This window comes from Lagopus leucura, unplaced genomic scaffold (genome assembly GCF_019238085.1).
Source record: "Lagopus leucura isolate 7727_CA_CO unplaced genomic scaffold, USGS_WTPT01 Super-Scaffold_100029, whole genome shotgun sequence".
Lineage (NCBI taxonomy): Eukaryota > Metazoa > Chordata > Aves > Galliformes > Phasianidae > Lagopus > Lagopus leucura.
The window spans coordinates 3,909,625-4,155,022 of NW_024962280.1; the positions used below are offsets into that span (position 1 = coordinate 3,909,625).

General features: G+C 44.6%; 13 protein-coding genes and 1 non-coding gene across 33 annotated transcripts in view; 9 read left to right on the plus strand and 5 right to left on the minus strand.

Moving 5' to 3' along the window:
- LOC122185343 (histone-lysine N-methyltransferase MECOM-like) overlaps nt 1–3,083 on the minus strand; it is a 132,893-nt gene extending 129,810 nt beyond the window's left edge. Inside the window, exon 1 of the mRNA XM_042881038.1 lies at nt 2,959–3,083. Coding sequence (XP_042736972.1) covers nt 2,959–2,995 — 37 coding nt within the window. The 5' untranslated portion in view covers nt 2,996–3,083. The remainder of the gene's footprint in view (nt 1–2,958) is intronic.
- Nucleotides 3,084–24,383: 21,300 nt separating this feature from the next.
- On the plus strand, nt 24,384–24,456 carry TRNAV-AAC. The gene has a single exon. It is a non-coding gene; the product is annotated as a tRNA-Val (tRNA).
- Nucleotides 24,457–24,814: 358 nt separating this feature from the next.
- MYNN (myoneurin) lies at nt 24,815–35,177 on the plus strand. Its single transcript, XM_042881073.1, has 8 exons — nt 24,815–24,887; nt 25,238–25,531; nt 26,747–27,546; nt 29,049–29,208; nt 30,067–30,245; nt 30,527–30,610; nt 31,023–31,109; nt 31,429–35,177. Exons 2-8 carry the CDS (start codon nt 25,266–25,268, stop codon nt 31,695–31,697), a joined length of 1,845 nt encoding a protein of 614 aa, XP_042737007.1. The 5' UTR covers nt 24,815–24,887; nt 25,238–25,265; the 3' UTR covers nt 31,698–35,177.
- LRRC34 (leucine rich repeat containing 34) lies at nt 33,870–45,434 on the minus strand. 6 transcript variants are annotated; one of them, XM_042881076.1, is made up of 13 exons: nt 45,296–45,434; nt 44,681–44,803; nt 43,733–43,854; nt 43,462–43,526; nt 42,880–42,912; nt 42,706–42,789; nt 41,768–41,896; nt 40,212–40,307; nt 38,597–38,751; nt 38,347–38,502; nt 37,133–37,259; nt 36,814–37,018; nt 33,870–34,654 (listed from the first exon to the last, which is right to left on the minus strand). In XM_042881076.1, exons 1-12 carry the CDS (start codon nt 45,391–45,393, stop codon nt 36,815–36,817), a joined length of 1,392 nt encoding a protein of 463 aa, XP_042737010.1. In that variant the 5' UTR covers nt 45,394–45,434; the 3' UTR covers nt 33,870–34,654; nt 36,814. The 6 variants fall into 6 exon arrangements, with proteins under 6 accessions (XP_042737010.1, XP_042737009.1, XP_042737011.1 ...); XM_042881075.1 differs by having other exon boundaries at nt 43,733–43,857; XM_042881077.1 differs by lacking the exon at nt 42,880–42,912 and having other exon boundaries at nt 43,733–43,857.
- Nucleotides 45,435–46,255: 821 nt separating this feature from the next.
- On the plus strand, nt 46,256–50,532 carry LRRIQ4 (leucine rich repeats and IQ motif containing 4). The gene is made up of 5 exons (XM_042881074.1): nt 46,256–47,341; nt 48,215–48,388; nt 48,711–48,849; nt 49,383–49,648; nt 50,386–50,532. Exons 1-5 carry the CDS (start codon nt 46,256–46,258, stop codon nt 50,530–50,532), a joined length of 1,812 nt encoding a protein of 603 aa, XP_042737008.1.
- A 2,791-nt stretch (nt 50,533–53,323) lies between these two features.
- On the minus strand, nt 53,324–89,876 carry LRRC31 (leucine rich repeat containing 31). Of its 2 annotated transcripts, XM_042881189.1 has the most exons (11): nt 89,778–89,876; nt 64,555–64,839; nt 63,279–63,536; nt 61,925–62,074; nt 61,385–61,552; nt 59,501–59,668; nt 58,673–58,840; nt 57,740–57,907; nt 56,519–56,686; nt 55,134–55,301; nt 53,324–54,067 (listed from the first exon to the last, which is right to left on the minus strand). In XM_042881189.1, the coding sequence occupies exons 2-11, from the start codon at nt 64,565–64,567 to the stop codon at nt 53,748–53,750; spliced, it is 1,749 nt and encodes a 582-aa protein (XP_042737123.1). In that variant the 5' UTR covers nt 64,568–64,839; nt 89,778–89,876; the 3' UTR covers nt 53,324–53,747. The 2 variants fall into 2 exon arrangements, with proteins under 2 accessions (XP_042737123.1, XP_042737126.1); XM_042881192.1 differs by lacking the exon at nt 63,279–63,536.
- On the plus strand, nt 77,273–83,702 carry SAMD7 (sterile alpha motif domain containing 7). The gene is made up of 8 exons (XM_042881039.1): nt 77,273–77,375; nt 78,016–78,142; nt 78,284–78,420; nt 78,747–78,825; nt 80,549–81,228; nt 82,118–82,239; nt 82,662–82,772; nt 83,430–83,702. The coding sequence occupies exons 1-8, from the start codon at nt 77,273–77,275 to the stop codon at nt 83,700–83,702; spliced, it is 1,632 nt and encodes a 543-aa protein (XP_042736973.1).
- Nucleotides 89,877–91,124: 1,248 nt separating the features above from the next.
- On the plus strand, nt 91,125–106,567 carry SEC62 (SEC62 homolog, preprotein translocation factor). Its single transcript, XM_042881179.1, has 8 exons — nt 91,125–91,208; nt 97,280–97,388; nt 97,753–97,858; nt 100,413–100,617; nt 102,054–102,146; nt 103,451–103,511; nt 104,318–104,437; nt 104,981–106,567. Exons 1-8 carry the CDS (start codon nt 91,173–91,175, stop codon nt 105,442–105,444), a joined length of 1,194 nt encoding a protein of 397 aa, XP_042737113.1. The 5' UTR covers nt 91,125–91,172; the 3' UTR covers nt 105,445–106,567.
- Nucleotides 106,568–113,837: 7,270 nt separating this feature from the next.
- Nucleotides 113,838–116,505, plus strand: GPR160 (G protein-coupled receptor 160). The gene is made up of 2 exons (XM_042881147.1): nt 113,838–113,870; nt 114,963–116,505. Exon 2 carries the CDS (start codon nt 115,017–115,019, stop codon nt 116,034–116,036), a length of 1,020 nt encoding a protein of 339 aa, XP_042737081.1. The 5' UTR covers nt 113,838–113,870; nt 114,963–115,016; the 3' UTR covers nt 116,037–116,505.
- A 499-nt stretch (nt 116,506–117,004) lies between these two features.
- On the minus strand, nt 117,005–148,263 carry PHC3 (polyhomeotic homolog 3). 12 transcript variants are annotated; one of them, XM_042881144.1, is made up of 16 exons: nt 146,706–146,737; nt 146,197–146,288; nt 143,392–143,542; nt 142,454–142,612; nt 140,966–141,043; nt 139,310–139,468; nt 138,830–138,928; nt 138,021–138,261; nt 135,958–136,835; nt 135,371–135,521; nt 134,861–135,114; nt 133,924–134,080; nt 129,967–130,081; nt 128,531–128,681; nt 128,208–128,439; nt 117,005–125,038 (listed from the first exon to the last, which is right to left on the minus strand). In XM_042881144.1, the coding sequence occupies exons 3-16, from the start codon at nt 143,515–143,517 to the stop codon at nt 124,884–124,886; spliced, it is 2,955 nt and encodes a 984-aa protein (XP_042737078.1). In that variant the 5' UTR covers nt 143,518–143,542; nt 146,197–146,288; nt 146,706–146,737; the 3' UTR covers nt 117,005–124,883. The 12 variants fall into 12 exon arrangements, with proteins under 12 accessions (XP_042737078.1, XP_042737073.1, XP_042737075.1 ...); XM_042881141.1 differs by lacking the exon at nt 146,197–146,288 and adding an exon at nt 127,946–128,046 and having other exon boundaries at nt 124,932–125,038; nt 128,254–128,439; nt 143,392–143,539; nt 146,706–146,769; XM_042881140.1 differs by lacking the exons at nt 117,005–125,038; nt 146,197–146,288 and adding exons at nt 126,858–127,593; nt 127,946–128,046 and having other exon boundaries at nt 128,254–128,439; nt 143,392–143,539; nt 146,706–146,769.
- A 1,513-nt stretch (nt 148,264–149,776) lies between these two features.
- On the plus strand, nt 149,777–172,289 carry PRKCI (protein kinase C iota). Its single transcript, XM_042881219.1, has 18 exons — nt 149,777–149,886; nt 154,889–155,010; nt 157,393–157,482; nt 158,224–158,274; nt 159,414–159,499; nt 160,777–160,917; nt 161,724–161,778; nt 162,417–162,475; nt 162,910–163,086; nt 163,886–163,983; nt 165,012–165,098; nt 165,705–165,840; nt 166,208–166,295; nt 167,196–167,321; nt 167,424–167,503; nt 168,271–168,360; nt 168,628–168,743; nt 169,779–172,289. The coding sequence occupies exons 1-18, from the start codon at nt 149,777–149,779 to the stop codon at nt 169,864–169,866; spliced, it is 1,800 nt and encodes a 599-aa protein (XP_042737153.1). The 3' UTR covers nt 169,867–172,289.
- A 3,691-nt stretch (nt 172,290–175,980) lies between these two features.
- Nucleotides 175,981–191,789, plus strand: SKIL (SKI like proto-oncogene). 2 transcript variants are annotated; one of them, XM_042881269.1, is made up of 7 exons: nt 175,981–176,248; nt 176,547–177,801; nt 180,443–180,540; nt 181,498–181,736; nt 181,964–182,205; nt 183,306–183,530; nt 186,777–191,789. In XM_042881269.1, the coding sequence occupies exons 2-7, from the start codon at nt 176,695–176,697 to the stop codon at nt 186,936–186,938; spliced, it is 2,073 nt and encodes a 690-aa protein (XP_042737203.1). In that variant the 5' UTR covers nt 175,981–176,248; nt 176,547–176,694; the 3' UTR covers nt 186,939–191,789. The 2 variants fall into 2 exon arrangements, with proteins under 2 accessions (XP_042737203.1, XP_042737204.1); XM_042881270.1 differs by lacking the exon at nt 175,981–176,248 and having other exon boundaries at nt 176,255–177,801.
- Nucleotides 191,790–193,372: 1,583 nt separating this feature from the next.
- CLDN11 (claudin 11) lies at nt 193,373–201,615 on the plus strand. Of its 2 annotated transcripts, none has more exons than XM_042881245.1 (3): nt 193,373–193,606; nt 195,488–195,652; nt 200,535–201,615. In XM_042881245.1, the coding sequence occupies exons 1-3, from the start codon at nt 193,381–193,383 to the stop codon at nt 200,765–200,767; spliced, it is 624 nt and encodes a 207-aa protein (XP_042737179.1). In that variant the 5' UTR covers nt 193,373–193,380; the 3' UTR covers nt 200,768–201,615. The 2 variants fall into 2 exon arrangements, with proteins under 2 accessions (XP_042737179.1, XP_042737180.1); XM_042881246.1 differs by lacking the exon at nt 193,373–193,606 and adding an exon at nt 195,106–195,153.
- A 2,131-nt stretch (nt 201,616–203,746) lies between these two features.
- SLC7A14 (solute carrier family 7 member 14) lies at nt 203,747–216,000 on the minus strand. The gene is made up of 7 exons (XM_042881180.1): nt 215,697–216,000; nt 212,638–212,874; nt 211,661–211,878; nt 209,873–210,019; nt 209,231–209,439; nt 208,229–209,106; nt 203,747–206,372 (listed from the first exon to the last, which is right to left on the minus strand). Exons 1-7 carry the CDS (start codon nt 215,998–216,000, stop codon nt 206,050–206,052), a joined length of 2,316 nt encoding a protein of 771 aa, XP_042737114.1. The 3' UTR covers nt 203,747–206,049.
- Nucleotides 216,001–245,398: the final 29,398 nt, after the last annotated feature.

The window sequence follows — 245,398 nt, forward strand, 5'->3', positions numbered from 1 at the left end:
GGGAGAATGGGAGAATGGGAGAAAGAAAAGGGGGAAAAAGAAAGAAGGAAAAAGAGAGAAAGGAAGGAAAGAGGGGGGAAAGGAGGGAGATAAAAGGAGGAGAGGGTTGGGAGAAGGAAAGAGAAGCAGGGAGGAAAAAAAAAAGGGGGGGAAAGGAAGAAAGAGTGAAAGGCAGACGCAGGCTCCACATCCTGAAAAGGGTTAATGCAGCGCCTCGTGAAATGTGCCCGGCATGTAATGGATTGTCTCGGCCGGCCCCCGCACCTCCCGCGCTGCAGCCCGCCGCTCAGAAGCCATCCGGGGACAGCGGCGGGTCCCGGGGCGGTGCGGAGCAGAGCGGTGCGGAGCGGGGCCCGGCTGCTCCAGCGCTGACGCGGGGCGGCGGCCGCAGTGCAGGCGCGGGTAGGGGTGGGTGACGGCGAAGTAATGGCAAATAAACGGCCTCGCTACGAGGGCCGGGAGCCTGGACGTGGCAAACGTCTCCCTACTCGAAAACAAATTCCCGGACCGAGTCTTAAACAGGCAAATAAACTCGCCGGCTCTTTTTTTCAATCAAGGCTTTTAAGTACTGGACTGAAGCAAATTACAGGCGCAGGAAAACCTGCTGAAACTTAGGAAAGTGTTATTTTACTATCTCAGATGGTTAGAGGGATCTGGATCTACCTTGGCTGCACTAAATTGCCTGTAAAAAAGCGGTGATAAAGTGTAAAAGTAACAAGTGCCTCCCTCTCGCCGTGTGTTCCCCTAATCTGATCACCTTCTGTCTCTTTACGAGGCTACTGGGTGGTGGGGGCCGAGCCGGGCCGGCTGCGGGGCTGCGGCTGCGGGGGTTATTTGGGGATACGGAAAGTCGGCGCAGGGGAAAAGCAGCGGCTCGGGGGCTGCGCGGCGGCCCCGCACCGACAGGGCAGGTGCAGAGCTCGGCCGGAGCCGCGTTCAGTGCCCCGCAGCCCCGCAGCCCCACGCACCGCTCCCAGCCGCCCGCCCTTCGCAAGCGCTCGTCTTTCCCCTTATTTTTAAAGCTGGAGTTTGGAAATATTCGCTTCTCATTCCTTCTTTCCGGTTTTGGTTTTTCTGATTGTTTGGTTTGTTTGGTGGTGTTTTTTTTTTTTCAGTATGATTTTCGGGGAGGAGGGAGCTCAAAAATGGCTTTTTTTAAAGTCATTTTACACTGAGGGCGAGAAAACGCGCACCTTGAATTGCGAGAGAAACGCTTTGATGAACAGCAGCGGCGGGCACGGCGCCTGGGCCAGTTTTATTTCACACGCAGAAAAAAACAGAAGTGAAATGACGAGGAGCGCTGTCTCCCCCGATCTCTGCGATTTGCCACCGAAGAGGGTTAAGAGGGTTCGGGCTGCAGAAACTTTTCTTTTCCCGGCCCCGAAAGAACGAAGCGAGAAGCTGAAAACTTCCCCAGCTGAAGCCCAGGGGTCGCCGCCAGCCCAGCTCGCCGCGAAACCGAGCCGCAATTCGGCAGAAAACAGAGTTTTTCGGAACGCCAAATAAAATCTCTCTATATAATCTCAGCTTTTTAGCCACTGTTCCCTTTCGGAGCGAGCTGCGAGCGAACGATTATTAACGCAACGCTTGCGGTTCGGTGGAAAGCGCTGCTGGGGCAGCGGGAGCCGAGGCGCAGTGCGGAGTTGGAGCTGTGCGGGAGGGCAGCGCTGCGGCCGGGGGGCGGCGGGCGGGGGGGCGGGGGGGCGCGGGGCCGCCGGAGCCGAGCGGGGCGGACAGCGCGGCTTCGACGCGTGTTTGTTTCCTAATCGAGTGCGCTGCGCCGCACGCTTGAAAATCGCCACATCGAACGCGGGTCGCTGCTGTTATTGTTACGGTTCGCGGGGAAGCCGAGGAGGATCCGGAGAGATCTTTCGCTTCCGCGCTTGTCTATTTTTTTTTTTCTTCACAAATAAAGGGTAAATAAGCAGCTGGTTTTTGCGTCACACAACTTATGCAACATTTCATCTGACTTTTTTTTTTGTCTTTTCGCCTGCCTGTTGTTTTGCCATCGCCATGGCTATCAACTGCAACTTGCCCAGATGTGTCAGAGGAAATAAAGACATCAGCTGCTTTTAAAATAGGACGCGAAAGGTGGTGAAGTTTTTTTTTTTTGTCGAGTCCCTCGTTTAAAAGAAAAGGTTGCGTTTAAAGAAAGATCCCTATCAGAGAGGAGAAACGGACGGGGCGAGCGTTCGGCGACTCATAGAACCGCTCGGCATTCGCGCGTGGCCGGCCGGGTCCTCGGGAGCGGCCGAAGCAAAGAAGCGCCGGGCCGGCGCAGAGTCCCGCCGTTCCGCTCCGCTCTCCGCGCTGACCCGCGCAGGCTGCAGCCGCCCGCTGCGCGCCGCGCAAAACCCGCGCAGCCCCACGCGTGCGGCGCTCCCACGCTCCGCTCTCTTCGCTTCGTCCCGCGCCGCGCGGATATCGCGTGCGTGAATATTGCTTGCTAGAGGGGGACGCAAGCGGGGGTCGCGCCCGCTACCTGTGCCCGGGGCTCGCCGAGCTACGGCCGCCCCTCGGTGCGCGCACACGCAAACACAAACACGCACACAAACTCACACGCACGCACACACCTCCCCATCCCCCCGACCCACCCCCCCGCGGCCCCCGGCCCTACGGACGGCCGACAGCGCCCACTATAGGGCTCGGATCCCCTCGCACCCCCCTCTCTCTCGGATCCCCCCCCTCCAGCCCCCGGCAGCGGCAGCAACTTCCAGCGCTCGCCACTGAACTTTTCCTCAACTCCTTCCCCACCTCCCGCCGGGCTCCCGCAGCCCCCACGCCGGCTCCGGCCCCGGCCCCGGCTCCGACCGCCGCAGCCCCCCGGCCCCCGCCGGCTCCCCCGGGCCGGGCCGGGATGCTGCAGGTTGCGGGGAGCTCCGCGCCGCACCAGACACGTCTATGCAACATGGCAGAGAGCGAGGGGGAAAAGCCAAGAGAAAGGGGGATTGCACCTACTTGCGGCCAGCTTCCTCGCCCTGCCTTTGGATCGCATGCTGCCAGTCCCGCGGCCGATGCCGGCGTGGGGGGCGGGGGGGGCTTTTTTTTTTTTCCTCCTGGAGCTTTTCCTCCTTTTTCGCTCCCCCTCTCCCTCTCTCCTCTCCCTCTCCCGCACACACACTCTCCCTTTCTCTCAATCCCGGCTCGCTATCTCTCCAGCATTGTCAGTTTGGACACCTTCGCACATGCGCACGGGCGGCTCCCCCCCGCTCTTCTACATTTCAGCGCCGCCAAAAAAAAGTTTGCAGCGATCCATCACCGCCGGAGGGGACCCTGACAGCCGGCACCGGGGCCGGACCGGGCCGGGACGACGCGTGCAGACGCCGCCGGGTGCGGGACGGGGCCGTGGGGCTGCCGCTGTGTGCCCACGCAGGGACGGAGCGGGAGATCCGCGCTCGGCCGGGCAGGGCCGGAGTGGAAGGAATGACACTTTCTTTCTGGCTTTTGATTCCCCTTTCTTTCTTTTTTTTTTTTTTCTTTTTTTTTTTTTTTTTTTTTTTTTTTTTTTTTTTTTTTTTCTTTTCTTTTCTTTTTAAACTTTATTCATATTCATCCCGCTCTGGCGATTTTGCAGCATTTCAATAGTTTGTTCTCATCCGGCAGCAATTATCGTGGATCTCTGGGTGTATATATAGGCAGAGAGATATTGGATTATGTTTAATTATGTATGCATCTCATCACATCGTACACTTGCCCGGCGCACACACGTTCCCCACCTCGAACTCCACTCGGTCAGAAAAAGCGATTTTAGAACAGCAACGCCGACCGCTCTCATGCGCTTTAATTACAGGCTTTGCCAATCAAAGGGGGAGCGCTCTGAAATTGGGAACTCCTTTAGGGGATAGCAATGTCCGAGGTATGAATCAATCCAAACTACGTATAGATTTTCCTCTGGTACAACCTCCTTGCATTAAACAGTTTTGTTCAATACCTTCCATGCGCTATTTATGTTCCCATTAATATCTGTTGCAAATCCTGCCAGACACCATAAAAGAAAATTACAATCTTTCAGACTCGGTGCTGCGCCAGTACATACACGCCACTCAACTTTTTGTTTCAACAAAATCCTCCCCATCGCCCCTTCCCCCATCGCCCGCAGCTCCCCGCCCCCCACCCGCGATCCCCCCACGCGTGGCTTTAGGGCCGCGCCGCTCCCCCAAAGCGGCTCAGGGACCTCGGCGCTCCCCAGGGAGCCGCGGTCGATGCCGTCGTTGTTTTTAATTGGCGATTGGGGTTTGCTGTGATGATTATCGCTATCGTTCTTGTAAGGAGGTGCCGCCGAGCTGGGTGCAGCCCGTGCCCCTCTCCCCGCGGGGTGCCGGCCGGGAGCCGCCGTCGCGCTCCTGGGTGAGCTCGGGTCGGGCTGCGGGGCTGCGCTCCGGACGGGGCGTTTTCCGACCCTAATCCCTGCCCGCGAGCAGCGCTCCTCCGAGCGGGGCCGCCCGAGCATGACCCTAAAACATCCCCCGCCGGACCCGCGCCTCAGGGAGACGCGAAAACCCTCGGCGATTTTGGACAATTCTCCTTCCCTTTCCCACTCTCGGGGGGGTCCCTTCGAAGCCGCCCCTCCGGCCCCGCAGGCGGCACGCACGGCGGACACCCGTGGGCTCCCAGCTGCGGCTTTCCCGGGCCGCGCAGCCCTGACCCCGCCGCCCGTCACCGCCACCTGCCCGCCGTCCCAGCGGCCCCGGGAGCCCGGCAGGTGCCTCGCCGCCCCCGGCCGCCCCCCGCCCCCTCCCCGGCCGCTCTCGGTGCCGCCCGCCTCGGGCTCGCCGCGCTCGGCACCCTTCCCCGAAAGTCCCGGAGAACCCCCCGGGAAATCCGTTTCGTTCCCTCGGCTGCCTCCCGTGCGGGGATGCGAGCAGCTCTCGTCTGCCACCGGCAAACAGAAATCTTTGCTTTTGGAGGGAGGGATGAAATTATTTCTAATAAACGCCGGGACACCCATAGCGCCCACTGGCACACGGGGTTCGGCGCGTTCCCCATAACAGGAAATTTTCTCTTCCTTCCATTCTAATTGAACGAGCCTCGCAGCCCGCCTGGAGGAAAGTTGGAATTCTTCATCGAGGTATTTGTTGTGCCATTGTCTTTGTGCAGTGAACTTTACGTCGCGTTATTCAATCTCAATCTATATTCTCCTAGCTACCAGTAAGATTAATTTAATCATTGTAATGCAATTATTAATACTGTTTACCCAACGCTTGATTTTGGGTTCGCTGTTAAGAAATTAAGCTTCTTGCTGGGTGACCGAAAAGCTACGCAGGGATTTCCAGCCCACGTTGAAATGAAACAGTCCCCTTTATTTAGTCTCAGAACTCCGGCTTTCAGCCGTGGGCTCAATTAGCCAAAATGGAAACAATTTTCATTCATTGCAATAACTCACTGTTCTGCTGATCACTTTCAAAATATACACTTTATTATTATACGCTGACCTCAGTGCCGCGAAGTGGCACGGCTAGAAAGAGGCAGAGGGATCTCTCCAGCCCCCTTGGGCTGTAATTATTAGAAATTAATTGGGTTCAGGACCCTGGGTAGCATGGGTAAATTAATAGCTTGTCTGGTTGTTTGAATCCGAATCCTCAGCCCCGGGAGAGCCGGGGGCTCCCAGCGCCGCTCCCCTCCGCAGCATTGTTTTCGGGGAGCTCTTGAGGGGTTAAAATCAAAAATAAAGATCCTGTATACTTGGAGCTGTCGTGCGGGAGTAAAAGTGAAAAGGGAGCCTTAGGCAAAAGGAAATTACTGCAAGCCCGCGTGACCTTTCCGAGAGGTAATCAATCAAGTGATCAACAGGGATATTTATCATTGCTAGATGGGGCTACTTTACAACTGCGCGGAGGGGGGGGGGCACCACGCACACACACAAAAGTTTGGATAAACCCGAGAAGTCTGAAGACAAACACGGCGGCTTTAATCGCTGGGAAGACTGCACGCTTTCTTTTCAGAATGGAAAGGAAGGGAGAAAACCGCTCTGAAGTTTCCCAGTGGAAAATGCCTCCCGTCCTGAGGTGGTCACATGGAAGCTGTCCGCTCTGCTCTGCGGTCCTGGGAACGGCTGGGAGCGACAGATGCGATTGAAAAAAAAAAAGAAAAAAGAAAAAAAGAAGGAAAGAAAGAAAGAAAAAAGGTCCAAATACAAGGGAAAATAATAGCCAGAGATGGAAGCTTTGATAGCAGCGCTCGGTGTTTGTTTTCATGTAATGTGTTTTTATTTGCTGGCTCCAAACGCGGCGGCTGCAGAGCGCGGTCCTGGCCGCCTCTCGTCCCCGAAACGGTTAATTCCGAAAAGCAAACAAAACCAAACAGAACCCCCATGCCCTCTGTTATATGAAATCAGCGATCTGGTTCAATTAAACTCGCTCTCCATAGCATAAAGCATCCACCGCAGTACAGGCAATGAAAACCAACAATAAAAGCACATGCATTTTCTGCGCAGTTTCCTTCTCCCTTGTAAAATACGCCGTCGTGTAAGCACCAGACGTTTAATTTTGCTTCCTATAACTTACCGGATTCCTTAACAAACCTACTTACGACCGCTTTCCTCCCCCCCAAAACCCCTCGCCTTCTATCCCGCGCCGCGCACACAAAACCTCCTCCGCGCTCCCCGCACCGAACGGCGGCGTTGCGCGGAGCCCCGACGCGTCTGCGGGGAGCGCTGGGCAAAGCGGCGGCCGGCGCTGCGCTGCGCTGCCCGCTGCGCGAGGCCTCCCGCCCGCCTCCGCGCTGCGCGGCACCCCGCGGTCTGCGGCGCCCCCCTGCGGCCGTGCCGAGGAACTGCAGGGCGCGGGGACCGGAGCCGGAGGGGCGCTGGGGGGCCGGAGCCCAGCGCTGTGCGAGTGAACGCAGCTCTGGGGCTTGCGCTGAATTTTCAGTAGAGCTGGAGTTATGCTGCCCTGCCGAAAGACACTGGAAACGGCTTCATCTAAAGCAGAGGCAGGCTTGACCAAACCGAGGACTCTGTCTCTAGGGAATACGGGGGGAGGTTTAAATCCCAAAAGCCCTACAAGATGCTCCAGAGAGGCACAGACAGCCCCTCTCTGGGGAACTGGCTCAGCACTGTCGTACAGGAAGGCGGCAGGGCAAGGCCAGCCCCAAACATGCAGCAGGGCTCCCACATCACAGCCTAAACGTTAATTTCTCAGTTTACTCCAAGCACAACCAATGCCCTCAAGCCAAGCTCCTACCAAAGACTTAAAGCTCTTTTTTTTTTTCTTTCTTAGGTCAAAAAAGTCCTATATTCACATCCTCTAGGGATTATCCTTAGTCTGTACTGCTCTTTAAGTAGCGGCAGTGGAGATGTAGGAAGAAAAACTAAAGAGGAGGAGGGGAAAATAATTACAGGCCACTAGAGAAAAACAAACACGTTCTGAATGTAGACAAAACATCGAACAGTGGGGAATTAATAGCATGACAAATCAAAAGGGAAAAATGCCAGCCGAGATCAGCCGAAAGTGAACATCCTATTAAAAGCAGAAATAGAATAATCAAAATTGCAGAGCAACACAGAAAGGAATTCAAAAAGCAATCTGAAATAAAAACGAAAGGATGAAGTAAACTACCCCAGCACCGGGCAATGGTTAAAGCTGATGCATACAGGTTAAAAGAAAAGCAGCCTCACTGTGCTGGGTGAAGGTTTGATGCCACAGCTGTGATGGATACCAAGAGGGCCAGGCTGGCTCCCGCTATGCAAAATACCTGGGCAAGGTGAGAAAAACCCTGCAGAAGGAGGGGGGCTCTCTGGATCCCCCAAGCCAGCAGCCTCCCAGGGCTCTACAGAAGGAAGGAGCTGGGGAGGCTGGGCTGGAACTGGAGCCCCCCAGGCGGTGCCCACAAGGAAACGGTGTAACGAGCAGTTGCTGCAACAGGGCAGCACTGCTGTGCTGGGAGGGCTCCTTCTGCTGGAACTGCATTGGGAGCACGCTGCTCAGTGCCAGGGAGGCTGGGGAAGCTTTCGGTTATCAAACTGAGTGAGATAATGTGACTAAATATAAGGGCACAACTGGAATGGAATGAGAGGAGAAAAACCTCTGGCTGGTAATGCTGAAAGAAATGAAATTTCAGAAGTCGGAAATAAAATCATCTCTTTGTGTCAGTGAGAGCAGGATCTGACCAAGGATTGTCAGCAAGAACGTGGGGACTTCTCTTCGTTGGTCCTTTATTTGCTTTCATTCGTAGCAGCACTGCCAGCAAAGAGGGCTTCCTTCTGCTTTTCTTTAAAGGAACTGCCAAGACAGGTGAACATATCAGCCCTCGTAATATCCACAAGCCCATTTTTCCCTTTAAAGCATAAAGAACACGTTCACATTTCACTCCCATTTCTTTCCAGTACAAAAGCACGGGGTCGGAATTAATGAGTAAAGCATTTGTGTGACGTTTTACATCGTATTGGCATTTATATAGTTCTTTTCACAGGCTTCGTGTCAAAACCCTTTACAGGGCAATAAATCATACACCTTTCCTGATGAAATTGTGTGTAGGCAATTGGGCACCTATCCTGCCCTCAGCAAGGTCCCACGTGTGAGACACGGGCAGTGTGATGAAACCTGCAGAAGTGAGGCTGAACAAATGGATGGAGGTCAGACTTTCCCCCCCTCAATATCCTGCAACATGTTAAAAAGTCTTCAGAGCCCACTTGAAGGGCCACAGGAAAGACCTAACCTTAACATGACAAAGCTGCTATTACAGTCTGGATTACTCAACATGCAAATTGAATTGTGGGGCTTGCACTTAACCCCAGGATTTTTGCCTCTGAATTTAAACAAGATGTCTGTTTCCATTGAAAGTAAGGATGTTTAAAACGAGTTTCTGTTTCTGAAAGCCACGTTCTCTCCCAAGACAGAACACAAGTACCAAGTGCCAGATTTTGGAACCCGTGCTTTCTGTTGGCATTCCCAAATATTTCTTTTAATATGAAGGGCAGGAAGTGACAATGCACCTCTGGGCTGCTGTCATTTACACCTGGACTTGCAGTTTTTTGGGTAACAAAGAATAATGGAGTTCTGACAGCAGCATTCCTGATTAGACTGACTTGCACGTGTTTATTTGCATTGCTCCTGTGTTTCTAAAACCTCTTTTGGGTAAGCGAGAAAAATGGAAAGTCATTAAAAAAACTGGGGGGAAAGATGTCAGAGATCAGTAAGAACAAGCCATAGGTCTGCTCAGTCCTGCCCAGTGCTTCATCCCATTAACAGCTTGTTTGGACCCCAGGGATGGAAGGAAGCTTTGCAGGGCTCCAACTGGCAGTGCAGCTGGGTGCGGAGGCAGAAGGCAATGGCTGGGACACGAATGGAAATTAGCAGCAGCTCAAAGCAGCTCTGAAGCCACATTTCCACCTTCCCTATTTGCAAAGTATTAAAAGTGATAACATTCTGCACATACAGGCTGAGAGTTAAAATGCATTAGAAAGAAACTTACGTATTTATCAGCCGGAAGAACTGAAGGAATGATTTCTAAGCACGGCATTGAAGAATTAAAGAAACAAAACAAAACAAAACAAAACCTGTTCTCTACCAGACATTCAGATTGAGTGATTTAAAATTCAGATGAATGAGAAGTAAAACAAAGGTGAACAGGTGGTAAAGGCACATTTGGGAGCCCTGTTTGGAGGCCCCCAGCACCCTGTGGAGCTGTGCAGCAGCCCAAGCACTGCCTGCAGCTCACACTGCCCTCTCCCAGCTCTGGGTACAGCACCACAGGCTCCGAACTCCCAGAGCTCCAATTCCCTCTGCTGCCGTGCCCCGATGGTAACAGCGTTTGAAGAACGATCTGTAAATAATACACATGTGTGGACTTCACTGAGATGGATGACAAAGATAATTAAATTGGTCTTTTCAGTGGGAAATACTACCAGCAGCAATAGCTGAAGTTGAATTTTGTGAGTAACTAAAGCATTAAAGCCCGTGAAGTCTTTTCTTTCTGGCAGTAATACATTCACAGATTAAATCAGACTAAATGTTTGCTACAACAAACGGATTTATGTGAGCAGTCAGTGTTTATTATGCTTTTGGTCAGATTTATTCTAAAGGTCTCATTTTCCTACCTCCAAATTCTTCACCAGGTTTGTTTAAACCAGAAGCCTTTTATTTTCACTTTAAAAATCATTACTTGTTCTGGAAACTTCTCACAGGTTACGATATCTGAAATGAGCGCTAAGAAAAAGTAAACAGGCTAAAATGAAGGAGTATCTAATCTAACCCATCTGCCTATTGCTGAGGCACCCATTGCTGCCGTGTCGAGGCACCAAATCTCTGATAGCGGGTGATCTTTGATCCTAAATCAGACCTCCAATGACTTTTTTTAATTAAACATTGCATTTGATGCCTGCTGTAGCTTACTTGCAAATCACAGCACAACAGAGCAAAAGTTAAGAGAGCAGGGAAGGGAAAACGACGCTTAGATGCAGCATGCTGATTGCAACAGAACCCAGCGCCCAGTCCTCCAGTCCCCGCTGAATTAAGGCTATCGAAGGCTGAGGAAGAATTGTCCAGAATACATAAATAAGCAAATAAAACTTTCAATCTATTAAAATTAAACATGAAATTAAGATTTCTGTCAGAGGCAAGTTTGAGATTCACAAATAATTCAGATTTCTTGGCTTGCTTTGCTCTCCAGCAAATATTCTGCTCTGTTGCAGCCCTTCACTCTGCTTTTAAGGCTGACATAAACCACATTCTTTCTTTGTTCTCTTTGAAAAATGTTTTTTAATCTTTTTTTTTTTTTTTTTTTTTTTTTTTTTTTTTTTTTTTTTGGCATAGCATTCATTACAATGAGAGCATAAATGCATTGAAAACGTGGTGAGATTATATCCAACCTTGACTTAATAGGTAGTTCTAAGTGATGTTAAGGAGGAAGACAAGGTGAGAGCAGTTCCTTCAGGTCGTTGAGGTTTGCATCAAGAGGCACATTGGGCAATGTATGACAGCAGTAAGGGCACACACAGACTGCACCTGCAGTGGGTTCCACTCCCTCCACCCCCAATAGGAAGCACTCCCACCTCCCAGCCTGCAGCATCAGTTTAGGAGGTCAGCACAGGTACCACTGCTCAGACCTGCTACTAAGGAACCCCAAAAGACTGGGTATCAACACTTCAGACACAGTTAAACCCGACACATTTTCACGTTCCATTCTCCTGTAGCGTTTCACTACCAAGCCTTTTTCAAAATGCCATTGCAAATTTTCTAAAATATTCCCATTTGCTGCTCTACGCTGTTTCTTCCATTTGCACTCCTCACCATACCATGGGCACACTGTTCAGCCGTTCCTTCCCCAGCACCTTCCCTGCAGGGGATGCTTCACCTGCACAGAGATCTGCAGGATTCCATCCAGCCTGAGCTCAGCTCCCACCAGCAGTTCCCTGACGACTTTGGAGGAGCAGCCTTGTGGTAGAAGTGCCTGTGAGAAGGCAGGGTGCAGCCATCTCACACCTCTTTGATGTGTGCTCTCTAGTTCAGCCTTCAGCTTTTCCTACAGCAACCAAAAAGCCCATGGAGCTGAAGAGCCAAGTCAGCCTGTGGCTTCCTTGGGCAGGTGTGCTCCGTTTCTATTTTCCGCTTGAGAAAGAGCAGGCAGTCTGCAGCATCTGGCTGTGGAATGAGTGATAAAACCCAAAAGAAGAGGCAGGAGAGCAAAGATCTCCTCTTTTCTCCCTCCTCACACTCCTACAGTGCCTGCAGTCAAGCCTTTCGGCTTCTATGTTTCAGGGAAGTCCTTAAGTCTCTTCCACAGCAGCCTTTAAGGATGAGAGCTCATTCATCAAGAGCCAAATCTCAAATGCAAAGTTCATGACAGAGTGCCGAGGTACAAAGAGGAAAAATAATTTTTCCCATCCCAGAAATCATTTCAACACGTCAGAAGTTTTCCCAACTGCATGAAGATGAACTCGGACGTAGGTTCTGTTTGTGGGCTCTTTTTCTTTGCTTGTTTTGTCTCTCCAAAAGGACAGGACGCTGTGACCAGAGTTAGAGCTCTCTGGATGCGTGAAGACTTTGGGGTGAAGTCCTGTTCTCAGACACACGCAGTCAGAGCACACTCCCTCTCAATTCTAGCCTGAAAACAATCTTTTTATTACTGAAGTTTCACTGAAACTGGCATGTTCCCACCAAATGTTTCAGTGGTGAGAAATAAAGAGTTCCCGAGTGAAAAGCACTGCCAAAAAAATTCTCAATCATTTCTAGCCTGAACAAATGCATTATTTTACCATCAGCAGAGAAGGGTCTCTCTGTCCCATGGTGCCATAAGCTCATGCCTCAACTCACCCCCAGCAACTTGCTTGTGCACCCACCCAGCTGGGTGCCTTAAATAACCAATGCTCATCTTCAAACATATTTGTGCATTTCACATTGTATGTGCTCAAAGCAAGGAGTGTGATTACAGGGCACAGAAAACTACTGTGACATCCTAACGGCCCTGTTACAGCAATTCCTACCCTTTTTCTTTCGTACCTACACATATATGTATGCATATGCACTCATTTAAGATGTGTGAAGAGATTTTGGAACTAAATCTCTCATAAATATTTACACTTCAAACTTATATGCTTTTTAAGAGAGGTGGGATCCAGGGGAGGCATGAAGATCCTTGATACCCTTCTCCAGAAACAGTTTATACAAACGTATGTATGCTTCTACCTTTAATTGCAAATAGTTTCCTTATAGAAACAAGGGGTGAAAGATTAAAATTAATCAGTCAACTGCCCTTAATTGTGGTTTATTTTGTTGGTTTAAAAAAAAAAAAAAAAAAAAAAAAAAAACTGAAAACAATGTCTGTTTAAACCATTTCATGGTAACTCCCCAGTATGTTGCAACTCGAGGTCTTTCTGGAGGAGGACTCCTGAAAAGGAGCTGGTTAATTTGGCACAACTGCAGCCGTGGATCTGATGAAAGATCTGGTGGATCTGAAAGAAAAGAGTAGCGTGAGCCCTCAGATCAGCTGAGCTTGTTTCAAACCAGAGCAAGTAGATATTTGGGGGAAGGGGATTCTTTTCTTGATCAGATTTAGAGGGGTGGCCATTTGAGCAGTCGGGGTGCTGAGCCAGCCCTGCTCAGGAGCACCACTGCCTTCTATCCGCTGGGAACGCTGGCTGCAGTGAAGGATTTCGCACTGACATCCCCATGCTGACGCACACCACTCCTCAATAGAGTCGACCCACAGAACTAGCAGTGCTTTGCAGCCAGAATGCAGGAACCAACCCGTGCCATCTCCAGCTTTTTCCAAATGCTTTTTTCTCTCCCCAAACTCAGCACAGCACCTGCCACGATCCCATCAAAGCAGTTCCTCCAGGAAGGGAACAACCCCTGCACACAGGCAGAACTCCTCCCTCGGCTGCACCTGGAGACAGGCCAGCTGAGAAAAGAAGTCCTGCTTTCTCACTGAAGAGGCGTTGGTGCTCAAAACAAAACAAAAAAATCAAGCACTTCAAGAATTAAGATTGAATTAATTCAAAATAATACCTCAGTCTGAGAAGCTGCAGCATTACATACATATATCCTCCTTATGTTTCACTGTTTGCACCGTGTTGTTCTCTGGCTTTTTCCCAACTTTATTCACTCACCCTAGAGATCAATTTGTGCACCAAAATAAAGTATGATCTTATCTTCGCACTGCACAGAGCAGCAGAGCACAGTTTCTCACGGGAGGCAGGGGTTAAGGCACAGCACTGGGTGTCGGAGAAGTGCTGTTCTATTCTTGGCTCTACCACTCACTTGCTGTGGGAGCTTGTAGAGCAAGATATAGAGCAGGAATGGAGACCGTAGCCAATAAATTCCTCCCCTGAAACTTTTCCTCTTTCATTATGCATGAGAGTGAGTCTTTCCAGCATTTGTGCATACGTCTGAATGCTGGGGAAATGCAACTCAACCAACATACAGAACCAACAGAGAAAGAAAAGGAGTGGAAAACATCAATTACAAAATTTCTGAGGAAGCTTCTAATGCACTGGAACGGGACACCTACCCACACAGTGAGAGCAGAGGAACAGACTCTGTGCTGGCACAAGGGCTGGCCTGCTGTGCCACTGCTGCTGCAGGCAAGTTTTCTGGGACAGCAAACAGCACAGACTCAGGGCTGAGTCCTCCATCATAAGAGATTTTGTTTTGTTTGTAAAAAAGAAAAAAAAAGGAACCTAAGTTTCGATTTTTAAACATAGAAAACTTAAATAGTACGAACAGTAGTTAGGGCAACTTGGATTCAAAACCCCAATTCAGACTGTGTCCAGATCTGGAATTCAGGCAAAGTGCCTGAACCAAGAATGACAACTCAGCTGACTCCTAGTGGAGGCAGCACCTCCATGTGCTCCAACAGAACCTGACCAGAGAGCAATTCCTGTCAGCAGCTGGGATGTAGTGCACAGCACTGCAGCATCCCTTACCGGTTTGGGCAAATGAAAGAACAAGCAAGCACACATGTCCAACTCGATGCGTGGCCGGGGAGGGCTCTTACATCAGTGTCCCAGCTAGCAATTAAAGGGAGATTTTTGCAGCGATGGTGTTCTGTGTATAAAATACATCATCATGGAACCAATCCATCCCAGCCATACTTATTTTTAATGGTTTTACCACCTACTCAGCTCTGTGCCATCCTGCTCTGCACCACGCTCTGGATGCTTGGTGCAGGCTCAGCTTGCTGGCTGACGGCTTTACCGCCTGCTCTTGGACCGTTTAGGCTGAGGGAAGAATATTAACCCAGATGTATGATGTTGCTCACTATAAACCTTTCTGTAAATTTTGCATATGATATATGGGAATAGCACATACCTTATTTTAAAATGTTAGGAGTCATATGAAATCAAACGCTGACCAGTAACCTCCTAAAAGCAACTGCTGTACAGCATCAGCTCTCAAATGCCAGTAACCCTGGTTCTATTCTATAACAGAATGAAATATTTTGGCCAAGATGGAAGAAAACTGATCACCCTGAGGCTTCCTCAAACCGTCAAGTTTTCAGAAACATCTGGCCTGAAAGTCAGGGCTGGCAGGGCTCCACTAAGGCAACCAAATATCTCAAGTCAAGGCAACACTAGAAGCAAAGAGTCTCCTTACAAACAAAGCCCTCGTTCCCTCCTCCCTTGTTACACCCAATCTCTGGCTGTCTTTGTTTTGCAGGGCCCCAAACAAACCGAGCCACTTGCCCAGGAAAGAGAACTCATCTCTTGGTACTTAGGAGCAATTCTTTTGGTTTCATACTTCTGAACTTGTTCTGTATTCTAATTGCTGAAATATCAGCTGGCCACGGGCTTTGATTGCTAATCTCACTGCAGTGTGCATCTTGCATATAGCAGCTATTAATAAAAAAATAGTCATAAAAAAAATCAAGGCAATCTCAGAGAACGTGCAACTGAACCTGTCAATGTACAGCGGAGTCATTATTTCAACACTTAGGTACATTAAGCATTGTATAAAACACAGGATTTCTTGGGACATATTCAGCAAAGGCAAATTTCTTTTAGACCTACTTTTTACTGATTGAATTATCAAATTCAATTTTATTAGCTTGAACTTTCTGGGAAGGAAATGATTTTAATAATGCATAAAAGGCCGGCCTAGGAGTTGGCTGTTGGCTTTTACTTGATACTTAATGTAATCTGTAATTACCACAGCAAGCTCCTACGCTGGCTGGAGCACTAAGGTCGCTGGAAAGCCGCACTGGGTTGTGCTTGGTGCACAAGAACATCCCTCTGCACATTGATGGCTACGCCCTAAAGAAGTGTTTCAGTCTGTCCTTGAAGCCACAAGGAGTGCTGACAGCCCGTGTTCTTCCTTGGGAAGCAGCACATGGGACTGAGGGATCTGCTCACAGCCCCACACCTACATCTTTCCACCAACGTGCGTTCAGTTACATCTCCTTTGGGTTTCACATTTGGTTCCCAAGTCTCCAGCCAGTGAACTTACATACCTCTCTCTTATTTACTAGCTTAAAGGCACACTTATGACATGGAAATTCCCATGAAAAAGCAGCAACAGCTGCTAAATCACAGATCCAAATATCAGATTCCAAGAGGTTGTGTGCAACCTTCTCAGTTGGGTAAGTTGCTCACAGTTACTCAGTGCCTAAGCCATGGCCAGTGTCTTATCTCTGATGCTGTTTGCTACAGCAATCAGCCCAAAAATCCAGTCAAACTGAATAGATGCATAGAAGGACCATGAGGAGAATAATAGCTAAGGCACTTGTGCTTAATCACTGATGTTTTACATCACACACTTATTAAGAAGGATAACACCAGAAGACATTGCTGCACTTATTAAAAAAAAGTTACAGAACCTGGTTTGGAGAAGGCAGGATTTCACCTTTTTATGGGTTGTTCCCTTTTGCAGTAACTTCTCTTTAAACTGCATTTCTGAACAGTCTGGAGCACTTGGCCAGAACTCAGCATTGAGAGGCACAGTTAAAACACTGCCTGAACTGCCTTATATTACAAGACTAAACTGTATCATAAAAGAGTTTAGCATTACTGCACTGTAGCCAAGTCCTACAACAAAGCAGGCTTGCAAGCCAGCAAGTCACCTGCAGCTTCACATCTCATCTGCTCCAGTGACAGCACAGAGATGAACTTGAAAATAACAGCAAAGCACTGGAAATCTTCCAGCACTGCAGTATATCCCAAAGGTTATTAAGGCTGGACTTTGCACTCAGAAGATTTCCACAAAATAGATTGGCAATTAAAACGGTGGTCAATATTAATCACAGAATTGGTAGTTTAGCTATTAGTGCACATCTGTTTGTGATCCTCACTGGATGTAAACCAGCATTTTGCCCTGGTGATACAACTTTGCTATATTAAATAAGGCATTCCCACGGGAAAAAATCAGTATGGAAAGTGCTCTGCTGGGTGAATAAAAAACCAACTTGATAGAAGAGATAATTTTGAAAGGCTGATTAATTGGTAGATTTTTTTTTTTTTCTATATTTCATTGCAATTTCTGTACTGGATTACATCAGTTTGACATTCTGTTAGATTTCTATACGTTTTTCAGGAAAGTTGATGAGTGAAAGGTCCCCATGATTTCACAAGGAAAACCAGGAGCAAGGTTTCCCTTGCCATGCACTGTTGTTTGCCATTCCCTGTGCTGGATCCCTCTGTGGGTTCTGCTCCCTCCACAAGCAGTCAGAGCACTGATTGGTGAGCCAAAGGAACAGAAATGTCTCGGTATTAAAAGCACCAACAAAGAATTACCTTCACCTCCAATAAGACAAACAAGAGGCACTCTGAGATGGCTTTTTATCAAGTGTGGGGTTTTTTTCCTCCTCTTTTTGACCCTTTTGTGTGCGTGTGTGTGTGTGTGTGTGTGTGTGTGTGTAGAACTTCATGTTTTACCCTGTTGTTCACCTGTTTTCTCAGTGCAATTCACTCGTTTCACGTTTGTCGAATGATCCACTCCTCTATGGAGATGGCTGTCCCCACCTGCAGCCCTGCCCAGGGGTACCTGTGGTTCTGCTGCACCTTGCAGCTCACAGTGACAATGATGGAGGTACTTCTGGGGACCAGATGCATTTCAATTGCAGGGAAGAGTTGGCAGCATTTATTATAGCATTAATCGCTCTGAACATCTATTGCAAGTTCCAACCTGCTGCAAGACCAGCAGAGATGGAAATTAAACATTCTCATTCACGTCTAATGAAAGAGGAAGGAGCTTTTAAGCACCAGTATGTGCAACTGCTAAATGAGACTGCCCTGTTCAGACAACAAACTGTCCCTGCACAAAGCCTCGTGCTTAGCTCTGCTGAAACTAACTTTGTTGTCAGCTCTATTGCATCACTTTCGTCACCAGAAAAACACAAGCTCAAGAAACTGAGTAACAAAGCTCACTGCATTTCTAGACCCTGAAGAGCCAGGTCTGCAAGTTAGCCTCCTTTTTCCTTTTATTTTTCCTGTAAATAAATTAAGAAGAAAAATTCACCACTGTAAATGAAGCAACATTAATACAGAATAAAGCTGCTATTCCATACGGCAATGAGCAGCCACCTGAAAGCCACTGCTGTAATCCCCAGTAATTTTTGGGAGCCAAATCAAAGGGCTACAGAGTGCAACCTCTACAGCATGAAAAACCCAGCCAAAATAAACAGAGAAAACATGAAAACAGTGATTTTTTTGGCATTCCCCTTAAAAGGAAGAGTTAAATTAATACATGAAAAGATCCTATCGGCTCTGAGTCATCTGAGTTATTAATTGAACACCTTCTTGGAAGTGGGTAGATAAAAATGTGTGCCTTAGAGAAGGAGATAAAAGTGAAAGGAAAGGGAGAGAACTGAGCAGAGTTTTGCCAGTTCACTCCCCTAATTGTCAAGCTAAGCCTGCTCCAAGCTGCTTGGAGAAGCATAACATGAAGTGGTAACTAAAGTGCAGGCCGATGATGCAGAAGATAAAAACTTCAGGATTATACTTAAACATACTTATCTCTAGGCTCAGAAGAGGCCATAAAGCCAGCTGAATGATATAAAGCTGCTCGAAAAGACGACAAATGTATACTCCATGTGTTATAAGCAGTTCAAGCTGCTTCCTGTGATGAAAAACATGGACTGTACGGTAGACACAGCGTAGCTAAGTACAATAGATCCCATGATACAGTTGTTTAAAGGAATATTAGAGTGATGAAAGAAGTGATGGAATTCCGCTCTTTAGGAGGCTCAGAGGCTGAAGCAGAAGAGAAGGTCTGAGCGAGCAGGACTGCACTTTCCTGGCTTTACACTGCAGAGGGCTGCATTATGCACCAGCAGCTTGCCATGCAGCCAGCCATGGAGCTGGGGGCTAAAACCAGAGGGCTGGCAGCACTGCAGCCTCCTCCCCAGTGCCTCTGCTCTCCGTTGCATGGATGGGAACCTGTGCAGGGAATGCACCCAGCACTGCACACCTGCAGCCAGCCGCAGCCTTGGGACAAACTTTCTGTCATTTATGCCAGCTTCCATCCTTCCTGCTATATTTTGTCCCCCACAGTGCACAGAGAGGCACCCAACTGTAGGGTTGGATACCCAGACGTTGGAAAGAAACAACTTCACTCAGATGCTAATTGCTGCACTGAAATGTTTCCTACCAAATTCTCACGGATGCCAGTATTCCATCATTACTGTACAGAAGTCTGATTATCTTCTCAGCAGAACCAGAGAAACACCAGCCTTTAAACTCGTTATCATTGCGAACCAGGACGCTGCGATAAAGCAGAAAACTTTGGTTTGCAGCTGTGCAATCCCCAAAAGCCCCTGACTTGGTTATAACATGGTTATAGGTGCCCACCTTCCTCGAGCACGTACCTCCCACATTCACCTTTGGGAAACAAAATATACATTCCACAAAAGCAAGCAGCAAATAAGTGAGAAACGAGGAGGGCAGTTTGCCTTGCAACACACCACTGTACATTGACAAGGCCAGTATTTGCACTTCTAGTTTCAAATTATACAGTGCTTTTCTAGAAGCAAAAATGAAATGTAAGATCTCCAAATGCTGAGCTTATATTTATATATATATATGCACACAATTTTCTTTTTTTTTTTTTTTTTTTTTTTTGGGGGGGGGGGGGTGGGGAGGAGGATGTAAAGATTTCAAATTCAACCCTAACATTTATGAAGAGGAACTGAAGTTCTTTAAGTCAACAAGACAATCTCTAATTAACTTCTAAACCAAACACGATGTGAACATTATGGCTGTTCTGAGCAAGCTTGTGAAGGAATGAAAATCGTTCACATCACATTCTTTACTCACTTGAGCTTTGCGAGAATGTACATAAGAATGCATTTGTAATGCCTTCTCATGGAGGGATGACAACTCCTTGCGGTACCTCACTGTGCGTCTTTCACATGTTTTACTTTGAAGTGGATTTCACAACATTTTCATCAGCATTAAGCTAATTAGATTGCACGGGTTGCTATTTGACGGCAGTTCACCTGTACTTGAAAACAAGGAAGTTTTTCTATATAGTTCTGCTTAGGATCCTTAACCAGGAATGATCCAACTTACCCGTTAAATTCTATAGTGCCCTGCTCAGCTCGTTTCACAAATGAATGGCTATTGCCATCTACTGTTGGGAAAAGATATTATCAGCAGCAAAAGCAAACCTAGCAGACCTTCACAGCATTGACGAAAAGCAAAACGATCTTCATCAAGCCACAGGATAGCAGCTTTCTCTACTGAAAGCTTCCAAACACGGTATTCAATCAAACAGAGACAGAAAAAGTTAAACAGAGACTCCTAAGCCATTCTCATTTTAGGTCTGATATATTGGGAATGATACACACATCCCAACTTTACTCTCTGTTTCGCACAAGTCTGACTCTGTACAGCTTCTCCAGTCACTCTGGCTAGAGCTAAATCATGTAAAGAAAAGCTTAATGTTAAGATCCTGCTAGAGCCAAGTTATTATCACACCTGTGAGAACTGAGAATTACACCTTTCAGTGCAAGATCCACACTCTGCAGAGCCCCTGCAGGCAAACAGCCCAGCTGCAGCCATCAGTGCCACCCAGCACACACCAAAACCCACATCACTGCATTCTAGGAAGCTTCTTTTGGAAAAACCAACTTCCCAGTTCTGGCGTGTTGTGCTGAAAATGCTACGAACAGTGTAAAGAAAAGCACAGAAATTGATTCTGTGCTTAACCCTTCTTTGGTCCACGTTCTCAGCACAAAAAAGATTAGATGGCATTACTTCACGGTGCCATTGTGTTTCTTTAAGATGGCAGACCTGTGCTCCTCATTGAAAAGCACTCCTAAAGCAGCATCCAACCACGTGCTGACAGTGCTCCTTGTTGAGGCAAGCGACAAGCAGAATTAGGGGAGGTTCTATTAATGTTTGCCAGACTTGTCAGAAGTTAAACAGCCTTTGAATTAAGCCATTCTTTACTCTTTGATAATTGTTATTTCTCCTTAAGACAGTTTTTGTTGTCTCTTAAGCAAGGTCAGCTTGAACTGTTGTGTTAGCCTCAGTGCTGCAGCTCAGTGTTAACTCCACTGTACTCTTCTTAACAGCTCTGCACACACTGTCATCATAATCTATACTATTGTATTGTGGCACCTCATCCCTTCCTCAGGGATTTAACCCACACCAAGCTAGTGCTTTTAGGTTCTGGACAGAAAGGGAGCAATTTCCCAAAGCCACAAAGAACAAAAGCCCTCTTGGGCATTTTGAAAAAGCACACAGTAGATACAACCATGCAGCAGGAATGCAGCTCTATGCACATTTCAGTATGGTGACACCATTTCTTAACACTAGCATGACAGAAATTGCTTTGTCACCTTTGGCCAAAGCATTTAGCACGTAACCAACCTGATAACACAAAAGTCATCTGAATGCCTTAAGTAGACGTGAGTAAGACATCCTTCAAAAGTTCCCCATCTGTGCCTTCCTTAGAGAACAACCTGACTTCTCTGTGCTAAGTTCCAGACAGTGACACCCAACAGCAGGTAAGCCAGGACAACCCCAGTGCCCAGGTCATCAAATGGCAGCGCAGAGCCTGAGCTGCAATAAAGCACGCTCGCAGAGGGCACAAGCACTCCTCCTGGACATCATCACCTTTACACGTTGCGTTGTCTCTCAGAGAGCACTGGTAAACTCAACTCAAGCTTCAAGCAAACCGTTAGATTTAAAAGCAAACAAATAAGCAAACAAAAATCTCTATATATAAATAGGGATATATTAGTAGGATCACTCACGTTTTGCAGGGAAGAACATCCGCTGAACGCCACGTGGTCCAAGCACTAGAACGGCTCTGCACCTCCAGGAGTTGCTTTTGCTGTTGGATGAGTTCTGATCATAGGAGAGCCATCAGATGTGTTTCCTTTCACAGAGCCATAGACTACCTTGAGTTGAAGGGACCCGTAAGGACCATGGAGTTCAAATCTGGGCTCAGTTCCTGGCTCAGAAGCAGCAGGGGGCAGATTCAGTTACATTTGTGGCGGCCTTCACAGCAAAACTGTTTGTTGCACGAAGCTTTCCTCATTACCAGAGTCAAACAGTAATAAAGTAAACCAAGTTTTGAGTTTCTGAATATTCTGCGGTACACAAATACGCAGAACACACCTTCACTTTTTCACATAGGATGGTAGTGGAAGCTCATCACCTCTTTCAGAAGCAACGGAGACAAAGTGTTCGAAATGCTGCAGGAGATCCGTTCTGGTAAAGCTTTTTAACGGGCCGATCAGAGGAGCAACGTTTGGAAAATGGCGGCCGGCACTCGGCCTCGCGCTGCCGGATAGGAGCCTCAAACAAAGTATCCGGTGCTGAGAGCTGCTCGGGAACAACGTTTCTGCTGCCGTTACTGTGCAAGCAGAAGGAGCGCAGCCCGATATCGCCCAGCTGCTGCTACGCTTCCAGCCCTATGAATTTAAGCGCCTCGACCCGCCGGACCGGCACATCTCCGAGCATATCGGACTTCTCCATCTCCACGTGGGCCGTGGCTTTCCGCCGCCCAATTAAAACATTATTAAGCACCCAAGTTCACCGATCCTTCGTGCGGAACGGGATAAAAGCGAAGCCGAGCCCAGCAGATGGCAGCGGCCTCACGCACGTGGCGGGCGGAGGCATCGCGCCGCTCCCAGCGCCATCCGCAGGGCCGCCTTCTGTCTGTGCCGCCTTTTGTGCCGTCCCGTCCCCACGCGGCCGGGCACGGCTCAGCGTACGGAGCGGGTCGGCCTCCCCTAGCGGCCCCCTCACGGTCCGCTCGTTCCACGCCTTCACCGAATGGCCCCCGCCGGGCGCCCGCGTGCTCCCTCGTGCGTTCCCTCGTGCGTTCCCTCGTGTTCACCTCTGCGCTTCTCGCCCCGAGGCGCGACACCGCCCGTCCCCCCGTGACGACGCGGGGCCGCCCGTCTCCACAGGTGACGAAAGAGCGGCCCGGGCCCGCAGCCGCACGGCTGACGCCCGGCGGGCCGCACCTGCGCGCGGACCCGGCCCGACCTCCCGCCCACCTCGGCGCGGGGCGGCCCCGCGGGTCTCCTCGCGGCGCCCAACGGCCCCAACGACCGCTCGCGCGGGGCCGCGCGTGTCGGAGCGACGCCGTCCGCGCGCCCCACGGCGCGGGGGAGCGCGGGGGTTGCCCCGGGGGCGCCGCTCCCGTTTGCTCTGCTGGGGGCGCGGAGCCGCGCGCCGCACCTCCCGCGCGCCGCCGAGGCTGACAGAGGCGAACTCTTCGCGGCGGCAATGGCGGGTGCCGGCCGACCGCGGCCAGGCGAGCGGGGACCCCAGGGCGGATCGGGGCGAGCGGACCCCTCGCTGACGTTTTTTTTTTTGGTCGCGGAGCCTCTTTCGGCCCATTACTCTTCCCTTCCCCCCCTTCGCCCCCACCGCCGCGGCGCCCCGGCCTCCTCCCGCCGCCCGCCTCCCCCTGGGGCGGCTCCCCTCGCCCGCTGAAAGTCAGCGAGTAAAACAGCGGGCGGGCGGAGGGAGCGCGGCGACAGCCACCATCAATTCCCCCGATTAGGGTTAGGCACAGCGGAGCCTTCCACCCGCCACGCGTGCCGGGGGAACCCCGCGTGGGGCTCTTGTAGCCTCCTCCGCCTACGCCCGCCGGGCGCCCATTGGCTGGGCTGCACGCTGCCGCCCCGCCATTGGCCGCGAGGAGCAGAGCGGGCGGAGAGGGGACGGCGGCGGGAGTTTGGAACTCCGCGCTCATTCGTCTCCCGCCGCACCGCGTGCCGCCGGGCCGGGCCTGGCCGCGCCCCCCGCACGCGCCCCCGCAAGCGCCCCGCCTCTTCCTGTGGGCCGGGGGCTGCGGGGTCCGATCCGGGGCTGAGCTTTACGGCCCCGGATTTCGCGAAGAACTTCGTTAAAACACGTCTCGTATCTGCCTGCACAAAGAGATGTGTGCTTGGGGTAAGGAGGAAATAACCTTGTCGAAAGTTATGATTTGAGCTGCGGATTTGCCCCGGACGCCATCATCCAGGTAGCTGTAATCTCAGCTTCTTCTCCGTGAAGCGTAAAGCTAAATACACGTTAGAGCGCGTTTAATACAGAAATGCGTTTTGTGCACCACGTGCGGCCCAGTCCCAATCCTTTGCTACCACGACTCGGGGATGTGAGACGCTCCGGAGCCAAACTTGAGACCTTCCCTTCGGGGCAGCACCGAGCTCACCTGGGACACACGGCCACCTCCCGGCGTCAGCCTGGCGAGGAGCCGGGCCCTCCAGAAAGGCTTATGCTGGAGCAGACATAACTCCTCGGGCCGACGGGCCGTTGTCACGGACGTCATCCGTACAGCCCCCACCGCTCCCTGGATGTGACGATCTGCGCACTTTATGTATCAAACAGAAGGAACGGCAAATCTCTTCAGCCCATTGAAATGCACACCTATGGTACCGCTGCCGTGTACGGACCCGGAGCTGCGGAGCTCCGTTCGGCAGTGCGGGCGATCTTGGGCGGCGCAGCAGAACGTTCAGGAGAGCAGCTGGGAAACCAAGGCGCAAGCGGCGTTTCCGTAGTGTAGTGGTTATCACGTTCGCCTAACACGCGAAAGGTCCCCGGTTCGAAACCGGGCGGAAACACCGGCCGTGAGCGGCAATTTTGCTCCTGGAAAGCGATTGCGTGCTGCCGCTGCGGTTGCGGGCCGCGGCCGCCGCTCCGCGCTGTTCTCTTAAAGACACCGTTTTTACTAAAAGAGGCGACAGGAGAAACGCTGCGGGTTCTTAGCGTTACCGCACCCACAGCCGCGCGCCCGCCACTACCGCGAGAGGCTGCGGGGACTGCGCGTCGCGGCGCGCCCTTCGGCACAACAGAAGCCGCGATCCGCGCCTCCCGACCTCCCGCAGCTTTCCTCCCTGCCCGGCCCCGCCGGCCCCGCTCCTCCCTGCCGCCCCCGCTCGGCGATATCCAGGCTGAGCGGCGCACCGGAAGTCCCTGGGCGGAAGCGGCGCGCGTGGCGTCACCGCAACATGGCGGCCTGAGGCGGGGGCGCCGCTCCGCCGCTTCTCCGCAGGTGCGTAGGACGCCGCTCCGCGCCCGCAGCGGAACCGCGGGATCGGGGCGGGCGGACGGCGCTCGGACGGCCGGGGCCGGGACGGCGCCGCAGGCGGGAGGCCCGTCGCGGGGCTGGGCGTGGGGGGGCTCGCACGGCTCCGCTGCCGCGGCTCCCGGGCTCTGGCTGGCGGTGGATCGACCCCGCGGTCAGCGCTCCCGCGGGTGCGGGACCGTGCCGCGCTTCGGAGGCGCCGCATCAGCGCTGCGCCGCGGCCATCGAGAGCGCCGAGCCCTTTGCAGTCGTTAATTCGCCCCGTTAGTGGGTGGAAGCGGAATCCCGCAGGTAAACCCGTCGCTTTCCTCTGGCAGGACGGGCAGGCCGCGGCTCGCTCTCGCCATGCAGTACTCCCACCACTGCGAGCACCTCCTGGAGCGGCTGAACAAGCAGCGCGAGGCCGGCTTCCTCTGCGATTGCACTGTGGTCATCGGAGAGTGCCAGTTCAAGGCGCACCGCAACGTGCTCGCCTCCTTCAGCGAGTTCTTCGGCGCCTTCTACAGGGACGCGACCGACAGCACCGTCGTTTTGGATCAGACTCAAGTGAAGGCTGATGGATTCCAAAAGCTCCTGGAATTCATTTATACGGGAAACTTAAACCTTGACAGGTAATACCTGCTGCCAAAGGGGGAAGGCGATCGGGAAGTGCGCTGTTAGGGCAGCGCTGGGCTTCGTGCTCTTGTAATGGGTTCAGGAGGAACAAATAACAGCGGACGAGATGCACACTGACAACTGGAGGTGGGCTGTTTGCATGCTTTACAACAGCACGTGAGTGCCACAACAGAAACGTTCCCCGATATTCTGCTGATAGTTTCAGTCTATTTGAGACTTTCTGTCTGGCTCCAAAAGGATGAAACCTCATGTGGGTACGGCAGGACAGAGGGACAGCTGTGTTCCTTCTGACATCGGGTTGTAGGAGCCCGTTTTTGCAGTGAGTGGAGGAGACTGAAGCCTGAGGAGCAGATGAGTGTCAGCGCTGATTAAAGAGGTGTTTGGTGGAGTTTTTGTTTGGTGGAGTTTACAAGGTCTGTTGTTCCAAAGCAAAGTTCCTTTTGGCAAAGCAGCCAGGTGCAGGAAAAGCTTTTTCCGTTGGCTGATTTTGTGCATGTTGTGTTACTTTGTGTACAATGAGGATTCCTTGTAGCGTACTGCTCTCACAGGGAAGGAAAGTATCTCTCAAGTGTGACCGCATCCAAGTGTGTAGCCCAGAAGCGTAACTCCTTTTGCAACACCTGGTTCTAAGAGCACTTTAATACATCTTCCTTGTTATTGATACCTGAAAACTTCTATTTGATGGCTGAGTGCGCAGATGCGGGGCGTTTGCTTTTCTTTAAGATTAGCTGCAACTATTAACACTAGCAAAGCAATGTACGCAGCTACGTCTTAAGGTTGGCAATTTATGTCTTGCAAATTATGAAGTGTGCAGCATTCTTGGTGGGGCTACAGCAGGAGAGTTTCTGGATTCATTCTGAGCAGTTGAGGTCTGTGGAAGAAGTGGGATGTGAAAGCTCTGTTCTCACCCAGGAGAATTATTTGATAAATGATGACAGCAAGGTCTGACAGCATGTCCCCATCATTTTGTATTGTGACCCTCAGGTGGCCGCCACAGCTTCTGCAGTTCTGTTGTGATGAGTGCATGAGTGAAACCAGGAGGGTTCACTTAGAGCTCAGTGCTAATATAATGCAAGATACTAAGCCAGCTGTCTTATTTTGTCTAGCAGCGTAGCTTTTCTTAGCTCTGCTGTTTGCATTTAACAGAATTGGTACAGAAGGAGTTTTCGCTTTGTCCACAATATCGTCAACAAAGTCTGGTTTTCTTGCAGCTGGAATGTTAAGGAAATTCACCAGGCTGCTGACTATCTCAGAGTAGAAGAAGTGGTCACCAAATGCAAAATAAAGATGGAAGACTTTGCGTTTATTGCTAATCCCTCTTCTACAGAGACATCCAGCATCACTGGAAACATTGAAATGAACCAGCAGGCCTGCCTCCTGACCCTGCGAGATTACAATGATCGGGAGAAGCCAGATATTCCTCCTGCAGAGTTGGTTCAACCTCAAGCAAAGAAATCGGCTTTAGAAAAGAAGTCTGCTCAAACCAAAAAGCGAAAAAAGAATTTCAGCTCCCCAAAAAGCGTGCAGAATAAATCAATACAATACCAGAACGATGTGACTGAGAACACATCCATTGAAATGTTTTTGGATGCAAATAAGCTGGCAGCACAGATAACAGAGCAGGCTGCCCAGGGCAGTGATAGCTCTGAACTGCAGCTGGCAGCCGTGGTGGAAAACGAAACGTTGGCAGCACAGGATATTTTAGTTCAGACTATTGCAGCAAAACAAAAACAGGGAAAGCCTCAGCAAAGCTGTGCACTGAAGGAGCACTGCATGTCTAACATAGCCAGCGAAAAGAACGCTTACCAGCTGGAAAGTTCAGAAGAGCTTGACCAGAAGTACTCCAAAGCAAAACCAGTGTGCAACACGTGTGGAAAAGTCTTCTCAGAAGCCAGCAGCCTCCGTCGCCACATGAGGATACACAAAGGAGTGAAACCTTATGTGTGCCAGCTTTGTGGGAAGGCGTTCACGCAGTGCAATCAGCTGAAAACACATGTAAGAACTCACACAGGTAAGCTGTGGGCTTTGTCTTCCTGAGTTGTGTAATAGCAGCATGTGGATACAGCACTAAAAAGATCTTTGCATTTCGGTTTTTCAGTACAAAATCACAGTTCCCACTCTGACAATCTGAAAGAGACTGGCTTAGTCTGAGCATCTTGATTCCTGGAAAGATGCAGAAGGGTTGGCTGCCCTTAGCTCTGTAAAGTGATTACATGGAATTGAGCACCAGAAACTATTGCCTGTAGAGCATGAAAAGCTCACAGTGCCGGATACCAGAATTTCTCTTGCTATTTTTGAATTCTGACATATATTTGATTACAAAGGTGGAAAAAGAACCTTGCTTGTTTTTTTTCTAAGTTATTCCCTAGAGAAGGAAGACTTAATACTGGTTTAGTTCTTTCTTTAGTCTGATCCAGCAGAGCTGTTCTGCTTTGGCTTTTGCTGCTGTACTTAACCCAGTGAGCAGCAGAGGGACACTGTTTGCATAGTTTTCTTCCTTTTATAGCTGGCATTCAGAACTCAGAGGTAACAGTGAAAGAGATTACAGTTGTTTACTTTTGCTCTTTTTTGGAAAACGGTGAGCAGAGATCAGCAGTGGAGCTGCTTTCCAGCAAGCAGAGAAGATGCAGAAGAGGTGAAGTAGGAGTTGTTGAGGTACAGCTGCAGAAGAACACTGTGCTCATTCAGTAACCAAGAGAGAGGATTTCATATATTACCAGCTACTGGCAAACCAAAGTTGATATGCAAGATGAAGCTTGGGTGCAGTATTCCAGGACAGTGTTCTGGCAGGAATTTTAGCTGCTCTTTTGAGGTGCTGCTATTGGAATTTTTGCATGTATAAGCAGGGGATCTCACTGTGCTGGTTGCTAGATGGCAGGTGAGATGCTAGAACTTTGATTTTTTTGAAGTTTTTATGTGAACAATATGCTTAATAATTGTTCTTAGTTTGATTGTGCACTGCTGGGGCAGCCTCTTTTATGCTGTTGTCTGAGTCTGAGTCACACAGTCCATTTGATGAGACTGTACTGATCAGTCAGAAATCCCAAGCAGTTGAAGAAGTGCATGTGGCATTCTACAGCAAACACTCAGGAGACATTCATGAATGCTAGAGAGAACACTGAAGAATTTCTGAGATCACTGAAGACTGCTTGCTGTTTTACAGGCAAGAAAAAGCACATGATTTAGAGGTTGTTCATCTCAAATACTCAGAATAGTGAATAGATATATAACCAGCAAAAAAGCCTGAAAATGTAGCAATAGCTCTCTCAAAATAATGTGGAGGAAGTGGCTTTATTAAGAGGTGTTAGCTATTACCTATTCTTCTTAAATGTTAGTATGTTCATAAATAGTGTGTTATCTGCTGTTTTCCTGGCACATCCCACCGGGTGCAGGATGTTACAAGATGTTATTTGTGAGAAGAGTTAGAACAGACACTTGAGCTTTGGTCAGGTAATGGATTGGAAAGCTTTCTTACGTAAATGCAGACAGTACAAAGGTTTTGTTCTTTGCTAGGAGAGAAGCCATACAAATGTGAGCTGTGTGACAAAGGCTTTGCTCAGAAGTGCCAATTGGTGTTCCACAGTCGGATGCATCACGGAGAAGAGAAACCATACAAATGTGATGTGTGCAATCTGCAGTTTGCAACTTCAAGCAATCTGAAGATTCATGCCAGGTAGGCAGAAGTGAGATCCTGAAGGTGTTTATCCATACATTTATTTAAACAGAATGATTAACTCTGGTGTTAGCAGGAGTCACATGTTCACAGAACTTGGTCATTTCTGCATGTTTTATCTTGGGTCTTGCTTCACCCTGTGTAATAAATTGTGTATCTGTGTAGTCACTCATTAGGGTTTTGATTTACACATTTTATGAGTTTATGAACGGTACAGTGTATGTACTGGTATCCTTATGGCAATGGTGGCTGTTTTGTTTTGTTTTTAATTGTCTGTAGTACTCGTAGAGGAAAGAGGATCATGATAGGACGTGGTACAAAGTGGGTCTCTCTGCTGACTGCAGCCTGAATGGAGCTTTTGCATTTTTGGCAGGAGTACAAATTATGTTTCCTTGTTAGGAGGTCATTGTTCTGTCTTTAGGAGGAAGTTTTTCACCCAGAGGGTGGTGAGGCACTGGAACAGGTTGCCCAAAGAGGCTGTGGATGCCCCATCCCTGCAGGCATTCAAGGCCAGGCTGGATGTGGCTCTGGGCAGCCTGGGCTGCTGGTTGGCGACCTGCACACAGCAGGGGGTTGGAACTGGATGAGCACTGTGGTCCTTTTCAACCCAGGCCATTCTATGATTCATTGAAGTAAGGAGGAAGAAGGAATGAAGAAGGAATCATTGATGCGCTCATTCCCAGTGAATCTCCCTCAGTGAGAAGCTGCGGACTCAAAATCAGCTCCCAGTTGATGAGGTGTTTTAGTTCACAGAACACCACTGTGAGGAGAAAGCAGAAGAAACTTGGGGAAAATCACTTAACAGTGAGGGTGACTTCCCTTTGTGCCAGCAGACCCCTGATGTCTGTTTGTTCCCAGGAAGCACAGTGGTGAGAAGCCCTACGTGTGCGATCGCTGCGGGCAGCGCTTTGCTCAGGCCAGCACGCTCACCTACCACGTGCGTCGCCACACCGGGGAGAAGCCTTACGTGTGTGACACCTGTGGAAAAGCCTTTGCTGTCTCAAGTTCTCTCATCACCCATTCCCGAAAACACACAGGTAAGGGGAGACCTTGCATGGAGATACCCAACCAGGCCTGGCAGGAGGTGGCTGCTGCAGAGGGGCTGGGGATGGGTAATGAGGAGGAAATCTGCATTGGGAGGAGCTGGGGGTCACCTCTGGTGTTCTCAACCAGTTCTTTTCTCGTGTTCTTTCTCTTTGACTCTGGTTTAGGGAGCTCTTTCTCCCATTGGATATTATCTGTTTCATTTTAATTTGTTCTTTATGCTGTATATTCTGGTTTATATGTTGAAATAACAAACTCCTTGTGTTTACTTTAGGAGAGAAGCCATATATCTGTGGCATCTGTGGGAAGAGTTTTATTTCCTCTGGAGAACTCAATAAACATTTTCGGTCCCATACAGGTCAGTTTCCAGACAGGCTGCTTCCTGCACAATAAATAAGATTCTACTTCTTCCCTTTTGCCTATAAAATATACCATATTGTGTTGCACTTAAAAGTAGTAGTTTCTTAATGTATGTATTTCAGCATGAAGATAATTTAAAGAAAATGTCTGTGACTTTTTTAATTGCCTATTTCAGACACATGTCTGCATGTAACAGTGTAAGTGTTGATGTAAGGGCTTTACCTCAAGCATTGAGGCTTTTTTTGTTTTAATCTACTGTTCTGGAAACAATCTTATTCTGAATAATGGCACAGACAAAACAGCTTGCAGTTATGATGCATTTTTAAAATACAACTTAGAAATCCATTATCCTGTGTCAGCAACTGCATCTTCTTTCACTTTTAACATTATTCTGTCAAACTTTTTTTCAGGTGAAAGACCATTCATTTGTGAACTGTGTGGAAATTCTTACACAGATATAAAAAACCTTAAGAAGCACAAAACAAAAGTTCACACAGGTAAGTTCCTTGTGTAAAGAAAGGTTCAGAAGCAGCATCAACTATTGACTTGTCATCAACAGTCATCATCAACATGTCATCAACATCAACAAATTTGTCTGTTCATTTTTACTCCTCCATGTAAGGACACTTCAGCTGTCTTTCTCTTGTAGAGTTTTGCCATCTGTTGCAAGACTTCTAATAGCAGTTGCTCATGCTCTCTGGAAACAAGTCCTCCTTAGCTCTTGCTAATAACAATTCCTGCATCATTTGCTAACTTTTTCCATATGCTAATTGCTGGGGAAAATAAATGATTGGGAAATTATTTTTTTTTTGCCAGGATCTGAAACTCCCCCTGATTGCAACACACTTGATAATTCTTTCAATGATCAAGAATCCCTTCAGAGTCAGAAGAGTCCTTTATCAGAGTCTGTAGATGTGAAACCCTCTGAGATGTCTTTGCCGCTTCCTCTTCCCATTGGTACTGAAGACCATCAGATGCTTCTTCCTGTGGCAGGCAGTCAGTCCCCATCATCAGAAACATTACTGAGATCTGCTGTGACTGGATATTCAGAACCTCAGTTCATTTTCTTGCAGCAATTATACTGACACTGTAGAGCCAGCAAAGAAATCCAGCAGTGAACTCGCATACCTTTGGTAAAGATGAACATAATCAATCAAGCAGTCACTTCTTGAATTTTTCTTGGTTTTTTTTTTCTTTCTGTAAAGGCAGTTGTAAGCTGTTTCCATTGTACTATGCTGTTTTTTTTTTTTTTTTTTTTTTTTTTTCCTCACTGTTGAATTGTGCTAATGTACAATCAACCTTCTGTTTGCAATTAACACTTCCAGGAGTTACATGTTTTCCAGCAATGCCTGCCTTAAGTATTCTCTGTTAAATACTCTAATGCATTTTGGAGATCTCCTGTTATGTTCCTGTCCATCTGGTGTGTGACAGTATCACCTGAGCACTGGAGCAGGTAGCCAGGAGAGGTTGCTGGAGTCCCCTTGCTTGGGGATCTTCAAAAGCTGCTAGGATGTGGTCCTAGGCAACATGCTGTTTGTTTGTTTTTAAGGGAAAGTCATAATCTGAATGTGCTAAAGAGCATCCTGAGGTCCTGTAATGGTATGTGATGGCAGGTAGGCCAGTGCTCAGTCAAGGTCCTCTCAAAGAATTACTGCTGTCTGGGAGAAGCAGTCCATCTTCAGCTGAAGTCTGACCAGAGGGACAGAAAGCTTTGTGTTCATGTCCCTGATGGGGCAAGTAAAGGAGAGTTTCTTTAGCATGATAACCCAGAGAGTTCTAATGGCATAGGTACTACTGTGTATTCTTTCCAAGAAGTCACTCGTTTTTGAAGTGAATCCAGTGTTGTAACTTGTCCAAGATTTTTTTTCATATGTCTGAAATGTCCCGAATTTGGCACAAGCAGCAGCATTTGCTCACCAGAAGAGCTAGAACATGGGTGTTGTAGATGAGGTGAAAAGATGCATTGACTGAACTGTGATGTGTGATCCATAGCTTCATAATGATCATTTCTGTGCTTCTTGTGGTGCTGGTCAGTAGGTACAAAAGAAGAAACAAATGCAGCCCTTCACTGTGAAAATACTGCATGACTGCTATTGAGGGGGCATTGAGGAAGAATACAACAGGGCAGATTAACATTCTCCCAAGCAGGGATTTGTTTCAACTGAAGTATTTATGTATTAATTTACCTTTCGTGTTGCACAGTAACTGTAATTGGTATCTAGCAAGACTCTTGCAAAGGTATATTTTACTATTAGCAATTTATATTTTTTTTTAACAAAGCATTTTTAGGTTCTCTGTAGGATCATTAAAGACTGGTTAAGAGTAGGAGTACCTTTTTTATGCTCCATTTTGCCAGTTTGTGCCATTAACATGATAGAAGTGTTACCTAAGTAATCATCAAACAGTAAGGAAGCAGTCTTATGACTGTGCCACAAATAGATTTAAAGATATCACTTGTTGGTTATTTCTTTGGTGCTAGCATTTTATTCCCACTGATTCCTTGTGTCCAGACATTGATAAATAGAAGGGCATAGGAGATACCTCTTAACTAACTGTGTTCTACATGGAGTAAAAATTAATCTGCCCCTTAATTAAACAGCCTTGTGAAAAAGTTCTTGGAGGGTTTCATTTAAATGTTCTGCAGATGGTCCCTTGACTCCTGAGCATGACTACAGATTTTTTTCCTCCCCATTTGTACTTGTGAAGTAACAGATCTTTCATTTCTTTGTGGTGGTCATCTTGGTATGGGGCACGGTTAGAACTCTGCTTCTTGATCATGTTTTAAGTCATAAGATATGGCCAATTTAATGATAAAATCTACCACAGGCAGCATGGAGTGGCCCAGGAACAGTTGAATGCAGGCATTTTTCACTTTGTTTGCTAATTACTGCCATACTTCTTGACATTTAATTTCTTTGCTTATCCATCCTGCACCATTTACGTACAGCTGATGCCCTTCATAAGGCTGGCACAAGGCAATAGATGAAGTTCTCAGATTTTGTTTGGCAGTTCCCTACTACTGCTTCTCCCGTGGCTTTTTCTTCTTCCAAGTTGCTGTTGTTGATTAGGAGCTGAATGATTCTGTAGCCAACTAGCATTCAAGAACCACAAAGAGCAGAATGCTGATTCCATTTAACAAAGTGAGCGCTGTACCTTGCTCTAAGATTCCTCTTTACTTTCACTTTCTGAAAACAGAGGAAGAGTCTTGGCATAGACATAGACTTAGCCATGAGTATTGACAAAGTGCAGCACCGTAAGCTTGATAAATTTCATGTTTAACCAACTCTGGAAGATAAACTAATGATACACTGTTGTTACCTGAGGATTAATGTAAAATTCAGCATAAAGGACAAGAGCTGTTTTGCTCTAGGAAGAAGTAACTACATTCCTACTTAGGAAATGCATTCCATAACAGTGTTTGTTTGGACTGTTTTTATATTTCTACAATAATAGCTTATTGCTGTATTCTTAGATTTTCAGACTTTTTAAAACAGTACTTAGATTTATACAGGATTTGTTTAGATGCTTATAACAGTACCACTTTCTTTCGTAGTCATTTAGTTTTCTTTATAGACAAGAAGATAATCATTATTTTTTACAAAACAACACTTTTAGCCTTTCTTAGTAGAATACACAGGCTGTAATTTTGACTTAGAGCAATAATTTAGTGAACTGCACTCTTCAGTCCTCATCTGAGAACCTCGATTCTTACCCTCATCTTTTGTGCAGATATCTCAGCTGCTGAGGTATGATCTCTATCAACGGTATTCATTTAATAGAATATAGATTTTAAATATATATAGAAAGAGACATATATTGAATTTGTAGGAGTGTTCAGGCTGGGTGCTCCAGGGCCTGAAGAAGCAGCTCTGTACGGTACCTTGTGCCAATAGATGCATGAAGTCAGCTGCACATTCATTCTTAGGCTTAAGGAGTTCATTTTGGAGGTACGTGGTGTTTAACAATATTGGTAACTTCCTTCAGAGATGAATGGGGGAAACATGGAATTTTTGTAGGGATTCTTCTCATTCTTGAGACCTACCTGCAAAATGAAAGAGAATTTCAGTCCATCATTGGTAATTTACAGAAAATGACTTAATTTATCCGAGAAACATCATTGTTTCAGTAGCATTTCAGTTCTACCTGAACAGATTATTTGCAACTATAAATGTCTGAATCGGCTGTTTCAAATACTTATGTTAGAATAACTCCTTGTGTGGCATTTAACTGAATTGGTGCCTATCTGTAGGCACAGAGCATGAAAGTTTTCTTGAAACATATGGCTTAAGAAAAGTTGTCAAGTACAGACAAATCCCTCATCTAGGATTTCAGGGCTGTGATTTCGGAGAGGATGTCGATAAGCCTTGCAGCAGAGTTAAGGTTAATGACTGATTTTTGGTTTAAATTATTTTTGAAGTATCTTTCATGTATATACAGCCTTTCCTCTGTTATTTGTATATAGCTCAACTCTCGATTTTATAATCTCCTGGGCAGGGAGTTGTACATATTTAGCCTGAAGTGTTTTATGTTAGACTTTAATAAACTTGTTTTGTACTTTTCCCTCACCTCGTGTCTGCTGTTTAGAACTGCAAGGGGTAACAACAAAAGGAGGAGGGAAGCAGTCTAACATAACCACCACAGCACCCTGTCAGGAAGGTTGCCCTTTGCACAGCACACACTGCAGGACACTGCATACAACAAGGTTTACCACACTTCCTTGGCAGTAAGAAACACCTGATTTGTCTGATAAAAGATATTTTGGATCAGTTCAACCCGAATTAAACATTTTGTTTCTAGACGCAGTTTAATATAAACACTCTTATGTTAGTACTTTTATTTTCCTACTGGTAAGATTTGAGGATTGGAGGTTTGGTTTTTTGTTTGCTTACTTAAGACTGCTTTGAAAGTTCACTGTTTCTGCTGAAGATGATAGTCACTCAACTCCAAATTTGTATTTTACCTACCTTATTTTTACTGAATAGTTCAACTGACAGAAGGGCTTCGTGGACCTGCACTGTACCACTGGCCTGCTGGATCAGTCATTTTCATTCCCTTTACACTGGGGTCTAAACGCTGCCTTTCTGAAAGGTGCTTTGAGTTCTGGCAGCTGAAGAAATGATTTATGCTAGCATTTTCAAAAGTAGATTCCATTTATCCTTATAACAACCACATACTGCAAGTGAATCAAAATACTGTTCTGATAAAAGTAAAGAGTTTGCTCTTCAAGTTCCTGCATTATTGCAGCTAACTGCTTAAATTCATCAAACTTGTTTAACAAAATATTTTATATTTTTGATAAACAACAAAAGCTTACTTTCTCTTTTCCCTCAGTAATGGCATATAGAGCCTAGTAGTGACACATGGACTTACTCAGACTCCTAACTCTAACAGGAATCTTGTTCCACCACATATCTGATTTGCTCTCAAGCAAATCTGCTGCTCAGCAGCAGTCCTAAATGGAAGTTTGAGCTTTCTGTTTGTTTTAATCAACACGGTCTGCCTAGCTGCACTTCAGCCCACAGAGAGACAGTAGAAATTGCTGTGGGGAAACCTGGCTGCAGGAAGGGCAGCAGCAGCTCTTTCTCTGCAGCAGCCCAGGGGAAAAGGACACCATGGTCACAGTACCCGATCCATGGGCTCTGCTGCTGCTCTGATGCACTCCCTGCATCCTCTTTAAATAAGCACTTGGTAACTGCTGACCTGAGAAGGGCTCCTAAATAGAGCTGAGCAGTGCAGCTGCTGGAAGCTCAGTTCATGCACTGCTGACGGTCAGAGTCTTCACACCACCTCTTGTCAGTGACTGCTATATTCTGCATTGCTGCTAAGAATACCTGCTGTCACTTGTAGTGTGTCACGCCATAGTGGAAGTTGTTCTCATCTCAGCACATCACTTACATGCATTCATCTGTCACCTGGCAACCAGGGAGCTCTACCCAACCATGGCACAGCAAAGGACACGCGTGCACAATAGTAATGACTACAGCAAAACAAACATGCTTTCATATTAATAGGCTTTTAATAGATTGGCCACTATTTAAAAACAAATTTTACACTTATTGGTTTGATATTTCATCTCTAATGCTATTTTAAAGTATTTCTAGACTCGTAGGGTAAAGACACTGAAGAAACAACCAGCAGTGTGTTTGATATCTGTTGTACTAGAAGACAGATAAAGTCTATGTGAGCACACCAAGATCCTACCTTAGAAACATTCTGAAACAGCTGCAATTGCCAGACTGGCATTAGCAGCAGCATTCTTCACCTCCCCATAGCTTGGTGTCCAGTAGTAATGCTTTTTAAGGCCATGGGAGAGCTCTGCAAGGTGAATGTGCCCATCCACTTCGTACGGTTCCACATCTGTGCAATCAGGTTTCAAGCGGCCTGCCTGAATTAATTCTGAAAATGCCTGAAATGAACGAAACAAGAAGCTGACATACAATATTTCACTTTGATTGTAAGGAAGGGCCTAGAAGATAAAACACGGTGGGCAAGCACTTGGTCACTTCAGTCCAGTACTCACCATACAGGCGGCTTCATCAAAGTTGTTCCCCCAAATATAAATGTAGGAGAGTTCCACATTTATTTTCATTGCTTGTGAGAGAGCTGCCAGCCCTTTGCCACTTATATTGTTGCTCACTACTGACAACCTAATAAACAGAAAATAGTTATGCAAGCATGCTAAGCCACTGCATTCCCATATCTTAGCTAAAACTCGGAGTTTTACTCAGTTAGACTTTATATAACTGTATGTATAATGAAATCTTCTATTTATCATAATGTATTAAGATATTTGTATCAAGCCCATTCCTATTAAAAATATTTTTCAGGTTGCTACAGGCAGGTTGGACTCTGGAACGGTACTGTGTCCCAAGGCACTGCCATGACTCACACAGCCAGGTTGCTCGCCATTCAGTTGTTCAGTGTCAGTGGCTTACTGTGTGGTGGCCACATCTCATCTTCTGTCTGCTCTGAAGCCCAGGCCTTGGCGCCTGGCCAGGTTAAGCTTTGATCTTTATTGTGTGGCAGTTATTTTTATATTGGTGAGCCTGGAAGGCTTTCAGAGGCACCCAGCAGCCACCACCTCCTCAGTCTGCTACTTAACACTCACGGCTTCAGGTAACACCTTTGATCAGCTTTATACCTCCTGCTGGTGCACGGCTTAATGCGTGCTACAGAATGCACACTGATGGACAGATTACAGCTCTTTTGGGTTCACCCGGAAGCTAACTTAAACAGAGGATTTTCTTAAGTGCTGAAGATCAGAATCAACAAATATAGAGCCTTAGCCTTCTATGGAATCTGCTTGGCTTAAAATTCTGAAGATGTACAGATCCTAGTTTGTTTATGCTTGAGCAACACAGGGACCTGAGCTTTAAAGGTGGGAAAAGAGCAATAAAGATCTAATAGCCTCTCTCCTGCTCCTCGAAATGAATGTAAAAATGACTGAGTCCCAGGTAAGATGGTTAGAACCATTGCAGAACCAATTTAACTTTCATCCTCACCCTTTCCCTCTCACCCTCCCACACCTATGGCTAGGCAAATGAATTCCATACTGTCACTCTTTTTTTTTTTCCTCAGCTGAACCAAGAAGTTTGGAGCTTTGTGAGTTTTCTGTTTTGACTGCTAATGTCAAAGCACAATTTTCACATCAGTTCAGCCACGGCAGAGTCTGAGTTTCTTATATTTGGAGTGTTTTTTGTCTGCAATCCCTGAGGAAGTTACTGAAATACTAACGCCTTAAGAGTCCTGTTGTACAAAGCCAAAGCTTCACTCAAGTAGATAGCTCCATCATCTTCTATTCGGTTTGAATTAAGATCTAGGATTTCCAGAGTTTGGTTCTGTTTCAGTAGTTCTCCCAAAAATTTCACATCTTCACGAGTTACTTTATTACTGAAAGAGATATGCATATATATATTTATAAAAGAGATACTAAGAAAATGAGCATCTAATGTCAGTCAAGGTTAGGTCCTGTACTAACTCTTACCAGCTAAGATCAAGGTATCTCAGGCTGCAGTTTTCATACAAGGCCTCACACAGTCGCTCTACACCAAAGCTTTTAATTTCATGCTTGCACAGATGTAGTTCCACAAGAGAAGAATTATTTTTCAGCATCAAAGCTATGTGGACTGTGGTCTCTTCCTAGAAGTAAACACTCATTTTTATTAAACTATACTTTAGGATAAGATGTAGTCTTGCTTCAGTAAAAGACACGTACAACAGCTAACCCTGGTTGTCAGTGGTGGTCTATTTGTATGTTACAGCTTTGTATTGGAAATAGCCAGGCAGTGATGCACTATTACAACCAAAAAAAGTGAAAAATAACAGAAGTATTTGCAGATTTGCAGTACTGTACATCCCTGTAAATATCAGGAGCATCAATGCTTGAATGACTTATCTTATTTCCTTCCCAGTCATTGCTTTAACAAAACTGTGGTTGGATCAGCTTTCACCAACATTAGAAGTATTTTGTCATGCCACTTATTTTATGAAGAGACACTGCTAAGAAAAGAAATGTGCCGTCACCGTAAGACACTGTACATCTACTTTGAGGTTTTGTTTATTACAAAAATAACTGCATGAGATCTTTGAGTCAATAATAAGGGAATAAGCCACAGGCCTCAGCAAATGACAGCAATGGCAAAGAGAAAGTTTCCCCCAGATACAGCCTAGGCCCTTATTTTCAATACCAGTGATGTAAATGGCCTTGTAAAACTGCAGATACGTAGATCAGACCCCTGTCTCAGAAGAGAAGAAGCTATCAGCTGTTTGAACTGTTGAAAACTTCTCTGGGATATGGGAAGATCTGCTGGCTTTCACAACAATTTGTTGTATTATCATGCAATTGGGAAAATAGAGTATGCACCTCATGCACCTGAAAACTGCTGACACTGGTGAAACAGCAGGAGCAATGAGGCACAGGAGCTGCATGCCTGCAAGGCAGAAGCTCTGGTACATGTACATACCCAGTGCCAGGGTGCTGCCTACAGCAAACACTGATCTCTCTTCAGTGCTGGACTGTTTGGGAAGCTCTTGTGTCTTTGTTTTGGATAGAAAACACATCATAGGTTTTACATTGATGAGGTTCATTCACTTGTTAAATTCAAGCTACAAGTCCACACAGTGAAACAAAACCATGGCACTGTGAATAAGGGATATTGTTAAGTGTGCCTTTCTTTAGGCTGCAGCCTCTGGCAATCGCCCATGCTCTGCTCAGATAAAAAGCAGTCTTTTGTCCTTCCCTCAGTTCCTGCTAAACAGCTTTTGTCCCTCACTTTGCTGAATGATGCACAAAACTCTCCAAGCGCTGGCAGCAAAATGAATATTTGGTTCAGTAATACCCAGCCATTTCCCTTTGCCTACTGCTTCATAAATGCATACCTACCAAGAAAAATAAAACAAAACAAAATTAACCTTCCAGTTAAACAAGGGCAGCCCGAGGCTGCATAAAACTTGGGATCAGGAAGAAAATAAAGTATTCCCACAACCAATTATCACTTCAACAAAACCCAGAGTAGCCCAGATGTCAATAAACTTATCAGTAGTGACTTTGCTTGCGCTCCTCTCTTTGCCTGAGCTGGCACTGCAGTCTATTACCTTACCTCCTGGCTGTACAGCAATGGACGATTGAGGTTTATTGCTTTGACTGCTTTGTTCTGAGTCAGGACTGATGCTATTGCTATTAGACACTGTGTACCCTGCAAATGAAAACAGACAAGTCTTGTAGATAAACCTGTCCGGTGGACAGGTCAAGCTCTCGTATTACCATGCCTTCTTGGAATGGATTGTCAGAAGATCAGAACCACTAGGCAGGCTCTGGTTGGAAACAGTATTACTTCTGCCTCCTGTACCTTGGAGAAATACAAGTGCAGCCAGCAAGTGCCTGCTGACACCAATGCAAATTTATTGTAGAACAGCAGTGCAATGAGACTAAGAACTATAAACAGCTAGAAAATTCAGCAACTCAGGAAAAAAAGAAAAAGCAAATATGTTGGATCTCCAAGAGGTACTTGTCCGTTTCATTGATCCTTACATTGGTTTTCCTGATTTGAGAAGAAAAATCAACTTGGGAGTGTTCCCTGCATCTTCAGTACAAGTCTCATCTAACACTTCTCCACTAGGTAAATGCATCCTACATGTGAATTAACATGGTACAGAACAGTCAGCCTAGAATACAGGCCAGTTTGGGATTTCTCTATTTCCTCATTTTGCTCACTAACTTCTGTTTATGTTTTTTTCTGATTAGCCTTGTCTACATTCAAAGACATTTCATTTTAAAACAGAACTGTTAACTCTCTACCAATCATACAGAGATGAAGCATCCAGGTAAGTTATAGTTGGGAAACACTTCCCTTGTTTATGTACTGGTAACATCCTCCCCAGTTTCTGGAAGGTATTCCCCCCTTCCAGTTTGGGAGAAAGTTCTGTAATTCCACAAAACAAATATTATATAATAACATCTTCAGCTGACCCCCAAATCTCTCCCTGTCTCCAGGTGACAGTCACAGCTGTTATGTTACAGTCAAACTTATTCCTTGTGCCAGTTTCTATTCTCTATTTCCCCTTGAAGTTCAGGGGACTCCCAGCACTCAACTCCAGGAGGCAGCAAGTTATCTAAAATCGAGCTGGGGGCCTTTCTGCTCAACTCAGCACTGCCACACCTATGGCATCAACGAGCTGAGCTCCAACATGAGCAACAGAACTGTGAGGAGGATAACTTGCAAGTTTCATAGTACTGCGCACTTCAGAAGGAGAACACCACCTTTCTGCAGCATCACTCAGACAGGATTTGCATGCACACACAAATATATATATATTTACTATATATTTTATATATTCCCTTAAAATATATGTGTATATATATACACACACATAAATAATGGGAACAGAAGAAACAATGCTGGAGCACATGAAAGCCAAGCACCTGAATTCCCAAGGGCAGTGGCTGCAATGTATCACTGGTTATGACCTCAGTGTTTTATACAACATGCCTTTCCAAGCACACACTACAATATTATGTAATGTGTTACCTCCAGCCATCATAAAACGCAAAACCAATGGCAACAGATGACATTTTCTCATAATCAAGCACTGCAGCACCTTTGTGATACTCCTGAAATAATTATTTCATTGCTGATGATTCTACTGATTCACTCACCACATCGCAGTCTCCAAGATCTAACTTCTCTAAGGTGCAATTAACTTGCAGCATTGAAGCAAAGTACATTCCACCCTTATTGCCTATTTTGTTTCCAGTCAGTCTCAAATGCAGAAGAGTTTCATTGCTCTGGAACAAAATCAAAAGAAAAAAAAAAAAGGTAAAATCATTTTCTTTCAATTCTCTTAATAAAAATATCACTGCCCTTTTTCCTGTGGATCCTGCTCATTGTCACACACAGACAAAAGGTCCCTCCAGAAAAACTGTGCCCAAGAGATAGCACTAAGCAGCTGAAAACAACCCAGGCAGGTATTTCTGCATTAACTGGCAATGCACAGTCCTATCATACAGTCTCAGCATTTCAGGCCTCTCAAATTTAGTTGAGATTAGAAGATTAGTTCAAAGACCACGAAGAAGGAAGGAAGAGCCCACGTGAGTCTCACTTCATAGACAAAACAAACCTTCCATGCTAGCCTCGTTTCCTTGGGAAACCACGTTAAAAATAACAGACATTTTCATGCTGCTGTGAGGCAAAGCTTTGAAAACCTGTCTCAGGCATCTAGAATCAAGACATTTGTTGACATTGAGGTACAGGCAAATTTCACACCCAATTCTAAAAATTCATAACCTAAGGAAAACCTTGATGACGTTCTACACCCTACAGCACAACAACGCTTTGCACACAGAAAATTATCACACAGTTGTGATAATTAAGTACTAATGGCAGCACAGGGCTACTTTCTCTTGTGTGAAATCTGATTTCTGAAGTCTGCCTTGGGAAAACAAGCAGTCGCTGTGTTACAGCAAAGAGCTGAGCAGCAGAGGACAGAGGGCTCTTTCAGCCAGCTTTATGTTGGCAGGACAGCTCGTGCTGCTCATCAGAAGCAGAAAATATCAAGCAAGATGCCACTGTCTAAATCTCCTAGACGAATACTCACATGGAGAGCATTTGCTATCAGCTCAGCTCCACTCGTGCCAATATCGTTAAACATCAGGTTAAGGTATCGCAGAGTTGAGTTTTCCTTCAGAAGAAATAAAGCAGAAAGCAATGAGAATTGCTTCTATTGCACCCTGCACTTTTCAAAAAGGAGACATGCTATACATGTACTTACAACCTCTGTCCTGCACCACATTACAGGCAGCCCCTGATGTGGAAAATAAAGAATGCTAAAGTACATCAGATGAGTAAATCCTCACAGTCCTATGAGAGCCACTTAGGAGCCCAGGGGATCAAACAAGGCAGGTGAAGCTCAGATACAGACCTGCAGGTATTTTGGGAATGCACAGATGCTGAATTTACAGTCACTTTTTGATCTGTGTGCCAGTGCTTACAATTGTAAAAAGGCAGCATTAAAGTTTAGTAAGTTTAGACTCACAGAAAGGCTGAGAAGGGATAAAATACATAAAACAAAGGCCCTGGCACAATCCACGCTACCATTACATCCTTCGTTGAATTGAATGTTAGCTTAAAAACTCCTGGCTTACTGTCTTGCTCTTTTTTCAGACATACTAATATATCTTACACCATCAGAAATTCAAAGACCACAATCTGAGATCCTAACAGGAGAGATTTGGATGCAAAAGTCAAATTAATGGAATTCTGCCAAACCAATGCAGTCTTGGTCTCCAATACACCACAGAAATATTACCATAGCCAAATAAACCACACTTCTGAAATAGAAACATTTTGGCACCTGGAGGAACGTTGCCACGTGCCTTACTCCAACATCAGTCAAATCATTATATCTCAGATCCAAACCTGAAAAAGATTGAGAATAATGCAAGAGGTGCATACCTACAATTAACTTATCTGTAAACAAAAAGAAATAAAGATGAATTAAGCTGAAACGGAGATTGCTTATATTTTCTTTTATATTTCTTCTATTTTTTTGTGTGTGAAATTTGCTGCCCGGTGATAAACCAGCACAATATGAGCACTGACATCAGACATGTAAAGATACTTACCGGTGACACATACAGCACAGCGTAAGACAGAGGCAAGAACTTGAACATCTTCATCTGTCACTCTCTGCACAGGCACTAAGCGATTATTTCCAGCTATTTTTAACGTGATCCCTTTTGTCCATCTGCTGTAACACAAACGTGTAACCACATAAGAAGGAAAACATTAGTAAAAAGAATTCTTTCTTCAGGTTAAGAGATGCATCCCTATTCACCCTCCCCGGTGTGCCTGCACGTGGTCAGCTATCCATCTTGTTACTCTGAAGATACTGCACAGCTACACGACCACAAGCGCACAGAGAGCAGGAAGCAGAAAGACAAGAGAAGCAGAGATGAAAATAAAGAAGACTATCCCAGGGTAACCTCATCTGTTCCTTCTTTCCTTTATCTGTTCTATCCTGCCCCAAAGGCAGAACAGCTAACCCAAACTACTGCCCAACCTTGTCTTCTCCTGTGTTCTCTCTCCAAAAGACAATCAACTCCAACCCCAGGTGCATCCCTGAGAGAAAGGTCTATCTGATCACAAAAGGAGAAGCCATTTTTGTGGTCAGCACCATGCCAGGACTCACAGACAGTTCAGGAAAGCACCATCAGCTGGAAGCTAACTGGATGCAGCTGAGCCTTTTTAAACGGGAGCGAGAAATCAGGAAGGGAGTTAGGATGGCTGAATAGTGAGTTGGGCTTCTCTAAGGGATGTAAAGTTACCATTCTCCCCATTTTTCACTTTTTTGATTTTATTGCTTGTAAAGCTGCCCAGGAGGGATATACAGTTACAGACTTGCCAAGATGATGTCAGGATGAGTCAAACCAGAACTTCTGCAGTAAATGTTAAGTGCAATTTGTGTTCAAGCCTTAAACTCCACAAACTTTCCCACTGCTCCAATTCTTGTCCTACCATCTTGTTTAAGGAGTTCAGAAGTATCTGAAACATGCTGATGGTTATTTTCTTACATATTATCATTTTTATCGGCTTCTTGAAGCACACGAGCAACAAAGTGATTTTCAGGTTGGCTCAGGTTTTGGCAAGTCTGCAAATACTGCTGATGAAGATCTGGAGGAACAGACATGACGTGCCTGAAAACAAAGCAAACAGTTACTGCATCGCCATGGCAGCCTAACAACGTTGCCATGGACCCAGTTCTGTTGTGCCAGGGGGTGTGCAACAGTAAAAATGGGTCCTGCTACAAAAAGAATTGCAGTTATCAGAATAACTGAATTATGGACATACAGATGGAAAAAAGAAGGAAAAAAAGTGGCCCTGATGTGGCATCACAGAGAACATGAACAGCTAGAAGTAATGTTCATAAAGACAGGTCTCTTTCCCTTTTGTAAAAAGGGCAGCGTCCTGCGGTCTGTGATGAAAGTCGGTTCTGTGTGTGATGCTGCTATTTGAGAAAGCCCCAACAAGAAGCTTCGGGACGAATCCCAGCCTCACAGAGTGCTGCAACACCCCCAGCAAACTGCCCTCCTGCCCTGCTCTGCCTGAGGCAGCCGTGTCTGAGCTTACCAGCCAACATGAGACTGCCCTCCCCACATACATCCACACCGCTGAGCTGAGCCCATTACCACACAGCTGATGTCCAACGCAGGGTCTGGGCGCCCAACGGAGCAGGAGCCCCTCTGCTGCCCACCTCAGAGGGGAAGCCTGGTGCTGGGCAGGGCATCACACTTCCATGCTAACACCAGCCTCACTTATCCTTGCACTGTTTACTGAGTGCTCTGCCCACACCCTCCGAGGAGGTTTGGCACAAATCAGTGTGTTTACAGGGTTGTGTGCTTCAGAAGTGCACTTTCCACTCAGATCCTCCCCCTAACTCCCACATGACCCAAGGCTGAGCTGGGATCCCACGCTCCCATCGCCCCACAGGATGCTCACTCCTTACCGCTGAAAGAACAAAAAAGAAACGCTGCTGTACAAAGCTTCAATGAGACCACAAAGCTTAGCATGGCTCTCCCTACATCTCACTGACCTTTGGTTCTTTCCCCTCATCCTGGTCACCCCTGATGTACCAGGGGTTGGCAGCTTCCTCCTGACTGCAGCCCCCACTCCCTTCATCAGCTCAAAGCTACCACCATTCACGCCCAGAGACAGCAGAGGTCAGCCAGGCCTTTCCATCTCTCACTCTTTTACAGTCCACATTCTGCAATTAAAGGGCTATTGAATATCAGGTTCTGGTATCTCCCTGTTATAGAAGACCCCTTTCCTAAGAATCTTTGCAAATGAAGACCCACGGAGGTTGTTTCGTTCAGCCCCACTGACTTCACAAAGGCCACCCTCTGATTTGGCATTTTGGGGTTCTGGATTCAAAGTCACAGTCACACTTGTACGTATTGCAGATGTCGACATCAAGGAATGTAAGCAGCTTTTGCAGGGGTACAACTGACAGTAGGTAGGACCTGTCCCTCAGTCTTAACTTCTTTCACTATTTATTTAGTGTTTGAGTACTGCTGATTTTTATTTATTTATTTTTTTTCTCTTCTGAAATTTAAAAGTAAGAATTACAGATGGCTGAGTCTCAGCAGAGCATGGAGCTCAGTGCAAAGGACACTCATCACCCTAAAGGTGACCCCATTGGCTTTGAGGATAATCACATTACGACTGCACAAGAAAAACCAATGAATGAAGTACCAGAGAATGAAGGTCTGATTCCCAGGCATGCCACAGATAGGATTTTTTTTATTGATTTAGCCAATAAGCAGCTGCAAATCATCCCACCTGAGGTCTTCAGTCTAGAGCATCTGGAAGAGCTGCACATGGAGAAGAACCTGATAGTGAACATCCCGAAAGAAATAAAACTCCTGAAGAACATGAAGGTTCTCTACTTGGATCACAATCACATACGGGAAATATGTGAAGAGCTGGGGATGTTGAAAAGTATTCTGAGCTTAGATTTAAGTAACAACCCCCTCTCTTACAGTTCTCTGCAGGTAATCAGCAACTTGCAGTCCCTTCACCAGCTCAGGCTCTACCAAATAAACTTGCATGAAATCCCAGTGCAGATCTGCAAATACCTCCATCTCATTGAACTTCTTGGGCTTTCTGACAATCATCTACAGTGTCTGCCAAAAGAAACAGTGAACCTGAAAAAACTCAAGGAAATTTACCTCAAAAACAATAGATTTGACAAATTTCCCATCGAGCTTTGTAAAATTGTTAGTTTAGAAATAATAGATCTGGAACAAAATCTCATCAGTCACATCCCAGAAGAGATAGGCTCTCTGACAAACTTAGTTAAGCTATTTTTAGCTTTTAATAACTTATCTTCCATTCCTCCCACGCTGCAACACTGCCAGAAGCTGGCGGTGCTGGATCTGTCTCATAATCCCCTGCACAAGCTTCCCCCAGTTTGGAACAATCTCGCTGAAAAGAGTGAACTCGGCCTGTCTGATAACAGCCTGGAAGAGCTGCCAGCCCAGACAGGCTCTTGGACATCACTTACCCATGTTTATCTAAGGAACACTGGGCTGCACAGAGTGAACCTGTCCTGCACCAGCCTAACCAGCGTCAGGGTACTCGATCTGAGTGAAAACTGCTTTGATGAAATTCCCAAAGGAATATGCTCCATGAAAAACCTGGAGATATTGAACCTGGATGACAATCAAATACAGGAGGTATTTGCTCCTATCTTTTCACTCTTACTTCACTGAGACCTTCCTTTTGCAAAGTCTTACATTACAACCAAGAGCTGCCTTCTGCTCAAGTGTGAAGATGCACTCCTGGCATGCACTGAGCCTGGGTAACACTGACACTGACAGCTGAGACAGAGAGGGAAAAGCAAGAGCATGGAGACACTTACTTTCGTGCTGAATCACATAGATGAATACTGACTGGAGGAACTGCTGTCAGAGTTGGCTGCTTTATTTCATCATCTTTCTGTGTAAGCTGGAAAATAAGAGCTGCGTTTCTGTAGAATCAATGCATCAAAAACTGAAACAGAGCAGAGGGCAACATTAAAATAGATGACATATTGTGAATGCCTTTAAAATCATTACTATCTGCTAATTACTTGATAATGAACAGTTAAGTACTTTAAAGTATGACATACTCATTTGAGGGCTTATACCTCCCTTATTAAGTAATGCAACTCTACTCTCCCCCCAGGAGATTTTCACTTGTGCGATTTTCTCTGTGAAGGTTCCCTTTAGACAAGCAGTAATTCACACAGAAGAATCTCTTTCAGGTTTGATTCATTTCAATGACTCTCCCCTGCACTGAGCTTACAACAGAAGTGAAGAAGCAGACAAACATTTCTGCTAAGAATAAACCACATAAGAAATCTTTCCAGCAGAGGAAACAATATGATTTTTCCCCCCACCTTTCCACCACACTGTGAGATATAATGTTATATTAATGAGTAGAACATTCTCTGCTCATCCATCAATAACAGTGAAGCTCCATAGCTTTTCCTAGAGATTTTTCCCTAAAGACAAATCCCTACGATGACTGTTTAATTGACATAATGTATCTTTAATGATTGTGTCCAGATACCAGCAGAAATACAAGAACTGACAAATTTAAAATGCCTCAGCCTGTCCAAAAATCAATTCAACAACTTTCCAATGGAAATCTTTCTCGTGGAGTCATTAGAGAAATTATATCTGGGACAAAATAAAGGAGTTAAACTGACAAGTCTGCCAGAAGATATCATCAAACTGCAGGTAGGGACAACAGGAGGAGGTGGGGGCTGAGTGTGTACTGTGGCTTGGCCCTTCAGCTGCTCCCAAATGCAGAAATGAAGGTCCTCCTTAATTTTTTTAGGGCTGGTGCAGCATCAGGCCAGGTCTATCAGAACAGGAAGAACATCAACAGTCAGTGTTTAAAACTTAGCTTGTCTCTTTCTATCAGGCGGTTATCCCAACGATGCCTCAGCTTTTAAAGCTAATTTCTCCACTTGCTGATATTATCCGTACATTGATAATATAACCAGCTAAAGAAAAATCCTTTAATTATGAAAAGTTATTATGCACACATATTTTCCAGAATCTGAAAGAACTGCATATAGAGAATAATTGTCTGGAGCACCTGCCCCCAGCTGTTGGCTCACTGACCAACTTGAGAATACTCGACTGTCACAACAATCTCCTTAAGAAGCTCCCAGAGTCTCTAGGCCAAATGCAAGGTGAGAAATCATCTTGGTGTTAGCCCTAAGGACCTAATTCTTCCGGAAGGAGGGAGAGAAAGAAGGCAGAACACTGTTTGGTGCTGGCCCAGCAATCAGTAAGGGACAAATAGGAGAGAAGTCATGAGGTGAGAGGGTGAAGGAAATGCTGTGCCCAAGCTCAGAGGACTGGGGAGATTCCTGGGGCTCAGCTCCTAGCACACCACTGGCAGGAAAAGACCTGGCGGGCAGTGATGAGGAACATGCTTTCTGTCCTCCAGTTCAGTCTTTCTATCTTCCCCTGTTCTCCAAATCATCTCTATGTATGGCAAGCTCAACAGTGCTGTCATGCACAGTATAGCAGATTTGGCCACCAGACTGCCAGTCTTCAACTATAAAGATGAGCCTTGCTAGGAGAGACTGAGTCCCATCCCTCCACACTTGGGAGAGGTAATCTGAATTTTATCCAGTGCCCTTGATGGGATGTTTAGTACTCAAACTCCTAATAAGCACAGACTGAATTGTTTATGCCTCCTCCATATGCTGTTCTACAGGGAGAATGCAGGGGTGCTTTGCATCATTCCTGTCCTTCGTATTGCAGCTCTCTGCTTTTGTGTGCTCAGGTTTGCAGAAACTGCTCCTTCAGAACAATCAGCTGTCCAGGCTGCCTGAGGATTTGAACAGCCTGAAGCAGCTGCAGGAGGTCCTTGTGGACGGGAACCCTATGACAGACCCTCCCATTGAAGTGTGCAGTCAGGGGACATCTGCCATTCTGCAGTACTTATGGCAAAAAAGACATAAAAAAGCCAAGGCTTCAAAGGTAGGTGTTTTAAAGCAACCACGATGTACGTATGTATGTACAAAGCAGTGCTTTTAGTGATCAGAGATACTTTAGAGCAACCTACAGGGCACTCTGCAACACATCAGCCACCAGCTTTGTCCAGTGATAGGGGCATAGTCACTGTGCCTAAACTCAAAGTAGGTCCAGCAAGTCTGGGCACTGCTTGAAGATGAATCTAACTGGCACCTTGCTGTGTTCTGACTGTAGAGAATTGAAGTTCTGGCGTGCAGACACACTGAACAAAACATATTTTGTTATCAGATTCTGCTGTCGTCGTTTTGTTTTGTTTTCCCAAAAGATCAGTCTGCATCACTAATAGAACATGAACTGAATTAGCTCAGAAAAAAACGAGGCAAGGAAGGAAAGGCAAACAGTCCTCGATTCTTCTGAAACTAAAAATCTCCCTCTCCTGTAGTGTCTGCTATTTCTTCATGAATTAATGTGTTTCTCACAGACTATTCTTCCAAACTTAGTGGTGGCATTTAAAAATGTGAGGCCACTGCCATTTACTCCTCAGAGGATCTGGAGGATGACAGCGTTGGTCTCCTCCCTGATAAGGAATTCCTCTTGAAAAAGTAACACACGATAAAAGAAAAGTCAGGTGGCAAGTGGACAAGCTGCAAACAATGTACTCTAATGCAGAGTTGTTTTGGAGGCCATAACGTGCCTGGCTTTTATCCATTTCCTCAAGGTAACCAGACTATGTTCTCTCTCAGATCCAAAATATTTGGCATGGGCTGATTACAAAGAAGGGGATCAGACCTTTCTTGGCATTTAAAAGTATGGCAGACAAAAGAAAGGAAAAGAAAGGAAAAGAAAAAGGAAAACAGAAGTCTGGAAAAGAAGCAAAAGCCAAAAAGTGATTCTTGTGCAGTAAGCTGAACAGAACCCTGTCAGCTGCAAGAGAGAAGTGAGTACAAAACAGACAGCATTAAAGCATTTGCATCAGTGGATACTCTAATGAAAACTGGTGATTTTTTTAGGGCTGTTTCTGAACTTTCAGCTACTTCAGCTGAATAAGGCAGATTCTGAAACAGTCTGGGATTTCTCATCCTGAATGGATGTTATCTTGAAGCACAGAGGCAGATGATTAACTGGAAATTAATCTCATCTGCAGGAATCCAGTGCAATGAACTGTTTGTTGTTATGAATTCCAAGTATTTTACATATAATCCTTAGAAAGTTGTTTTCCAGTTGGTGAGGTTTGTCCATATCTAGACTATAAACCATACCTGTAGCCTTATACATACTGGCACTTATTTACTGTCTTTTATGTTTACAAACAAAACCTTGTTTGGAATCATGGAGGAGGATTCCCAGCAGTCAGAACATACCCACACCTGCCATGATCTGCACAACACTTCTGCCTTACAGGAGTGTGAAAAGCTGTTTCAAAGTACCTCCAAGTATCTCCATCTTCTGCAAAAATGTTCCCTAACGTTTTGACAATCTTAGTTGCAGTGTTGTGAATGACTGCAAGCTGTCAAATCCTAGTGCTACAGCCCAGCTCTGAGACGGCTTGCTTACAGTTTGTAAGATGTCTGTGTACAACAGGTTTACTTGAAAACTGCGAGTGTGCAAAATGCAGCATTTCACAATGGCTCTGCATCCTGCCATGTAAGAACACGGTCACAATGCTCCCAAAGCACAGAGCTAAACTAGGCAAACTGCTGTGCAGAGTCAAAATGCACAAGGGAGCAGGTCTCTCTACTTAAACTGAGCAGAACTTCAGACCTCTCTCCCTGGCCATGCCTGAGCTCTACCAGAGAACAAGGAGCTGGTGGCACCCCGAGGAAGGAGGTGAAGATGAGGTGAAGCTCACTGAGATTCAGCTCTCCCAAGAGCTCCACCTCCAGGTCATGTTCTTCTGAGCCACATCTGCATCCAGGGCGAGGGTCTTATTTCTGTTTGGCTCTTGAGTCTGTTGTCACAGAAGTCTCACTAATAAGCTTCTTGGAGAAGTGGGGACTATTAAGTGCAGAAAGGTGGGATTGCTCAGTTTTGGTTTTCCATCTCACTAGGAAACTGGTGCTGCTTTGACAGCAGAGGCAACTGAGGAGGAAAACATTGGAAGGGGCACTTCTGGGAAGACTGACAGACAGGATAATCAAAATGATTTAGTAAAAGACTTTTGTGGCAGAACAGGCATGACAGATTCATGAGTGGGCAAAGGACTGGGAAGGGAATATAAAAAAGCAAGTGAAGAAATTGCAAACAGTACATCCTTACTGTGCCCTGAAAATGAGAGAGAGGAGCCCAAGAGAGTGAAGTCCACCTCAGTCTGAATTAAGAGAGGTTCAAGGGAGAGAGGAGTGATTCACAGAGATCCCCATAGAACAAAGGATCGTTTCTCCAGATGGAGCAAAGGCAAATTGGAGAAGGAAAGTCCCATTAAGACAAGTGATTGAAAGAGAAGGTTGGTGAGCTGCTGTGAAACAGAGCTGATAGTGTTTCCACATTAAAATAACTCTCCTGCCTTGAATAACAGTTTGAAAGGCTCCTTTGTTAGCTCTGTACGAAACAGGGACTCTTTGCTTCTCTTCAGGGGTTGAGCAAATCTGCACAAAATAACCAATCCCACTTTGCAGCAGTTCACTGCTACCTCTGACCACGACACTCTGGTTGATCTCGCTTTCCTCAGAGCTTGTGGGATCCAAGTGCACTTTTCAGTGGAACTGAAACTGAAACCAGGAAGCCCGGGAAGACCCTCGTGAAATCATGGATTAAACAATGGAGAGGCATCAGCACAACGTGGTTAGCTGCTACTGATAAACTCAGAGCCAGTCAGAAGCTGTGTTAGAGGTGTCACCCAGATTGAAGGCTGAGTATTGTTCTGTGCTGAAGGGATCTGGGCAAGCAAGGAAAGTGCCAGCTGATGATTCTCTTGTGCCTCACATCCAGGAGATTGCTGCAGAGTGAAGACAAACTCAGGGCTAATTGAGCAGTACTTTATCCCTCAGGATTTCTCTAAGACTCCTCACTCAGTGGGCAGATCTAATATCTTTACTTCCTAAAATACCTTACGGATGAATAATCCCAGTGCAGCCTTTGAGCTCACATGTGGGTTAAGATGTTCCATGACATAAACGAGTATGCCAGAATATGGTTCTGTGCAAGCAAATCCAATAAGAAATCATCATTGTAAAAAGAAGAGCCACTTATATGACCCAAGTGGGTACATTTTCTAACATTTTGGGTGCAAAGCAGGGTGGTTTGCTTCTAGCTTGAAGCTGCCCTGCGGCTTTTAATAACAGCTTTTGCTCCCCTGGATAGATTTCCTCCACGTTTAGGATAAGAATAAGAACAGCTTATGCCACAAAGTGTTTTAAAAGCTAACGGATTAGTCTTGAATGCAGAAAGATTCAGATTGTTGCTAAGATAGCAGGACTTTCCTGATCTACCCCACTGCAGTATTTCCCTTGTCTGAGGCTTGCAAAGACACCAACCAAATGTTTCTTACCTTGATTTTATGCTGATTCTGTATGCAGGATTCATCTATGCTATCAGATGGCACTGAGAGCCATAGCAGAGGCAGAACAACTCCTGCTGTTTTCTTCTTACTGGACTCTGACATATACTCCTGAGCTGCTGGGATGTTTTCCAAATCTCACAATAATGTATCTTTAATGCATTCACAAAAATTAAAATGTATGGGGGAGGGGGAACAAAATTTTAAAACACAGAGTTTCAGATATTTTTGCATTAGAAACATCTTCCTTGTATGTGTAATTACACTGCCCATCCATCTGCATTAGTGCATACTCCACTCATTTCCTTGCACTGGCAAACCTGCCACGTATCTATCTGAAATTGTCACTGCTCCTTTGGTATCAGTCATTGCAGTATTCACAACTGGAAGCTTAAGCACATTCAGTGGTGTCACAATAGCAGAGTAAGCATGGCCCAGAGAATCTGAAAGAATATGTTATCGAGGGGAATAATCTACGTGTGTAGGAAGTTGAATAACTGTTTTTTATATAAATTTGGAACTATTTCAAGCAGTTTTCTAAGTGAGAGACACGCAATACTTAGTTCATATGTTGCTTGTGAAAGGCTTTCCAGAAACCTCCAGCCTCCATCAACAGTCAAAACGAATGTTTCTTTTGTTGTCTCGATTAAAGCCTTCCAGCTGTTTACGCTGCGATTCTGAAAGGACCCATCTTTGCATGCCCAGCTCTGCCAATGCAGGCAGCTTTGTCAGTGCTGCTAACAACTCACTGAACCACGTCCCACAGGCACGGCAGGACGATGGACGAAGACTGACATCCAGCTCTGAGAGTTCTTTGAATACTGTTAAGCCTTGACAGAAAACCATCCACCCTTCATCAGAGATGGTGTTATTGTAACTCAAATCCAGCTTCTGTAACCTGGCTAGGTGGCCATCGTGTGACAGTAATGCTGCAAGAAATAACAAACATAATCAATACACCCTGGCAATTGCTTTAAAAGCTTGTAAGTAAGATGAGTATTTTAATACCATGTTATTTAGAGTCTTTAGGCAGTCAAACAGTGGGACTCAAACATAAAACTGTATGGCAACCTGAAGACCTTGAAGTCAGTTGGAGGATATGACAGGTGCCAATTAAAATAGACAGGCAGGCTTTATAGGGAGATTTAGGAGAACAGCAAAACTCGGTGAGTTTGCATGATTACAACAGCCACCTCTCACTGTGGGAAGGTAATGGCCCTAATATACCCTAAAGGTAGCTGAGATCCTTAATGGATATTCAACAAAAGAGCCACCTGTCAAGGGTGATGTTTGTAAAGTCAAAAATATTCAGGCTTTTTCTCACCAGCCTCCAGGTTACAGGGCCCTGATAGCAATCACACAGCTATTGCCAATCTCAGACACTCAAAACCCACGAGTCGGGCCCACAGAATCATAAGGATGCCTTTAAAATGAACAGGTTTTCAAAACAGTTCTGAAATTCATTCCTTCATTGGGTTCCCATCTTCCAGCGTTTTTAGCAGCTGCTGAGAAGTGGGCTAAAATATTTCCATTTTAATTCTCCCACCACAGCTGGACTCCAGAAACACACCTAATGGACTGAGAGCTGGTAGCGCCTGCCTTACTGGCTGTCAGCATGTACATTTCTCATCAATCACTGACCCAAGAAGAGTAACTGAGCAAAACAGAACTCCTCAGAGGCAGGTTGAAAAACGTGATATAAAAAACAGGGTTGAACCATACATTTTTTCCATATGCTGCATTTTTGTATTAACACATAAGACTGCTAAGATGATTCTTTGCATTTTTATCCATTTCAGTCTTTGCACTGTGCGTGTTTGGGACACAGAGCTTTCAGCAAAATGAAAATACTTTCCGGGAAAAACAGTGCTGTATTTTCCATCTTTTCACTTGATTTGTCCAAAAACGTGCTCAGCACATGGAACAAGTCCCTTCTGAACTGTGGTCTGTGTGCACTGGCTCCTTGACTGCTTGTAAATGCCATGTTATACGTACTTAGAAGCGCCAAATCTTCAGCCACCAAGTTACAGCTGCTCAGTCTTAACACTTGAATCTCCGTTGCAAGCTTTAGTGCTCCCAAAAGCAGCTTTAGGTTTCCACCAACGCACTTATTCCAAGAAAGGTCTAATATCTCCAGTTCAGGAAGGTGAAGGGCAGCCTCAGCTGAAAAGATTAAGACCAGCAACTTCTGCTTACTAAGAGAAAACAGCGTGGCCTCAACAGACACCTCACCAGCAAGTCACCTGCCAATAGGCTCCTGACAGGCTGCCTATCTATGCTTAAAATGACTTATTTTGTCCTAATAAAAGTCAGACAAAAAAAAAAAGAAAGTCTCTCCTGTGTTCATTAAACAGTGTAACAAGGGCCTGTCTACAGACTCTTCAAGGTCTCTCAGAAGAGCTTTCTTTCCTTTCTGTTTGCATTATTGACTTAACCTTGTTCCACTGAAGTCAATTTAATACAATGGCACACTTTAAAAACATTTTGAATTCACCTAAACCCAGAAATTTTTGGCAGTGAATTGGCCATTCAAGGCAAAACGCAGTGTATCTTTGACAGCACTGATTTCCACGTGCCATTCTTCCATAACTGGAATGACATAAACATGGTACTCTTTCTGCAGGGACCTCAGATCAGTTCAGCTTGATGCTGCTTCTGCTAAAGGCAGCCAAGTTTCACTGAGGGTTTAGTGTCACTAATAAAGGGTATCAAACGTACAGCAAATGCACAATGCATTCTAACAGATCCCTCTGTAGTAGGTTTTGTGTGCCATATGGAACTCCTATCAAAGGAACAGTGCAGCCACTAATCCACTGAGATTTGCAATAAGTAAGCAAAAGAGGTTGCATTTACATATCCTGTGTTAGTTGGGCTTTTCTTCATTGGCTGTGCAGTATCTTTTCCACTACTGCAGTCATTTTCACAGCTCCTCCATTGCCCCACACTTCACTGTAAGTCAGAAAGTTTCTACTTTATCTGTAGTGAGAGCAAAAAAAACCCTTAAATCTTGACCTTAATAAACTGCAAATGCAGATTTACAGTAAAACTGCAATTCTAGCGTAATGTGAGTCTTGCTCTGCTACCTTCTCTTCCAATTATAAGAAGTACATGAAAGCTCACTAACAGATAAAGGACTAAAAGCACTTCATTCAGTCAGGTGAAACAGGAAGACATACAACGACCTTCCCTTGCAACCAGGTCCCATGAAACACTGGCTTCATCATAAGGCAAAACCAGAGGAGAAAGCGACAGTTACTTTTCCACTCAGGACCTGCACTGTAATGTAACCACTGTTTTTGGAGTTCAGCCAACAGAGAATGAAGTGTTTGGTCCCACAGGGAGACCCTGAGAATAGACACACTTTAAAAAAGCATTCCTACCCAGTGATGAAAAGGACTCCTTGCCTAATCCACAATTGCTGATGGCCACAGATCTCAACTTCGGTAAAAATCTGAGTCTGCCGAGAAGAGGATCAGATGAGACTCCTATGTTTTTATTCCAGGATAAATTCAGCTCTTGAAGACTGGAGAGTAAAGGTATCACCTGGGCTTTGAAGACATGAAGTGTTTATGAGTCACTGATACAGAACTAATGTCGTATATGTCAGTATATTTGACTGACATCACTACTTGTCTTCAGAAACCAACCCAGAAGTCAAGGCCAAGTTTTGATACTCAAACATACTTTGAGTAATTCTTGCTTGTCATTTTCCGTAGGAATGCTTAAGAAATTAGGTATCATTAGACACTGTGTTGAAGGTTGTCAGGACACAGTTTCCTGCCAGCATTTTCCAGGTGAAGTTGGGAATTGAATATTAAACAAGAGGGAGGATTAGTTCTAAAAGTCTTCACTGCTAACCTCGACCACTTCGTATTAATGTGATTGTTCTCTATTGATTTTAGTATGTGCAGACGAAATATTAAAAATAACAATTGATTTTAATAATAACAATTCCCAGTACTTCATCAGCAGCTTTTCAAATCGCCTTCTTCACAGTGGCAAATAAGATTTAGACAGTATGGATTCTGAGCCGTGATTTTTTGCTGTTCTAAAAAGTAGAAGCTTTTTATCAATAATATCAAAAAGTTGTGATAATGCACACAATAAATAAGCTGTCCCACTGATTGAATGGGAGAAATGTTTTCCTTCCTAATAGTACTTAGGAGTTAGAGACCAACATCATTCTCCACTTCTGAGCTCACTGAGGTAATTTTAGGCAGTTGTATTAGCATGCACATAAAAGCCTCGGATCCATGCCAATACCAGCAGTGAGATTGCTTGGACATTTCCCAAATTACTGATCCTCAGCAACAGGATTTGGGGGTGGTTCCTACCTTCACATCATGGGTCTGAATCATGGCAGTTTGAAGCCCTTAGTTCCGCATGGGATCGGCCACTGTGGGACTTCTTTTGATATAGAAAAAACCCCCCACTCCACATTGATCAAGGAAGCTATCCCCTGAGCTGCACTTCCAGAGCTGCCTCACAAAAAATGAACTGAGATCTGCTAGACTGTGTTACACAGAATCTCTTATGCCTTTGAAGTATTTTCAGAAGTCAAAACCATACATTCTTAAATCATTTCCTCAAGACATCCTTACACAAAACGGTCACGTCTTCTTCTGTTACACAGCACTGGTGGAGGTCAAGGACTTCGAGATTTTTCAAGCTGGCCAAATGAGCTGCTGAGTCTTTAAAGCCACCACCAATCTCTTTGTTACACGATATGTCTAATTTTCTCAGTGCTGTAAGGTGCTGTAAAGCAGTGTCTGAAAAGGAAACGACAGCAGGCTGGTCACTGACTGCTACAATAGCACGGGTCACAGCTTCAACATTCATTTACTTTAGTGTCAGATTCTGCACAAAGTATCGAAGGCAAAGCTTTTAGACTAAGCTTCAGCATATAATCACAGCAGACACAGTAACACTGCAAAGCTTCTGCACCCATGCTACTCCATTCTTCTCTAAAAGAGCAGGTGAAGGTGAGGTTAATTCATCCCCAGATCCATTCAATCCTCAGCTTTTTGCTGAAAAGGCTATTGGAAGTGCTAATTAGTGCCAGTTGTTTTGTCTTACGGATAAGACCTCCAGGAGGGAGAGGCACAGATAATAAGCCCATTTCGTATGGCTTCACCGGACAGTCATTAAGTGATAATGGCAGGTTCGGATTCCCCTCTGAAAGTAGGATTAAGCCTTCAGAAGTTAGCTAGACTGTCTGTGCCCTTGTCTATGTTCTGTCTGCAGAGGGAGGAAGCCCGTCCAGAGAGCCATTAATGTGCCCTAAGATGTGTCTCAGATAAATGATGTGGAAGGTGACTCTCCCCACTGACTTTCACATGCTTGAACTCGGGGAAGATAAATGCTACTCCTGCAGAAAGTCTCTGTAGTCTTTTATCAATCCTCAAGCAGCAAATAACCATCGTCCATTGATACTGACAGACCATCAGCAAAAGTCTACCGCGCTGCCTTTCTGAAATGGGTTTCAGATGTACAGTTTATGCAGAATGAAAGACTTTCTGAGTCTAAAGTCTAACCTAAGCCCTGGAGGCCGTCCTGCTTTAATCCACACATGTGCAAGTTCAACTCCTTGAGGCCCGGTACATTTCTCAGATCCTGAGCAATGACCTTCATGCTGCAGCCAATGTGTTTGTTGATAGAGAGATCTAATACTTCAAGGTTTGGGAGCACATTTAGTATTTCAGCTGGCAAGAAAAAAAAAGAAAACTGGAATTGGTAATTGTCTGGAACATACAGATGAGTCTTAGAAAAGAACAGCACGATGACAAACAGGAAAAGGCAGGCTGGATCTGCCTATACACGTGATTTAAACTTTCCAGGTTCCTATTCTACCAAAAATACAGCAAAACATTGATTAGATAGAAATCAAGAAAATCAGTCAAAACCCATATAGAAAAAGAAATCTGAAAAAAAAAAAAAAAAATAGAAGACAGTAAGAAAAATGTAGGAGAATAAAAAGCAGGAATACAAAGAGAAAGAAAAATTTCTAATGAGAAGATATAGGACTGTATGTGGCATGGGAGCCATCTCCCACAGTAAAGATCAGAACAGAGCACAGGCACTTCTCTTGAGGGAGAGAATCTTTTAAGAAACTCCATCAGATCAAAAGACCACATAAGATTAAGATATGATAAGAAGAAAGAGGGGAGAGGTGGCAACTGGAAGCCAACTCAAATTCCTATCCCTCAGGCCTTTTTTTACTGTCTGGTAAATACTGCTATAACACAAAGCTTGAAATGAATAGCTTTCTACTAAGATGGACCTCCAACCAGCCATCATCTCACTCAACCGAGTTGCATCTCTGTGAAGCCAGTCTTTCAGTCCAGCTATGTGGATGCACACACCGAGGGATTCTCCATCTCTGGCCGTCAGGTTACAATCTGTAATTTTCAGGAGTTTAATCTTGCATCCCTTCCGAAGTTTTTTTGTCAGGAGTGATAGTTTGCCACCTATATTGCTGTTCCATGATAAATCCAGTTCTTCAAGCTGAGGAACAATTTCAAATGCCTCTCCTGTAACAGAAGTCCAAGATGATTCATTCTAGATATCTATTTCAGTGGAAAACAAAAATACAGCCTTGAATACACAGAGAAAAGTTACCCACTTGATTCTCAAACTGTAATTTGGGTTATTTGATAGGTAAATCGGTGTATGGCATTCCAGTGCAGCCACGCTGTATAAATCCTCACTTTGTCCAAGGAGCAAAACAGAACACAAGTTACCATCACAGTGCACACAGACCTGGTATTTATCCAGGTTCCCAAACACTCATCAGACTGCATGACCAACACTGCAGACCTGTGCCATGGCCCAGAAAGTCTCATCTACAGGGAAATCAATACAGGTTACAAGCCTGAATTTACTGTCCTGTACAGTTCTGCCTTTTTTTACTTGGCATACTTCCAGTGTCTTCCAAACTGTGTCCACAGGACATCTGGGATGGGATGAAAGAAGTCTTCTCACAGCTATTTCTCAGGGGTTTGTTTCCAGCAGGATTTTTCAGCTCACTTCATAAGGAATCAAGGGAAGCATCACTTTGAAACAAACTAGCTTCCCAAGATTTCAAGGCAGACAGCACTGATTCTTATTGCATTCTCAAAAACTGGCCTTTTCCAGGCCTGACACAGCAGCCAATTGGAACTGTGTTAGTGCTGCTTTGTAACATTAACGTCCCACTGCAAAATCCAACTTCCTAAATTCCTCTGCAGAGGGATGAGGCAGATGTGTATTTAGAAATAAATAATTTAATCAGCCAATATGCAAATGCAGTTTACAGTACTTGATCCAAAGTCTCATAATTAACCCAGAAACCGTTAATTGCATTTAAATAATAATTTTTCATGTCTCTGTGTTTTCTTAACTAATACTTCACAAAAGATTTATAATACAAAAATGTTTTTTTTTTTCCCCAACAGATAGCACCACGTACTTTTGAGCTACTAGCATATGTGTTATGTCTGATCATTTCCTGAGAAAAGAAAAAAAGAATTCAAATGATAGGGAAAAAGAAAGCTTTTAACCCAGACCAGTTTTTAGAACTTGCAAAATGAGCAGTGACCTTACAGAACAGCACAGTTGGTTGAGTTTGCCCTTCTTTCAGACACGTATCACAGGCCACCCCACCAGTAAATTCCAGGCCCAGAGGTAAGTGACTCAGCATTAGGAGCTGTGTGCACAGCACCAACTTCAAAACCTTTAAATCCATGCTCTGCACAAAGCAGGGCTGCAAGCACTCCAAGCAAAGAAGTAAGCAGAGGAATAAGCTTATTCCAAACTTACAAAAACAAGTTATGAAGCGCTAAGACAGCACTGCTGGTTTTAAGACTCCTCCAAAAGACCAACAAATATTCTGTGACAAGCACTGCACCTGTCCTGCAGCACAAAGTCCTAAACTGACCCTATGATCACTGATAACTTTTTTCACTTTTGCTGTCTACCATTAGATATTAAAGACAGCAAAAAAAATCCTAATCCAGATGGGAAACATGTTCTTCTGCAAATGGGACTGAATTCTGTTGCCTTCTGAATACAAAAGCTCTGTGCCCTGAGCTATGAGCTCAGTACAGCTGTTCAAATGTACAAGGTCACTCACAACCCCAAGTTCTTCCCAGTGTTTTGCAGTGGGACTTGATATTGTTCAGTGTGGATGCAGCAGGGATAGGATGCAGGAAGAGACAAGATGGATTACATTACACCCAAGCTGTCTGAAAGCAAACAAATGCCTGTACCTAAGGAGGTGACATCCTCAGCTGACAGCCTGCAGTTGTTAAGTCGAAGGACTTTTAGCAGGTTCACATGATGGAACTGAGCAGTGAGGGTTTTCAAAGTCCCTCCAACACAACCATTCCAGGACAGGCTGATCTCTTCCAGCTCTGGGAGAAATGGCAGTAAAGAAGCTGAGGAAAAAAGAAAAAAAAAAAAAGTACTGTTTGTACATCATGTGCAAACCTTGGATGTCCATACATCTTGATACTGCTTTCTAAGACAGTAGAAAATCATGACAATCTGTATCTCAGCTTTCTTATCTGCAGCCTGAGAACGAAGGTATTCTCCTGCTGCACAGTCTTGCATGGTTTTAATATTTCTATATATTACATAATTAATACAATTTATTTATTAATGTTCCTCAGGGACCTGGGACCACCAAATGAAATCTTAAATAAAGCCTGAGATAAAAGAAAGGGAAAGGAAAGGAGTGAACAACTGAATAGGCAAATCAGAATCAAAGAAATACACAAAGTGTCTAGCTGAATAAAATACATATTTACCCAGCTCTGTTACATCTGCTGCACTTAATGCACAATTATTGAGATCCAGGTTCTTGCTGTTGGGTTTCTTTCCCAGTTTCTGCATGAACTGGTTCAATCTCTGCTCACCAGATGGTGACTCTGCTTCAGAAATCAGCTGTGAAGATTCATCTGAGTAACAAAGAAACACAGCCCTGGTTACCAATGCAACCAACCCAGAGCACCAGGTGGAGACTTTAGGAAATGAACTAAAGCTGCCAGTAAACCAGCCTCTAATTTCGATCAGCATGGACCAACAACCTGAGTGATAAGATAGGTCAGATCAGTACAAAGCTCCTGATGCTCAATGCAAAAAGAATCTTTTTTTCACATCTCCACGCTGCCTTATGCCAGTGGCTCAGGATGTTTGCACTACTTGTTCAAGCACGTGAAATTCTTGCAAAACTCCAGACTGCAGCTGCTCTGGATACACAAGTCATTTAACCACCTCTGTGTGCCCGTGTGCCACACGGCTGGAGTACAGCCTGTACTGAATCGGTCAGAACAGAGCGGCCCTGCAATTGTGTGGTGATCGTCTCCTGCTTTATGACAGCCTGTGTTCACTTCATACATTGTCTGTGCAATGCGCTTCCTGCTTTTCTTACCTTCATCTTCCATGCAGTTTGTACAGCAAGGAAAGTTTCATTTGTATTATTCACTAAACCCTTTAATAAATCAGCAGTTTCATCTAATGTCCATAAATGAAAAGGGAAAAAACAACCCAACACCAAAAGGTACACAGAACAGTAATCCCACTCACAGTAGCTGTCCTCTTCTTGTTTTCCCAGAACTCTTAGATCAGAGAATGGGGTTTTAAACCTCACTTTCCAACACCTTTGTAAGAATAGCCTCATTTTCTCTGGTGTGTAGAGAGTGCTCTTGTATGAACAAAATAACATTCACAATCAATTTCCATGCCCTCCCCCTCACAGGTGTCAAGGAGTAGGAAACATCTGCTCTGGCTGCCTTCAGATTGCTTTAGCAGCAGGGTAGGCAGAGACCAATCTTAAATACAAGAAGCCAAGCTACTGCTCAAAGCTTGGCTTTGAAACCAAATAAGCTCTGCAACTAATAAGCTGCCTCCAGCACTGACCTCTCACACTGGAGATCAAGAGGGAGGTCACACAAAAGCTTTATGCCTCCTCGGCAGCACAGACCCCACTCCTTGCTCAGCACCTATCATGCTAGAGGGCACATCCTCAATAGTGTTTCAGTCAGAAGCAAATTCTGGCTAAAGGATATATTGCAGGCAGTAAAATATAACTTTCTGTCCAGCAAGAAAAGCAAATGAAATTAAAATGCATCCACATGGATTTGTTCATTGTATCAGCATTACCTTCTACCGAGAGATTTTCCTTCTCACTCTGATCATCAGCTCTACAGTTGTTTATTTCTGTTTCTTCAATTTCTTGTCTTTCCTTGCCTTCTGATTTCCCAAAGTCAAAGCCACTGAAGAACTTCTGGATGGCTGAAGGCTGCTCTTTTCTTTTTCCGGAAGAGGATCTCTTCCCTTGGAACTGTTTTATAACAAAGTCAAATGGGGAACTCTTTGGGATGTCTTCCTCACTCTTGTTCTGGCAACTCTGTGTGTCTCCTTTCAGCAGATCAGCAGACATAGAAGGAATTATCTTTAGCAACACTCTTGCACACCCTCTTTCATAACAGCAGATGCACTGACCATTTCCTACCATTCCCTCCATGCCAATATCAGTGTCACTGTTTAGTGAACTAGTCTCTGAGCTCTTATCTCCTCCTTTGGAAGGACCTGGTAATGCTCAGTATCCACACAGCAGACTCACTGGTCCCACTGTGACATGGCCCAAGATTCACTTTCTGCTGCTTTGTTAACACAGACTGCTCCCAAGGCTACCCCACCTGGCTACTGGGAGCCCCAGGGCTGAAGCTGCTGCATTCCCTATGGCCAAATTAAAGATTCCTATGTCAGTTTGGTGTCAGTTTGGCACCAAAGCGACCCATGCCAAAGGCTAGTCTGGCTGTCAGGAAGGTGAGGTGTGCAATAGGGACTACAAGGACTCCTGGGAGTGCACCAATGCTGGAAAAAACAAGGATCCCAGTCAGCTTGTTTGGAGAGTTCACTGCTATGATGACCTCAGTCTCAATGACTAACTGACAGGTAAATTGAAGTTTGGCTTTGTAACAATTCATATGCATTCTTTCCTTCTTTCTTTATACCACACTTGCTGTATCGTCATTTGCTGACTTTGAAGCCGCTGTGACCCCTTTCCCCAGCAGAGATCTGCTCACAGAACTCTGCACAACCCAGCGTCCCCAACAGAGCACACAACCTTGATCACTTTAATGACTGTTACACACAATGTCACCAGTATCGACAATATGCATGTAGGCTTTTTCTCCTGCTATGATACAAGTGTTCAAGGGCAGAGCACTTGAAGAAAGCTGATGCATTCTTTTAAATCTTGCTCCTGTTAGCCTGTTGCAGCTGTATTGCTCATGTGTAAAGTACAAAAATTGTACAAAGCAGTGCACAGAGATGTGAGTGCACATTTATTGAGCTGTAAAGCAATGCTAGTTACCCTGGTTGCTTTCCTTGCTGTAAAACTGCATTATTTGAAACAGACAAAAAGCCATACCTGTCTTTTCCATCGGTACACCTGTGGGTTTGTTTCACCTTTTACAGCACTTTCAGGGCTGGCAGAAGTGAGCCATGGCACGTGAACAAAACCTCACTTGTACCTATCAGGACACTCCCGATGCTTTTCTTTTGAGTGTTCCCGTCTTCGCCAGCCTGACAGCGACAGCTCTGCACAACAGCTCTGCGGGTCCTTCCTGCTGCTCTGCTGCCCCAGCCTCGCTATTCCAGGGGGAGAGCTGAGTATCCACTTGCGTGCTCTCTGCTGGTGCCGCAGCTGAGCAACCTGGCAATGCAGAAAGGAGGAAGTGGCAGTGCAGGCTGAGAGCTGCACCCTGACCGCCCCACGTCCCGCACAGCTGCTGCCAGCTGAGTCACCTCGCAGGTCAGGTTACAGCAGCACCTGAAGAAAAGCTCTTTGTTGTCCCACCCCTTTTGTCCATACTTGTCAGGAGTGTTGGTGGAGGCTGAGCAAAGGCAGGTGCCAGTGGGCGTCGCAGTTTGGTGATGCAAGGGAACACAGAGGGGTAGCTCACTGCTGGGCACTTCATGGCACAGCATGCAGGAGAGGAGAGGTCCTGCTGTGCCACCCACCACAGTCTGCTTGTAGGCAACAGCATGATAGCACAGTACAACATCTCAGAGCACATCAGGTGCATAAACCAAGCTACCCCATATTTGTGTGTTTGTAAATCTGATTTCCATGACAGTGAGAGTTACATTTTCTAGCTTCGATGCTCCTGGCCCATATCTGTGATGCTGTCACCCCCATAGCCTACATCAACCCAATACTTCTTGTCTCCCCTCATGTGCCAGATCAGTTTTCCTCATCGTTTCCTGCTCACCTTCACCTGTACCTGTTCCAACATCGTTATACATGGACCTCTCACTGCTATGTATACACTACAGACATATGCAAGCTGGAGTGCTTTGGGTAGGGAGTTATAAAGATGGTCAATAAAAGTAACGACTGCTGTGCAAGCAGGGCAGACACCGACTGAGGACAGCCCTGACTCAGTGTGTCAACGTACAGATGATTAAGACAGGGCTGAGTGCAGCAGTGTGATGCTGGGAGTCAACAGCATAAGATCAGGAGAAGAAAACTTCAAATGAACAGCAGGGAAATCCGCCCACCCATGAAAAATACTACACAGAAAGATGTTCAGAAGGAAAAAATGCACAAAAACTGCTGTCATGGGCAGTGTTTACCTGCAAGAATGAATGGCACGTAACTGTTCCCAAACAGCAGGGATCTCCAAGCTGGTTGTAATGCCTCCTGAGCCCAGGGGTGGCTGTCCTGACCCAACCTCTGTAAAGAGCACCTTGCTCTGTATCCACAGGGAAAGGGCACTTATGTGAGTCCTACACCCCTACCTGGGTGTCTCAGTTACACAGCTGAGAACCCAAAGCAATCCTGTCAGTAAGGAACACATTGAACTCGACAGCTTTCATCCACTTTCAATGTTGTGCTTAACAAGAGTGCCCAGGCATGAAACAGCCACAAGGCAACCCGCATCTGTGCCCATGTGCCAGGCTCTGCTGGGCTGAGAGCTCCGTGCCCACAGTGCTTCGATGGGAAGGTGGAACGGGAGGGAATATCTGATAATCTCCGATCCCTGGAACTGGGGAAATCCTTAAGCACGTTAAGCACTGATTACAGTGGTTAGGCTTGGCTAGCTTCAGTGCTCTGACATCAGTGCACTAAGTGATGCATTGACCATTCAGAAATTCTATCACCACTTTAGGCCATTGAATGAGAGTAAAAATACCTCATGGCACCATGACAGCATCCCTGTAATCCGGTGAGAAGGGAACTGTATTTTCACAGCGACCTAATTTCTTCTTCCTAGAAAGCAAGCTATGCAGGACGAGGGGACAGCAAGGTTATCCTAAAGCAAAGCAGGACGACCAGAGCAAGGGCTGAACGCATGGATGTCATTCTGCAGTAGCCCAGGCTGTGCCCTGCATGTGCAATACAGAATGGTGGGAATCATTAGCTGGTATGCAGGGCGGTGCTGTTCTCTCCCTGCTCACTGGTGAACATTGCCCTGCTCTGCCTCACAGACCCATACATCTACTTCCTGCAGTTCACCACAGACAGCATAGGGTAGGCTTAGCTTCTGCAGTTTAAAGATAATAAATGCCCACGCCTTTCCATCGAGTTAAATGGCTTGTGACCATCTGCTGAGCGCTCAGTGTCACATTTGTTTATATCTGTTCCTCCCTCTGTGTAGACCTGGGGCAAGGATAGGAACAGACCAGGTCTGGAAAAACACAGTTAAAGTTGCATCCCACACAGCATCCACTGGTGAGAGATTAATGTGGATTTTTGTACTTTGCCTCATTGTGACTCCTTAATCCGGCATATATTCCAAAGAAATAATGCCATTAGAGGATTAGTGCCACAAGTTCATTTGAAAAAAAGGATTTGCAAACACTGAAATCCTATATTCTATGTACTTAATCACTGAGTATCATTTTGGGGATTCCCTCTCCTTTTAGGAGTGCATCTTTCAATGAAACCCAAGCAAAGTAGCAACTCTGTATTTGATGGCCCTTATTATCCATCAAGTAAAATTAGCACCCCAAGCACCTGGATGAAATAATAAAGCACACTTGCTATAGTCAATGACTGCAGTTGCATCAAAGAGGCCCTTGGCCCAGTATTTATATAGAATATAACGATTTTGGATATTTATCTGCTAAGGATGTTCAACATTCTGAGCTCTATAACACACAGTAGACACCCTTGTTTACTTCTACCCATGTTCCCTTTCTCAGCTTTGCTCACCCCTAGGTGCAGCCAGCATTCTCCTTTCTGTATGAGGAGACTGAGTCAACATGATGTTATTCCTTCCCCCTTTCCCTAGCATGCATCTCTGCTTCCATTCCCACCTCCTGCATGAATGTCAATGCCTGCAGTAGCTTTTCAGATTGCTTGGCTCAATCTGCTGCAGGCTGAAAAATGCTTATTGGCATTGCTTATAGGCTCACAGACTCAGAAACACTGTGCAGCACTGACAATTCCCTGGACCAAACGCCTTCCAGACTTCCCCACAGTGTGCATGCCTGAGGACTAAGTTTGGTCCAAAGGACCTGTGAGAATCCACATTATTTCCTGTAAAATGAGTGTTTGACAGTCTAACATACCAGACACACAGCAGCTGTTTAAAACAGATTTCAATGTGCTATGAAAACTATAGCTGATCTTCTTGGTATTTAGGTCCAACCATAGACTGGTCACAGGAGAAGTTTGAAAGGCACAGATAACATGCTAAACCAGCAAAAACCTTGGGTTCAGAAAAGCACATTCCTCTGAGAAACCTTACAACAGTTTCCCTAAACTCAGTGAGACTTTTCATGGGTGACATTTCTCTGTACTTTTATGCTACCACAGAATCACAGAACATCCCAGAAGGGACCCACAAGGATCACAAAGTCCAACGCTCGGCTGCACATAGGAGTGAAATGGAATTTCTCTTTGTGAAATGGAACTACACAAATATCAACGTCTCACTCCCTATTAAAATCTACTAGCCTGTCAGAGAAGATTTTCAGGGCTAGAAAATAATTTTTAGTTGAACTTATGCCAGGATTAATCCCCTTTCAGTTAATCATTCACATGAATGGGTAATCTGCAGAGTTCATGCAAGGCCTGCAAACTATATTAATTACTAGAAACCTAATTAGAAATCAACAGAGTCAAAGGATCAGTGTTACTTCCATACGGTACCATCTGGTACAATGGGTCTGGATAGTTCAGGAAAACCCCATTGCATTCTGTGGAGATTGAACCTGAATACATACTACTGGGTTTTGGTTGTGCTCTTCCAAATCCTTATGTTCTACAGCAAAGTGATGCTGTGTTGACTACAGAGATAACCCTGGCAGTAAATCTGGGCAAGAGTGCACAGGAGAAGGTGTAGCTCCAGCCCTATCTTTCACATTAGTGTATACTTAGTGTAGCTCAGGTGATCAACGCCAAATATTGCATGGGAACTGTTCAACTACTGAAACTCATCTTCAGATTCTGCGGTGCAAAGGGAATAAATAATGTGGGAATACATTGTGCTAAATCATCTGAGCTAACAGTGATGCTGACTGACAAACCACGGTCTAGGACAAGTTGATACAGTCCACTCACCTCCTGCGTCCCTCTCTCTCACTCTCCATTGCTGCTTCACCATTTTTCCCATTGGAGAAGATGACCAGCAAAAACAAGACTGCTGAGATACGTATGGATACGTGTCTGATTCAGAAACACATCCCCAACACCTGTGAAATCCAGCCAAGAACAGTTAGATCTTTCCAGAGCGGGACTGTCAAAGCACTGTGGTTGTCACACATCACCACAGCAAGCAGCAACCTTGCTTCTGTGCCAGAAATCAAAGACTGGATGCCAGGAATCCCGTGAAGTATCATTCTCCCTTTCCAACCTTCCCTCATTGGATAAAATAGAAGCAAATACATATATGTATACCTGTTATATTGCTGGTTTTGTTTCTACCTCAGGAAGTACTCTCTCCTAGTGTTAAACTTTTCATAGTTTTCCTGAAATGCGGTACACACAGGCTGAAACATCTGATGAAGAACGCATGCTGATGCAATACTTTGCTCTTAGTGTACTTGGGCAACCCCATACCTTACTAAGCATTTGCTTCAGCCTCGCTCAGACAATCCCAAAACATCCCAGCAGAGGAGCTTTCTTCAAGGCTGCTTTGGCTCATCACATTTGGAATGACAAGCTTCTGTAGGCAGTCACAGACTGAGTGGATTGAACACAAGCTGAGAATCACCTTGTAGCTGGCATGCTACTGAGATACCTTGTCTGCTTGCAAGTGGAATTTTTGTTAGACATTTCTCCAGGATTAGGTGCTGTGATGGTACCTGGGAAAGGACATGGGGCACTTGTTGTTGCAGTGAGCATTTGATGAGCTTCAGGAACGTGAGCAAGGGGAAAACAAACATCATCTCTGACGTCCCACGGGCTGACATGGATACCTGAAAAAATTTACCTCTCCCTGCAGTTTTAAACTTTGTGATACACTGGGCATTCATTCTGAGAGTTAACCCGCTGATGGTGAGAATTAAAGAGTAAACTGCTGGCTTGAGCAGTATAACCATCTGATCCTTGTGTTAGCCTCACAATATGCTTAACAGGATTTCCATCTTCTAGTTTTCCCCAGTCCAAGCGGATACACAGCCCTGGGATAACACAGCTGTGGGCTGACTGCTCTCCAACTGACAGAAATATGCTGTTCCTAGAAATCTGTGCAAACAGGCAACAATGCAGAGAGCCAGGCACTTCTTAACCTTCTCGCATATTTCTTTCTGGAACAGGAAGATTTTAAGTGAATGCAACAAGCATCTTACAAGCTAACAACAGCTTAGCAGGTTAAATGTGAAATAGGTTTATCAGATCAGCGTGCTGCTCTTCTTGTAATTACGTTTTTGCAGCCTGTTTAGAGGATGGTATTGGAGAAGGGCTTGTGATGTCAGAGTGGGTAGGGCTTAGAAGCAGGGATGAGGGCTAATCGAGATAAATTCAATTTGTATTTAAAGTAAACTCAGCGTTAGTTAAGGCAGTTTTTGACATGTTAATCTTGATGTGGTTTAAAAGCTGCCAATCACATTACTGAGGCAGCTTGAAAGGAAGACGTATGGTGAAGGCACAAACTTTTGGACGTTCACGGTGACTTCATTTTCCTCAAAACGAAGGCCTTCCCAATAGATGTAAGTATACATGAAATAGAAATAAACAGCACTAGTTTATGATACCAATAGCTATGCAGCATCTTGCTAAGCAGCACCAAGAAGTGTATGATTTCCATGTTTTGGTAGCAAAGGCTCATCTCAGGAGGGAAACTGCACAGATCGAAGCAGGCTGTTTATTTGAAGAGCAGCACTGCACTGCAAAGAGCAAAGTATGGAGTAGTCATGAGAGTTATAGAAAAAGTAAAGTCTGTGATGAGCTATGTACCAACTTCTCAGCCATCTGTCAGACGCATATCCAGGTGGAAATTGTATTTGCCTTACAGCATACATTTGATAATTCTGCAACATTTAAAGACTGATTTCAGAAAAGGAAGCTTTTACTTTGTGAGGGCTTCTCACTGCGTGCTCAGTAGTTTTTAAGAAATCTGGACATGAGATGTTTAATGTGCACAAACCAATGCTTTGCTGTCTTTTCTAACTGTCTTAAAATACTCTTCGAAGCTAACTGGCTGTTACTCAGTACAACTGATTCGTTGTGCTAGTGTATACTTCTTAAAGTGCAATTGAAAAACCTCAGTATTTCACAGGTACTTCCTAGAGCAGTGAATTGCCTAAATTAGTGTGCAATTTGCATTGATCAGTGTCATAATGACGAGGATGCAGTTGGGTGGTTTAGTCTGACATACCTACATTACATTTGCCTAATCTAAATTTTGCTCATGTGCACAGTCATTGTAGCAAACCTGTGGTAAGAGTTTTGTGGAACACCAACATACTGAGTGATATATTTTGTAAAAATAGCATCATCATATTATAAGAGTTCCTTATATCTTGTTCTTATCAGAAGTGTGGGTGGAATTAACTGCAGGCTGAGGAAAGCTTGGGCGCTATTAGATTGCCTTTCAGCTAAAACTTCAAGCTCCTCAGTTACAGAATATGTGGATTTCCCATCTCTCCCGTGCTCCAGTGATAGAAAAAGATCAGTAGGGACAATCCTGACTCAGGTAACTTTGCCTTGGTCTGATCCTGCAAGCTGTGGAACTGAACATTCTGTCTGTTGAAGATGCTGACTTCTGAGTTTGTTTACATGATCAGCTCTGCAATGTCAGACTGCTCTTGTAAGGGGAATAAGGTTATGTTAAAGCTTCTGACTTTCCATATGAATGTGGAAAATGTGATTTTAGTATCCTACATCTGACTTGTGTAATCTGCAAACATTTTTAACACCAGTTTACCATCTTTTGTTTTGTAATGAAGAAAATTAGCCTGAAAAGATTAATAATACTAATTTTAAAAGCACCATCTTGTTTTACTTCAGTGCTCTCATACACAGTTTTCTCCATTTACTCAGAGATGTTGGGATGTCTGAAGGACACAGGTGCAATATCATATTCTAACCAAACAGAAAAGGTATAGAGGATTCAGTACATGTTTTGGAGAGTCAAACTCTTAGTGGAAATCAGAGTTGTTAAGTGTAAACAGTTTTAAAGAGCCATCCTAAAACTCACTCACTTTTCTACTGCCTGGTTTCTCTCAGCACTGGCAATGTTGTTGTTTGTACCACTATTTCAGCTTAGTTCAAAGCAAGACAAAAATCCCACTAAAAATTCAGATCTCATTTGAAAATACTCACCTTGCTCTCTGATCATGAGAATTCTCCATTCCCAAGGCTTCTACTTCAAAAATATCTAGGAATAAAAAATAATGGGGAAAAAAATCCCTTCTTTATGTTTTAAAAGCAAACCACTATGAAGTAAACAGCATTGTCTGGCTTCCTTTTAACTGATCCCACTCAACGACACTTTGCAATCTTCCATCCTCTAAAATAATCATACTGTTTCAATGACAAGCTATTTTCATTGTCAATTATGAAATAAATCCACAAGGAAAACGAAATGCACCGTGCTTTTAACCCTTTGTATGTAAGCCCTGTAATAGAGACCATCCCTCATGAACAGCTGGTTAGGAGACAAGGGCAGGTGAACAACACTGCACACATACACACATGCATACCCACGTTTGCTCAGCCACGACCCCTATTTTCATTAACTGTTGCTCCAATTTTTAACAAACACAGTGATAGGATGTTGAAGCCTCTGCTCAGTGTGACCTCAGGTGGAGCCTTTGGGTGCTGCCACAACCACAGACGTACAGCATTAGGGCTGTGCTGCAGGACGTGGCCCTGGGTTCCAGCTCCACAGAGCCCCACCTCAGAGCTCCCTGTCCTGTACCCACACAGCCCCACTGCTGCCCCAAAGGGGAGGAGGGCTGCTTTTCCCACCACCACTCACCTGCATCACCCACAGGGGCTCCCGTTGTGCCTTTGTGACGCAGCCCCACTTTTGGGTGCAATCAGAGCATGAAGCTGATAGCTGCCCTGGTAGCAGACAGGAACGGGTCTACCTTCACCCCACTCCTAGAATGAGGTGCCAACCCAACTTAGCTCCAGAAGGACTGAATTTACTAATACTAGGCCTTGATACATACCCCAAAGCAGCATGTTTAAAAGAACTGTGACTTGCTGCAATCTTAACTATTAGCTAGATCAAAAATGGTGAACAATCCACACCTTTGTTTTCAGTAAAGGCATGCAAGTAAACTCACCAGATAACACCAGGTATAAATATAGTTATTTTCCTTTCTTTAAGGAATGTGTGGTTCTCAATCCAGTTTTAGGATTACACTCTAATCTCAGTCCCTGGACAGTCTGTGCCCACGTACCCAGGATTAGAATTTAGCCCTACAGCCTCTCCAGGAGTACCTCACCCAGTTAAGAAGACATGTTTCATGGTCCTGGAGTCCATAATGTTGGTATCATCATCTTCTTCATTTCCAGAAGTCATTTATTTTACTGATTGTGGTTTCTTGAACAACTAGTCTCTAACTTTAGGACTCCTAGCATAGTTTAAGAACAAAACCCTTGATACAATAGTTAATAACACTAGAATATTAGCAATACTGTTTGGTTTGTTTTTTTCAAACAAAATCTGATTTCTCAAGCAATCAGGACCTTTCTCTAAGAAGGGACTCAATGGGAACAGAAATGAGACTATGCATGAGTTGCTCCATATATTTCACCCAAAAGCTTGCATACATGTTTATATTATATGTTCAACTGATTTCTCTGGCATAAATGTACTTGAATTTGAAGAAATACTCAGCTTCTCCCAAAAAGTCTGCAGATCCATTCATTGCAATGGTACACCAAAAACTGTTCTTTAAAAATGCTAATTACTTGTGTTTGATGTAGATAAAACCACTATTAGCTAATGAAACCTGAAAGCATTTAACTACAAAATAAGTCTTCCAACAAACCCACACTAGACATAAGATGCTGTTATGATATGGACACACAGCCCTGCTACAGACATTTTGAATCTGCACACCAAATAATGAGATTTCCAAACACTTGTGGTTCATGAAGTTCGTGTCTTGCCATGTCTTGTCTAATAAACTGAGACAGAATTAGTACTGGGTGAGTGCTTCTGCCTGCTGTCAAGAAGGGTTTGCTAAGGGTAAGACTCTAAAGGTAGAGATTAACTTGTCTTCATCCCTGTAATGTGCTGTACAGCCAGGATTTGTGCAATAGGATCAGAGAAGAGCCATATATGAATGCAACGCCAGACAGCTGGCGTGTATGAATTTATATGAACTTGGCTGTAGGATTCTGAGCTGCTCTCAAATCCCAGCTAATATATGTATCAGGAGCATACTTTCCCTGCATCTGATCTTTTTGTTCCCTCTTCTCCCAGAGACAGCTTTTTTTTTTTTTTGCTGAAGTTGGTTTCTAACATGCTAATCACTGTGATAATAGTAAGAACCTCCATTAAATACCTTGATTTTGACCTGTCAATCACAGCCCCAGCTAGGTAGCTCAAAAAGGCATCAATCCAAACAGTGTAACATAAACCAGTCTAGTTCAGCATCTCCTCCTGACACAAGGTCAAACAGGAGTCTTACCATTAGGATGTTAAGCCAGGTAAGTATCCTACCTGATCAGCTCAGTGCTTCCTTGAACAGGAAAATCAGGGTGGTAAGTAATTTAATACAGCTAACACACACATACAAAGTGTGTCATTTACGTAAGATGTGCATCACGCGGACGTCCTGATAGAGCTTAGGAAAGCAGCACCATTTCAGTGGAAACAGCATCTGAGGACTTTTTCCCAGAAATACCAGAGGTTTTTTATACATTTGAGAAGAAATCCGAGAGAAGTTACATAGGGCTGACTGGCACAACAGAAAACAAGACAAGATAGAATGACTTTATGGAGCAACTCAGGTGAAAACCCTCCTCTTGGCACACGAGGGCTCCAGCACTGGGGCAGTGGAAGCAGTGACTGCTTCAGTGGGAGAAGATGCAGATGAACTTTTGAGTCATACTGTTCCAAGGCTTTTTCAGTATAAGTTGCTGCTGTCATGAATGCTGCCTGAAAGTGATGCTCTATAAGTCTGGGTGTATCTCTATGAGATAATTATCAGTAATGGCTAACAAGCTACCAAAACATATGGATCAAGTGCACTATGGTGCTGCTGTATACGCTGCGTATGGAATCCCACTTTTAGTGGGTATTATAACATTTGAAAGAAAAAACCTCAATTTTTAAAAGAAAGATTTTGAGAAAAGTCTCAGGTAGTCCCACTTCAGCTCTGAAAAGAGACTATTAGACAGAGTGTCAACAGGCAGCATACCACACAAAATCCATATTTGTATGAGGAGCTGCACGGGCTATACAGAAAACACCACCAGGATACTGATGCTAATGGTTTTACACCAGTTACCACCACTGATGTCAAAACAGGAGGGCTGTATTTGATCCCACATGGAGGCTGCAGCTTGGGATCAAAATAGATGGATCTTTTCCCAGCAGGTTTTCCGTAATTCCACACTTTCAAAGTTGCACCAGGGGAGAATGAAGGGGTTTCCACTACAACAGCAGATATGTAGAAGCTCCAGGAAGGCCTGATAAGGATTGTCTGATAAAACTCGTACGTTTTTCCCCAAAGTGGGACAGCTTCCCCAGAGCAAAGTGTGTCCCCAGCTGTTAACAGAACAAAGGACCGAATCATGCTAGCAGGTCCTAAATAGAACAAGCGGTACAGCTTACCAGTCATCTGACAGGTGAAACCTAGTTAGTGCTAACACTGACTTTCTTTTTTTATCTTAATTTCATAGAACAGTAAGATAAAAACCTCCTCTTTCATGGCAACCACTCGGACCTGTAGTGGCTGCTTGGCACCTTCCTGCTCTGCAGCCAGCTGAATAGGGATTAGGATGAGGTTTATAACTGCAGCTTTGTTTTCCTGAGCATTCAGCACAGAGCTCTCATGGGTGAGCGAAAGCACCTCAGTGACTCATGGATTGATACAGTATGGTAAATACCATCTTTGCAGTTGCCACCTATTTTTTGAGCTGTTGTAAAGTTTAGTTCAGCACTAAATCGCTTTAGTACTGAGCTTTAAAATGCTTTAGGAGCTCAGAAGCACTTTGGCAGCTCAAATGCTCTTCGTGAGGCACCCAGCATCCTAAACCGCTTTAAGTTTAAAGTACCCTAAAAAAAAAAATCAAATGGAAACACGTCCAGCAGCACACGTTCAGATAGCTATGTCAAAAACAAAGGGCATCGTGGTGTTCTTCTTTGTTTGGATACGGTTATCTGCATCCAGAAAGACCTCAATCTTGGCCAACACAGAACGTAGCACTTAAAACATTTACAAACATAAGGAACATCTTTATTCTAAGGGGACTCAACAGGTTTGGTGCAAGTATGACCTCGATTCACAGTCAGTAAGGTTGAAATGACTAACATGCTTACCCTTCAGAAAACTGACCTTAAGGCTGAGACCAAGGATATTCACCATGCCATGCATGCTCACTGGTTTAAAGGTAAAGCCTGTGGTGGCTGGACCAGCCTTGTGCTCACCCCTAACCATGCCCACTTGTCACACCCTATTTGGTCTCAGTGGTGGCTTTATAGCACTGCTGTCATTGTGGGGGGTCACCAAAATGAAACGGATCCCACAGTGGGATTTCATCATAGCAGCTCTGGGGAACACAGGTATTGACTCAGTAAGACCAAGAGCAGGCACAACAGAGTATAAGAACAAAAATACATTCCAGCCTGCAAAGCAAGTTTAACATAAATGTGAGGAAAAATAAAACAAGCCAACGGGCTAAAAGAGTTCCTGGAGAAGGCTGGCATTTACACTGATAATCCTGTGTAGATCATTGCCCCCAGATCCTGAGCAGGGTGCTTTGTGATTACTCATTCCCTTGCTATCAGGATCACTTGTAATCTAGCCACCTGCTTGTTTGGGCAGACTCAGAAACGCTGATGCAATCCACCTCAATGAAGTACAGCTGTTCTACAATGCATCAGTAGTGCAGTTTTCTGTCTAGATTTCTACTGTTCATCTGACTTCATCTACCCATAAATCTGACTTTTTTAATCACTATTTCCATCACTACAAAGCACATACATTCTTTTACCTTTTTCACGTCACTTGGCAGTCTGAAGAGGCTGATGTGATTTGGAACTGCTTACCTCTGCCACTTCTTTCCATCCCTTTCAGCTAGCAGACAGGGCCCTATACGATCACAATTCCCCATTCAGAACAGGGATATTTACCTTAAAGACTATGAGTTCATGTCACAGTTCTCAGGGCTGCAGTCAAACGATATTGGCCTCAAGACATCCTTCTGAACAGCTGATATTTCACAACATCCTCACTTGCCCCACACAGTAAGACCAAGAACACTGAACAACTCAGTATAAACAGAAACATTTGCACTGTTCTGAAAACTCAAAGTTTCTTTCTGATAACCAGTATAATCCCCAAGCACTGAAGGGCATGGTTGTGACTGCCAGAAGGACTACTTGATTATCTGAGCAATAACTGGTATAACCTGCCAATTCCTTGCATCATTGAATGTCTCCTTCCTTTCTTTGGACCTGTCAATCCAGTTCTTTACCTTGGAAAAGTTGCTGCCGTCTCCTTGAAGTATGACTCCACGAGATCACATGAGAAAAATGTCTATCCTGGGGGAACAGGGAGCACTGGAAGAAAAGCACCTCTACCGTCTAGCAAGCGGCATGGCAGCAGGAGGTAAGCAGGAAGAAACCCAACTAACTCCATGTTCGTTTACAGAACTGCTAATCTCTGCAGAGATACCTTTAAAAAGGTATCTCAAGTTTGTCTTAGGAATAATTGGAGGAATATTTCTCCATTAAGGTAGTTAAAAGTTAACATGGGAAATTCTTAGCATCCAGAATTTGATCAAGAGGTGCAAAGCAGCTGGAAGAGTTGTCAAGGCCACAGAGGAACTCAGCAACAGAAGTGTTAACTGGGCATTGTGAGGTTCTGCCATACAGCTGCAGGCTCTTTCCAGAGCTTCTGCCTCACTGCAGGTCCCAGCTAATACAACTACTTTAAAGGAAATGGCATTAAGAATGAAACTCTCTCAAGCAGAGAACTTAACATTTCTGGCTGTTTAATAGTGATATGTGAATTATTGCTCGTTGTAAGTTGTCCTTTTATTCACTTGACAGTGCACATTCTGTTTAGTTTTGTGACTGATTGCATAAAACTGCATTATTTAAACAAAGTGGTTAAGGTGGCAGTGAAGTTGTCTTTTTCTTAGACGATGTTGCTAAGAAAAGCGTGATTTGCTAAATCATACAGAAACTATTTTTCTGCTAGAGTTTTACTACAGAAAGAATCACTTTCTGTGTGTGCTTTGTGCCAGAACTGCGGCAGCGACAAGAGATGCTCATGAGGAACCAGCTGATGGCAGTGAACCCTCAGCTGATGGGCACAGCCCAGCAGAGAATGCAGGCAATCCCCTCGCAGTTCGAGCCTCGGCTGGTTGACAGGTATTCTGCAACGCTTCTCTGTAGCAACACTGCAGATACAGAATAAACAGTCCTGTGCTGTCCTCGAGTGCCTAAAAATCTCACATTACTATTAACTGAAGAATGTCCCCTTCTGTGTCTGAACGTGTGTTTGTCTTTCAGAGATCTGTTACCTTCAGCTGAAATGACGGCCACGGCCGACCCAAGGCAGATTCACATCGCGTCGCACCTGGGGCCCGCAGTCCCGCAGCACAGCAGCATGCCCAGCCTGCTGCCCAGCCGCATCTACCCAGGCCCAGGTAGCAAAGCATTGCCTGCAGCACCCAGAGCTTTCTGAAGCTTTATCAGCAGTGTCTACAACACAGCCCTGCTGTCCCTTTCCTTTACAGACACTGGCAGGTGCACCTAACTACACGCCTGGTGCCAGGCTTCATGCTTCTCCTACTTATTACCACAGAGGCAGTGAACACAGATAGCATTTAATTTAACTCAAAGTCGTTCTGGCTTGCTGACAAAGCACACAGTTTGAGTCTTGAAAAGCTCTTAAAGTGCTTTTGCATGGCTTTGGGCTTTGTGTGTTTGCTTGAGGAAAAAGACTAAAGACTTTTCTTCCTCTTCCTTTAAGGGTATGGCTTTCTCCAACCAGAATCCATGGAGGCTGTGGCCAGAAGACAGGAACTGGTTCAGAAACAAAATATTGCCAGGTATTGCCTGCAATAAGCTTTGCTGTGAGATGCAGCTGGGATTGGGGCAGCAGATGGAAGTCAGGAACTCACAGGCTTTGTTGGGGCTTATTGGGGATGATTGAGATTCTTTTTCACATCACCCAGCAAACCAGAGGGCACTCCTATCTCTGAAGCCATTGAAATTTCTGCTTGCCCCTATTCTCCTTTAGCCTCAAAACGATACAAAGAAAAGAAACCAAATCCTCAGCCTGGTTAAAGAAACAAACACACTGCAGGTTTCAGACCCAGCCCTTGAACTCTGGATCCAAACACCCCAAAGTTACAAAAAGTCAAAAACAAATTCAAATTCAAACTTTACAGCTGTGCTATTGTATGCAATATCTTCAGCCTCCACAGCTGGGCTGCAGGGATGACTGAGCTGCACCTCTGCCCTGCCAAGGTGGGTGGGCAGCCTTCCTGCTGCAGTCAAACAATCTGACTGGCAGATTACCACAGACAGGTTGTTTGAATAGCACCAGTGCAATCAGTTGCTGGTTAAGTTATCCCAAACACCCTCCATTACAGCCACACCATCTCCATCAACTCCAGCCCCAACCAGAGCCATGCTGGGCTCCACTGGTTGCAGCATCTCTCACACAGTAAGATTAAGATCAAAGAAGAGATACATCCTGATCACACATCTCAGAATTATGACAGGTGTGTCTAGAGCTCTTCAGTCAGCCAGACCTGATTACCAAACCCCCCATAGCACAGCACTTGAATCAGCACCGTGTTTCAGATAGCTTCTGCCACACGATAAACCCTGGAGAAAAACAAGTGAGGTGTCACGCTCTGCTGTTTACCTCCACCTAAGAGCAGTGTGTGAGTAGTGATAATTGGGCAAGATGTACAAGAAAATGGGGCACAGGCAAAACACCGTCACACACTGAAAGCAGGAAGTTGAGGATGCAGACTGTGGCACAGCTGAAAAGAGGGTAGAGGGAAAAAAGAACTGGACTGTAAGGAGTGATGGAACAGTCACCTGCTGCCCAAGAGGTTTTCTTGACAGTTCTAAGGAGAAGTCCCCCAGAAGTCAGCCTCTCTGTCCTGGTACTCTTATTGCAGTGTTTAGAAGGCTATCTAAGCTCCCTTTATGGGCTTTGTTGACCTCATAAACCCTTTTTCAAATAAGAATATAGAAATTCCACTGCAGATTTCTCAAAGCAAGAAAGGAAGCTGCAGCCCCTCTGCTTTGTGCTGTTAGATGGGCTCTGTTCTCCCATCTCTCAACTCCACTGGAATATTTACAATATCACTGCCATTTTCCAGTTTTCAGTATAATTTCCTGATTGGAAATATTAATCGTTTATTTTCTGTAGCCTTTGGCCCTTATGACCCCAGAGACACTTTTCCAAATCTGAAGAGAATGTAACCCCTGTTATAATGCCTGGATTGCTGATACACAAATAACACTTCTCTTTTTCTTGTCTGAAATAGTGCACAGAGGTATCACATGACAAGTATATCTTATCTTCCTTTTAGTTTATTGTATGTACTTGGCAACATATTAAATATAGGCAAGCTCACCATTCCACCTGCAGTATTTATGACATCTCACAAATAGCAGCAATATAGGGCAGAGGGATGAAAAGCAGTACTCTTTAATCTCTTCAACCATAGCTTGGTTTTAATCTGACATGAAAAAAAGAGGGGATCGAGGAACTGAGCTGCTCTGACTGCTCGTGCTCTGTGTGTCTCTTAGAATGGAGATGGAGATGAGTGCTATTTTTCAGCAAAAAGAAATGGAGAAAGCTCATCGGAAAGGACTGCTGAGCCTGGAAGCACCTTTCATTTACCACGGGATGCCAGCCAGCCCCATTGCTTTCCGTGGAAGGCACAGGCTGCCTGAAGGACACCTTCCCAGTGACTTGTATGTTCATCGTACCACCCTCGACGACATCCATGGTAACACCATGCTGATGGCCACCAGCCCCTATCCCCCCGTCAGCACCCTGCAAAGGGAGAGGAGCCGCCGGCCGGGGAGGAGAGCTGCAAACCACAAAGCTGCAGACTGCGGGGCCAACGGCACCAAGAGCCAAGCTGAAGACAAAAGTACAGACCCGGCTTCCACTGCAGCAGATGATGAGAAAGAAGACAAGAAAGAGGCGGAGGTGGAGACGGCAAACAAACACGAACAAAGCAAAAATCAGGTGGAGCTGTCAGCAGTTGCCAAAAACTGCAAAGAGTTGGAGCAAGACTTGAGAAAAAACTGTGCTAATCACGAAATTTCTGCTGAACCCAACAGCTGCAACAACACAAGTGAGAAGGAGTCTAATAGCTCCTGTGCTAGTTTTGATGACAAGTACATGTACCCGTCTGCCATCCCGTTCTCAGCACTACCATATGGATTTCCAGTTCCCAGCAACCCACTGCTACCTCCAGGTTTGTAAGGTCTCCAGATTACAGTTAAAATGGCATGTCATTAGTAATTGTTTCTATTGAATTGCTCTTATGTCTTCCGCTTCTTTAAAGCAAATTTGGGTACAATTGTCACAGCAACTTAATATAGAACTCCTATGCTGCAAAAAGACTTGGTAAGTCCATGTCAACAATGGTAAAGAGTGGCTTTCCCTACCTGCAGACCTGCAGCTTCCTGGCACAGTGGAGGTTTCAGGGTTTATTTGCAGGGCAATGCAATGACACAGTGAAGTTGGCAGCACCTTAGGGTTCCCCAGGGTTCTGCTGGATGGGACAAGGAATCCCATTAAAGCTGCATTGCTTTAGGAGAACCTTGCCTTCTTTAGGAGCTCTACATAAGACACAGTCACAAGGTCACTGTACAACAATCACAGTTTGTAAAGCTTTGAGGCTTTTAAATGTACATATGGCACAAAACATCCCAGTACCTGACATGAGAACAGGCTGGGATGTTTGTGCAGGATCATTTACCAAAGATACCATCTCACTGAAAAAACAAACGATGCATGTTAACTATTCAGTTCCTGTCTGCAACAGGAATTCAAACAAAATCTCTGGATGAAGGTAAAACAGTGGTAAAGTATAACGAATCAACAGCACTGGATAATGCTGTTGGAAATGCTGCAGTGTGCTTTGCACATTCAGTGACTGGTATGTACAGTGCATACAGCAAATAAAAGCAAACCCTCCAAGACCAGTTACAACTCTCAAGTGACTCTGGCGTCAAGGATTACCGTATCGGTGACTGCACGGTGCTGTTCATGCAGTGTACATAACCTTATGTCAGCATTCTTCTCCTACTGGTTTGCCAGCAGAATTCTACAAAAATAACATCTGTGTTTCCTCCTTAAAGCAGCACATGGCCTGATCCTGAACGGAGAAGACATTTCCACCATTGAAGACATCCGCAAGTGGACGGTTGATGATGTGTACAGCTTCATCATTAGCCTCCCAGGCTGCTCCGATTATGCCCAGGTGATGACAAACACACCTAATGGTCACTGTCACATTTTAAGGTCTTTAGGATCATCTAGATTTAAGATCAGCAAATAAATACGACAAATACAGAGGCTTACTAGTTGTCACCATCTTACAAAACAGCAACCAACCAACCAACAAAAAAACAACAAAACCAACAGATGCACCAAACCAACACTAAGTAACACCAAAAGATTACTAAGTCCCCACTTGCTAAAAACAAGTAGATAAGCTACAGGAAAATGTGCAGATGTCCATATATCTGAACAAAGGACACCACACTGCAGTTACGAGAGAAACACGAAGATAAAACACTGAAATGATTTCCTCTGTCTGTTGTCTACAGCTCAGGGTTAAGCATAAAGAATAACTGGTGAAGTCTGTTTGGGCACACCTCGATGTTATTTTCTTTTCATCAGATATTCAAAGACCATGCTATCGATGGAGAAACCCTCCCACTGCTAACAGAAGAACATCTCCTAGATACCATGGGATTAAAACTCGGGCCAGCGTTAAAAATCCGTTCTCAGGTAATATCAAACGTACCAAAACTAGCAAGTCATGCAGATGTGAAAGGCTCAGAAGCAATCAAGATGTTTTTTTTCCAAACTAAACCACATTTTTTTCTCGCTCATAAGCTCATTGCTATAATAGTGGGGGAAAAGAAATTCCTCCAGCAGGGTTTGCTTTTGCATCTCTGCATGAAGCAGCAGAGGGTCAGTGGAGGTGGGGTGTCAGGACTGACAGTTTGAGAGATGCTCAGGGCAGATTCAGGACACAGCAGTGCTGGAGACTGGGCTGAGCCTGGTAATGCAAAGGTATTTGATGGATTTACTCCCTTGTATTCCTCTTTGTCCTTTCCCACCGGTAAGAACTGTTCTGATACATACTTGCTTTAGCTCCAATCTGACCTTTAAAATCCACCACGTAAAGGTTTCTACAGTCTTCCTGGGAATAGAATCTTAAATGATTTGTAGACAGGCTGTCCCTCTATGTTTGAAGTTTTCTGCTCTTACTTTCATCGTGGATTTTGTTTACTTTTGTTAACCACTGCTAATCCTTGGAGGGCACTAGGCAGCTTCCAGGCCACGTCTCTGGCACTGCTACACAACAGCCAACCTTGACATTTATTGACAGCAAAATCACCTCCTGAAACAACCACTGCGATTTTGTTTCTGTCTTTGAAGGTGTCTCGACGTCTGGGCAATGTGTTCTACATGATGAACCTTCCCCTGTCCGTGCCCCTGCCTCCTGCTCCAGGCAAACCCCCAGAGCAGCCCTCCGACATCACCTCTCCTCTTCGCTGCAACAGCAGCGGCGATGCGTTGGACAGCCCCTGCTCACAGGGCCTGGAGACTTCAAAAACAGTGGAACAGATTGTTTCAGAAAGCAGGGATCATCCATGTGATGCAGACGGACCACAGGCTGATTTCCAGATGATCACTTTTCAGAAGAGTTGAGTTGGGCCCAAGACGTAAAATGTTTCTAATAATACAGGAGCCTTCATTTACCAGGTGTTTGAGAGGATAGCTGCAGCCTGAAACCTCTGCATGGGATTGGGACTGAATTAAATCAGCTGCATTGTGGTATCTGAAAAGCACTTAAAAACACAGGACTACGTATTAGTGCAATTACTTTCAAGTGCAATTCATTGAACAGGGTATCAGCACAATTAACACTGCTGAAATCTGTCAGAGGCTCAGAGAACACTCCGTACAGCTGTGCAGGCTGCTGAGGAAAAATCTACAGCTTATTGCCAGGGTTGGAATCTGCTTTGTGTGACTGCATAGGTGAGCAGAGCTCAGAACAAAGCAGAAGCAGACTGCTGGGAAGCCACAGAGACAGCCACATCCTGGAGGCAGCAGCTCAAAGCACCCTTCCCCTCTGCTCACCTGGGCAAGCCATGGAAGTCTTTCCCCAGCAGCACACTCAGCATTCTTCACAAGATGAAATGTGCTTTCTGCTCACTCCTGCTACTGCTGGTTAAATATCTCACAGCAAACCACAAAGTGGAGTTTTTAGCTAGAGAAAAATCGCCAGCATTCCATAATGAACCCTGTGTGAATTATCTTTATTCCCTCATTAAGGGTTTTGTCCCAGGCTGTTCTTTCACTGAGGTACTGGAACTGTCCTCCACCCTCCTCTTTGAAGAAAACTTGACTCTGAAGGGCACACAAATGGTTTTGAGAAAACTAGGTCTTGTAAACTGAGTGCTGACTGATCAGTGATCTGCTGTATACTGCCACTTTAGATTCCCTCTCCTTTGTTTCGTTTCTGTGCCCACATGAAAAAAGACCAAGAGGTGCACTGTTGTGCAGATGGCCAGTGTCTAAATGAACGAAGAGGAACGTTCTTGTATTTTAGACTGTGGGCACCTTTCTTCAGCTTCAGCCTGAGAAGAAACATTTTATTATTTTTGATACTGTAAATCAAACATTTGTGCAGTAGTTGATATGAGGTTAGAAGTTAGCAGCAGTAACTTACAGTGTTCATCTTACTGCGCTGTCTGAACTCCGTAGCCTTGAGAGGAGAGGCAGATACCTCTCATATTCCTTTCCTGAAACAGCAAAGTCTTGCTCTAAGAATTCAGCATGACTCTCCTTTGCTGAAAACTCTGCCACCACCACCAGTTACAGCAGTGCTGGGCTCTGTGCTTATATCTTCAGATACTGTAAGTAGGTTTATGTTTTCAGGTTTCACTGATGAATTCCAGTTAGGCCCAAAGGAGAAGTGTGAATTGCTGTACAACAAAATACCCCGAAGATGCACACAGGCCCTAAGGGAATCTCCTAAGTTAGGTGCTGACCTTTATGCCTGTGATCTGGCGAAATTAATGAGAGTCTTTCCATTACCATAAGAGTCTGGTTTATGTGTTATGCATCATCTATGAGCATCTTTCATACAAGGTACTGTTTATTGGATACTTAATAATATCCAGAAAATTAAAATCCCAAACTGGAAAGCCTAGATATAATTCCAAGACTGTCTAAAAAACAACTACAACAGCAGAAATAATCTTGGAATGGCCATTAGTTTGCTGTTTGCTTTGTCTCAGTGAATTTCAGTGTTAACATCTGTTCTCTTCAATATTTTTTCTGTTTTTCCAAGATTTTAAACTTTAGTAAGGTGGGTAGAAGAGTTTTATAACAATTTGATAAATAAAAAAATGTTTACTTTTGCAGATTCTGGATAAAGCACAATTATCACTGTAAAGAAGTCACAGTCTGGTTGTAATGTTTTCACATGGTGTTTCAACATGTAATGTCTCAGATTACTGACACTAGAAGAAAAAGTTTCCTCTCATAGAAGGTTCAACTCCTGTGATTTTCCTCTTTCTGCAGCAGATTGTTCATGAACCATCAGTGAAAAAGAAAATACTAGAAAATATTTTTATATAGCCAACATGTTGTTAAGAAAAAAAAAAAAGCATCAGAAGCATCAATACTGTTGGGTGTCTGAAACAAGGTCTAACTCTTTTCTTTTGTAAAACTGACCAACGCATCAACAATGCCACTTATCTAATTAAACACAATGCACTGTTGGTTTTCAGATGGTGTCCTGGCTCTCAAGCCCTCTTTGCTGCAGGACCAAATGCAGCTGGGGGCCCACAGGGCCACACGATGTCGCTGCCCAGCTATGAGCACTTTGCAGAGGCAGCCCCCAAGGGAACGGCAGCACAGCACACAGCTGGGTGTCCAGAGCAGGGATGTGAGCAAACAGGGCTGGTTTTCCTGGAGTAACAGCAGAGGAGCTTCAAATCCTATGTGCTAGGGAAGAAAGACTGAAATCTGGTTCTGAAGAATGTGAGTGCTGGTTTTTTGCCAGTGGCTCAGACATGAACAGTTAGAAAAGCAGAGAAAGCTGGATCAAAGCATGACAAGCCTGACAGTGCTGCAATTAAAGAAGTATAGGATCCTTTGCACATCCCGGGCTCTCCTTCCCAGAAATCCAAACAGGGGTCATGGTCAGAGCAGCCACAGTGCAGCGAGGCCCAGGCTGCACTCAGTGGCAGAGTGAAACTGAAAGAAATGGATTTACCCAAATGGATACAATCTGTTCTATTTCTAATGTAGGGAATATGACTAACAGTTCAACTTTCCCCTCTGACAAACACTTCTGAAAGAATGAAAAAAGTCAAAACACTACAGATACAGAATCAGTACAAACTGCCTTGCTTTCAGATTTTGAGGTGTTTTCATAAACTATGCTTACAAGGAAACACTCGAGGCTTTGCTGATTCTCAGCAGCCATGTGAGCTTCATGGTTTTAATGCTTATTCCAGCTGCAAAAGGTGCAGTTAGTTACTGCAAATATGTAACAGAGCTGGAACAACTGTGGAAGTCAGTAACTTTCTAGTGGCTACACCACCACTGCGCTTGTTTTTTCTGCAATGCTATTTAAATCAGAGGAATGCATACGATGCCTTATAATAGCATATGATGCCTTATAATACACATGCCATCAAGAGAATTTTTGGACTCAACATCTACTGCGCAGTAGCAGTAAGCTGGATCAGAAAATAAATTTCTAATTGAAGTGGACAGATGTGAACATATGTGGATAGAAATCTTCACTTTTAAGAGTGCCATCCTTTGTTGCGTGAGGAACATGAAAGGACATAATTGAGCTTTCTAGCACAACCCAGATGCACAAACCAACTAAGAAAGGCTTTGGACTGCCATAGATATACAGTGCATTTTACAGGCCACGTGAATAAAACTCAAAGCCCTGTGCAGCTTTCAGATCACATAGCTGCAATAGAAAACTGTTGTGATAACCTTCCCTAAGGCCTCCTTTGTACGTAAGCTGTTCATTCTACTCCTAATACAATATACAAAACTCAGCACTTTTTTTGCTGAATCAGTTTCTTCCATGCTTTAAAATTTGCTGTACTACTTGCCATAGCAAATGGCATCAGCTCTAACTTCATCAAAGCAGGTGCTCACTTCAACCCCTTCCAAAACCTCTGGTCTGAGGAACAAGCATAATTCTCTATGAATCAGCCTATCTGACCTGATATTTTCATCTAAGCCATTCATTATTCACAGGGAAATAACAGCTCAGTGAGGCTGGGTGTTCACCACAGTTCTCCTTCCTGTGATGCCCTGTTTTGACTAAGCCCTTCATGCTGTAATATATGGCCATATTGCTACAGTAATTTAAATATAACACAAACATCTGTTATGGCAAAGGAAAAGCTCACCTCTTCTTTCTCATCTGAGGCCACAAGGCCTCTGTTACCTGGCCTTTATGCATTCCTTTCCTTTGCCCACTGCCAAGTTTACCTATGCCTGTACTTACCCAAGCAGGTATTAGTTCTGCTACTCTCTGCATGGTGCTCTTGAGCCAACAATCTCACTGTTGATAAGGGTACAAAATCTTATCTAGGTCATAGAAAAGAAGAACTTATACCTAGATTCTTCTTAGCCCAGTGTTATACAGAGAACAATATTTTTCCCTGTAACACAATGAAGACATGAATAGATGTTTTTCTTACACAATATTTAAAAACCCACATGTGATGTCTGCATGAGTGAACTACTGAAATAAAAACCAACCAACCACAACAGCAAACAGAAGAACCCCTCATAACCAAGGAGAAAAAGGAAAACATCAAGCCGACCTGAGTTTCATCTTCTAATTAACCTTCAGTTACAGGGTTAAAACAGCTCTGCTAGAGATGAGTGCTGCTCAGCCTGTGATTCATGGGCTTCCAACAGGCTGTTATTGAAAGACAGCCTGCAAAGCAACCACCCGCTCCTGGCTGAGTCTGTTAATTTGAGAGATGTAAACACCAGAATCACATTTTTATAGAACAAGGATTTTAAACTCAAATACTGGTAGTCATAATAGGAAACTTGTGGTTTTACAAAACAACATTTAGCTTTTCCTAATGCTATGTCCTTTGCTATTACCATTCTTCTCCTCCTCTTCTGCCACTGCCAAAAAATACAGAGTAGAAGCAAGCCTTTTTTTCCCCCGACAGCCTCAGCTGGTTCTCCAGCAGAACTGACCTCATAGGGATCACCAGTCAGAGATAAAAGTACATTCTTGCAAGAAACAAAAAAAAAAGCTGGCATTTGAAATTGATGAACCTAATTACATAAGGACCAGAATAAGAGGAAATTCATGTTTACTTCATGGTTTTTTGTAAGTTATGTCTGTCAAATAATTCTGAGTTATACAGAAGTGAAGAGCAACTGGCAAGAGTGGAAGTGTTTAAGAAGAATCTTAGTGAAAGAAAACTCTGACAATATTTCTAATGAATATTTGTTGCTCTGCTAAATTAAAAGCTAAATGGCTAACTCAAGCTTCTGCAAGCTTCTTTACAAGCTTCTGTGATGGAGGTGATTCAGGGTACGTCTACACTGTACTGTGCCTGTGAGTAATGGCTCGTGTTTGTGGGTGGATGCTAGCTAAACCTGCCTTGAAAGCACGCGTTGCTGTACATTACAAGGCACATATCCTTTACAGTTTGAATCCATAACCAATGCTGAAGCTGGCTGGATAAGACAGGAGGTCACTCCAGAATGACCTCCAGCACGCTATCGCATGTAGATGTCAATGAAAAGGCCCCAAACATGCTGTGAGGGAATTTCTGCATCTTTCTTGACTCCCTCTACAGAAGCTCCTCCCTTCTGTCTTGCTCTTCCCCCTGTCTGCCTTCCTGCCTGTCAACATAACACTTGAAGTAACTCTGATCTGTGTTTTCCTGTCTCTTCCCTCAAAGCCAGAAGGATTAATAATGGGCCCAACTTCATAAAAGCAAATGGTTTGTTCAGCAGAACAGACATTTTGTCAGACTTTGTGTTACCTCAATTTCTGTATTACAGACGGCAGTGTGACTCAAAGGGCAATTTGTGACATGCCTGCCAGTAACTCAGTTGCCAACATGTAGATTTGCACTTCTGGTGCATATTAACTATGTCATAGAGGTAAGGCTGTATCATCTTACAGATCCAGGATGACCAACACTGGTCCAAGACGATGGGACTACCAATAGTGCACATGCCAATGAACTGCCAAGAACAAGTGAATATAAGGGTATAAGAAAAGAGAGAGTAGAACACACCTGACTCAGTGTCCTGCCTAAGAAGCCAATAAAGGATACCCAAAAGCAGCATATAAGAACAAAAAAAAAAGACCACAGAAAACTCCTTTTGCCTCCGGGGTTCTTACACAGACAGCTAGAGATGAGTTTTAGTTAATAGCTCATGATGCATTTTTGTTTTGTGAATATATCCTTTTTCTGTCTTTCTTTTTAAAAATGTTTCCAGCATCCCTACTGCCACATTAGATCACACAGAGTAAAGAAGAGAGAAAAGAAGCTAATGAAATGCTGTGGGTTTTGCTTCAGTTGAAGGAAACCACTCCACTTGCACGCAATATCCTTCACAACAGCAACTCCAGTGGTCATGATTTTGAAACCCTACTCCAACAGAAATGGCAGCTGTCACTTAAGAGACTGTGAACATCTTGCATGGCTCTGAAATGCTTCTTTTCTAGCCTGCCCCACAGTTAACAGGTACACTAACCTTAAACGCAAGCAGCTGAACCTTCCCTTCCACTGCCTGGTTTTCTTCACTCTTTGCCACTTGCTTCTCCTTCGTCCTCTGGCTGTACTTGTGACTACAAACCAGCTTGTTCCACATAAAATTCAGTCTTGACAGGCTCTGTGTTCAAAATGACAGTGACTGCTCCACTCAGCACCTCACACTGGAGGATACTTCACCTGTATCACCCTCCCTTCCTGGTGCTTTCCAAAATCTGCTTGAGGTGGTCACTTTGCTCACTGTGCCGCTCCAACATGCAGCTCAATGCCCAACTGTCCTCAGAACTGCTCCTGCAAGTTACTGTTTCTCAAGCTTCAGATGAATCAAAAGCTCTGTGAAGAAAATAAAACGGAGATGAAGCAGAAGCCCAAAGTGCTTTTTTGGAAGATAGCATCTTTCTGTGCTGGTGTCCTGTCATTAACACTTGGGTGCTTTGGCTGCCAAGTTCAGCACCAATGGCAGGCTGTTATGGTTAGTGAGCCACCAGCTACAGATGGCTGGAAGTCTCCCTGTAAGAAAGCCTCAGCCTGAGATGTGTCTGTGCATCACTGTATGTGAAGCACATCAAACTGCTGTTAAGATGATCGCCTTTTATAAATGCATCTTTGACTAAATGTATTCTGCCTACAGGTTACAGGAGGTTGTTTTATTGTCATCATAAAAGCCTTCAAATCCGCGTATTTGTCATTTTTGCTCTCCAGCGGTACTTTTTATAGTTCTCCCTGCAGTCAGACAGCTTAATTTGTAACTTGTGTAACCGTTCTGCCCAGCAACAGCACCGGGAAAGCGCCCGGGAGATGGAGTACCAAAAACAGCACTGGCACGGTGATTCAGGGCAAATTCTGGAAGCGATGTCGGGTTTTTAATTACCTCGTTTTCATCTCACAGCTTCCACCGCCACAAGGCCCGTACTTTTCCATCCCAAAGTGCCACGGCACGGATCGGGAACACGGAGCCAGGACAAATCGCCACACGCTTCACTAACTGCCGTGACCTCACGGCGAAAGCACGCGGGGCCGCCCCGACACAAAGCCTTTTTCTCTCCTAAGGGCCGCTTCGTGCACGGGACCGCACCTCGCGCCAAGCAGCTCCAAGGGCGGCAACGAGGCGGGAGCGGCACGTGGCTGCCAGCGGCTGCACGTCGCTCCGCGGTGCGAAGGAACGGCCCCGAGGGAGGGAAGCGCGGCGGCGACGGACGGGCGGCGAGAGCCGCGTGGCGGAGCGCAGCCCCATCACCGCCCCCATCACCGCCCCCATCACCGCCCCGCTCCCGCCGCCGCGCGGCGCCGAAGGGCGCGGCCTCCCCTCCTCCCGCCGCCTCTCGCGAGGCCTCCGCCGCCGCCCGGCCCACGTCACCGCGGAGCAGACGGGGACAACATGGCGGAGCGGCGGCGGCACAGGAAGCGGATCCAGGTAGCCGAGCCTCCCCCCACCCTCCCCTCCCTCCTTCCCGGCGCTTTGTCCCCCCGCGCGCTGGCCCGTCGCTCCCTTCTCCCGTCGGGGCTGCCGGGTGCCGCCGGGCCGGCTCGGGGCTTCCCCCGTCCCGCGGCCTCCCCGCCTCGGCTCGGGCCGCGCGGCCGGGCCGTGCCCGCAGGCGGTTCCGCTCGGCGCTGCCGGCTGGAGCCCCGCGGGAGCCGGGAGCGTTCCGAGGGCGGCCCCGCGATCGGTGCGGCCGGTAGCGGGGCGGGAAGCGATGCGGCGGGGAAAGGAAAGTTGTTGTTGCGGAACGCTGAGGGGAGGCTTGGCCTCGGGCCGTGCTAAGATGCGGAGGCGACGCCGCGGTGCTCTGGGCTGCCCCGCAGGGCGGGACGGAGCTGCTGCTCCTGGAGCGTGCGGTGCAGGTGATGCTGCGCCGACGGCATCGGTTCCTATAACAACCGTCAGTGCCCTTCGTTGTTAACCCCACACTCGGCGGTGTTTGTTTAGGGTTTATGGCTGTGCCGTAAGCAGAGATAATGTTTGTGATAGGAATCGTAGCGCCGTCCAACAGACGCAAACTCCGTACCTCGTCGCCGTGCCCGCTGCCCTCGTGCTCTCCTCCCGTCCTTCCCGTCCGCTTCCCTCTCCCTATGGAGGCACAGATGTGTCACTGCAGCAGTGCTTCCTTTTTGTGCTTTAATTCAGGTTTCTGTGAGGGAAAAGCAAGGGGTAATTAATCAGGATCTTGTAATCTTGCTCACCTATCGCAGGTGTTAGGCATCAGAGCTATCATTTCAGAGCTGTTGCAGACCGCCTGTTACCACACACAGCATCCATCAACATCCATCAAAATAGCCGAATGTGATCAAATGCCACGTGTGACATCCCGGGCCCTGGGCTTAGCACAAGCTTACTCCCAGCCTATGAGCAATAGATTTGTTAGTAATTGCATCCGTGCCTAGGTTAACGTGGTTTTGGATTGTGGCCTGGAGATGTGATATAATTATAACAATAAATGTCTGTTGCTTCTTGGTAGTTTCCCAGTGTGTGTCAACAACAGTGGGGAGGCCAAACAATGAACAAAGAAGGCCATTGAATGCCCACAGGGTGTTCTTAATTGGGCAGAGTGAATAAAGCAATATGTATTTTTCTGGCTTAGTTTTCTTTCTAACCTTTTTAAGCTTTCTTGCCACGGTCCCATGTAATTAAGGTGTTTCAGGATAGCTCTGTGAGGTTTTTCTTTCAAAAGGGAGAATGAGGCGTTTGTTACCAAGTGCTTGAGAAGTGAGTGCTTATCTTCCAGTGATCCCTGCCCCCTAATAATGAGACTCCTTGCTGTACTCTATGCAGGTCTGGCTTATGAGTGCCCCATTGTCATTAATGGAGCTGTATGCCCTGAAAAGAGTGAGATTTCAACAGAAAACTATGTTTATAGCTGTTGGAAGGGTTGATGGTGTAGAGTTCAGTTACAACTGCTGTGTGCCCAGAAATGGGCTTCTGAATAACTTCCTATCCTCCATCACAATAGAGATGATGATAGGTCAGTGAGGTGCGGAAAAGTCTCAGTAAAATCGTTCAGAATTCTTTCAAGCCTGCTTTATGTGTTTCCCATCGGAAGTGGTAACAGGAAGGATTTGTTATGAAAATGCATTCTGTAAAACAAAATACGTTGCCTAATCTGTATTGCATAGCTTAGGCTCTCCCTGTGGCAACAAGGTAAAAGTTACAGAAGTCACAGAGATCTGAACTTCAGAAGTCTGAATGAAGACATCTTACAGGTAAAGTTTCCAGTGTCCTGACAGTAATTTATCTGTAATCAACGCAGACATGCAGTGGAGAAATGAGTGTGTTCAGACAAATACCCCTCGAAAGAAGTGGGGTGTCTCTGAACGCCTTTTACTCCAGTAACCCAAGGAAAGATATTTCATCTCTTGGGCAAAGCAGTTGGTCCCACAATCCTTGCTTAAACACAGCATCTTCAGTCAGTTTCTTTGGCAGGTTGGTAACATGTGGCACTTTGGCAGGTTTGCAATTTGATTGTTAAGTAGGCATTAAGTTTTAATTACGTTGGCCAGGTTCCATTGCGCATGGGTTCATTCTGCCCGTGTGGAGCTGTGTTTGTGCACGATTAATAGCACTTGTGTAGCATCTTATGCCCTGCCCTCTGCTCTAGAAATGTTAATGTGTACAAATAGCGCTTTTATAAATAGAGGAAACCGTGCTTAAGGCTGTGATTTGGCAAATGTCCCAACTGCAAATTGATGTCTGGATTCATGCTTTGAGATCCTCCTGCTGATGGACAGATAGATATCAGGATGAACAGTCCTGCCCGCTTGGTTTGGCTCTGCTGGAAGGAAGATGTGCAACAGCTGCATTGCTGCTTCCTGTGGGTTTGAGTTTTGTGTACGAATGTAAGGGATCTTCTGAGGTGACAGCACGCCAGTTCCAGTAACACAGATTGCATTGCAACGGGTCTGTTGTTTCTTTTATCATAAATTCTGGTAGAGTCCCAAGAGTCTGATGCACCCGGCACCTTCTGAGATGCTGACGTCTGAGTCCTCAGCCCAGCAGAGCAGGGACCACAGCTTGTCCCTGAGCAGTGGGGAAGTGCTGGCATTGCCATCCATGAGTTAGAAGTGATCTGTTCAGGGAGCTGCCCTGGTGTGATGGCCGTCCCCCACATCTCTTTCTTACTCACAGAGGTGATGCAGGGGAACCTTTTCTCCTTGGGGTTGGATTTGCTTTCCTAAGATGGTTAAAATAGTGATAGCTTCTCAGTGGAGTTCACCCAAGCGTTCCAGCCAGTGGGAACTCACTGCAGCTACTGCAGTGTAAGTTGGGTGTTAAGAAAAGTCTGGAAAATGTCTGTGCAGATTTGGATCTCTGCACTTCCTGATGAGTTAAGACTCAATGCTTTCTAGTCTGCGTGCATTTCATACGTGGTGCTGGCTGTGCACCAAATGAATGTAGACTGCAGGAATCTTACATAAAAAACAAGGTTCTGAAAACCGAAGTTCACAGGTTTAGGAGCAAAGGAAAGTAATTAAACACTTGCTTCATTGAAATCAAAGAATTTTCACAGCCCCTTTAAAACAAAGAAGCATAAATCCTTGTGATTTTTGTCTGCGCATGAAGTAACTTGTCCTGTTAGTGATAATCATCGTTTACTCTGTTCTGGTTTTCCAGAAACCTTGTTTCTATTGCAGAAAGAAATCCTCTGGTCTTGGGTTGTGCCTGTGATGCAGAGCAGAAAAAAAATGAGTGAAATTTCAAACCACAGTTGTGTCTTTTGGCCTTCACTGAACGGTGCCAGGAGAACCTGAATAAGTCATACTCGGGTAGAGATGAAAGGAAGAAAGAAGCTCTTGCCTACAGTGGTTTTCATAGCTCAGTTCAGATGTTCTGATTTTTAGTGTACACAGGCCTCTTTTGTTTCAGTCCCAATTAGAGGTTTAATTAAGTTGGGAGCTACAGCTGTGTATTGAAGGCTGTTCAGAAGGCACTGTGCTATGCTTTGATTTGGGAGATAATGGGGAAAAGTGAATTTGATCAGTGCTTCCCATTCACTTTGAAAATCTCCGACCTGCTTTATGGATTCCTATAGGACACAATTTTGATGGGAATGCTTGAGGGTTACTCCTAGAAATGCCTCAGTGTTGCAGTGCAGTTGGTAGTAAGTGGGCAGGCTGAGCTCTGCTCCTCCCGCCCTCCTGTAGCTGAAATTCTTCTGTCTGGCTGGATAAGAAATTGCTTTGGTTTTATTTTTAATGGCATTCTTCCAGATTGTGTAAATTATCAGGGATCTCAACTTCCCATGCATTTTTCAGTGCATAAAACTGGATGCAAGGGTCTAAAATAAAACCTCCTGCAGAAGTATTTGGAAACATTGCAGTGTCCTATTTTTCACTTACTGGAAAGCTTGGTGGTAGAATATTAACTGAGAGGACCTTTCACAGCATTCTGTAAATACATTGCTTGAAATGTTTCTCGAGTCTTTCTGTCTTTCCAATAAAAGCAAACTTGAAATACCAGAAAGTTTTCATACGCTTTTAAAGACCATCTCATCTATTTTAAAGCTTTATAATTTATTTCTGACTGCCCCCTGCTTAATCCACATAATCCTTTTCTAAGTGCATGGGAAGGTTAGATGGCCTGGTGGTGGCTGGCTGTTGCCACATCTGAACATAAAGCTCAGTCGAAGTGCATTGCTCAAAACGTGTGCTGACATCCCCAGTGTGTCTGCTGAGTTCTTTAGGATGGAATGCAGTCATCTTTGCTGTTTTTCATCTCCATAACACTGTGGTGGAACCACAGGCATACAAATAAAGGGCTGAAATTAAGGTGGCAAGTGGAGATGGGATTGCAGAGGAAGCTTTCTCAGAACAAGCTTGGTTCAGCTCAGGCAGCATCTCTCACAGGAGAATGGCTTTGCTTGGATTATGATGGAACTATCCCACAGAAAGGGACAAAGCAAGAGATAGTAAGGAGCAATAAAAAACTGCTGGTGCCAAGCGCTGCCTGCACAGCGCATCTCATGGCTGAGCAGAATCATAAATATTTAAAGAAGAAAAAAGAGTGCAGTGCTAGCAGAGGAGTTAAGTGGTGTGAATGTCTTCAGCTTCTCTGGCTGTTTTACAAACGGTTAGGAAGAATAACATTTGCCTTGTGAATCGTTGCTGTAGGAAGTATTAGAAAAGCATTATTCTGGAGTGCAGATGCTGCATTCAGTCTATGGTATCCATGGCACCTTGGAGTGCCCTGGGCACTGAGCATGGCACACACCCAGTCATTTTCTTTAAGTGCCCGGGAATTTATTTGGTTGCTGTTCAATCAGATCTGGTCTGGGGCTGACATTGGTGAGGTAATTGGTGAGTTACAATGACTGGTGCAACTGTACCATACACAGGGACATCAAACCACTGTACCTCAGTTCTGTACGTATGTGCACTGCCAGGTGGTGAATGATCAGAGAATGGCCTGGGTTGCAAAGGAGCACAATCCCCATCACTTCCAACCCCTGCTGTGTGCAGGTCACCAGCCAGCAGCCCAGGCTGCCCAGAGCCACATCCAGCCTGGCCTTGAATGCCTGCAGGGATGGGGCATCCACAGCCTCCTTGGGCAACCTGTTCCAGTGCCTCACCACCCTCTGGCTGAAAAACTTCCTCCTGATATCCAACCTAAACCTCCCATGAGCTGTGTGGTGTTTCATACAGACTTGTAAAATCACAGAGAAAGGACAGAGTGCATCTGGATGGAGGCTGTTAGGATCACCTGGTTGGGTTTTACACAGTTTTTACTGAGTTTGAAATAGTAGTCTCAGATGTAACAAACCACAGAGTGCTTTTGGTGGTTTGGAGGTCTGTTAAACCTGTGTTATGTTCGTGCAGTAAGATAGGAAAGGCAGGGATCTCTGCTAGAGGGTCATTAATTAACCAGTTGACTTTGAAAGTCAGCTGTGCAAACTGTTGAAAATTAACAGCTCTCGCTGTCTGAAGTTTTTATTTTGGTGTAGCAGCATCTGCTTGACTTTGCATTTCCATTTCACAGGGCTTCTTTAAGTGCATGTTTGGAAGTTCCATGAGCTTCCAGCCATGCTGGATAGGGCTGCTCCTGGCACCACAGAACCTCCTCGATGCTGCTCTGAAGTTTGTCGTTCTGTAGTCATGCAGTGGCACTGAAAACTTCTGCAGAAATGTTTCTACTTCTTTTCAACATGGTTTTCCCCCCTCCTTCACGTGAAAATTGAGCTGCTCTGTGTTCTGTCCATACGCCTGCCTTGCTGTCATTTCATACATACTAATTCCTCTCTGTTGGTTTCCTTTGCTCTCAGCTTCACCGCTGTTTTCATCCAGCCTTGAAAGCAGTTCCCATTTGCCAGGTGCCCAGTACGTGTCTCTCAGTCCCTCCTTTAATGTGCCCTTTCTCCAGCTGCTGAACGAGTTCACAGTCATCACCTCTGGATCGTTGCCATAAGATAATGAAGATGCTGCCATTTCTGACTTTTGAGCCCCAGATGAGTGCTTTCTGCATGTTTGAACCTTAATTTTGCACCTTTCCTGTTGCAGGAGGTGGGTGAGCCATTCAAAGAGGAGAAGGCTGTTGCTAAATACTTACGGTTCAACTGCCCGACAAAATCCACCAACATGATGGGCCACCGAGTGGATTACTTTATTGGTAGGTTACTTCTAACCAGAGAATGGTACTGCTTCTGCTAACATTGCACTGGGGAGGAGGGATTTTGTTTTCAGTATTAGTGCTTTATCTAGTCAGTCTTACAGTATGGAAAACTTATCTAGACATTCGATAGCTGTAAAATTTATCAGATCTGAAATAAACACAGTTAACTTTATCCACTGTGGTTTAGAAGCAGGTAGTTGTCAAGTGCTTCAGAACAGTACCCACTTGTTTGTCTTAAAAATGGAGAGGGTGCCAAACATCACCACGATGGACTGACTGGCGTGGTGTGGTTCAAGGAACGTAGATGATGATAACACAAACGTTTAATGTTTGGGGATTTTTTCCCCACTTTTTCCTCCAGCCTCGAAAGCTGTGGATTGCCTCCTGGATTCCAAGTGGGCACGGGCCAAAAAAGGAGAGGAAGCTTTATTTACAACTCGAGAGTCTGTAGTTGATTACTGCAACAGGTATGACCTAATTCATCAACTTTAATAATGAGTATAGCTGTCAAGATGCCTGAGTTACTCAGAACCACTTTTGCTTAGGCTGAAGAGAAGTCACACACTGTAGGATGTTTGTGTTACTATGTAAAAATAAAGATTGCGTTTTTATTACTACGTTTGAGGGTGTGAGATGAGAAATAGACACAACGTAGCTTCATTGTCTTTGTTCCCAGAACTCTCTCACGCTTTCATTAAGCTGTTGGGTGCAGCAAGTTCCTAAATTGTGAAGTTTTAAGTAGGTAGGATCAGGATTCTCACATCTCCTCCCTCTGTCTGCCATGACGGCAAAAGCAGAACTTTGAGGTTCTTGTTAAGCCTCTCCTGTGGTATGTCCATCACTCAGAGTGCTCAGAGTGCTTTGTTTAGATGAGCAGCATATTCTGACTTCTGCCCTTTTTTGGGGCTGCATCTTACTCTTGAAGAGCTTTGCAAAAGCCACTTAGAAATTAAGTTTATGGCTAATACTTAGTCTGTTCTTGGGACCCCTTTCACATAGCCGTTCAGCAAGGTGAGATTCTGCCCTCAATTCTAGGGCTGAGGCAGAGCTGCTTCAGTGAACTTTAATCCCTGTGCCACTTTGTCAAGAAGATGTAGTGAAATACAAACATTATATTAATGCAAGCAGAAAAATAAGTCTTCCTTTCAGGAATCTTTGGACTGAGGTAAGTGCCTGTACATTTGTTCTTTGATTACTGAAGCCTCAGGTGAGACAGTAGTTGGCTAAGTCCTTCAGGCCCAGCAGTGCAATGAGTGCCTACATAGTGTGCAAATAAAATGAATTTGACTCTGCTTTTTGCCACCAGCATCACTTGGTGCACTGATGATCCGCTGGGCACCGTACCATGGCTGCAACTCATCTTCTCTTGCAGACTCTTAAATCACTGATAATGATAAGACCACCTTTGGCTATCAAAACTGCTCTCAGGGTTTTGAATGTGAGCCCTGTGGTCCCTTCAGGATAAGGTTGTGTAGGCACTTACTCATACTAAAAGCAAGTGCCTTAACTCTCTTGGTGCAGCTGTTGCGATTGTTTTGCCCGTCCTGTCCAACAGAAAACAAGGATCAGATTCTGCTCCCTCATCCTGTGTCAGCTGCATTGAACAGTTCCATATTTAAAGCACTTTACAGCCTGAATTCATTATACTCCTCTAGCGCATAAGGTCTCCCAGCGCACTTAACATATTGATCTTAGTTCAGGAAGTTTTCCCATGCAGGGATTTGGCACGGATAAACTACAGCAATAATGCTGCATTCAGCAGATCTAAAGAGAGCTGAGAGGTTGGGAAAGAGCTGCCCTGAAGGCCATACCTGTGGGCTGCTCAGTACCTGAGCCAGCCTAAGCATACAGCTGTGAAGAAAATAGCTGCTCCCAAGAAAGTGATTTTTCTGCTGCTAGAAACTACATAAAAAGTTGTCTGAAGACAGGTTTCTTTTTTCTGTGGTCGGATTGTTTTTCTTTTTAGGCATATCCGTGTCCTGGTTTTGTCTGGGATAGAGATGATGGTAGCTGGTATGGTGCTGTGCTTTGGATTTAAGATGAGAATTGTGCTGATAGCATGCTGATGTTTTAGTTGTTGCAGAGCAGTGCTGCACAGAACCAAGGACTTGTCAGATCCTTGTGCTGCCCTACCAGCGAGGAGCTGGGAGGTGACACAGCCAGCACAGCTGACCCAAACTGGCCAAAGGGATGTTCTGTACACACAGCATCATGCTCAATGATAAAGCTGGGGGAGTTGCCACTGCTCTGGGCAGTCAGTTTACCTAATTTAACAAGCAGTCCAGCATAAGGACTTGATCTGCAGCAAGAGATGAAAGAAATCAAGTACAAACCAAACCAGTCTGATGTATGGGGCCAGGCTTTCTGAGGTGAATTGGCCCTTGGATTTCATACGCCACTGTTTGCCCTCAGTCTGAAGAGCAGCATTCTGCTCTTCCTGTGTGGAACTGGGGTACGGTCCTTTTGTGGACGTTACTTGTTGGTGACAGCTTCGAGATTGCCAAGTGCCACCTCCTTTGGCCCAGCCAGCTGAGTATGCTCATGCTGTAAGGTATGTCTGTAGCTGATGTGACTGGAATGCTTGCACAAGTGCCTCAGTTCCAATGGTACTTTTACTCAACGTGCATCTCTTACCAAGACCTGTATGTCTACTTCCTTATTTTTGCAATGAAAGACACTGACCTGCACTTGCAAATCAACATTGGATTAATGGGAAAGCTAATTAAATTGGCCTGATGGCTTTCTCCTTCCTACGTCCCTACATCTCACGTATTCTTCTATGTCTGTTCAAAATGCAGCCACAGAAGAGTATGGGTTTTATTAAGTTTTGAACAGGTGAAAAACAGAGCCAAGCAAGGGATGAGACATGGTAGTTCACAGTGGTGATCAGTGTCATTCAGTTTTGCTTTACAAGATTATTTTTGATAGGAAATCCAGACTGGTATCTAATAACATAGTTGCATGTGAGCATGATTATTCCAGCCACCCTTAAATATGTCGTTTAACCTTTTTCACTTTAAGACTCCTGAAAAAACAGTTCTTTCATCGAGCATTGAAAGTGATGAAAATGAAACCTGACAAGGATACAAAGAAGGAAAAGGAAAAAGGAAAGGCTGAGAGTGGGAAAGAAGAAGAGAAGAAAAGCAAGAAGGAAAGCAGCAAAGATGAAAAAACTAAGAAGGAGAAAGAAAAGAAAAAGGATGGTGAAAAAGAGGAGTGTAAGAAGGTAAGTGAGGTCTTTGAGAAAAGAGACAAAGCTGTCAACAGAGAATACAGTGAGTGACGTTGTGAAGATTACGTGGGCTTAAAAGTTCAGTTGGTTGTTCCAAAGTATGAGATGCTTTCTTTTTTTTCTTTGCCAATCTTAGTCTCTAAAAATACACCTTTTTACATTTTGGAGTTGCGGTTCTGATTCAGATCAAAGCAGACACTTCATTTGTGCCTCTGTGTACCTCATCGTCTTGTAACTTGGGCTGAGTTAATAAAAAACTGTTTCTGTTCAGCTTGGGTGGGCATTGATGCTTTGTGCACATGTGCTGTAGCATAGATTGACAAGTGTGTATGTGACCTTACATCTCAAAGCAGTGCAGCTGCACACGTAAAACAAAGGAGCATTTTTGCCATGTTTGGTGGTAAGAAAGTTTGGGATGTGATACTTGGTGCTTGTGAATAGTTCTGTAGTGGCCATGTTGCTGTGAGGGAGATCCATCTGTAATCTGCACAGTGCTTACACTTCACAGACCTCTCCTCTCCTTTCTTTGCAGTTGACACTCGGTGAAGAGGGGTGTGTTTTGTTGTGTGTTCTGTTATGTGTTCAGTGGATCCAGCAGGAGTTGGTAGGATAGCCTCAGAAATTAGTCCACCTCCAACAGTCTGAAGTGAGGTACTGGCACACAATGAAAGGCGCAGTCTGCCTGCACAAAGGTCTGGATCTCAGAAGAGGCCACTAAGGGAATTATAAACAAAACCAACTTGCAGACAGCCTAAACAAAGAAGCCAGTATAAGATACCTTAAAATGCTGATACTGGAAGTTATGAACTCCTCCAGTTCCCTGTTATCTGAAGTATTACATTATTAAATGTTAATTTTTAATCACTAATTATCAAACTGATATTTTAGTAGCTGATGTAAGCCAGTGGATACTAACTTAGCAGAGGGCAAAAATTAGAAAGTTTATTTCTAGCAAAGAGAAAGGAGACAGGAGGTAGGGAAGAGAGAAGCACAAGACATGAAGAACTGAGGAAGGTAGAGAATAAAATGGCAGAAACTGATTCTGAAAGATGCCCATGTGGTAAATGTGGCACCAAGCTACCAAATAATTGCAAGAGAGTTGGTGGTCTGTACACAGACTGTTCTGTCAGTGGAGCTTTGATGTGCATTTGAACACATAATGCAGTTCTGGGGTTATGGTCTTGTCCTTTGATACTATGTAAAATAAAATGTCTCTGTCCTTACAGTATTCCTTTATCTTTAGCTACCCAGGAGCACAGAAGGAAATAAAACATCTTTAGTTATGATCATTATGATCATAGTTATGAGCATTTGATATATATTTATATATATCTTTAAGTTTGTAAAAAGCTATCAGATTCAATATGTTCAAATACTGGAAGTTAAGACCCTGTGTGTGCTTTTTATGTATAGTTTGTGTTTGTCCTCAGGATGAGACCCCAGGCACACCGAAAAAAAAGGAAACTAAGAGGAAATTTAAGCTTGAGCCACACGAAGACCAAGTTTTCTTGGATGGAAATGAGGTAAGATCTGTGGGTACTTCCTAAATTTAATGTCAGTGTATTGTTATCAGATAATTTAGTGGAATTCCACAGTCTCTCTCTTGTCTTGTTGAAGGAAGAAATAATAATGTGATGGCTGATCTTGCAAGATCAAATTTTAGATATCTGCAAGGAGATTAGATGTCTGATAAAAACCACAATTCCCAGTGGTTTATGTTTCTGGCCATGAAGTGAAACAATATTAAATACTTCTGGTCACATCGCTCTGAAGTCTTACTGCCTTTTCTTAGGTGACCTTTGGTAGTTTGCATCAAGTCCTCCTCTGAAGGCTCCTGCTTACTGGTACTTGGTTTCTTCTTTGAATTGTGACTGTGAAAACAGTTTAGTTGGAGAATAAAAATAAAACTAATTGAAAACACTACCAGGAAGTATCTTTCCTAAGGCTGAACAACGCTGGTTCAGATGGAGCCGGAATCCTCATGCAAACATTTGGTATTGAGTGTTGTAGCTGTATGAGCATGCTGTGGCAGAGGGTGCAGATGTAGTTGAGGGCAGCAGATGGGACTTGAGCTGAGTTGAGCACTTCAGCTTGATGTCCAGACATTGTCTTGTTTGGTTGTTTTTGTTGGTGGTGGTTTTCTGTTTTCTTCCTCTTACAGGAAGCTCTTCAAAGCAATTTATATTTTTTATTTGGCAGACTTGAGAAGTGTTTTTCTTTTTACAAAACTTTTTCTGTGCTTCATGCTGAGCAGTACTGATGCATAATGGAAAAACAAACAAAAATACAAGAGAAGTCACCTTGATTCAGTAATACTCTGAATCTTGCATTTCCTCCAGTTTTACTGTTGGAATGTTCACGTCACCTGTAAATTAATCTGGATAATAACTTATTTCATGAAGTAATTCTTCAACAGCTGCATTTTGAAACTTCTCATGTTTTTCTTAACCAGCCCAGAGCTGCACTCCCTCCCAGCAGGAACCCTTCCCTTCCAGCCACTGCACTGCACAGTACCTTTGGCTCCTGCCCTCAGGCTCAGATTGTGATCAGTGCATGCCGAGGCAATCAGTGTAGGCATGCAGGCATGCAGCCCCATGGCTGTCTGTTTTGGCAGCTTTCTCACTGACACAAACCTGTTTCAAGTGCTATCCAAAGTGCAGTGCTTCTTATGGCACAGTACCCCTTGTCCTCCTTTGGTACTGACTGAAGCGCGGTTGGTTCAGTGCAAAGCAGGAGGGTGGCACTAAGAATTTGAGTGAGGGGAAAAAGAAATCCTGTATCAGAGAGCTTTTTTTTTCCCAAGTGTTAAACATGATTTCTGTTGTAGGTGTATGTGTGGATCTATGACCCTGTTCACTTTAAAACATTTGCCATGGGACTTGTACTTGGTAAGTAAGAGCAGACGTTAGCGAGCGCACCGTAAATGCAGGCATGTACCAAACAGGAGTGTCTCTCCTTGCAGAAATTTATCTTCTTCCTAGACAAAACTTTTTTCATTCTGTTGTAGCGTGATTTGACAGCAGTCACATTATGTGAAGTTTGATCTTGGCATGCAGGGAAACAGCAAATAAAGTAAAAGATACAGAAGATGACACGGCTGAAGTTTGCATTAGAAAATGTCTGAATTTGCACAAGGTTGCAAGCTGCTCATTTCAGTTACTTTAAACTGCAAGTCTCCCCATAGGCAACTGTTGTGGATTATCTACAAATGTGAATATATTAAAGCCATTAGTGAGGTCTCAGCTGATGGTGCTGCTAGTCCAGCACCCCGACCTGTACCTGTTAGTACCTGTTAGTTTTTCACAGCAGAGAACCAGAAGTGCCACCTCCTGGGGCTGCATTCAGCCCTCTGATCAGTTGGTGGTGCCCAAGGACTGCACCCAGCTCACTCTGCCTTCTTCCTGCTGGGCAGGTTACAGGCAGCTCCCTGCTCACCTTTTTGCTTTTTGCCTTGTCAGAAATGTTCTCTCTGGTGCTCAGGCACTTGCTGCATGTGGTATTGTCCTAGGTGTCTGCCTGTCCATCATGAAAGCAGCAGTGGGACTAGAAAAGGTTTCAGTCAAGGTGTAAAACAGTATTATCTAACTCATGTGTTGCTAAGCCAGTGCCTTGAATAAACGGTAAGCCTGGAACTTTCATACCTGTGTCAGGAAGAACTAATTATGTTTCTCATACTTTTTATCTTTCTATTCAGTGATTGCTGTTATAGCTGCAACTCTGTTTCCACTTTGGCCAGCAGAAATGCGTGTTGGTGTCTATTACCTCAGCGTAGGTGCAGGCTGTTTTGTAGCCAGTATTCTTCTTCTTGCTGTTGGTAAGTGTCAGTAGCCTTCATTTCCTCAGTAGGTGAAATCTGCAAGAGCAGAAACATACCGTGCACTAACATGTGCAAATCTCTCCGTTACATCTGATTAATTTGTTGTTAGCAACAGCTAGACTGATTCTGTGTCTGTATTTCCCAGGTGGCCACTGGGTGTCAGAGTTGTGCCACAGAAGGAAAGAGATCTCCAGTTCGTGTTGCTTATTTGTGTTTCCTGTATAGCACAGATTTTACTTCCTCAGTTTAAAACCAAGCAAAAAAAAAAAAGAAACCAAGAAGCCCATGCAAAACCAAAGCCAGAGCATAAAAAGAGATTCTGGAGTAGGAATGATTTAACCAGGGTTTGAAAGCATTAAGAGCTAAATCATAGATGATATATGATCACTGGGGGCAGGGGAAAGAGCTTGGTAACAGAAATGAGAGACTTTTCCCAAAGCTTGTTGCTGTTGTGGCTTTGTGTGCACGTTAGCATGACTTACCAGACATCATTGTATGTCTTGAATGCTCCAATAACAAATCTTCAAACTGTTTTAACAGCTCGCTGCATCCTCTTCCTTATCATCTGGCTCATCACCGGGGGAAGGCATCACTTCTGGTTCCTGCCAAACCTTACGGCAGATGTGGGATTCATTGACTCCTTCAGGCCCCTGTACACACACGAATACAAAGGACCAAAAGCAGACTTAAAGAAAGAGGAAAAATCAGAATCCAAAAAGCAGCAAAAATATGACAGTGAGGAGAAATCAGACAGTGAGAAGAAGGAAGAAGAAGATGGGAAAACAGAAGCAACGAGGAACTCGGGAACGGAAGGCTCAGGAGGAGAGCGGCATTCAGACACAGACAGCGACAGGCGTGAAGACGACAGGTCCCAGCACAGTAGTGGAAATGGAAACGACTTTGAAATGATCACAAAAGAGGAACTTGAACAGCAAACAGATGAAGGGGATTGTGAAGAGGAAGAGGAAGATGACACCGAAAGCAGGCCTGCACAGAAGTCATAACTCGCTGTGCTTGTGGGACTAAGTATGTGCAAAGGGTTGGATTTTCTTTGTTGGCTGATCACCAAAACATAGACCGTACAGTAGCATCTTTGTTTGCTGAAATATACATGTTACCAAACAGTTTTATATCTAGTTCCTTCATTTTTTAACCATTAACTTGATTACTTGGTACTATGTTAATCATTAATATACATTTACAGAAGTTTTATCAACCTGACAAGTTTTCTATTGATTAATAGATTGCCCAGATCGTCCTCAAACACTGAAAACCACAGCTGTCTGGTACTTGCATAACTGGTCAATTAGTTCTGCTTCTCAGACTTCCTTTTGTAAAACAGGTAAAAGTTGAATGACCAAATCTCAGATTATTCCTCGTTCTACTCATTTGATAGCTAGTTAGATAAAGCCCTTCTTAGCCCACAGCTTTCTTGATACGTTTCTTGATTTCCTTTTCAAAAGATTGTGAAAACTTTCCTAAAGAAAAGTAGTTTTAGCAGAAGTATTTTGCTGAAAATATACAAGCTGGTAGTGCTGAATTTGGCTGCAGTGTTCTCTGTTTCTCCAGACTGTGTGCCAGCAACTTAGGAAATCCAAACTGTTTTTGTACATCTGGTTCAGAGAAAGATGTCATCTCCAGCAGGTGAAGGAAGCAGCGTGGTTTGGAAGTAATGGCTGCTTTCTTCCTCCTGCTCCATCATAATTAAAAAAAAAATGTATTCTGTACATAATTTACAAATAAAGCGAACCATTTACTTTATCTGCTACTTATTATTTAGAGATTTGATCCAGCATTCAGTTTGTATTAATAAAGCCATTTTGTGGTGTGTCTATCAGAGAAAATGCAAGTCAAGAGGACCTCACAGAATATTTGTGTATGATCAGTAGCTGTTCCACAAGAGCTTTAGTTTTGTGCCAACATTCCATGTATTTGAGTATGAGTAAACTGATCCTTATTAAATGAAAGCAAACAACATAGCTGTATGTATGCCTTAATGTTAAAACTTTCTATTTTCTGGAACTGGAATACTTTTTAAACAGAAGAGACGGGAGAGTATTCGCTTGTTCAGAAATATAGATGATCAAAGCTACTATGAAGTGATGATAAATAATTTGTTTATAAATATCTTGGAGTAGTTTGTGCAGTTTCTCTTATGCATTCCTTATCTGTTGGATGTTTGGAGGATATGCTGTATGTTTTGGCTAACTAAACATTTAAGAAGTTAAAACCTGGCATCATTCCTCGAGATCACTGAAGCCCAAGCTGTAGATTTCATTGTTTCCTGCACTAACTCACAGAAGATAAGGGTAACCTTATCTTAGTTGTACTAACTCAGCACTTCTTTTCACTCCTAAATTGCTTCCCCTTCCTTCCAGCGTTAGCATTTTGGATGAAGAGACCTATTTTTGTGCAAATACGTTTTAATGGGTGGATTGATGGCTCGTGGACATGGTGTCACTTGTTCCCTAAATCTAGATATTTGATCTATAAGAAAACAACAAATTGGACCACTTCTTCAATGAGTATAACATAAAAATTAAAGGGCCCATTACAGAAATAGTTTGACTTTTGGACACTTGTTAGTTATTTTAATTAGTTCTGACTTACAAAGTCCTGTCCCCACCTTCATTACCTTACTGAGATCAACGTTATGTGATGGTAAAAGTCTCAGCTAATTTCACTCATTTCAGCAGCTATTTTAAGATGCTCTTTATGCTTTGCTCATGCAGGTGCAGTTTTCTTTGTGCCTGCATTTTGCATCCTTACACCTAGAGCTGAGAATAGAACTGCAGCCCTTTGTGCAAGAATCTTCAGCTGGCTGCCTCTGATTTACAGCACATCTGACCTTAAGAGCAACTCTTACTGCAGCCCGCTAGCTAACTTACTGTTTACCATACAAGAGCAGAATTATAGAGTCTTTTTTCTACTGCACACATTCCTGCAGTTCATTTTGTTGGATTCCTGCTGCTGCCAGCAGGAGCTGAAATAAGTTTGGCTGGTCTCTTGCATGTGCATCTTTCAGAAGGCGTTTGCACTTTGTGCTTCAGAGAGCACTGCTGTGCACCAAACACTGTAGAACGCTGATACTGGCAGCAGGTCTAGCAGCAGGCAGCTGACTGGCACTTCTTGGAGAAACTAACACAGTGGATGTTAGTTGTTCTCTCATAAAAGTGAAAATACTCTTGTTTTTACTCGGTGAGAAGTTGAAATGGCAAAATGGAACTTAATTTAGTAATATTGCCACGTGCTGCCTGTTAGGTGGATGTGTGACATGGCAGTGATGTGCACCTGTGCCTGGAGACAGGGATCTAGGTTACCAAACACATGAAAAATGTGCACTGTCACCCTAAGGGAGTTCCAGGCTCACACAGTGCAGAAATTGAATTAACCTGCAGCTCCTTCACTTGATCTGCTGTGAACAACTCTGAATAGCAAAGTAGCAGTGTGAAGGAAGAGACCTTGATGGAGGTGCTCAGTGGTTGAGTAAAGGACTTGATGACCCATTACTGTAACCAAGCATTGTCCACAAACATTCCCCAAATACTTCCAAATCAGAATGAGATAATGACACAAGATCACAATATGCTCATAACAAAACTGTGAGTGCACTTACAAACAAGTCAGAGAAAATCACAGAGGTGCTTACCCAGCGTGTAGCTCCCTGCTGGGCCACTGCTTCCATCACTTACTGCAAAGTAACTTCTGACTGGTACTGCCAGCAGTAGGTGCCCATAGCATGTACACTATGTATAAACACACAGATATGTTAGAATGTTATTTAAACAACATTTCAACATCAGTGGCTATTAAAGGGCCATTGCAAGGACTGACAAAACACCCTTATGCAATAAAATTGTACAGTGGTCTCGCTGATTTTAAGCCCAACAGTCTGTGTGCCCAATATAATTTTCTGATTGTTTTTCCGTGCAAGAAAATAGATTACACTTAGCTCCTGGAGGAATTAAATAATTACTGGCAAAACAGAAAATGGTACTTAATGCAGATCAGTTTCTGTGGGCACGTTTCAACCAGATAGCAGTTTTCTCTGAGATTTTTGAAATACACAAAGTCTCTGCATATATATGCACTGCTCATTTATACCCATTTCAGTTTCTGTTTGAAAGCAATGCTGAACTTTCACAGGGCAGCATACACCACAAGGATGGCAAGGAAAATGAAGATTGCTTCAATTCTTCAATCAATTGCTAAACTACATTTTAACCATAACTTATCTCCTTTGGTTACAACAGGAGGAAGGCTGACAAGCACCTGCCTTGCTTAAAACTAAGCACAGAATATGCAAACATTACATGTAGAAATGTTGCATATATTGCTGCCTGGCTTAGCCCCTTGTTTTCCTTCCTGCAACCACCTGCACATCTCAGCACATTATACACTGTGGAGCAAAGCTGTCTGAGCTTGAAGGGTTGCCCTCCAGCTGCTATGTGAATATGTCTTCTCTAGTAGGATCACACAGACAGCAAAGCGATATTCAGACCTCACAGAAGCAATCATCAGAAGCAATGGAGGAACATCTTCCAAATGCAGCTGTCCTACTGGCAGAGGTTGGACATCCCTGTCAGAATCCACCTCGGATCTGTTGGCAGACTCAGTTCGAGGAGCTCAATGTAGGCAGTAAATCCTTTCCACCTTCCACACAGTCCTTCCCTGCCCTTTATGTCCCTCATGCAGTTGCTGAGCTGCTTCCCCTCACTATCCCTGCTCTGTCACTCTCTGTGCAGCAGCCACCAACCTAAGCAATTTACCAACTGAAACAAAAGTACCACCTGGAAAAGGACCGTGGTGGAAAAGAGAAGCCTCAGTACCTCCTGCTCTCTTCACGGAGCTGTCACATGAGGACAGTCCAGCTCTTCCATCACGGGGTGGACCTGGCCGTATGCTGCACAGCCCGGCTCTTCATAACAGGGCTACAACCTTCCCCCCAGATTTCCCCTGTTCTGACCTATGCCCCCTATGCTGCTATGCACCGCCATTAGCTGGGGGTAAATACAGGTTTTCAGTCCACCCTAATTTGCACAACATCCTCCCTTTCATGGAACAGACACCTCGGCACGTGGCCTTTTGGGCCAGCTCTGCTGCAGGAGCTCGTGGCTTTGGCTCAACTTCTTGAAGGCCAGTATTGCTTTGCTTTCATGTACTCGAGTTGAAATTCTTCACAATGGATCCACAAATACGTAACATCACAGATTATGATCAGATACTTTACAAGGAACCTGAAGAGAGTGGTATGAAACACCCCAAGGCTGTGCTGCACACTCGGACTGCACTGTAGCTTCTTCACTTCACACGTAAGGAATGGGACAAAACAGCCTTATCGGTGTAAACAAACTCAGGCTGAGCAGCTGCTGGATGCTTTCAATAGACTTCCTGGTAATGGCTGGTACAATTTCATTAGGGCTTCTCGTTTTATTTAATAAAACATTGGATGATTTTATTTGTAGTACAGCAACAGGTGCAGGAAAACAAAGGACACATTTCCTGATCCGATTGTGTCCACAAAGAGGCCATTACTCACGGGCTGACACAGCGGGCATTCATTTTGCCATGTGTATTTCTTACGTGAAAATAACGACCAGGCAAGAAAAATAACTGTTTTATGATAAAGGACTTTGGAGATGAGTTGGAGTTAGCAACAGTGCAATGCAAATAGTTTCAGTGTAAATTCAAGCGAAGAGCGAGATAAAAGTATTCAGTTGATCCTGCTTTAAGTACAGATTGAAACACGTGGTACAGGTGGTATCCATCACTAATCCTCATCGCGTAAAACAGAAACCAAACACAAAAAAAGCTGGAGTTTATGACCCTAGGGAGTGCTATGCAGCCAGGATCCCACATAGGGTGCAGGTGCACTCCACCAGACAAGAACTGGGTTTTATGGAGTATTGCTGCCATGTAATTTTCATATTACATGTAATTTTCAGAGCCTTATACTTCTGTTTTTCTTTCAGTACTCTGAGATCCTCCTTATGACAAAGAAAGGTACAGAAAAGACTGCAGTGCCATGATGAGCACTGGGAAAATCATGGCTTTTGCAGTGAGAACATGCTGTGATCACACAAATCGAAATACTACTTCCAAAAAACACATCAAGGCCGGCATCAGCCAGCCAGCCAGAGCCACTTATTCTGACATGCTCGTGTCTTCTGAGTGGGAATAACATGCACATAACAGCAACAACAGAAAGAGCCTTCCGTGCCTTCAGAAATCAAGCAAGAATATTTCTTCTCTTCTCTATACCTTCAGTAACAAAGCAGTTTGTTACCTTTACCTACTCCTTACTTCTTCAGAGATGCAAAACCTAAGATGAGAAAGAAGGAATGCACACTGTGCTTTTAAAAGGCTCTTGAATACATAGAAATATCTTGTAAATGGGACTCTGGTCAAGTATTTTCTTCATTAAAAAAGAAGCTGTCCCTTAGCACACATTTCTTAGTTAACACCTTTATTAAAATCTTCATAAACACCCTCCTGTCCTTCTGAGAGGTGGCATTTCAGGAACACCAAGTGCACAACTGCAGGAGACCTGCTCATCAGGTCATTGCAAAACTCAAATTGCCAATCCTGTGCTGACAAATCCTGGGATGATTAAGGATTAATCCTGTTCTGCTAGGTAACACCCAGCTAAAGGCATACCCAGGAAACAGAGAAGGATACAGGAAAGGCTCTATCAGATGGGCACCCATCTCCACATTTCCTGCAGCTGGTCTCCTGCTAGCTCTGCTCATGGCTCTTATGTCCATTCACACCACATTAACTCCGAGCCCAAACCTTTGGAGTTTCTCATAACAACTTTTCCAGGAGTTCACAGCCGATACCTTTGCCCTCACTTGACAGCAAAGTGCACAAATATACATTTGATCTCCCAGTTCCCACGTGGCTTGAGGCATCCCAGACATCTACGTAAGACTTCTTGAAATACACAAGGATGAGATGTACATTTCTGCCTTCCTGAATATAGGGTAAGAAGGCAACCAGGTTTTGAAGCACAACAAAGCCCAGATAGGAAGAACTGGGGAAAAAGATCTGGAGCTGACTACCTAGGAATCATTACCACGATGTGATGAACACAGGTTAGGAAGTTGTGCTTGTTATCTGCATCTGCCCTTGTCTCAAGGGAACCTCGCAGCCCTCAGTCAGGCAGTGCTGAGGATGAAACAGATGCAGCAGAAATTCCAATGCAAGGAGAAACTTGTGAGCCATGGGGCTGAAGAGCTGAGCTCTGTCACAGGTGGAGGTAGAGAGCAGAGCACAACACCGCTCCTTGAGAAGGGTGCTGGCTGCATCCAGTCTCTCTCCTCTGTTTCTTTCAGAAATGGATCAAGTTAGATTTGAAGTTAAAGCTCTGTCTTGTTTCCTTTCCCATTCTCATAAAATCCTACACTCACAGTTAAGTTTAACAACAGAAACCAAACTACCATCAAACAGCAGAAGGAACCAGAACCTGAAGAAGCATCTGCAAAAAATTTCTTTCAAGTACAGGGGACACAGAATCCCAACATGACCTTGCAAAGCAACTTTTGCAAGAGCTCAGCAGTGTCATTTCAAGCACCCACCTCCCAGAAAAGATCTTCAATGTTTTCACACACAGCTGCAAACACACATTCATTTCTCAGCCTTTCTGGAGTTGTGCACACATGAATGCAGCTGCCTTCATCAAGCAGGATGGGCTCAAGTCATTATTTAAGAGGACAGCATTTGTCAAGTGCCTGCGAGTTTTCCTGCAGTTGTAAACTGAGCGGACACTGAAGATGAACCTGGCCTAATTCAATAGAGAGTGCAAAATGAGAAGGAACTGCTAATGCAAAAGCAGTGCATTTGGTCTTGATGGCATCCATCTTGCATTACAGCCTGCTTGAAAAGTTCTAACATTAACGTGGGGATGCTTGGTGCAGTAAGGTTATCCCAAAGCACAGAGCGTGCAAAAGCAGCTGCCAATGCCTCCTTCCCACAAAAGAGCTACACTGCAAGGGTCTCTGTGAGCCTGTGGGGCACACAGAGCCTGCTCAGAAAGCTTGCAGGGCACTGAGCTGACACACGAGACTGTGCTAACATCTTTATCAGCAGAAAAGATTCCAGAGCACCTGAGAGGAAACTGCTCTCAGAACAGGTCTCACCAGCCACGTGGTACTTTTGTACACACAGGCCAAACATGGACAGATTCAGCACTGATTTAGCCTGCGAGAAAGGCAATTAAAAATGCTTCCCTCTCAATGGACACCAAACACACTAAGAATACAGCCGTCCTGATGCTCTGACCCTATAAAAGACGTAAGTTAAATTGGGTTCAGCATCACATCCAGAATGCTCCCAAACATTTAGCTCTCCTAGGCCTGACTACGGCCCAGAAACCACATGTTCTGCCTACGTTTCTGCAGACTCATCTAACAGATGCCACTGACTCCTGCCAGCACCTCACTGAGGCCCGCTGGGCAGCAGCACTGCTGCTCTCTGATCAGCCCAGGACTCACCTCACCACCTCCCACACGGTGACCTGGCCCAGGCAGGCACTGCAGCTCTGCATGCCATCCTGCACATGGGGCAGGAGCTGCAGCAATGAACTCGCAGCCTCCACGTCTTGTCACTCATTAGATTTGTGTCCGAGTTACCAAACGCATCATAGGAAAAAAAAAAAAAAGAAAGAAAGAAGAGACAGCCTGGAGCTGAAAGCTGCAGCAGTGGACAGCTGAGGGAACAGCGCAGCCACAGCGGGACAGGCTCTGCTCCTATGTTTGCTGCTGGATGATGGGAATTAAAGCAACAAATGGAAAACCAAATTAGTTAGGCTGATCTGGAAGAGGAGAAAAGCTGTTATTGCTTTTTTTTTTTTTTTTTTTTTTTTTTTTTAATTGTATTAAGTAGATTGCTACAGGATGTCCAGGCTAAAAAGCCAACCCATTTAGAAGGCTTCACGCTCTACCTTCAGGCTTATCTACATCATTATCTTTAGACAAACAGTAAGCCCTCTCCTAATCTCTTCCAAAGTTTTCTCAATTGCTGAAAGCCTCAGGGGAGGACAGAGCGGAGAGAACCCCTCGCAAAGAACCTTTTCGCTAAGACGACGCTTGCAGGGAAACATCCCTTCCCGTGCGCTGCGTTAGGGGGAGAGAATCCCCAGCGGGCAGAGGGGGTCGGGCGGGGATTCCTCCGCCGGGGCCGCACCCCGACACGTCTCAGCGAAGGGGCGGGCATGGCCGCCGGCTGAGAGCGCCGGGGAAAGTCCCCGCCGAGAGGCAGCGCGGAGGGCCGGGCGCGGCAGGTGGGTCCTCGGCGGGCGGGGAGCGGGCCGACCTCTCACAGCCGCCGCCTCGGCCCGGGGAGCGCCGGCGGGAGGCTGCGGGAGCGGGAGCCCGGTGGGAGCGCGGGCAGGGAGCGCCGAGGAGCGTTAGGACACGTGCGTTACCGACAGGTGCGTTACCGGAGCGCGGGACGGCGGCTCGAGCGGCTGAGCGCCGGGCCCGCTGCCTGCCTGCCTGCCTGCGGGAGGAGGGCGGGCGGCTCTCGGGGGGCTCTGCCGTGTGATCGCTGTGCGGGACGCCGCGGAGCGCCGAGCAGCGGTACTCGCTGTTTCTGACAGACCTCAGACTTTCCTCGCATCCACTTTTACCCGAGCGAGAAGGCAGAAGTGTTGAGCGCCTTACTGCAGATAAGGGGGAAGGGAGAAAACGAGCAAAGCCGCAGAGTAGCAGAGCGAAAAAAGACAAGAGTGCTTTGCTTTCGTCTGCGGCTGTAAGAGCTGTGGAAACACCGGCCTCACCATCCTGTTTCTTCAGAAAGGCACGCCTAGTTGTTGCTAATATGCTGCCGTCCTGCCTGCGACTGTCCTGCCATCCCTGCCGCCTTGCATTCGCCTGGAGAATCAACAGATGGAAAGAGCTGTTATAAGGAAACTTCTGCCAACATCCAGGGGAAAAGCAGCAACGGGAGGTGTGCAGTGCTGTAGCACCACGCTGCTGCACAGAAAGCCCCAACCAACAGACACAGCTTGATTACATGGGATCTGCACAGTTAGATTTTAGCGACCAAAAAAAGGATGCATTGGTTTGCTGCCTTTCTGCTTTTGGGATATTCCCACAGTCTCTGTTCCATGCGGATTCTATGAGTGTAACAAACTGGAGGACCATAATGTAACACATCCCGCGTGTTGCACAATTTCTATCCTGTGTGGTTATGAAGGAGCTCTGAAATATCCATCCCTCTGCCCAGCCCGGCAGAAAGATTGCCATGCTTCCTATGGGGAAGAAACACCATCAACCTTATTGCAAAACCTTTCATTAGGAAAGTAGCTAGAAAAATAACTTAAGTTTGCACTGATCTTTTAACTCCCAAGAGAATATAATTTGAGGAATATTAGGCACTTCTTGACAACGTGAAGCTTTTTACCCTTACTTCAGGAAGCTGGAGAATTCAGGTGTAGCTTTGGTAGTTGCTGCGATATGGAACAACTCATTGGAAGAGCTGCCCCAGAAATGAATGTCTACAAACATTTTTTTCTTTCCAGATATGAAGCGCTGTGCCCCGTGATACTTACTGTGCTGCTTCTTACTGTTGGAGGATGGCTGCTCTACTCTGTGAGAATTGCTCTAGTCGGTACCACCAGCCCCAGCTCAACCAGCCCCTGGAGATCAGCCTCATGCTGCTTCTGCTCATGTTTGGAAAAGTGTGCCTGGATTTCTTCATGCTGCAAGTTAAGCACAAGAAAGTGAAAGTTAGTTTTATGGGATATTTTTGTGTCTCTTTGGCACTTCTTGATCTCATACTGCTGCTGAACATAGCTGTCATCCTCTATTTGGAGGATTTTGCACTCTGGGGTGTCAGATTTACCAAGTACCACATTTGCCTGTTCACTCAGATCATTTCTCTCACTTACGGTACTTTGCATTACCCGGTGTATCTCGTGGCAGGTCTGGATTACTACATGACTATAGCCCAAACCTCTCAATTCCCCCGAAGAGGTCGAAGACTATTTTACATCTTTGTTGTAGTTTTCATATGGATCTCAGGCTTTTTTTGTGTTCTGCAAGTTCCTGCCATCTATGAAGAACTAGAAGTTCGGAACCATTTCTCTCCTTATCAGTGTCCCCTCTACATCAGCATGCAGAGCTACTCGGTCTCAGTTGCCATGCTGGTTCTCATAGGCATGGCTCTCGTGGTTTGCTGGAAGGAAATGATCACCATGCTGCTGTCTGTGAGGGTGGCCTCCTTTGCCAGCCAGCCCGTCCTGATGTTCTCCTATGTGCCCAACGACAACAGCACTTGTTTCAAGCGGCAGCTTCTGACCAGACTCCTCATCTGCTTCCTTGGCACTTGGGCACCTTTTGTTCTTCTCCAGTTTATCATCTTGTTTCTTGGTGCTTGGATTCCAGCCTACATGGAGATGAACGTCCCTTGGCTGTACTTCATCAACAGCTTTCTTATTGCAGTAGCATACTGGTGTCGATGTCACGACATTGAATTGACAGAGGAGATGTGGTCTACAGATCCATTTGTCAGCTGGAAATTCTGCTTTATGCCATTTAACAATGAAAACACAGAGCCAGCTGAAAAGCCAGGCACAGTAATTGTAATCTGTTAACGAGCTGCTGACTGAAAAGACTGCTAGGGCTGTGTGTACTTTGATGCTCTGTGACCATGTCCTTACAGATAATACAAGGAAGCATCTCCAGAGCTACAATCCGCAGGAAGAAAATCCAACATTCATGAGTACACTAAGGAATAGTGCACCAGAATGTGCCACACTTCTACACTGGGCTTTATTTCCATTTCAGAGTATTTAAGAGAAGGCCACTATTTACATAAAATAAGTTCTTGGTTAAAAGTGGTGTTTATTACTACAGTTTTACAATTGTTTTAAAATTGAATGGTCTCAGGCTTTATAGTATAAAACGCATCAGCCTTTAATGGGCTGAAGCCTTTTATTATCAGTTACATCAAGGTGACCTACTGTCAAGTTCAAACTGCTGTGGTTTTTGTTGTTGTTTTTTTTTAAGTGTATTTTCTTGTTAAACATTTTATTAGTTCAAGGTTTTTGCGTGGTTAATGAGGAATACATTGTTTTAGTTAAAGCTATACCTCCTACAGAACTATAAACTTTGTTTACGGAAACGATTGCGAGATGTATACTGGCACAGCTATGAGAAAGGCAGTGTTTTGTTATTTCCTTGTTACTGTTCCTGTAAGGTATGTACGTGCACATTAAAAACTGCTGAATTACAGTCACAGCAATAAGAGCTTTAATACAAAAGAAAAGCAAACATGCTTAATATGAACAGTTGGACCAGACCCCCTGTGCTAAGCAGATGCATCTACTCTTACAAGGTTACGTGAGTACATGCCAAAGGATGAGTTGGACTAGAACAGAATCTGTGTTGGAGCCAAAGTCACACTGACATTAAAGTAGTTCAATTTGCTAAAGCATGCCTAATGCAGTAAGGGAAAACCTGCTCAGACTTCCAAACTACTTCAATAATTTTCAAGTTCTTACAGCTTGAGGAAGCTCTCAGATTTACAGGGGATTGATAAATAAGTGATCCACAACCCAAGCAGACAAATGGAAGTAGTATTTATTTCTGAAGCACTGAACTCACAGTACAATATTGTATTGAAGTAGAAACTATAAGTAAATTATGTTGTAGGTTGGTTAATCATTCACTCAGACCCACAGGGAACAATGGTATCACATAAGAATACTAAAGAAAAATCTGCAGATAACCAAAGGTGCAATTACAAGCAAATTTAAGCAGCAAGTATAAGGTGCTTTGTTTCAGCATTTGTATAGTCAGTTTCAACATTGACAGATTAAAGAAATCTCACTTCTACTGATGATAACAAATGGGAGAATCTAAAATTCATTCACGTGCTAATTGCTAATAAGAAAGTGCTTTAAAAATGATTCACAAGGTGAAGATCATCTGTTTTACATAGTTCACTGTGCTCTTCAACTGTAGAATTTAATTTTGGGACTACCAGTTACACTATTATGTATTAATTATAGACAAGATTTAATTGCAAGATTTAGTGATACATCAGCAATACATGTGCTAGAAATTATTATAAAGCAATATTCTGGTATATCACTCCATGATAGGAATTCACAATCAAATATCATCTATTAAAGCTTATATTTCTGCAATGTATCAAAGTCCAATTTTCATTTTACTGCTTTACCCCACACAGTGCTTCTTGCACCATTCTCTAGGGCTCAGCTTCTTTGAGGTTTCAGTAACCAAAAGGACAGCATTTTTAAAGCAGCAGAAAATGGTTTCTGGAAAATCCATTAAAAAGGCCATAAAAAAAAAAACAACAAACAGTAAAGGATAAAAACCTAAGTTTTAAAACTAAACTTATTACTATGTGTAATAAGAGGCAGCAATGTTTGCAGCAAAGTTTGAGGAGTTTGGCATTACAAAGTGTTTCATCACTTATGCAGGATGATGTATTTGGAGGAAATTCTATTTTCACCTTAGAAGTAGGGAAGCATGTAAAATAAAACAGCCTTAAGGAATCATTCCCTGCCCCCAGTTCCCAGTCACTTCTAGGCAGCGTTTGACGTGCTGTAGGATAGATAAAGTATGTCTAAAGGTATCTTCCAGGTTTTACATCACCTGGACACCCACTGGGAGGGACTTGACAAAGTACCAACAAAACCCAGCTCCAGATGTAGTTATGCACCAGGCATTTCAGAAGGTCATGAAGTAACTTATTTGTACCAACTCAGATAGCAAGTGAAAATATCTCATTTTAGATTCACTTAAAGCCAGACGAAGGCAAGATTATTTCAGTAACGTGCATTTCAGATCCCTTTTGTGTGGTTAGTTTCACCCTTCTGATTCACCAATGCAGACAGAACTGGAATTGCAAGAAGCTGGGTAAGGTTCAGACGTGTTTATCAGATTCTCAACTTGTAATTAACGTTTACACGTCTTCATCTATTCTGATGCTGCAGAATTCCCTCAGTTGCTGCACTGCTTCTAAAGCCATTTAAAGTTTTTAAGACTGTATTTTTACAGGGAAACCACAACAGGCAGGCAGATCAGTTATTAATGTACTGATGTTACATAAATGAGTTACCAAAGAACTCTTTCATACTCTTTGAGAGGAAAAAGTCAAAGAGGGTCAACCTGCAGGCTGCCATTCATAGCCACCACGTAGGTAACAGCAGCACTGCAGGTCTACACATGGAGCCCAACTGTGGTGTCTAAGCTTCCTGACGAGTAACTGACTTAAAACAGATGAACAGCATCTCATTTTAAGCCCATTTTTATCTTTGACATTTTATGCAGGGAAATACCTGATCCAGTTGTGATCTCATCCTATCATCCTCCTAACAGCCTCTTTTCCACTCTTGGTGCACTTCCTTTTATCTGGTGCTTCTGGGAAGTCTGAACACTGGACTTTGAGTCAAGCAATATAACCAAACACCATTACTCTGCAGAACAGGATTACAGTTTCACTGCAAGCCTGAAAGAGGAGAAGCAATGTCAGGAAGGTGGTAAGACCTGAAACAATATGAATGATAGACAACCACTAAACTCTATACATCACTACTTGTGTCGTGACAGCAACTAATGACTTTATACCACACAAATGTTTTACACTCCTTCAATTCTTATAAGATTATATAATATCAGTGAGAACAGTGGGTAAAGTATTAACACTTGATGAGGAACTTCTGCACTGTCCTCATATCAGAGTCCCTTAAAAATCAACACTGATTTTAGTGAGCAGCTCTATCTCTTTAATGAAATTATTTGGCACTTATCAACAAAACCATCTTTACACATCTCTCCTGATCAGCACTCGTTTGCTAAGACTACAAAACACAGAGAATACTTGAAAGGAAAGCTGGCTTTGCAGAACGTTTCACTGCTTTTTCAACCACACACTTAGCAAAAAAAAAAAAAAACAACTACCAGAGGATGTCAACATTCCAGCTGCAAACTACTGACCAGGTAGTGGAGGACAGCACAAGTGCTCCCATACACGGACAGGACTTCACCCACAGAACAGCTGTGTCATAAATTAGTTGTATATGTGCCTCCAGTGCAGTTCCATTATCAGTAAGGACACCCTTCTTCAGAATCCACGGTCAACAACTTCAAGCCTCTCAACAACCCTATGTAAAAAGTGCTTTTTACACAAAACTAAAGTACCCCTTCAATATTACATTCAATTCAAATATTGCATTCAAAGCAGTATTTCTGATCATCGCTCTACAAATGTACATTTGTGCTCAAGTTATAGTAAGATGGAGAAAGCTCAGAGAGCATCTATCTAGACCCTTACCTTAGATCAACAGCTGCAAAAGTCACACTGTAAGCCTACTACGTATCTCCTATCACAAGAATATTCATACCTTTCATTTTTTTTTCCTGTCCTTAGCTGTAAGAGACCAGTTAGCAATAGATATAACCTCCAAGTGGACAAGCATCAGTATAAGCATAAGGTATAACAGAGGTTACACAAACCTACACAGCAGCCTAGGGTGGGGCCTTCAATACATGTGAAAGTGCTGACCATGAGACCCAGGAAACAAGCATGACACAAAATCCTCCAGCTAACACAGCTGAGACCCAGAAGTGCAAAAAGCACAATCACAAATCTATGAATGGAGAAGAAGTGGCACATGAAAGAGCTCCATGTTCAGCTGTGCCCATCCCTGTTCCACCCAGCATTAACAGCAGTGTATCTAAAACAAAACTCGTGAATGCGATCATTTCTGTCCATCTCTGGTAAACTAAGTTTGGGAAAAGCTGGGAAAAAAATAAAAGCATCCTAGAAGGATTCTTTTGCAGAGTCATTACCGAGAACAACTAGACAATTAGACTGCATCCCAGAACAACTGACAAGAATCAGAAATCTGGTTAGATGACTATATCTAAATGTACGCTAACTCTCTATGCCATACTGGTAAGAGAAAATATCCCTGCAAGCTTTTATGTACATGATTTTAACATGAATAGCCACAATCAAATCAGCAGAACTACTTGTATTATAAATTATCTGCTTATTTATTTGTAAAACTCAGACCCACAGCTCAGCTGTCACTGCATTCTTTGATGGCCTAGAGCTATACAGTTGTTAACGTACAAGAAATCTCTTAATCTCTTATTGAGCTGTAAGTTTCTGCACTGAGATTGTGATGAGAGCAGTCATCTGCATCAGGCAGCACTTGCAACAGTAAGCCATGCAGCAGCACGCTACTGAGTCTCCATACTTCACAAACTTCTGTTCAAACTACAGTTAAGCAACATCTGAACATTTCCTTCCAGCCAAGATCAAGATAAAGAAGTGATCCAAGGCTATTATAAATCTGCTCAAATACTTATTTGTTCACATTTCTTTTCTCTTGTTGCCACATGTGCTGTTATGAAGGTCTCCTGTGCTATCCAAAAGGCTGGATTCTGAATGTGGCTTATTCAGGAAGTTATTAGAGAAAAAAAAACATGTTTGCAGGGAAGTAATGAGGAAATGGATGCTTGCAGGACATCAGCTTGAGCAGTCATACTGACTGAAGTATATCAAAGGTTTTACCCTCCACCTTTTCTGAAAAAATGACAAGGATTAATGAATATAATGGATTTACAACGTAGTCTGTTTAAAAACTCTCATTCTTGTGATCCAATCCAACCGAGTTTAAATTGACAAGATGATTTTTTTTTTTAATTCTCTTTATAAGCAAGGTGATAAAACCTTACAAATATGCCAAACGTGAGGCATGGGCCACGTATGCTGGGAGAAATTGGCAGTTCATTGGCAAGCCTCAATAAGCAGCAGCCTTAAGCTGCCAGAGCACTGAGCCACTGCAAGTGGCTGAGCTTCCTCAGCACTTTGTTCCTACTACAAAGCAGGGCTGCTGAGTGATAGGAGCCAGAGGGTGTGGGGCAATCTGCACACCCACTTCATCCAGGTGCATTTCTGCAAAACACCAAATACATTTTGAATCTGAGACAAGTAATTGCTGTAATTCTATTGGAAGAAATCTTGATAGTTGGGTTCAGTTCAGTGCTCTGAGAAGGCTGCCCTGAGCTAATGCTGTACTTTCAATTACCAACTAAAGTAGGATGGAAGCTGATGGAGAAAAAGGGAAAAAGCCACCCAACACATCTCCATTTCAAGCTAAGATCCTACAGCAACCTGCATTCATTTCTACGGGAACTGAAATGTAGCAGGGATAACTGAGACACAGCGCACAGAATCTGAACGCAGAATACAAAATCCCATGAAGTACAACAAATGAAAAGGATTTACAGCATCCACATCTGGTGTGATGGGAGCACCTTAATAAATCAATTAAAATCAGCAAGACTTGCTCTTCTGAAAGTGGGTTGAACTTCATTTGTGAGGAAAGCTATGCAAAATGGTATCACAAGCCTGGGAAAATCCCTCTGACCTAAACAGAAACAGAAACAATCGGTGTGCAAAGTTGTTCTAGAGGAATATTGTTCCAAGTATTTTATTGCCCTTTTGAGTAAAAGCCCAAAGTTTCTGAAATAGACTTCAGTTGCACTTGAAAGTTTTTGTGCACAGGCATGATTTTTTAAAAACAGATTTTAATGGCACAGCAATACTGGCAAACTCTAACATGGGTGCTGCTCTAACAGGGTAGGTTATTACAGCTGTATCTGACTTGAAGTCCTAAGTAATGTGAAAACAGTTGAACGAAAAACCTTCCCATATGCATTAGGCCCACATCCTTAGCTGCATTCATGAACACTTAAAGCATAACCCATTATCCATGGCTCTCCCAAAACCACAGAAAACGTATTGCACCAGAAGAACCAGAGCAGGCGTGCGTTCATCATGTCTGCAATGGGCTGCTGGCATCTGTCAGTGATCAGCAAGAGTTGTGCATAAGCACTAGCTGCAGGTCTGGAAGCTGTCTCATAAAACAAAAATTAAAACAATCGTGGAATTCTCATGCACATAACACTGATTAACTGCAGGTTTAAGTAAGACTCACAACATAAGTCCACATTTTTAAATATGCCTGAAGCTATTGTCAGTTCACACTGAGGGACACCTACTTTATACATCGCCAAATAACAGCACAATCAGAAGACAGGTTAGAAGTTAGCCAGTGACATTTTTATATAAAAATAATAAAACTTTCAGACAGAAGCCAAAAGATAAATAACTAAGATATCTTCAGTCTTCAATTAGCTCATTAAAACAGAACATATTCTTTAAGACTTATGTTACAAATATGCTACATGATGTATCTTACAGAAATGCTACAAATGGGAACCTCCTGCCTCCATCCTTTGAGAATCTTTCAAATGAACATTGCCAAACACTGAGCCTTCACAATTAAGTTTATTTGACAACAGTAACTGAAGACAGAAAAAATCCTCAGACAAATTAGCAACTTCCCTCCAAAACAAACGCAGACATCAATTAATTCTCCAAAGCCTTCAGTGCCTTTTGGATTAGGGCTCTCACCATAAATTAACATGTAACAGCAATGGGCTGTCCTAACTTGGAGTTTCAGTGGTTGATAAAAATTAATAACATCCACTATCAGAAAGCTCCAGGGGTTGTAATTAAAAGGATCGACTCTAATGTTGATCTCTGAAACACAATGGTAGGAGGTCTCTTAAAAGAATGAAAAAATATCTGACTAAAGGAAAACAAAGCACAACTTATTCTGCAATCCTGACTCTTTCAGGTCATCAATTCCATACTACATACTAGTCTAACTGCCACAAACCTTCCTTTCAGCCAGTGTAAGTGCATTTACCCCTTTTGATCTAGGTCAGCAGTTCTCAAATTTTAGATCAATTTTTTTTTTCCCAGGAATACTTAGGGAAATATTTAGGCAGACCCAACTGCCAACATCATGTATTATGCATCAATTTGCATAAAATATAAAATACATAATTTGCAGACACATACACATATTCCAATATATACACAGTAATTCTGTCAGCACACACGCCCTTCCTGCCCTCTAGGAGAGCTTAGGGAGCTAGGCGTGTACGTAAGGGGAGTGGAGCTGCAAGAGGAAAGGAACACAAGGTGCAAAGTTTCTCTGAGAGCTTCTTCACACAGGTAATGGGGAAGCAAAGATTGAGAAGGTGCTGCTGCCTCAGAGCCCATCTCTGAGGGTGTCAGTAAATGGGGAAACATTTGTTCCACCTAAAACACAAGAGAGTGAAGAAAGAGACACACTGATCCCACTGCCTGGGTCTGCAGCATTCAAGCAAAAATCTCCTGCCAGAAGCACAAACAAGGCCTTAGAGATTTCTTCCAGAGCTGCCTAGAAGGGGCACATTCCTCCTGCTCACCTACAGCTCTAGGCTTCTTCCACTGCCATGGCAGCTGCTCCTACACAGAGTTCCTCATCATGTTCCTTCCTCAGGCTACAGCAAGCCCAGCTCACACTAGTCAGTGGACAAAGAGGTGCTTGGAAGCTTCCAGTGAGGCAATGGGAATGCACTACAAGGAAAGACAAGTTAGAAGACGAAATGGTAACAGGCAAAAGAGGCTGTGAGCTATGCTGACCCTTCTCTCTACCTCCAGTCTTTAGGGTAGACTTCTCTCAGCATAAGTTGCAGCCTGAACTAACTAAACCACTCATGCCTAGGCACTGGGAACCTGAGTGTTCTCACACCAGGATCTGCATTTGAGAACTGCTGGTCTAGTTTAACTAGCAGCATGCAGAACTAGAAGCCTAACATCTTAATGCCCTCTTAGTGCACAGCAGCATACAAGAAGTAAAGTAATATATGTGCTTCAGTTAGCTCTGGCAAGAGTGTGATGCCATTGCATTTCAGTAGCCTGGTAATTAGGACTTTAATGAGAGCCTACATGGCTTATAGTATTCCCAAACAAAGAAAATACTACAGTGGCAGAGATGAAGGTAAGTCTGTACAAGGAAAACAGGCTGCCAACCTACTCCATAGAAATAATTTGCCCAAGACTAAAAGAAATTCAGAGAGCACAACTAAATGCATAGCATTTTACCACTATTAGTGCTTCCACAGGGTCTGTGGACTCTTCTCTTATTTCAGTCCAAAAACTGCTGTATGTGGGAAAAGTCGTAACAGACAATACAGCAAGAAAATGTAACTGGTGTTTAGGTTATGAGGGTGCTGGGGTGTTGATCTTAAACTTCCAAGTACATACTGGGGAATATTTAAAAGAATATTAACAGAATATTTCACTTCATGTTTTCCCATGAACTCCCAATTTAACTCAAAGCATTATTTGGGCTTTACCACGAACTTATTAATTGCTGGAACCTGCAAAGGACTACGTGATATCACCAGCAGAATATTTTCTTTTTTTCCAAGTCTGTTGGAGGAAAAGCCCAGATGTTCAACAAAACATCACAGTAACACTCATGCCATGCTGAAGTCGTTGGCATATTACTGCTAGTTTAGTCACAGAGTAACCGTTGCTTAAACCTCCACGTTCACCCCTATGATTCTTTCAATGAATTGATACGTGCACAGATTTTTAATGCAGGTCCAAGCTTAATATTCATTGCACTCATAAGGTGATCCTCCTTCAACAAGAGGAGAGCTTGTCCATCAATTTCTTGTGCTCTAAATTCATCCGCAATATCTTGACAACCTAAAGGGAACAGAAAAAGAATTGCTAGGTCAGAAATGTGCATTCCTAGGCACAGTGACTGTCCATACTTGAGCTCTGCAGGTACACAATTCCAAGAGCTTACTTCTTTACCTTGTGGAACCCAGGGTATATGAAAGAGTTCAGTAACAACAAGAACTTCTAAGATAACATGAAAGTACTACAGTATCTAATTACACCATAACTACTTATGAATTACTTACTGGAAAGTTCAAGTCCTAGCACAGACAATTTTTTCATTTCATTAAGATAAACAGTTGATCTTGCAATCAGAAGAAACAGACGATATCACAAGAACAGCCACCATTCACATGGATTTGTTCAAACAATAGAAAGATGTGCTCCTACTACTGTTAGCTACACCTCTAAGAGAAAATTCACTTACCTACATCTTCCAAAAGATGCTAACTCCATTGAGATAAACAAACAATTCTGATTAGCAGGCTTTAGCCCAACTATCTCACTAGTGCATTTATCAGTAGTTCATTTATCATCAAGCACAACTTTAAGTCGGTTGGATTTTTCCTTTAAATGGTAAACTCCTTCTGAACACAAAGTACCGTGGGCTCAGACCACTGAGGCCTACAACATAATAAATGGAGCCGGATGGACTGCTCAAAGGAGCTGAAGGCCCCTTTCCATTGAACAACACTATGGAAACAAAAAGTTGCTCAAGAGCTGCCTTGCCTGCACCTCTGTTAAACAGACAAACGTTTAAATAACGTAAGAGCACTCATCGCCCACTGTTTATCTGAAGCTTCGTTCGCCACAGCCACACATTTCCTGGTTTCAATACCTTCATGTTGCTCAGTCCAATGAATGGTTCTTCCATATGTCTGAAGCCTTTCATTCACTTCAGTTTAGGCTCCACTTCCCATTCCTGTTTTCAGTTATTCCTCAAAGGCATTTTGGTTTTCTTTGTTGTTTTTTTTTTTTTTGTTTTTGTTTTTTTTTCTTTGGCATTTTTTTGGAAGAACTTTTCCACCCCAGACAAGAGCAATCATTATAAAGGTTTGCTGACAATCCACAAAGCCTCTGTAGGCTAATTGTGATAGGCACTGTGTTTTGTCTAACATGAGACTAGAACACGGCGATTGCCAGGGCACACCATTTACAAGAGAAGCTTTTATATTTAGAAACAAAAGTGGTCCTAAAAACCAGAATATTCTTTTTTTTTTGAGGCTTTTCTTTTTAAACAGGACTTGCTTTATGCACTTGCTCTTGATGGAAGTTGAATGCACTTCAGAACCCCCTCCAAGCTGACCTGGGTGTCTTTGCAATTAGCTGTGCAGTTACTTAATAAGAAGGAGGAGACACACAAGAGAACATTGACTTTGCAACTACAGAACGAAGGAAGGAGCTGCTCTGCTGGGGCTTAAACTGCTGCTGGCTCTTTCACTGGGAGGAAGTAACAGTAGAACCGTCCTGCTATCTACATTCTTCCTAGACTCCAGAGGCATTCAGAATTCTGATGAGGACACTCGATGCTCCAGCTAGAACTCAGCTTACAGACTGAAAACAAGCAGGGAATTAAAATAGATGTCCCTAACATTTCTGAAATAGAGAAGCTGACAGAATAGAACTCCAAAGGGCCAAAATACGAATGTAGCTATGTAACAAAACATTCTGGCAGGCTGTGAATATTTTAAAGATTTTTTTTTTTTTAAAGAGGAACTTGGTCTTAATGTCAATGGAAATTAGTAACTGTAATAATTTTTCATTGCATACATAAAAAATAATCAAGTGTTAAAATTCAATGATTAATTCATTTGCAGAACAAATAGAAGAGATTTAGCAGCTGACCAAACATTCTGTAAGTAACTGTTTCAAAACAGAAACCACACTTTAAGGATAATATTTTTGTTATGCTTGCAAGTGAATTGTGTTTATAACATGTTACATTTTTAAGACACAAACAATCCTTTATTCTTTTGTAGAACCTGGGATCAGGGGGTTCTGGACTTCACTGGAGCTTCTGAAGTATAGAGCCAGTAAAATACAGACAGCAGTAATGTCATCATGTTCCAGTAACACCAATAAAACACAGAAATACATTGCCTTAAACCTAAGCAACTCCACTTGTTTCTACAGACATCACAGAAGTCCCCAGATGCAGATAACATACCTTCACTGTAATTTATAAACCATCAGAAGAAAGATTGATTTAAAACATCTCTAATTCAATTTTTTGTGTGACCTGTATTAGAAAAAAATTAGCTGGCCATACACATGCAAGTGTTTCAGCAAATAAGGATACACTTCTTACAGGTTATTAGCCTAATGGGATACACAGCAAAATGGTTCAGCATTCCAGAAAATAGGAGAGAATTAGGAAAAAGTCTAAGCTAGGTTTCAATGTTTAGACATGCGAGTTATATGGGTAAACAACAAAGATTCTCAGATGACTGTTATTATGGAGACCTGTCTTCTCTTCTGGAAGGGTTACCAGATGTGATCAGATGGAATGGCATTCCTGGAAAAGGGTGGGGTGTAAAACTTTCAGGCTTATGATAATCAGGAAACAAATGCCAAATAACCTGAAGATGATAAAAAGACAAGCATGAATACTGAGCTAAGGAAAACGTGTGCAAATAAGGAGAAACAAGATGTTTTTCTGAAACTCGGACACTACTTTTCTGTCTTCTATCCTAAGAGTATATAACCTACATAAGCAACTCTCCATTTCAGCAAAACAAAACAAAATTTAGCTTTACCAAAGAAACCTGGTTATTCTTTTTCAGTGATTTATATCGTGATAAGCCTTTCAAATTTTTCACTCGCATAAAAGGAAAGGACTTCCTTCTTGCTTCTTCTACTGAATAAGCAGTAAGGAGGGAAGTGAAGAAATAAATGTAAAGGGGAAGAAGCGTGTCTGATCTCTCTACTGACCTCTTGAGAGAAATCAGACTGAAGGGAAGAACACCTCTAGTCTCCATCAGCTGGGGTGCAACAGCAGAAGTGGGACTAGTTCTATCAACACGGGATTTGTGCTGAAGGAACAAGCAAGAGGAAACAAATCACATTCCAGTCTCTATCACAACCAACGAGTACACTCGTGCTGTTACCATACCACCTTCCTCCTCACAGCGATGCTAAAAACCAGGAGATTTGCCGTTAAAAAATCTGCAACAAGTAACTGCACATTACATACCAGGCAAAGAATGTATAAAGGCCCAAACTTCATCAACAGTCCATACCGAAGGGTCTGACTGCACCACTGGTAACAAGTTCATGCTCTCGGGCATTTTCCTAATTCTTAGCTCCCTTAGTTCACGTTCTCTCTCCCTCTCACTCTGTCTTCTCAGACGGGTGGTCATCGCAGTTGGAACAGCATCTTCGTGAGAAGCCAGATCTTCTTCTGCAGACGGATAAGTAATTGGAAGCTGGAAAGCACAGTACAGATACACTACACTATTATATTTTACTTGCAATTCCCCAAACAATGCCGTAGTTTTAAGCAAATATTCCACAGACCTGTCTAAGAAAATGATCTCGTGGTGCCCCATCAGGGCCACTCGGTCGACGCCCGCGTCGCCCAAGACTTTGGCTATCTGATTTCCGATTCCAACGATTGGTCTTGTCTGATGCAAACAGCCCAAATTTCTTAGTGCAACTAAGGCTGTGCCTAAAGGAGTAAGATATATTCAATAATGCACTAATCGTTTTCTGGACTGAATTCAATCGACTTAGCAAGAAAATGACACAGTTGTCTACAGAAATGCTGCCTGATTCCAGACAACAGCAGGTGTCACGAACGTAAGAAAGAAAAGGCCCTGTAGTCTAACCCCTTGTCTTGAAACAAGAGCATATACTTCCACATCACCCCCGGCAGACACCCATCCTTCCTGTTCTAAAAAAATTCCACAATAGAAACAGTTTTGCATTTTATCACATACTCAAATTCTACTTTTCCAACACATCCTCTGAGAGCTTAACGCCACGTTACATCTTTTGCTTTTGTTTTCTCTACCTAGCTGACGGCCAGTCAAGTGAAGACAGAGGAAAAAAAGCCCAGCTCCCTCCTGAATAGAATTTCAATACTAGTCTCAACAACTACCAAAGAAAATATACACGTTTCCAGTGCTTAAAATGGGAACGTCTGAGGGAGAGTATGAAAAGAGCAGCTGACATAAGAGAAAGGTGGTTTCCAGGCACATCAGTACAGAATTAAGAGGCAACTTAAATCTGTACCTCAGAGAACTATTCCCCATTTCTAAAACGCCTGGGATTAAATACCAATTTTCCATCTACAATGATGGAAGGATTTACTTTCAGATCCTGATTATAACTTGTTTCTCACTTGATCTACACATAATAAAGTACAGTAACTCAGTGAGAAAGAGAAACCAACATTCATTTGCCTTTGCTAATGACATAAAAACACAGGGCAGCATCATTTTCTAGAAAGGAGAAGCCTTCGAAAACATTAAATTATTTACATTTATAGCAATTACTTTTCTGCTCTACACAATGAATTTTACACCATTACTATAAACATTTAAGAACATTACTGACAAACGCATTTCAATCACATGAAGTTCAGTGTTTTTCTCCCCACGTTGCATAAAACCATAAGAAAGCCCACAGAGTAGTGTTCTGTCCCTGACACTGCCCAGCAGCAAAATACATCACAAAGACACAGTGACTTGTGGCGCACAAACCACTGTGTAAGTCCCCAGACCTAACCAACCCTTCACAAACATCCATCAGCATTCCTACAAGCCCATCTGCATTCACTACGTCCTCTTAAAGAGCTCCACAATTTACCTGTAAATTGATCTTACAGGTAAACACAGGACACTACCATGGTCATTTGTATCCCACATAGTCTGCTTCTTAATTTTTCTACATAAGACACTATTTGAGTGCTACTCCATTAATCAGGTAACAATAAATAACAGGTAGAATACCTTTTAGCACAGGACGTAGAACAGAATCGTTTCGATCGTAGAAACTTGTTGGGATATCCCATTTTTCCACAAAATTCACATTTCAGGAGTTCATTTTCAATTTCATCCAGGCCCTCTAAGGAAGGAGTGATGCAGAAACAGATCAGATTTAATGACAAAGTTGTGTTCAAATTTTTCTTTTCTTATTTTCAGAAATGCAGAAGGTCTAAAAATACATCTAATAACTAAGAACCTTGATTAACAGAAAATTATGCCAAACTGCAAAAATCATGAATTTCACTCTCCACAAAAGAGGACTCAAGTAAATTGAACCATAGATTAAATTATTCAGTGAAGTTAGTCAGCACTGTTTGTTAAATTTCAAACCACCCATGAACAAGTATGCCCTCATCCATCAATTAGAAAGATCCAACATATTACAATCCTTACAAATTGCTTTAAAGGCGTTCGTTAGGAGAACCAGCACTCCAAATTCAAGTTCTCCTGTAATGAAATGCTGCATTAGACCTGTAAATACTTTATTTGCATAAGCAACATCTACAAGCAAAAGGAGAACTTACAAAAGCAAATAATGCACTCAGTTTTATCCATTACAAAAGATAACGTGCATACAAGAAAGAAAAGGATTATAGCATCTACACCAGTTTAAAATCTGCTACAATCTGCTAAAATCTGTGACAGGGTATTTTTCATTATACTGGTGAGATGAGCAAGTGCTTCTGCTCCCTGGGAAGCACTCAAACTGCTGAGAGAAGCATTAGTAAAAGGAGACCTAGGAAAGCCCTGAAGTGAGGCACAGGCTGCCTTGCACTGACATGCTGAACGCCTACAGCCTCCTCCACTGCGAGAGCACAGCTGATACCTGCTTTAGAAGGATGCCACCATCTCTGCAAACCAATTTGATTTTTGGCAAGAGAGAGAAAAAAAAAATAAAAAAATCAAATACCACAAACTTGTACCTACGCTATAAGTCAATGAAATACATCATCAGGAGCAAAACTGGTACAAAATGTAGCATTTAGCTAAGTAAGGGAGCAGTGTGCCACATGGATGCAATCATGGACAAAATACATTTGTTCCCAAGTTTAGTGAGCAAAGCAAACAGATTTCTTCCCCATTTCTCATTTACCTTCACCAATTTCACCTATTTTGCCTTTTGCTATGCATTTTCCACATTTTTATTTTTAATTTTACATAACAAGATGCAAAAATGCAAACTATTTTTTGTTCAAAACTCGTTCATCAGCACTGGGGTCAGCTAATGCAGACACACATAACAAGGTTTAAACAAAAGATTTTAACTATGAATTCATAGCATTGCTATGGCAACAGTGGCTCACTAACTACTGAGCTGACAAGGTGACAAATCAAAAAGCACTATAATGCAACGAAGTTTAAAAGGTTGAAGTGATTATTTGAATAACCTATCTGATGTTATTCAAAAGCATAAATGAAGTTAAAAAAAATTCCACCAGCAGTGTCAGACTGAGGATTATCACACTGCAAGTCTCCACCTCGTGCCCCAAGTTAGAATTGGGAACATGTCAAATCTGACCGAGTTTGCAGCCGAAGCCAAATAAAGACCAGATCTATCCTTCAAATTAATTGCTCTCTCCAAAAAAACCCCACAAACTACATAACGTAGGAAAACAGCAACAACACTTCAATAACTGATGCTAAAAGCCTTTTCTATATTAGGAGTTCCTACCATATACACACAATCTAAATCTTTGTTTAGCATCGGAAAATCTCCTCTGCTTGTCTTCTGCAAATGTAGGTACCTCCCAATACTGGATATCTCCTAGCTCATCTAATGAATAACTGCAAATTGGGTACATAAATGTAACATCAGCTACCAGGAGTGAGAACTGATAACTGAAACATGAGTGCTTGAATAATTCCATAAAACAACACACAAGCTGAGACAATGCAGCATTAATCCTGACAGGTTCTTCAGAACCACTAAAAGCAAAACTGAATTAATATCTACTGTACTAAAGGCAAATCACCTACTGCAACAGAGGTAGGAGCATTCTAAAAGATACTGAAGAACACCCCCAATTTCCCTTGCTCCACATAGGATGAAGCAAAATGAACAATAATCAAGTACTTGCTAAGAATTTACTAAGCTACGTGAGCTAAGATTGGCAAGTCTCACTTTGTCTAGAACAGTACAAACCCACTGTGCTGTAACACAACCAGAAACATCACATGAGGTCATGCAATTCATCTGATGACTTCCCCTGCCCTCCCCAAACCTCTTGTGCTTGATGGTTTCACATCACTGGACTTGATTCCCATAGAACTAATTAAATGGAAGCCCTCATTAGGAAAGCAGGCCACCATTCAGGTTCAGAGAAAAAATAACAAATTTTGAATTAAATGAAGCAAAAGTTTAGAAAAAATTTAGTCACACTGCATCCTTCCGCTGTTAGTATGCCAGATGCTTACTTTCTGAGACTTCACCTGCCACGCCTATGTGAAAACTGAGGTATGGGCCTCAAATTCTGAATGCCCAATATTAAGAAATGAACACTGCCTTAATTGTTTCTTCATTTTTCTATGCAAACATCTTAATTACAACACAATCAAAAGTTACAGAGCAGAGCATTTCAAATATTCTTTACCTAAATTAGGCTGTTACTGCAAAATATCGAGGGCTGCAGACTACACCAGTAAATGCAATCACACAATCTAGGAAATTAATGAGCTCTTTTCAGGCATTGTCTCCACTGTTTCTTACTTCTTGCACAGATACGAATGCACGGGAAGACTGCAACCCATCATTTTTTCAGTGATGAACTTTCAAGCTAAACCAGCTCTTATTAAAATCAGTGCTACAAACAATGCTCTTCATTTCAAGCAGAAACACACATTGCCAGAGCTGTGAAACAAAGCATCCTCGAGCAAAAGTCCAACAGTGCTTACTTAACTTCACAGTAAACATTCTTCTCAGATTTAGAATCCATTGTAAAGCAAAGTTTTTGACTCGTTTTCAGTCCTTGCTCAGAAAGGTGTAAGAGATATAAATCATTACAAAATAATTGATCAGAATCCAACGATCTGAAAGACTGAGTGTTGAGCTGATCTGTTTGCTGAGGCATATAACAAAAGTCATTAATTTCTTCACCGTGTTTCAGTACCATTTACCAAGGCAAGAACCACAGTAGCTAACAAAAGGTCACTGGTATGCCTATCTTGAAAGCTCCCATAAGAAAAACTGTTTCAATTAGGTGAGAATGAATAACGCATGCTGTAGGTGGCAGCTGAAGCACAGCTATGGGCACAGCAGGCTCTGGATCAGTTCCTTCTTACTCTGCTCACTGTGGTTTTGATATAAAAGAAAAATAACTATTTTGAGACAATGAAACTAAGAGCTGTATTAATAAATTACAACACATTTTTAGCAGGTCACCAAAATCAGCCCCTGTGCAAACTCTCAAGATATGGAAGAGAAGACACAGAGCTTGCAGAAAAATTCTGGACTTTCTAGTCTTGGAAGAATTTAAACAGTGAAGTAAAGAACTACTTGGCTTTTCTGGGACAGTCCATGCTTTAATTTCTGTTCACTATCATTTATGAGGCTGCTTACACTTGGGCTTGAGCACTAATAGTGATATAACACTTAAAATACTTAATTACTGAGATCTAAAGAAATCCACAATGATGAGCACCCCAGGTATTGCATGGGGAACTTGGGTGCTTTAAGCACATGAGCTGTGTGTGCTAGAGACCACTGTATTCCAGGCAGGACAAGGGCACAGCTTCCTGATGTTCCTGTGTATCCACAGCAACTGTTGTTAGCCCTGTGTAGCTAGTTATAAACATTTTTAAACAGTTTGTATTAGAGATGGTGTAAAGGCCAGAGGAAGAGTCCAGATGTAAAGACAAGATGGGTTTCTGTAATAGATACAGACCTAAGGGAAAAAAATGGATATTTAAACAAAAACTACAAACCTTCTGCAATCATATCCTCTATCTCTGTGTCCGATGAGTTGTCTGCATGCTTTGTATTCTGCAAGTCTGATTCAACACACATAACACTCATGATTTGACCCTCCACTAGCAATCTTTTTTCTGCAGGCTGTTCTACCAGCAAAGATGAACGACTTACCTATTGCAATAAAAGCAAAGCAACAATGGTTAACTGAAGAACGAATAACTGGAAATAGTATTTGTGAGTTAGCAGTTCTAATTGAGATCAGCACTATCATTTCTACTCTTTTATCAACGAGTCATCAACACACAGCATCAAAGTTCTACACACCTTTTCTCAAACAAATACAAAGACTGGCCTGCAGAGTTTGCAATTACATTCAACAAAGGAAGAAATATTAGATCTAGAGAGAAGGAGGAACAGGAAAAAATAAAAAGATAGATTCCATTTGTTAACGAGGCAGAAGATAATATCCTTTAAAAGTGGAGGCTCAGTGCTTTAAAATTGGCCATTAGGGGATTTAAAGTTTTCACCACTAATTCTTACCAGACACATTACTACTCGGAGAAGGGGTGCTTTATACAAGGAATCATCTCAGAGGTTTAATTTATCACTTAAATTGAGGTGTGCAGGAGACAGACAAGCATAATACAAAGTTACTGTAAATGTTAGCCTAAGATCACCCTCTGTAGTTATCCCTGGATAGCCTGTTTCACTTAGCACCTTGCCATCCAGTGATACCAGCAAGCCAAACAGTAGCACAATTTCTGATTAAATATGTAAGACAAGTCTACTGAAGTGCTGTAAGAAACAAGTTACCAAGCAGAAAAAAGGTCCATGCCAACATTTGGAAAAAATATTCAAAGTTTAATGACGTTAACATCTAGAAAACCACCTTTAAAAATAGCTCATTTCAAGAATTAGTAGTAAAAAATTCAAAGCAACTTTTACACTTACAGGAAATGGTTCCAACCCCTCCTGAATCACAAAGCCTTCAATAACATGAGTCAGGATCTGTGGTTTAACAATAGCCTGTGGAGGTTTATTTTCTAGACTAGGAATGCTATTGGGCATTGACGTGCTGCTACTCCTTGTTGTTGCAGCTGGAAGCAAAAGAGGTGGTGGTGGAATAGAGGCATGCGAAGGATCAGATGGAGATTTAATTACTGAGGCACTGACTGATGATGTCACTGAGGGCAGTCCTGCGTGGTCTGAAAAACAAAGTACGTGCTATTTCTGAGACGTAGGTCTACGCATGCACTCAGAGTTGTACAAAGAAGAGAGATAAACACACCCAGCCCCGTACCCAGAGTCCTGTAACACAGACTTATCTCTAAAGTTGATAGTTACCCTCAAAACCTGATTTTCCTTGACTGACTAGTCCACAACCCAACTGTAGTCAGGAACACATCATTTTACTTTAAGTTCTAAGCAAAACAGCTACCTTAGTTTTATGTTTGTTCTCACCCGACAAAGGCTCTTCTGAATTAAGTGCATCTCCATTCCCCAAGGTTATTGCTGGTGGAGACAAAGTCGGTGGCGTAGGTGTTCTAACCATATTGACACAATCAGACTCTTCAGGCATCTCTTCTTCACATACATTCTCCACTTGGTAAATCTACATTCAAACAGACTATCACTTTAGAGATATTTCCAGTCTACCTTAATACTTAGAGTCACATAAAAATAGTTTTGTTTTTTTAATTACTAGTTGAAGTACTAAAATATGCTCATTTAATAGATACAAGTTTTCACCTGCCTATGAGACCACAAACTCTGTGGGCATTGTGATGACAATGGAAAGAAAAATTATTCTGTTAAAAAGAACAGAATTTTAAGAGAGGCACAGGTTCTCCTATCAAATAGATCAGAGAATTCGACTTTTTCCAACGGCAGGTATTTACAGTTCCCTGTAGTTTAATTTGCACACACCCTTGTAGCTACTTAAAGACTTCTGCAAAATGCAAGCTTTGTAATTTAACGATAAGCCTGCAAATTGTTCTCCATCTTACACAGAAGTGTAATCAAACAGAAGATGGTTTCTGAGCACTTACCACTGGAGTTTCAATTGGTACTGATGGCTGAACTTGAAGATTTACTGCAACAGTCTGCGGTGGTGGAAGAGTTTGAAACGGCAGCTGGACCAAAGCTTCCGCAGCAGGAAGTTCTTCCTCAGAAACCAAAGTGTTTTGAACCAAAACTTGGCCCTGAGATAGAATTTCAGGCTGCACTTGTAAAGACTGTACAGATTGCAATGGCAGTTGTTGTATCTGGGTTGAAGATGTTGACAGCTGCGGAGGAGCCGCAAGAGGGATAGGCGTGGACTGCAAGGCTGAATACTGCTGGTGTGGTGTGGAGGACACGATCTGCTGGCCTGGGGAAACCAAGCTGGGCTGATCCACTGACCCTATGTGTACAGCAGGGGAAGGTGGAAGCGGGAGGTGCGACGGGAGGTTGAGGGGCTGTGCAATTGGCCGCACTGGACTGGTAGCAGTTTGCTGAGGGGCAGACTGCTCTGCCTGAAGAGCTGCTGGCACAAGGGAGTTTGCCTGTGACTGGATAAGTGCTTGAGGATGAATAATTATTGTGGGTGACTGACTAGGGGAGTGAGAAGGTGGAGGAGATACCACTACTGACTGCTGAGCTGCCTGGGATGGAGTGGGAGATAGCGTCAGAGGTGGAGGATGGATGTGAATAGGTGAGCAATGAGGCTGCACACTGCTAGGAGCTGGAGGAAGACTATGGCTTGGGAGTGGTAGACAGTGCTGTGATGGAGGGGGCTCCTGGCCAGACGGAGCCTGAAGTGCGATCGGCTGGACTTGCTGCTGCTGTTGCAGTATCAGCTGATGATGGGAAATTTTGGAAGGCGGTGAATGAAGTGGGATCTGCTGATGTTTTACTAGAGAATGGGGTTGTAGTGGAGAATACGAAGCTGTGAGGGGGGAAAAAAAAGTGACAATTAGCATTCACTTCCTTGGGTGCAGAGGACATTATTAAACAAATGAAAGAAAGGAAGGTTTTACTTTCAAGTATGCCCAGCACAGCTTTTTCACATCCAAGTTTAGAAATACCTTATTTGACAGCATGTAGCACACAAGAACTTACAGGAATGTAACAATTTTGAAAGCAAACTGCAGCAATTACAGCCACGTTTTTTACATATATATGAAAGTATGTTGAAAGTATCTACACTTTTTTGGCTCTAGTTTTGCGATTATTGCTGATCCAGTCTTTTACGTAAGAATTTCACCCAATTTTAAATGGATTTAACCTTTGTTTCAGCAGAGACTGAAATGGAAGAGACACAATCAAAAGGATTTGTTCATAACTGCCAAGTTAAATTTTAGGTAATGATATTAAGGCACTCTATACAAAATGGTGAGAGCTCAGCATGAATCAAAACCAAAATACTTCCTGAACTTGAATCACAAACTGAAATGTACGAGTCTAAAACCAGCACAACTTCCAGAGACATGGCATCACATTTAAGTGAACCACTGACTCACTAGTAATTATTATTTACTCTGCTACTAAAAATGGACTTCATTCCATCCAGAAACAAGTTCTGTAAGTATTAGGGCTCAGTAACTGAAGCATGTCTTATTTCTCTAAAAGCTGCTACTAAGACAAGCTAAATCCCCACAGTTAAAACCAATTCTCTATGCAACCCTTACTCTTTCAAACTAAGAATACTAAAAAGCAAACATAAGGCCTGCACTGCAAATGCACAACTGACCAACTGCATGCTTTTCTCGATTTATTGCTTAATTAAGTTTCTGGGGAACTATTACCTATGGATTTTTAAAATTATCTGAAATCTAAAAACAAAAAAAACCAACAGAACAAAAACACTCTGACGACATAAAAGATGACCAACAAAATGTACTTTGGGGAAAACAATCCACATATGCTTTCACTGCTTCATCTTAAGTGTGCATGCACGGTGACCAGTAACAAGAACTATGCTTGCACTGAGATTCAGCTGTATATTGCCATTGCTATGTTGCATTTGTACTGTAACTGCAGAACACTAAAAGAACCTGGACAGAAAGCATTAGACTCAGACATAACCACAACATCCAAACTACTTCAGTTCTATAGTTTGCTCTCAACCTACCTGGTGTTATCAACTGATGTATGCTCGATGTCCGTGTCACTGGGGCACTCCGACACTCCGGCGCTGGGCTGTCACCTTTTCTATTGCTGTCTGAGGATTCTGGTTGGATGCCCTTGGTGCTGGTTACAGGTTTGTTAGCACATAAAGACAACGACTGAGTTTGACTGCTGCTTTTTGGTGGACCGTTCTGTGAACTTGACAATACACCCAACTTCTGACTGCGCAACGTCAAGTTCTGAACCTGAGAAATTAGTAAATCATGAAGACAAGCACAGGTAAACATCTGTGATGAAAACAGCCAACAAGAGAACGTTCAAACCAGTGTCATTTACTTGGATTTCCAAAAGGATTCAAACAAAATCCACTGCTAATAACTTCAAAAGAAACTGCTAAGAAAGAAGGGAAGATCTTTCATGAAAACAAAAATTAATTGGACAAATGTTTGCTTTTCACAGCAGGAGACAGTGACTAACATCCTGTGAGGAGCTGTGCTGTACCACGTTTTTCCAGATCGTGTATAATTTGAAACAACAATACTAGTTTAGCTGAAAGCATCAAGTTATTCATCATAATTACCTCTCATCCTTATTACCTCAAGCTGAAATTTTATACCCAGAATCCCAATCTTACATATAATGCAACCACCTCTAAATGCACAATGACAGAACAGAGAGCACACTGTAAATGTACAGAAACAGAATAATTACTAATTTTTGTAGTTCAGTAAAACCTAACCATAAAGTTTCCCTACTTCCCAGTTTTGGCACACTTGGTTTGGACACAACCTTAAGAAATTTACACAAGCTCACCTGAGTAGCTGCAGACTGACAGGAAGATGAGGAAGATGATGAGACAACAGGAATGTCAGACTGAACAGCAGCCACAGTGGTAGCAGGGGTAAAAATCAGCTGTTAAGCAAGAAAAAATACCAGGTAACAGAATAAAACTTCTAAGATACCTTAAAGAAAAGCAGTGCTGTACTTTTGAAGAGAAACACGTGTTACACATCATGACGTACAACTTCTAGAAGTTACTTTTTCTCTTTTTCCTTTAGATGAACTTTATTTGCTGCACTATGTTAAGTAAATATAACTTAAAATGAATAAGGTAAAAAGTGTTCCAGAGCTTGATATTCATACACTAGTGACTAAACTCTTAATGCCACCTGAAACTGAAGAAAAATACCAAAGCAATTCCCAGAAACAAAATAAGAACAGAAACAGCATCGTTTTGGGAGAAAAAACAGCCCAAGCCATCCATCAAGCCTAAGGACTGTAACCAAAACCTACCATTTGTGCTCGGAGATACATCTGAGCCTGGCTTGCACTCAGGGTAGGAGAGGTGCTCCCTAGCAACATAGTCTGCTGGGTAATGCTGCTGCTGGTGGTGTTGGAGGTCTGTGAACGGCTTATTATCTGTGCAGGTGTAGGAGAGGTGGAGAGGTTAATCTAAGGAAACAAAAATATTGCTTCTGTCATGGAAATTCAATCATCCTAGGATTTAAAGCCAGAAAGCCTTTGACAAAAATGGCAGGGCCAGTTGAAAGCTCTGAACTGTAAAGATACCAAGAACATATTGAGCCAAACATCAAAAAACTGGTTTCTGGCAAGACCGTACATTTTCATTCTCAAACTAAAAGGAATATTTAGCAGTACATGATAACAAGCACTAACAAACATAAATGATGATGTTACAAAATCTGAAAAAAATACACCTCATAGAAATACATATTCATACAACACACAGCATAAGCTTGTCATTTTTTAAGAAAAACATTTGAATTTTATTATTAAAATATCTTGTGTTATCTGCCTGGACTGACAGCCTCTGAGATGCTTGTTACTAAACTTGACCAGGATGCCTACTTGTGCTGACAAACACGGACTGATTCCTCATATACACATTTAAAAAACGACTGGAAACTACAGCTCTTCATAATCTCGTATTAAAGGCTCATAGAAAATTTCTTTTTGGCATCAGGCAAAAGCTGGTTTGTTTTTCTAACACATCTAACAGAGTTAAGTGCCCAGCTCTTTTAGATAATTTTAAGATTTCCTTGAAAATCCAAGCCCAATTATTCTGTTAGCTTAACATCAGACATCTTTTAAAACTTTCTCCCAAATTTAACGAATGAATAATTTGACTTCTAACAATTGTAAGCCAAAGCAATGCTATGAGAGCTTAAAAAAGCTGTACAGTTACATCACAGAAGCTATGCACTGAAGCCATGAACAGCTTGAGGGCATGATTAATAAGCAGGATGTCTGTAGGACTAACAAAGTCCTACTCAGGACAGCTGTAGAACTGCACATGGAGACTGTGCAAATTACACTCTGAAGATGTTATTTAAAGAAATGCAGCATGAACTGAACACAGAGCTGCTAACAACAAACCCGAGCACATGATTAGAATATGGACAAAGTAAGTTAAAGTGCATAAAAGATGCATGATAAACGATGATAACAAAAGAATGAAAGCTACACTTTAACCAGTTTCATATAAATGAGAAATGACTTGGATTCATTAGATTCAGTGCTCTGTAATCAGTGGCATACACTGTTGTGATTTCAATCTACAGATGTGCCCCGACCAAAGAAACTAATGTGAAAAAAATCCAGCAAGAAATGAGAGCTCAGGGAGGGATTCCTGCAGCAGTCTGAACAGTCACTCGCGCCCGACGAGTGCACAGCCGCCCCTTGAGAGCGGGCTGGGACCAGGGAAGCCTCCAACACCAACCAGCAACAACTGCTCACACCAGGCTTAGCGGCAGACACTGGAAGTGCAGCCAACACTTACTGCAGTCATCATTCTGCTATTTGGCGATCCCGTCGTACTCTGTTTAACCACACAAACTTAAATACTGAAGTATTTTCAGTGCTGCCAGATAGTTATAGAATAACCAACAGGGGTTGAGAATGGATGGAGGGCTTTGTTCAGTTACGTACCGAGGTCTGCGACATGCTTGACTGCTGAGTGACACTCCCAGTGGGGGAAGTACATTGCCTCCCACCTGACAGGCTTGCCTAGATAGCAAGAATAGGCGTCAAATACTGAAATCAAAAAACGTTCAAGTGATGTTCATAATATTGCATAAACGGTCAGAAAAACTCCTATCACTTTCTCCGAGCTAGCAGCAGGAATACTGCTCAGAGGGACTGGTTTTCAAAGTGAACTCCACACTGTGAGCTGGTACCTGCAAGGCGTCAACTGCCTTGAACTCCTCCCAGCTTTCAGGCAGACTCTCACAGATCAAGACCTGAACAAAAACTACCAGAGGTGAAGTTTATCAAACTGCTAACAATGGAGCCAACAGATCAGCTCACCACCTATGCTGTTCAGAATTTATAATACATCATTACAAACTGTAGTTTTTAAAACTCACGTTGTAATTTTTATTATAAGCCTCTAAAATTAAAATAAGTTTTATAAATGCTGCAAGGAACATCCTCATATCTTCTGGAATTATAGTTAATGGACACACAACAAGTATCTATAGCAGTACACTATTCCTGACCTTCAGCTGAATACAGAGACAGTGATTTAGATATAGATATTTTAATAGACTGCATACCAAAACTTCTTAGCCTTCCCCAATCTAAACCTCTTCACTGTATCTCCATAATAGCACATGTATAAATCTATCCCAAAAAATACATCAATATATTATCTTGACCTACTGGAGAAGGTATGTAAGTAGAAGCCAGAAGACAGAAGAGTCCATCCTACTTCTGCCAGTGAACAGCTGTATCCCTGAAGTTTTTACCTGCATTAGTGCTTCCTCACACAAAATAATTACCAGCCAGCTATCTCTGCAAGACAGTATTGTCAGCCCACGGTCAGCTGAGGTCAAAGGAAGCCTTCCACTGCTTGAATTTTCAGAACAGATCTAATCCAATGTTCCATGGCTATTAAAAGCTTTGATTCAGAAATGCAATGTAGCATTGTCATTTACTACCTATATTTCCACTCTTGGAGTTAAAATTGAATTTTGCCTTTACTTAAAACACAGCCAGATGTGTGGCAAGAAACACCAGATGTTCACCACTTGAATCAGACTCTACTAAAGCACATGGCTATTCACTGCTTTCCCCATTAACTTTCAGAAAAAAAATCATGGGATGAAGACTGAAGCAGTCTATTTTTAATATACATATCTTTTCCTGTTTGATGATTTACATGATGCATTATAATGTATGCAGTAAAGCATGGAATGGACGCCTACTGGAGCACCTACAAGGCTGACTAAATTCACCAAATAGTTTGGAGGAAGATACAATTCAAAAGAACAAAATTATTAAAATATAACACTGAATTATTGTGAGACATTAAAAGCTCAGGCACTTAACCTGTTATTATGTTTGACAATGCTCTAGAATTGCAGTCCTACTCCAGAAAGTAGCAAACCACTATTTTTCAGCAATCTTCACTCTCACCTGTGGTACAGTTGCCAGACTCTGAAATTGGGTACTGCTTAAGTGCTGCTGCTGCAAAGCAGCAGTCTGCAGCATTAGATGCTGCTGCTGGGCTGCATACATCTGCTGGAGGTACTGAGCAGCTGAGCTAGGAGGACGATGCAAGGCCTGCTGAATAACCTGTGATGAATCAGTAGGTAATTATTACAATTATAAAGTACACACTGTGCTAACACGATGCTGAAGTTCACCTGTGTGAGGAAGTAAAGCCAAATAATGCCTCTCCACACCAATTAGACAATACTGAATTTGCTCCATCACCACTTTTCTCAACAACGTTACCAAACAGTCACTATAAATACACCCAGGTTTACAAATAAAGCCTGGGCAATGCGTTGTTGTGTCACAAATGATATTGTACACATCTTACACTCTCAGATCACATCCCACACAGTGTTCCATCTTCTGGAAGATGAGTATAGTTTGTGAGATTCATTATCAAACCCAGCAGAACAGGCTACACAAAATTCCAGGTGATCTTAATTAAAGAACAATAAAATGGGGGTGGATCCAAGAAGCAGAGTTACACACACAAGGAGACCTCTGGATCCCTGTAAGCAACATAAGTCAAGTGAAAACCTTTATACTGTACTATTACTTTGTAAAATTTTATGTTAATAATCTCTGCCTTTATGGAATACTGATAAAACCAAACTTTCACGTAAGATTTTTCTCTCATTATTTGGAAGACAGGCCTGTACCCTGTCCTACCCTTACGTGATCTGATGTCATTCAGTGAACAGTAATGAAACAGCATGAAAACATTAAGCCAGACATTGAGAAAGAAGATGGCAATTAAGAATGGAAAGTTAATTTTGTGCACTAGTTTTGTGTAAAGTACTGTGCGAAATTTTGAGAGCATTGCACAGGACAGGAAACAACATCTGGTGTCCCAGTACCTGGACAGCATGCCTGTCAGAGCCACTGTAGACAGATATCTGTGGAAGCTGTGTCCGGGATGTGGAGGTGGTAGTAATGGTGGTTGTGGATGCAGAACATGTTGTCGTGCTTGGCTCATTCTCCATAGCTGAGCAGTGTTCGTCCAGCCTGCTAGAATTGAAATGGAAGCAGTTCACAAACAAAAGCCATTACATACTGATTTTGAAGGAGGAAATCTAAGCCTCATTGGGGAAGAACAACAGATAATTTGCAAATGGATGAACTCAGTGTCAGCTATTACTTGATGGAATTTATAGACAGTTATGGTCTAGTGGCTGGCAACCCTGCACACAGCAGGGGGGTTGAAACTAGATGATCATTGTGGCCCCTTTCAACCCAGGCCATTCTATGAAGATCTTCTAAGTTGCATCACAGGGAGCAATAGGAGGCCAATTCAGGAACACACACAGGACTTCCAGCACACTGCACAGGTGTACTGCCATGTCCTGCTTCCCCAGAGCACAGTGCAGAAGCCACTAGCTGCCTGTTGTGTGCCTTTAGCAAAACAATTCCTTGGCTAAAATCACTGGTGACACGCTCTAATTGGAAATAGAATGAGACTGTACTGAAAAGAGGCTTTTATTTCCTACAGCAATGCCTCCCAAAATACAGCAATAGTCACAGAAAAAAATACCTCAAAGCATCTCTGACAACTTTTTCCTAACTGCTTTCTGTTGCAGAATACAATCTCTCCCCCAAAATTTTCTCATTAGAACCAAAATGAATCTCATATCTCAATGTATAAGGGTTGTTTATCTTAGCTTTATTTTCCACTTTCAGTATTACCATTAACAGGAAATAGCTTAGTTACAGTTTATTGCTTTTTAAAGGATACTTAAAAAGAAGCAGGCAGGGAGAAATATTTCCTTTTTACAACAAAGAAGAGCTCGGATAAATAATAATTTAGAGAGTTGCGATGCACTAGGAAACAAAAAAGCAGCACTGCCAAGTGCTTAACGAAAGGCCCACCGGGTGCTTCATCTACCAGGAGCACACTTGGGAGTTCCACCTCACACTGCTGAAAACAGAACACAGAGCTGCCCCTCCAAAAACATATTACAGACACTTAGAGAAAACATATAAAACAATATCCTCCTCCCCAAAAAGTTCTCCATACTGACTCGCACTGCACATATTGCCAGTTACACGAAATGCCAAACTTCAATGGATGCATGGTCCCCAGCAGACCTCATGCCCATCGCTGTATGGATATCTGCCCTCTTTTGACAATGAAGATTTGTGGCAATGAAGTTTGCTTTCAAAGCACAGAACCTACCACTAGAAGTGAAGGAAAGAACGGCTTCGTTGTAAAACAATCAGACCTGTTGTGTATTTCAGCTGCCACTTATCCACCTGCAGGAGAGCACAAGCTAGCAGAGACAAATTAACTGCTTCAATCGTAACAAGAACAACATCACTTTTGAAACCACTTCAAATGAATTTCACACAATGCTGATGAAAAGTGCCTTGAAAAAAAATCCTGTCTCCTCCAGAGGGCATTAAAGACGCATCAAAATATTTACACCTACAACTTGCCTAGCTTGTTTCAGCAGTTACACAACTGTTTAAACTAGCCTAACAACATTGGATGTTTAATTTCCTTACCTCTTAGCCACATTTAAAACTTATTAGTGAGATGAGCAACGTATCTCTCTGCAGTAGCTGAATCAGATGCTCACCCCATACAAGCCGGTAACCTTTTGCCTGAAAGTGTCTTATTTTAAAACATACAGTGGTGTGGCCTGGCACCGAGGTGCACATGCAGTCCTCCTCAGGCACCAACTGGCACCCCTCGGGTCCCACCTCAGCATGGCAAACAACGAGCTGCAGCTGGCAGCCCTGGCATGGGGACGTCCTGCCCTCTGTAGGCTGAAACAACACTCAGCTGCCTCAGTGCTGACACTGTTCAAAGCTTCTCCCCACATAAAGTGAAAGGCAGGTGCTTAAGGAAATCGACAAAACACACTTCAAGTAATAAAACCCAGCATCCATTAACAATTCAACAGACAGATCTTTTATAACAGAAAGCACAAAAACTATTATGGAATTCTCAGGCTACCTTTCCAGCAACGAAAAGTGCATCAACACAATGCTGTATTGGTAACCGTAGCCAGTTCTCGACAGAATTAAATGCAATCTTCTGAAATTGCTGATTAACTCCTCAAAAACGTCAAAAAGGCAAAACTCCCAGCTTACAGAGTCTGATAAACGAGCCAGGACTGTTCACAACACTGTGTGCAACTGCATCTCAAAGGTCCTCGCTGAGGGATGAGCTTTAGCACAACTCTGGCTTTGAACAATCACTGTGCATATAAAAGGAAGTCTAATATATAAAGCACAACAGAAAACTGCATTTAGAAGTATTTATTCAAATAGTGACCATATTAAACAGCACGTAACTTCAAGTTACACCACACACAATGGAAACATTCGAAAGTTTTTGTTCTCTCCCTGTTCTGAGACTTGAAGACCAAATACCCAAAAAAAGGTCAGAGAGCATCCGCTGCTGCACACCACGAAGCCACCAGCACAACGCATGCACATGGCACAGCTCCCACCTGAGAAACTTCAGCTTTCTGTAAGCAACACAGTAAAAGCCAACACTGTTGACATTCTGCAGTTACTATGGGGAAAACAGTATGCTTTTTCACGTTTAAAATATTTACTCATTTCATTCATCACCTCTCCCTAGAACTCCCACCCACATGGAACACAGAAGAAAAGTGATAATTCCCTATAAACACAATCTCTAGGAGCAATTCTACCTGAACCTGGGAGACACGGGAATACAATCTCTTCTATTCCACACTTCAGCTACAGCACAAACCACCCTCGGCCAAACCTCGGAGTGCCAAACCTGGAGCGACAAGGGGCTGGTTTTATTTTCAACGGACTAAAAAATAAGATTTTTGTTTTTTGCTGCGTGGCACCCAGCCCACGCTCCCCAGGGCAGCGTGTCCCTGAAGCACGGCCCGGCCCCAGAGCACGGACGAAGCCCCGGGGCAGCCCCGTGGGGTGGGCACGATCCCCCGCACGCCGCGGCCTCGCCCGGCACAACCGCCCCGCCGCGCCGCAGCCCGGCCCCACCGCTCCGCTCTCAGCCCCGCGGCGGCGGGCGGAGAGAGGGGCGGGGGGAGGCCCCCATCCCGGGCCTGCCCGCGGCCGAGCGCTGTCAGGGCTCGGGTCCCCGCCTACGCGCCCCGCCCCGCCACAGCCCGGCCCGGGCCTGCCGCTGCCGCTCCCCCTCCTCCGCACGTCCCACCAGCACACTCGCCTCGGACGAGCCGCTCACTCCGCTTCCGCCATCTTCTCGCCTCCCTCAGGGGGCGGAGCTGCGCAGGCGCACTGGGTGCCGCGGGGCACGTGATGGCCTCCGCCGCCATCTTGTGGCCTCGTCCATCAGAGCGCGCTGTGCTGAGGCGGGGAGGCTGCCGTAGCGCTGTGTGCGAGAGCGAGCTTCAGCTGCGGTAGGAAAGCTGAAGTTGATGAGCTATTTTGAGAGGGCTGGTGGGTGATCAGGGTGAGGAAGGTGTCTGCTCACGGTGCTTTTTCACTGCTCTGAGTCTCTCCCGGCCATGGGGAAGGCAGCTTCTTCCTCCGAACTGACTATAAGCGATCAGCTGTGTCGTTAATTCCTGTCTGTAGGCAGTAGCAGCTGCTCTGTATTGTCAGCATGGGTGAGCAAAGCCTCCATAGGGACAAACAGCCACTGTACCGTGCCAGGCTAACGTAAGTCTCATCCTGACAAATTCAGGACCATTTTTCTGTGATGAAGGAATGTGTTCTGCATTTTAGAGCTCCACAATGTCAATGGAGAGTTTCCACATACAGCATTATTTTCACTGTTACTTATGTTCCCAAGCATACAGAAAAAAAGCTCAGTGCCGTGAGAGCAGGGAAGAAATCTGCTGCATTGTCACACCCAGTATCTAACAGTAACTGTGCGTGTGGAAGGCAACAGGAGTAACAACAGGAACAAGTAGCAAATAGCTGCTCAGCAAGACCTTTAGATGGGATAATTGGATGTGAGGGAATTGAAAAAAAGGCATCTAGCAACTGAGTGGGATAGATGAGTACTGTACAAAGGAAAGAATCTCAGTAAGCATCTTATAAATGCAAATACTTTCCAAAGAATTACAGACAAGTTTGAACTGGTGAAGCAGTGACGCTGCCCACAGGACCACCATCCTCCTTTCCTCCATGCTCAGAATACATTTAACAGTCCTTGCACATCTCCCCTGTTTCTAACACCTGGTGCATTGCTGTTGGATCATCCTATAGGGTCCAGCAGACTGCTTTTAACAGATCTGTAGTGGTGAATGGGAACACAAACAAAACTAGGGTTTCTCTTTGATCCCATTGCCTGCCTTAATGGAGTCTGAGTGACTTGCCTTATCTGTCCTAAAGTATGATGAGCTATCAGATGAAGTTTGAGCCATCTGAAGGGCTGGAGGATGTCCCATTACAGGAAGACACTTCAGGGCCATCTGAGCTGTTCCTGAGAGAAGAGGTCAGAGTGCCACCCTGTGGGGACATTGGGCTTACAGGGGAATTTTTTGGCATGGTTATGCAGCAGTTAGGCTCCAGCAATTGAACTCACTTGGATTCCAAGTTTGGATAAATTGTTGGGGTTTACTCCTTTGAGTGCCCAGGGAATTTTGCACCGGCCATTCCCCATATTCCTCACTGCCTGCTTTAACCTTTTAGTCACATAAACAGGCTCAAAGGGCTAACGTGTTTTTGCAAACCACAGCATCCACATGTGAGTCTTACATTCCAGATGACTGTTAAGGAGGCTGTACTCACCAGTTCAGCAGATCCCCTGCCCCATCCCTGGATGTTTGGTTTCTGTTCTTCCCTCCATTGCCAGTGCCAACGAGCTGTACTGAGCAAGGCTAATTTAAGGGCTCATCTGGATCTCTCAAAATGGGGATCTTAGAAGGTGCTTCTCCGATCAGCACACTGTGCCAGAACCCACACAAAGGTCTCCTCTTTTTCAACTCTGCAGAGTTGTGTGTTTGGCAATCCACACACACCCAAGCAGAAGTTTCTATACACAGCTATTTACAAAACTCCTTCCATCTGCAGTTTCTGGTTGATTGCTGTTTTCTCTTTGCTGGGCACAGGTGTTGTGATGCTGGAGATTTTAGGCTCTGGAGTGCAGACACTGCTGCCTCACTTCCATACAGGCAGGAGTGAGTTTTGGTATGTCAATAGCCCTCATTGAGCTCTAGAGATCACTTTCAGGCTATTTTCCTTCCTTTTGGTTGACACTAGCACATCAGCACATACTTGGCATACCCACAGTAGGATGTTTACCTTTTCTTCCCTCTCTATCTGCTTTCCACTATGCCAAGTATGTCACTGACAGCCTAATGCTGATACCATCTTCCCTGGCCTTGAGGTGAAGCAGCACACTGTGACCCCTTCAAAAAGTTCTACTCGTGCTGCCCCAAAACTGGGTATCAGCACTTTGAGCCATTTGCTTTGAGCTCATGCCTACACAGGTGGGTGCTCGGCAGTGACCCCCAAGGCCAGCACACCGTTGGGCCAAGCTATTCCTAATTGCTGTTTAACCACCCATCAACTATTAACTGTATAGATTTATAACATCTCTCAGCGACTACACGCGCTGACGTTACTGCTGACCGAACTAGCCTTCAGAAATAGAAATCTCTACTCGTGTGTGAGAAGCTCCTTTCCCTGAGCGCTCCTGGGTGCCGCGAAGTAGCCGCCACAGAAGCCACTCCTCACAGCACCACTCTGAGCGCGCTCCGCCATCCGCCTTAATGGCGCCAAGGCGGCGTTGCGCAGGCGCAGTGCTGCCCGTGCGCGGCGTGCTGCGGGCCGTACCACGTGTCGGGGAGACAGGGCGGCTGGGGGTGTTGTTTCTGCCCCGCCTGACGCGGAGCGCCTCGGCTCCGTCGCGGAGATCCGCGCTGCCCTGTGCCTGCTGGTGCTTCCCCCCTTCTCTTTCACGGTGGAGCTTTCCGCTCCACAGGTGTGCTCTCAGAGCCGCAGGGAAAGCCCACCTAGTGTGGGTTGGGGTGCACCAGGTACAACGTAGGGCTGTTCACCCTCCTGCCCGGAGCGATCGAGCTGTCGCCTGCTCCCGGAGCGGCTGCTCTGTCCTACTGCGGGGCTGGGCCGTGCTCTCACCCCCCACCATCCTTCATAGTTCCGCGCTCTCTCTCCGCCTTTTCCCGGTTCCCCCCCGCCCCAAGTGGTTCCGCCTGCGCTGTGCCGGCGCCGTGCGGAGCCGAGGGGTTGCGCGGCCGCCTCCACCCCCCTCGTCCTGCCGCCCTCCCGCCCGCCGCCCTGCGCGGTGCCGCCCGCCGCGGGGGGATGCCGACGCAGCGGGACGGCAGCAGCACCATGGCGGCTCCGGGCGGCGGCGGGGGCGGCCTCGGCGGGGACGGCGCCCACCAGGTCCGCGTGAAAGCCTACTACAAGGGGTGAGTGCAGGGGGGAGGCCGCTGGGAGCGGAGGCGGTGGTCGCTTCCCGGGCTGAGGTTTGTGTCGGCGCCGCGTTCAACGCTGCGCTTGCGGTGGCGTGCGGAGCTCCGTCGTTCGAGGAAAGAGAATGAAGGTGAGGGGGCGCAGCCTGGCCTCCTCTTCCGCGGCTCTGCGCCCGAGCGGAGGCCGCTGCTGTGAGCGGGCAGATGGGACTGAGCCGCCGCGCTTCGGGCTCGCCCCGCGCCGCAGGAACAGCTGGGGCAGCGGGGCGGTCCGTGCCTCGGCGGGTCCGTGGGTTCGATACGAGCTGATCTAACCCGAAAAAAATGTCGGTTGCGTTTTTGGTTTGAGGCAGCTTCCTTCCAGCTACCTGCGTGGATTACAAGAAAAGGTTTATCTGACCGTCGGTGCTCTGATTACAGTATCTCTGGCTTTCTGTACGCATAATACATCTGGCTTTATGGCTTCAAGGAGAGATACAAAAGCCACGCTGAGCATTTAGAACATGGTAAAGCGCTTAGTTTCTGGCCTGTGTCTGCTTTGGAGCTCTTCTTGACCAAAGCGTTACAGGCTGGCACTGTCTGTGGCTGTAAAGGACCTGTGGAACCTGTCAGAATAACTACATGTGAAGTTCTCAGATCTTTGCCTTCTGGTCTCATCAATCCCCCGTTTCTTGAAGATGTGGCTACCAGCTGATAGGAGGGCTCGTGTGGTTGGGCGGTGAACTGAAGTGGAAGTGCTTTGGATTAAACATTTATTTTTCTTCTGCTGGGTCAGTTTTAATCTTGGTCGTTTCCACATGCGGTCATACAAATTCTTGCCTTAGCACTGAGAAGCTGTGGTGCAGGAACAGAGATAAAGAAGCTGTGGGAGTGAGCAAGAAAACTGCTATGCTGGGCTGGAATGCTGGTTTGTGGCACTTCAGATATAAGGCAGTGATTTCACAGGCACTGGAATGTTTCTTTTGAGTTTCATCTGCTGACTCTTGGTTAACACAGTTGTTGGTTTGCTTTTAATCGTGACAGTGAGTCATATGGGCAGCTGGTTAACAAACAGATAAGCTGAATGCCTTGGCAGTTATTTGTTTTGAGATCTAAACAAGCCATCCTTTCCACTCCCCTCTGACTGTCAGTCTCATTGCCTGCTTCTCAGACCAGCACTGTCAAAAAGTCGATATCAAAGCAAAGCAGTTGACTTGCACTGGGAATGGCTGGAGACTGAGGATCTAAGTGCAGGTATCAAAGGCGAAGTTTACCCTTTCATCAAATAAACTGCATGAAGATGACAGTCGGTTAGAGGATTTTATGGGAAATATTGTTAATCAGGAAATGTTAATCTCTCTCTTAATTTTCTTGTAATAGAAGTGAGGAACGTGGTGGTGAGGCCCTTGAGTGGCTCAAGCATTGCTCTTGCAGCCCCAGAACACCCCGGGTCTGGCCAGGAGCCTAATTGCTTTTCTCAGCGGAGACAAAAGCTTTCATGAGGAACTCTTTGAAGGGTCTTTGTTTTGTTCAGCCGTGCCGTGGTAGTTCTTTATCTTAAATTCATGAAATATGTAAAACTGGGAAGGAAAATTTTCCTAAAACAAACAGAGGTGATGGGAATAAGAGGTGGGAATTCCCAGAGAGTTGGGAACTAAGTTGTGTTTACCCTAATATTTCCTTTTCGCAGGTAAGCCACGCTTGTTGTAGAACTAATTGCTTGAAATGCTGAAAATAGCCTCACCTGTTTTAAAGAGTTCCTGTAATCTACACCCTGCATGTAGCAGGAGTTCCCAGCAGCTCCTAGGAATTTATTGTTCCCTGTGTTTACATTCTTTTTTTGCTGATACACTGACAAAGTGTAGCAGCTTCAAATGCGCAGCGTTTACACAGCATCTATAATTACACCCGTTTTAGGTCTCTAATGTTGCTTTAAAAGCTTACTTTTTGGCTTGTCTCATTTGTTGTAGGTGCTTTTTGTCAGTTCAGTACAAGAGGCTGTTACATCAGGGAAGGGTTGTGTTGTAGTGGGAGAGAGCAAGTGAGAAAGATATGCTACCTATGCATTACCAATCCTATAGGACTAATATATATATATGTATATATACACACATAACTTGATCCATCTCTCTGTCATGATTAGATCTGCTTGCTCTTTGCAGTGGCTGGCATAGATTTTGCACTGGTTTAACTGTGTAAGCTAGAATGTAGGTTAGGCTTTTAGTACAGATAAAGGCATACCAGTCCTTTACCCACAGTTTGTATTGTTTCAAAGGAGCAATACCACTAGCAGTCTTCTCAGAATACATGTCAATGGTGCTGCTTTTCTTAATTTTAATGCATTTACAGGAGTGGTGAGACTTGTTGGAAAAGGAAACAGTGCCATTTTTACTGTGAAATCAAAATGCACTTCCACAGATATTTGCAGAAGACAATTCTTTAAAGAATGTTTGATTTCCCACATCCTCTGTTTACACGGTTCTTTGTCTTGAAACTTTCTGGTCGTTTTTTCAGCTCGATGTCTTCTGTTGCCCCTGGAATGTAAAGTGAATGTAAAGGAGTGTGCTCAGTTTAAAGAGCTTCTAAAAACTACTTACAAGCAGCGGGATTTGCCGGGAGCCTCGCACGAGTTAATTTCAGTGAGCTGCCACCAAGCATAATCAAAAGATTAACCCAGGTGTATGATGAATGTGTGGGTATGTAATTAATACGTGACTGGATATCTATGTATGTTCACAAATGTAATGTGTGATAGCTGTGTTAGGCTCCAGATAATCAAGTGGCAGCCTCCCACAGAAGCTTGACTTCAGAACTGAGAAGTGAGCTACGCGTATTCAATTGCATTTAACTGTCAGCATTGTATTTTTCCCTTTGTTCGTGTTGCTGAAGGGCTGCTCCTTGTGACTGGTGGGAGAGGTGCAAAAGAAAAAGAGTGAGAAAAGCTGTCTGATCGCAGAGAAGTGGTGGGGAAGGTAGCAGTGAGGCTGGTAGTCTTCTAGAGAGAGATAAAATCCCTAAGAAGTTGTAAAAAACACAGTGCTTCCCTGTGATGAGATAACTAAAGCATCCAGATGTGGAAATGGCTGTCTGGAATCAGATTGCGTTCTAGTTCCTTGTGTGTGTCTTGAGGAGGCAAATAAGAGTATTGTGCTGTAGAATAGCTTTGTAGCAGGCAGGTCTGCTGAACAGAAGCTTTACTCGTTGATTTTATCAGAATGAAAGGATTTTCTTTTGTCAATGTGAGAGAAAGCATTCTGTATTTTCTTATACAAGACAGCAGGCTATGGCCCACTTTACATTCCCATCATTCTTTTACATAGCTTACTAATTTTTGTTTAAAATACCACATTTAGCTTAATCTTGTATGGTAGGTTCAGTCAGTACAGCTTTTTCCTAGTGAAGACATGCCTGGTGTGGTGCTAGGTGCAGGAGGTGTGGAAAACACCATATAATCTGAAGAAGTGATAGCAGAACTAGTCTGGGAATGAGACCTATCTCTGTGGAAAATGCCACCAGTGTAGTTAAAATTGCCAGGTGAGCTTGCAGAAAGACAGCATCGTTCACATTCTGCCTCGTGCAAAGCCAGCTTCTCATCTCTAGGCAGTGCACTGTAGTTGCTTGCAGACTCTTGTTCGTATTTACATCCATCCTTCTGCTCTGGCCAGATTTCTGCCACATGTGCAGGCAGGTTTGTGTTCATTCTAACAGCTGGGTGCTTCTCCAGATGTATTTTGCTGCTGTCTGGTGTGTCCTTTGTTGATGGTGCTGGATAGGGCAACTGCTTTGCACGTGAAGGTAACAACAAGAGGAAGTGTTCCTTCACTTTGTATCGGATTTTACTGTAACTATACTGAAAGGTTTTGTGTTCCTAAGTCGTTTGGTTCGTCTTAATATTGTGTGTATCTGACTTCTGCTGTTCACTGTAGTGTGGATAAATCTTTTGGTGAACTTTAGGTGGAACTCACTGAAGTTGCTAAGCAGTGCCTTATCTCCTGCCTAAAATGTAGGTCCCTGAAAAACAGGAAATACAGGTTAGGACTTTGCCTCCTAATAGAGCCTTGTGGGTTTTGTTTGATGGCTGCATGTCAGTAACGTGCTGTTAGATGTGTGGAGTTTGCAGAGCAGCTGTCCTGCACTCTGGATCTCTGTGCATTTTCTAGGAACATCACTGCTCCAGCAGTGGGCTTATGAGCTGTTTGGAGAGTAGTGCTGTAAACAGCCCTGGCTTCTTGCTCTTTCTTTCCACCTTCCTTTGGGCTGTACCTCTGACATTCTTTTTTAAAGGACTGACCCAGAGTCACCTTTTCCCCTTGAAGGCCCAGCAAATACCAGGGCAGTGGGTCAGCATGTTGTGGTAATGCTTCTAAAGCACCACTCTCAGTCATAATTAAAACAGAAATACCGGTTCTGCATAACAGTAAAGCAGTAAACTTTAATTCTAAGAGCATGCTTCAGTGTTCACCTTCCCTGTCATTGTGGGGAAGCATCACCCGTGTCTTCTTAAAGGTGCTTTAAATATTAGCAACTTCTTCCCCTCTGATCTGCTGTTTAATAATTTCCATGACTGTTTCAAACCATCCCCACAATTAGGACTTACTTGGAGAAGATGTATGTGTTCTTACCAGCAATACATTAGTAATGCCCTTCAAAATTATTGCAGCGTTTAATTCCTCGCTGTCCACTGGAATAATGTATTTCATTGCTGCGTGTACTTAAAAGCTACAACTTGCACAGCTTCAAAGTTGTTTGGGGATTTAAATCTTCATTTTTTCAAAAGCAGATAATGTGAGGAATAAATGTCAAATAATCAGTAATAAGAATTACATGGAGCCTGAATGCTGTAGGGAGGAATCTTGGTGGTCATGCCTTATTAATACTGCTTAAAGATTCCTTTTTTAAGGGGCTGTGGCAAGAGGTGAGTTTTATATCAGTGGTGCATGGAAGGCATTAGAGGTGAAGATGAAATGCTGTGTAATTACAGCATTGGACATTTTCTCAATATTATTTTTCTCTTACTCAGGGACATCATGATAACGTATTTTGAACCTTCCATCTCGTTTGAGGGACTGTGCAGTGAAGTTCGAGACATGTGCTCCTTTGACAACGAGCAGCTTTTCACCATGAAATGGATTGATGAAGAAGGTAAATCAATTCTTGCTGCCTGCTTTCCAACAACTTTGTGATCATTATGGTACTCAGCTTTCTATTTTTTCTCTCCCTTTCCTCATTTTCTTTCCCTTTGTGACATGAACTGTATTTTTTTAGTAATAGTAACTTAGACTCCACAAGTAATGGCTTTCCAGTGCCCTTAGAAGTATGGTTTTGTTAGTTCAAATCACTGAAGTGTGTAGCTCTACTTTTGTTTTTCTGTTGTTGTTGTTGCTGTAGTTTGCTCGTAAATCTCAGTGACTATCAAAGTGTGAATTCAGTGCTAGGATTTACTAGGAAAGAAATGGAAAGTATGCTTATGCTTCCCCTTTAGCTTTTGAGAAACAGTCTAACCCTAAGTGAGTAATATTGCAGTATTTGTCTGAAGTACTGATACAAATTAATGTATATAGCTGTTCATATAACCAAAAAGTGTATTTTTAGTGAATCGGCTGTAGCAACCTTGAGTCTAATAACATAAAGCTATTTAATAAAAGAGGAAGTACTTTCAAGAAAATACTTGGCTGAGTGATGTACAGTAACTTTTTGTAGAAATTTTGGCCCTGAAATCTCGTTAATCTTCAGCACGTCATTTTTCCATGTTTTATATCAGATGAAAAAAGTTCAGTCTTCTCTCCCTTTTTCCACTCTGAGCTGTGTGTATGTTAGGCATGTTTTGAAAAGCCTGCTTGTAGCTCTTATTTTCTTTGTGGAGCCGTGTTCTGAACGTAAGTTTTGAGCCACACCAAAGACATCTAAATTATGGAATAGCTGTTGTTATTTTAGCCAGCTAAGTACTTGATGCAGTACATAAAAGGCAGTGATTTGTCTGCAGTGATTAGTAATTGTATGCAGTGATTAGCATAGGCGGTGCTTGTAGGCCTCTTTCCTCCCCTTGTTGTAGGTTTCTTATTCAGAATTGGATGAGTGCCAGTTTATTGAGAGCTCAAAGCTAAGCAGGGACTCAAGTTGCTTTTTGGAAGTGCTGTATGGGCAGTTGTGTTGAAGGCTGTGAGATCCTTGAGGTCCCTTCCAACCTGGGCCGTTCTGTGATTCTCTTCTGCTTATCACCAGCTTTCCCAAACTATGTACACAAGGGAGATGCAGTAAGGAGAAAGGAGCAGTGGTGATAAGCAAATTGCTGCATTGTGGTGCCGTTTGAGTTAGACATTTTGCAATAAGCTGGCTGTTTTATCTCAAGGACTTTTCACTGAGATGAGTCTGGAGATTTACAGTAAGAAGTAAGTCTGTCTTTAATGAAGCATGTATGTGTATATGATGGAATTGTTTACCATGCTTCTGGTAGAATAAAGACAAGGTATAATATCTTGGCCTTCTTCACTACTTTCTGACCGTATGTGTGACTAAACTGTTCAGCTGGATTTGCCTGGTCACTGAGGTTTTTGTTTGTCGTGCTCTAAATGTGTCTTCTGAGTTGTTGCAGGTGTAGAGCATCGTGTTTAAATAATTCTCATAGAGTTTAATGATACAAAGGCAGATGGAATTTAGCTTGAATGCAGTCACTTCAAATAAATGGTCAGGTTCAACTGGAAAATGGAGTGAATCTGATTTCTTTTTAGATGAACTTTGATTTTATCTACATCTGGTCATCTCTTCTTACCTTTGTCTCATGATGTGTACTGTAAGGTGGACACTAAACTGGCATTTGTGTTCAATCTTCTTGGTAGATAAGTAAAAATTAAACACTTTCCTGACATATTTTATCTGAGTTTACTTTGGATGACTGCAAAATTATTACTAATCTGGTGTTGAAAGAATGTTTGTAGTTCATCATTTTTATACTTAGCTGTCACTAGTAATACATTGTGAATTAAGATTTCGGTTATTCCCTATTAGATTTTAAAGTGAAGTTGTGAATTTGAGGGCAGTGTTAGAAAGATCAGTTGCATGCTTTTGCCACAGTCAGCTAAGTTGTGATCACCAATTAAAAAAAGTGCAAGTCAGACTTAATTATGAAGGTTCCTTTCTAGTCTGTAAACTTTGTGTGCAATCTGAAGCACTGCGTACTCTTGAAAGCCTCCCTTTCTTCTGTCAAAAAGAAACAAAAAGCTGTTTGCACAGGTGTCAAAACACATGAAGAAAAACTGGTTTGTTGGTTCTCAGTGAGTCTGAATGAATAGGGATGTTCCTTCTCCTCCTTCCACGCTCTCCACTTTGTGTTTACGGAGTGGGTAGGCAGCTGAGTGCTGAGGCTGTCAGATGGGACAGGAACGTTTGATGTGATGAAAAAGGACAGCAACACTACTGCGCAGAGGTTTGGTTTGCTGCAATAATTATCTTAGCAACCACTGTGGGGGGGCTGTTGAATGGCACAAAACCAATCAGACTGAGTTTTGTGGTGTTTTCTTCCTTCAGGAGACCCATGTACGGTTTCTTCCCAGCTGGAGTTAGAAGAGGCATTTCGGTTGTACGAACTAAACAAGGACTCAGAGCTTCTAATTCACGGTACACTGAAATTTAATATATTGCTTTTAATGTTTGCATCTACAGAGACCTGGAATTTTTACCTCATGTTATCGGAGTCTTTTGCACTACTCCATCTTCCTCAGTTAAAGCCAATTGTGGCAGTCTGTCAAAAGGATGCCAAAGACTACGGGTCACTCTTTAGCTGTCAGCACTTGTCAGTATTCTTTATGGAATTAAGAAAGGAAAAATACATAAAAACTGGGAAAGGATTTCATCTGCTCCTATACGTGTATTTCTGTTTTTTATTATTACGCTTTTTGATCAGTCTTGTCTCCATTTACTTCTGCTTGGTTGCCTTCTGAGTAAATGTGCCCCAGGTTTTCCCTTCCTGCTGCTGCTGCGGCTAAATACACTGGAAACAAAAAACTAATGCAGGCAAGATCATAGTTGGCTGTTCTGGAACCCTGTAACGTGCTTCACTTACAGTCCAGATTTCCAAATACTGGCTGCAGTGATTGATCACATGAGAAACCAGCATCAATACTTGTTGCTAGCATCTTTAAATAACTTTCCTTACTCTGCTGTCCCGTTGTTTTTCTTTCTTGCATCACTGTTATGTGCAGTACAGAGTTTTGTGGCATCTTTTCTTCTTGCTTGCTGTTAGAATGCATTGTAGCAACTTTCTGTTTCTGTTGCCTTCTTACACAGATGTTGTATTTAACCCAAAGAATTGTCTTCTGTCTGAAACAGATTCATAGGAAACTAATGTTTTTCTTGCAGTGTTTCCTTGTGTACCAGAACGGCCTGGCATGCCTTGCCCAGGAGAAGATAGTAAGTAGGCATTTTAGTTTGGGCATGCTTAAAATAAGTAATCTCTATTCTAGAAAAAGTTGATATTCTATTGTTCGATTTCCTGTGCTTATAACTATTAATAATGCAAGTCTCTACAGCTTAAATATTAAAAAGGAACAGAAAGTTTTGTTAAACTTGAGTGTTGTTTGTCATTTGAGTCGTTGTTAATAAGGCATTTTTGCATTTCTGTTAACTCTCCATGCTTCTCTGCTTTCCTTGCTTTTGCCTCTTTCATGGCAGTTTTTTATTCTATTCCTGTCTGTAGTAGTTGCCAGATTGCTAGCTGACTAATGTGAGCAAAGGCTTGCAACCACTTGTAATGAGGTGTTGTCAAATCATCAGTTTCTGACCAACCTTTGGGTAATAGGAGTATTTTCTGAAAATCTTTGTCATGTTAGTAAATGTACTAACCATGAGAGGTGATTTTCCATCTGTTCAATGTAGGCTTCTATGCTGTTGATATTCATCTTATAAAAGAGGATGGGTATGCTGTGCACACACACATCTGTCAGCTTGACATCCAAGTTCTTGACAAATGTCAGTGTGTGCTTAAATGTTAACTTTGCAGTAATGCTGCTTTTCTGAAGGGGGGAAAGAAAGGTTCCAGACTAAATCTGAAATAGCTTTGCAACTTGAGATAGTTTTGCGTATTCTGGTTTTCAATTTTGGTTCCTGACATGCCTGTAACAAGACAAACAGTCAAAAAATGGTGGCAGCTGTGGACCTAGGATACTAGAGGATTTGTGCAAGCAACCATAAATCAGGACACGTTCCTGAAATGCACCTTCTTCCCTCCTTCCCACAGCTCCTCCTTGAATTAGGTAAGGTATGTGCATGTTTTGCAAACAAGTGCTTGTGTTGTTTGGGCTGTTCTCCTCCTTTTGACTCACTCTTCCTTTTAACTTTGGAAAGGCAGACTTAACTTTCAGATGGTCTGAGTGTTCTGCTTGAGGTTTTCTCCAAAATTGGAAAAATGAAGAAAACACATTGTGTTCCTACAAGGTTGCAGGAGTGAAACTTTACTCTGCAAATCACTTTACACAGAAGCATCCATGAGAAAATATTGCAGTTGTGCATTTATATTTTTTATGGATATAATCATATGTTTTTCCTCTTAGAATCCATTTATCGCCGTGGCGCCCGCCGGTGGCGAAAGCTCTATTGTGCAAATGGTCACACTTTCCAAGCCAAACGATTTAACAGGGTGAGACTCTTGTTGGGTGCTTAAAACCATGTTACAGGGTTGTCTAACTTTTATGATTTTAACGTTACTGTCTTAAAAAAGGCAGGCTGATTCTAATTCTTGTTGACTGTCTGTAGTACTTAGATGTTGGGTTGCTGGAGTTTCAGGAAACCTTATTGATATAAAATCAGGCACCTAAGAAAAGTAAATAGTTGTAATTCACTTTACAGTATACTCTAACTATGCTCTCTGTTATAGAAATGCTCTAGTGCTCCCTTAAAATCTTCAGAGAGGCAGACTTTAGCTCTGGCATTAGATAGCTGAACTGAAGGTGCATTTGCAGTTGTTTAAGAATACTTTGAGTTGCTTATGATGCACAGTTTTCCTTCATAACTTAAAACCTGAGATGTTTCTCTAACATCCGCTTATATTGGCAAACAAACAACTGAAAACAATAGGCCAATTTTGATACATACAATAAGCAATAGTCAAAGACAATTAAGCATCAAGAAAGCTATCTGCTGCTTGTATCTGAAAAATAAAATAAAAATTAAAGAAGCAAGGTTCCTTGACAGCTTCGGTATTCTTTCCTTCTTCTCTAAGCTGTGAATCACATGCTTAAATAACGCTCAAAATTATCTCCACTAACTTCATATTCAGCATTATTCACTGAACTTTTTTTTTTTTTTTTAACACAATGCTCTGAGAAATCCTCCTTGACCTCTTCCTGGTCAAAGGCTGTCAAGGCACCATCCCACTTGCTTTGTAGGTGCCCTGTGTTCATGGTTCTTTTGAGTTGTGTTGTGAGTGTCCTTCAGCGAGTGGTGATCTTCCCATTTCCTGTAAGCTGGTGGTTTAAGTGTGCTGAAGCTTTTGCTTTCCTGCCTTTCTCTCTTCAAGCCTAAGGACTCCTCTACATAAAGATAATGAGACCTAGCAAACTAGCTTGGTCACAGGAGCCTGCTTATTCATCTGCACTGCTTTTGACCTGCAGTTGACTCTTGTCTCTCCGGGTCCACATGCAGCAGAAGAGGCTGACTGTGCCTGCACCTTTCCATGTAAATGTGCTCTTTCTGATAAGCAGTTGTTGCTTATTGTTCATTTGTAATTCTTGGGTTTTTCTATGTTGTATCTGCCTGTTCTATCTTAAAGTTCTGTCATAGACTTTTCTGGTACAGTAGTAACTTAAGTAGGGGTCTCTCTGATCTCCTATCCTGTGTTCTTCAGTAACAAAAGTGTGACTGAATAGTTTCTGTTACTTAGCTTTGCTTTTAATCAGTTGTATTGATTTATCCTAGCGAGCTCACTGTGCCATCTGCAGCGACCGAATATGGGGCCTGGGTCGCCAGGGCTATAAATGCATCAATTGCAAACTCCTTGTTCACAAGAAGTGTCACAAACTGGTCAATTCTGAATGTGGTCGTCATACACTACAGCCAGTAAGTAGGGTTTGTCTGAAAAGTTGTCTTTAAAAAGCAATAATAAATGAAATAGAAGAGCTTGTTTCCTGCTAATGGCTTTCAAAATATGCTCTGCAAACAATCGCAGTAGATGAAGGTTAAAAAGGTTGTCACTCTTTGTGGTGACAAGAAAATACCAGAGATGCTTAGCAGAATAACTGTTCAGTAATAAGGTCTTAATTCTTACATATATTGTCTATTTCAGTGTCAGGTGGTGAAAGGAAAGGTGAGAGGTAGTTACATAGTGTTTATCTGTACGTGTATGTTGTGCATGAATACATTTCACGTATTCAGAGTGAAGTCCAAGTAAATTCTCTAAACATCTGTTAGATTATCAGACTAATTTGTTTGATTGGAAAGGAAGGTGAGCCACGAGAGTACGGACTTTCTCCCAAGTGGTGCAATCATCTTTAGTTCTCAAGTCCCTATGAAAAACAACAGGTGAATGCCACTTGTAGCTTAATGTTAACAGCGGACGACTGGACGTCTTTATTTCATACATTTATTTGGCTAATAAATTGCTATTTGGCTAATAAAACTGCTGAAGTACATGCAATTTTCTGTCTCACTTTGCATTTAGTCTACTACCTTCTCTCTGTTGTATGAAGTTTTCTTCAATAGCTTCTAGGAACTTCTCTGGAAAATAGGTAAAATAAGGGCTACAGTGATTCTTTTTATACTGTATGGACTAGAGCAGTAATTATGTGGATTCATCTAAAAAAAGATTATATTTCTTAGAGATCTTTTTCGCAGTCTGTTACAAAAAACGTTGTGCATGTTTGCAGGAACCAATAATGCCTATGGATCCATCATCAGTGCATCCAGATAACGTAGAATCAGGTAAGATCAGTACTTCTCTTTGAAACGTGGGTTTTAAAATGAAACACAGTAACTTTAAGCAAATTACTTCAAAAATTCTGTTTTACTTCTTTTCATTGGGCAAGAAGAAGAGGACAGATGCTTTAAACACTAAGGGGGTTTAAATATAAAAATTCCTATTTCCTGTGTCCTGCAGTTTAACAAGCTGTTGTAAAGATGAAGAATCTAGGCTATTACTTACATTTTTCCATCAGTAAGCTGTGTAGTTTAAATGTCCTCCTTAAACAAACAAAAAAGCTCTAAACAGAATTACAGTGGGAAAAAAATTAAACAAGATTTCCTGACATTTCCATTTTAGCACAATGATCTGTTAAACAACAACAAGTGCTATTTTGCACAAGATACAGTATGGCAAGAATAGTCTAAATAGCTTTCCAAATACAATCACAACTTTATATTAGGCATAACAGTTGTTATTGCAGTATTGCAAAAAGAATGACTTTGGTAGCTTAAAAGCAACAAAAAAAACACAGTTTTGAATGCTGATAATACATACACTTAAATTGTTTCTCCTTGATTCAACTAATGAGTGGAAATTTTGAAGAGAAAGAAAATAGTATTGTTTTCCATAAATCTAATTGTTTTCCTTGCATCTCTAGTGATTCCATATAATCCATCAAGTCACGAGAGCTTGGATCATGTTGGTGAAGAAAAAGAGGTGAAGTTTCTTAACCATGCTAACTGTATTCAGAGATCTTCAACTCTGTCACTCTTTATTTTATTGTCTTAGTAATTTGACTCATCACAGAATGAAAACTAGTACGTAGAGCATGTTTGGATTGCTCACTCGATGGTTGCATGTGTGTCTTTCAAGCTGATTTTTTTAAAACTTGGGTTGAGATGTGCTTTGATTTAGAAAGTGTTCCAAATTTTTCCAGTTTGATTGGTTTTTCATCTGCCATGTTTCTTCTACCTTCTTCCTTTTCCCTCTGTTCCTGGCCGTGCTGTTTAAGAATAACAAGTGTTAATTGAATTGCTTGTGTATTTATTGTGCTATTCTGTTTGAAGTGCTAACTTTCTTTAAAGAACAGCAACAACAGTTGTTAAAATTGACAAGCCTGCTGGTGAATTCAGAAGTGTCTCTGTCTGTAGGCAATGGGCATAAGAGAAAGTGGCAAAGCTTCTTCCAGTCTGGGTCTCCAGGATTTTGATTTGCTCCGGGTTATAGGAAGAGGCAGCTATGCTAAAGTACTGCTTGTTCGATTGAAGAAAACAGAACGCATTTATGCAATGAAGGTGGTGAAGAAAGAACTCGTCAATGATGATGAGGTAGGCAAGCCTTTTGTTAATTACTCAGCCAACTCTTTTGAACAGCTTTAATGCCTGTTACAAAGGGGAAGCCAGACATCTGAGTCTGCATCATGAGTTAAAACCTATGCATTAAACATTCAGTTACTTGAAAATGCATTGCAAGAAGTTCACAAGACAGATGACTGCTTGTGAGGTGTTCATTGACAGATTCGTAGTTTACAGCAGTCATCCTGTGCTAGTGGCTTCTGTCAAGAGCCCCATTACTTCAACCAGTGTCACTGTTGTAATTGATGCCATCTACAGCACTACTCATGCAGAAAGCACTTAATATGCTTCTCTTGCCTCCTTGTTTTGGAGAACTATTCCATATGTTTCCTATTATTTTTGCTTGCTGAGCTGAAAAAGGAGGTGGAGTCTACTTTTCATACGTTCACATCTGTGAGGGTTTTTGCTTTTTGTCACAGAGGAGGACCTCACAATGTTACTTTATTTGCTCTTTAAATCAAGCATCCACATTTACAGATTGGTTGTAGCATACACAGTGATTTGTGGAAACTTGCTACCGTTTGCAGTCAGCTATTAGATTGCAGCTGCTGAAGATTTCATTCATGGTTCTTTAGTCAAATCTGTACAGAATACCCTGACTGATTTGCTATTCAAGAGCTTTTTCATTTTATTCTAGTTCTGACATTAATTTCACCCGCCTCTCTTGCGACTTCTTTACATTCATCAGCACCAGTTTATCCTTATGCTGTCATTAATACTTGCCCTACAAAGTACAACAATGCTTATCTGAATGTTGCTTTTCTTAAAATAGGATATTGATTGGGTTCAGACAGAGAAACATGTCTTTGAACAGGCTTCAAATCATCCTTTCCTTGTTGGACTGCACTCTTGCTTCCAGACAGAAAGCAGGTAAAGGAGATGATGATAATCTTTTCTTCAAGAAATATTTCATACTGTTAGGCACATCTGAAGCCTATTTAAATGATTAAGTGTTAGGTAGGTAGTGAAAGTCAGTGTGCTGTAAATCACGGTAGCTTTTTGTGAACAAAAGTCACATTTATCGTCTAAGCTTTTAGATTGGAAAGATGCAAAAATGTGTGAAATATTGGGTGTTATGATAAGGATGCTAGAAAGGAAGAGAAGCAACTAGCAGGGGAAAAATGTGCTTGAGAGTGTGAGGTAAAGACCAATCTAGAGAGGGAGCAAAAAAAAAAGAGGAAAAAAAAAAAAAGAAAGAAAAGGATTTAAGGGAGGTGAAATCAGAAGTACAGAAAGGTAAGGAAATGGATCTCAGGTTTGCCTGACTCCTTGATGACAAGTCAGGATTTGGAAAATTGTGCCTTAATTTAAGATGAGAAACAGTGAAAGAGGGATGAAAATAACTGATTTTTGTGTCTATATGTAGAAGACATTACAATATTACTGTTCTGTATAGTAATAATTTTCAGTACAAATAAAATATTGTGTACTTAAACAGTATCCTTGCTGTAGGAGAAGGTGGCAAACTGATAGAGTTAAGTGAGAAGAGTATTTGAAGAGCAATAACAGTATTAACTATAAGCGAATGAGATTAAGAGGATCCTGAAGGAAAATGGGGGAAAAAAGGGTCTGTTCTGCCATGTGCACAGCAACTACGTTAGTCTATCCATATAGTCACATATGTACAAATACAAAGTAGTAGTTGTAATGGGGTAAGAATGTGAGAAGGATTCCTTTGCTTTCCTTTAGCAATAAACAAGCTACCTAGTGAGACTTTGTATTCTTGATTTTTAACTTTGGGAGTTCATTCAAAGGTGAGGCCAGTTGTGTTGCCGCAGAAATGGGAGAAGTTAAATTGACTTTGCCCAGGAAACACCTGCAACAATGCAAATATTCAGTTGATAAGAAAGTTTTTCAGCCTCTATACAATCATTTGTGTCCACTCTTGTGTGTTTCAGGTTATTCTTTGTTATAGAGTACGTAAATGGAGGAGATCTGATGTTTCACATGCAGAGACAGAGAAAACTGCCAGAAGAGCATGCCAGGTATGCATATCAGAGCAGGTAGATTTCTGGCACAGTGCAGCAGTGCAGATCGTGGTGGTGAACTAACAAACCCTTTCCAGATGTTTCACATTTCTGAAATCCTTAACTGCATTCTCATTTTAGTGCTGCAAGCTGCAGTATGTTTGTTTCAAGGAGGAGCTGTAATAGGAGGCACTAATAAATTTCTTGTATTATTGCATTACGCTTGATGACTGCAGTCTGATTCTGATTTTTTTATGGAAAACCTGCTCTGTGGTATTTTTTACCTGATGATATTAATATGTTTCTCCTAGAACCACAAGGGCCTGCTGTCTAGTCAAATACTGAGTTCTTGTTGTGTGTGTTCTGTTTCAGGTTATGAGTTGAAAGGGTTGATGTCAGTAGACATGAATATTATTAAGAAAAAATAATTGGCTGTGGGTAGAAATGACTGTATGATCATAAACAACTTATCTGTCTCCTTGCTTAAAAATTACAGTAGAATAGATAGGGCTCGATTTAAAAAGTATTGTACCACCAAGACTGTTTTTGTGGTCTGGAGTGTTTTGTTGGTTTTTTTTATGTCTGTTTGACTGCTTGGGCAATCAGTATATCTTACTATTCTAGGTTTTATTCTGCCGAAATCAGCCTTGCATTGAATTATTTACATGAACGAGGGATAATCTACAGAGACTTAAAACTAGATAATGTGCTACTAGATTCTGAAGGACATATTAAACTCACAGATTATGGCATGTGCAAGGTAAGCTGTAGTTTCTTCCTAAGTAGTAAAAGCAACAATTAAGAAATTGTCATAAATTAAAAGAAGCAGAGACTTAAAAAGGTGAAACTTCTGTTTCTTTGTACTTGTGAACTATTCGACAGCATCTCAGTTATTTCCACTTGCATGTTATGGAGCTGACTAGCTAAAAGGTTTAATAACTTGTCAGTGGGTACAAGCCATCCTTGTGAGATGTCAGCTGCAACCTGCTTTTGTGTAGCAAGTATGTCCCAGCCTGGAATTCAGAGGGATTTTTGTGTTGAGACAGGAGGCAAATAGAAGTTTTAGAAAGCATGCAGTGGAAGAAAGTTACACACAGCTTGTTTTGACAGTGCTGTTGTTTGTTTAGGAAGGGCTGCGGCCTGGCGATACGACAAGCACCTTCTGTGGAACTCCAAACTATATTGCTCCTGAAATTCTTAGAGGAGAAGATTACGGTAACTTGAGCTTTTCACTGCTACCATGTAGCTACCTGTAACTTTCAGTTCATCTCAGCTTCTCCCTCAAGTTGATCAGGGGTGGAATTCTGTTAGACACGTGAACCATCTGAGTTAACATGGTGTGAGTGCACCCTTCAAAGGGAAGGCTGAGAATATCACAACAAACAAATAAGATATCCCACCTTCTGCTCTCTGATCTTGTTTTTGCCACTCTGAAAGAGTCTTCTGAGTTAATTATTGTTTATAACCGTTTTTTATACTCTTAAAGATATATCTTGCTTGCCTTGAATTGTGTTCACTTTTGGACCTTTGTATTTGGCAGCAGGGATAGTAATACAGGTATTGCAAAGAGCTTAGATAAGGAATGTCCCTTTCACAAATTTTGGTGTTTAAAAAATGTCTTTGCAAACGCTTGCTGAAGAAGTCCACAAGATTTCCTTCCTTTCACAAGCAAGTTTTACAGAATAAACAGTCTCAGTCTAGCTGCTGGATTCTTTTCTTTAGCGCTGCATAATAGAATAAGGACTGTCTTGCTACTATTAAGAATCATGTACTTCCTTCTTTGTCATTTCCCAGATAACATGCTGCTGGTTAGCAATGACTAAGCCTGTGTGTAATTTAAGACTTTGTTAAGGTTATGGTATCACCCTTTAAAGTTTTTGCATTTCCTCTTTGTACAGAATTTCCTTCTACCCTGCGTATAACAAACCAAGTGATGTCTGTTTACAGCTGTTACCTCTCCTTTATTTGGTAGTCCATAGAAACCAGATATTCAGCCTATGAATACTTAAATTTTTTAAGCTAATTCTTCTCTAAACATTTTTAGGACTAAAGCAAGGCTTGTTTTTATTTCTGCTCTACAACTTCTTTGTCAGTATCTTCTCTTGTGAATTCCAGGCTTCAGTGTAGACTGGTGGGCGCTTGGTGTCCTTATGTTTGAAATGATGGCAGGCAGGTCGCCGTTTGATATTGTCGGGAGTTCTGACAATCCTGATCAGAACACAGAAGACTATCTTTTTCAAGGTAACTGCCATGAGCGTTCATGTACTGCAGCACTTTGCTTCTACTTACCTTTAGTCTAACTTTAAAGATGCAAAAGCTGATATAAATACTGGTTTCTTGCAGTAATTTTGGAAAAGCAGATCCGAATTCCTCGATCCCTTTCTGTTAAAGCAGCGGGCGTTCTGAAGAGTTTCCTTAATAAGGTAGGAAGGTTGTGGACTAAGTGATGTGTAGCAGATCTACGTTAGCTGATGTACGTAGAAAAAAGGTACAAAAGGTGTAATCCTGTAACATTCTAACAGGGCTGGGAAGCTTGTTTAAAATACTTGTCTTTGAATCTGAAGCTTTACATTATTATTCTAGGGTTGGAAGTAAATTTCAAACTAAAAAGTTTAGAAATGTTCTAAATAATTTCTTTAATTTGGAAAACTGAACAAGCTTAGCAGATGATCTGGGTACCTAAAGATGTTTGTAGCTTATCTGTGATAGTGTGACATCTATAAACAATCAGAGAAGCTCTTTCCCTTGTATAAGAGACTTGTCAGAGCTGTCCTCTTTAAAGTCGACTCATTTCCTCCTTTCTGCTTCTTCCGAGAGCGTGGTGTTACGGCCTCCTAGTGGAGAGAAGTGTTATAGTAATCTTTCAGCTGTATTTATCAGTAGCTTGCAGTTACTGTCTCAAATCAACTTGGCATAGGCAAGCTGCCTGTTGAGGAGGGAGAATCAAATTCACTTGCTTTGAGACGTTTAAAGCCACTAGAATAAAAATGAGTAAAGACGGGATGGTTGTTTATATGTTATTCAAGTTTGGACTTCTATATGTTCGCATCTGTTTCAAAAGTAAATTGGAGCATTTTACAAAATAAATAACACTAACTTAGTTCTTCAGTGCACCTCTGACAGAAAATTCATGTCTCACAGAATTGATAACATTGCCATGGCACTCACTTAGGAACGTTTTCTTCCACAGGATCCAAAGGAGCGGTTAGGCTGCCACCCGCAGACAGGATTTGCAGATATCCAGGGACATCCGTTTTTTCGCAATGTTGATTGGGATCTGGTATGTGAGCCTGTTGGACTCTTCTTTGTGTGCAGCAGTGATGTGACAACATTTGACTGCGGGAGATGCCACAAAACTTCAAAGCCATGACAAACCTTAAGTTGCTAACTGGCATACCACAGTCGTAATACAGAACCTCTTTTACGTACAATGAGTACAGTAGAGTATTTCAGAAAGCATATGGAATGAGTAACTTCTAGCCTTGTTTAAAAATAATTCTGTAGGTTGTAATTCATTCCTGATGTCACTAAGTGCGTTTATTCTTAGATGGAACAAAAGCAAGTGGTGCCTCCATTTAAGCCAAATATATCTGGAGAATTTGGTCTGGATAACTTTGATTCCCAATTCACCAATGAACCTGTGCAGCTCACTCCAGATGATGAGTAAGTAAAGCAGGAATTAAGATGTTTTAATGAGTGAAGGGGTTAGATAAATTCATCAGTTGGTTGTATTTGTAGCACAGAGTCTGTTGCCTCCTCCTTGTAGACTTGGTGTGGATGGGTTAAATATAGTGCTGTGGCATGATGTAAAAAAATCTGATCACTGGGGAAGAATTCTAGTTTGGAGAAGGATGATTAAGTGCTATTTTACAAATTTTAGTGGTGTCACTTGCAAGGAATTGAATGTGTGAAGGAAATAACCTGGTTTTGATGCGTGGTTTGTTTCTGTGTTATGCTAAGAGGTGATATTTCTGGAATGTTGGATTTAGACTGCATTTATCTTGGATACTCTGGACGAGAAAAGGTGCTTTGTTTGGGTATTTTCAGTTGTTAGTAATCGAGTGAGTATGTCCTGACTGAAAAGCCTTGATATAATGCTTGGTAATGTTTTGGTTTTGGAAGAGGGTTTTGTGGTATCTTGCCTACTGAGTGTCCTGATTTGGGATTGTATAGGAAGTGCCTTTGTGTCCTGACTGAACCACCATACGTGATCTTTAGGTTTGGTATTGGGTTCTGTGTACTGTGCATGTTAATTTGTAACCAGAAACAGCAAGTGTTAAATGTTACATATGCACCTTATTTAAGTCTGAAATCCAACTTCCTTCTTTATCCCTGTGTTGGTGCATAATATATAAGTAAGTTAGGGAACTTACTAATGCAAGAACAGTGTCGCATCCCAGTGTTCTCAGTTCCTTTTTAAAAACTGGATGTTTTGGGAAAGCTTCCAAAGTGTTTTGTGGGAGAACTCCTGCTTGTGAGCTGCCAAATTGCTGCTCCTAAGGGGTGGTGTGTTTGTTACTGCCACAGGGCCTAGAAGAAAACAGTATTATCTGTAAGGAAAGGGAGGCACAAAAGAGAGAAGGGAATGTTTTCAACTGCAGTCTGTTGTACAGGTCTAAATGGTATAAAAACAAACTGTCAGCTGATACTATTGACTTGTAATTGTGCTAAACAAACAACTGTTTTTAATCTTAACAGCGATATTGTGAAGAAGATTGACCAGTCTGAATTTGAAGGCTTTGAATACATAAATCCTCTTTTGATGTCAGCTGAGGAATGCGTCTGAATTCTCCATTTCTGGACTGTGCCAGTTGTTACTCTGCTTTTTCTGCATGGATAAAGATCTCTTCATTTGGATGCACTAGCATAAAATGAGTAACTAATCATCATACCATTGCCACCGAGTGTGAATGACTCACAAAATTTCTTCTTGTATCAATTATCACCTGGGGCAATTGTTATGCTGAACCTTGGGCTGCCAGAATACTTAAAATGTAAATTTTCAAGAAGTCTTGCCAAACTTGAAGTTGGTCTCTGGGGTTCCTGACTGAACAGTGGGATCTGGCTGTATAACCTGCCAGTGCAGCCTTCTGATAAAGGAAAGTTGTTTTACTACTTTAAGAATACAAATTGCATCAGAGGACATAATGAAATATCACTAAAGGAATTCTACTATTCCAGCGAGACAAGTAAGATCTCATGACTTGTAGTTCTAAATCTAAATGTGATTTCCTTGTTCTTACATACAGAAGTTACAGCTGTATTATTGCCCTTCAGATTTAAATGACAGTGAGGGAAGCAGAATAGGTCAAGGATTGGCTGTTCTCATAAGGTACGTTGATCCATCCCAAAGGTGGTGTTTAACTCAGTATTAGAGTCAGGCTTCACTCTGCAGTGATACAGGGGGGAAGTGTACACAGTCTGATACAGAGTGCCTTTCTGAGCCTTTCCCTTTCAGTGAGGGATGTGGGTGGTAGAAATGGAATTCAATTAATGCTTTTAAAAATTAAAATCTGCAGAGTGCAATTCAGCAGGAGCGGGCAGCTAAAACTGACGAATGTAGGACCTCATGCTATTATTTATTGCTTTTACAATTTCTGTCTTACTGTACCAGAACTGCACGCGTTACAGCTATGGCCTAGGTAAGGGCATTGTTTTACCATTTATCCTTTTTCTGTTGTTATTATTAAATCTTACTGCCATACTGATGGAAATGCATTCCACGTTGCCAGTGGAAAAGGCACATCTAGAAAAAAATAGGTGCTGTCCACAATGACTTCCTTAATTTTTCCACTTACAGTAGTTATTTGTAATAACAAACAAACCTTTAGTGTTGGTAGTAGACTCAAAGCTAATAGTAAAGCAATTACAAAAAATAGAACAGTTCAAACTGGGGCTTTAGGAGGTATGATTATTACATTTCATTTTAGCAAACAGTGTAATATACTGCACAGCTAATTCTTATTTTTAATATTTGGGGAATAGCTTTGAATGTCTTAGGCTGAAGAAATGCCAAACGTACCACTTTTTTACTTTTGGGGAAAAGGGATTAAGAGACATTGAAGAAAAGAACCTGTATTTATATAAATAAGAGCTGTAAGTCAACTTAGTGTTACTTAAAGCAGATTTACATATGTCTGTAAATGCAAGTTAGCAAACCTTATCTGAAGCTTTTAGTAAGCTTTCTGTTTAGGCAATGTCTCTGTGAAAATCCTTGTGTGGTAAAACTGTAAGTTCACAGCATGGATCTTCAAGTGTGTGTTTTTTTCACTTATATGTTAGCTGCAAGGGGAGAGACTGCACAAGCACAGTAGCTCACAGTGTGATACTTAGTGTGTACTTTTCTTTGCAAGGTGAGTAGGAACCAAAAAGGCTGAATTTTTCAAAACTGGGAATGAATTGGAGGGAGCTCCGTTCCAGGGAAGCGTTAAACTTCTGCACTGTTGAAAGTTGGGTTCTCTTGGCTTCAAGTTGTATGCTTTCCTATGTAAAATATCAGAGTAAATCTACTTTTAAAGAGCAGCTGATAACTTTAACGCTGTTATTTCATGTGAAATGAAACTGCTTGCATCCAGTTATAAATGTGTTTGACACTCATGTGACTAGTTAAGACATTGGGACTTAACTGATAGTAAGCTTTGAAGTTACTGAAAGCAAGCAAGAGAAGCCTTCTCTGTACAGTTCCTTAATTTCATGTACAATATCAAGCAAAATAGCTTTATGTAGGGAAGGGATTTCTGCTGCTCATCACAGAAGAGCACTGCCTTTTGTGCTCAAAGCAAAACTTTTTATAGTGTCACAGAAAATATACTTTTTCTATTTACACATCTAACTATTGCCACTGAGATAAATATCTGTAACGACTGTATGTCCATTGTTAAACTTTAATTTTCTCCTAAGTGCCATGGTAGTAAGTTATTTTTCATTGTGGAGCGTGATAGCAACCGTTGTAAGTATTCAGAAGGGATATGGCATGAGAACAGTTGAGTAGGCTTTGAATTTTGAAGCAAGTGTCTGCATCAGAAGTGTGGTGTATTTCTGTGGGCTGACCCTTTTGGATGCGAGTTAGGTTCTTATGGGTGCTCTGCTCATTCATGCTGTCTCTGCTACTTTCCTGTTTCGTATGGAATACAGTCTTGAACATTGTTGTGTAATCGTTCTCTTTACTTGTGCACAATTTTTACTTCAAATAAAACATTTATTTAGGACGCTGTGTATTAATCTCAAAAACAAACTACTGCTACAAAACACAGGGGTTTGTTTGGGATCTTCAGGTGACCCTTAAGCATCCAGGGAGGGAGTACAACAACAACCTTCTGTGCTATCACTGCAGCTGCTGGGAATTTGCAGTTTAGAGCTGTTCTCTCATGCCTTGTACTTACTTTGCATGGTTCCTTTTGTTTGTTTCATGACTCCCCCCATCATACTCTCTCAAATCTCCAACTGAGGGCAAGGGCACTTACCTCATACCCTATTACAGATGCAGTATTTTAATATATCTGTATTTTAAGATCTTTGTATCGTATTTTAAAAGACATTTCCTCTTGCAGTCTGGCTTGTTGTTAACAGTATATATCAGCAGTCCTAGACAAGTGCTACAGATGGTTGCATATCTTAAATGCTTGACCTCCCCCCACGCACGCTTCTTGTTTCTGTTCAATTTGGTGGCCAACTGCTCTCTGCTCAGTCTGAGCAATTGTTTATGTTAAAGATGCTCTATAAAAGAAACTAGGAGCTTGCACCATCTATATGTCCTTGAAAAATGCTAAACATACATCCTGACTTCACGGGTGACGTAGTAAGCAGTTTAAGCAAGAAATGTATCTGAAATTATCATGGTGTGTTCCTGAAAAGAGGGATTTGAGGGTTGGAGGCTCTTTCAAAAGAAGGGAATTCTACCACATTTTGTATTTTCTTGAAGCGTTCAGTTAGTTTGTTTCAGTGTCCTTTGTTCTTTTCTGCTTGTGATGCAGTTATTTAAAGGATTTATCTGCGCTTAGAAATACAGATTAATGTGTCTCACTTGCTCTTTCTAGTGTGTGAGTGGAAGAGGTATCAAGCCAAGAGACAGCTGAGAGTGGCCTGCACAACCTAAAGAAGGTATATGTGCGAGGAGAGCAGGGTTAGTTTGGGGGGGGTTCTTTCTTTGTCATACAAGGGTCTGTAATGCAGGTCTCAGTTACGCAGTGCCTTTTGGAGCTGCTTTGCCTGGTCTGCCATAAGAGTTGTAGGTGGAGTTAACATCTTTTGAACAACCTTCTACCTACAAACTTTGGCTTATGGTGCCTAATGATTGTAGCTCTATAGCAGCATTATCATTCCAGCACAATGGTTACCACAGAGGTTTGCAACTTGAAAAATATGCAGAACTTTGTAAAACCCAAATTAAATGACAATACTGAATTTCTAAGCTTCCATGACATCAGCAGGACTAATAAAAGATGTAATATCCACCTACATACGTTGCTGCCTTAAATCCATAGTTCATTCTAGCTATAATGTTATAAGTCTTGCATGTTCCTGAGTAAATTTGAAATGGAAATATGATGTAGCACATCTCAGAGGTTGGCATTTGTAGATAATTTCTATGATCAGATCCTAAATTCTAGAGGCTAGAGAAGACAGGAACGTCCAGAATGTCTGAACAATTGCAGCTGGTCCATGAAGCTGGTAGGTTTTCTTCATATTTGTTTCCCTTGGGCTTTTATATGCTTCATGAATAAGTATGGGGGATAGGGGGAAATGTTCTTCACAAACGTGCTTGCGTTTCCAGTTACTGACCCACCCTCAAACATTTTATTGCAGAAGAAAAAAGAATTAAGCAGAACTTAAAGATAATTGAAACCAAACCGAGGTGGAATGACCAGTATTTATTAATTACTGTGTGCTGCTAATTGGTTCAAGCGCAGTAAGCTGCAGAGATGAGCCAGGAGTTGGTTTATGGTTCAATGTCATGAAATTTCCTTAGAAGCACAAACCTCACTTGCTTTGAATGTCAAATGGCTGGGAAGTGCAGAGGCATCAGTCCTGATGGTGTCTCAGTTCACATAACTCATATGATGCACAGAGGCTGGTGGTTTGAGATGTAAAGGGTTCAGCTGTGGTTCTGCTGCTACCAATGAGTGATGCAGACTATGTCTGGCAAAAGGATCTAGAAAGCAGTAGGGTAGATGTAAGGGAGGAAAGATGCACTTCCCATCATGGTAATAGCTGTTATGGTAAATGCTCCCCGAGGAAGGGCTGAGTCAATCTTTAGTGATTTACAATAAAAATAGAGAAACAAAATGAGGATGGAAGAGGCCAAATAGTAGGATATTAAAGGGAAGAAAATTAATTTCTCCAATAATTTTATTCTTCCCTGTGATTAAATGTTGGTTTCAGTTTTGGGGAAGCATTTATCTTTTCTTTGGCCAACATGGAGTGGAGGGAATTTATGCCTTCCCTTTCTTTTCTCTATCTGTGAAAAGAGAAGTTGTGTTTTTCTATAGCCCTTATTTGGAATACCTTCTGTAAGTAGTGCCAGAAAGCACACTTAATTCCAAGCGACTTGGAGGTTTACATCCTGCAACAAAGTTAAGGTTTCTGTTCGATACCCCTTTGTTTTGTGGAAAAGCCTTGCGTTTGCCTGAGGGTCCTGCAACATGGCAGCAGTAAAACCGTGTTCCCCGTTATAATGATGCTTTGCACTGAATGTAAAAATTGAGGTCGTGCTCTATTTCAGATTTACGATTCCTTCATCTCTACCCAAGTTCTTCAATAACACAAAGGTCAAATGCTTTTCTCTAAGCTCTAAAAAATAAATATAACTGTTAGTGTCTTTATGATCACAGCATTACGGTTAAAAGCCTGGGCACAGCTGTTTAGAATAACTGCATAAACCCTATTCTCCTCTTTATACAGCCGGCAGTTTATTATTTTCGCCATATAAAGCACCAGGGGTCCCCCAGCCTGCACTCACAGCTGGGGGAACAGCCGCAGGTAAGCACTGACTTCTAAGGTGAACATCACAGGCAAAACCTGCAAACAAAACATCTCGGGCCAAGGCAGCGCTTTGCGCGTCTGGGCAGCAGCACTGCGCCTAGTCTTTAACACGTGAGAAGAACGCTGCGGTTCTTTCTGCGCGCGGGGGGCCGCGTCGCGATGCCCGGCGGCTGCGGGCTGAGGGGAAGCGGTGGGGCGGAACGCGGGGCCGGTCGGCCCTTTAAATGGCTACGCGTTTATTTGTTGCGTTTTGTCGCATTTTATCGTGCTTTCCTGTATCTCATCGCGATTTACCGCGCCGTGTGTGTGGGGCGCTCCCTCCCAGCGCCGTGAGGCGGCGGGGGAAGGGCGGCCGCTCCCGCCGCTGCCCCAGACAGTGGGCGGAGCTGCGGCGGCGGCCGAGGGCGGCGGGGGGGTGCGCGCCGCCGGCGGGTTCGTGCCCGCGCGCCGCCGTCTCCGCCGTCGTCTCCGTCTCCGCCGCCGCCGTCTCCGCAGTGAGGTCACGGGTGGGCGGCGCGTGCGCGGCGTCCGTTCCGATCCCGGGGCGCCGGGACCCCCGCGGTGCCGAGAGAGGAGAGCCGGGGGGGGTGAGCGAGAGGGCGAGGGGAGGCAGCGCCCGAGGGAGGGGATGGCGGCGGCCGGGGGAGGGGCGCGCCGTGCCCGGGGGGAGGGAGCGGCGGCGGCGCGGCGGGCGAGGGAGCGGCGGAGCGAGGGAGCCGGGCGGGGGAAGGGGGGCGGGGGGAGCGCTGCCCGCGGCCGCCCGGCTCCGAGGTGAGTCACGGAGCGGCGTCCCGCGCCCTTCCGGGAAGGGCTCTGGGGGGGCGGCGCGGGCGGGGCTCCTCGCGGCGCTCCCGGCGGGCATTCCCCGCTGCCGGGCTCGCCGTGACCCCGTTCGCTGTTCGCAGGCTCTGCGCGGATTGACGGCGCGACGCGGCGGGGGGAATCCGGCCCTCGGCCTCGGTCCTACCGCCCGTAAGTCGGGGTGGGAGAGTCGTGACACGCGGCGCTGACATCTGTGCCAAAGGTGACCGCCGGCGCTCGGCTCGGGTTTGTCTGCGAGCTGCCGGCGCTCTGCGGGCGGCGGCGGCGAAATCGCGAAGTTGGCGGCACAATAAAGCAGGCCCCGGAGATTTGGGCTCCATCTCCAGGAACTGAAAGTGCCGAGCGGAATTTCCGCGTGGCTCCAGGTACGTTTGGGATCGGACGGAGCTCTGAGCGCTTCTGTGTTTTGATATCGAAGTACGGACTGGCTTTGACGGCCGTCTGTTTTTGGAAGAGAAAAGTGGCCCCCAGTGGACCTTCTGCACCTCGTTTGTTCCCGAGGTGCTGCTGTGCGACTGGGCAGCGTATGAAGAACGTCCATGTGTACAAATCACGGTGGTTACATATAAGACAGTTGAACAAATGGTTCTAGAACTAGGAGAGAAAAACTGTTTGACTTCTGCAGACTTAATTTCTTAGTTTTATGTTCAAAATGGGTTGCAGGTTTTGCTGTTGGAGGCCGAAGGATTAAGTGGAGTGCAAACCAGGGCGTGCCTGCGGCAGTCGAGATCGCTTCAAATCGTTTTTTGTCTAAGCAAGCAGGAAAATGTGCATTCGAGACTGTAATTAACTGAAGTTCTGGTGTTCAGCGATGGAAAGCCCACAAACAAATTTCCCTCTAGGACTCGTTTCAGAGCAAAAGAGGAGTGGGATCCAGGAGGATGGGAGCCCCCCGCTGAAAAAGCTAATGACGGAGATGCACGTAAATAGCCAAGTACGAGTCGTGATAAATAAACTGCCAACAATCAAGAAGGAAAACTTGGACGAATATGACGAAACTTCTGTGGAGGCTGACGGGGAGAGTGCCAAGCCAAACAGTTCCTCAATCTCTGAACCTTTGAATTTAAATCCAGGTCTGAAACACACGTTGGCACAATTCCACTTGAGCAGCCAGAGCTCGCTGGGTGGACCGGCGGCTTTCTCAGCTCGCTATTCCCAGGAGAGCATGTCACCCACCGTCTTCTTGCCTCTTCCATCACCACAAATCCTGTCTGCTCCGCTGCTCATTCCTCCCGACAGCTCCACAGAGCTCACTCAGACTGTACTGGAGGGGGAATCCATCTCTTGCTTTAAAGTCGGAGGAGAAAAAAGGCTCTGCCTGCCTCAGGTGTTGAATTCAGTTCTTCGAGACTTTTCTTTGCAGCAGATTAATACAGTGTGTGATGAACTGTACATATACTGTTCCAGGTGCACTTCCGACCAGCTTCATATTCTGAAGGTTTTGGGAATTCTTCCGTTCAATGCTCCGTCCTGCGGGCTGATTACACTGACTGATGCTCAGAGACTATGCAATGCTTTACTACGTCCTCGCACTTTTCCTCAAAATGGCAGCTTTCTCCCTGGTAAGAACACATTGGCCCAACTGAAGGAGACTGGCAGTGCCTTCGAAGTAGAGCACGAATGCCTGGGCAAGTGCCAGGGTTTGTTTGCACCTCAGTTCTACCTTGCTCCCGACGACCCCTGTATCCAGTGTCTGGAGTGCTACGGGATGTTCTCACCCCAGACCTTCGTGATGCATTCGCATCGATCCCCCGACAAGAGGACCTGCCACTGGGGCTTCGAGTCAGCCAAGTGGCACTGCTACCTTCATATTAACCAAAAATACCTGGGAACGTCGGAGGAGCGGGAGCTGAAGCATCTCTTGGAGGAGATGAAGGAGAAATTTAGTGAGAAAAATCAGAAAAGAACTCGATCAAAAGTAAGTTCACCTGCTCTTGTAGAACTCCTAAACCTCTCTGACTGCATGTAAATGGTCCTTCTGGAAGCACAGTGCTTGCCTCTTGTAAATGGCAGTGCCTGTCAAGCCAAGCCTAAGTGAATTTCATGAGGGAGCTTCTCCATGGAAATACATTTCTGATGAAAAGGCACAGTGATTTCTTTCCTCTTTGGGCCCTAAGTAACTTCATTCAAGATGGTTTGGTTTTGTTGGTTCTTGTTCTGTTTTAAAGTAAGCCGTCTCTGGAAGGTTCAGAATTAATTTGGAGATCTTTTGATGTGTTTATGCGGTATGTGCTGCAGCAGCTGAACAATGCAGAAGGGAGCTTGAAAATCAAGTGTCACCAATTGGTTTTTTATTTATTGCATTCACGCCTGCACACACACACGTGGTGTACGGCTGCCTGCCCTGCCAGCCACCCATCATGGCTTTGCACATGGGTGAGGGCTCATCCATAAGCTCCTGTTAGAAGCCCAAAGCCTGCTTGTTCAGCAGTAGCTTTCTGTTTAAACGAGTTATATGGAGAAATATGCCAAAAGAGAGGAGTTCTGAAGCAGTCCAAGTAAAGAGCTGTAGGATGGTATCTTGACAATGGTTAATAATAGACATAGTATTTTTTCCTAAAATACTGCTGCAAGTCTGCAGTGCAGTTCAAAAATACAGACCTTATTTTTCCTTCAAAGGGTTTCTAATTTAAATAATAAACACCAGATAAATGCTGGATGTTGCTGGGGAAATAATCATGTTATGTGCAAGAAATAGGCTTTTTAAGAGGAGAGCTGGTAGGGAACGTGGAGAGCAGCTAGCTCATTAAATGAGGGAACGCATAGGTAATGACAACATGGATGTTTGCATTCAAAGAATATGCAATTTTATTGAGTGTAATCTCAACTTAAAACTTTCTGGTTCACCTGTTGGATGTTTTGTCTTGGATTTCAAAGCAGTCCATGCAGGTGAGCCCAGAAGGGTGTGTGGTGAGATGACACCTTCCAGCACAGCTCTGGACATTCAGTGTTACAGAAAGGCTTATTGCAGCAGCAGCTGTTGCTACAACTGTGCCAGTCTGCTGTGTTTTTATCAGAAAATTTCCACACAAGTCTGCTGTATGGCAGTCTTGCACATGCCAAGTCAGCTGGGGGTGCAGGTAAGCTCACAGCAAGGAGTCTTCACTATCATGACAGTCTTTGTCCTTGCAGTGCCAGTGCAGGTGATGAGCTGTGGCATGAGTGGAAGTGTGTTCTAGGTGTGACTACAGGAGGCTGCTTCCTGTTTTGTGTTAGCAGACTTCTGACCACGATTTCAGTTTCCTGTAGACAGATGAAAAAACAGCTGAAGTTCACAGCAGCAGTCATTTGGACTGGACTGGTACAAACAAAATGCAAAAAACCCTTCCTGGATTCTTCCATTACAGACCTGTGTAGTTGTTGTTATTATTATTAAGTAGCATATGAAATTGGTATGGAAGAAAAACTGAAAACTTGAGCAAAGATAAAATGGTGGGGAAGGGTTTGATACGAAGTCACTGTTTCGGAGCTCAGCTTCCTTGTTTCCTGTCTCCTTTCTGTTCCTTTTGGAGCTGATTTGAGGAACTGCATGGGTGGAGTTACATTGCAGTTGCAGTGCTAGACTTTGAATTTAGCAGGCTTGATGTTTTGACCAGAATAATATAGATAGGATTGACTCTTTTTTTGTGGTCAAGTGCCATCTGATGCAGGCCATGCTGCTGTGACTGCAGCCTCTCGACTGGCAGAGGTGAGGTTCTGTGATCTGTTTCTGTTTCTGGGTGTGTGAATATGGATTTTTTGTGGCTGCTGGCTGTGGTCAGCTAATCACACTGGGGGAAAACCCACTTATGTTCACGTTTCTAGGGGTTTCTGTAGACTTCTCCCCAGTTCCAAGATGATTTTAATACGATGGAATTAGGAATCAGGTTTTCAGCTGCGAGTCCTGTAGATAGGACCAGATGCCTCTCACTTGAAAATAGCAGTAACTGTGGCAGAGCAGTAAGTATCAGCAGCAACTTTGACTGAAGTTTAATTTTGGAAATGGTTTTTGAGACAAACAGAAGGAGGATTGCTACCCAAACACTGCATGCGCAGAAGTGCTTTAGGATGATGTGTTCTGATGCACCTGAGGTGCTCCTGTTCCTTACTGCCAAGGGTTGTTAGCTTACTGCAGTGACCTTGCCCAGCTGTGTTTCTGTAACACCACTAATGGTTGCTTTTTACTCACAGATTTCATTTTGTAGTGAAGTATCTGACAAGTGCGTGCTTTGATGTGTAGATGCTTATTTACCAAGGGGTGATACAACCTTTGTTTCTGCTCTCTGTTTCTCCCAGTCTCTGGTGGCAATGCCTCTGCCAGAGTCCTGGGAGCTCAGCACAGCTTTTATGCAAAGAGCTTTTCTTTCAGTTTCGTTGCTGCTTTACTCATAATGGGAAATTGGTGATTGAAGAAACTTCTGTCTCTTGCATCAGCATGCACTTCTGTCAAAGCCTGTGGCTTTTTCAGTTTGTGTGTATGCATTAATGGTAGAAGTGCCGTTCTGCTGAGAACGGTTTGTTAAAATGTCATTAACGTGAACCTGTCTTCAAATTACTGCTTGGTTTTTGTTTTCCTTGAGGTGGATTCCCAGCAGAGCCTAGATTTATCGCAGTGGTATCCTGTGATCAAGCAGGAAGCAGAAGCTGATCCTCAGCCACCTTCCTTCTTCCATCCCAGGTAACTGAATTTCCTTTGCAGCACGATGAGCATTGCATATGTAATTTCAGTACATAAATTTCAGCTGAAAAAAATGTATTTGCAACCTGAACTGTTACGAAAAAGAATTGCACCCTAACTCGTAATTCATTTCTTAGTGTAAATATTAATGAACTGCTTATGGGTGATTTTTGGTGTGAGACTCAAGCTGTGATGTATGGGCGTCCTTCAGGAGGAAATACAATTGAAATGTAATTACGACTTTGCTTCTCAGGCAATGACAGAAGTTAATTTTCCTATTATAACATAATGCACGTATGTGAAAAGCTGCATAGGGCCTATTTACCACGAGTGCAACTGCGTTTCTTTTCAAAAAGGACTTGCCAAAACTGTTTGAAGACTTTATTCCATGCTGGAATGACTGCAGCTGACTTGTTGGTTAATTTCCAGGTTTCAGAAATCGAGTGCATTTCCTTAATGTATTGCACACTCTGCATCAATGCTGGTCAGTATATGTGGAAAAGAAGGTCCAGTATTGGTCCCAGGTCTGCCCAGCACCGTCAGTGCCCAGCCCTGCTGCTAAAAAAGCAGTATGCTCATTACCACTGTGCTGATCCCTTCTCCCATACTCCACTGCTGATAGGAGGATTATGAGGATGCTAGAGAGTCTGGATCTGGTGGCATTCTAATTTCACTCTTTGCATTTAAGAGATGACTCCATGTGATTTATATGTATGTATGGATGTGTTTTTAATCAGTCACATTTGCATAAGCTTTTTTTTTTTTTTTTTGTGGCCTCCAAACCATATCTACCAGTAAGGATGAAGTCTTTACTATTTCCTTTTGTATAGGAAAAAAATAAAAAGGATAAGCTTACGTTTATTGAAAGTTTTGCTGTTTAAAATGAAGTGAAATTAAACGTAGTACTCTCATTTATTGCACATTTTCATCCTTAATTGCACTGTTCTACTTTTTCAGTTACTACCTTTATATGTGTGACAAAGTGGTTGCCCCAAATGTATCTCTTGCATCACAATACAAGGATGTTACAAAAACAACAGTCAAAGCTTCTGAGGTAATCAAGTCTTCATCTGGAATGTCAGAGAAAAAGCTCACTAGTGGAAAGCACAAAAAACCTGCCTCCTATCCAGAGCTTTCTCTTGAGGAACAGGAGAAAATTGACTTGAAAACTGGTCTGGAGCAGCATAAGCGTTTAGGTGAGTAGATAAGCTATGAAAAAGAATTACATGGAAGTCTTTTCAGTTTAATTTTCAAGCATGTAACTTTGGAAGGAGCAGCACCAAGCTGGTATTTTGTCACTGTATCCGTTATCTCTTCGGTGCTCCAAAAATTCTTCTGACCTTTTCCTAACCTTGAGTTTACTTTGCATTTTATTCCTGTGATTTTCTGTGCTTATTGTGCCACGTCCTTCTTTTACCTGCAGATCCCCTGGCGTCAGCTCATTCTGCAAGAGGTGGGAAATCCGAACGTCTTTCTTCCAAAAGCATGAGAGGCTCCAGATGTGTTGAAGTAGGTAATGATGGGAGAACGTTGTCCCCCACTCTCATGAAAGACATCAGCTGTGAAGACGACAAGGGAAGGATCATGGAAGAAGTAATGAAAACCTACATCAAACAGCAAGAGAAACTAAATACTATTTTGCGGAGGAAGCAGCAGCTCCAAATGGTACGATGCCAACGTGAAAAAGCTTCATTTTGCCATCAGAAAACTCATGTTAGATTTTTGGGTTTAGAATCCTTCCACGGATGACTTCCATTTAGAACACTGGAGCACAAAAGTAATTTTCCACCAGCTTGAATCCAGACGCTACATCTCTAATATCCTGTGTGTTTGTTAGCTTGGAGCTGCTAATAACTGGTGCTGGTTTTTCGGTTTGTAACAGCTGCCTTCAAGGAGCTGCTTTCATTATATTTCATTATATCCAAACGAGCACTGCTTGAACTTTCGAATCCTTTTCAAAAATAGAAATATTTTGGCAAATATAGTGTAAGTCCTATGGAAATCTTTCACTTTTTAGGATTTTAAAGATGCAGGAGTTGGAATTGATGCTACCGTAGCCCTGCGTAGCGATAATGGCACCTTCCTGTCTCTATTTGTTGAATCTTTTATTTTAGGGGGTTTTTTGGAGGGCATCAGAAACTGGTGTTCATTTGTGATTTTGCATCACTTCTGTTTTCTGCATTAAATTAAGTCAATACTGTCTTTTCTGCTTATATTTGTACACCAGGCCTATTACTATTATTATTATTATTATTATTATTTTTAACATTAAGCTCAGAATCAGCAATCTCAGGTAAGGCCCCAGGACAGCTGCTTTTAAAGTGTTCTGCTGTTGGAGGCAAAGCTTGTAGGTAATTTAAAAAGCAAAAAAAAAAAAAAATGGAGACCCTTTTACAAATATCAAAATGTTAACAGAAAGGGAAACCAAACACTTTTATTCTGTTTTCTGATGAGACACTTCTTTTGTCTTCAGAATATGTTGTAGTAAATCAGTGCCACCACATTCTGAGGTTCACTGCTGGACATTGTGAATTTGTTTCTGGAAGCTCCATGTGCTTAAAAGTATGGATCATGTTATATTAATTGAATACAGCACGTCACCATTGATAAGAAGATGAGTTCCATTATCAGGCCATTGTTACCAGTAGATGAATGTGCTCTTTTTTGCCTCATTGTTTTCAGTTACATATTTAAATCACAAGATTGTTTTTTCACTTTTCTGGTGTTAGAACCAAGGTGTTTGTGATCCTGATCTGTCTTGACAGGAAGTGGAAATGTTAAACAACTCTAAAGCTATGAAGGAACTGAGTGAAGAGCAGCAGAATTTGCAAAAAGAACTTGAATCTCTGCAAGCTGAGCACGCTCAAAGAATGGAAGAGTTTTATTTTGAGCAGAGAGACTTGGAGAGGAAACTGGACCAAATGATGAAGCAGAAGTGTACCTGTGAGTCCAGCTCAGAGAAGGACAAGGAAGCAGAATATGCAGCACAGGTGAGAAGGGAAAGTCTGTTTCAAAGCAAATCATATTTAGTGCATGAGTGAATGTGGAGTTACTGCTCATCCACTGTAAGGTTTCATCTTCTCCATCTTAGTCACAATGATAGCATATTTACTTCCCTGCCCCTTGATTGAGACAGAGCTAAAATGTAGCTTACAGAAACGCTTCACCTGTCAGGTGTTAGGATTCTCTTCATCAGATATTTGTATGATATTAATGGTTAAATAATTAATCTTAAACATAAGGATTATAACATTCTTACTCAAAGCAGGCCATGTTTAATGTGTATAGGCTTGTCCATGTTACAGAGCTAGGCATGATTGCTTTGGCTATAGAAACGTGTTGAAGTACGTTGAACTGTGTCACAGAAAACAGCCTTTTAAAGCAAACAAAATCTAAAACTTAAGCTTTATGATCACTTGATTATAGTTTTGTATATTTGCTGTTCATGCAGTCTCAAAATAAGAAACAGGCTATACTTGAGAGACAGGTTTTTGTATTTTTAGGGAGTAGGGCAGAGACTAGCATCGTAAATCCTTCCCATGAATTTAATTTCATGACATCCCACTCCACAGATTCCTGGCCTTTGCTGCCAGAAGTAATCTTCTCTGACTAAGGTCTGATTTACCAAACATCTGGTACAAGCCCTGTTGCTGCAAGTAACGACATGTTCTGGTTGATGAAGATGATCGTGTGTAGTGTGTTTGATATGGCCTGTTTAGTGTATCCTTTCTTTAGAGGATAAAAGCCACAAATTGTTCTCCAAGGAGTCTGGATGATTGTTTCTTTTGATGTTAGAATACTAAATGCGTTCCTGCCATGAAAGTTTATCCTGTTATTAGTTGTGCTACAGAGCTACTTGGAACGTGTCAGTGGAGTCTTTTTCTCCATTTATCACATCTTACAGTACGTTTTGGACCATGGGTTCCAAGCAGTTGTTGGATGTACCTGAGTTAAACAGAAGTCCTGGCAACGGTTATTTTTCCCAAGCTGTATATATTGCACCTCAAATAGCCTTAATGTGATGTTTTCTTGAAGCCACTTGCCCTCTCTGAGAACTGTGGACTGGGAAAAGCCTTCCTTGTACATTAAAGGGAATGAGTAATAAGGGATCTGGAGTTTTGGTAAACATTTGTTCTTCTGAAGATGCATGAGGTCTTCCTCCTTATTTGACTCCTTTACTGACTTCCCCAGTTGAAATGTTGCTTTACCCCATCAATCACAATAGGACAGTGTAAGCAGTCCTTAAGCCTTTCTTTATAGGTGAAAACAAAAGCTCCACCACAGACATGCTGATTTATGTATTGCGTGCTGTGGCATGCAGGCAGTGGGCATTGCTGTGCTGCACCAGTCTGCATCCCAGTCAGAAGACTCACATTAATAGGCTCGTGCTGTCTAAAAACCACTGAAATACTTCTCATGATACGGGTGAAGATGAACATCCATTGAATAACGTTTCTGCAAAATCACAGAGTGCACCAGAGTGCAAAAGCACTTTACAACAGCTGGCAAACAGCAGTGTTTTTGTGTGCTCCTGCTTCTCTTTGCTGTCATGAGCTGCCTCCTTTTTCAGTGGGATGTGCACGTAGTGATTATTGAGATGGAAGCCCAAAGTCATGAGTGCAGGTGGACTTTTTAGATTCAGTGAGGTCTTTTCGTAAGAAACAACCACTCAAACCCATGGCAAAGAAGATAATGGCTTTTGTCTCCCTGTTGTAATTGTTGGTGGTAATACATATAAGCAGCTTGGCAGTAACTCTGCCACACTTGAAAAATTCATCAGAGTTTTCCAGATCTTATTGTGATGAAGTTTTGGTGGGAAAGAACTGACCCTAATAAATTCAAAGTAGTTTCTTATTGTTTTAATGCTGGGTAGGGGATTTATGTGCTGCATAGACAAACAGTGGTTGTTCAGCTGTTTTTTGGTTTTATTTTAATGGTTCCCTTCTGTACATGGTTTAGCTAAGATGACTCATGTTCTGAATCACTGGGGCTTACCACTGATTTTCTACTGGGGAGTTACTTGGTACAGTCTGAAAGTCCAGCTGTAACAAATTAGACACAAACAGCTGAACACATCACACGTGGGATTCACACTCTTCTCTTGATGTCATTAGTGGTTGGACAGTCTCATGCAAAAATCTTTGCTTTACTCTCTATATAATCATTTAAGTGTGGAACTTTTTTTTTTTTTGATGAGTAACTTTTCTAAACTGCATAATCTGCAGTGGGACTCTTCAGAAGATAAAAAAGAATGTTTGTCATATGTTTTATGGATCTTTTTTTTACTTAAATTCTTCCTTGAGATATAGCATCTCAATCAAGCTATCACATGTCATTGCCATTAAGCTGCAAGAGCAGAGGGGTGTATTTATGGATCAGTAATTCCAATTCGCTGGGTTGCATGGCACCAAATTCCAAGTGAAAACGTTTCAGTGTTTTACATTATCCCAGACAAAAATGACAAGACTCAGTGTTTCTACTTCAGTCGTTATGCAGTGACCTACTTGGTGTCATCAGAGAAGCGTTCTTTTCAGCAGAAGCCAATGCCATTTAGTCTGCTCAAGCCTTCCTCATACTTGGGGAAATTTGAGATTTACTGTGCTCTATAGATTAAAGCCTATTTATTCTCTCGTGTTGAAACACAGAACGTTTCACAAAAAAGCTTGGGAGGATTGATGTTTCTATTTGAATAACATAAATCAGTGCACAAGATGTTCTGGTCAAGCACTTCTGAATCTCATTTTCCTAACTTTCATTTATGCTAAAGAATGTCAGAAGACTGTATTGATGGTTATGGGTGTTGTAGAAATGGATTAAGCTTTTGAAGTAAAGAAATAGTATTTTGTCAGGTGAGGGAAATTAACTTGGGGAGTGGAAAATTTATTCTGGGATTTGTGAAAGATCTGACGCAGGCATCCTCACAGCTTGATAGCAGATTTTTGACTTCGGTGCAGTCTGGCAGTTCACATCACTGGAATTTATGTGTATTTAAAATTGGGCTCTTCTGGCTTTTTTTTTTTATTGTAGTATCTTTATGCCACTTCTCACATTGATGTCGTTTGCCTGTGGTGAGGTCGGCAGCTGCGTACTTGTTGATGAACATAGGAAAATGAGCTGATAAATACTTCTGAGATATTTGTACCTGATTCATAGGGTGGTTAGCAGCGGGGTTTTGAATGGTTATGTCAAATACAAATATGTTTGTTAAAATTAAATCTCTCTCCTCTGTCTTACAGCTAGCAGAACTGAGACAGAGACTGGATCACGCAGAGGCAGACAGACAGGAGCTTCAAGATGAACTGAGACAAGAACGAGAGGCAAGGGAGAAGTTGGAGATGATGATAAAAGAATTGAAGCTGCAGATCTTGAAATCTTCAAAAAATGGGAATGGAAAATAGAAGTTGGAAAACAAGCACGACTGCGTCCTTCAAACAGGGTGTTCCATTTTTTAATGAATTGTGAGCAGTTTCTGTGCGATAAGAAGTATTCTCTACAGATTTCTGTTTGCCATACAAGTGCAGATGAAGATATACATATATATAAACAAACAGATAGGGACACATTTTTAGATTTTCCTACCCAATGGAAATCTGCATTTATTTGTACTGGTTTTTCTCAAACTATGAAAAAATAAGAAAGTTCAGATTTAGAGTGCCCGGTTTCTGTTTATTTCTAATGCAGCCCTTGAGGACCCTCTGCCTTCTAACATTGTCTGTTAAAACAGGTTTGATGATCTTTATTTTATTATCGATTTCACATCCGGTTATAAAAGTACTTAAAAAAAAAATCTTAATTTCTTCAAGGCCAAAAACAGTTGAGTTTTCAGTGAGAATTTTGTGTTCCTGAGCCGGGGAAAGAATAAAGGCAGCTGTGAGGTAATGCTCAAAATCACCATGACAGTAGATGGATGATTATCAGAAGTGATTTACCAGCATGAGTTTTCCCATAATTCTGTTACGTGAAGTCAGGCTGACCTTTTCAGTGTGAGCTACTTGACAACTCAGTCAGCAGTTTTAGAGCAGGTGTTTGATCACCGTGCTGGAAGAACAAAGCATTAGGAGTGTTGGTTTTTTGTTGTTGTTTCAAGTTAAGGAAAAATGACATTCAGAAATGGAATGTTCTAAAACTAAAAATTCTCAGTTTTTATTTTCTTGTACATAGCAGTTAAAGGAAACTGTTTATCAGGTCTGGTAGCTGCAGGACAAGGGGCAGTGGAAGGTGTCCCTGCCACGGCACAGAGCTTGCAGCCAGATGATCTTTGACTGTCCCTTCCAGCACAGACGTGTAGGATTCCTTGGCTTGCCTGGTTTTCAGGTACCAATGCTTCCAAGAAAAGTAATATTTATTAAAAGAAAAAAAAAATTACTGGTTTATTTAGTATCTTAAGCCTCTACACTTCAAGCTTCCTGTTAACTTGTGAATTTTTCTTTCTATACATAGAACAGGCCTTAACTGACATTGTGGTAATTGCTTAGAGAAATAGAATTCTAAGATACAGCACTTTGAAAATCAGTTTGATTGTTTCTACATTTGAATGGCATGGTGATGTTACCATGCATTAAGAAATACAGCATGTTTGTTGAGCTCTGACACTTAGAAATATGTCATTGTACAGAATTTCCACTTTATGTGTATATATTGCATTTACTCAAGTACTTCAGCAGTCCGATTCCTGGTAGATTCAGTGCATGACTACAGATTTGGATGGAGAGGTACTCCTGTGCACTTCTTTTCCAAAAGTTTGACATCGCTGACAGACGTTGGCTGATTGTGACTAGAATTATCTCAGTAGTTCTGTTATTTCACTACGTTATTTTAACCCGTGTTCTAGCTTACGTTTGCTGTTTGGTTTTTTTAAGGTGCTTAGGTTTATTATTCTCTTAAAGAAGTTGATTAATTCTGGATAAAACCACTAGTAAAATCCACTGGCATCAGTTTATTCTGAACTAGTGAAAATGAAAACTGAGTTCTTTCTTAGCTCTCTTTTACAGAAATAGAAAATGGCACAACTCTTTAAGCTGAGTGAGAAAGGAGGTGATACAAGTTGTGGAGTCATAGAATGAGTCTTTCATACCAGTGCATGATTTTCTTTATGGACCCTGTGTCATATTCACACTGATCGTTAGGGCAGATTAGATGAAAAGAAATGAAACTTATTTGGCAATGTTGATCAGAAAAGGGGATCCAGATGATGTTTTTCACGTCTTCTTCAACTCCATCTCCAAATTATTGCTTAAAAACAGAACAAAAAAAAAGACTGTCTTTACAGCATAGCAATGGTTTGGAAGGAAGCGAATGTGCTGAGTAAAAATGGCAGCAGTGTTGGTAGAAGAGTGATGTGAGGCACTGGAGCTCAAGGCTGGATCAGCTAGATTGACGAGTCAGGAAACACCAGCCTGGGAAACCAGAAGGTTTCATTGGGGTGTTATCATTTCTAGCTGCTTTTCAGTATCAGGGTTGTGAACCAAACTTGTTCAGTTGTCAGTGTAGATAAGGCCCTCCGGACTCACTTCATATGGCTGAAGTGATGGGTTCACTGCAGTGTTTGTAGCTTAGCTGTCAAACAAATGGAATCCTCATGGGATTATGATCTTAGAGCACTGTACTTTCAGTTTTTATTCAGGTCCTGTCTGTGTGACGTTCCTTGCTCTGAGGTTTCCCACTTCACCTCTGGTTGATTTCAACCTGTGGCAGCTGCTGCTATTGCTGGGCTTCCCCTGCCCCAGCCTGCACTTCTGCTGTGCCAACCAGCTTCTGCTGAAGGCAGCCATAGTTTGTACTCCTGTTTTCACTTCTGCAAGAACTCTAGCAGCTGGCATAGAGTTTTAGCAGTTCCAGCTGCAGGTGAGGCTTCCTAATACTTTTAAGACATCTGGCTGAAAAAGTTAGCTGGACATCTGTTGAGATGACCTTAAAATAGCTTTGTAAATATTCCATTTAGTTAATCTAAAGTTAGAATGCGTTTTAAATTATTGTAATCCTCTTAAAATTCTTCAATATTACTTTCAGGTTGCTTACATAAATAATTTTCATACGTGTAGACTTAATTTTATACTGGTTTTAAGTAATAATGTAAACATAACTGTGCCATAGATTTTGTGCGTTCGGTCTTTGAAAGATAGTTTTTGAGTGAGTTGTAAATAACACTCTGGTAGCTCTAGAACAAACCCACATTGACCTTTTCTCTCTACCTTATGCTTGTTATATTGAGTGGTTTGTTTTACAACCTAACATAGAATCTTGCAATGAACACTTGAGGGCCCTCACTTAAGTACACACTCAATGGTAGAAGCCAGTTCGGTCGTTAGGTTCTTGCTTTGAGCCATGCTCGTCTGATGCATTTCTCTTTGTTTTGCCTTCAGCTTTCATTTGCTGATCTTCCAGGCAGAAAGTTGCTTTCTCACATAGTTGTGGCATTAAGTCTTCAGAGGAGAAAAAAAAAATACAAATAAAGCCTAGAGTTGTTCAGTGTTTTAATAGTTTCCTGGTTGAGCACCTAGAGTGCAAACAAAGCTGCCTGTGTGTGCACTTTCTGGAACTCGGATTCAGGGTGAATGTCTGTTTGCTCCTATGTGTCAGGAAAACAAAAAAGGACTTTCACATGCTTTGTGTGCTCTGATGAGCACGAAGATGTGAGAACTCAGAGAGTACAGCGTGCAGCTTTGGCCGTCTGGCAGTACCCTCGCTCACAGTACCCTGGATGGAAGAGATGTTATCTCAGATCTCCAAACTCATGTTTCAGTTTTTGTAAAGCATATCGTTGAGCTCGGGAATTCAGATAAATGTGGTTCTGTTTCACATTCTTCCACTAATTTTATTCTATATTTAATATATTATAGCTTAGGTGTAAAATCGTTTGTATATAGTGAAGGCATAATGCAATTAGTGAAGTAGGAAAAGTTGGGTGGAAGCTTGAAGCTTCTGGTGGCCCAAAAAAATGTGGCTCGGTCCATGTTTTAGAAGTCACAACTGTTTGTTCATACATTCTTGGTTTATCTTGGGGGTTGGATTGCTGTCCCATGTTATGGACTATTCAGAAGACTTTCCTAGCATTAGCTGTGGAGCTGGCTGTCGTGGTCAGCTTCCTTGAGTTCACTTGTTTGTGGAGCATATATTTTGACTGTCAGCAAAGAGAACGACTTTGTATTTTTTCTGCACTTAATTCATGTAATTAATCCACACAACAGTTTTCTATAATACGGTGAAGTTGACAAAAGAATAATCCCACCTACCTGTTAATCTGTGCTTGAAATCTTCCAGTAGTTTTATTTCAGCTGTCAACAGCAAGCTGCAATAAGCTGCAAGGTTCAGTTTTCTGTTTTGCTCATTGATGTGAGAAGTACTCATCGATGTTTTCATTATAGAGAGCTTATAGGATGTTCAGTTTTTTGCTTATCTCTTTGAAAAACAGATCCGTATTTTCAGCTTTTGTGAACGTCAGTGGCTGCAGCTCACAGATGGCATGAGAGCTCGTTGTGTGTCTCCATTATTTAGCAAGCCAGTTTTGTTCAGCGTTAGCTGTTCTGCTGGGAAATGCTTGAAAAATAAGCAAAGCACTTCGTCAAGCACAGCAAACAAACGGTATGAAATTTTGTTATTGGAAAACTGCCTCCGTAACAACATCAGTTGACTCTCTGGTTTTCTTCCAATATAGATACCTCACTGAAAGGAAAGCACAGTTACACTGCATTTAAAATAGATGTACGGCTCGCCAAGTTGGTCTGAAATATTTTGTTGCAGTTACGTTGCTTCCTGTGATTGATGAAAATCTCTTTTTGTTTTCACGCTCACTCTCAAAAGTATTTATTGGTGTTGACATGCCAGTGTGACTGTGTTGGATTACAGAAGGTGGCTGCAAAGCGACACAGCGCTCTGCTGGGCTGGAGGCAGCAGCTGGTGACTATTCCAAACCACAGCAAGCCTGTGAGATCCATCGCTGCATCCAACAGTTTGTAATACTTTGCCAATGATGTACAGTCTTATTGTTAGCGTTGCTGTGGTTGCATTACATGACACACAAAACTGTCCTCTACCTCACGTGAGATTAACAGATATTTTATATGGTTTTAGTAAACAAAATGCATCTATCTGGTCACTTAGTTTACAAATTTTGAATTATATTTATTGAAACATGACATACTGTGCTCTTAGCTTATACCTCAATTGTATTCTGTGCTGTTATCCATTTTCATGCCTTGTAAATACGTGTACAGATTGTGGATTCAAAAATAAAAACTGTACCATCAGAACACTCGGGTCTTTGTGGTGTCATGCACTGAAATGCCAGCTAGACATCAGGAAGGTGTTAAACTGTGGAGCATCTCCAGGGAGGGACTGTCTTCCTCGCTTTGATTACAATCAATTAAGACACTGATGACACTGAAATTTGCACCATTCCCACTGCCTGCAGGAGGCCCCCGGTTTTCTAATGGATATTTTTAGCAGATCTACCAAGTCAGCGCCCTCTCACAGTGGGTGCTTTCCCTGAGGCTCCATGCAGGTACTGCTGGAAGTGGGATATCTGTGCATTGCAGCTCAGATGTACGTAAATAGAACCACTTGTGTAGCTGGCATGTTCTCTGGTGCACAGCTTTTGTTGCTGCTTAAGTCCTCCAGCAACGTTGGAGTTGTTCACACCTCTCCTTAATAGATGGGTAATGAAGAGATAACACGCGTTGCCACGGCAAGCGCTGAGATCTATAAACATTTAATGTTAGAAGTGAGTGTTGTACTTCATTTGATGAAAAATATTTTTATTTACTGATGGTGAAAACTACCCTGCAGTGGCTCCATTCTGTGCAGTGGATGGTTACAATGCTCAACACTGCGACCTGCCATCAGGGAGCTCCAATAGCAAAACACGCAGGGTGGGGAGAGGAAGGAGCAGCTACAGCCGGGTGTGTGCCTACAGGCTGCGGGGTGACCTCACTGCAGCCTGCCAGTACCTACAGGGAGCCTACAGACAGGAGGGGAATCAGCTCTTTGAAAGCGTAGATAACTGCAGGATGAGGGGAAATGGTTTTAAGTTGAGGGAGGGAAGATTGAGTTTGGATGTCAGGGGGAAGTTCTTTGCTATGAGAGTGGTGAGGTGCTGGAACAGCTGCCCAGAGAGGCTGTGGATGCCCCGTCCATCCCTGGAGGTGTTCAAGGCCAGGTTGGATGGGGCCCTGGGCAGCCTGGTCTGGTATTAAATGGGGAGGTTGGTGGCCCTGCATGTGGAGAGGGGTTGGAGCTTCATGATCCTTGAGGTCCCTTCCAACCCTGGCCATTCTGTGTTCTGTGATTCTGTACGCGGAGGAAAGGATTAACCCCACCTGCAGCTGCCTCCTCCATGAACCCGGTGCCGCAGGTGAGGAGCGGTGGAGACGCGGCTGACCGCTGCAGTTTCCTCCGCTGCCCACCAGCGGTCCTCCGCGCCGCAGCGCCCGGCCGCGGCATCGCACCGACAGTTGCTCGGCTCCCCGTCCCGCCAGCTTCCTTCCCAATTTGCCCACGAGGCGACGGTAGCTGGACGGCTGCAGCTCAGGAGCGCCGCCGTGCTGCACCCCGGAGCCGCGTCTCGCTGCCCGCTCCGGCAACTCCCCGCTCGCCCCCGGCCCGGTGACGGACGCGCGAGTCGGGGCTCCCCTTCGCTCCTCCCACGGAGCGGGGCCGGAGGCAGCGCCGACCCCTCCCAGGGGCAGAGGCCGCTCGGTGCCGCCCAGTGCAGCTCGACGACCTTTCCCGGCGTCTCCGGTCCCGGCTGCTCGCAGCTCCGGCAGCTCCGGGTCGCAGCCCGTTCCGCGCCGCCTCTCCCAGCCCCGCTCTCCCCGTCCCGGCCCGCGAGCCCGGCGCGTCGACATGGTGGCCACCTGCCTGCACCTGGCCGGGTTTGTCTGCAGCTTCATCGGGTGGATCGGGGTGGTGGTGGCCACCGCCACCAACGACTGGGTGGTGACCTGCGGCTACACCATCACCACCTGCCGCAAAATGGACGAGCTGGGCTCCAAGGGGCTGTGGGCAGACTGCGTCATGGCGACGGGCCTTTACCACTGCAAGCCGCTGGTGGACATCCTCATCCTGCCAGGTACGCTCCCCGGCTCTCCTCCCACCTCATGAGCGAGGCTGTGCCCCACTGCAGGCTGGTCGATGGTGGAGCTCCATCCATCAACGTTAAGGTGGTTCCTTAAACAATGCAGAGAATTGAGTGGTGCCTCCTAACACGGTGGGTGCTCACTGACTTACAGCTGGTTCTAGCTGTCCTTATTATACAATATTTATCTCTGGCTATTGAAGTCCACTTATTCTACCAACCTCTGCTCTTAACAAACTGTTAACAAGTTGTTCCTTTCCCATCTCATCCCCAGACTGCGTTGCAAAACCTACTCTTGTATCTTAGTGTTCTTTGTGCTTCAGTTCTGTCTCGTGATGATGATGAACCACTCAAATTTGAAGGATCTATTCCTTGAAATGATGCTGAGAAGGATGAATCTCGTGGCATCCATTGTTAATGCTGCTGTGGCTTTTAATCTTTTGGAAGTTTGTCGTTGCTTTTGGCAGTCCTGTGCTTCCCCTGTGCTCTACTGCATGGCGGAGCTCTTAGCATAGTCATGTCTGTTCCCTGCATGATCTCTTTACTTTCTAATCATAAGGCATTTACTTTATTGCAAAGTAAAATCTAAGCCAAGTGTTTCTCCAGGATGAATGCATCTTTGGGGCTAACTGAACCTGACAAGGTCTGTGTGTAATCTTGTCCCTGTAGTTTAGCTGGTTATTTTAGCTAATTATTTCACCTATTTCAATTGTTGTTAACTCCATGGTGTTTCTTTGCTCTGTTTCACCTCGTCAGGGTGCCCCTTCCAAAGCCAGTAGGTTAGAAATACATGTCCCTTGTTTTTTGTTCATCTTTCCCTTCTTTATCTATTTTCAATTATTGTGGAACTAACTTCACAGTGGTTAGAGAGGTCACTCCTGAAATCCCCTCTGATACAATGCCCAGCCCCTGTTACACAGGGGTTGGCAGTGCTGGACCTCTCAGACCAGCTCCTGTTCTCCCTGTCAATACTGGCAGTTCAGTAGACTTGCCTTCCTTATAGCTACTGTTGTTCACTTTGATCCAGCGCAGCAGGCAGGAAAATGGCTTATCTTGACAAAACATTGAATTAAACTTTATAAATGAGAAAATAAAGCCTTCCCCCAAAAGAAAGCAGTGTTTCGCTGCGGCAGAAGCAGATCACAAAGTGCGATCCTTCTGCCCGTACCCACTCTGAGCCCTTTTGCTGCCCATGGGATCCCTGTTGGTTCCCTCCCTCCAGCTGAACTGTGTTTGGAGTCCTCCACCGAGCCAAGTCCTTAAGCTGGAATGTATTGTTTGTATGCTTGTTTACCTGGGACTGGTTACACAGAGGCCATGCTGGGCATTGCCATCTCCTTTGTTTAGGTCTCACTTTCTGCCCTTAACTCCTTAGGGAACACTGGAACAGGAGTTAAGGAACACTGCCACGTGCAGCCCCACGACCTGCTGCTCCTGGCTGCTCCAGGGCAGGAAAGCTGTGCTGGTGATGAAAGCTTGGGGCACCCCGTGTGTGCATAGAGTCCTGAGGAATAGTGTGGCTGCTCCAAGGCTGAAAAGCTGTAGGAAAACCCCTTCCCAGCTGTTTCACTCACTGCCATCTTTCCCAGCTGTTTCACTCACTGCCATCTTTCCCAGCTTCATGATCTCCCAACATCTTGCTGGGAAGACATTCCTTGCTCCATGGAAACTGTTGGCCTCGCACATCTCTGAGCTGCACACTGACTGTCTCACGCCTGCTGGGGATTTGCTTACACAAAGGGTTACGTAGAACCACAGAATCCATCGCTTGCACTCTGTGAAGGTGTTGGGAGCTCCTGGGGCAGCAACGCTTGCCCAAAGTTCTCCTCCTTTTGAGCCAAATAACCCAGATCCTCTTTCTCACCCCACCCGCAGGCTATGTCCAGGCGTGCCGAGCGCTGATGATCGCCGCCTCCGTGCTGGGCCTCCCTGCCATCTTCCTGCTCATCACCGTGCTGCCCTGCATCCGGATGGGCCACGAGCCCGGCGCCGCCAAGTACCGCCGCTCCCAGCTGGGGGGGATCCTCATCATCCTCCTGGGTAAGGCATGGCCTCCTCTGCTTTGGGATGGTGCGGTGTGTGACAGGGAGGGGCAGATCTATGGGCACTGGGTGCTGCTCCTTTAGGACATCGGCAAGGAGGCAGCCAGGCGCCGGGGGGGATGCAGCCCTGTGCCTCCTGCCAGCCTTGTCCTTGGGATTTCTTCCCATCCGCGGAGCCCGCGGAGGAGATTGTTTTGTGCAGCTCAGCCTGTGAAGCTCATTGTCCCCAACACGGCACCTGCGTGTTCTTGAGGCCTCGTCACCCCAGCCACAGGCTGCGGGGCCTTGTTTTCACCCGTCTGCTTGGCAGAGGAGGGGGCAGAGGGAGAGTGGCTCCTTTGTGCGGCTCTGCTGCTTGCCGGCAGCCAGCGCTGACATCACCCTGCTCCTCTTTCTTCTGCTTCTCCTGAGGTTTTTTTCAAGTGGGTGCCACATGGAGCTGCATGTCTCCAGCTGGGGAGGCATGGGGACAAGGAGGGATGGAGCCCTGTGCAGCAGATCCCTCCGTACTCTGGTGGGAGGTCCCCACCACCCAGCTTTGGCACTTCTACCGTTCTACCAGTTTGAATAACGTTAAAAACAAGTGAGGTGGGGGTTGGTCTCTTCTCCCAGCGATAGGACCAGGGGAGGTTCAGGGTATTAGGAAACATTGCTTCTGATAAAGAGCAGTGATGCAGTGGCACAGCTGCCCAGAGAGTGGTGGGGTCACCGTCCCTGGTTCAGAGCTGTGGGGATGCGGCACTGAGGGACGTGGGCATGGGGAAATGGGTTGGGGTCAGACTTGGTGGTCCTAGATATCTTTTCCAGCATTTATGATTCTGTGTCTTCCTCCTACAAAGCCCCTGTGCTCCAGTGAGGAACAGTTAGGATGAGTCAATGTCTGAAATTTAAGAGTGACACCAAGGAGGTCTTCCAATAGCTGTGGGCTTTAAGGGGCTGTTGCTACAGGTGGAAATGCTAACATCAGCTCTACAGGCCTGCTAAGGACATCCTGTCAGTTGCAGTCACACTGGAGAGCTCTGGGAATGTGTCCCTTATCCCTGTCCTGAAACCTCCAGTCACAGACCTGGCCTTGGCAGTGAACAAAAGGGTTTTTTTCATGCTGTCAGCGACACTGTAGCAACAGGAGAGTCTGTTCTGCTGTTATCTCTGGTCTGGGAGCTGAGGGAGTCCCACCAGAGCTGCGCTTCATGGCAAACAAATGGAAAATGTTAGTTTTGGGCAAGAAGAGCTGTGCTGTAGACCAGCCTAATTTTGCGTGGCTGAGAGCACTGCTCCTAAATCTGCTTTGCGGTGGGGCAGCAGGATTGCAGGAGCAGCAGACGTGGCAGTGACTACAATGAGTCACACTGCATGAGAACAAGTGAAACCCCAGAGCTCTGTCGGGGTGAAGCAGGGCTTTGGGTCTGGTCCTGCCATGGTGGAAGGCCAGTGAGAAGAGATAACAAGGATGAAGGTTATCAGGTGCACTTTGGGTCAGGTTTGGCCTTGTTGCTGGTTGTTATCCCTGTGTGATCTGGGCAATGATAAAGGATCAACGTGTTTCTTTGGCTCCTAAACTTTTCACAAAAAATAACCAACCCACACTTTTTCGTACAGAACCCATTTGTTTTTCCAGGCTGGTTAGCAAATCAGTCCCCTTGGAAAGAGAGTAATGCACAGAGCTTGGGACTTTGACATTGTTTAAGCTGATTAATGATCTGTTGTTGGAAAAATGAAGTGTCACCATTCCAGAGCATTCAATAAGAATGAATGTCAGGCCTCAGAAGACATAATGCTGGCTTAAAAGTCTTTCTGTCATGGGCTGTTCTTATTTATTCTCTGGCCACTGATGTCTCACTCGTGGTTTTCTGTGTTTTCCCCCCAACATCAAGGCTTGAGCGCAGCTCCCAGAGATCTGGTTAGAAGAAAACAAATCCAGACCCACAAACTCTGCAGATATATCGAGTGGGGATGCAATCACTGGAGTTGGCTCCATGGCAAATGTTGTGTGTTGCTCAGGGAGAAGATGGCATTTAGGACAGAAATTGTTAAAAAGGAAAGAAGGGTTTGAAACACAGCGTGGAATCGCGGAGAGAAAAAGAGAGAGAAACAAAAAAATAGTTGAAAACTTGCCAGGAAAACAATGGGCTCAGATATTCCATTGATTTTCCTGTACACTGATAATAGCAGGCCGCAGAGTGCAGCATGTGTGCACACCCTCCTATCCTGTATGCTGATGTATTTATGCCTTTGCTTGATCCTATCTGACCAAGGGAATTGATTTATGGCTGCGCACAGCTGTCGGTGGTGGTTTGCTTTGAGCTGCTATGAAAACATCTCCAGTGAAATGTTGATGGAAAAACCCGTCCCATCCCATATTGTTGGTGCTAATTTGGGGGACCCCGTGCTGGTACCCAAGTGATCTTTTCCCCGTGGGGAAATGAGGGACCTGAGGATGATAAACAGATGGAAAATATGTTAGTTACTGGGATTTACCACTGCCAGCTGACCATGTTAGCTACTGTCTTCTAAATAGATGGTATTAATATATTCCTCTGGATATTGCTTTCTCTCAGAGGATTCTATCCCAAGATAAACAAGGTTCAAAAGTGCTTTTTTCTTTTTTGTTTCTTTTTCTTTTTTCCTTCTGGGAAGCTGTGGGCACTAAGAGACCTCTGTAAGTCACACTGCTTCCCCTAGAAGAAATGACAGAATCATTGAACAACTTGTGTTTGAAAAAAACCTTCAAGCTCATCAAGTCCAACCAGCAAATCAATGGCACCCAATCTATGGCTTGAACTGCAGTACTTGTGTGTTCCCCGTGGGCAGGTGGCTCAGGGCAGGAGGGAAAGCAGAATCTAAACACTTGCATAACCTCCATAAAGCAACTCTGTGCTTTGGGAGGGCAGATTATGAACACGATCAGTGGATGGTTGAACTGGGTAATCTTTGAGGTCTTTTCCAACCTTAATGATTCTACGTGCGCTTCCAGTGCTGGATTAAACCATGCCTATAATGGCAAATGTTAAGAGATTCAGCTCCATGGATCAGGTGCACGGTCAGAAGGAACTGGGACCCACTGGGATGTGGGACACAGGGACAGGTGGTGCCAATGGGGAAGATGTAGTAGAAGTCTATGGGATTCGAGCTGCTCCTCTTGCTTTCTGCCAAACTGCACTGACTGCAGCAGCCATCCCAGTGCGTTCCTCCTCCCCACTGGGATCACCAGCAGCTGCACTGAGCTCCGCTCAGCCCTTGGCCGGCCTTCCAGCTTTCGAGCATTGTCAGCACGATGATAAGGTGGTGCTACATGTGGCTGCCCCACTGCACAAGAGATGCCATTGTCCTGGTGTCCCCGAGAGCTCCCCTTGTCCGCTCCGCTGCGCCGTGGGGGAGGGTCTGAGGGGATAAGGCTCTTATAGTCTATGGACACCAATGTATATATATATTTACTGTGGACAGAAGAAGAAAAGATGATTGTGTCCTTTCGGACAACAAAGCAGCTTTATGCTGGAGCCCATTAGAATGCTTCGCAGATTCCCATCCGACCCCTCTCTGGAGGCTCACGAGCTGCAGCAGGGGCAGCCCTCCTTCCCCACAACCCCCTCCCAGAGCTGCAGGGCCCTTGCTTTGAGGAGGCCCCAAGTCATTGCTGGCTTCATTAGCATCCTCTGAGCGTTCTTCTCTTTTCCATAAGAAAATATTTTTTCTCATAATAACCGCAGCGATTGGGGATGGGCTTTCTGCTGTACCGGCCAGCAGCAATGGTTTGTTTTCCACTTTAACCAAACAGTTTTATTTTTTCTCTGCCCCTTTTTCTCCCCCTTTTGCAACCTTAACTTTTTGACACCGCCTCCAGATCTCTCTCAGTGCGGTCGGAGGAGATCTGTAGTGCTGCCACAGCCCTGTTATTGTTTTGCTCCGATTCTCTGATAGCCACAAGGATGGAGTCCTGCACAGCTTGTCCCGGAGGCAAGTCAATATTGACGGATTCATTCCTCTCAGATGTGCGGGCCATAAAGGGTATTGTTTTAGGACCTGCTCCTGTAGGTGGTTAACGCCATCGGCTCTGCTGCATGCAGGGCCGTGCAGGGTGAGGGCAGGGAGCGGGGTGACGCAGGGAGAACGCAGGGATGGATTTTTGTATGGAGATCTTCTTCACCTTGTCGCTACCTTCCTGCTTTTGTGGAAAAGCCTGGAGCAAAACTAGAAGCCCTCAGTAGTTGTGCTCTGTGGGCTCCAAGCTGAACGCTGTGCTCCCTCCGACTCTTTTCACTAGGTCTTTGAGAAGCCTCGCTGCATTGCCACCACCACCTGACCCTGTTTTCCACAGGGAAGTGGAATCTACCTTCCAACTGGTTCTGAGTTGAGGTTTTACTGCCTCTCCAATGCATGAGGCTTCTGTGATTTTCTGCTCCCAGCTCCTTCTGAACACGCAGCTCTCCAGAGCACCAGTTTCAGAGCTGACTTTCATTCTTCAGCCTTCGTTGCCAGCTCAGGTTGAATCAAGCAGTGGTTGCTCTACTTCTTATTGCTGGTCCTTCCCCACCTCTCCCAGCTCAGGCATCCCCACCCCTCTCCTGCTCTGGCACCAGAAGTCCTGAAGCCAATGCTGTTGTATTCCCCATTGGATCAGTGTGGGAATGGGCTCCTCGCCATCCTCCAGAGGAAATACAAGCTGCAGGAGACTAACTCCAAGCTTCACGCGTCTAATGGTGTGTGGGTTGTCTTGGGGGGCCAAGGAAGGATGGATGCTCCATCCCCTGGGCTTGCTGGGTTTCCTGCTGATCCCACACTCAGTGTCGTGCTGAAGGTTGGACTGGATGATCATAGAGGTCTTTTCCAACCCTATTGATTCTGCATTTCTGTGATCGGCTCTTCCCCTCCTGTCTCCCCAGCCATGTGCGGTGTGGTAGCCACCATCTGGTTCCCCGTCTGCGCCCACCGTGAAACCACCATCATGAGCTTTGGATACTCGCTGTACACGGGCTGGATCGGCTCTGCCCTCTGCCTCTTTGGTGGCTGCGTCATCGTCTGCTGCTCGGGGGACGCTCAGACCTTCGGCGAGAATCGCTTCTACTACGCCTCGGGCTCCAGCTCCCCCACCCATGCTAAGAGTGCCCACGTCTGAGCTCCCATATCTGCTGGGTCTGCACACCATGGGTTCACTTCTCCTGGCACTCGCTGCTGTTGTGCTCCCCGGAAAGGTTTTAAAGCAGCAGCCCAAGCGCCCGGCAGTCCCAGGTGTTGTTGTCCTCACTGTTGTCCCCTTCTCTGGAAAACAAGCCCCAGCCCCCACTCCTACCTGTTTCACCCTCCCCATCCTCCTGCCCCAGGGGTGGTGTGTGGGCCTCAGGTGGGTTTGGGGTTTTTTATTTTACTGCTCATCAAGAGAGCTTAAAGCAGCAAAGCAGACGTGAGAGGCACTTCCCCGCTGCCGAGGGCTCCTGCACGTCCCCATTTGCTTTCCAGTCCCCGAGGTCACCGCTCTGGCACAGTCTGGGAGCAAGGGCTGAGGGAGGTGCACCCTCCCAACAGGCAAATGTTTCTCTTTTGGAACAGTAGGGGATTTTTTCTGCCTTTCTCTGTAAATACTTTTGTATGGATTCGATCGTTTTAGTAACATTGTTTCCCCCACTCCCCGGGTCATCAGTATGAAGGAAACAGAACCCAAAGGTCCTAACGTTGCGATACGTAACAGTGTCTGTATATAGTTCCAATGACTCTGGGGGCTCTAATCCCCACACTCTTTTTTAGTGTTGTTTTGTTTTTTGGGTTTTTTTTTTCCATTTTTTTTTCTTTGTACAGATCAGTTACTAAAAATGTGTTTTTTACATTTACATTTGCTTTCATCCCACAAATCTGTGTTCACCGTTCTGTAGCATGTTTTTAACACACAGTTACACTGTCACAATGCAATTCTGGTGAATACTGATGATGCCTTTGTACTTCAACTGAAATACTGTACAATAAATAACAGAGTATCTGCGGCTCTGCCTTCTCCTTTTCCTTCCTTCCTGTGTGCTTCCATGGCTAGCTTTTCCATGACGCAGTTTCCTAATGATTTTGAAGGGTTTTTTTGAAAGCAATTTGAGATGAGAAGTTCTGCTCTGCTGCGGATTCAAGGCTGCCTTTGCTTTTGGGAGAGTATTCAAAAGCCAGCTAACCTTCCTGCTTGGAACCAACTGCAGCCTTGTGTGTTGTTCCTTGTTTTATCCCAGGGTTGGGGTTTGTGGCATTTTTCCCATCCAGGAGGCTTAGAAACCCATTGGAGAAGTCCAAAATCTTGTTGCTCTGAACTCAAGTTTAAGTGTGCTCTGGGGTCATTACTCTTAATTCAAACCATGTAAGATCAAGATCCAGCTCTGTCCTCACTGGAGGCTGCAGCAATTACTGTGATACCAAGCCCCATCAGTTCCCAGGGCTGTTAACTCACTCCACGTAATTGGTGCACACTTCAGCCCTGGGGCTGAAGCAAGGGGAGAGCCCGGAGCTGTGTGCACAAGCAGAGATGTCACTAGGAGGTTTGGGGTGGTGGGAAGGGATCTGCAAACAGGGCAGTATGACAAGCCTTGGTGTGCTGGCATGTGCTCATTCATCCATCAGAATCTCCCCATCCATGGCCTGCTTTGGTTGGAGAGCCCAACTACGGCCACGGATGCTGCAGCCCCACATTTTGCCCTAGGAAGATGTGAGGCTGAAATGGGAGCAGCTAAAGGGAGAGAATGAGGATGGCTGCACTCCCTCTGCGACAGCATGGAGATAAGGACCCAGGCCCTGGCTCTCATCCTGCTGCTCCAGCACACAGCATCTGCCTCAAGCTCCAGCAGCCCCAGAGGCGCAGCCCAGGGCTGTGCAGGACACTTGTGCCCATGACATCACAGCAGGGCACAGTTGGTTGTTGTGTGCTCGGCAGGGACGCCTCAGTGCTGCCATTGATGTGCGGGTGCCAGCTTGTGCGGGCGGCGGGGATTGTGGATTGTGTGCACATCAGCCCTGGGACTGGTGGCAGAGAGGGAGCCCTCAGGGCAGGAATGCACTGCAGCGCTGTGGGAAGCTCAGCAAATCCTAACAGGAGGGAGATGTGGGATCCAATGGAGAATGAGGCCCTGCCAGGCATCACTTGGAGTATTTTTTCCTTTTTTTTTAGGCTGCAAATCAACATTTTCAGGCACAAAGGACTGGCACTCTGCTCCTTGCCCTCCCTGCGCCCTACCCAGGATCACAGGCACCAACAGCCCCAAAATATCCCATAGAGCTCCCCAGAACCCTGGTTGCTGGGCAGGGCTGGCCATGGCACTACCAGCACTCAACAGCTTTTGGTGCTCATCGCATCAAAGCCTCAAAATTGAACCAAACACAGTTGGAACTCAATGAGCTGCTCCACACCACACCTGGCATCAGCGATGGAGTGCTGGCTGCTCTGTCGTTACCCCAACTCGGGGGAGGTCCCCCACGTCCCAACAGAGCCCTCCCTGGGTCAGCACCCACCGCCTCTCATCGCAGTGTGTCCCCACCATCGTGCCACCAGGAGCATCCCATGTCCGTGGCGAAGGAGCTCCGTGAGCTCTGTGCTGCTGTAGTCAACCTGTGGCCATTGGCTCTCATTTTTTCTTTCTTTCTTTTTTATTTATTGTGTAAACGAATAACCACCTTTTTTTTTTTCACAACAATGCAAGTAAATACCAAAGTCAGCCCATTGAACTGCATCTTCTACAGAGGAAATTTTGAAGCACTTAAGGCAAGATTTTTTTCATCTCTGACTTCTATTGAACACTGAAAAAATACAGGACTTTCAGGTACAGCTTAACAAAATTATATGGGAAAAATCTTTTTTTTTTTTTTAATTTATTTATTCTTTCATTTAAAAGATTTACATTATTATGGAAGTCGATGCTGAGACACATTTGTCTCTGACTTCCTTTAAAAATCCATTGGTTCCTGTTCATCTGTCTGTCTGTTGTAATGTAAAGGCACACAATAAAGCTTTATGCATTTATTAAAATATACAGATTTTGGTAAATTTAGATTTCTTTCGTAGTATCTTGATAATATATATATATACATATATATGTATCATTTTCAACAACACAATCATCTGAAAATAAAAATCACTCCATAACATATCTGCATATTTTTTTCTTTCTCATGACACACTACAAGACCCCATTGTACAATGCACCAATGGGCTTCTGGAAACGACAAAAATAGAATTAAATAAAATAATTTAACAAACTCTTTTAACAAATACACCAATTTCATATCAGAACTGCAGAGAACTGTTACACCAGAAAGTACCGTCTGCAAAAAAAGCAAGATCTACATCAGAAAGACCAAAAACAAAACGAGAGGAGTGAGGATCATTTACAAGCTGGGGCTGTGACACCGGCGTCGCTCGGGGCGTGAGCTCTGCTGTGCAGAGGGTGCGTGCTGGGTCGTGCTGCTGTGGTCACAACCTGCAGAGGGACCAAGATCTCACCGGGTTGGTCTGGGGGATGTGAGGTATTTCTGCTCCATCTGGGTCATGCTTTGGGCTCCAGCAACAGGATGCTGGCTCCTGGCATGGAGTGGGACAGTGGTGGTGCTGGCAATGCTGTTCTGTAATGTGGTGGCTGTGTGAAAATCTCCTTTTAGGGCATGGAGAAGTATTTGGGTTACAGCAACACCTGTGCCAGCTTCCTGGCCCCTTTCAGCATCCCAAACTGGCCCTAGGCCAATGCTGCCCAAATGATCTCTGCTGGTGGGCCTGGAGTTGTGGGCATCCTTCCCTGCTTCCCTGGGAATGGATGAAGATGGGATGGAGATGGAGAAGGGCAAAGGATGAAGAAGGGATGGGAAAAGATGGAGAAGGAACGAGGAATGTTGGATGGCTGCAGGAGAACCACAGCAGCCCCAGACCGCCACTCAACACACTGATACAATGACAGGTGCCTAGACGCCAAAGAGCAAGGGAGCAGGCTCTTGCCAAATGATACTCAGGTGGACACAACAACACACACTGGTACTGCAAACTGCTCTGTAGCAAGAGATTAAGGCTGCAAAAGGAACAACAGGCTTCGAATCAGCAGGGTACTTGGGCACATGTTTGTTACCCAGCAGATGCCTAAATACCGTGCGGTAGTGGGACGAGGATGACCACCCCATGGTTTAGTTTGAGAGCTGGTAGGAAAACAGCAACAATCTTTCTCCCTGAAAACATAAAGCCAGACCTGCCAGGTGCCATCTGTCCTGGGTATCTCAAAAGCATCCTTCAGGGGAGCAGCGGGGCACAAGTGAGCATCATGAGAGCTTCAGCACTGCTGGGGATAGGCGTGTAGGACAGATCCCCAAGTGGATTGGTAGAGCTTATGTGCATCGTGGCGGCTTTTGGGTGGGATGCTCTTGGGTTGCTGCTTGTGGAAGTGTAGCAAGGTTGGGCAGCAGGAGAGGGTCCAGAGTGAAGCTTAACGGGTCCTTTTACCAAACCCTCCCATCCTGAAGCCCTCCCAGTCACTTCTTTTGGTTTCACATTAGAAGTGTCTCTAGAACAAGCAGCATCTTTGAATCTTTTCACACATTATCCACCAAGCCAAGGTTAGAAATAACATGGAGGCCAGAATGAGTGCTGGGATGTGCCCACAACAGTTCACAGACAATGGGCTGGCTGTTTTGGGAAAGACAAAATGGTGGGAACAGCATCCAGTTCAATCTCAGGGACACTGTGTGGGGTTTGCTGACTGCTTGCATAAGTCTAGGTCAGGTGTGATCTGAAATGAGGCCAAGCTCAGATTCAGGATGCTTGACTATGCCAGGATTTCAGGTTTTGTTTGAGACTGTCTAGAGCAGTGCAAGACATGGTCTAACAGTGAATCCTGGTATTTACGACTTTTGGATTCGGGGCTGGGGACCATCATAACATGGCCTTGTTGCATACACTTAGTGCTGGAACAGCCATGAAAACGCCAAGTGATGGGGCCAACCGAGCTGAGCCACCCCCTTGGATGAAGCTGGTTCACTTTCATGTCCTACCTGCCTGTCCCTCTGGTTAAGCTATTACTGCTGGGTGGTTAGAGGAAAAAGCACACGTGCTAAGAAAGTGCCAAACACATAGGAGTGGCCACAGGGTGACTATTTCCCGAGGGAAAACCATCTCGTCCCCCCACGTGGATCATTCCACCTCTCAGAGCCCCCTCAGTTTGGCACATCTCCCACTGGGCGCCAAGTGGGGCTCGGCAGGTACCAGGGCTCCAGCATTGCCTGGCTGGGACTCAGCTGGCAAAGCCCTCGGGTGGGTTTGGTTTGGGGTCGGCAGCGGTCGCGGCGTGTGACCCGAGGACCAGAGGTGAGGGGGTGGTGGTGGAGGACAGGACGGGGCAGGGAAGCCGCAGGCCCTTCCTGGCTGGCTGGCAGCACGGCGTCCCCCTGCTCGCCCCACTACTCAGGTGAGTAGTCCAACTCGTCGTTGGCGATGAGGGCCTCTGAGGACGGTTTGTGCCTGCCCTTGCTTTTCGATCTGCTACTCGTCCGATGGCTTTCCTTTGCTCCTGACATTTGCTGGTATGAGAAGCCCTTGTCCTCGGGAGGGCCCCAGTCTGGGTAGCTCTCACCCTCGGTGGCGTAGGAGAAGCCGTCGTCCACTGAGAAAGGGTCAACGTCCACATCATAGCGCTGGTAGGTGCTCTGGTGGAGGGCCTCCTCGCGGGCACTGATCTCCAGCGTGCTGTTCCACATCCCGTAGCCAAAGTAAATGAGCAGACCTGGGGTGAGTGAGAGTGATAGGTTGTTGGGGAGGACAACGCTGCACCGTCGTTCCCCTCAAAGCCACACCTGAACCCACAGCCCGTGCCAGCATCCAGCCTCCTCCATCCCACCCCCTCCTGTTCCGTGCCAGTTGGCTCGAGCTGGTGAGGGCTTAATCTAAGTAAATATTTTTTAGCTTTTATTTTTAAGCGAATGCATGTTTTCACTGATGTCTGGTCTTCAAACCAGCAGTTTGACAACCAAACGTTGTCAGCGTGTGACCGGGGAGCTCTGTGTTTAAAACATCAGCTGGGACGGCTGCTTAACCGTGTGACTGTGCCATCTGCAGCCTTGGTGGGAAAGCAGTTCCCAACAGACCTAACCTGGCCTCCTATGTTAGAAGCCCACGTTTCCAATCCAGCAGCCTCCCAGCCATCCTTTTCCCTCTGGAATTTTCTTATGCTCTCAGTATGTCTCCTGTCAGTACCCACAGCCCTGTGTGCCCAGGGTCTGGCACACATCAGCAGGGTGACCTCGTTATCATTGCTGGCACCTGACAAGGTGTTAGATGTGCACACAGGTGCAAGGGTTAATCACAGCAGACTGATTTGATGCTCTGAAGCCACTTTCCTTCTAAAGAACAGGTGTGGGTCTTTCCCTTGATTTGCTCCTTCGCTTATTGGCTGAGTGAGCTAGAAAAACTCTGAGCACCTCTTTTCTAGCCTAAGGGCTGTGCATGGCTCCTCAGTAGCTCAGTTTAGGACTCAGAGGTGCTCAGAGATGGAGCTTTGCTGTGGGGCCTCAGGAATTATGTGTGAGAGCTGCCTGCCTCTCCCATCCTTACTCTGAAACAAGAGAGGATATGACAACATGGAGGAGGAAAGCTGGTAGCAATCTCCCTCTGAGGGCTGGTAACTGTGGAACTGTTCTGTGATAGTGAAGGGAGATTCAAGGTCTGTTAGTACTACGACCAAACTTTTTCCTTATAGGAGGCAGCTGCTGCCTCCAACGTTTGCAACAATCCACTTTCACACCTTCCCGACAGGAAGAGCATCTGCTGGGGTGCTCAGCCAGAAACGGCTGTTTTGGATGTTGGCACCAAAGCTCAGGGTCTGCTGTCTGCAGCTGGGGTTCCAGTGGGCTGTTGCAATATCCGTGTTTGCTCTTATGGCTGCTGTGTCTCTCTTAAGGAGTCCTTGGTTCTGATATTCCTTGTTGCTTTGGTTCTCTGTGGTCTGTGGCTGGGAGCCTTCAGGAGGAGCTATGAGAGCTACACTTTCTCTCTTAGGTATGGGAATAGAAATATAAAGCAAAGGAGATCATGGGCATATCAGGCTGCTGGATATGTGCTGGGAAGACTAAATTTGGCCCAAATATTCACAACAGAGCCTACGTGTTCTGAGAGCCCCCTGCCATAACGTGAAGGGTTCAGGCCAAGAATAGGAGCTGGAGCCTGCAGCCCCTTGGCATTGCCCCTTCCAGTTAGGGTTGGACAGCTTTGCATTTTAGAAATGTGGTGCTGAAATCTTGGTGTGGGCTGCTGAACGAGCTCAAGTGGGTGAAATAGCAAGAAAGCAGGCAGATTTCTGCAGGAAACCCACCTACTTTCCATCAGAAGACTCATCAGAATAGTCACCTTTGCATGAAGAATTTTGCTTCCATCAAACTGACATTTTTCTGGAGGTGTAATTCTTGAGTTAGCTGCAGTCTGGGGGCTTGATTAACAGATTTCTAAGAACTCCAGCACTATGAGGAGCAAATGCAAGGGACTGGGCATTGCAGCTGAAAAAGCATTAGCCTAAGCACTAATTGGTGACGTTGCTATTACCACCCTTTGAAAACAGGGTCAGTAATAAAATAATCTGGGACTCACCCACAAAACACCAGACAGCAAATCGGATCCACGTGACTGTGGAGAGTTTCAGCATGAGATAGATATTCACCAGCATGGCGAACGCGGGGACGAACGGAAGGCAGGGTGCCATGTAGGGCAGCTTCTTGGGGTTCTCTGGCTGCTGCAAGATGACAAACACCAGCACGATGATGAGCAGGATCATCAGCACAACAAGGAGAACGGCCCACCAGCTCTGCTCAGAGATGTAGTCTGACCCAAAAATAATGAAGGAGCAGAAGATGAACATCAGGACGAAGAGCAGGAGCACGCAGGTGGTGACCGTGTGGCCGGTGGCTGCTGTGGGCCGATCCATCTTCCCCGGCAGCCCCAGGTGGATCCGCATGGTGTAGTAGCGAGGGCCGATCAGCTTCTTCAGCTTGATGAGGTAGATGTTCTCAGACTCGTCCGCCTCGATCCCTGAAGTCATGTCGACTGTGCCGTAATTGGGGTGATTCACGTTATAGGTGGATTTATCAGATTTCCCAATGAGCATCTCGTTGTCCCCCAGCGATGGAAGGTTTTTTGCCCCACACGTGTTGGTTGGTGGGCCTGTGAACTCCTCTCCTTCGCTGCCTGGGGAGCAAGCTTCCTTCTCACAGTCAGCCAGGATGCCCTCTTTCTTTTTGGTGTGCTCCTCAGAGAGGAACTTGACAAAGCCATCGATGTCACTCTCGGGCTGGTACCGGAGGAGCAAGACACAGACAGACACCAGTGTGTAGGCAAGCAGTGTGCCAATGGACATCATCTCTATCAGGTCCCGCAGGCTGACCAGCAAGGAGAGCAGTGCCGCAAGAAACCCAGAGACTATACAAGCTACTACTGGCGTTTCTGTGTAAGAGCTGACGTGGGACAAAAACCTGCAACAAGAAAAGAGTTGTAGAGGGTTAAAATTGCGGGTTGCAGTGGCTGCCTGTTGTAATAGCCCATACCTGGCTGGAAAGGCAAAGGAGAAAGCCAAATGCTAATGTATGTATGACTGACCTGAAGAGTAGCCCATCGCCGGCCATGGCGTAGATGACTCTTGGCATTGGGAATAGAGAGCCCAGCAAGCTGACGGTCAGGCCGGCCACAGACCCAATGGCAACGATGAACTTGGCTGCATAGAAGCCACGTGCCACAAACATTTCCATCAGTGGGGACTCAGTGTCGATGGCATCGTATGGCACCATCAGTGTGAGGATGATGCTTACCTGGGGAAGGTAAGATGAGTAGGACAGAGGGTCAGCAGCAGCCCTGAGCTTGCAGTGACAGGGGCTGCTTCTCAAGGGTGGGAAACACGCAAAGAAATTGAGTCTAATTAGAACTGTATCCTTACATCTCCTGCGGAGAAGATGTGAAATGCAGATGTTTGGGCTGTGTGATCACTGTGGAGTGGTTAATTCAGGGGCTCTGCTACCGTGGGCTCTGCCACCCTAAGGCAACAAGGGACCTGAAATTCCTGAGTATAGACGTGCATTTACTGGGTGCAGAGAGACTGGACAGGCTGTGGCCATCCATGTGTGTCCTGTCCCACACAACTGTACTTGTTTCAACCTCTTGCAGACCCCCAGTGGATGGCTGTACTCATATAGCTAGTACGTATGGACATGTATTCATACACACACACACATAGCAGGTACTTACGGACACGTATGCTGTCAAGCACGCAACGAGTGAGGCTGTGATGGCGTAGGGGATGGAGGTGTTGGGGCTCTTTGCTTCTTCTCCTGTGGTAGCAATGATGTCGAAGCCAATGAAGGCATAGAAACACGTCGCAGCCCCTTTGAGCACCTGCACAGAGGACCCACTGTCTCAGTGCCATGAGGGTGGCTGGCACCCAATTGGGAACAAGTGATCATGCAAAACCATTCTGTGCTTATTTTACTTTCACTGGGGAGTGGGATTAGGGTTGCTTGGGGGCACTGAAAACACTATGGATCCTGAGGGATTGACTGACTCCCCGTCCCCAACATGTTCATATGTTTCGTGTTAGCAGGAATTCTCATCAGCCAGCAAGATCTGCTAGCAGAGGAAGCAGAATAGAGCATGGACAGTCAGACATGCACCACTCTCCAAACAACCTTTGCTTTGCTTGGAAGCTGCAGACAGGTTGGAATACTTGAAAGGGGAATTATTTGTACTGCTAGTTACTTTATTATGTTCTTTCTTCATGTACAATATTAGCATGTTTATAAGAAACAAACACTGAAGCTGGCTAAAGACTGTGTAGCTGTAAGGAAAGAGCTAATTTGTAGTTGCAAAGCCCTTGCATACTTCTGGCTAGGTGGATGTTGTATGTCCATCACATCTATCTCAGTTCTTTAGTGATGGAGCACACAGGAAAATTCACCTCTTTCAGGGGACAGTCTGTAATTCACTTTTCAAAGTATCTCTGTGCTTCTGGGGATCTCGAGCTTGTTGCTGTGGCGGATTAACTTCTACAAATGATTTCAGAGAGAAACAGCCACCTGAAAACCATAGGAAGACCCTATTGTTTTTCATGTGTTTTGGATAATGTATCTTTTAAAACCATGTACTTTTACCAAGAGAGATTTGGAGGATTGAGTTGGAATGAAACATTTATTTTTGGCACCCTTTTTTCTTTCCTATTTTATAGCAGAAAAAGACAGGTATCATCCAAAAGTAAATCTGACCTCTGTTCTTAATGGGGCCTGAGCACTGCTCCTCACTGCCATGCTGAAGAAGAGAAATGATGATTTACAGAGGTGAAGGGGTGGCATGTCAGCTTGGGATCCTTTCAGCAATCAAGATTTTTGGTTTACTTTACTTTCTTGCTTATTTTTCCGCACAAAATCCCTATGGAGTCGAGCAGTGTAAATCTGAGAAGTTATCTTGGGCTTAGGCCAGCTGAGATATTTTCAGTCTCTGTTCATCTCTGGATAAAAACCAGTGCAAGCAAGCTAAAAAAGCCAAATATGTCCAAATTCTCAGTAAGTTTTGAGGGAGCATCCGTAAAATAAGCACTGGCAGGTGGCATTATGAAGTGCTCAAAACAAATGCTCGAGAACATTGTTATTGAAAAGCAGCCAACATAAGTATCTCCCCCTCTGCAGGGGATGGGCTGGATCCTCCCGAGCCCTTCCTTGGACAGCCACCGCGTTTTGCTGCTGTGAGCCTGATGACAAATGACATTTCCTGGCGTATGCTTTCACGTGCTATTTGGCTCTCCAAGAGGGCATCTAGGAAAAGGACTGAGTTTATTCTAAGAGTGGCAGGAGATACAGGCAAAGCATCACCGTGTGCCTCTGGTTTGGAAGAGCGAGGAGGGATGGGCCCAAGCTGGGAGCTAGAGGCCTCTGGTCAAAGCTGGGTGGGCTGAGCAGGGCTAGGACCTGAGGAGCGAAGTGCAAGCAGGGGCTGCACACCAGAAGCAAAGCTGAGCACGTGGTGGGGGTGGCACACAGGACTTACCCCCGGCCATCCGAACGGCAGGAACTGCCCTTCAGACCAGTTGTCGCTTTTGATGAAGAAGAGCCCGGCAATCATAATGAAGACCCAGACTATCAGGTTAATCACATTGAGCACGTTGTTCAGTCCCACTGAGTTCTTCACACCCATGGCCACGATGATGGTGACAATGATGGCGATGACTAGAGCAAGAAGGTCAGGGTATGACTCCTCTCCTTTCCCTGGGTAAGAGAAAAGAGGTGCGTAACTGTTTGTCCATAGCTAGGCTAGACGACCCTTCCCACACACAAGATTCTATGACTCTATGACTTTCAGTGCTTTTCAGATCCTGAAGTTTTGCAGTACTCCTCGTTCTCATTGCAAAGCTGGTTTCCAGGTGACCGTGCCACTGCAAGGTAAAGCTCTTTTATTGAGGTGATAAATCCTGATGCCTCAAGACACTGTCAGGAGTTTTTGGAGAGCAGAAAACAAATGATCATATCCTAGTTTGCATCATGCATACCTGATAAGCACTAATTAGAAGTCAATCGAACATTAAATTTTCAGAACAGAGCTACAAGACCACTCAGTGTTGTTACTGATAAGAGCCGTGGGCTGTTGCTGGTCACACAGAACCATCACAGCACTGAGCTTCTACATGTCAGTACTGCAGGCTCTCCCTAAAATTTGTGTGTGAGTTTTAATGGGGCTGAGCAGTGTTCCTGTACTATTGTTACCCTCTGATATCAACATGTTTTTTCTGGGTTCTGATCTTCTAAACGCTGGTTTGGTCCAGAGAGGCTCAAAGTAATGGGATCGTATATCCCTGCACCTAGAACCCAGACTCTGAACCGGATGCAAAGCACCAGGGGCCAGTGGGTGGTAAATAATGAATGAAGCCTAATATCCATGTCTGACGAGCTTCCAATGACATTTCAGGCCCTAATTAACGGATGAAGCTCTGCATAACAAGATGCACATGTCTCCAGCCCGATTCTCACCCAGCCCGTTCAGCGTCCCGACGCTGCTGATCATCCAGCGGCTGATGGTGTGGTTGGCCAGTGAGTCAAACATGCTGCTGAGGGCACTGGCACCCGCGGCCGTGCCAATCAGGTACTCCAGGATGAGGTTCCAGCCAATGAAGAATGCCACAAATTCCCCCACTGTCACGTAGCTGTAGGTGTAGGCAGAGCCCGTGGTCTTGGGGACCCGCACACCAAACTCAGCGTAGCAAACGCCTGTTTGGAATGAAAAAAATATGCTGAAATTCATCCACAGACAGCAGCAGTGGGCAGTGTGGTGCTGTGGTCGTGATGGCCCAGTTTCCATACAGTAACTCTGATGGTGACAGAAGTTTCCTCTTCATCTGATAGGGATGCTAATGTGTCCTGAGCCATTTTCTCCTGAGATGTTGTGTGCCTATTCTGGGTCACTACAATGCAGGTGCAGGCATGAGCGCTGCCCTGATCATCCTGCTCTCACTCTACCTGTGCCAGATGATTCTGAAGCCATCTCACAGAAATAACTATGTTATTTTAACACTTAAATGTTGCTTGTACATTTCATTCTGAGGAGTAACTGCAAAACTGTCTTTGTAAAGAAGGGAAGAAAGGTGAAAAGTGTGTAACTGAACTACCTGGGAGGAGATTTCAGTGGGATTTAATACTTTCCAGACTTACTACATCAGGGTATTTTTCAATAAAATCCTGATCCTAACACACCACTGTCTTGAAACAACCATCAGGTTTTATTTAGTAGTCATGGATGGAATCAGAAATTCCCAGGGTGTTGGTCAGGGTAAGTGCTGGCAGGACCACCCACCCCACAAGGTGGGGTCCTTGTCCCTGGCTGTGGTTTTCAATGCAACTCTTCCAAACTGGATTTCTATAGAGCTGGCCCAGCTACGAGAGCAACAAGACGTCCAGATCATCCAGCCCCACACCGTCATTGTTCAGAGCTGATTAAAAATGCATGCATTCTGCAAAGGTAAGGCACTCACAGATAGCTGCAGGCCTGAATGATTTATGAAACAGGTGCTCTGGTGGGGACTAGTATCTGGTTTCTGTCTGTGATAGCTGTAAAAATCATATAATCTTTCTTGGCAGCTCTACTTTTAGCCAACAAGATAAGGCTTAAAGAGGATTGATATTGATGCAGAGTGATAATGGCAGAGCAGAGTCTTTTATGTGTATTAAATGTTTGATTTTTCAATTACTCAACAGGAATCCCAAAATAGTAATCTTTCACTATACATTGGATATTGCAACCTATAGGGTATATCTGCTTTAGATTTCAGTGTATGTTAAGAAAACAACCAATTTTTATCATAGCATGTAGTAGCAGCCCAGGGGATGAGAGATGCAAGACCTGCACACATCCCTGACTGCTGACATTGAGTTAATAGCAGGTGGCATTAATCAGGGCATTTTAATTCACAATGCTACAGGTCCTCCAGCAGAAGTGGAGTTCACAGCACTTCCCTCTGTATGCACTGCTTAAAAAGGGAGATGATATAACGTATTAGGACGTAGATTTTATCTTACTGATCTCAGCTCTATCTGTAGTGTAATAGTGATAACAAAGCTGCATAACTGAATGTTACTCTGTGCATAGTGCTGTGACAAACCCACAGCGCCATCAAACTCAGGCACTCCCATTTCCAAGAATGATTCCCAAATTTCTGTGAAACTGGGACCTTGCAACAGTGCTAAGTTCCACCTCTTCTTTGCAGAGGTTACTTCCCCTTTTGATGCAGAAGAAATCCTGACTTCTATGAACCCCTGCTGCTGATGGCCCCATCCCTCCTCAGCCACATCTGAGCATTACAGCCCCTCTCAGCACCAGCAATCTGCAAGGCATTCTGGAAGGAGCATTTTCAGCCAAAAACCCTGGGATAATTTGCAGGTAATGGGCTCTGACTTGATGACCGAGGGTGAGCACAGGTGATCTGGATATCTGCCTGAGCTGCGAGCCAAAGCAGCTCCTTAAAATCCATCCATGCACGGATGTGAAGTGAGAGCTGAAATCCCCACTGCAGCCCATCTGGCTCCCAGCCTTTACTGGGTTTCACCTGCCAGAAATGCACTGCTGTTACAAACAACAGCAGTGTCAATGATGAAGCAAGGAAGTGGCCAAGGAGATAATGAAAACACCGCATCCTTGGGAAAACACTTTCCCAGGGCTGCACAAGCAGGGGGGAGATGAAAGCAGGGCTGGGAGCGGCAGGGCTGTGGGGCCGGCAGGAGCTTCCTGCTGTGGGGCAGGGCTCACGGCTTGGGGGAAAAAGGCTCTTTTTGGGGACAACGTGTTTTCTCAGAGCGGACCCACCCAGGTTGCTCCACTTCATTTGGTTTGCGTCACAAAATGGGCTGTGGGAAATGGGGAAAGCGCAATGATCTGAGGACTTGAAAAGTAGTCGGGTCCTTCCCATCCCGTATTGAAGTCCTCTGTCACTGAGTCAGGTTTCCTTGCCCGGCCCACACACGCAAGCTGGATTGCCAGACTGACACAGCATGCAAAGTCCTGCGAGCAGGGAGAGCGGGGACATGGCATCATCGCGTTAGCGCTGATCTGGAAAGGACAAATGCCAGCAGTACTGGCTTATGTGGAAACCGCAGCTCAGGCCATATGCTCAGCTGGGTTCAGAGGAGGCAATGGAACTCACTGACTTTTCACTAAAATATATAATTCCTCCCTCTCTGCACATAGCGTTGTTTTGTTGGAAATTCAAAGAGCGATCCTGAGTGAACAGGAGCCAATGACAGCAGCTCTAAAGGTAGCAGAGGAGTCGCTGGGCTTGGCCCCACCTGCAGGATGGCACTGTCCTGCTGGCTCCTCGTAGCTGGGCACCTCGTGCCAGTGGGGAACCTCAGTGCAAAAGAGGCTTTCAGTGTAAGGAGACGTCATTGTCCCTCCGTGCTGCATGTATCCTGAGTGCTATCACCTCATGCATGTGACTCCAATGTCACGAAACCAGCACTGATTATTGGCACATTGTCCAGCCGTGAAGCTAGCGACAGTGTGCCTGAGACCTCACTCAAAACCCACTGGAAAGACTCACCTGACAAGATGGAGGCGACGGCAGCGATGATGAAGGACACGATGACGCCAGGCCCTGCCATCTCCTTGGCCACCAGGCCGGACACCACGTACATACCTGTGCCCACACAGCTGCCAACACCAAGGGAGATGAGGTCGAGCGTGGTGAGGACCTTGGCCAGCCGTGCGCCCTGGCCTCCTGCTGTCCCCGTGCCCTCCAGCATTGACTCCACAGGCTTGGTGCGCAGGACGCGGGAGCGCAGGGCATGGCCTGCAGCCCCCCATGGCACCCGCCGTGGGTCCAGGCGTGACAGAAGGCCGCTCATGGCTGCTGCTGGGCTTGGGTGTCCCAGGCTGAATCTGTGCTCAGGGCTGCAGCCTCATCGCCGGTTCTCCAGTGGTGGCAACCCAGCTGCAAGAAAGAGAAAAGGTCTCACAGTGTGTGTTTGAGCTGAAGCAGCAGAGGAAGAGGTGTTGTCCCAAGGTGTATCATTCCATACACAGCAGGAACCTGAAACCATCCAAGTGCCCAGCCAACACCAAAAATGCTCCTGGGCAACACGAGGAGCTGGAGCACAGCAGGTCACCTCTCTGAATACTTCAAAATGCTGCTGCCTGAGCCTCTTCCCAATCATAAGATTGTCTCTACAAGCATGAACTAGCTCCTGCTTTTTCGTCTTCAGTCATATTTCCAGGCACTGTTCCGACACTTTCCTTTTCCTTCCTTCTCTTTCTCTTCTTTTTAGCAGGCTGCGTAATTCCCAGGCAAGGAGAAATGACCTCCTGGTGACGTGTGAAGACTTTGAGCAAAAACAACGAGAACTGACAATCTCTGCATATTGATATATAGAAAAAATAAATATTGTTTCTTTAATATGAATTTTAGCATGACAGTTTCCTTCCTGTTCATGCAGAAATTTGTTATTATTATTACTGCCTTGGAGCCAAAACAATTATTTTTTCAGTCTTTACATCCTAAACAAATTACACTGTGTCTACCAGGTGGCCTTGTCTTGCTGGAGTTTATTAAATAAAACACAGCATTTGTTTCACATTTTGGTTGATTGCAGTTTGAATTGCGCTGATCCTTACCTCAAGCAACCGCAAGCTGAAAGGATGCGTGTTCTGCCTAAGGATATTGATAGTGAAAAACGGTTGCCACTCTTGAGCAAATGTGCATCTTCAAGGTGAGAATAAGAGCTGGGTTTGGCTGCTTCAGGGCCACGTTCCTGTGTGCCAGCATTTTAGCCATGGGGGGAATAGCTCCTCTAACCAAAGTGCACAGCATCTCTGAGGCATGGGTTGATGCAGAGGTTTTGCTGTGTTTCACTCAGCTCTGTCCAATCCTTTATTTAATTCTTTTCCTTTGCAGGTTTTATCAGCACTCCTTGTTAAGCTGGAAGGACTTGGGTGGGTCTGCCTGGATTTGCAACAAACGGACCTCAGCTAAATAGAACACTGGGCAGAAATAGCTGCACGTTTATGAACAGCTACAGTCCAGATGCCCTTACTTCTGTGTCGTTCCCTCATGCAGTATGTTAGGTAAGAAAATAATCTTTTCTGGCCAGAAGTTGGGGTGGCAGAGGGCCCTGAGTTGCTGAAGGCAATGCCTTAATACCAGCTGGAATGAAGTTACTCTGTAATTGTGGCTGTACTCAGTGAAAGCGATCATTTGAAATTATCAGTGATATTTAAGTGAGAGTAGCATAGTGCTACTTCATTACTTGGAAACATCCTCTCCCCCACCCACAGCCATAAGAAACGCCTGATGGAGGGATAATGCATACCTGGGGCAGGCACAGCTCGTTTCTGCCCCGCTCCATCAATGCTCCCAAGCACACGGAGAAGGAGACAGCAGCAGAGGGGGATTTTGGCAAGTCTGAGGTGCAGGCATTGCTCAGCAATCACATTCATCCATTCCACAGCTATGTAAATGGTGAAGTCTTAGGGGACTGGTGTAAATCCACAGCCAGAGGGAGGGAGGAAGCGCTTTTCTTGTGCTTAATGGCTGCCCTCCTCATTGTGTATCCAGGAGGGTCGGTGGGGCTGTGCTGGGGGCCAGGGCCAGCTTGGCTAACTCTGCTGCCATCGTGTTCCTTAGCAACCTCTGTTTGTACCACAACAGTGTTCTTCATTAGCACAAATGAGCTAAAACAGCAATCACATCGAAAGGAGAAACCTCGGTGTTCAGAGGCACAGCTTCCTAAGTGTGTGGTTCGGTGCCAAATTACTCCTGAACTAAACCTGCTGCTTTCTGCTTCATCCTCATCACCCCATTCCACACCCACTGCCTGCCAGGGTGACTCGTTTAGTCCTCCTGTTAATGAGTGCCCTCTGCCCCTGGTGGCTCTGGGATGTCCCTATGCAAATCCCTCTGTAAAGAATGCAGGGAACACAAGGAGAATCAGTGTGCCGATGGTGATAGATTAGAAGAGAGAGCTCCAGGTGGTAAGGAACCAGCCAGGGGTGCTCCCTGAGATGGAATGGTTGAGTTTCCTCCAGCTTTCTCCTCGCAGAAGTCACTATGGCACAGGAAATCTCCCTGCTGCCCATGGAGGCCACAGTTTGCTTCAAGAAGGTGATGGGAAAGCCCCTTCCTCCTTGCAAGTGATCTAGATGTTGGCAACCCAGCCCACGGCAGGGGGATTGCAACTTGGTGATCTTTGAGGTCCCTTCCAACTTCAGCCGTTGTCTGATTCTACATGCCCTAGAAAAGCAGGCTCAGAGCAGACTCCTAGCAAATCCCACGGCAGCAATATTAACGCAGGTGCTTGCAGAGCAAAATTCATGCTTCGCCCCAGGTGCAGCTGGGCACTGAGATGACTCAGTGCTCAGACAGAATGAGAAATAAATCCAGAGAGAGACAAAAGCATCCCAATGCCTGCTGCTACAACAGCATTTTTGCCTCACGCGGGGTTGTGCGTGGAGCTGGGCTGCAGCATTTCTTGTGGGAAGGCAGCACGGAGAGCTGCGATGCAGAGCTGCAACCCACGGTGTGAGAGAAGAGAAAGGGAGAGCGGAAAATCCCTGCCAGCCTCGCTTCCCTGCCCGCTGTGTTGTTTTTAGTCTTAATTACTAGGCTGGTAGCTGCGAGCTGGGCAGTAGGAGCAGACACAAGATGTGGTTTTCATTACGACCCGGCAGCAGGGAGAGGAGTGACGTCAGTGCCGTTGGCCACGCGGCAGAGGGATGCTGCTGTGGGCTGCTCATCACACTGCTGCTTTCTGTGTGGGTTTGGAGTTTTGTGTGCTCGTTTTACAGCCTCAGAGCACTGCACAGGGGTTCAGCGTCTGCCCCTCTGCTGCTAATTTGGGATTTTTTTTTAACCCTTTCCAATTTTTTACCTCCATTCAAGTGGAGCAGTTATTATTTTAAGCTAAAATTATCAGTAAGAAAAAGCGTAGTGATATATTTTAGGTTTAAACCCAATTTAGCAGTGTGCCTACTGAAAAAAGAAAACAGCTCCAGGCTGTTACGTGGTGTTTTTTGTTTTTTGTTTTTGTCTTCATAGCAAAATGGGGTTGGAGGAGCTGCACAGCTCTTTTCTGTTCTTCTTTCATCTGTATTTTTTTAGGTGCTTTACCAATATTAATATTGCTGCAAGTTGGCCAAATACCATTATCTCCTTCTGAGAAATAAGCAAAATAAACACTGAGTTATTTAGCTTGACCAAAGACATAAGGCAGTGGTGCTGCAGACAGGGGTCCTTAAACTCTGTATTCCCGTCTCCAGTGCAAGAAAGCCAAACCAGCGTAACCTCCTTGTTTTGAAGCCTGTGGGACCCACTTCCAAAGCTGAGCACCCACATCAGGACATTGATCACATCAGGACACTGCATCCACAAAGGTGAGCAAAGAGGAAAAGATGGAGGTGAAGAAATGCATGCAGAACTGGAACTGGAGCTGGTTGTGGTGAAGGCCAGCAGATTCCTTAGTGTTGGGTTATTCTGAGAGCTGCTGGGCTCATTATGTGCCAGCCTTGCAAGCAGCTGCCCCTAGCTGCTGGGATCCCATAGGGAGAAATATCCCTAGGGTTTTTTGAGGGGTATCCCTCTGGGCATTCTGCTCTGCATCCACCACTGTGCACTTGGGCCTGCAGGAAGCCATCCTATGGAGGCATTCTGTGTTCCCACGTGTTTTCTGCCCTTTTTGTCCAGGGAGCCCTGGCTATGTGTGGTGCAGAGTGGTGTAGCACTGAGTGCCAGGTACTTCTGGCACATCCAGCCATCTGTGAGTGCAGCACTGTAAGTAATGCAGTATGCATGAAGTGCTCCATTTGTGTTTGCAAAAAGCTATTTAACCACTAGGAGGAAGAAAAAAAAAAAAAGAAAGGGAATTATGGAGAAAGATGTATAATCAATTTGCACATGTCTAAAAAGGACTGGTTTCTCATTGTTGTCTTGAGGTGGTGAAGTAAAAGCCTTAAAGAAACAGAATGATGCTGTAAGTATGAGGAAATGACAGATCAATAGATGGGTGAGCAGAGCAGAACCAGGCAACCAGGAACTTCTTGGAACTGCTGTGCTGAGGGCTCCTTCTAGGGGGCCGCACTGAGTTGAATAATAACTGAATTGCTTCTCCAGATGTGAAATGGAGAAAGCAGAGGTCAAACAGAAGTGCACAAGTGCTTGATGCAGCTGGGTGTTCTAAGGAAGGTGCAGAGAAACCACACTAAAAATAATGCTCTTCCAGCTGTACCTCGGGGTCGTAGTGGACAAGGGCTGCATTTGTATTGAGCTGCTCCGAGCTGAGACCAGACAGTCTGTTCTAGAACACCACTCATTGAAGAAATGTCTTTGCTTTAATAAGATGCAGGAGCAGCTTCTGTAATTACTTGATTGCACCTTCTTTTTCTTCCCCCATGTAGATCCATACTTTTGCACCGTAGAATGGAAGTCATTACGGTTTGCTCCAGGCCAGCCATGAGAGCTTTTTAAATTTGACATAAATCACAGAATGGGTTATTTATTAGTGTGTGAGGCTCTCTAAAGAAAATGGATTTTTGCTATTGCAAAGCCTGCCTGATGCATCATTGTGCCAATTTATTTCATTTCAGGATATCAATGTGAATTTCAATGGCAAAAACACAAATTACATTTTTCGGTGAAGTACTGATTTAATACTTTGTTGTTCAAACCAGAAAAAATAATGACTGTGTATCAAACACAGGTTCTGAAAATCTATTGTTTGTAAGTCTCTAATTCTGCTTTGAAGATTGCAGTTTTTACAGTGGTTCCTTTGCTCCTTGCTAAGGAACTTTTTCCTCCCAGCTGACTCTCACCAGCAGTCTCTCTGGCTTCTGGAAAGCCTTCCATGCAATAATTTAGGAATCTGAGCTGGTCTTCTGCGCTGTAAGCACATCAGGATTACACAAACTGTTCGGCTCTTGCAGGTTTTCAAATGCATTTCTCTTTTGTTTGAGCACGTGGTCTCATTAATTAGTTATCGTGTTCCATCAGCAGTTATACAAGTGTAATTGATTATGCCTCATTGCCCTGTTTGCATGATCTTGTCTGTGTCTGTGGGCTAATTAATGCAGGAGAGGTTCTCAAAGAAACACGTTCCTCAGAAGGAGCTGGAAGGAGGCATTCCTTCAGTGCCTGCTGATGTCTCCAGGAGGAGCAGTAGTAGCTGTAAATCAGCAGGCTCTTTGCACACGAAATAGAGAGCTGCAGGGTAGTTTGGGTGGCTGTAGCTTGTGTCACAAGTTCCCCAACAGAAGTGTGAGGCAGATTCAACGCACTTCCAAGGAAGTGAATAGCAGATCTTGCTGCTTTTATTCCATGATTGGCTGCTTGTTATTATTATCCACTAGGACAAAAAATCCTTGCCTTACATGAGTAATCCTCCTGCATTTCAACAGAACTGATTATATGAGTAATGTGAACACAAGTTGATCAAAGAAGACGGCTTATAAGAGATTTTCTGTGTTTAGTCATTTATCATCATAAGTCAGGCAAACGTGGTGCAGCACTTGAGCAGTGTGTGGTGTGAGTAATACCTGGCATTGTAGCACGACTGCTTTTAGACACTTCCCGACAAGCAAGTTATGAACATACACCCAAGATTAAGTCAGCATATAGGATGCCACTAATGAGGCAGAACTGAACAAAGAATGACGTGTTCTTAAAAGACCAGCAGCTCACAAATGATGGCATTATGGTGTTCTTGAGTAATGCATACAAACTGCCTAGTGATGTCCTTGAGTAGCCAGGGAATTGGTGTGGGTAAACATGGTTATGCCTAGCTTAAAGTTGGGTTGTCATTGGAGCCCTGGTAGCTAACTGCGTCCTTGTTCTTCGCCTCCCTTAGAACTGGATTGAATAGAGTAGCTGGAATATTATTGCTGTGGTTCTTGTTTGTGCTGGAGCTCCTGGCCAAAGGAACTTGACACATTACTGCCTTCTATCTTAATTTACTTAGTGTGGAGCTGGTGACCCTAGCTATTAATTGTGCATCTCCTGGTCTCTGTTGCTCCCCCAGGCAGTTAATGAGGCAGTGTGCAGGCTGGCATACACCTGCTGTTGCCCAGGTGCCCTGAAGAGGTGCTGGCAGACCCAGATACTTCCCAGTGCTGCCAGCTCATCCCAGTCCAGGGCAAAGGGTAGGCAGCAGGCATATATTTCCCTCACTGTCAGACCAGGGTGTCCAAATCCCACCTGGACACCGCAACCATATTGCTGGGCATCAGGGAACAGCTGCTCACTTGGCACAACTTGACAGGCACATCATTAAGACCTGGTTCAAAATGCTCTTGGGCACAGCTTGCTGCTGTTGGCAGAGTGCATCCAGATGTACTAGTGGCCTCTAGGCACGAGAAAGTGCTCAGACTTTAAGTGTGTGTTGAAGGGCTTTGCTCAGAAAGACCCAACCAATGCTCAGGGAGCTCAGGACCTACAGGGAGGAGTCGACCAAAGCACAAAGCTGTATCCTAATTACGGACAAGCACTTGCAGCAGCACTTGGTGCTTACTGAGGACCAGTGCTCAAATCCTGCTCACTTGTGGATCAAACACACTCTTTTTTTTTTTTTTATATGCTTACATAAGGTTTCTATGCAACATCTCTCAACACTTGCAGCATAACAGAAGGAATCTCCCAGTAATAATCCATCTCCTACAAGCAGCAACCCACCTGACCCTCTAACTCTGTGCTCTCGCAATTAAATTGCAGGATTTGAAAAACCTGCTCTTCTTGTGTTCATCTCCCAGGTAGATTTAATTGATGGTGTTCCATCTTTCAGTAAATTATTGATACAGCTGTCGTGCAGAGGATCAGAGACAATAGAATCACATGCTATATGGCTCCACCTCACTGTTTTTGTTTTGTCAGTGTCTGGACTACCCTCTGACAGTTTTATTTCGGGGAAAGAGCAGCTTTCTCCTGGGGATGTTCCATTGAGGTGACAGCAAGGAATCAGCTGTGGTAGCAGCACTAGCTGTAGTGCCCAGCCCCAGCTGAACCCTGAGCTGATGGCTGCACAGCCCAGGGCTGCTGTGTGATGAGGAAGTAAACATATACAAGAATAAAATTTCTCAGTACTAGAAGGAAGTTTCCAATAGACAACCATGATTTTCTACATCTTGCTGCTTGCAAATGAAAAAAAGGTATTATGAATCTATGTGGCCCATGGATCTAAGTTAGAATCTGTTCCCATTGGCACAGCAGGTGGTTTAATGAGTTCAGTAGGTTCACTCTGAACTGAGGTGAGCCTGGGGCACCTGGGAGGAGAGCTGTATGGCCCTGTGTCTGACTGGGGAACTAGAGATCAAAGGTACCATTATGTCTACTGAGTTCATTTTGTCTGAAGGAGTCATCAGCTTCCATTCCATTACTCCTGCAGGAAGCCCCATGACTTGCTTTGGCTAAGTTACAACTTCTGGGAGGACATCAAGTCTTGACATGAGTAGATGGAGAATTCAGCAGGTTTTCTGGTAGTTCCTTCATGATGTCATCAACCCTCCACTGTTCAAAAATGTGAGCACTCACTTAAATCAGAATGCTTTGGCTGTAGCGACTCAACATCCATTTCTGTCATGCCCTTCTTTGGCAGATGGAGAAGTAACTCAATGCCTGTTCATTTTTTTCTGTAAAGGCTGTTAGCCTCTTGAATCAAGTCATCTCCCATCCTCTTTTCTAATTAATTGATCTGACCAGGTACTATAGTTCATCTTTTATAAGACTCTTTCTCCAGTACTTTCTATTTTGGCTTTTATTTCTTTTTCAAACTCCAATACTATTGTTATTTTTTTCTAATGTCTACTGTATTCTAGCATTCTCAATTGCCAAGGGGCAATTAAAACTGAAGAGCAATTGCATGAGCCTTTTTAGGTCTCAGTTCCATTTAGCTGCTTGTGTTTTTGTTTGTTTGTTTGTTTTTAACTAAATCAATGCCTATTGTACATATTGCCTCCTTTGTATCTTTTCGGATATACACTGCACATTTGAATTTACTTTGAGTGGACCCAAGCTGCTTCATCTTCATCATTTAACCCTCACCAGTCTCTACTTTGTTGTCAAATTTCGGAGTTTTTGACAGATGAAAATAGGAAATAGCACTTGGGGCTTGGATCCCTGCAATAAAACCTGCTCACATGCAGCAGAGATTCTCCAGGGAGCTTGATGTTTTAAGAACAGATAATTAGTTTAATCTAGGTAACTCTTCACTCTAGTATTGCTTTTAGCTTGTTTGGTTTTTGTTTGTTTACAGTGTATTGTTCAACTACGGTAAGTCATATGCCTTCTGTATGCCAACAAAATGGGTATGTGTAAATACCTTTAGCAATCAGACTTTCAGTCTCATGACAGTTTTTGGTCAATTAAACAAATGCATTGGCATGCTAAAATATACTTACCTACTACTTAGGGGCAGTGGGAAGATCAATTAGTTAATATGCAAGATTAAATCAGATACGGCCCTTTTGAGCTGAGAGTCTTCTCTGGGGCTGACAAGAGTAATACCGCTTCCCATGTCTCCCCAGAGTCTGTGTTGATTTAGGAAGCCCTCTATCAGAGCTCTCTAGGCACAGACTGTCACAGGGAGGCACTAAGTCGATCTGTCTAAATGATCATTTGATAGGTCACAAGACCTGAGCTGGAAAGCAATTTTGAGAGGGGAAAAAAAAAAAAACAAAACAGATGAGGATTTTTAATAAAGTGATGCGGAAACGCACCTACCCAGGGTTGAGGCAAGCAGGCGGTTGATGCTCAGCAGTCCGAAAATACCCGTGCGGAATCAATAAACAGCAGCGAGCCGGGGGGTGACGTAAAAAGGAAGATAACTCCATTACCAGCCTCTAAGTCGGAGGGAATTCTGCCCGCGCCGTCGCCAGGAGAGGCCGCGGATGAGCGGGAGCTTCGGGCCGCCCCGTCGGGGTTCAGCACCGCGGACAGCGCCCGGCTCGGCTCGCCCCGCGCTGCCGCCCACCCGGCCCCGGGGCTCCGCGCCGCTCAGTCGGATTATTGATATCGGGTTTTTCCTTTTCATGCACGCTGCCCGCCTGCCCGCAGTGCCTCTACCTTCGTCTCTCTCGTTTGGTGCGGTAACTTGTAGCCAGAGCTGTCTTTCCGATTGGACCAGCCGGCATTTATCCCTTCTCTCCGCCGTTCTCTGTTTCCAATCAATCCCGTGCCGTCAGCCCTGACGTCCCCCCCCCTCCCTTCCAGCGAGTGCCACTTTGTCAACACGGGGCTGCGGCCGCCCGGGGCTGCGGGATGGGGCGGCTCTGGGGTCTCTGCCCCAAGCGGGTCTGTTCCAGTGGCTCCGGAGGAGCCCCCGCACCACCGGCACGGGGCGACGGACGTGGGTGATCGCAGTGGGGCCGGGGCAGAGCTCCCCACGCTTGGAGCCGCGGTTCTCTCACCTCCCCCCGCACCCCGGGATGCTCCGAGCCGCTCTCCCCGGGCGGTGAGGTGGCAGAGCGGGGCGGCGCTTTCCCCACACCCCAGAACGCTTCATCCCCTCTGCACCCCCTCGGAGCCGTGCGGGCACTCACCGGGCTCAGAGGACAGCGGGCGGGCTCTGCTGCGGGGCCTCCGTGGGCGAGCAGCCCGGCGGGGTCGGCTGCGGTGCTGCAGGCGGCGGGGGGGCTGCGCTGGGCACCGGCGGCCCCGGCTCCCGGCCGCACACGCAGGGCGGAGGGAGGAGGGACGGATGGAGGAGGGACGGATGGAGGAGGGCGCTGCAGCTCCTCAATTATTTAGCGCTCCCCCTCTCTCCGCCTGCCGCATGTGACCGGAGCGGCAATAGCACCGCGCCGTGCACTGCTGGGCATCCTGCCGGCCACAGCACGGCCACCAGCGCCGGCTGCCATCCCGCCGTCCCCATCCATCTGCCCGCTCAGGTGTCCCAATGGCTGCAGCCCGCCCGCCCCCAGCGGCCTCCTCCGAGAATGGGTTTCGTCACCCTGCAGCCAGAGGGAGGGGGACGCTCCCCCTCTGCTTTCTTCCTGAGCCGCGCAGTGAGATTTGGGTGCTAATACTGTAATCCCGGAACAGGCAGAATTAAGACTTAAATGAAATGCTTCATGTATTGCAGCACGCCGTGTTGCCCAGCCTATCTGGGAGGAGTTAGATAGCAGGTGCAGGATGTATTTTGTGTTTTATATCCCTAGATGCTTTTGAGAATAGCTGTGCTTCACGGTCAGGATTATTCTCGTTTTCCCATCACGTTTTTAATTCTAGATTCTCGTTGTTTGCTTCCCTCCAGAATAGCTCCTTTCTGTATCTATCTGCATTACCATCTCACAAGCAAACTCAAAAGGGTTTCATCTCCAGGGATGTTTGGGGAGGATCATATTTCAGTCTCCATTACAGCATCATGCTGAAACCCCTAACGTGACCCATTCCCAGCTGCATGGTGTGCCCTGGAGTTACTCATTCTCTAACCACGGAAACAAATATCTGCTGGTAACAACTGAAAGAGATCCTTCAGCCCCAGTTCTGTTTGAGAAATCAGTGCCTGTGAGTGACCCAACAAAAACCACATCACTGGAGTTGACCTTCTGGGGACCTGCGAGCAGCACCACCGTGCAGAGGAGCCCTGCTGGGATATGCAAGGTCCCGGCTTTGTGCAGGGCACCGTCGTCTTTGAATCCCTTCCTAGCCCCATTTCCGTGGCTTTATAGATGACTGCCATAGCTCTTCTGGTTTCTTACCAGGCTCCTTCCTCTCTTCACCAGTGGTGTCACCGTCAGCCCCCCAGACAATCTGCCACCATCCCAGTAGGGGAGCAAGTGCTGTGCCTGAGGCTTGCTTCAGCTCTCTCTCATTAATCCTCCCTCTGTTCTCATGAGCTCTGTTACTTCCAATCTTGCAGGAAGATGAATTTCTAAAGCTGCCTCTCCAGTGGTACTCTTCAATTTGATTAAATGCATCTGTCGTGTGTACAAAAAGCTGGATGAGGCTGAGGTACCCTCCAGACAAGTCTTATCACTGAGGTCGCCCTCATGTCAGGGTGAAATTGCCCATAACAGTCAAGCACACGACAGTGCTTTTGTGGCAGAATTTCTGTTCTCCCCAGGCACTGAGTAGTTTCTATACCACTAGGATTTCTGCTTGTTTTCCCAAAACAGCACGTGGCTGGCTGACCAGTCATTCAAATGTTTAATCCTATTTTGAATTTGAATCAGGCTTTGGCCTCAGTAATGTCTTACAGAGAGGATCTCTAAACCTCCCCAGAAATAAAAGTTTCCTCTCTATCTCCTTTATATCACTGAGCTTTCCGCAGCGATGCTCCTTAATGTTTTGCTATCATCAGGACTGGCTTCAGAAGAGGTTGTCTGGGTGTCCCTTGGACTGACAGTGAGCTCTCAGCCCGTGCTATTGGACATCCCACCACAGAGGTGCTCCTGTAAATCTTTTTCTAAACTGTTTCTGCTGAAAAAGGCAGATTCCACAGGACTGTCCTGTTGGTTTTGCAAAGATCCATTGATTCACAGAATCACAGAATCACAGAATTGTAGGGGTTGGAAGGGACCTCCAGAGATCATTGAGTCCAACCCCCTGCCAAAGCAGGTTCCCTACAGTAGGTCGCACAGGTAGACATCCAGGCAGGTCTTGAGCATCTCCAGAGAAGGAGACTCCACCACCTCCCTGGGCAGCCTGTTCCAGTGCTCCGTCATCCTCACTGTAAAGAAGTTCTTGCGCATGTTTGTGCGGAACTTCCTATGCTGCAGTTTCCAGCCGTTTCCCCTTGTCCTGTCTCCACTCACCACTGAAAAGAGTCCGGCCTCGCCATTCTGCCCCCCACACCTTAGATATTTATAGACCTGGATCAGGTCCTCTTCGTGGCCCTCCGCTGGACTCTTTCCAAGAGATCCCTGTCTTTTTTGTACTGGGGAGCCCAGAACTGGACGCAGTACTCCAGATGAGGTCTTACCAGGGCAGAGTAGAGGGGGAGGATCACCTCCTTTGACCTGCTGGCCACGCTCTTTTTAATGCACCCCAGTAAGCCATTGGCCTTTTTGGCCACAAGGGCACACTGCTGGCTCATGGCCAACCTGTCGTCCACCAGGACACCCAGGTCCCTTTCCGCAGAGCTCCCCTCCAGCAGGTCATCCCCCAACCTGTACTGGTGCATGGAATTATTCCTCCCCAGATGCAAGACTCTACACTTGCTTTTGTTAAACCTCATCCAGTTATTTTCTGCCCAGCTCTCCAGCCTATCCAGGTCTTGCTGAATGGCAGCACAGCCTTCAGGCGTGTCAGCCAATCCTCCCAACTTCGTATCATCACAAACTTGCTGAGGGTGGCCATTATTCCCTCATCAAGGTCATTGATGAAGACGTTGAACAAGACCGGACCCAGCACAGACCCCTGAGGAACACCGCTGGTTACAGGCCTCCAACCGGACTCTGCACCACCAACAACGACCCTCTGTGCTCTGCCAGTCAGCCAATTCTCAACCCACCTCACTGTCCACTCATCTATCCCACACTTCCTCAGCTTTGTTATAAGGATGTCAAGGACTTATTGTTATAAGGATTCAAGTTATGCTTCAAAGAAAAAGCTATTTGAAGCAAAGTTGTAGGAGTATCTAGTTGTAGAAATAATCACATTCCAATCAGAAATCACATTTAGCCGGAGTGCTGGGCTCCTTTCTTTCTTCCTTTTGCATCAGTTGAAAACTCAGGGAGTTCCCTGCAGGGGTCAAAGAGATGTGGGCATTAGTATGGAAGGATAAGAAGAGGGATTAATCTCGCTGTCTCATCTTCTCCTGTGGTATGATGAGCACCAGAGTGAGGAAGGCTCATCCTGTAATTAAGCCCTGACTCGAGACTTGGCAGCTTCTTTACAGTTACTGCCTCTGTTACAGGTTTCTGAGTGAACTCCATGGTTCCTCGCAGTCCAAGGCTGGAAAATGAAGATGAAAATGTTGCCTGGAACCAGGCTATGTCTCATCTGCACAGAGTGTAATCCCTTTGGGTCGGGGAATGTGCCTGTAATGCAAGCTGAGCCTGCCTCCTTTGGGTCTCAGGAAAGCTCAGAATCATACAATCACTGACTGGTTTGTATTAGAAAGGACCTTAAAGCCCACCCAGCCCCAACCCCTGCTATGGGCTGGCTGCCTCACCAGCTCAGGCTGCCCAGGGCCCATCCATGCCCTTGGGCACCACCCTCTGAGTGAAAATTCCCCCCCAGCGTCCAACCTAAGTCCCCCCTCTTTTAATTTAAAGCCAAACCATTGCCAGAAGGGAAATTTACCATTTGGTTTCAGTTCACTTCTCCCAGCCTTTCTTGCTCAGTACTCCCCACGCTGGGCTGAATGGAGAAGACAGGTGGCAGCTCCATCAGACACATTCTCAGTTTGGGTAGAGCATGAAGGAAATCACTATCAGAGCTTGTGGGGACACAGTGAGACCTTGGGAATGGGCAGTGCAGAGTGCACAGAGAGTGTCTCATGGTGGACGGTGCTGCAGATGTGCCTGGGGGAGGCCAGGATAAAAGCTGCTGGAGAGAGAGGATTAAACAGTTCAGTGTCTGCAGGCTGCTTAAAGGACCACACACTATTTTTTCCTATTCATAAGATGCCTTTCAACAACAAACCCAGACAGAAGCATTTGGTGCCAATCAGCTTTCTTTGGGTTTGATGGTAAAGCTTTGGGCATGGTGAGTGCAGCATGTGCATCCAGGTCACACCATCCATCACGTGGAACGTGGGACATTGCTGAAGGCCAGCTCCCACTGTCCCAGTGGTGCAGGTGATGGCAAGGTTTGGTCTCAGTTTTCTGATTGTTCAGATTTTTAGACTCATCAGAACCATCACTGTTTATAGACCTTGTGTTTAATGATGTGGCCAGGACAGCGTGATATAGAAATCATTAATTTGGATCTTCTCCTTGGGTGTATTTTAGCATTTGCTTGTCAAATTTCACCCAGTCTGAGCCATTTCTGCTTGAACTGCAAATAGGGAAAATGAAAGGGGTAAGAAGAGGGAAAGGAAAATGAAAAGGGAATGTTACCTTGCAGTTTTAACAGGCAGCTTGGTTTATTCATCTTGCTACCAATGATGGATGGGGTTTTGCCCACACTGGGATTTGCTGAGAGGTTTGTATTTTCATCAGTTTTCACTTTGCATGCAAACGAGAGAGTTCATTGTCTGCTGCTGCTTTTGCACAGGAGCATAAAGAGCTCAAGTGAGGCAAGTGGGCAGCAAAAAGCTGCGTGTCTGGGATGAGAGCCCACCAACACCCCCAGGCTGACCCTTGGTAGCACCAACAGTTCAGCAGGAGAGCTGAACTCAGCTCAGAAATGGGCAACACTGCAGGAAAGGGAGACTGTATGGGTCTGATCGTTTGTTATCATTGGTGTTCCCATTGATCTGCTATTCCCTGGAGATTTCTTCCTGCTGGAGGCAAAGGGCAGAGCTTGGGAAGGGTCAGCCCTGAGGATGAACGCATTACCCTGATTAAATTGTATTTTTCTTCAGACTGAATGCAGGTTCTGCAATGGATGAAGCTCAGCTGGGTCAGATGGGTCATTCCAGGTCTGTTCCAGCTTCAGATCCTGATTTTGTATCTCAGCTGAAGGACGGTGGGCAGAGCCTGCACCTCTCACATTGCTGTGGATTTAATATCTTAATGCAGCCTTGGCTGAACGCTGCTCCGAGCAGAGCACCTATTGAATTACCCACAGCACATCAGTTGAAATCTCCTGTTTGAGAACCCACAGAGCCTGACCCAGCTCAGCTTTCAGGAGAGGCTGATAAGATCTGAGCTTGTGGTAGCATAGCTTTAGGTTTTAATTGGGTACTCATTAAAGCATTGCCACCCGCCTCTCTTGACCGTGGGGCTGTGGGGGAGAGAGCTCACCAACACCTGCACCTCTCTCATCTGCACACCTGGGTGCTGGCATTCCCTGCACCACCAGGCAGAGTGGGGAAAGCTGTGTGAATTACTGAGTCCATTAGCAGCCCTCCTTTGCTGCACGGCTGTGAGCTTGTGATGAGAGAACCCCAAACAGGCTCCAAAAGTCACACGAGAGGGAAGATGAACCAGATGGCTTCTCTGCAAAATCAAGATTGGATTTTAGGTTAGTTTGTGTATTTTCTAGTAACTTAATATAGCCCTCTTTCTGTTTGTCGAGGCAAATAAGACAAGTCATTAATATGCACATCGTGGCAGTAAATAGGTTTCAAGCAAGCTTCTTCAGTGCTGGGGGAGGATATTAAGGCTGGGTGTTCTCAGCAGTGATGAGCCAGCTAGTATGCAAAAAGCTTCTGCCCTTACAACATAGGGAGAGGATTGGGAAGTTGAGAGAAAGAAAGGTTAATCAAGGGTTCAAAGCAGATAATGGCACTGCTTCTAATTCAGTTAGGTCTAATGCTAAAAATGCACATTTTTGGGAATGCTTTTTGAGGTCACCCAATTATAGGCATGGCACAGCCCTCGAGATCATCTGGACAGTGTACAAATGAAATGCTCTTCACATTGACCCACTCTGTATCTCTTTTTATTGCTATTTTTCTGGCCCTTTGCAGACTTCTAAACACTGTCTTTTAGAAATTACATTGCCTGGAAAAATCCACTGGGCTTTTCGGCAGAGGAGTTAATGGCTTTTATGAAGAGGTTTACCTAATGTGAGCTGATGTTTTTGGTCTCCTGAAACCAGTGCTGAACAGAGCTGGAAGTGAGTGTTAAAGATGGGCTGGTGCTGTCTCCTCTGTACTCAGTGTGGGAAAAGGAAGCGTTTTGCTGTGCCCTGCTTTTGAGGACAGCAAAAGTACATTTCAATTAAAAACCAGGAGTAGTGATTGAGTAATTTCTTAATGTGTCCAGTCAGTAAGAGAGAAATGAACGCCTCAATTAGACAAGCTGGATTCATCATTCTGGGAGGAAGGGAGGACAATGTCCTCACTGTCCACATAAAACATTATCACATAAAGCAGCATCGCTTCTGTCCAAACATACTCTTGTAATAGGCAATTTCTGACGTGTGTTTGCCTTTTTGGTTTACAAGAACAAAGGTAAACAAGGCCCCTGAAGAAGGTGGTTCAACCCCTTTCCTCCTGGCTGGCTCTCTCCTCCACCCCTTCCTCACCCATGGGTTGGACATCTGCAAAGGTCCTCATGGTGTACTGATGGTTGGACTAAGTGATCTTAGTGGACTTTTCCAACCTTAACGATTCTGTGGTTCTATGATTCTGTGACTCAGTGCCCTGTGCCAGAGCTTGCACTGACATCCTGGATTCACCATATCTGGTTGCCCTCATACTTATTTCCACATCCACCTTCACCTCTTGATGTGGCACGCAGCAGATGTAATCTTTGAGCTGTATCTCAAAGACCTGCAGAGCCTCTGGCTGCTGGAGGGGAAGGTGAGGAGGGTGAATGAATGTCCCTGAGCCCTCCCTGGGGACAAGGACACTACTGCCCAGCCAGCTTGAGGACACTGAGGAATGGCACATGCTGGGAGAATGGGATCATACAGGGAAAAGTGGTGCAGTGCCAGCTGGAGGGGTTAAAAGCAATGCTGTTTTTGGAGCAGACCTGTGAAGTAGGGAGAAATTAAAATGAGTTGTCCATTACTGAGTTTACTGTGCTGATACGTGTTTATTTGGAGTTCAGGATCTGAAGGCAGGCTGGGCTGCTAATTTTAGCACTAGTGGATTTCTTGGAGTGTTTTTATTACACAGTTAAGGAGTAGGGAGAGCGATGCATAATGAAATTTTGCTGCTGGATGGCACACAGTGCAGTGCCTATCCCAGCCTGCACCAGAACAGACCCTCAGGGGAGGATGCTGGGTGTCCCATCTCTCCAATTCCTGCAGAGAGTGGTTCTGTTTTTCAGGGAATGTCCCCTTTCCTGCAGGCATGGCTCTGAGGTGCATTACGCTGCAGCACAGCTGGTGCTGAGCACAGGCTGGTACCAGGTCACTGCCGTTGGCTTGACAACACGTGTGTTCTCCTTTTTGTTCTGTAAGCAAGAAACTCCAGTGTTGTGTTGACGCAGAGCAAGTAGCAATTCATTTGCAACTCCCCAAATGAAACTAAATTTCTCAGAATAAATTGAACATGAAAGCAGCATCTGAGCAAACCCAGTTTTCTGATGAATTGCTCAGTCCTGCTTGGAAACACAGGCATTCAACTTGAAGATAGCAACTTGCAGCCCCTGCCCACTCTCCCAAGTTCCCATTTGTAGCTCTTATCTAAACCAACTCTCCATTTTTTTCAGGGCTTCATATGATTTACAAGACATTGTTTCCTGCTGGCAGCAGATTGCATGCTTGCAAGGAGGACATTTGGAAAAAGGCAGAAGTGGAGTGACACCAACTGGCACAGCTACCCAGCTCTGTATGAGGACAACAAATGGGTGCTTCAACAGAAGTGTGCTTTCACACAGTGCAGTTAGAGATGTTCTTCCTTATGGTGAGTGATGGTCCGAAGGCAAGCGGCAAGGGATGGGTGAGAAGGGCAGCAGAGGCCATGCACTTTGCCATCACCTGCATGTGGGGATGCCCATGGTAGGGGAGGAGGTTTGTGCCCAAGTCTGGTACAGAACGTCAGGGCTGTGCCCCCATCCCTAAGGGCATTTCTAGTTGTATCTTCTTCAGTGGGGAGGAGTGCTGGGTATCCGTCAGTGGGTGCCACAATGCCAAAGCCATCACAGGATATGCACAGACGTTGACCAGAGATGGGTTTGTGTTTTTTCTGCTTTATTGTTGCCCTTCTCTGACTTTGCTTCCCACTGACTCTGTAATTTCCTGTTAAAATATAACGGAAGGCCTGTGCATTTTAATCCCCTGTAATTGCAGCCCTGGTCACCTCGTCCATCCCATGCATCCCACCTCCACTTGCACCTGGCCCTGCAGAAACACATCAACATGCTATTACACGAGGAGGCTGCGAGGGGCTCTTGTTCTCCTTTCCTCCATCCTCTCATTATTTTTAAAGCTTGAGGTTCCTTGCCTCCACGTAGTGCAGGCAGGGGCCATGAGAGCCACCCCCAGAGCAGGTATGACTCAGCCATGCAGTTCCAGGGCTCTTTGTGCAGTTTGGAGGAGGATGAGTCACAGAAGGCGAAGGCAGAGGCTCAGCTGGCAGGATCTGAAGGTGTGTGCTGAAGGTCCACGACTTCCTACAGCGATCCCACCCCTGGCACTGGCTGTGCACTGTGGATGTGGGGCAACTGATCAGAGAGGTACAGAGTATCAAGTCAGCTATGATTGAGAGAATTTTAAGAAAGAAGTTCTTTCTTAATTAGAAGGCTTGGGAAAATGGTTCTCTGTTAACACAACCTTTGTCAGCTTTCTGCAGTAGGGGCTCAGAGTGTTTCCACAAACCTCCTGCACACCAGCATGTAGCCCAGGAGTTCTGAAGTGACATTTTTCAGTCACTGAAAACCAGTGAAACAGGAATTGCCCTGATCAGCACTTATGTAGGAGATGATACTTATTTTTCTTGTCCTAGATATCAAGCAAAGAAGTGTCCATAGTTGTCTCCTGGAGACATTTTTCTACCCTGCTTCTACAGAGATCCTATCAAACAAAAGACATCTCCCAATTGTTTCGTATTCCTTTGGACTCAACTCACTGTACAGGAGATGGATGAAGACTCAGAAGGCTTGAATGCACTGCCCATGAATCAGCAATGAGAACCAGTTGTTTTATGCTAACATAGAAGCAGACTACTCACCAGGTGGTTGTCCAATAGGAGAACTTTGGCTCCTGATGGGGAATGGTCTCAGTCTTGTGCTCATGCTGAACTAAATCCCAAGAGATGTGGGCATGTAACAAGTACGAGGATGGAGCAGGACTGCTGAATACGAATGCTGTACACTTAATGAGTCTGTAAGCAAAATAAGCCATTTTGGCCTCTCGATAAACATACACTATTGGGTTGAACAAGCAGTAGGCACTCACCAAAAGCCACCTCTTTCATGCTGACAGTGCTGAAAGTCATTTCCTGGTGCTTTTTGAGCAGAAAGGCTGCTATGCTAGTAGATACCTTCTCCATAACATCTTTATTCCTATGGAAAATGTAGATTTGGAAACAGAAAACATTTTAGCTGTTACTCGAGTTTTGACCAAAGGCTCTGCACCAGCCATTAAAAACTTCACAGGAAAACACTGTAAGCATAGTTGTTGGCTTTTTGAGCAAGATTAAAAGTTTAAAACCCATGGCACGGAGCGAGTAAAAACAAACAAAAGAGCAGTCCTGCTGTCAAGTGTCCAGTCTATGCAGGAGACCAGCGACAGCCCACGGCCAATGCGTTGTATTGCTGGCAGATCTCTTGTGCTGGGTCTGTAAATTCTTGTCCAAAGCCCAGAACAATCAAGGCGCTCCTATTGAGTTCCTTGACCTTGGGATTAGGCAGGATGTAAAACAGGAGGACACGGGCAGCAATAACATGTTTTGGAAAAGTTATGCAAATGATGTTAAAGTACACAGTTTAAAATATTAGCTCTGGCAGAAGAAGACTGCTGAAGTTTCAGTCAACGGGAACAAATACTCAATAAATTAAAAACTCAAGATCTGGCTTTGAAACAATTGCTTTGTAAGCGAATGCTCCCTTTTGTAGTCTGCATGAAATGTGCTCGGGGAAGTGATCTGCAGGCAGATACTGCCATCATCAAATCCACCTGAAGAAATAGCTCCAACTTGCACTTCTGTTGCCATCCAGGAGCTTGACAGAGGGCCGACAATTCTCACTGTCCTTTTCTGCATAACAGGGATCTTCCTAGAGCACAGCTGTGACCCATTTGTGGCTGCAGGAGAAAAACTGTATCACTGCTGCCAGGTTAGAGCCCCTTGGTGTCAGCCCAGCACCCACCGTGAGCAGGGGTTGGCTCACATTGTACAATAAAAGCCCAGTCCACTGTGGGATATGTATATTTTTTAAACTAATGCTATAAGCATGCATATCTTTGATGCTTTCAAAGCAAAGTCTAGATCACATAACACTGCATCCTGTGATGATTTCGATTATCTGGTAAATCTGCTGTGCTTTTATCCACCATGGATTCCTCTCCCTGAAAGGAGAAAAGAGGTCAGAAAAAAGCAAGAAGGAGCTGGCAAAAAAAAGCTCAGTTATTTGGCAAACAGTTAGTGGCAAGGAGCATGTTTATATAATTAAATTAGTAAAATGGGACCAGTCAGGGGTATATTGCTGCTGGGCAGGAGAGTGGCAACTGGAGTTGCTCTGGCTGCTGCTGTTGTTGCTCCCTTGGCTGTCACAGACAAACACCTCATGTTGTGTTCATCTTCTGAATGCTGATATAGGTACATAAATGTGCCTGTCCCATCTTACAAAGGGAGGAGGAAGACAACAAGGTTTTAAATGGATTTCCTTAGTCTGAGGGTGGCGTGAGAGGATGGGATGGGGAACAGATCTGCTGGCTCTGGCTGTCCTTCTCATCCCTTCAGTACAGGTTCTCCCTGTACCAGGCTGAAGCACAAATCCCCACTGCATTATTGAAGAACACAGGAATTTGATACAGCATTGGTCACTTTTTGCCAAGAGCTGAGGAAAAGGCAGAGCTCCTCTGCAGCTCAGATGCAGCAAAGCCCCAAGATCCCTCACTGCTGCTCCGCGCAGCAATCAGCTCAATACTGAGTGCATCGAGCCAGCTGCATGCATTTCACATCAATGGTCACTGCCCATCTGTCCTACTCTGTCAGAGCTTCCTCTCCCTCTTTTTTTGCTTAATCTCTCACAGGTAATGCAGTAATGTGGTGGATCTTACAAGAGTAACGCATCAAGAAAGAATCATAAGTGGAAAATTTTGCAAATTCAGACTTCCCAAAGATTGTAAAATGATGGTGAACTTAGAAGCCTTGGCTCACTTTTCACATTTGGCTGCAATGTTTCCCTGATTAAGGGCTGTGCACAGCCACAAACATGTTGCCCAGGTGGGAGCTGGGTTCTACCTACAAACTCCGGAGCCTGGAATCACACTGCCCAAGAAGGAGGTGAGTCCCCAGTGCTGCTTCTGTTCTGGGAGCCACCCATGAAACACTTTTGGCCTGTGCCATTGGTATATCCACTGGGGTCAGAGACCCTGCCTGTGGGCAATGTGCACACAGCCTTTGTTTTACAGGTTGAGAGCTAATGGTTATGGTCATGGGTCATCCGATGCCAGCTGGCCGCTATCTGAAGGACAGTCCCAAGCATATTTAATTTATTAGCGGAGAGGCAGCCTAATTGAATTGACAGTCTGCTTACTGGGAACTGGGGATTCTTTCAAGATCTGATCATTTAATGGCAGCGAATCTCTGCCTCAGTGAAAACTTCTGGATTCGATCCAAAGTAAATTAGTCAAAAAGCAGAGCAAAAAACGTGCCCTGCAAACCTCCTACAGATTTTGAGCTGTGTATGAAGGGCTACAGAGGCAGCCTTTATTATTGTCCTCTTTCTTGTGGTCTTCCAGAGGATACACTGGGCAAATACCACGGGAATAAAGGAAATACTTTTGCCAACAGAAAAGCCACAGATAGTGGCAAAAGGGCAACCCTGCTAACAAGCTTGTAGATGGTATGTTCTGCCTTGGGCAGAAACTGCTGAGCATTATGTACAGTGCTTAAACTTGATTATTTCGTGTTGTGCAACTCTAATCACTTTTGAGCATTAATGTATGCAAATTAGGAACAGGATTAAAATTATAATTGGGAGTGAAATGTGGTCTTTCTGATGAAGCATAAAATTAGCTGTGTCTCAGCAAAAAACCACCTGAACCGTGTATAGATAGGAGCTTCTTCCAGAGTTGGGGCATTGACTGATTTAGTTCAAATTTAGTTTAAAAAGAAAAAAAAAGAGAGAGATTTTAAGATACTTCCAATACGTCCAGCTGTGTGTGGTGTTTAGAGAGCTGCTAAGGCAATGTGTAAGAACCCACTCTGTTTTATTCTGTATGGATCAATGAGTCCATCTTTGCTTCAGAGAAGCTGTGTGTCATCATTGCATTTTCAGAGAAGCAGCAGAGTTGTAGGGAAGTGTCAGAGATGGTAAGCATCACAAGAACGACGCATGCTGCATTTCATTCAAAATGACCTTCGCATTAACTTCTAGCAGATAGGGTCTGACCAGAATAATGAATCAAAACTGAGTCACTAGGCACTAGTGCTGGCTGCCTGAATCATTCTGTGAGTCATGTTTCATCCAAGATATCTCTGTGGGCATTTGGGGAGTTCCTGTTAGCGCAGGACAGCTGCCTGGGCCAAGTGAGATGATGGGACTTTGGGACGTGCTACCGACAAAGGGGCCTCAAAGTAGATGGGAACATACAGGCAGCCATGTCTCACTGTGTTCTAGTGAGAAGCCATCCTGTGTCTGTCCCTTGGCCGAGAGACACAGAGGAACATGGCTGAGAACAACACCTGGGAAAAGTTGTATTGAAGTCCAACTGTCAACCGCCACCAATGTGCTGCTGGAGGACCACGAACTACAGGGCTGACCTCTTCCAAACACTCAGATAATTGTAAGTTTCATTTCCACTGTTCTCAGCAAGTTGCCAGCTGAGCATACTTATAACCTGCAACAGGTCTGTTAATTCCTGCTTTGGTGGATGTGCTGTAACTCAGCACGGGATGATGAGGTGTAGTCTGGGAAGAACGTGTGCCAACAGCATTAGTGCCTGCTGATCAGCTATTGTAGGGAACGGGTAGTTTTCACAATGGGGTTTGCAATTTTATACTAAAATGTAATGTCTAGAAAATTAGTGGTTTGCTGTTTTAATCTGAGTATTCCAGGCAGGTAAGGTTAACATTGTAAAGACTGGCAAGGTTGAGCTGTTAGGTAGGTTAATGTGTTATGGAAGAAGCTTGCAGGGTGTAACCAGGGTCTGATCAGAGTCCTGTGGTAGGTTGCACATATTTCCTGGCATCCTCGTCCTCCTCCAAACACAAAGTATATCCTGTTCCTTTCTTTTCAATTTGGAATGTTTTGTGAGTTCAAAGCTGTGTTCAGGTGGACGTCTGAGCTGACATCTTCCATCCACATCATTTGCTTTGGCACTAGGTTTAACCCACAGCTCAGGCTACAGTGAGGAACAGGCAAACTGACTTAGGGAGAATAGAAGTTGGTGCAAATCCAAAGCCCTTGCAAGGAGCAAATGAGTAGCCCACTGCCTATTCTGTAGTCTCAGCATCATTAAAGCTCCGTGGTAGCATCTAAACCTGCTCCAAATAACCTAAAATCAACATGTTTGTTAGATGAGACAAGGGTGTTGGCTGAGCTTATAGCTTTGTTTAATGGTTACTGTCTTGTCTTCCAGTTCTTTGTTTTCTTTTCATCAACAGATAACCAGCTCTTTCAAAGGGTGGGGGATACCTGCCAGGCATAGCATGCTTGGTTTACTTTCCTTCTGTGTAATCACTTCTGTCCTCATTTTTCATTAAAATTTATTTCCATTTCATCTTCCTAAAAACAAATGCATCTCTTTAAAGATGCGCCAAGACAACACAGAGAACCCCACAAGGCCACAGTGATGTCACATATGGACCTCATTGGCTATTTGCAGTAGAAATACCCGAGCAGCAGTAAGTTATTTTTCCAGGGGCTGAGCTGAGCTTCCAGGGACTGGCAAGCTTCTAGTTGCATGTTGCCAGCCCTGTCTGACCTGTGCCTTCAGGTTTTAATTACTGCTCCACGTCATACCTATCTGCCCACAGTATTTAATGCCAACTGATAGATCTTATCTCCTTGGGAATTTTAGAGAAACGCTCCCAGTAATGAAGACTGATAAATAAGTTTGCAGTGTGACCCTACAGTGGGTCTTCATGGGTTGAGTTCTAAGAGGGTGGACTGCTCTGCTCATCTCCATGGACGACTGCTAGGAAGCTCAGAGAAAAGAGTAAGGACTGTCTTATCTGCATTTAAATGCTTTTTTGCTTTATCCCTCATGGGTCTTTGCTTTATCCCCCATGGGAGGAGTTGGGGATTGCCAGAATTCAGACAATAAATGTTATAATTACTGCTGGGACACCGTGTCTTGAAGTAGGGATGAAGAATTTGTCTTGTAGTCAGTACAAATAAAGTCCTCTCTCCCTCTGTCTCTAACTGTGGAGGAGAAAAGAAGCAGTGCAGTAAGGCCAACGCCTAAGAACAACACTGGAGTGAACATTCCCAGTATTTCCAAACAAGAACACTTCCCCTAGCAGCCACTCAAATTGATGTTAATTAGAAACAAGGATTCTGAATGACAAGTAAGAACGTGTTTAATTTGAGAAGAGCATCTTCAGTCTATTGCAAACCAGACAGAAGCGCTGTGGCGTTGAGATCATAGAAATGAGATCATAGAATTGAGATCACAGGATTATTAAGGTTAGAGAAAGTGTCTAAGATCCCCAAGTGCAACTCAAACCCATCCCACCATGTCCACTACAACTCAGTGCCACATCCCCATGGTCTTTGAACACCTCCGGGGGCAGTGACTCCACCACTCACTGGGCAGCCTGTGCCAATGCCTGACCACTCTTCCCAGGAAGAAATTTTCCCTTATATCTAACCAGAACCTCCCGCGGTGCTACTTAAAGGCCATCATCTTACACCCTACATACTGACGCCTGTCTGATAGCAGCTGATGAAATGGCAAAGCTACCACCTGGCTGAGAAGAAGCCACAGCTCCCTGCTCGCCTGGCCAGGTCACAGCCTTCTGCAGCCCATGCCCTGTGCTCCCAGCCCCACTCCCCTCCGTGATCCTACAACTCTGACCAGGACCAGGCTGCAGCCCTTACTCACCCAGTACATTATGTCTTCTCTTGAAGGCTGCCTCTCTAGAAAATAAACCAGGCCATTCACGCCAGCCCTCTGGCACCGGCCCTGAATGCAAATCCCAGGTTGCACAGCTTGCCCTGCTCTGCCTCGCATGCTCTGCACTGGGAGGTTTTTGTGCACAGGGACAAATCCCCACTTTGTGCTGGACAAACAGTGACAGCTTTCTTTCTTGTTTGTTCAGTCTCAAAGACCCTCAGCATCCTGGTTTGAATCGAGTATTGTGGTTCCTCGCTGGCAGAAATGTAAATAACAAAGAAATTTCATGTATTTTAATTACCTGAAGGCGGCTGTTTTAATCGGGTGAATCCTCTCATGTGGTAAAAGTGACGTTGCTATGGAAACTGTATCTGCCAGGAGAGGTGACTCCAGCCTGCACACTGCCAGCAAGGGAAGCGGTGATGGGATGGCTGAGCCACTTGGCACGGCCCAGACCTCACAGTGGGAGCTCATCCCAGTGTTGCATCTTTGTATGTACGTGTGTGTGTAAGGCACGGATCTATCTAGGTAGGCCCCCTCCAACTGCACAAAGTGTTTGGAGCAGATATTTACCAAAAATACGCAGAGATGTTTCCCTGAACACTGATGGAGACCAAATGGTGGATGTGAGCACAGTGGGGCAATGAGTGGAGTGTTTCGGCAGTGGTAATGGTAGCAGTGCTCACCTCTGCTGGTGAAAATGTACAGGTAATGGTGGTGACTGTGTTGAAAAACAGTGTTTTGTAGCTGAGAATTTGCTCTATCAAACAGTGCTATTGTGCTCTTTTGTATCTGTTGTCATTTCCAAGGAAATAAATAGGAGGCATTATGTTTGGAGCAATCAATAGACATAAAGTGACCAGTGGGACAGCAGCTCCAGCCTGGGCTGGGCTGGGCAGCTCGGGTGTTTTGCAGCCCTATACAGCCTTGACTCTTCGTCTGGAATGTCACAAAACCACGGACAGCTTTGTCTGTTGCAGTGTTACAGCAGATCTGAGAAATCATTTCTCTGGGTGTTGGTGGCACTGAGCAGGGCAGAGCCCAGGGGTGGCCGTGCTGCTGCCCAGGGGACACACAGGCTTCCCTGCCCGCGGTTCGGCGTGTGGTTCAGAGCTGCTCTGTGGAAGGGTTTATTCATTTACTGAGCGGATGTGCTGATAAGAGCCCTGTGATAACTGGCAATAAAGCTATAATGACAATATGTTTCAATATATCAGCAAATACTCCTTTCTATGAAACCTTTTTCCCTTTTCTCTTCTGTAGATTAAAAGGAACTGCCTGGAAGGATGCTTTTCATTTCAGTTTATGCAAGCACACAGCATATGGCAGGTATCTGTCACACTTGAGGATGGGTTTTGCCTGGACTCAGCTTTCCTTGGAGGCACCACTGCAGCCCTGAGTGTTGATCAAGACCATTATGGAGAAAGGATGGTTATTTCAACCAACGCCATCAATGTGCTGACAGAATGTGAATGCAGCAGTTACCTTTAATATAAGGCAAGGTCTGGTTTGTTATAACCAATATTACAACCAATATGCAGCTAGTATTGTCCTACAAGCTTGACTCATATGAGGGGACATTCAACAAGAAGGAAGACAACATGGAGGACTATTAGCTGCTGCCCAGGCCGTGCAGGTAATTGCCCAATTCCCTTTCTGAGATGGAGAGCTGTGCAGAAGAAACTGATAGAGAGGCACCAGCTGGGAGTGTTTGACTGCTGGGCACAGAAATACTGCAAACCATGTTTGGGTACTGCACTAATAGGTGAAATTAAAGTCATGTTCGTCACATAGCTACTTCCTGGCTCGCTATGAATCATTAGTTTAAAAACAATTTCCTCATTATCTTTCCATTGCTGGAAAAGACAATGGGTTCTGTGAAGCTGTGGTTGTATCCCAGTTGATTTCCGTGCCCTCTGCTCCTCTCACACAGGGCTAGGTGGACTGTGCTCTGAAACACCCTGTTTCAGAAAGGGGAAATGCCCCAAACTGATATCTTTCATGTGATTTTGGCAAACATAGAAAGTGACATCGCTTTACTTCCCCACTGCACATGGCCTCGGCACCCAAACTGTGGTCCCCATAGCTGTTACCCCATAGCTAGGACTGCCCCAATGGCTCTGCCACTTTGTCCAGGAAGGAAAATCCACATTGTGTATGGGAGGGAAACATGGGAGAACCCCCAGCTCCACTTAGTGGGCAAAGCACAAACAACATATTTCAGCTGCAGCAACAGCTGAAGGGCATGTTTACAGTGCTCAGCTGAGCCTTGTGTCAGAAAGGTTTGCTTTTACTTCAAAAGCCTGTCCTAAAGCCTTAGGTCCCCAGAGAAGGCTATGCAGGGCCTTCCAGAATGAAAAAAGAGAATTCAGAATTTTTCAGCAGCCATCCTTTCTGCTTGAAAGTATCTCAGTAGCTCTGTTGATGAGTTAAGGATGGTTCACTAAGTAATTTCCACTGGTTGCACAGCATGCATCTCATGCCAACCACCTGCCTCGTTATCTGGTGCTCCCTCTCATCAGGAAGGCCCTGTAGGGGATATGGTTTACTTAAAGCCCAGCCTGGCTATAGCTCTCCCCTAGAAGTCTCATCAGCAGCACTGTGTGACTATCAGTTCCTGCGCTCTCTAGTCCTGGGGACCAGATCCATTTAAGGGATGAAAGCATCACAATAAATGGAATTGTCCCATCTCCTGCACTTGGAGGTGGTGCCAAGAGCAGGTAGTACTTGGTGCTTTGGGCAACCCTGTGCTTTGACTATCCTGTTGTATGTGTTTGTAATGTGTTCCCTCTTGTGACATCCAGCCTGGAGGCACCAAGTTTGTCTTCTAGACTGCCAGTGTTTGCAGTAGTGATGGGCTATGTTTTCCATCTCCTCTGTAGCTCTGCAGTTGCTCCTTCCCACCAAAATCACCCTGTGATCCTAATGAGCACTGAGGTAGCTGCACAGCAGTTACTGGCTCCTAGCTATAATTCTGGTAGTTAATTAGTGACTCTAGTGCTTGTCCCAAAAGATGGAAAGCTTTAATTAGGCTCGCAAAGGGACTGTGGAAAAACCAGCAGTTGGTGAGCGCTGCCGGTGGAGTGCCAGCACAGAGTGTGGTAGAGATGTACTTGTCTGCAGCTCCTGGGGAGCACAGCTTTATTGGGCAAAATAAAGAGAAGAGAGCTGATGCTGCCCTCATCCATGGCTCTGCAGGTGAGTCAGGGCCCCGCAGGGATGTGGGGAAGGAGTGCAGGGTCTCTTCCTGCCCTCTCCTTCATCTCCAGCAGACTTTGCTCTTGTGGTATTGGCAGATTTTGGGTTTCCTCCCTCCTTGTGTGTCTGATCCATACGTGACTGCTTTGAAGCTCTCTGCAAAGCTAAGTTCAATGAAATTCTCTCTACAGCCAATATTAAAATTTCCCTTTGGCAAAGTGAGCTCCATTTGTGTGGAGAAGATCTTGAATGCCTTTTCCTTTTCAGTACAGACAACTGGTGCTCTGCGTTTCCAATTTGAGCTCAGACTGAGGAGGAACACATTTGTAACTCTGCAGAGGAAGCTGCCTGGAGGCAGAAGCAAAACCCATCAGCTGTGTTTTGATAGCACCAGTGCAAATCCAAACTCTGGGTGGTGGTCATAGCAAGGCATGGGGGCTGCCCATGACAGAAGCTTGGGTTTTTCATTTTGGTGCCTGGGTGTCTGGGTTTCAGCCTGCACAATCCATTTAGCTGCTGTGCATCTTCCTGTGCTCTGCTCACAGAAGTTATTGCATTAAGCTGCAGACTGGGAGATGGCAGTAATATTTTTATGCAGAGATGCAGTCTCCCGAGGTGCCCTGGCTGTAGATGTTGATGGCCACTGCACACATGTATCTCCTGCTCTAGTTACCTTCAGGCTGAACCCTTGCAGGCATGCAAGTACATCCAACTTTTTAAAGGATGAAGGGGAAACAGCTTTATTTCAGTGTTTTTCCACTGCTCTGCTCTCTCAAGATGACAGCTATTCATGATTATCAATGGGAAAGGAGTGCCTGATTCTGCTTGGAGGCTCCAGCTGTTATTTGTCAGCTCTGTGCCTTGTTTTCACATTGAAGAAACAGTTGCCATGTAGGCTGATGCAGCAGAGATGGATGTAGGACTGAAAGAGTACCCTGGCATGAGAGGGCCTGAGGTACCTCTGAATATCAGATTTCATTGGAGTGGCTTTTTGCAGTTAATGATCTGACTAGAAGCACACTTTGATGATATATGTATGGGAACTGCTGAGTCACGGCCTGAACCTCTGATTGATCACCTGAGGTGAGCCATGAGTCAGCCAGAGGAGCACAGGTGAAGGCAATTCACCTGTGCTACCGGAAGGGGTGGAGCCAGGCTCCACCCCTCCTGGACCTATTTAAGAGCTGGCTACCAGAGGGGAAGGATCTCTTCTGGAGATCCTCCTCTTTGATATCTTCTAGTGAGCTCAACCCAAGGGTAAGCTCTTCTACTTATTCTCTTTTGTGATCCTTGTTTGCCTTACTCTTTTGATTATATTGCAATTATAACATCTTGGTTAT

What these genes read in the sequence shown, in the direction of transcription:
- MYNN (XM_042881073.1), top strand. Translation starts at nt 25,266, where the DNA reads ATGCAGTACTCCCACCACTGCGAGCACCTCCTGGAGCGGCTGAACAAG. An exon ending in AATCTGAAGATTCATGCCAG is followed by an intron (nt 29,209 to 30,066) that starts GTAGGCAGAAGT and finishes GTTTGTTCCCAG; the next exon opens with GAAGCACAGTGGTGAGAAGC. An exon ending in CCATTCCCGAAAACACACAG is followed by an intron (nt 30,246 to 30,526) that starts GTAAGGGGAGAC and finishes TGTTTACTTTAG; the next exon opens with GAGAGAAGCCATATATCTGT.
- LRRC34 (XM_042881075.1), bottom strand. Translation starts at nt 45,393, where the DNA reads ATGCCCTGCCCAGCACCAGGCTTCCCCTCTGAGGTGGGCAGCAGAGGG. An exon ending in TGATAGCAAATGCTCTCCAT is followed by an intron (nt 41,897 to 42,705) that starts GTGAGTATTCGT and finishes ATTTTGTTCCAG; the next exon opens with AGCAATGAAACTCTTCTGCA. An exon ending in TACAACAGGACTCTTAAGGC is followed by an intron (nt 37,260 to 38,346) that starts GTTAGTATTTCA and finishes TCTGTTTATTAG; the next exon opens with GTTGTCAGTAGTGAGCAACA.
- LRRIQ4 (XM_042881074.1), top strand. Translation starts at nt 46,256, where the DNA reads ATGGAGCTCAGTGCAAAGGACACTCATCACCCTAAAGGTGACCCCATT. An exon ending in ATGACAATCAAATACAGGAG is followed by an intron (nt 47,342 to 48,214) that starts GTATTTGCTCCT and finishes GATTGTGTCCAG; the next exon opens with ATACCAGCAGAAATACAAGA. An exon ending in AAAAAGCCAAGGCTTCAAAG is followed by an intron (nt 49,649 to 50,385) that starts GTAGGTGTTTTA and finishes GTTCTCTCTCAG; the next exon opens with ATCCAAAATATTTGGCATGG.
- LRRC31 (XM_042881189.1), bottom strand. An exon ending in AGCAGATGTAACAGAGCTGG is followed by an intron (nt 61,553 to 61,924) that starts GTAAATATGTAT and finishes TTTTTTCCTCAG; the next exon opens with CTTCTTTACTGCCATTTCTC. An exon ending in GGACGGCCTCCAGGGCTTAG is followed by an intron (nt 57,908 to 58,672) that starts GTTAGACTTTAG and finishes TTTCCTTTTCAG; the next exon opens with ACACTGCTTTACAGCACCTT.
- SAMD7 (XM_042881039.1), top strand. Translation starts at nt 77,273, where the DNA reads ATGACTCCACGAGATCACATGAGAAAAATGTCTATCCTGGGGGAACAG. An exon ending in GAGCCTCGGCTGGTTGACAG is followed by an intron (nt 78,143 to 78,283) that starts GTATTCTGCAAC and finishes TTTGTCTTTCAG; the next exon opens with AGATCTGTTACCTTCAGCTG. An exon ending in CCGCATCTACCCAGGCCCAG is followed by an intron (nt 78,421 to 78,746) that starts GTAGCAAAGCAT and finishes TCTTCCTTTAAG; the next exon opens with GGTATGGCTTTCTCCAACCA.
- SEC62 (XM_042881179.1), top strand. Translation starts at nt 91,173, where the DNA reads ATGGCGGAGCGGCGGCGGCACAGGAAGCGGATCCAG. An exon ending in TTTTCTTGGATGGAAATGAG is followed by an intron (nt 102,147 to 103,450) that starts GTAAGATCTGTG and finishes TTTCTGTTGTAG; the next exon opens with GTGTATGTGTGGATCTATGA. An exon ending in TATTCTTCTTCTTGCTGTTG is followed by an intron (nt 104,438 to 104,980) that starts GTAAGTGTCAGT and finishes CTGTTTTAACAG; the next exon opens with CTCGCTGCATCCTCTTCCTT.
- GPR160 (XM_042881147.1), top strand. Translation starts at nt 115,017, where the DNA reads ATGGCTGCTCTACTCTGTGAGAATTGCTCTAGTCGGTACCACCAGCCC.
- PHC3 (XM_042881137.1), bottom strand. Translation starts at nt 143,517, where the DNA reads ATGGAGAATGAGCCAAGCACGACAACATGTTCTGCATCCACAACCACC. An exon ending in TGTATCTCCGAGCACAAATG is followed by an intron (nt 138,929 to 139,309) that starts GTAGGTTTTGGT and finishes CTTGCTTAACAG; the next exon opens with CTGATTTTTACCCCTGCTAC. An exon ending in AGAGGATATGATTGCAGAAG is followed by an intron (nt 130,082 to 133,923) that starts GTTTGTAGTTTT and finishes CTCCTTCCTTAG; the next exon opens with AGGGCCTGGATGAAATTGAA.
- PRKCI (XM_042881219.1), top strand. Translation starts at nt 149,777, where the DNA reads ATGCCGACGCAGCGGGACGGCAGCAGCACCATGGCGGCTCCGGGCGGC. An exon ending in GAAATGGATTGATGAAGAAG is followed by an intron (nt 155,011 to 157,392) that starts GTAAATCAATTC and finishes TTCTTCCTTCAG; the next exon opens with GAGACCCATGTACGGTTTCT. An exon ending in TCCAGATAACGTAGAATCAG is followed by an intron (nt 161,779 to 162,416) that starts GTAAGATCAGTA and finishes TTGCATCTCTAG; the next exon opens with TGATTCCATATAATCCATCA.
- SKIL (XM_042881269.1), top strand. Translation starts at nt 176,695, where the DNA reads ATGGAAAGCCCACAAACAAATTTCCCTCTAGGACTCGTTTCAGAGCAA. An exon ending in GGAGCAGCATAAGCGTTTAG is followed by an intron (nt 181,737 to 181,963) that starts GTGAGTAGATAA and finishes TTTTACCTGCAG; the next exon opens with ATCCCCTGGCGTCAGCTCAT. An exon ending in GGAAGCAGCAGCTCCAAATG is followed by an intron (nt 182,206 to 183,305) that starts GTACGATGCCAA and finishes CTGTCTTGACAG; the next exon opens with GAAGTGGAAATGTTAAACAA.
- CLDN11 (XM_042881245.1), top strand. Translation starts at nt 193,381, where the DNA reads ATGGTGGCCACCTGCCTGCACCTGGCCGGGTTTGTCTGCAGCTTCATC. An exon ending in GGACATCCTCATCCTGCCAG is followed by an intron (nt 193,607 to 195,487) that starts GTACGCTCCCCG and finishes CCCCACCCGCAG; the next exon opens with GCTATGTCCAGGCGTGCCGA. An exon ending in GATCCTCATCATCCTCCTGG is followed by an intron (nt 195,653 to 200,534) that starts GTAAGGCATGGC and finishes CTGTCTCCCCAG; the next exon opens with CCATGTGCGGTGTGGTAGCC.
- SLC7A14 (XM_042881180.1), bottom strand. Translation starts at nt 216,000, where the DNA reads ATGAGCGGCCTTCTGTCACGCCTGGACCCACGGCGGGTGCCATGGGGG. An exon ending in TGCCGTTCGGATGGCCGGGG is followed by an intron (nt 210,020 to 211,660) that starts GTAAGTCCTGTG and finishes TCCTCTGTGCAG; the next exon opens with GTGCTCAAAGGGGCTGCGAC. An exon ending in GGCGATGGGCTACTCTTCAG is followed by an intron (nt 209,107 to 209,230) that starts GTCAGTCATACA and finishes TTCTTGTTGCAG; the next exon opens with GTTTTTGTCCCACGTCAGCT.